Source organism: Equus przewalskii, chromosome 25 (assembly GCF_037783145.1).
Source record: "Equus przewalskii isolate Varuska chromosome 25, EquPr2, whole genome shotgun sequence".
Taxonomy (NCBI): Eukaryota; Metazoa; Chordata; class Mammalia; order Perissodactyla; family Equidae; genus Equus; species Equus przewalskii.
Window position 1 is genome coordinate 42,955,367 of NC_091855.1, and position 219,092 is coordinate 43,174,458.

General features: G+C 45.6%; 1 protein-coding gene and 3 long non-coding RNA genes across 14 annotated transcripts; 1 reads left to right on the top strand and 3 right to left on the bottom strand.

The window, feature by feature from the left end:
* Positions 1–30,022: 30,022 nt before the first annotated feature.
* LOC103556449 (uncharacterized) lies at positions 30,023–38,668 on the bottom strand. The gene is made up of 3 exons (XR_546208.2): positions 36,446–38,668; positions 35,034–35,077; positions 30,023–34,618 (listed from the first exon to the last, which is right to left on the bottom strand). It is a non-coding gene; the product is annotated as an uncharacterized lncRNA (long non-coding RNA).
* Positions 38,669–49,118: 10,450 nt separating this feature from the next.
* On the top strand, positions 49,119–189,579 carry PPP2R5C (protein phosphatase 2 regulatory subunit B'gamma). Of its 11 annotated transcripts, XM_070593584.1 has the most exons (16): positions 49,119–49,352; positions 50,253–50,318; positions 67,768–67,930; positions 136,297–136,496; positions 154,189–154,299; positions 155,332–155,424; positions 155,511–155,641; positions 160,574–160,633; positions 162,490–162,598; positions 163,900–163,953; positions 169,786–169,956; positions 171,320–171,447; positions 173,553–173,654; positions 175,489–175,561; positions 180,973–181,089; positions 186,818–189,579. In XM_070593584.1, exons 1-16 carry the CDS (start codon positions 49,326–49,328, stop codon positions 186,947–186,949), a joined length of 1,737 nt encoding a protein of 578 aa, XP_070449685.1. In that variant the 5' UTR covers positions 49,119–49,325; the 3' UTR covers positions 186,950–189,579. The 11 variants fall into 11 exon arrangements, with proteins under 11 accessions (XP_070449685.1, XP_070449687.1, XP_070449686.1 ...); XM_070593586.1 differs by lacking the exon at positions 180,973–181,089 and having other exon boundaries at positions 49,148–49,352; XM_070593590.1 differs by lacking the exon at positions 67,768–67,930 and having other exon boundaries at positions 49,296–49,352.
* Positions 54,935–61,757, bottom strand: LOC139079339 (uncharacterized). The gene is made up of 3 exons (XR_011532900.1): positions 61,412–61,757; positions 56,181–56,497; positions 54,935–55,179 (listed from the first exon to the last, which is right to left on the bottom strand). It is a non-coding gene; the product is annotated as an uncharacterized lncRNA (long non-coding RNA).
* On the bottom strand, positions 79,854–83,477 carry LOC103556447 (uncharacterized). Its single transcript, XR_011532899.1, has 3 exons — positions 83,249–83,477; positions 82,218–82,324; positions 79,854–81,244 (listed from the first exon to the last, which is right to left on the bottom strand). It is a non-coding gene; the product is annotated as an uncharacterized lncRNA (long non-coding RNA).
* Positions 189,580–219,092: the final 29,513 nt, after the last annotated feature.

Below are 219,092 nucleotides of genomic sequence, written 5' to 3' on the forward strand. Positions count from 1 at the left end.
ACAAGAACCACTCTGACTTTAAGAAATAAGTGTAGCGATCAGCTCCCTGGCCGAGCGGTTAAGTTCACGCACTCCGCTTCCGTGGCCCAGGGTTTCACCAGTTCCGACCCTGCGTGTGGACATGGCACTGCTCATCAGGCCATGCTGAGGTGGTGTCCCACATGCCACAACTAGAGGGACCCACAACTAAAACATACAACTATGTACTGGGGGGACTTTGGGGAGAAGAAGAAGAAAAAAAAAGAAGACTGGCAACAGATGTTAGCTCAGGTGCCAATCTTTAAAAAATAAAATGTAGAGAGGCAAATACGGAGGCTGGGACCCCAGTTGAGGGGCTGCTGTAAGAGAGGACAGCGGCGTGGTGTGGTGGCGGGGCCACATACTAGCAGAGAGGTGATCGAGAACAGGTCAGATTCTGGATACATTTTGAAAGTGGATCCAAAGGGATTTCCTAGCGGCTTCCATATGGGACGTGCAAGGAGCCAGGGGTGACTCTGGGGTTTGGGCCTGCGCACGTGGAAGGGTGGAGTTGCTGTTCATTGCCCTTCATTGTCAGAGAGGGGGAGGTGGCAGGGGACACAGGAGGAGGACAGGTGCAGAAGACAAGGGCTGAGGCTGCGAGATTTGCAACCTCACCAGCCACACTGAGCAAACAGCGGGAGGGGTTAAGTTCGGGCATTGGTGATGGCAAGTACATGAGACCTCCAAGGGAGAGAGCGTAGATAAAGACAGGGACCAAGGAATGAGGATGGGGAGAGAGAGCTGAGAACGTGTGCTGGGGGCAGGGGTGGGAGCAGAGGACCCCCCAAAATAGTGTGCTCGCTGGCTAGCAATGTGCACCAAACAGGAGAAGGCAGGACTTAAGTGGGGAAGGCCACTCTCCAGGACCCTACACTCAGATTCCAAAAGTCCCAAATCTCATGTTCTTGGAGGCCACACGCCACTGTCCCGGAGGAGAAAGGGGTGTGGCAATAAAAAATAAGGTGCTGTGACAGAAAGTTCCAGTCACCAACACCCAGCCCACACCCGAGCTCTGCCTTTATTGAAGTGGGGTCTCCCTGACCCCATCGTCTGACACCAGCTCCACCGGCCAACACCGGCCCCTGTGATCGCCTGCCTCCGCCACCCTTGCTAGACCCGCTGAGGCTGCACCAGAGGGCTGAGCGAGAAGAGAAAGGACGGCCTGCCCCAGGATGGAGAGCTGAACTGTCCTGGCCACCTACAGCCTATAGCCTTTGGAAGGGTCAGCAGCCCAGGCTGAGCCGACATGCGGGAAAGGCCAGGCCAGCTCCTGGCATCTGTCCCTCTTCCCACTGGTCAGCACAGGGAGGGATCCAGGAAACGAGAGCGGGGCGAGGTGCTGCAGGGCCAGTGTGGCTGACCACGCACACTGCAAAATGAGGCACGACCAGCGACTGACTTCCACAAATCCAATCACCATTCTCCCCATGGGAGCAGTTGGGGAGGATGTAAGCTCAGAGATGAGCTGGGATCAAGAAGACCTCCTCCCTGATGAACACCTCAGGTGGGACAGGACCCACACACCAGAGGGGCTGAAGCAGAGCTGCTATAGCTGAAAGCGGGGGGAGCGGGGAACCCAAAACCCACTTGCTTAGCCTTCTCCTCATTAGGAATATCAGGGGTGCAGTGCCTGTGAGAATGCTGAGAACCCACTCAATCCTTAAAACCTCCCTATAAGGCCAGTGTCATCCCCATTCTACAGAAGAAGAGACCAAGGTTCAGAGAGGTCAACTAACCCGGCATAGGGCCCAGCAGCCTTGTCAGTCTCCAACACTGCACTTGTTCTTTACATGGTTTTCCTGGGTGCTCCTCCCCAGGCACGGGCCATCTGTCTGGGAGGCTCATGCCTGCTTTTGTTTAATTGTCATTTTATATTTTGTTGTATTATATTATTTTTAGCACCAAGAACCTGGAGCCACTTCCTGTGTCCACCTGCAATTTCTGCCCAGCTTGAGTGCCAGGAGCAGGCCTGGAACAGACACCCCAGTGGGTCAGCCCCACCTGCCTCTTAACGGCTCATCAGTTATTGGATTTCCATCATCAGGACCTGTCCCTGAGCCCCCAAGACGGGTGTAAAACAAAACAAACAAGATAAAATGTGTACGCAGCCAACCAAAAAGATGCCAGCAATTCAAAGGAAGCAGGGCTCTCGCATCCCCCAGGGAAGCTGGGCTGGAGGCCAATAAGCCTGGTGCTTTGGACGTCCACTGACAAAGGGAGGAACAGCATTCTGCAGGCCCCAGGAAATGCCCCACTAGCTCTTGTTGGCATCTTCAGGCGCTGCCTCAAAGGGGGACCCGAGCCTTGACCTGCCGCGGAGCGTCCTTTCTCCAGATCGATTGGCCCAAAATCCCACAGACCCTGTTGCCGGGGGCTGCCCGTCCATTCCGGTCCCCTCACTCCACCACTCGGACAAGCAGAGGGCCTGGCCCCTGCCTGCCCTCGGAGCCCAGTCTGGTCATCTGGTGGGCAGGCAGCCACCAATTCCGGTCTCATCTGTGACACAGTGGGAGAGGGGAAAGGTCTTTGAGTTCTTCTACCTGTGCGGCTGACCTGGCCAAGCCACGGGGAATTTCAAGCCCCCTCCCCCGTCCCAGGCTTCACACTCTCTCCCCTGCTTAATGTTGGTCCACAGTATGCGAAACAATATCGCTCATTTCTCTTGTTGCCTCCATCCTCCCCTAGAATATAAGCCATGAGGACAGGCTTTTTTGAGCATTTACTGTGCAGCTGAACCTCCCTGCCATTGGGCTCTCACTTAATATTTCCAGAAGGAAGGCAAGGAGGGTGGAAGGGGGGAGGGAGGAGGGAACAGATGACGGAACCAACTAGACGGAAAGCCAATCTGAGCATGGTGCCCGGGGTAAGTGATGGGAGGCGCCCTCCGTTGGGGAAGGGTGGCAGACAGCGGGGTTCACAGTGGGGCAGAAGCTGGGGCTGGGTCTTAGAGACTCAGCAGGTGTTTGCTGGAAGCTTCCGTTGTGCCTTCCTCGAGGCTGTGGGAGGGAGATGTGCAGGGCGGGGGAGAGGGAGCAGCTGAGCTCAGTACTGCCCCGCGGGAAGTCTCAGGGCCGCATTGCCACATTTCCTTCCGGCCTCTTTGAACACGCCCGTGAGAAGATGCCAGGATCCCTGGGCGCCACTTGTGGTGCTGAGAGGCTGGTCTTGGTTTCAGGTTGGCCCCCTACTGCCTCCTAGGTGATCTTAGAAGCCCCTTCCTCTCCCAGGATGGCCCAGAACTACACTGTCCGCATGTGGCTAGTGAACCAGTCTGAACTGAGCTGTGCTGTGAATGCAAATACACCCTGAATGTAAGGACTTTGTAGGAAAAACATGAATGCAGAATATCATTAGTAAGTTTTATATTGATTACATGTTGAAACGATGTTTTGGATGTATTGGGTTGAATCAAATCTGTATTAAAATTAACGTCACCTGTTTCTTTTTACTTTTTCGGTGTGGCTGCTAGAACATTTTAAATTACATATGTGGCTCGCATTCTATGTCTGTTGGACAGGCTGGTCTAGAGAGTTCTAAGGCCTTTTGGTGTGAGTGCTATCTGAGTGCGATGTTAACTGCCCCCCATATGCACACACACACAGTGAAGAGGATCTTGATCTCGTCTGCTGGCTGATGACATTAAGCTGGGGAGGGCCAGGCTGGCTGGGAGCCGCAGGGCTGGGAGCGAAGCTGCAGGAGGTTCTGGCTTAGATGGGGCTGGACGCGCTGCTTGCCTTTCTCCCTTCCAGATCTCCCAAAGCTTGTCTAGGAAGGGAGGAGAGGGGCTGGGGATATCAGTGAGGACGGGAGCAGAGACAAGGGTCCAGTTCCCAGGAGTCTGCAGCTCCCACAGCCTCTACTCTTGTCATGGAGGTGAAGTGACTTTATCCTTGGGAGGGCTTTCCTGAGAAAGCCACTTCCTTCTCAAGTTCTAGGCCTGGGATGCTGACAGCAACGCCAGGAGATGGTTCTGTCTAACCCACGGCCAGGCCAGTGCCAGCCTCCCAGGCGCTGGAGGTCACCACCTATCAGCCCAGGGATTTATTCATCTCAAAGAAGGCCGGTGGCTCAGCTTGACGGATGCACGTCCCCAGGTCACAAGGACCCCACAGGGGCAGCAGGAGGTGAAGCCACCCCTGGGGAGAGCCCAGCACGGGAGTCAGGGGACCTGGTGCTCAGGGGACTGGTTATGGAGAGGGTCCAGGGAGCAAGCATGGGCAGAGCAAGGGCGGAGCATTCCCCTCTGACCCTCTGGTCACAGCCCGGGTCAACACGCAAGCCAGGGGCTCCAGCCCTTCACATACATGCCGGCTACGATTTGTCCTTTCCGTGCAAACTTACTTTAAGATTTTGGTCCTCTCCATCTTTCGTACTGTGGAATACTGAATTTACAACAGACTGGGTGGAACTGCTATCTGATTGGAAACCCCTTCTGGCCCTCCCTTTGGCAGGCCTGCCCTGGGTGGGCTCATGGGGCCACCTAGGGGGGCCTGCTCCCTGGTCACGCCCGCTAGACACAGCCCTCCATTCCTCCCACATCCTGTTCTCATGGCTGCTTCAGCTCATGCCTGTACTGTACTGTCTCCTGACCTTTCTAAGGCCTCTGACCCACCCTGATGCCTCCCAGCTCTGCCACCACCCCTCCTTCCCAAATCTGCACGACAGTGCTCCAGCCACGTACCACCACCAGACAGTCCCCCCACTGTGAGAGTCTACCCAAGGCCCAGTGTGGTGGCCGCTCCTGGAGAACCTCCCCCAGCTTCCAGAATGCTCACCCCCACCCCTCCTCACAGGCCTAAAGGAAAAGGTGCCCCTGGGTTGTTGCATGATGCAGGACACAGAGGGAGTGTGGGCTGGGTGTCAGTCCCACGAGATGCATACAAGAAGTAATTACCACATTATTTGCAATCTGTCCTTCACTTGTCTGACTTCCCTCTCTGACCATGAGCTCTGCCAGGGCAGACACGAGTCTGTTGTGCTCACGGCTGGATCCCCAGGTGCTCAATAATGCTGCTTTCATGACAGAAGTGTACCGAGCCCAGAAATGGGAATGCGCACGTGCCCATGAATGGACCAGCCTGGGAGATGCTGGCGTGGGGCAGGGGTGAAGAGAGAAGCTGAGACAGAAGGGAGGGGCCCATGGCAATGGGGCAACAGGCTGGACAGCCACCTTGAGGTTCTGAGTAAAGGGCAACACCAGAGAGGACATTGCTGGGACTGTGCAGAGCTGAGACAAGTGGCTAGCCATTTAGAAGCAAATAAGTTAGAGACAGTATTAGCTTCCAGAAACAAGTACCACAAACTGAGTGCTGTTATGGACTGAACTGTGCCTGTGCCCCTCTCCCCAAATTCATATGTTGGAATCCTGACCCCCAGCACCTAAAAAGGTGACTATATTTGGAGATAGGGCCTTTAAAGAGGTGAGTAAGGTTAAATGAGGTCATGTGGGTGGGCCCTCATCCAATCCCACTGATGTCCTTACAGAAAGAGGAGACTTGATGCACAAAGAGATACCAGGGATGCTCCAGTACAGAAGGAAGATGATGTGAGGACACAGCGAGAAGGTGGCCATCTCAAGCCAAGGAGAGGCCTCAGGAGAAACCCACCCTGCCAACACCTTGACCTTGGACTTCCAGCTTCCAGAAGTGTGAGATAAATTTCTGTTATTTAAGCGCCCCAATCAGTGGTAATTTGTTAGGGCAGCCCCAACAAACTAATAGAGTGGTTTAGGATGGACATGTATGCCTCACAGTCCTGAAGGTGGGAAGTCCTAAGTCAAGGTGTCAGCAGGGCTGTGTCCCAGACCTCTCCCCCAGCTTCTGGTGGTTCCTTGGCTGTGGCAGCAGAACTCCAGTCTTCACGTGGCATCCTCCCTGGGTGCTGTCTGCGCTTAGATTTCCCCTTCTTGTAAAGACATCGGTCGTCTTGGATTAGGGCCCACTCTAATGACCTCATCTCAACTTGATTACATCTGCTGCAAAGACCCTGTTTCCAAATAAGGTCACATTCCGAGGTGCTTGAGGTTAGGACTTCAGCACATGAATTTGGAGGGGGACACAACTCAACCTGTTATTGACTGAACTGTGTCCCCCCAAAATTCATATGTTGCATCTCAAACCCCCATAGTGACTATATTTGGAGTTAGGGCCTTTAGGGAGGCAATTAAGCATAAAAGAGGTCATAAGGGTGGGGCCCTAATCGTGTAGCACTGGTGTCCTTAGAAGAAAAGGAAGAGACACCAGAGATCTCTGTCTCTCTCCGGCACACCAAGAAAGGCTATGTGAGACTCAGTGAGAAGGTGGCCACCTGCAAGCCAGGAGGAGAGCCTTCCCCAGAAACCAACCCTGATGGCAGCTTCATCTCAGACCTCTGGCCTCCTGAAGGGTGAGAAAATCCTCTTCTGTTGCATAAGCCCCTAGTCTGTGGTATGTTGTCCTGGCAGCCTGAGCAGATTAAAACACAACCCATAACAGAGCCTTATCTATTAAATCGTTTTGTTGCAAGTGATAGAAACTCAAATTAAACCACTCTCAACAAAAAGAAAATGTCTTAGGTCAATAACTGAACAGCCCAAGATCCGGGTACCGCAGGACCCAGGGGTTCTTCTGGGTCTTTCTTTCTTTCTCTCTTTCTGCATCTCCTTCTCCTGGCTCCTCTCTCCTTATGGTGGCTCTGTCCTGGGGTAACTCTCCTCACCGGCATGGGGGCTGCCGGCCATGCCAGGCTTGTTCGGGGTCCCCCTCCTCTGGGGAAGGAACAGGGCCGCCCCACCAGGACACTGACATGAACTGGGGAGCTCCAAAAAAAGGGAACTCAATAATGATGACAAAGGGACCCAGGAGCCAACTGAAAGAGCTCCAAGTGGCCAAAGCTGGAACAAATTGAGCAATAAAATAAATCACCTAGCGCTGGATTACGCTCAAAGGACAAGATACGGATCCTGGAGTCCGTATTGATATAAATAAATGATTGCATAAACAGATGTGGGAAAAGAGACAAATCTGCCGTGCCAAAGAATCCCAAATAATGTATGAAGATGCCCCAGCCTCAAGGAGCTGGAACACAGCTCCCCCTCCTCAGGAGTGGGCTGCACAGTGACTCCTTCCAAAAAGGACAGCATGGAAAGGGGGGAGGCAACAATTTTTTGTCAGGAGAAAACAACAAACATTGTCTCAGCCAGGTGGTCGAGGTGAACATCAACTGTGGTGAGCCATGTTGATGGCGTGTACCCTTGATGTGATGCGACAGAAATAAAACTTTACCTCTGTGGTCCGACTCCCCGAGTCCTGGAACCCCAGTGTGATCAGGAGAAAAACATCAGACAAAACCCAACTGAGGGACATCTTCCAAAATACTCAACCAGTCATTCTCAAAATGTCAAGGTCATAAAAACAAGGAAAGTCTAAGAAACTGTCACAGCCAAGAGGAGCCTAGGGAGACATGGCAAGTAACTGTAATGTGGTGTCCTGGATGGGAGCCTGGAGCAGGAAAAGGACGTTAGAAAGAAACTAAGGAAATTTTAATAAAGCATGGCATTTGGTTAATAATAATATATCAACATAGGCTCGAACACTGTGACAAATGTACCATGTTGATGTAAGATGTTAAAAATAAGGGAAACCATGTGGAGTCTGTGGGAACTCTCTGTACTATCTTCATAACAATTCTGTAGCTGTAAAACTGTCCTTATTTGAAAGTTTAAATGAAATGGGGACCAGTCAGGTCTTGTGATGGGTAATTTCATGTGTCACTTGACTGGCCACGGGGCGCCCAGATTAAACAGTATTTCTTTAATTTTTTTAAATTTTTTTTTTCCTTTTTCTCCCCAAAGCCCCCTGGTCCATAGTTGTATATTCTTCGTTGTGGGTCCTTCTAGTTGTGGCATGTGGGACGCTGCCTCAGCGCGGTCTGATGAGCAGTGCCATGTCCGCGCCCAGGATTCGAACCACGAAACACTGGGCCGCCTGCAGCGGAGCGCGCGAACTTAACCACTCGGACACGGGGCCGGCCCCTAAACAGTATTTCTGGGTGTGTCTGTGAGGGTGTTTCTGGATGACGTTGGCATTTGAATGGTGGACTCAGTAAAGTCTATAGCCCTTCCCGGTGTGGGTGGGCATCATCCAACCCTTTGAGGACCTGAAGAGAACTAGAGGCTGAGGAAGAAGGAATTCAGGCATTTTTCCTGCCTAACTGGTTGAGCTGGGACAGCTCGTCTCATCTTCTCCTGCCCTCAGACTGCGCTTTACGCCATCGGCCCCAGTTCTCAGGCCTTCAGACTTGAGCTGAATTTCACTACCAGCTCCCCTAGGTCTCCAGCTTGTGGATGGCAGACTTCTCGGCCTCCGTGACCACATGAGCCCGTTCCTCAGAATAAATCTCTTTTTACATATATATATGTATAATTAGTGTCCGCTCGAATGATCTCATCTTAACTTAATTACATCTGCAAAGACGCTATTTCCAAATAAGGTGACATTCTGAGATGCTTTGAGTTAGGACTTCAGCACATGAACTTTACGGGGGGACACAATTCAACCTGTTATGGACTGAATTGTGTCCCTTCCAAACTCGTGACTTATATGACAGTATATAGAGATATATCTATAGCTCTTCTACCAGTTCTGCTTCTCTGGAGAACCCTGACTAACACAGATTTCAGCAAGGAGAGAGGTGGTAGGGGACAGAAGTTTAAGGATGACTTTTCTGAGTTGGTTCTAGGGTGCCTAAATTGGCTCTCTAATCTGATTAGATTTAAAGATGCTAACCCTGATAGTTCATGGCATGAGCTGTTTATAGAGACGCACAAAATATCTGCATTGGATACTCCTAATCATCCACTTGTAAGAACCAAGGAGCTATGTGACGCTGTATATGATAGTTCAATATTTTTGGAAAACTAACAAGTGTAACAACTTTGGTTGGTTGTTCCTATTGTCACTTGAAAAAGTGGTGAAAGCAAGGATAAGCTCAGGGATTTGAATGCCCAGCATAAATGACCAAGAGCTTCTGTGCACCCTGAAGGAGATCTTTATCTCCTATAGCAGGGGGCTGAAATTGCTGAAAGTCGGACACGGACTCTCAAGCTGTGACTGGCTGAATTACAACGCAAGTTGGACTCCCAGCCTCCCAGGGTGCCTACTGTCAAAGTGAGGGCATTGACCGAAAGAATGGGGTCCTGTCAGCTCAGATGAGGCCATGTGGAGAGACTCTGATGAAGCTGGGCTTAGCGAGCCACTAAATTCTGACGACACTTCTTTACCAGTGGAAGGGGCCTCCCCTCCCAGCCGTATCAGCCTCTCCACCATAGTAGTATTGGACTTTACAACCCCATCTGAGGGGATGAACCCTGCATCGCTGAGGACACTGTAACGGCCTCCCCCAAGACAGGTGTCATGCAAGACAATGCGATTCTCCTCAGGACCGCCCCCCAACACCCCTCTTTGCTTCTAGAACTAGAATTAGACCCTAGTCCCAGAGGACCCCTAAAGATGAGGTACAAAGTGTGACCCATGAGGAGGTATGCCACAGTCCAAGAGAACCACCTGAGTTTTCTAGTTTACACAGACGGGATTCCGGGGAACATGTGTGGGAATGGCTACTAAGAATGTGGGATTTGGTGCAAGGAGCATAAAGTTGGCCGAACTTTCTGACATGTGCTCACTAAGCAGAGATTCTGCATTTCACGTGGCAGCTCAGGGAGTCAGAAAGGGCACTAACAGTTTGGTTGCATGGCTGAAAAATGGACCAAAAAGTAGCCCAACATGAGTGAACTAAACCATGCTTACTGCAAGGTGTTCAAAGGCTTAGGGAGATTGGAATGTTAGAGTGGATTATCATTTAAGATCTACTCACCCACCTTGGGAGGGTGCAGAAGACATACCCTTCAGAATGCTCTGGGGAATGAATTTGTGAGGGGAGCCCCAGCGTCCTTGAAAATTTATACTGTTGATCTTTCCCCAGCCTTCCCCAAAAGCACCTACAGCCTTTTCCCGGGTGACTGTACGCTGGGAATCTTTTGAGGACTACTGGACACTGGCTCTGAACTGACACTGATTCCAGGAGACCCCAAACATCACTGGGGCCCACTAGTCAAAATAGAGGCTTATGGAGGTCGGGGGTCAATGGAATTTTAGCTCAGGTCCATCTCACAGTGGGTACAGTCGGTCCCTAAACCCATCCTGTGGTTATTTTCCCAGTTCCAGAATGATAATTGGAACAGACATACTTAACAGCTGACAGATACCCATACCAGTTCCCTGACATGTGTGTGAGGACTATCCTGGTGGGAAAGGCCAAACGGAAGCCACAAGAACTGCCTCTACCCAGGAAAAGAGTAAACCAAAAGTAATACCACGTCCCTGGAGGGACGGCAGGAATTAGTGCCACCATCAAGGACCCATGCAACTCACCTATTTGGCCTGTGCAGGAGACAGATGGTTCTTGAGAATGACAGTGAATTATCTTTAGCTTAACCAGCTGGCGATTCCAATTATGCATCAGATTCCAACTGCTGTACCAGATGTGGTTTCATTGCTTGCACAAATTAACACATCCCTTGGTACCCAGTATGCAGCTATTGATCTGCCAAATGCCTTTTTCTCCATCTCTATCCATAAGCTCCAGAAGAAGCCATTTTTTTTTTCAGCTGGCAAGGCCAGCAACACCTTCAATGTCCTACCTCAGGGGTATATCACCTCTCCTGCCTTATGTAATAATTTAGTTCACAGGGATCTTGATTGCTTCTCCCTTCCATAAGATGTCACACTGATCCAATATATTGATGACAAATGCTTATTGGACCTAGTGAGCAAGAAGGGGCAAGTCTCTAGACTTAATGGTGAGACATTTGCATGCCAAAGGGTGGGAATAAATCTAACTACAATTCAGGGACCTTCTGCCTGTGAAATTTCTAGGGATCCATTGCGGGGGGCACGTTGAGATATCCCGTCTGAGGTAAAGGATAAGTTGTTGCATCTGGCCCCACCTTCAATCAAGAAAGAGGCGCAATGGCTAGTGGGCCTCTGAATTTTGAAGGCAACATAGTCCATTTGGCAGCATAGTCCTCAGTTGGGTGTATGACTCTGGCGCATTCACCAAGTGGCCTTTTTGGCTCTCTGCTGCTAGTTTTGAGTTGGGTCCAGAGCAAGAGAAGGCTCTGTGATGGGTTCAGCCTGCTGTGCAAGCTGCTCTGCCACTTGAGCCATATGATCCAGCAGATCCAACGGTGCTTGAAGCATCAACGGCAGAAAGGGATGCTGTCTGGAGTTTTTGGCAGGTCCCTATAGGTGAATAGTAGCGCAGGCCTTTAGTATTTTGGAGCAAGGCCCTGCCATCATCCACAGATAACTACTCTCCTTTTGAGAAACAGATCATGGGTCTTAGTAGAGGCTGAACACTTGACCACAGGCCACCAGGTTACATGTGACCTGAGCTGCCCATGATGAACTGGGTGTTATCTGACCCAACAAGTCATAAAGTTGGGCATGCACAGCGGCACTCCATCATCAAATGGAAGTGGTATATGTGTGATCAGGTCTGAGCAGGCCCTGAAGGCACAAGTAAGTTACGTGGAGAAGTGGCCCAAATGTCCATCATCCCCACCCTGCTACACTGCCTTCTGTCTCCCAGCCTGCACCTACGGCCTCATTTGGAGTTCCATACATCAGCTGACAGAGGAAGAGAAGACTTGGCTTACACACGGTTCTGCATGACGTGCAGGCACCGCCCAAACGTGGACAGCTGCAGCACTACCAGCCTCTCTCTGGGACATCCCTGAAGGAGGTGGTGAAGGGAAATCCTCCCAGTGGGCAGAACTTTGAGCAGTGCACCTGCTTGTTCACTTTGCTTGGAAGGAGAAATGGACGATAGCCAATGGTTTGGCTGGATGGTCAGGAACTTGGAAGAATGTGATTGGAAAATTGGTGACAAAGAAATTTGAGGAAGAGGTATATGGATAGACATCTCTGAATGGGCAAAAAAGATGAAGATATTTGTGTCTCCTGTGAATGCTCACCAAAGGATGACGTCAGCAGAGGAGAATTTTAATAACCAAGTGGGTAGATTTTAATATTCAAGTAGTGGTCTCTTTCCCCAAACACCTCTGTCCTCACCCAATGAGCTCATGACCAAGTGGCCATGACGGCAGGAACAGAAGCTATGCATGGACTCAGCAACATGGCTTTCCACTTACCAAAGCTGATCTTGCTACAATCTGGCAGAGTGCCTAATCTTCCAGCAACAGAGAACACTGAACCCCTGCTACAGTACCATTTCCTGGGGTACTCAGCCAGCTGCTACCTGGTGGCAGGTTGATCACACTGGATCACTTTCACTGTGGAAGGGGTAGTGTTTTGTCCTTACTGGAATAACATTCTTGATATGGATTTACCTTCTTTGCACAAAATGCTTCACCCAAAACTAGCATCCGTGGACTTACAGAATGCCTTATCCACTGTCATGGTATTCCACACATCATTCCTTCTGATCAAGGAACTCACTTATAGCAGACGAAGTGTAGCAATGGGCCCATGCTCATGGAATCCACTGATCTTACCATGTTCCCCACCATCCTGAAGCAGCTGGCTTGATAGCAGGTGGGAATGGCTTTTTGAAGACTTAGTTACAGTGCGGCTAGGTGGCAGTACCTTGCAGGCTGGAGCAAGGTTCTCCAGAAGGTTGTATGTGCTCTGAATCAGCATCCAATATATGGTGCTGTTTCCATGACAGCCAGGATTCGTGGATCCAGGAATCAAGGGTTGGAAATGGGAGTGGTACCACTGACTGTTACCCCTAGTGACCCACCAGCAAAATTTTTGCTTCTTGTTCCCTCAGCTTTATGCTCTGCTGGCCTAGGGGTCTTACTTCCAGAGGGAGGAATGCTTCCATTGGGAGACACAATAATGATTCCATTGAACTGGAAGTTAAGACTGCCACCTGGCCCGTTGGGCTCCTCATGCCTCTGAAACAATAGGCAAAGGAGGGAATTACAGTGTTGGCTGGGGTGATTGATCCCCACCTTAAGGGGGAATTAGACTACTACTCTGGATGGAGGTAGGGAAGAGTATGTCTGGAATAGAGGAGATCCTTAAGGTGTCTCCTAGTATTACCATGTCCTGTGATTAGTGTTCATGGAACACTGCAACAACGCAATCCAGGCAGGACTACCAATGGCCCAGACCCTTCAGGAATAAAGGTTTGGGTCACCTCAACCTATGAGAACCATGACCAGCTAAGGTGCTTGCTGAAGGCAAAGGGAATACAGAATGGGTAGTGGAAGTAGGTTGTTATAAATACCAGCTACGACCCTGTGACCAGTTACAGAAACAAGGACTGTAATTGTCATGAATATTTCCTCCTTATTTTGCTATGAATACGTGTGTGTTTTCTTTCCTCTCTGATTCCCTTATCGTGCAATGCAAAACGTATTAACTTTATTTCACAGCATTTAAGTATTGTTAATTTTACAACATAGTATTTAAGTTACGGGACTCAAGGGGAAGAGTAAACATCACTCAGGGACTTGAACTCCTCTCCTGGGGAAGGAGTTAGTGCATTCTCTGTTGTACACAGGATAGTTGTTTCGAGTTAGGCAGAATGACGACCTTGTTATTGTTTATTTGGAGATGAAGTATGGTTTTAAGAGATTTGCATGGGAGCCAAGTTGACAAAGGGTGGACTTGTGATGGTTAATTTCATATGTCACTTGACTGGCCAGGGGTGCCCAGATTAAACAATATTTCTGAGTGTATCTGTGAGGGTGTTTTGGGGATGAGATTAGTATCTGAAACAGTGGACTCAGTAAAGTAAATTGCCCTCCGCAGTGTCGGTGGGCATCATCCAATCTTTGAGGGCTTGAATAGAACAAAAGGTAGAAGAAGGAGGAAGTCACTCTTTTTTCCTGCCTGACTGTTTGGGGTGGGACATGTCATCTCATCTTCTCCTGCCCTCAGGCTGGGACTTATACTGTGGGCTCCCCTGGTTCTCAGGCCTTCAAACTCAGACCGGATTGCACCACCAGCTCTCCTGAGTCCCCAGCTTATAGATGGCAGATTGTGGGATTTCTCAGCCTCCATATTCACGTGAGCCAGTTCCTCATAATAAGTCTCCTTTTATATACATAAATATCCTATTGGTTCCATTTCTCTGGAGAACGCTAATACAGTTCCTTAAAGGAATGTTGAGCACTCAAAAAGTATGTCCAAGGGCCAGCCCCATGCCGAGTGGTAAAGATCGCACACTCCAATTCGGCGGCCCAGGGTTTCACTGGTTCGGATCCTGGGTGCCGACCTAGCACCTCTCATCAAGCCACGCTGAGGCGGCATCCCACATGCCACAACTAGAAGGACCCACAACTAAAATACACAACTATGTACTGGGGGGCTTTGGGGAGAAGGAGGAGGAGGAGAAGAGGGATGAGGAGGAGGAGGAGGCAGAGGAGGAGGGGGAGGCGGGGGAGGAGGAGAAAGAGAAGGAGGAGAAGAAGAAGAAGAAGAAGAAAGACTGGCAACAGATGTTAGCTCAGGTGCCAATCTTAAAAAAAAAAAGAAATATGTCTACTCTACAACCTTAAATCTCACATCAAAATACATTCTGAATTCTGGATGGTTATAAGATTCAAATATATATATTTTTTAGTGAAACCATAAAAGTACTAAAAGAAAGTCGTGGTAAATATTTATATAATTTTGAAATACAGAAGTTCTTCCTGAATATCACTCCAAAAGCAAAACCCACAAAAGATAGCTTTGACTACATAAAAATGTCATCTCTGTATGGTCAATAAGAAAAAATAATATAGATGCAAATAATTATCTCATGTTCACTATATTGCAGGCACTGTTATAAGCACTTTATCAACTCCTGCAGTCCCCATAGCAAGCCTACCAAGTATTAATATTACCTCCAATTATAGATGAAAAAACAAAGGCTGTGGTAGGTGAAGGAATGTACTCAAAGTCACACATTTAGGAAGTGGTAGGACAGCGTGACTGAGTCTGTGCTCTTAACCACAAAAGAAACACACCACAGATTGGGAAACCTGAGAACCGTATGCGAAAAGCAAAGATTAGTATCTTTATGACAGTAATACCTACGTACACTCTTACCGATAGGAAAAGGACAAACGCTTCAATAGAAAAACAGGCAAAGGAAGTGATTCAAAAAGGCAATCTATAAAGGAAGTACTTCAGTCAATGCCTGTAAAAGAAAGTTGAGCCCCACCCACTAACAAAGAAAGGCAAGTTCAAGAGAGGCATCTTCCCACCCTATCAAACGGGCTAAGATTCAAAGGAATTCATCTCCGAGGCGGTGAGCACTGCAAGTTGGGTTCTTTGCAAAGCAGAGTCTGAGATGGAGTTAATGAGCAATGAGATGTTTGTTAGGGACTGGCCTTAGGATCAATACCTGTGGAAGGGAGCGGGGAAAGGACAGGGCAGAGGGAGAAGGAAAACTGCGACACAGACCCAGGGACAGCCCTAGAGATCCCACGGGGAGCGCCCAACCTGGCATGGCCCAGCCAGAGTTGTCCTGAGTTCAGCAGAGTTGGCTGACCCTTATTCCCCTCCATGGATGTGTCATTGAATGAGGTTGCCCTGGGATGGGTCATGACTTTGGGCAAGGTGGCTCTTTGCAGCTGAGCAGACTCTGAAGGGCTGACAGCTGAAGGCCATCCCAGCAGTTGGGGTGACAGATCCATCCTAGAAGAGGGATCTGGGTGACTCGTCACAAAATATAGAAAAATGCATATTAAAAGTCATTTAAATATGCAACCCATTTCTCCATATTCCATGACAGATGTTAAAATGGGGTTAGAGTTCACAGTCATTCTTTTAAGACCTCAGTGCCTTCCTCCCCCACCTCTACCCCCTGCTCTCACATCCCACCATGCCATCTGCTCTGGAGACCACCAGGGCCTATCCTGTCGCACCCTGTACCCAGTGGTCTGCTGCTGGAAGTGGGCCTGTACTAGCTTGCAAGAGCTGATTGTTGAATTTTTAGGCATTCTGCAAGCCAGTTGTTAAACCATTGGTAGCTTGAAATGAGCCATGATGGGAGTATTTACACCATGGAAATGGGCAAATACTACAAGTCAAGCCAAAAGAGTGTTGTTAACTCAGTACACCCCTGCTCTTCTCATCCACCAAAGATGCCCAGGACTCCAGGGTCACCCCTTGGGACCCTAATTCCTGTAAGGCTCTGCTCATCTCCTGATCCAACCCCATGCTTCCTCCCTCCTCCACTCCCAAAAGCCTTTGCTGTGCCCTCTGGAACTTCAGATGCACCATGAGCAAAAGCGTCTCTCTCCTGCAAGTTCCTTCCCCTCTGGCTCTGTCTGGAACCCAGCTCTCTGTAGTGTCCTCCTTGTTCCTCATGTTCACTTCCAGATTGTTATCCCTCCCACCTTCACAAAACCCTCCAGCTCCTGGTTGCGGTTGTCTGCAAATCCCTAGTCCCTCTTACTTGTTCCTAGAAGATTTTCACTCCTGCCTTATCGTCACTTGCTCTAAACAACTCCTGCCATAATTCTTGGTGATTGAATATCCACGGAAATGATCTCTCCATTCCTTGAACTCCATTCCTCCAATGGTCTTGTCTTCCACCCTCTTGGGCCATCCCTTGCCACGGTCCTTCTCTAGACATACACTGTCCGACACAGTGTCCACAAGCCACTTGAAATGTTGCTAGTCCAAAATGAGATGCGCTGTCAGTGTGAAATACACCCCAGATTTCAAAGATTTAGTATGATAAAAATGTAAAATATCTCAATAATTTTTTGAGGCCTCAATTAGTCTAAGATTTTTAAAATTTTTCTCCAGCTTATTGAGGTATAAATGACAAATAAAAATTGTATACAGTTACAGTGTAAAATGTGATGTTTTGATAGATGTATACATTGTGAAATGATTTACTACAAGCAAGCTAATTAACATATCCATTACTTCATGTAGTTTTTTTGTGACGAGAACATTTAGGTTCTATTCTCTTAGCAACTTTCATGTATACAATATAGTATTGTTAACTATAGTTCCCACACTGTACGTTAGATCCCCAGAACTTATTCCTCTTATAGCTGGAAGTTTGTACCCTTTGACCAACATTTCCCCATCCTCCTCCCCACCCCCCAGTCCCTGGTAACCACCATTCTACTCTCTGCTTCTATGAGTTCAACTATTTTAGATTTCACATGTAAGTGAGGTGATGCAGTATTTGTCTTTCTGTGCCTAGCTGATTTCATTTAGCGTAATGTGATTGGGTTCATCCATGTTGTCACAAATACAGAGTTTCCTTCTTTTTATGGCTGAATAATATTCCATTATGTGTATCATATTTTCTTCATCCATTCATTCTTTGATGGACGCTTAGGTTGATTCCATATCTCGGCTATTGTGAATAAAACTGCAATGAACATGGGAGTACAGATATCTCACTGAGATCCTGATTTCATTAACTTTAGATATATACCCAGAAGTGGGATTGCTGGATCATATGATAGTTCTATTTTTAATTTTTTGAGGAACCTCCATACTGTTTTCCACAGTGGCTGTACCAATTTACGATCCCACCGACAGTGTACGAGGGTTCCCTTTTCTCTACATCCTCACCAACACTTATCTTTTGTTCTAACAAGTGTGAAGTGAGATCTTATTGTGGTTTTGATTTGCATTTACCTGATGATTAGTGATGTTGAACATTTTCTTACATACCTGTTGGCCATTTGTATGTCTTTTTTTGGGAAACATCTATTCAGGTCCTTTGCCTATTTTTTAATTGGGATTTTTTTCAATATTGAGTTGTTTGAGTTCCTTAGATATATATTAACCCCCTGTCACATGTATGGCTTGCAAATATTTCCTCCCATTCTGTACGTTGTCTCTTCACTCTGTTGACGGGTTTTTATTTTTGCTTTTTTCTTTTTTTTTGCTGTGCAGAAGTTTTTTAGTTTGATGCAATCTCATATGTCTATTTTTGCTTTTGTTGCTTGTGATTTTAGGGTCATATCCAAAAAATCATTGCCCAGACCAACATCAAAAAGCATTTTCCCCATGTTTTCTTCATTAATAATTCTTAGATTTTAATTACATGTTCAATTGATTATATTTGGAATGTATTGGATCAAATAAAACATATTGCTTAAATTAATTTTGCCTTTTTATTTTTTTAATGTTGCTGCTAGAATATGTTTAACTGTATCCGTGGCTCACGTGTACACCTCCCATAATGTCTCCATCAGACAGCACTGCTCCAGACCTTAGACTACCCAAACTGCACTCCTTTCATAGCCTCAGTTTCAAGCATACCACCTCCGGACCACTACCTCTTCTCTTTTCAGCTCATGCCACTAGTTCCCCCACGCCAACAACTTTCAAATCCACCAAGATCTACAAGTTATTAATTAGTCTGTCCAGTTTTTAATCACCTCTCCTCGAACTCATGTCCTCACCCACCTTCTTCCCCAGCTGGGATCCCATGGTCCATCATTGCAGCCCCTTCTCGGGAATATCTTCAGCTCCCTTGCCTCGCTCTCACTTTATTGTATTCACCTGGGAAAGTCTCCATCCTGGTTAATTATAAAGCCATGCCAGCACCTGTCAAGATAAATGAGGCTGAAGGAAAACTTGCCAACCTGGCAACTGGTGTCACGTTAATTCTCTTGTGCCAAACTCAAGTGCTCCCTTAATGCAGGTTGGCAATTCTACTACATTTCCGCTCATTCTCCTCCTTCCCCATTTCAAGATGTTGCACTCAGCTGATGAGCTTATTTCCTTTTTCACTGAGAAATGGAAGCTATCCGAGGAGAGCATCAACAGGCTCCCCACCACATCGCCCCAGCCACCTGCCCTCTCAAACCCTGGCTGTGTCCTAGGTCTGACCCCCTACTTCAGCAATTTTCCACCACCCCTCATATTCCCTCTCTATTGGATAAATCCCATTATTTCCCATTAAAAAGACTCTTGATTCTTCATTCCATTTCCCTTCTCTTTTCAGTGAGACTCTTTGAAAGTATCGATTCTTACTGTCTCCAATTCCTCTCCTTCCATTTTTCTCTTGAACCCATTTCAGTCAGGCTTTTGCCTCTTACCACTGCAGTGAAACCCTCCAGTGGCTCCTCTATTTCCCTTGGGACAAAAGCTAAAGTCCTTACAATGGCCCTCAAGACCCTACATGATCCCTCACGATCTGTCTCTCATTATCACTGCCCCTCAGCAGCCACCATTCGATGGAGCAGCCAGGCCAACTATTTTGCAGCCCAAATCAGGGAGAACCTAGGGAACATGTGCGGACTAGAGGACTCCTGGCTACCAAGAGGAGGCAGAAATTCTATAGCCCTCCCCCTGCACACCAACCACAATCTTGAGTAGAGGAGTAGAGGACGGGAGCAGTAAGAAATACGACTGGCCAAGCATTTCAGCCTAAGACTCATGAGTTTCTCAAAGAACTGTTTAAATTATCGTATTAAACTAAGGTTACTAGAATGGACTTTTCTCCCCACTTCTTATTACCCAACAGATGGTATCTCTCAAGAAAAATCAGATTAATTAAGTAAGAAAATAAAGAAGCTCTGTTTTCTTTGCAATCTGATGTATTGTGAGTAATTTTGTGATCCTGCTATATGCACACATATGCACAGAAAAAAATGAAAGAATATAGACCAAAATATTAACAGTGGTTATGGACAAATGATGACATTAGAAATGATTTTCACTTTCTTCTTTATATTTTGTTAATTTTCTGAGGTTTTTTGTTTCGTTTTGTGTTTTTTTTTTTTTTTTGAGGAAGATTAACCCTGAGCTAACTGCTGCCTATCCTCCTCTTTTTGCTGAGGAAGACTGGCCCTGAGCTAACATCCGTGCCTATCTTCCTCTACATTACATTTGGGACGCCTACCATAGCATGGCGTGCCAAGCAGTGCCGTGTCTGCACCCGGGATCTGCACCGGCGAACCCCCGGCCACCGAAGCAGAACATGCGCACTTAACCGCTGTGCCAACGGGCCAGCCCCTTTTCTGAGATTTTTTTTACAATGAGTGTGAACTAATTTTATACCTGGAAGAGTATTCTCAATTTTAAAAGAAGATGGAAAATTTCCCTCCCAAACAAGATGGAGTAATAGAGACTGGATTTACCATCCTGCCTGCAATAACCAAAATAAAGCAGACAAATATATGAAATAAGAGTTATCTCATTGGCTATCAGGCAACAAAACACAATAATTCTTGAGAATGTGGAAACAAATGGAGTGAACCCCACAATTACCCACAATTACCCCAGAAGTTTATTTCCTTGAAAGAGTTTCCAAGCCATGGCATAGAAAGGGGTACCTGGTGGAACTTGGCAGACTCCTTGAGTTAAAGAGACAAAATTGAGAGTCCAGGGAGACCAAGATGGCTAGAACTCCTAGGACAGAATACCAGAGAAGAGAGAGCTGCACAGAGATGAAAGCCAGAGATCTACTGAGAGTGCCCCTCAAGAATTCAGCAGATCAGCACTCGGGGAAAGAACCACCTGAAAGGATTAGTGGTGGCAGTGCCTGGCATTCACCTAGGGCTGGGAATAGTATCTGTTCTAACCAGTCAGACTGGAAAACTCGTAATTAATGAGGCATTGGGTAAAGTACTCAGGAAGGCCTTGCCTCAGCAGTGGGAAATAATTAGTCCTAGAATAAAAGCAATGATGCACCCACCTATCATATCATAAAAGCAAGTCCAGAAAGGATCCAACTGTGCCTAAGTAACTTAACTGTATTCCAAAACAAAGCTCACAAATATTTATAGCAACACAAAATATGTAGCACCCAGTAAGATAAAAATGGACAATATCTGGTATCCAATCAAAAATTTCCAGACATGCAAAAAAGCCAGAAAACATAAGGAGGAGAATATTCGGTCAATCAAAATCAACTCAGAACTGAGACAGATGTTAGCACTAGCAGACAAAGACATTAAAACTGTATACCATGTGTTCAAAAGTTATGTATAGGAAGGAAAGACATAAAAAAGACCCAAATCAACTTTTTAGAGAGGAAAACTACCATACGTGAAATGAAAAGAAGACTAGATGAAATTAATGGTAAATTGACATTAAAAAAGAAAAGATTAGTTAACTCAAAGACATAGCAATAGAAATTCTCCAAAATAAAACATAGGGAGAAAAAGCAATTTTTTTTAGTGAAAAGAACAGTGACAAGCTGTGGGACAACGTCAAGTGGCCTAACACACATGTAATTGGAGTCCCCAAAAAAAGAGGAGAGAGGGTTTTGAAAAAATACTTAAAGAAATAATGGTCCAGAATCGTCCAAATTTGATGATGACTATAAACCCACAGATCCAGGATTCTCAACACATCCAAAGTCCAAAGAACATGACAAAAACTTCATCAAGGTATACCATAACCAAGTTGCTCAAAACCAGTGATAAAGATAAAATCTGAAAAGCAATCAGAGGAAAATAAACACATCATGTACAGAGGAACAAAGCTTAGGATGGCAGCAGACTTCTTGACAGAAGCAATACATGTAAGAAGACAGTAGAGCAACATCTTTAAAGTACTGAAAGAAAAAAACTGCCAACCTAGAATTCTGTACCCAAGAAAAATAATTTTTTAATGAAAGCAAAATAAAGATAATTTCAGACATACACAAGCTTAAAGAATTTACTAGCAAATCTGCACTATAGAACATGTTAAAGGATGTCATTCACGCAGAGGGAAAATGATATCAGGTAAAAATATGGATCTACACAAAGGAATGAAGAGCACTGGAAATGTTAACTACGTGAGTTAATAGTTAAGATTTTTTATTATTTAAATTTCTATATAATATCTAAATCAAACTAAAATGATCTGTTGTGGGATTTTATAACATCTGAATAAATAAAATGTATGGCAACAACATAAAGGCCAAGAGGGGAGAGATGGAGGTATATTACAAATTCTTATACCATACGAGAATGTGGTAACATTCATATGTAACATCACATGAATGTAAACTGTGATAAGTTAAATATGTATACTGTAAGCCCTAAAGCAGCCACAAAAAAAATCTTATTGTTAAAAAAATCAACAAAGGAATTAGAATGGAATCATAAAAATTACTCAATTAATACACTAGAGGGAAGAAAAAGAGGAGAAAAGAAGTGAGGAACAGATGGACAAATAGAAAAAATAGCAAGATTATAGACAAACCTAATCGTATCAATAATCACATTAGGTGTAAATGGTCTAAAGAGCCTAATTTAAAGGCAGAGATTGTCAGATTGGATTAAAAAGAAACACCCAACTATTTGCTGCCTGCAAGAAATGCAGTTTAAATACAGAGAAATTAATAAGCTAAAAGTAAAAGGAAGGAAAAAAACATACCATGCTGACACTGGCCAAAAGAAAGCTGAAGTGGCTTGTTAACGTCAGACAAAGTAAATTTCAGACAGAAGAATATATTCAGTGAAAAGGAAGATGATTTTATAATGATAAAGGTGTTAATTCCTCAAAAGGACATAACAATCCTGAACATTGATGCACATAATAACAGAGCTTCAAAATACATGAAGCAAAAACTGATAGAACTGCAAGGAGAAAGAGACAAAACCACAATTATAGTTGGAGATTCCACCAACCCTTTTTCAATAATTGTTAGAACAAGTAGACAGAAAATTAGCAAGAATACATCAGACTTGAATGACAATATCAACCAACTTGTCCTAACTGACATTTATCAAACATTTCACCCAAACAACAGGAAAATACACATTCTTTGCAAGTGCACATAGGACACTTATCAAGATAAATCATATTCTTGGCCAAAAAATAAGTATCAATAAATTTTAAAGAAACCATGTAATTCAAAGTATGTTCTCCAGCTGCAACGAAATTAAATGACAAGTCACTAACAGAAAGATATATGGAAAATCTCCAATTATTTGGAAACTAAATAACATACTTCTAAATAACCATGGGTCAAATCAAAAGGGAAATTAGAAAGTATTTTGAACTGAAGGAAAATGAAAACATAACATATGAGAATTTGGGGGATGCCATTTGTCATTGACTGAATTGCATTCCTCCAAAATTCATATGTTGAAGCGCTAACCCCCAATGTGACTATATTTGGAGACAAGGTCTTTAGGGGGGTAATTAAGGTTAAATGATGTCATAAGTGCGGAGCCCTAATCTGACAGGGCTGATATCCTTATAAGAAGAGGAAGAGACACCAGAGAGCTCTCTCTCTCCACACATGCAGAGGAAAGGCCGCGTGAGGACACAGCAAGTAAGTAGCTGCCTATAAGACAGGAGGAGAGCCCTCACCAGAAACAACCCTGATGGCACCCTGATCTTGGGCGTCTAGCCTACAGAACTATGAGAAAATAAATTTCTGTTTTGTTTCTTTCTTTGTTTGCTTAATTTTTTAATTTTATTGAGGTTTTATAATATTGTGAAATTTCAGTTGTACATTATTATTTGTCAGTCATCATATTTATGGGTTCCTTTACAGCTTAGGCCCACCCCTCAACCCCCTTCCCCTCTGGTAATACTAATCTGATCTCTTTGTCCATGTATTTGTTTATTTTTCACATATCAGTGAAATCATACAGTGTTTGTCTTTCTCTGTCTGGCTCATTTCACTTAATTTAATACTCTCACAGTCCATCCATGTTGTTGCAAATGAGACGATTTTGTCTTTTTTTATGGCTGAGTTGTATTTCATTGCATCTATATACCACATCTTTATCCATTCATCAGTGAATGGGCACTTGGGTTGCTTCCACATCTTGGCTGTTGTGAATTATGCTGCAATGAACATAGGGGTACATAATTGTCTTTGAATTATTTATGTCAAGTTCTTTGGATAAATACCCAGTAGTGAGATAGCTGGATCACATGGTATTTCTTTCTTTTTCTTTTTTTTCTTGTTAGGAATATTGTGTCTGAGCAAATAACTGTGCCAATCCTCCTCTATTTTGTATGTGGGATGCTGTCACAGCGTGGCTTGATGAGCTGTGTGTAGGTCCACACCCAGGATCTGAACCTGCAAACCCCAGGCCACTGCCAAAGTGGAGTGTGCAAACTTAACCACTACACCATGGTATTTCTATTTTTAATTTTTTGAGACATCTCCATACTGTTTTCCATAGTGGCTGCACCAGTTTGCATTCCCACCAGCAGTGTATGAGGGTTCCCTTTTCACCATATCCTCTCCAACTTTTGTTATTTTTTGTCTTGGTAATTATAGCCATTCTAACATGTGTAAGGTGATATCTCACCATAGTTTTGATTTGCATTTTCCTAATGATTAGTGATGTTGAATATCTTTTCATGTGCGTGTTTGCCATCTCTATATCTCCTTTGAAAAAACATCTGTTCATATCGTCTGCTCATTCTTTGATCGAGTTGTTCGTTTTTTTGTTGTTGAGTTATACGAGTTCTCTATACATTTTGGAGATTAACCCCTTGTCAGATATATGATTTACATATATTTTCTCCAGTTGGTGGGTTGTCTTTTCATTTTGTCCCTGGTTTCCTTTGCCTTGTAGAAGCTCTTTAGTCTGATGAAGTCCCATTTGTTTATTTTTTCTTTTGTTTCCCTTGCCCAAGTAGACACAGTGTTTGAAAAGATCCTTCTAAGACTGATGTCAAAGAGTGTACTGACTATATTATCTTCTAGGAGTTTTATGGTTTCATGTCTTACCTTCAAGTCTTTAATCCATTTTGAGCTAATTCATACATTTCTGTTTTTAAGCCACCCAGTCTGTCGTATCTTGTTATAGCAGCCTGAGCGGACAAATATACCATTAAAACAGTACTTGGGGGAAATTTGTAACATTAAATGCTTGCACTAGAAAAAAAAGAATGATCTCAAATAGATGACCTCAGCATCCACTTCAAGAAACTAAAGAAAGAAAAGCAAATTTGCCCAAACAAAAGGAAATAATAATGATTAAAGTGGAAATCATTGAAATAGAAAACAGAAAAAACAATAGACAAAATCAAAGAAACCAAAAGCTGATTCTTTGAAAAGATCAATAACATGGATAAACCTCTCACCAGACTGATCAGGAAAAAGAAAGAAAACGAACACAAATTACCAAAATCAGGAACAAGAGAGGATATCACCAAAGACCTTACAAATACTAAAAAGATAATAAGGGACTGTTATGAACAACTTTATGCCCATAAAGTAGACAATTCAGCTTAAATGCACAAACTTCTTGATTGCATACAAAGTATCAAAGATCTCTCAAGAAGAAATAGATAACCTGAAAAGGTTTATCTATTATCTATGTATCTATCTATTATCTATCCATTACCTTTATCTATTAAAGAAATCCCATTTATAGAGAAAAACCTTCCCTCAGAGAAAATTCCAGGTCCAGATGTCTTCATTAGTGAATTCTACCAAACATTCAAGAAAGAAATAATACTCATTCTACAAAAACTCTTCCAGATGATTGAAAAAAGAGTGAATATTTCCCAACTTACATGAGGGCAGTATTACCATGATACTAAAACCAGAGCTATTCCAAAAAAAGAAAGAAAGAAAGAGAAGAAAGAAGGAAGAGGAGGGAGGGAGGAAGGAAGAAAACTACAGACCAATATTCCTCCTGCACATAGACACAAAAATTCAAACAAAATTGTAGCAAATAGAGTCCAATAACATAGAAAGAAGGGTAGTACATGATGACCAGGTGGGGCTTGTTCCAGAACCCAAGGTTAAAGTATTGATAGAAGATGGATGAATCTCAAAATCTTGGTGCTGAGTAGAAGAAAGCAGACATAAGAAGAGTACACACTGTACAGTTCTATTTACATAAAATTCTAGGAAATTCTGTAATAATATACAGGAACAGAAAGCAGATCAATGGTTGCCTGGGGCAGGGGGCCCAGGAGAAGCATGAGAGAAGACTCCAGACAGACAGGAGGCCACTTGGAGGGCGCTGGAACTGTTTGTTATCTTGATTAGGGTGAAGGTTTCATAGGTATGCGTCTATGTGTACGCTTTAAATATGCACAGTTTGTTGTATGTCAGTCAATTAAACCTCAATGAAGCTGTCTGTAAAAATAAAATGAAGCATCTCACACATGAGGAGATGCTGTTCTCTTGTCCCAAACCTGCTTCCCTGACTATCTGCTCTTGAATCCTGAGTCCCTGGAGAGGCTGAAGCTGACAGCCCCCAGGGATGCCTGGGCTCCCCAAAACTCAGAATTCCCAGGGGATGGGGAGGTGGGGGTGGGGACGTGGGGGGGAGTCCAGCCGCAGTTTGGTTTAAAATGCCAGAGTTACTCATTTCTAAGAAGCCCCATGCCAGAAGCTACTCATGGTTAGAGCCACACTCTTTCCTCCTTGTACGCTGTACATTTTCCCCTGAGCTCCTAGCGGCTTTGCACTTCCTCCCAGAAGCAGCGATTTTGGTGTAACTCCAAAAGAAGCCACACCTGGTTCTTGACACTCTTAGTGATGGCACAGACCAGGGGTTCTCAAACTTTGGTGACTCCTGCATCAAAGGCAGGGCGGCCTGCTGAGCAAAAGCCCTGAAGTACACTCAGGAATTTGTGTTTTAACAAACTCCCCCATGAGATTCTAACACCCACCAATGTTTGCCAACCTCTCGCTTGGGCCCTGGGTAACCAAAACAGTGATCGCAAGATTGTCCCTGAGCGCAATGTGGAAACAGGTTACGTGTCCCTGAGTTCTCCGCTGGGTGGTGGCTCAGAGGAGGAGCTGGAGGAAGCAATGTTCAACAGTAAAAGGAAGAACTGTCTCAATGGAGGCATTTCAGCCATGAGTCACAGACCAGGTCATGTGTGGGAGGAAGATGGGCTTCCAGCGCCCTCGGTGCCCAGCAGGAGCAGGGACCAGACAGCCTCAGCCAGGCCAGAAGGAGCCTGTTTCTACTTCCGGAAGGAAGAGAAGGCCACCTATCAATAGCAGAAGCATCACATTTTCCCTGCCTTCCTCATTTATACGTTTTCAAGGGGTGGGAGGAGGGAACTAGCGGCTGGAATGAACACCCTTTCCCCACCTGTGAAAGCCAAAGAGGAGCAATCTGGGAGGGGTAGGAGAGGAGGAAGAGGGAGCAGTCCCAAGTGGCAGCAATCTGCCAGAGGGTTCTCATGATGGGGCATGTGCCCAGAGACGCAGCAGCCAGCCACCCTGTAGCAGGCACACTGAGAACAGAGGACACCTCCCACTGTCCGTCCTGCAGACCTGCCTCCTCGGAAAATGACACATCCATGGTTTGGACTCAGCAGCCTGCTGTTCCTTGTCCGATAGAAAGGCTGTCTCCCCATCATACAGAAAGACTGTCGTGTAACAGAAAGACCTCGGACTTTGCACCCAACAGACGCGCTTCAAATTCCAGTGTTCTCATTTACAGGCTCAAAGGCAGATTTACTGGGTAGCTAAATGAGCTTACCTGTGGGGCCCCAGGCTTACACGGGCCCTCCCAAGGCCCTGGACCTCACTTTGTAGTCTAAAGTGGATTCCTTCCCTTCAAGGAGCCTCCCTAATTTAAAAGCTTTAGGACTCACAAAACTGGACCCACCCCTAGGAGGAGCCCGGGTCTAAGGCATGGGGATAATAATTACCATCTTGGAGCGCTGTTCTAGGGACGAACAAGGCTGTGAGCAATGGCCACACGCCCAGAAGGCACGGAGTCCCAGTGCCTGGAATGGTTAGCAGAGTGGCACTGCATGACCCTGACCACGAGGACCTGCGTCATCTGGATTTCTCTCTCCCACTTGGGGCTCTGGAGAGGAAATCACATTCTGGACTGCCTTTGCCAGTGCATCTTAGCAGCTTTTTGAAGCAAAGCATTTCAATATTTAGACACTGCAGTTTTCTGATTGGTGCTGGGATCAAAATAATAAAAACTCAGTCTGCAAAGGGAGAAGAATAGAAATCAGCACATTTTTTATTTCACAGATTGTTCCTCTCAGGTAAACACGCCTAATAATATCTGCCTAACTACAGAACACTACATTGTCTTCGGAGCCTTGGCTCCACGATGTTCTGCATTCCCAGAGAACCCCACATCCACCTGTCTCACAGAGCATCGCTGATAATTAAGTGGGGCAGACGGAATTATGCATCTAACGTGCAACATTGTGTGCGCATCTAATATGCAATATTATCTGTGCATGTTGAAGCACGCCATGTGTAAACAACTGGACAAAATCAACTGTGTTCATTTGGTTGGCTTATATCCTATAAGCACCATTTCTATCTATTCCAGTTATTATTTACTGCTGCCCAATGAATCACTCCAAAATTTAGTGGCTTAGGACAACAATAAGCATTTTACGATAAGTATTGCGTTATTGTCTTCCTGGTCCTAGGGGCTGACTGAGCTCAGCGTCATCTGCAGTCTTCCCTTTCACACAGCTGGTCTTGGTGCTGCTTGTGGGCTGAGATCTCAGTTGGGGGTGCTGCCAGAACACCCACACACGGCCTCTGCCTGTGCACAGGGCTTCCTGCTAGCATGGCGCTGGGTTCTGAATACGAACATCCTGAGAGAAAGCCGTTTATGACCCAGCCTCTGCAGTCACAGCGTTACTCCAACCATAGTCACAGGCCCACTCAGTTTCAAGGGATGGGAACATAAGTCTCACCTCTGGACAGGAAAAATGTCATTATCACATTGTAAAAAAGAGCCCGTGAGACAGAAGAATTTGTTGGGGCCATCTTGGGAAGTGCCATTTGCTGCTCATCCCTTTCAAGCACAAATAGGGAATCATTACATTTTCCCTCAAGGTAGTCTCTAGGGAGGCCTGCTAGATGCTTCTTTGTGAATCTAGCAGTCACTGCTGCCTGTATTATGAATTTACAACTAATGAGCATGCATTTCTTTGAATAATAATAATCTATAATTTTGACTTTCCACTGTTCAAATTCCTCTTCCGCCCACTTTTCCTGGTCAGAGTGGTTTTGCCATATTTCAGGGCAGAGTCATCCCCCAAGCGTCCTTGCTGCTCCTGAGGCTGGTGGATTTGCCCCACAGGAGAAGGCATGTCCCCCTCACGCAGGTGAAGGCCGGCTGGGGCACATCTCTCTGTAAGCAGGGTAAACAGACCATAGTTGAGATTCAGATGCAGCGGCCTTGGGCCTTGACCGATTTGAGAGTCAAATCAGCAGAGATGTGGAATCAAAGGAAAGGAGGAGGGCTGACAGCATGCTCCTCACGCTCCAAGGCCGCTCTGCCGGAGCTGCAGCAGATGTAGGACAGGAAGGGCTCTGTGTGAGCGACAGGTCCTGCGCCGCACGGCCCAGAGTGACAGGTAAATGTCCTATACCCAGTCCCAGGCTGTATGCCAAGGCCATTCACTCCCAAAGGAAACCCATTTGAGCTCACTTTTTAAAGGCTAGTTTCCAGTCTTTTAACAACTGGGCTGTGTTGGAATTCATGCATTTGTTTAACTCAGACCTTCCCTCTGAGGGTCCACTTCGGAGCAGGCTCTGAGCTGGGCCTGGGGTCACAGGTCAATGGAGAACAGTTGTCACTACAGTGTGACAAGCAGCAATGGGGTAGAGGGATGAACAGGGGCTAAAGGAGTCCAAGAAAGGTCCCCAGCCAGGCAATGAAGAAGAAGCCCAAAGAGAGTTAGCCAAAGGGAGTAAGAGGAAGTGAGGAAGGTGTGGCCTCCAGCATCGGTAAGGGCTTGTAGAAAGAACTGCAAGTGGTTTTATTAAGGCTGGAGTGAGGGGTGAGGTGGGAGGATGCGGGCAGAGGTGAGAGATGAGGCTGAAGAAGTCAGAGAAAGCCAGATGACCAAGGGCCTCAGAAGACAAACCCAGGGGTTGAACTCGATCCTGAAGGTGCTGGTGAGCTATACAAAAAGGATTTCAGTAGGGAAGTGACAACAGATTTGGGTTTTTAATGGGTGGTTCTCTCTGCTGGGTGCGGTGGGATCCAAGGAGAAAGGAGTGGATTCTGGGGAGGGCGTGATGGGCGCTTAGAAGCTGAGGGATTCTTAGTTTTGAAAAGCCCCAGGGTGCATCAGATACGACACGTTAAAATACACCACCATTGACACTTGAAATGTAATTCTGCCGTGCTATAAAATGCAGTTGAAAGATTATTTTTTAATTTACTTTTGAAATTCTTCGTTTGTGAGTAGCACATTTCATTGACTCTTGGCTGTGGTTTATTGACGATTATTATGCATGCATGCAGGCCCACTCATATTTGGGAGGCTGGGGGAAAAGTACAGATTGAGACCCATCCACACCTGTAAGAGCCTCGCACACATGGCTGTGGACATCCCAGCCCTCACATCTAAGCTCCATCCACCGTGCCCCTTAAACAGCTCCCCCCGGACCCTGCCTCGGGCCTAGGGGCGTGCACCCAGCAGTGTGATCAGATGACCCTGGGAAGAGACTTAAGGTTTGGGGGCAAGGAATTCCAGGATCCCAAATGTCCAGAGTGTGGTCTAGAAGGGCAGGGGTGTGGGATCCAGGTGGCCATGAACCCTTGGCCATCCCAGTCAGGTGATTCTGCTGGACGTGCAGGGCCAGTGCGGAGCCCTCAAAAGTGGAGGGTCCTGGGCATGGACCCCCAAATGCCCAGGTTTCAGAGTGGTAATGTAACCTTGGAAATCTTTGCAAAGGAGGACAATCTAACCCAGCAACCATTTTCAAGATAACTTTATGTTAACAGTCAATGTAATCAATCAATGAAATTGACATATATCAGCATAACTATAGGTGCTTTTCCAGTCCCAGGCTTTCATGGAGTCCCCTGAGATGCTCAGTCCCTGTACCTAATGATGTAGTGGTCTGGCTGGGATATCAGCAGGGACGCGGATCCAGGTAAGGGCCCGTGGCACGAGCTGAGTGAGCCACCCTAGGGCTTCACCAAATGGTGCTCAGATCACCGCCTGCCTCTAAACTCGGTCGGCTTTCCTAATCAGTCCCAAGCACTTTGCAGAGAAGATGCGATCCGTCATCGCCTTCTTCTTGCAGTGCCCTGCCTGCTGGTGGGTGGAGAGACGGGGAGGCAGTGCTCCTGGGGCTCCCCGTCATGGTGGTGGGCAGGAGGCCTCTCCCAAGACACCCCGATGCTACCCTGGATGCTGGGCCACCTGCCTCTCTCTTAGCTTAGACTGCCCTCCTAGAGGGAAGGCTCATGATTCATTCCCCCCCCAGTGCTCTCATTGTGCAGGAAAAGTCCTTCCTGCCTCCTATTTGTCCCCTTCCAGAAAACCTCTCTCAGCAGCCCAGATCTGTGCCTTTGAACTCTTCAAGACAGCACTCGAGATTCAGGGAGTGACCTATTTTGTCATAAACTACCCCCGACCTGCACCTGTGGATTCCTAGTCAATCCCTCCCCACCCTTTCTCCCCTTAGTTTAACTGCCCGGTTCTTCTCCCACAACCCCCATATCACACATTTTAGAACTTGATTGCAAAAGGTTTCCCAGCTGAAAGAAACCATTCCAAAATCTCAATTTCAGCATAAGCTCACCTCAAAGCAATCTTGGGAATTTCATGTCGACTCCACTGCCGGGGTCTCCTCTCCACGAGGGTTCCTGCTCCCTCCAGGCACGGCCTGCTCTCTGCTCTGCATTTCATAGCAATTACTGTCCCCTTGCCTCCACTGCACGGAGGGTCTCTTGCCAGTGGGGGAAGGGCAGGGTCCTGAAGCAGAAGACTCTGAGGTGGGCCCATCCTAGCCGTGTGACCTAGAGAAGCTGTTAACTCTCTCAACCCCATGGCCACAAGATAACCTCTCTTGCTGTTACGGGTTGAATTGTGTCCGCCTAAAAATGATATGTTGGAGTCCTAACCCCAAGTACCTCAGAATGTGACCTATTTGGAGACAGGGTCTTTACAGAGGTAGTCAAGTTAAAGTGAGGTCATTAGGGTGGGCTTGTGTCCTAATATGCATCCTACTACGGCTTGTGTCCTCATAAGAAGGAGAAATTAGGACACAGTCACACAAAGAGGGAAGACAAAAAGAAGACACAGGGAGGAGAGGGTGGCTACAGGCCAAGGAGCAAGGCCTGGGACAGCCCCTCCCCTCAGGGCCTCCGAAGGAAGCAACGCTGCCGACACCGTAATTTCAGACTTCCAGTCTCCAGAATTGTGAGGCAGTGACTTTCTGTTGTTAAGGCACCTGTTGTGTGGTTCTTTGTTATGGCAGCTCCAGGATGCTAACACACCTGCCCTGTGGACTTCCAGAAATGAGATAACCACGTGGAGGTGCTGTGTAAAGGGCAAGTGCCGCTGATTCATTCATGCCATGAGCAATCATTGAGCACCTACGGTGTGCCAGGGACGATGCCTGAGTGCTAGCGGTCTGCAGGACAAACTTTTATAAAGTCCTTTATGTGCTTCCTTTACATGAGTCTTATTCTCTCTGCCACCTTTTAAGTGGAGCCCATCTCAGACTGTTACAGTCCTCACGGCTCCGAGCTCATCATTAAGTGCACACTAGGTACTTAATAAATGCCTATAGAATTTAGTATGGATTTGTAATAGCTGCAAATTATCCAATGTACAAGTCTGTATGTGGGCGTGCTGAATATTTTATAGTCTTCAGCAACATCCAGAAAAACTAATCATAGTTTAGGTCCAAAATAGCCTCATTTCTTTCGCACCACGACAGGCCTGCCTTGTTCTGTGGGGTGTGGGCTATTGGACCCGAAGTGACAGCATCTCGTTGGCTTTCATGGCCTCATCCCACCTTCACAGGTGCAGATCAGGGCTGTGGAGAGGGTTTTGAAATGAGGTTACGTTTTCTGGGTGGAGCCAACTGCAGATAAAAAGCATTTCATGCTACGCATCATGCAGGATCTTAATAATTCTAATAACCTTGTAAGTCATTTCAAACTGGCCTTTTGAGAGCTATGCTTTCTTCTTTGATAAGGGAGGAAGAAAGGAAGAAAGAAAGAGCAACATATTTGGGGCAAAAGCCGTCCCTGCAGTGTGTGGACGTCAAGTGGCGCTGGGCGGAAGGGTTTTCGGTACGACGAGAAGGAGAATGCCAAGCGCATAAATTAGAATGCCATCTTTTCCCTGCAAACAGTGAATAATTATAGACGCCAAGTGTCTCAGGGAAAATCTGCTGGGCATATGGCCCTTTTCTGCCTTTATGCCACTTTTCTTTGCTCCTCCAGGGTCCAAAGAAACCAGCATGAATCTACAACTGGTCACAGCATCCTGACCTCTGAGAAATAAATGAGGACACGTTTCCAAGTCCAGGGGAACACGCTCCCATGTTCAATCCAAAATACATTTACTGAGTGGCCAAAATAACCAGGTCCCATGGGAATACAGGAAGAGTCCTTCACGCAAGGAGTGTACAACCTTGTCTGACAGCCCAGTTCCACGAGTGTTTATTGAGTGATTACTGTAAGCCAGGCAGAGTGCTCAGTTGGGGGTGGGGGGTGGGGCACCAAGATGAATTCGCCTTGATTCCTGCCCCCAAGGAGAGTATAGATTCATGAGGGAGAGAGATTCATAGAGTCACATATTTTCTTTCTCATTCTCATAGCCATCTATAAAAGAGGCGTCATTAAATAAAGGAGGTACCCTATGTTTTACATTTTATAGATGTGGCAACTGAGGCGTGGCGGCTCAGTCGTTTCCCTGCGGTGAGGGTTAGGAAGTGGAGGAGGTAGAGGGTGGGTCTAGCCTGGCTCTGCGCACCAGGCAAAGTGGTAATCCCAGCATGAGAGGTAGGAGATCCCAGGTAAGAGACAAGGCGGGTAGACAGGAAGCAGCCGGCAAGAATGCAGGAGAGGACAAAGAAATGCTTCCCTAGAGGCCGAGAGACAGTGTCCGTGAAACCCAGAGGAGGGAGTGACTCCAACAGGGAGACTGGGAGAGGCGTCAGGGACAGGTGGACTTTGAGCTGAGTTTGAAGAACGAGGAGGATTTCAATAGGTGAGCAGGTGGGGAAGCACAGCGCAGGTGGAGGCAACAGCAGAGGCGCAGACCACGTCGGGTGGGGCTGCTGGGCAAGATGAGAGGGATGTGGATGGAGCAGAGGCAGGGACAGAGCTCAGAGAGCCCTGCTGGCGAGCTGAGGAGTTCGCTTTGTCTTGCTGGTCCCATTGAAGTTCTCTGAGGAAGGCTGTGACCTGATCCAGCCCGTGTTTAAGGAAAGTCACCAACAACAGTGAGCAGAATTGATCAGGTGAGAAATCATTGGGTATCCAGGGGCCATTTAAACGACTATTGATGCTCCAACTCCTCCTTATAGGGAGTAGATGACCAAACCAGGACAGTGGCCAAGGATAACAAGGGGTCAGAACAAGGGCAGATGTTCCACCTAAGGCAGCCAGTGGTGGAAAGATCCAGAGGGAGAGTCCGAGGCAAGGCCCTCGGAGGCCACCAAGGGTTAGTCAGGGAATCCACATCCACCAGTCCAAAGATGAAAAGGGGAGACCACAGGTAGAGTCAGAAGACAGCAGAGCTGGAAGGTGAGCCTGGACAAGAACCCCACGTGGCATTGGAAGGTCTTCGCCCTGTGCTTACTGGTCCTTGGCAACACAGTGATGGGTGGCTTGAGCGGCACATAAAATCTCAGGTGGGAGGCCTTTCAGGAATCCAATAGCGAGAGAGAACAGGGACTCAGACGAGGGAGGGGAATGAAGAAGGTGGCTGTGACTCTGATATGGGAGGAAGATTAAACAGAAAAACCAATTTCCTGGGTAGGAGCATCCATAGCGATATCCACAGGAGCAAGCGAAGGGTGCCACAACTTGCTCATAGTATAACGTTAAATAAAATTCAGTTATAAAACTGCAGGTTTACTATGATCACACCTGTGTCAATGAAAAAAAATACACATGCATAGAAAAACCTACACAAAACATGAATGACAATTGTCTTTAGAAGATGGGATTACAAATTTTTTGAACTTTTCTTTCTCTTGTTTACCTGAGCTGACTAAAATGTGTGCAATGAATATTTTACTTTTGGAGTGAGTTAGATTTTGAAAAAAGGAGGAAAGGCACACCACTGTAACCAGGCCTTCCCCACCATGTCAAATCTCATTCAGACAGCCATCTGTGAAATACTCACAGTATTATCAGGCTGGTCGGCGTCGTCTCAGTAGCAGACTGAACCTAAAAGTAATGAGGACACGAAATTATCCAGGTCAATCTGAGCTGCAATTTGTGACGGAGAAAAGAGCCCAAGTCAACATTAGGTCCAGCCAGGACCACTGTGAAAGCTGCCAGTGGTACTCCAGCTTCTTCTGACCACCCAACCTCCACCCTCACACACATCCACCCGCATCCATCAGCCAGAGCGACCCTTTTATGTTCTAAGTTGGATTGCGTTGTCGATGTCAATGCCTTTGCACCAGCTGGTCCTTAGGCTGCAATGCTCTCTGCTAATATCTTACATGGCTGACTGCTACATCAGGTCTCAGTTCAAATTCTACCTTCTCAGAGAAGCCTTCCCCGATCATCGTAGCTAAAGTAGCCACCATCCCCCCACCAGGCGCTTTATAGAGTCTAACCTAGCACTGCCCATAGAACTTCCTGTGATGACGGGAATGTTCTGTATTTACACGGGCCAGTGAAGTAGCCACTCGAAACAAGTGGCTACTGAGCACTTGAAATATGACTAGTGTGACTGAACAATTGAGTTTTAAATTTTATTTCATTTTAATTAATTTAAATTTAAATGCTCATGTGGCTAGTGGCTACTTAATTGGACACCATGAGCTAAACCATTACCCACTTTGTTTTGGTTTTGGTTTTTTTCATAGCATATCAATATCTGAAAAGATCTCACTCATTCATTGTCTGTCTTCCCCCATTAGAACGTGGGTTACAGAAGGGAAAGGACTTGTCTGTCTCCTTTACTACTATGCTCCCAACTCCAGATACACACAGCAGGGGTGCAATAAATGGTGATCCAACAATAGGAGAAAAGGCAGACTTTGTAGATTATTATCTTTACTTTGACAGTTTGGTCCAACCTGTATCATATAGCTATTGCCAAATGTGCTATGTAACAAAAAAACCCCCAAAACTCAGTGACTTAAGCCTCTTTTAAAAAGTCTCACAGATTTGTGGGCTCCCTGAGGGTTACCAGATGGTCAGCTGATCCAGGCAAGGCTCAGGGAGATCACTTCCCCATCTGCGGCTGCCTGAGGGTGGTTAATGCAGGTGGGGCTTGATGGGGGTGGCCCTGCTCCAAGGACCATCCTCCTCCAAGGACCAGTGGCTGGCCTGGGCACGTTCTTCCTGTGGCGATGGCGGAAGCACAAGGGGCAAAGAGAAGCCCTCCAGCCTGTTGAAGCTTAGGCTTGGAGCTGAAACACTTGCTGCCTCATCCTACTGGCCAACACAAATCCATGGCTGAAGCCAAGTCACAAGGCAGGGGAGCATGCTCTACCCACAAAGGGAGGGCCCTGCAGAATCACATGGTCTAGGATGTGGGCACACGGAGGAGTGAAGAACTGGGGCCATTAATACAATTACCTGTGTTATTGTTGTAGCAGCTCGGGCTGCGATAACGGAATACCACAGACTGGCTGGCTTAAGCAACAAACACTTATTTCCCACAGTTTGCGAAGCTGGAAAATCCAAGATCTAAGGCTCTGGGAGATCTGGTGTCTGGTGAGAGCCCACTTCCTGGTTTGCTGTGTGCTCACATGGCAGAGATGGGAAGCAGGAGAGAGAGAGAAAGAGAAAAAGCATTCTGGTGTCTCTTATCAGGACACTAATTCCATCATGAGGGCTCCACTCTCATGAACTAGTTACCTCTCAAAGGCCCCATCTCCAGATACCGTCATGTTGGGGATCAGAGTTTTGACACATGAATTTGGGGGGATACTTTCACTCCGTAGCACCACCATTAGGCCTCTTGGTTGTCAGGATGAAAACTCAGTCTGCCGAGCCCAAGGAATGGAAGGTCCGTTGTAGGGACACACAGAGGATAGAATCGCAGGGAAAGCCAGGGACTGAGGCTCTGATGGGGTCTGGCCTCTGGGACAGGGAGGCCAGAGGGCAGGTGAAGCTCTAGGCCAGCTCTGGGACCTCTGCAGTAGGGACTCTCTCCAAGATGTCTGGAGCTTTCCAGTCCTTCTACCACCTGGCTCCCTTGCCCTCTAGTCTTTGTGTCTTTCCTCTTCCATCCCTCATAACTTTGGCTTGAGTGGGGCTGACATGGCCTCCCCAGTCCCTGTCCTTCCTGATTCTTCAGCCTCAGCCCCTCCAACTTTCTGCCACATTTTCTCCCAGTTTCTTAGTTCAGTGCATATTCTCACACCAGCACACAGCCCAAATTGCTGCCCAACATGGATTGGCTCCCCTTACTTAAGTCCCCTACGTCTACGTCAATTAGCCATGGCTGCAGGATAATGCGGCAATGAACATCTCTGAGAACAAGGCAGGCCCACGGAGGACATGTCCTGTACTCACGAGTCAGCAGAGCAAAAGCTATGCAGGTACTTTCATGAGGGGTGAAATAACTCGAATTCCAAAGACCTAGAAAACGCGAGTGTGGCCACTGGTATCTGTTGTTCTTTCATTTGTCCTGCGTCTCTTCCTTTGGGGAACCGTCCCTCCCTAATTCCATGTGATTCAGTGGACTGGGACTGTCAAGGAAAGCTCTATCCTGCTCTCCCCCAGCTTTCTAGTCTGAACCCAAGCAGGAGCACCCCGGTGGAGGAGCTGGAGCTGCATCCTGCAAAGACTGACAGACTCAGAAGACTTCCTGGACCTCCTGCCTTAGGGACCCCAGGCCTGCCCTCATCTCTGTCCTTGGCAAAGCCTGGGTGTTTGCATTCCCCAGGACCCTGACAATATATCTCCATTTTTTACTTAAGTTGGCTTGGAGTGGTTCCTGTTACTCAAAACCAAACAGCCCGAAGCAATGTTGTGTGCGTGCCTGGACAGAGCTCATTTAGAACAAAAGAGGTAAAGTGTGGAGAGACAGTTTTAAACAGTCATTTTTCTATCTTGGGTGTGAATGGGTTATACATTCTTCTCGTTCATCAGGTTTCCATTGGGGCTACTCAGCTAGGGTCACCCAAAGAAAACTTTTTCTTGCTTCATAATTTTGACCCGGGCCAGCATCTGGACCCATCATTTAAAAACTGAGGGCATTGCTGCCTCCACACGCTACCCCGAGAAAAACACAAGAACGCATAACCTCAAGCAAATTGAAGGAAACATCAGACAAGAAAAATGAGGAATGTTCTCTTAAAAAAAGGGAGAGGAGAGCTGTAATCTTTAAAAATGTCAATATCAAAAAAGACAAAGAAAAGCTCTAGAAATATTCCACATGGACAGAGGCTAAAGAGAGACAACAATTTAATGCAATACCTGACCACAGGTTGGATCCTATACTGGAAGGGAAAAATGCTATAGAAGGTTTTGTTAGGTCAACTGACAAAACTGGAATATGGGAAGTAGATTAAAGGACTGTATCAATGTAAATTTATGCATTGGGCTTATGTAAGAGACTATCCCTATTCTTAGGAAATACAAACTCAAGTATTTAGGGAGAAAGGGCCATAAAATAAGCAACTTACTTTCAAACGGCTCAGGAAAAAATTAGGTTTGTAGATCAATAGATAGATAGATAAAGCAAATGTGGTAAATGTTAATAACAGGTAAATCCAATTAAGAGTATACAGGTGTTTTTTATACCTTTTTTTTTTTTTTAAAGATTTTATTTTTTCCTTTTTCTCCCCAAAGCCCCCCGGTACATAGTTGTATATTCTTTGTTGTGGGTCCTTCTAGTTGTGGCATGTGGGACGCTGCCTCAGCGTGGTTTGACAAGCAGTGTCATGTCCGCGCCCAGGATTCGAACCAACGAAACACTGGGCCGCCTGCAGCGGAGCGCGCGAACCCAACCGCTCGGCCACGGGGCCAGCCCCTTTTTATACCTTTTTTAGTCTTGCAACTTTTTATAAATCAGCAATTATTTCCAAATACAAATCGAAAAGAAAAAAACTGATAAGATGGTTACGGAATGGTTTTGATGGATTAAAATATAACTATCTTTTAACATTTTTATCTGGTTTTCAGTGCAAGTCACTGATACACACATGCACCTACACACATGCACACATACACAAACCATTGATTAAATGGCAGTTGACTTTGTTGGTATTGTTACAGTGTTCTTTAAGCACCTACTAACCACATGCCAGGCGTATTCATATATCATTTAAGCCTTACAACAGTCTGGGGGGTGACTATGATAATTTCCACTTTGCACATGAGCAGGAGGCCCAACTTTCATATAAGCCACTGTCATACCACAGTTCAGATGTGCTCCCCTGCACTCATGCCGTGGCCTAAGGAGAGCAACAATCAGAAATGCTTCTCCCCCAAGATCTTTGTGAGACCCCAGGAGCCCTTGGCAGAGAGGCAGCCCTGCTCTGAAACTGGGAAGCAGAGTAATACAAAGAGCGTGACGGGGTCCTCACCACACCAGGGAGGGCGCAGGAGCCCCAGGATCCCACTGGCATCCAACACCTGGCTGTGCACATGTCATGGCACAGAGTGCAGCTGCAGGCCGTGGTGGCCTGGAAGGACCAGGCCCAGAGGGGAGGGGAGAGAAAGGATACCAGGGGGTATAGAGAGGGCAGGAACACCACCACAGCTTCTACTGTGCGCCAGACACAGGATCTCGACACGACTTGGGGAGCAAGAGTGCAAAATGAGCGTGTGGGGCCCCTTGCTCAAAAATATTAATTTCAAGATGATAATGTCTGAGCGTTAACAAAGCATGGGGTCTTCTGAATGTGGGTCCAGTACAACTACACAGGTTGCAGACCCAAGAAGCCTGTCCTAACCAGACCCTATGCTGGGAACTTTATATAAATTATTTCTCATCTTACAAAGCCCTTTGGGGGGTGCATTTTTATCTCCACTGAATTGATGAGGAAGCTAAGCCCCAAGGTGATTAAATGAACAAGATACAGCTAGCGGGAGCTCAGTAAAGAATGAATGGATAAATGTATGAATGGATAAAAGTGGCAGATGGCTTTGATTTCAAAGCCAGTGTTGTTTCACTATACCAAAGTTCATGTGAGGGACACCCCTGAGGACTCTAGAAACTGGCTGGGCCAAAGCTAGTGGCATCCTGGGTCTGATTGTTTTTTTTCCAACCTTGCTTTATACACAGGTTATCACAGCTCTGAGAAACCACAGAAACTCAGCCCTGCAAGATGCACAAACAGCAAGTGGCAGAATTTGGATTCATGCAGGAGCCTCTGTACCACTTCTGTGTCCTTCCCATGAATTCACAGCTGCCAGGGACTGTAGACACCCTAGCTAGGAGCTTACCAAGGGACCCATCTATCATTAGTCCTAAATCCATTGACTGTGAGTTAGAACTCAGCCTCAGAAGCCTGCAGCACATTCTACTAAATACCTGAAATGGTGGAGTCTTCTTTGTCTTCCGATTGTGGACTTGATGTCTGGCAAAGCCAACAGTCATTTTTGCCAAGCTGAGTAAAGTTAAGACTAATGCCTGGGTTTGCTTGTTTTTACTTGTTTAAGAAGAAAACAAACTATGGCAATAAAGTAATGACTTCAGAGCTTATTACTATTCCAAAAAAGATGTTCTAAAAATCTTCTGAGAAAAGTACATGGTTATAAAAGGTACATAATCTTCCAAAGTGAAGGACCACTGTTCTGAAGGGGAAATTTGTTTGGATGTAAAAGCTACAACATGCATTCTAAAAAGGCAGTCTTGTTGAATCAGTAATCAAAAATCTCTCAATAAAGAAAAGCCCAAGACCGGATGCCTTCACTGGTGAACTCTACCAAACACTTAAAGAAGAATTAACACCAGTCCTCAAACTCTTCAAGAAAATTGAAGACAAAGGAACACTTCCAAACTCATTCTATGAAACCAGCATGATACCAAAGCCAGACAAATACTCTATAATAAAAGAAAACTATAGACCAATATCCCTGACAAATATCAATACAACAATCCTCAACAAAGTACTAGCAAAAAGAATTCAACAGCACATTAAAAAGATTATACACCATGTGGGGCTGGCCCCGTGGCCAAGTGGTTAAGTTCGCATGCTCCATTGCAGGCGGCCCAGTGTTTCGTTGGTTCGAATCCTGGGCGCGGACATGGCACTGCTCATCAAACCACGCTGAGGCAGCGTCCAACATGCCACAACTAGAAGGACCCACAATGAAGAATATACAACTATGTACCAGGGGGCTTTGTGGAGAAAAAGGAAAAAAATAAAATCTTTAAAAAAAAAAAAAGATTATACACCATGACCAACTGGGATTTATTCCTAGAATGCAAAGATGGTTCAGTATATGAAAATCAACTGATGCAATACACCACTTAACAGAATATGGGGGCGGAAAACACATGATCATCTCGATTGATGCAGAAAAAGCATTTCACAAAATTTAACACCCCTTCATGATATACACACTCAACAAACTAAGAATAGAAGGGAACAACCTCACCATAATAATAGCTATATATAAAAAGCCAACAGCTAACATTATACTCAATAGTGAAAGACTGAAAGTTTTTCCTCTGAGATCAGGAGCGAGACAAGGATGACTGCTTTCACCACTTCTATTCAACATAGTACTTGACGTCCCAGCCACAGCAATTAGGCAAGAATAAGATGGAAAACAAAATGGAATTGGAAATTGGGAAGGAAGAAGTAAAACTTTTCTCTGTACACAACATAATCTTATATGTAGAAAGCTCTAATGAGTCCACTAAAAAAAAACTATCAGAATTAATCAATGAATTCAGCACAGTTGCAGGAGACAAAAATCAACACACAAAAATCAGTTGTGTTTCTATAGACTAACAATGAACAATCCAAAAAGAAAATTAAGAAAACAGTTCTATTTACAACAGCATCAAAAAGAGTAAAATACTTCAGAATAAACTTAACCAAGGAGGTAAAAGACTTAGACACTAGAAACTACAAAACATTGCTGAAAGAAATTTAAAAAGACACAAATAAATCAGAAGACATACTGTGTTCATGGATTGGAAGGCTTAATATCGTTAAGATGTCAAAACCACCCAAAGCAATCTTCAGATTTAATGCAATCCCTATCAAAATCCCAATGCTATTTTTTGAGGAAATAGAAAAATTCATCTTAAAATTCATATGGAAATTCAGGGGATCCTGAATGGCCAAAGCAATCTTGAAAAAGAATAAAATTAAAGGCCTCATACTTCCTGATTTCAAAACATATTACAAAGCTACAGTCATCAAAATGGTATGGAACTGGCATAAAAACAGACATATCGAACAATGGAATAGCATAGAGAGCCCAGAAATAAACTCTCACACATGTGGTCAAATAGTTTCCAACAGGGGTGCCCAAGACCATTCATGGGGAAAAGACAGTCTCTTCAAGAAATGGTTTTGGGAAAACTGGATATCTACATCCAAAAGAATGACTCTTACACCACATACAGAAATTAAACCAAAATGGACCAAAGATCTAAACATACGAGCTAAAACTCTAAAACTCTTAGAAGAAAGTATAGAGGAAAAGTTTCATGACATTGGATTTGTCAATGATTTCTTGGATATGATGCCAAAAGCAGAGGCAACAAAAGAAAAAATGGGTAAATTGGACTACTTTCAAAATTTAAAACTTCTGTGCATCAAAGGACACAATTAACAGAATGAAAAGACAACCTGTGGAATGGGAGAAAATATTTGCAAATCATATATCTGCTAAGGGGTTTATATCCAGAATACATAAGGAACTCCTACAACTCAACAACAACAAAAAACCCCAGTTAAAAAATGGGGAAAGGACTAAATAGATATTTTTCCAAAGCGGATATACAAACAACCAACAAGCATATAAAAAGATGCTCAACATCAGTAATCACTAGGGAGATGCAAATCAAAACCACAATGATATATCACCTCACACTAGTTAGGTTGGCTACCATCAAAAAAGAAAAAAACAAGTGTTGGTGAGGATGCGGCAAAATCAGAACCCTTGTGCACTGTTGGTGGGAATGTAAAATGGTGCAGCCTCTATGGTAAACAGTATGGCGAGTCCTCAAAAAATTAAAAACAGGAATCTCATATGATCCAACAATTCTCCACTTTGGGATATATATCCAAAAGAATCGAAAGCAGCATCTCAAAGAGACATTTACACACTCATGTTCATAACAGCATAGTCACAAAAGCCAAGAGGTGGAGGCAACCCAAGTGTCCATCGAGGGATGAATGAATCAACAAAAGGTAGTCTCTCCATATGATGGACTATTATTCAGCTTTAAAAAGGAAAGATGTTCTGGCACATGCTACCTACAACATGGGTGAACCCTGCAGACATTATGCTGAGTGAAATAAGCCAATGACAAAAAGACAAATACTGTATGGTTCCACTTATATAAGGTACCCTCGGCAGTCAAATTCATAGAAACAGAGAGTAGAATGGTGCTTGCCAGTGGCTGGGGGAGGGGAAATGGGAAGTTGCTGTCTCAGTTTTGCAAGATGAAAAAGTTCGGATGCGAATATGTGAATATACTTAACAGTGCTGAACTATACATTTAGAAATGGTTAACGTGGCAAATTTTATGTTATGTGTATTTAACCACAAGTAAAATTTTTTTCAGAAAGGCAGTCTCATTACCTCTCAGCTATAACTCAGATGGTGGTTCACGCGGAAAGGCAGTGTTTCCAGGTCTCCCGGGAGGAGCCGTTACCTGGAAGGGAACTCTGCTCACAAGAGCGAGGTGTTGCTCTCATCTTCCCAAGGCACAGGTAAGGTTTTCTCTTTCTCCACATGAAAGATGACTCTGTGTGTGTGTGTGTAAAGTGCATTCAGCAAACTGTAGAGTTCTGTGTAGATGGAGAGCTTCTTCTCGAGTGGCATCTATAGACACAGTTCTGGCTTTCAGGCCCGGTATCTTCTGCGGGGCTCACAGGAACCGCGGAGGGGCAGGGTGAACTGTGTCACATCCGTACGTGGGTTTGGTCCACGGTTTCTCCACCTCGGCGCTGTTGAAGGCTGGGGCGGGAGGATTCTTTGTTGTGGGGTCTGCCCTGTGCACTGTAGGATGTTTACCAGCATCCCTGGCTTCTAACCACCAGATGCCAGTAGCACCCCACCCCCGACCCAGTTGTGACAACCAAAAATGTCTACAGACATTGCCAGATGTCCCCTTGGGGCCAAAGTCACCCCCATTTAAGAACCGTTGGTTTAGAAGGTTTGACCTAAGGTCACACAGAGTCTACACAGTCTTCTCATTCCAAATCTCCCATTCTCCCACAACACCGGCTTATTCTCCACTGAAGGCCCCGTGACAGCCACCCCCACCTGTCTCTGCCCTGCTCCCTGGCCCTCTGGCTCCATGAAGTGAGGCCAGTGGGAGGCACTGGTGAGAGAGTGGGAGCGGGAGAGAGAGATTGGAGTATTTACTCCCCCTTCCCGCCTCCCTCCCTGCACACCAGGTTCTCAGTGACTCTGCCAGGCTCTGGGAGCACCACTGCCTCCCTCTCCCCAGTTAGGTGTAGGAATGGGGACAGCTCCCAGGCCACCAGCCCCAGCGTGCTTTGCTCTCCCTCACCTATTTGCTTGACCCCTACATACCTCTATACGTACATAGATCTTTCATTAATTTCTTTCCAGTTAGGCCTTCTTGACTGGGCCATCTGTTTCCTGCCTGTTAAAACCAATAACCCCAAACTTAGGACAAGAACTCCAATTCAACACGTGAGCACGCTGCAACTGTTTACCAACATCTTGTCTTCCAGCCAGCGTTCTGCTGCCTGCCACCCTTTGAATGTGCCCTCCTCTCTCCGAAACCTCCTAATCCTGGTCTCTAATGCTCTTAGGGTAGTCTTCTCTCTCCTCCGCAGGTTATTTCTGTCCTGTCTTATCTCCTCCACTGGACTCGGGGATTTGGGAGGAAAAAAGAAAGGGATTGTATTTCACCCTATTGACACAAAAATGGAATCATATTTTGTGTTGTTTCCATTTTTCTTCATACTTGGATATGAAATTTATTAAAATATTTTTAGAACTTTTTTTAGAACTTTCATAGGTGGTTTTAGAACAATCTATGAAACTTTAAGTTTTTAGAACCTCCCTGGATTTCTCACCTTTTGGTTTTCACAGGGAAAGTTCTCCAGCACATGCTGCAGGCCTGCATAGTGTTTCTCGCCAGCTGGTGGGGACCGTGTGGCTCCTGGCATTTATTAAAGCTCCTTGGCGGCCAAGTAGAGGCTTTTCTTCATCTAACAGAGCTCTCTGGGTGCTCTTGGGCCTTGAGGCAGTGACTTTGGGGCGTTTCCTCGGATCCTCAGAACAGAACAGCACCTCACATCAAATCATTGTCCACTTGGTGGCAACCAAACTGACTGAGTGCTTGCTGTACACCAGTCACTGTGGGCAGCACTCTTTACATGGTACTTCACTTCAACGGAATCCGACTTAAACATACTCCCCACCCCTCCACCCCAAAGCTGCAGGCAAATTTGTCGGATATCAATAAATAGATCCAAATTCAATCAGAAATGAGTGTTTAATGACATTGCAGTGGAAATGAAGTGGAGCAAAGGTTGGGGGAAGCAAAGGCGTTGGACTTCTAGGGTGGGGAAGGCCTCAGTGGCGGTCTTGAAGCTACTGTCCAGTCCAGGCAGTGGGCAGCCCCTTGCCAGGACAGGTCAGGAGGGGGAATGGCAGCTTGGTGGGCTGGTGACATGGACAGAGTAGGGGGGCTTGTAAGCACACCCCAGGCTGAGGGGGAGACAACAGCCAGAAAGGCAGCAGCAGGTCAGAAAACAATCTGAGATGTCGGGCTAAATCCCAGGAGTGGAATTGGTCTCTTCCAGAAACACCAGGCCCTGGGAGAGAGACTGCCTAAGATGTGACCACTACCCCAGGAAGCTCAGCTGAAAATCCAAGCACCAAGATCGCCGCGATGCCCAGAGAGCCCAGTTGGGCAGGGAGGACTTGAAGAAACCCGAGCCCACGGGTGTCCAGAGAGCCAAGAGAGGGGGCTTTCTGGGTCAGGAAGGCCAAAGCTGCAGCAGGGCGGGTAGCGCAGGGCTGGGACCAGCCTCAGAGGAGACCATGAAGGTGGGGCCACTGGGCCACAGGCATCTTTGAAGATAAGCGAGTGGGAAGAGCTTCCGAGGGTAGACACAGGAAGAGGTGCTGTGGCTGATTCTGGGTCAAGGCCCACGTCCTCTCACTGCCCTGCTTTTATGCATCACTTCTGCTCCCCAGGGTGAGGCAGCAGGACTCTGTGGGTCTGTGGCTGGTGGCTGCAGTGCAGCCTAAGACCTAGGTCCTCTGGGGACCTCTCTGAGCCTCCAGAGAGACATTGGGGGCATAAATGAAACAATTCACTGAACAGAGAAGCCAGACATGGAAAAAGCATTTCTAGAGTACTAGGAGCCATCTCAGAAAAGTGTCCCAGAAGGGTGGGGGTCTGAAGAAAAGGGGTTTTGTGTGATATGTGCAGTACCTTCATGAACGTGGAAGGCGGGGCATCTCAGCAGAGGTAACCCTCAGGCACCTGTGCACACGCTCATACGCGTGCATGCGTGCACACACACGCTATCTCTATATCCCTGTTTTGAATCCTTTATTTTGAGAGCAGGAGCTACATCTGTCTTTAGTGCTCCTGCAAATGCCACAGCGGTCAGGACACCACACAATACATACTGTCTTCTGTGAACATCCCATAACTAACTGTTGGCTAACATTGGTTATGGGATGGCCCTCTCTAATGTGGGCAAATGAAAACCAGTTCCGTGGCCAGTGGGGAACATGTGTGCCAGGTGATGGTGTTGACTCCAATTTCTCTGATTACTTTGTTTTCGAGGTCATGGGATGGTAACTAAGCAGCTTTTCTGCTATCTTGCCCTATACTTTCCCTCAAACTCAAATTGACCTGATAAATACCTAACCTGACATGCGCTGACACTCAATCATGACAGTCAGACCTGTAGTTCCATTAGCCAAATCAGGCACCTCCACCAGAATGTTGCAGACACAGCTTAAACTCAACATGTCCCCAAGTTGCAATCATGCTCCCTCAAAAACTTGCTCTCCGCCTGTGTCCCTTCCTTATCACTGTGTTGCCCCAACTACAAACATGGGCATTAGCCTTTTATCCTCCATTCTGGCTCTGTCCCACCTGAGCGCGTCTACCTCCTGGGTATCTGTGATCCTTCCTCCTGTTCCTACAGTAGAGATGCCTCATGGGCATGCACCTGGACCATAACTAGATCCTGGTTGCTCTCCTGGCCTCCTACCTTTATCCGCACCCCCAACATTCCTGCCATGGATGTCTCTAAAGTGCAAACGTGAGCACGTCACTCCCCAGTTTAATATCCTTCCCTGAATTGCATTCAAAAGAAGACCAATTCCTTGGCAAGACCTACTAGAGTCTTAATCGATAGCCTTTGTTCCTTCAGTCTCCTCTCTGGCCATAACGAACTACTGCTCTGCAGGGCTCTTTCACACTTCCAAGCCAGAACACTCTCACCCCAGCCCTTGCAGACACATCGCATATCACGTCCTTCTGATGGCTAGCTTTCTTCTGTTTCCACCCCCGGGGAAGTGGACAAGGGTAGTGCCTCGTTCACTGTGGAACGCCTTGCACCGTGTTTTGCACACAGTGCCACGCCACAAATGTCTATTGAATGAATGAATGATGTGCAACACTGCATCAGGGACTTTGATGCAAGAATATTGGTGGCATAGATTTGTCTTGGAGAAGCCCTTCAGCCCCCTTAGAGCTCCATGGTCATAAGCTAATAGTTTCAGAACTACTTTTGGATATCGATTTATAAAATTGATAGCATATATTTTATTTTTAAAATGAAACGTTATTAACTAGGGGCATTGCTCTACTCTCCATATTTTTTAACTATTTGTTTTGGAGAAACTATTAACCCACTTCAAAGACTAATCAAGAACCCTTTCTGCCGCACGAACCGTTTGACGCTGCGCAGTCTACCTGCAGATAGTCGTCTAAAGGCGCGCAGGCAGCACTTACTCTCAAGACCTCCCACGACACTCCTCACTTTAAATCTTTTTTTCTTCTTTTAGCCTTCCCATCGCCGAGCAGCACAAAATGACCCAAAATGCTTTGTCTGGCAACTCTCACAAGTGAAAATGCGGGCCTAAGAGAATGCAATGATTTCTGAGTGCCCAGTTAAGATGCAGTTCCTCAGTCATCACGGGTGAGGTACCAACGCTTCTCGCAGTGAAATCTGTCCGCTCCTGGAGTCTTGCTACCTAACGCATTTCTGCCATGTCGATTCCCGTCATTGGGGTCTCCAATAGCTTTTGCCACTAGACAGACTGCGGAGGTAGCGTATCAAAAAGTTAACCAAAACTCATCTTCCCCATTGCTATGAGTGTGAGGTGAAAGAAATCACGTGACTCCTGGTCATCATGCAGAGGTTTCCTCACATGGCTCCTGATCAAGCCAAATTAAAGAATAAAATAAAATCCCACTGGCGCAGCTGGAGCCTGATCCGCCAGACCCGGCCTCTGTGGGCGGGGCCAAGGCGAGGAGGCGGGGCGGGCCTCGATGGGGGGGGCCCACGCGGAAGGGGGCGGGGCCCGGTGGGCGGGGCCAAGCGGGGCCCCGCGAAACTGCCGCTCGTGCAGCTCCCGGGCCCCCTCAGCCACCCCCGTGCGCCGGCGCCTTGGAGGTCAGCGAGCGCTGCGGCGGCGAGGGGCCGGGCCGCACCCTGCCGGCTGCAGAAGTTGTTGTCATCCGTCTCAAACGTGTCTTTTCCACGCCTGGCTTGCCCTCCGCTCTCTCCGTCCCGCACGTCCACCGCAGGCACCGACCTGTCGCCGCAGCTGCCGCCCCACGCCCCCTCCCCAGACCCGGCTCGGCTCTCCCGGCCGCCCCTCGCCGCCGCCGGGGCTGAGGCAGACGCCAGGCGGAGCGCGGCGGCCGAGGGGAGTGGGAACGAGGCCGCGCGCAGGGGCGGGGACGCGGGGGAGCGTTAGGGCACGTGGGGGAGCGTCAGCCAATGGCAGGCCGCTTGGCGGGCGGCGGGGCGGGGTCGGAGCGGGGCGGGGCCGGCGGCGCGGGGGTGGTGGGCGGGGCGGGGCGGCGCGGGGCGGGGCGGGCGGGGCGGGGCGGCGCGGGGCGGGGCGGCCGGGCCGGGGGAGGGGCGGAGAGACGCCGCCGCCGCCGCCGCCGCCGCCGCCGCTGCCGCCGCCGCCGCGGCTGCCGCAGCCTGGGAGCCTGGAAAAGGGGAAGCGCGAGCGAACGAACGGCTCAGTCCCCGGGCGGCGGCGGCGGCCGGGGGGGCGCGACGGCCGGGGCGGGGGCGCTGCTGCTGCGGGGGCCCGGCGGCGGGGGCGGCGGCGGCGGCCCGCTCCAGCCATGCCGAATAAAAACAAGAAGGAGAAAGTGAGTGCGGGCCCGGGCCGCCGGACGGCCGGGGCGGGAAGGGGAAGGGGCGGCGCGGAGGGCTGCGCGGCGGGACCCCCAGCCCCCGACACCGGGGTCCCGAGGGCGCGGGGGCGCCGCTCCGGGTGGAGGTGGGAGCGGGGGCGGGTAGCGCCGGGGCCGCGGTGCCCGGGCCGGCCGGGGGTCCTGGCGGCCGGGCCGGCGTGGGGAGGTGGGGGCGGCGTGGGCGCCCGCCCCCGGGCATCGCGTGATGGGGCAGGTGCGGCCGCGGAGGTGGTTGACCCAGCCTCGCACACTAGGCAGGGGCTTCAGGGTGGGGGCCACGGACCCGGAGAGGGGGCCCCGGCCCGGGCAAAAGGGAGCGAATGGACCCGCTTAGCGCTTGGGGAGAACCGCCTGCTCTCGAAGGGACGCTCTGGGTTCTGAAATACTATTATTATCCTGGGTGGCGGCGGCGACGGCTCTGAGTGTGCTGCGTTTGCACGGGAGGGGGTGGGGGGTGGTGGTATGTTTTTGCTTCAGGTGGAGCTCTGTAGCGTTTCAGTATCACCCCAGAAATCCCCACTCGCAGAGTTTAGGGTGGAGGGAAGAAAGGGATGTAATGTGGATCCTTCAAATGCCGAGAGCACTGTATAAATTTGGGTTTATCTGTTCCTGCTTAAAGTTTTCAACGCCAAATACAGATGAAGAAAACAAGGAGAGTCTGAATGGGGGGGGCTCACGTTGCAATATTGTATCTCTAAGTAAACAATAAGATGTGGAACTTCTTGATGGGATTGATTAAAATGATCAGAAGTCCTGGTTTTGTATAAGTCAGTTTTAAAACTGCATTTTGGTTTATCTGATATCTAGCAGTCTAAAAATTGAGAAGCCTAATTGATGCTGCTTGATGTTTCCCAGGAATCACCAAAAGCAGGGAAAAGTGGAAAAAGTTCGAAAGAAGGCCAAGACGTGGTCGAATCAGAGGTAACTATTTTCAAATCTTCACTTTACGGTTTTTAAGGAACACCTTTTAACAGCATAGAAAAACCGAGGCTGATAAAACTGGGTTTTCTAAAATGTTTCCTTATATGAGATTTTTTTCGTAGTGTCTTTCATAACCCTCAATTGTAGTTATTTAGGTTTTTATTATTCTGCCTTGGGAAAATATGAATGTTTTTATGAAAGTTGTGCATATCTGTGCAGCTGGTATTTTTAAGTTCACTCCCCCCCCCAAGTCTAGCAGCCCTGTAGACTGGTTTCACAGACTCTCTGGCTGGAGTTGTTCATGTTCCTTTTGAGCTTTCAGATTCTCCCCCTTCCTTCTTTTTGCAAGTGGCCAGGTCCCTCCCTCAGTGGCTCATTTTCCTCCATCACCTTGCTTTCCTCTGTGCAGTCTTTGCTGCTGGTGTCCTGCGGTAGCTCCTTTTCTCTGTTGATGTCTGATCCCCTTAGCCTCTTTCCCCAATAGTGTTGGTATATTTTGGTTTATCTAGTTGGGGTAATTTTGCACAATCATCTTTCATATTTTTTTCTCTTTCTACCTTGGTCAGTTCTGATTTCTTTTGCTTCTTGACTTTGGGTTCATTGAGGCACAGCTGGAATGCTCAGTGAGGATGGTGTCTGCCTGATGGGGTGGGTGTCGTTCTTGACACAGCGGTACTTTGAGAGGATTCGTAGAGCCAGCACTTTGCTTTGCCTTTTTCCTTGTGACTGGTTGTTGAACTACATCACCTCAGGCCAAGGGCCCGGGCAGGAGCTGGAGACCAGGCAGAGTTAATAGGCCCTTTTGAATCGTTGGTGGTCGGGAAGCTGATGTCAAGTTCTCCAGAGCTGCATCATTGAGGTCCCTGGTCTTACGACAGAGGACATTAATTTGCAAGTGACAGACCCCTTCCTGTAAGCCAAATCAGTATGAGTTCACCTCTGTCTGGGAGACACAGTTAACTGTGAGTATGTTCAGTGGCCCTTTTTTTGCCCCCGGTTATCTTTTCGTTATCATTTGGTGCATTCTGAGTCCCCCTCCTCTTCAGCACGTGGTTCATTCCAGCAAATCTGTTGCCCTTCCAAAAGCAAAAAGCAGAAATCCAGAAGATCCCTTAGATATCGGTAGTGAAGGGTTATTTGTGCCAGCTCTCCCTGCCCTTTGTTCACAGCAGTCAAGCTTTCTTGTTGGCCTCCTTGCTTTTGACTCACTTATTTCTGTGTCACTCTTTTGACTAAATTGATTTAAATGAAATTTAGCCACTCTGCAAAGCTGTATGCTTTTTCTTTTCTTTTCTTTTCCTTTTTTTCTTTTGGTTTATTGATCTTTCATTGAAACTGCTGAGAGTTCAGTGCTCCCCGGAACCTTTCTTGTTCAGGTACTTGTCTCCTTTCACTGTTAGTGTCACAAAGAAATATCAGTGTGTGTGGTTCATTTATTTTAGCAGAAAGAACCTGGCGATAAGGATGGATAATGTTAAGTTTGTGAAAAATCCATCAGTAACTCAAAAATACCAACACCACTAATATGTAAAATGCGTGTTTTTAAGGTGGATTGGGTTCCTAGACTGTCAGTTGCTTAAGACTCGAGGTGTGGCCTGCAGTGTCTGAGTGTGATGCCCTACTTGTCTTTCTGTATTTTTTCTAGCACTACTGTCTAAGACCTGGAGCTACAAAGCTTGAAATTACCACTGAAAAATACTGAAATGTTGGGCCCTTCACTACTTCCTCATAAGGATACCAGAGGCAACATGGCATATTAAGCTTGACACTTGGCAGATCACTGTGTAAATTATTTTGCAGGAATATAAATCGATGCTCGTCGGGTCTCTGAAATTTGAGTTGACTGTTACTTTTTCGTTGTTGTTCCTCTCCCCTCAGTCTTCATCTCGCTTCTTCACTTCTGGTTCTACCCACTTACCAAATATGATTGACTCGTGCAGGTGAATTAAACCATTATTGTGCACTCTTCTCTTCTCCTGTCTCTCAATGTTACATCTCAACTTGAATATTTCAACCTGAACAATTCAAAGAGGTGTGCTATTCCCAGGCTGCTCCTCAAACCTTTTTAATATCTCGTCGCCTTCGCAGTCAGCGTTTGCTCACGTTACCCTGTGAACTCGCCTCTCTTAGGACGGTTATTGCCCGCGGGGCTGCACAGCCTGAGAGAGGTGCAGAACAGGCGCCTGTCCAGGGCAGAGGAGGCGGGCTTGGGAAATAATTCTAACAGAGAAAAGCCTACAGTTGACTTAATTCACTACTTAAGTGTGGGAAGCGTCCTTATACTAAAATCCTGGCTGGTTATAATGTAGGTGCACAGAGAACAAAGGAGCAGGTGGCTTACATTGCAGAACACTTTTTGGTTAGAACAAGGGAACATTTGATGGCGTGGGTTTTTCAGTAAGGAAGATGAAGTCCTACAGTAAAGGGTAGAGTGGTATAGAGGAAAGTATTTCAGCAGTGGGGGTTAGATAATAAAAATGCTGACTCCTGATGGCCGTGAACGATGTCACCTAGCTTCTGTGTCCCTGTTTCCTCATCTCGAAAATGACTTGGTGAGTTTCAGATTTGGCCATTTTTCGCTATATGGGATAGATTAGGCATGACCCCTCTTTAAAGAAGTTTTCCCTGCAAGATATAAGGCAGGGTATATCTTTCAGTGTAACAGAATACCATTAAAGGTCATTAACTGGTGCTCTGCAACTTTTGCCTTTTTTTAGAAATTTCTACTCCTTGAATGATGTGTATTGGTACATTTTTCTTCTTTTTTCTCTTTCGAATAGAATGTTTAAATTTGACTTGCTTATCCACACATGTCCTAGAAATAAAAGTTTCTGCCCAGGACGTACTGCTGGTTTATTTCACATTTTCAGGAGCGAGGCCACAAATGGGCTTGTGGGTAACTTGAAGTTGGAGAACCCTGGAGATTGACAGAGGGAACTCATCTTTGAGCAGCTGTTCTCAGTGTCACATTCAAATCTGCGGAAACATAACTAGGCACATTTTATGAATATTTAGACTCTTAATAAATTGCTCAGAGATTCCTAAAGTCCATTTTGGAGGATCAGATCACACGATGGTGTTTTTGTTGTTGTTGTTTTTAGTTTGTGTACTGCATCCAAAGTTACGTTTTAAAAACTGTTAATGCTTTTTGTAAAATGATTTGTTTTAAGCACATTAAAGGTTGTTGGATTCGTGTTCTTGGGTCATGTATTTTACATATCCTGCTTCAGCTTAGTTTGGTTTGAAAGTCTCTGCAGCCACTCTTAGGTAATCTCTGTTGCTGAAAGAAAGCTGAACAGTCCTCTCTCCAACTTAGTAGCTTATTTTGACCCCTTCTACCTTAGTAATAACGTCTTTCTCTTTATAATCTCTCCCTTTCCGTTCCACCCCTCTGCCCCCACCCCGTGTTGCAGACGGGCCAGGCTTGCTGAGGTCCCATAGGTGTAGGTGGTGGAGTCATGGTTTAGAAATTAAAACTGAAATTTTTAAAGTATTCATTAATTCATCTAATAACAACACCACCCATTACATGTTAACATAAATAATGTTTTTATGAAAAAATATCTTTTCGAGAACTTTTTTTGGCTTTCTAATCACTTGTCTCTGTAGCAGGAGTTTTAACCTGAGTGAGTTGGAGGAGGGCAGTGAAAGTCGGTTGGTGTGTGTGTTTTCTGGGGAGGCAGCCGTGATTGTCACTTCCTGAGAGGAGAGTCCCCCACTCCCCTCCCCCAGGGCACCAAAAGCCACTGTCTGCAGGCTGAGTTCTGGACTCGGCCGCCCATGCCCCATTTTCCATCCTTCTCTTCCCACCTTTTTCCATACGACCCTAAACTGGACTCCAGTGAAACTCAGAGAGGACCCAAAGGAGTAGTACTTCAAATTATTTTTTGAAATTCATTTGTAATTATTATGGAGGAAATGGAATTTCCTGCTTTTAATTGTCATGCCTGGTTCTCTGTTCCCGGGCACTCCGCATCGTCTTTGCTTAGGGCCCAGGTGTTTAGGAAAGATGGGGGGTCTGCAAAGGGTCATCAGCAGTGGATTGGAAGGCGTTTGAGTTAGGAGGCGGTGCCGAGAGCTTACTGCCCTCAGGGTAATGAGGAAGCGGTGGTTCTTCCCTTGAGCTCTCCCCTTTCTAGTGCCCACTCCTGTCCTCAGGGAGACCTGAGGGCCTCCCACACGAGAGCTCCCCACCAGGCATCCCATCCTCGGCACTGTTGACCTTTGGGGCCAGAGGCTCCCATGGGGCGTCCTGTGGTCCTGTGCGCTGTAGGATGTTTGCCAGCATCCTCGGCCTTCTCCGCTTGATGCCGGTAGCCCTTCACCTCCTGCAGTTGTCACGAGCGCAAGTACCTCCAGACAGTGCCAGATGTCTCCTGGAGGGCAAAATGGCCCCCTGTTGAGACCACCGATCTAGAAAGACCCTTCTACAAAATACGTACATTTGCTTGCAAATCACACCTGGCACATATTCCTCTGAGTGTAATAGCTCCTTCCTTTAGAATAGCAGTGCTCAGGCGAAAGGGGCGCCAGCACCCCTTTACGCTCTTAAAAACTAGAGAGGATCCCGAAGAGCTTTGTTTAGTGGGTTATAGCTGTCTGATACCTTTCATATTGGAGTTAAAACGGAAATATTTTAAGCATTTATTACTTCATCTAATGATAACGGTAATACATCTATTACATGTTAACATAAATACCATATTTTTATGAGAAATAATTATTTACAAAAATTCGCTGAGAAAAATGGCATTGCTCTATGTTTTTGCAAATCTCTTAAATGCCTGGCTTGATAGAAGATAGCTGGCTTCTCAAGTCTGCTCCTGCATTCAGTCTGTTTTGATATCACAAGTCTTGTAGCCTGTGAAAAATTGACATAATGATGGTTATAAAGGCAAATCGTGTGTTAGTATTTTCATAAAAACAGCAGACCCAGAAAGGGTCTAAGGGACCCCAGCAAGGGTACCAGACCCCCGCTTTAAGAACCGTTGTAGAATCCTCTTCCCACCGTCTGTACTGTCTGTCTGAATCCTTGCGTCTTTTTAGCTTGAACTCAAGTTCGTTTATTCTGAAATTTAAGGGAAGCTTTTTCTCACTGTCTTGGACCATATTTTTTCCATATTTTAAATTTGAATAGCAGTTATTTGTTCTACTGGCTATTTATCATTTATGCTCCTTTGGACAAGCTGTAGGTACCTGTGACTTGCCTCCCACTCATGATTCAGTCCATGAGGACAGCGTTGGAACTTGACTCTGCTTTGCACTTGCCATATATGTTATAGGACCCAGAGTCAAGAAGTATTGTTGGTGGATTTTAAAAGTGCCCAGGGAGGAGCAGAACTTCAAGTCAATTAGCCTGCTGATTTTCCTGATAACTGTAAATTAGAAAGAACCAAAAAATCTCTTATTAAGAGGCTTATTTCTTTATCGCCTTTTTGATCCTCTAAGGAAATTTTAACTCAGAGTTTTCATTCAGTATAATTTGTTTTAAATCAATAGCATTATACTAAAACAGAAGATTGTGGTCATTAGGTCTGTTTCAAATGTCTTGTGAAAGTTTTAAGAAGAAGAATATTTGTTTTTCTTTTTAGTTTGCTTTTACATACCATCAGAGGTCACTGGTAAAAAATATAGTCTCTTAAGATCTTATTTAAATTAAAGCAATAGGATTTCCATTTCAATATAAGGTTTCAGTATGATCTTTGGTGCTTTATATTTCTTATTTGAAATTCATTTGGGGAATATTTCTCAGTAGTAGAACATACATGTTTTTTTAACATATTTTGTAAGTTAGTTTTGTTTTGAGCATCTCTTGTTCTGTGCAAGCACTGGGAAAGATAAAAAGAATGATATCGTCCTCACCTGTGAAGAACTGTTTTCTGTTACTTCTAAAGCATCACACCTGTTGCTTGTGGACATTGGGTGGCCTGGGGAGTAGCTTGGCCCCCCCGTTGAGTCGTACCACGTGGCCTCTGCATGGATGGGACGAGATGGAGCACATTCTTGTGAAGAGCCAGCTGGTGCTTTGGGTTAGGAAATCAGAAGCTTTAAGCCTCTAAGCAAACACAGGATCATTATTGAATCGTGGAGTTCCAGAAAGCGTGTTGGACCCAGGGTGTGTGTTGTAAGTCAAGCCAGCAGAAAGATCCATCAGCATTGCTCTTCTTCATCAGTAAAAGCTGCAATACATGATACGTAATTCTAGAAGGAGTTCGTCAAGGGAATTATATGAAATAATCTAAAGTTTCCCGGGTCGTGAGAGGAGTGCAGAGTCCCTGTGTTGAAGCAGCTTCGGAATGAATGCAAGCCCATAGCCCTCGGATGATGGTGGAGAGGTCGCCACCTGCATCTGGAGGAGCTGGGTGAGTCAGTCTGCCACCAGAGTGAATCATGGTGATATTTTCCTAAGTAACACGGAAAATTCTTTTGAAAGATTTCAACTATAAAAAGTCTCCAGTGTTTCCTTAAAACATTGGGTACCTGCCGAGGTCAGGGCACAGTGGCGTCTGGTTTGGCACAGCATTCTAGGTAATTATCTTGCATTTTCCTATCAGTGTTGTGTTAAGCAAGGACTTGCCGGCCCTGCTTCTCGGGCAGGTTTGAGATCACTCCTTGCAGGGAAGTGCTGCTTCCCAGATCCAAACAATGGTGTCATCTCCGTTTCCTCCACCTGGGGGAGTAAGAGAACAAGCCTAGAAATCCAACTGTCCAGGGAAAATAATGCTTTATTAGTTTGAGGACATTGGATTTTCCTTCATCTTAGGTATTTTTTTGGAGATGAGGTTTAGCGTGGCTCTGAAGGGGTGTTAGCTCTGACCTAAGGCTGTTGTTGCCCAGTGGGAAAGTCAGAGTACCTGGGAGCTCAGAGGTGTTAGATTTGCGTTGTCCAAGATGTTAGCCATTAGCCACATGTGGCTATTTAAATTAACGAAAATTACACATTAAATTTAGAAATTCAGTTCTTGTGGGCTGGCCCTGTGCCTGGTGGTTAAGTTCAGCATGCTCTGCTTTGGCAGCCTGAGTTCATGGGTTCAGATCCCAGGTGTGGACCTGCACCACTCGTCAGCCATGCTGTGGTGGCGACCCACATACAAAATAGAGGAAGATTGGCACAGATGTTAGCTCACAGCAAATCTTCCTCAAAAAAAAGAGGAAGATTGGCAACAGATGTTAGCTTGGGGCCAGTCTTCCTCACCAAAAAAAAATAAAATAAAAATTCAGTTCCTCAGTCACACTAGCCACATTGCAAGTGCCCAGGACCCACCAGTGGCTAGTGGCTGCTCTGTTGGACAGCAGATATTGAACATTCCTCACTTCACAGAAGGTTCTGTTGGACAGAGCTGCCTGAGACCCTAGCAGCATTTTCCAAAGGAATTCTAATGTGAGTGTATTTAACTTACTTTAGCTTTGTTGGCTATCACTCTTCTTAGTATGAAATATCAAATTTAAAGGTAAAGAAGGCATAAATTGGTGAAAGAGGAGGATGTGGATACCGTTAGGGAGAAGGGGAAGTGAGAAGACAAGGGAATTCCATGGGGAGGTGGGAAGAAGGCCCTGCTTCCCGCTTGGCCCGGGACCACCTGTGTTCCTGAGACCTACACCTGATGAACAGACAGGAAGTACCCTCTCCCTTGGGAGCAGGCCTCAGGAGACCCAAGGGAAACAACGTCTGTCTCCTCTTTCTTTTTAGACGTTTTATCTTTGTTCTTAGGTCAGAACACACATGGTTAAAAAATTAAAAATCTGTCCTTTCCCGTTTTGCCTAATCCACTGTCGGCCCTGCATCGCAGGCTGGGCTGCAGGTTCTCCACGGTCCAGATCTCGGGGGAGGCAGGAGTGTGTGTGTGTGGAGGGCGGGCCCTGGAGTAAGACGCCCTTTCTGCTCCTGGGAGTGTCCTTCCCGTCTCAGTCATTCTCTTTCACGTTGCCGGCTTCCCTCCAGTTGGTTCGTCGGTTCATGGTCACCCAGCAGGTACATTCAAGATCCTTCTGTGTGCTGAGTGCCAGTGCCGGCGCGGGGGTTCAGCACGGGACACTGCAGGACCCCTGCACTCATGCCGTTGGCTGTCAGTGAGTGCTGAGTGCACTGGTGTCATCTAGAGGCATTGGTGACATTTGGCGTGAGAATGTGTCACGCTTTGCAGAATAATGGCCCTGGGGCTTTCCAAGCCAGTTGCACCATCTGGTTATTGTGATACCAAAACTGTGCTCATACATTTCCAGACACCCTGGTGGGGCAGGACCACCTCTTGCAGCCTCTGTGCTAGAGACCGGGGAGGCTGCTTCAGGTGGTCAGGGACGGCCTCACCAAGCAGAGGACTTTAAAGATGAGACCTGAATGTGAAGAAGGAACCAGTGGTGCAAAGATCTGGAGAAGGGCATTCTAGCCAGAAGCAGCAGCTAGTGCAAAGGCCCTGAGGCAGAAGTAAGCTTCATGTGTCTACCGGAAAGAAGACCAGTTTGTGTGAAGAGAAGTCAGGGTAGGTCAAGCGGGAGGGATGAAGTCGGAGAGATGGGCACTGGCAAGGTCCAGTAGGATCTTGTCAGCAGCCGTCAGCAGGGTTTTGGATTTTTATTCTAAAGATGATGGAAGCCATTGAGGTGTTTGGAGCAGGGAAGTGAGATAATCTGACTTAAGTATTTAAAAAGATCTCAGTAGCTGCTGTGTAGGAAATAGAAGGGGAAGAATTGAAACAACGAGACCACTAGAAGACTCGGTCCTCTCAGATGCCTGGTTGCCATGTCCGCCCATCAGTGATGAGGCCCTAGCCCAGCTGGCCATGGGCTCTGGACTTGGGTGGGCTTGGCAGCTGACCACTTGCGTTTTAGGCCCTGAGCGGAGGGCTGGTTCTTGTGGCTTCTGACTCCTAAAGGCCAGAATGCAGAGAGCTTTGCTCTGAGGGCCAGCTTCACACTGGCAGCCTTAGTTTTTCCTAGACAGTCGGATTTCTTTGGAGAAAGCCTTTCTTCTCTTGGTAAACACCCGGTCCACCAGTCTTGTGCAGACATGCCTCAGTGGCTATGGACAGATCAGTATTCGGACCAAAAATTAATCTTCTTTTCAACCCCACATCTTACTCCCGCCCTTCAGAGTTTCTGAATCCTGAGCCTCCCGGGGACTTTGTGAGGGCAGGTCACCTGCTTTCTTCCTCCAGCCCGAGCCGTCTTCCTGGTTTCCAATCGCAGTTGTCTCTGCCTTGCTTCATCGGCCCCACCCCTCCGTGTGCTTTCTGCTCTCCAGACGTCTGTTGAATGCCCTTGTCCTGGGATGCACCAGTGACTCCCCATGCAGATCTTTTTGTGATTGAAAGTTCTAACTTTCGCCTTCCTTCATTATCACTCGCGCTGGGGCTCAAGAGGTTTGCCAGTTAGTGTGAGTGTATGATCCGCCTTGATCAGCAAAATCTCTTCTGTTTTCGCCTTACTTTCGCCTCTCAGCCAGGAATTGTTGGCCTAGTGTGGGGGTCAGGAAACTTTTTCTATAAGGGGCCGGATAATAAATATTTTAGACTTTGGTGGCCATACAGTCTCTGTCGCAACTACTCAACTCTGCTTTGAGTAGCAAGTGAGCAGCCATGGACAATATGTAAAAAAAATAGACGTAGCTGTGTGCCGATAAAGCTTTATCTACAGAAACAGGCAGGGAGCCATATGCGGCCCATGGGCCATAGCCTGCCTGCCTCTGGCCTAATGGAATCCAAATCAGGTTCAGTACCTACAGAAGCTATTTGGCAAGAGGCTGGGCACTGTTGCTACCCTGCGGGGCTCTGCTCAGGCTCTTTCTTACCTGAAACCAACAGTGGCTATGCTCTGTGAAAGACATATTCCTTTGTTTTTGTCTATTCACAATCTAGAAGCTATTGAGAGACCAGTGATTTGGCCTTGCCCAATTGAACAATTAAGTGTCTTACAGCTAGTTACGATTTTTTAGAATTACAGTGTTTGAATGGAAGGAAGAGGTACTTGTTTAGTATAGTGACCTTTATATGGGAAAATGTCTAGGATTGAGACTTTGTCACAAATCCACTTGCCTATTTTGTTGTTGGAATGAAATGTCTCACAGTTCAGAGAATTTAACAAACAGCCGTATATTTGCTGCCCGGGTTTTTTTTCACTCCGAATATATGGGAGTGTTGCTGCCTGGCTGCATAGGAGGTTGGGGGGTTGGGGATAACCGCTGGGCAGGGGACACTCAGGCTGGCTGCACCTCCTGTTAGAACTGCGACGGGCCACTGCTCCTGAGCATGAAGGGAGCCTCTCGAGTCCTGCTCCCTCTCCCTGCGGAGGAAGAGTCGGGGAGAGACTTCCTTTAGGCAGACGGTGCCCTTGCCCTCTGCACCTCCCTGAGTGTGAGCAGCCTGCAGCGGGGCCAGGCTGGGGCGGGCTCCACCGCCCGGGGCACCAGCACAGGGTCCACACCTGCCTGGGGTTGGTTGCTTCCCCTCCCCTCCTCTAAGACCCCACTGCCGGTGCCTCAAGCATGGTGGCGCCCCGCACTGACAGACCAGCCCTCCTGCAGCGCCCCCGTAGCTCTTCTGTAAAGAGGTCCTGGGAAGGGAAGGGCAGGGAAGGGCAGGGCGCGGCGCCCACTTCCTTCGTTGGCGTGGCTTCAGTTGGAGTCTCTAATAGTGTTTCGGACCGTCCGGAAGCCCCCACGTCCCACGTAGAAAATGCAGCTGCCTCAACCAGTCGGGGGCCCTGTGCTCAGTCAGAAACCTCCAGGGGCTCCCAGCTTTCACTGACTTCCAGTGGAAGGGACAGGCCAGCTATTTTGATCTGGGTTTGATATTAGACACTGAGTTTGATAAATAATTTCCCATCGTTGAGCCAAAAATAAAGAGGCTGAAGTAAATCCTGGGGCATCTCTCACCTCACTGAATGAATAGATAAAAACAAAACGACCCATAACCTCTGTCCCAGGAGTGACAAAAAAGGAAGAATTAAGCCTGGTTTAGATTTTACCCAAGTCAAGTAGCCAAACAATATCCTACTAATTTACAGAAACTTCTTGTAATTTCAAGATAGATAATCCGGTTTTTATTTTATGAGTAAACACCTAAAGCAAGGAAGCACACCTGTTGTTTATCACTTACGTTCAGCCAACATTCCTGCCTTCTCGGTGCCAGAGCACAGCCGAGCCTTCAGGAGCGCGCGTGCCCGCTGGCGCTCGCAGCGCCTCACTGTCGGCGACCGTCGGCTTGGCCTCGAGGAGCGGAGGCTAGTGAGAGGGTGGCGCCGCGCAGGAGTGGTGGGTTAAGCACTCGTGGCGTTGAGTCCTCCGTTCCACGCTGATTCCTCCCTTGCTGTGTGCCCGGCGCTGCCCCTGACAGTGGGGTTCATCACTGAAAAAACAGGCCCTTTCAGAGAGCTTCCAGGCTCCTCTTGGAGAGACCCCCATCCCAGTGCCAGGCGAAGAGAGCTGCACAGCCGTATTGAGAGGCCACTGGGGGTCACAGAAGAAGGAAGCTCCTGGTTCTGCTTGGGACGGTTGGGGGAAGTTCCCTGAACAAGCTGAAAATGAAAGACAAAATCTCTTTTTTTTAATATGTGATAAAATACACATAACACAAAATTTACCATTAGTGACATCTAGTACGTTCACAAGTGTTGTGGAACCATCACCACTGTCTAGTTCCAGAAGATTTTCCTCACCCCAAAGGGAAATCCCCTACCCATTAAACAGTCACTCTTCATTACCCCCTACCCCCAGCCCCTGGCATCCTCTAATCTGCCTTCTCTCTCTGGTTTGCCTGTTGTAGATCTTTCATGTAAGTGGAGTCATACAATGTGTGGCCTCTTGTGTTTGGCTTCTTTCACGTTGCATAATATTTTCAAGGTCCATCTATGTTGTAGCTTGTGTCAATACTTCATTCCTTTTTATGGCTGAGTAATATTCTGTTGTTTCGATATACCATACTTTGTTTCATCAGTTGGTGGGCACTTGGGTCATTTCCATCTTTGGCTATCGTGAATAGTACTGCTCTGAATATTGATATACAGGTTTTTTCCCAATGCCTGTTTTCAGCTCTTTTAGGTCTGTGCCTAGGAGAAGGGTTGTTGGGTCACATGGTGATTTTGTTTAACTTGCTGAAGAACTGCCAGACTGTTTTCTGCAGTGGCGACGTCGCTGTGCGTTCTCGTCAGCAGTGTCCAGGCGTTCCGGTTTGTCTGCATCCTCCCTAACACTTGTTTGCCGTTTTTGTAGATTACAGCCACCCTACTGGGTATGCAGTAGTATGTCACTGTGGTTTTTATTTGCATTTCCCTAGTGGCTCAAGATGTTGAACCTCTTTCCATGTGCTTATTGGCCTTTTGTGTATCTTCAGAGAAATGTTTGTTGAAGTCCTTTGCCCATTTTTTAATTGAGTTCTTTGTCTTTCTGTTGTTATTAGAGTTCTTAGTATATTCTAGATACTAGACCTTTATCAGACATATAACTTGCAAGTATTTTCCCCCATTCTGTGGATTGTCTTCACTTTCTGTGTGTCCTTTGATACACAGAAGTTTTTAATGTTTCTGAAGTCTAACTTAATTTTTTTTCTTCTGTTGCTTGTGCTTTTGGTGTTATATCTAAGAAACCATTGTCAAGTCCAAGGTCATGAAGATTTATCTCTATTCTTTTAAGAGTCTTAGGCTTTTAGCTCTTATATTTGGGTCGTTGATCCATTTGAGTTAATTTGTGTGTGTGGTGTGAGGTAGGACTCCAACTTCGTTCTTTCGCTTATGCATATCCACTTGTCCCAGCACCGTTTGTTGAAGAGCCTCTTCTTTTTCCATTGAGTGGTCTTGGCTCTTAATTCTATCCATTGATCTTATGTCTGTCCTTATGCCAGGATATTTTGATGGATGTGCTCTTTTAAAAGATCTTATAAGGCATGTCAGTGTGGGTCTTCTTAAGCAACGTATCACATGGTATCACATAGTCTCTGGCACACAGTCACGGTGGTTGGGTCTTTCCATTACAAAATTACAGAAGGGGGGAATTCTGAAAGACATTGGAGAGTAGAAATGCTCGGGTGTGGGGCACAAGAGAGGTGATGTCTGAAGTCCAGGGACTGAGTGAGGTCCGAGTTTGGCTCCACCACTCATTGCATGATCCGAGAGATGGCCCTGCACCCTGAGCTCGGGTTTCCTCATCTGTAAAGTAAGGGCACTGTGAGAGCACCTGGAGGACTGATGCGGTGGTGTAACAGCCACTCCGAGTGTTCCACTCCGCTCTGCCTCCCCACCAAGGTACAGCTTCGCATGGGGCCACTTCTGTCGCTCCCAGTGCCTGGCTGGGGGTGAGTTGGGGAGTCACGGGGACTGTCAGAGCACCCGTGGAGAATTCTCTGTGGGCACTGCCCCTTTTGGGCTCTAACCATTATATGTCCTGTTGGCCGCTGATGTTTGGAGCTGAGGAGAAAAATGTGTTCAGAATGTCTCCATTTCTCCAGGTCCTCCTCACCTCCCTCCAGAGTGCTTCTTGACAGGTGACCTCATAGTGTCTTCACACACACATAAGCGCGTGCGCACAAACAAAGCCGTCAGACTGAGAGCGGTCCTATCCTGTCAGACCCATCCTTCCTTCCTCTGTGGCTCCCCTGTCAGCAGTGAGCATGTTCAAACCCGTCTCCCAAACAATCAGAGACCCCTCCTCTGACCCTGTTGCCCCCGGTTCCCATGGCCCTTCTTTCTTCCCAACTCCATTTTTCGAAGGTGCTGTGGATACTTGGGTCTTCCTACTTCAGCCTCAGCTTCAAGAGCTTCTCCCGACGCCACTCCACGTACTGACCTCACCAGCCTCCACACCTCCATGTTCCCAAATCCAGCAGAATGTGGCTTTTAGTGGCATTTGACAGGGTTGACCCTCCTTCCTTCCTGAAAGACTTTCTTCCGTTAGCCTCCGTGATGGCACACAGAGCCCTGATCTTCGTCCTGCTTCTCTGGCTGTTTCTCCTGAGCCCCTGGATACCTCCTCCTTCGCCGCCTCTCTCCCCGCTTTACGTGCTTCTACTAGACAGTGCCTTCGTCCTGTGACTTCAGTTGCCACTGAGATACGTTGACTTACAAATTCTCATCTCAAATCAGACGAGCGTTTCCTGAGCACCAGCTGTGTGGCAGCCGGACTGTTCCAGGCTCTGGGACCTGGGCAAAGAAGGCAGAGGAAGACAGGTCACTCACCAGCCTTACTGTCTTCAGGGCGGGGCGGGACAGATGGTAACCAGGAAAATGAAGAAAGGGCACGTTAGCTGTTGATTAGGGGAGCAAAGGGAGGAGAGCAGCGTCATTCTGGAGGAAGTGGGAGAGGAGGCAGTTCAAACTCCTCATCTTGTACGTATTGGAATTGCCGTATCAGTACCTCAGACTCAGCAAATTCACAGTTGAACTTAGTCCTCCCCATTATTCTTTCCCATCTTGGTGACTTGTCCACCATCCGCCTAACTGCGTAAGCCCGAGTCCGGGAGTTCTCATCCCACAGAGCGGCTCTGTCAGCCAGCACTCTGGACTTCACCCCAGGTATCCAATTGTCTGTCTACCTGCCACTGTCCTGGTCCAGGCCAGCGTCTTCATCTCTTGTCCAGACAACTAGAAGGGCCTTCCTATGGATCCTTTGGCGTCCATTCTCCCCTCACTCCAATCCGTAGTCCACACTGGAGCCTGAGGGGCCTGTTGAAAAGGAAGACCTGTTTATGTCGGTGCCCTGCTCAGCCCTTCCACTGGCCTCCAGTTGCCCTTCGGAGAAAGGTCAGACTCTTGAACCTGGGCTAGTTGGCTCTGGGCACCTGGTGCCGCTCCAGCCTTCCAGGGTTCCGGCCTTCCTCTCTTTACTGCGGCCTGCAGCCACGCTGAGCCCCTTGGGCTTTCAGTGACGCCTGCCTGGACACGGCCCCCTGCAGACACGCACATACCCCACTTCTCTCCTGTAGGTCTTCCCACCGTCCTCAGAGAGGCCTTGCTGACCTCGCAGGTTCCTCAGTCTCCTGTGTCTCATGTGGATATGTGAACATAAAATTACAGTTGTGACAGTTACAGAAGAGAAGCATGGGGCTGAGGGAGCACGTGACAGGACATGGGAGCTGACAGCGGTGTGGTGAAGGCCTTGCTCTACATACGGGGAGTGGGGGGCCAGCGGAGCAGGGCTAGAGGCTGCCAGGCCCCATGGGAGGGAGGACGTCTGTGACCAGAGCCTGGGGGCTTTGTAGACCACCCTTAAACTAGAAGGCTGTGAGCCCTGGAAAGTCACCGGGTTGAATTAGCCTGGGGTGATGGGACCAGGTCTTCTTTTCTAGAAGCTCCCTGCCTGACCCAAGGACAGTGCTCTGGAGGGACGCCAGCAGGACCCACAGGAGAGGAGACCTCGGTGGCATGGAGTCAGCAGGTCTCAGGTGTAACTTTTTGTTTTCTCAGCCATAAGAAGCCTCACCTTAATGTGTCTCCCTACAGTGGGCTGTCGTCACTCATGGACTTGACTTTGTTTTATGAGTTTGCCAGATCACCCAATCGTAGTGTTAGATGCTTTGTTGCCTGGGATGTACAGTCCCTTCTCCTGTAGGGGTGGGAGCAGCAGTACAGCTGGTTTTGTTCATGTATGTACCCAGTTGCTCAAGGTGAAGTGTGCATAGCGCTGGATTCGGCATCATAGAAAACTGAAAAGGAGTTGTAAACTTCAGTCTACTAGACACATGTGTATACAACCTAACTTTTAAAACAAGTGCATCTTCTTGGAGTTGCTATTTGAGACTGGAGTAAATCCTGGGGTTTTCTCGGGGCATCTAGAGGAAGCCGAGCAGAAAACTCTGAACTTGGGGAATCCCGTGGAGGAGAGTTATGGACAGGGTTTTAAGGAAGAAAGACCCATGCTTTCACAATCAGGTGGAAAGAATGACAAATGTCAGGGTCAAGGCCCAAGAAAGCACGTTTTGAGGAATAAGCTACAGATTTGGGAGAAAAGGGAACCCAGATCCTCCCTCCTGCTTCAGAATTCCATCTGCGTGCAGTCAGTGTGGCATCTTGGAAAACCCCAAGGATTCTTAAGCACCTAATTAAAAAGTAAAGCAGCTCTTACTTCTTAGTGAAAATTCCATTCAAGGATGAGAGCAAATAGTTGGTGCTTGAGTCGCTGTGTCCTGCTCTCCTTGGCCCTCCTGCGTGGTTAGAGAAGGCTTGGCGGGTTTGTGTTTCCAGCACAAGTTGGATAGGCTTTTGAAAAGAGTGTGTGTGTGGATACAGACTCCATTTCTTTGGGCCGACTGGAGCGGGTGGGAGGAGTGAGGACGCTGCATGAAGAATCTTGACAGTCAGCAGTCACCGCTGCAGCTGTCAGCCGTCACTGCAGAGGGCTGAGCACAGCTGAGCTCCACGGGGCTCCCAGCTCGTCCCCTCAGGCCTGTACGGCCTGGGACGGCCGCCCCCACCCCCTACCCCCGCTGTGCTGCGTGTGCCCTCAACCCACATCCTCTTCTGCTTGAGTATCTGCTCTTCTTCCTCACCTTGCAAGTGCCTGCATGTTGTTGGATGGCCAGCGGTTGTGATGCAGTCTGGAGATGAGCACACTAAATCTGGAACCTGGAGATGAATGCAAGGAGAGAGAAGCGAGAAAGAAGAGCATTTCCTGAGGTGCAAGGAGAAAGTGCTGTTATGTAGCCTTTACTGATTTTTGAGGGCTGAGTGGTGAGCTAGCAGGGACAGCTGTCATTTGTAAGTTCTTCAGCTTTATTAGTTTCCTACTGCTGCTGTACAAATGACCACAAACTTGGTGGCGTAAAAAAACACAAACTGTTCTGGAGGTCAGAAGGCTGAAGCTGGAATTAGGGCACTGGCAGGGCTAGTTCCTTCTGGAAGCTCTAGAGGATAATCCATTTCCTTGCCTTTTCCAGCTTCTAGGGGCTGCCTGCACTCCTTAGCTCATTGCCCCTGTGTCTAAAGCCAGCGGCATAGCGTCTTCCAGTCTCTCTCTCTGACTCTCTGATCTCTGCTTTGTGGTTTCATTGCCTTTTCTTGTCTCATAAAGACCTGTATGATAACAGGGGGTGCAACCTGATAAGCCAGGATCATCTGCCATCCCAGGATCCTTAACCTCATCACTTCTGCAAAGTCCCTTGCCAAGTAAGGAAACACATTCCCAGGTTCCAGGGAGTAGGATGTGGGCGTCTTTGGAGGGTCATTGTCATCAGCCTGTATATATGTCCATCTATGTGGTAAATGTTAGGAAGTCAAGAGTTTGAAGGAGGATGTGAGAATTAGGTAAGGATGTGACTCTCGAAATCTGACATTACTGGCGGTGGGTTGTAGCCTCGGGCTGAGCGACCGTCAGGAATTACGTTGTCAGGAATTACGTTGTTCACGGCAGAGCGGAAGAGACTCTCACAGAGTAAAACTTTTATATGTATTTTCCCATATTCTAATTGTGCTATAAAATGTAACCGTTTGACATATTCATTTGTTTTTGTTTTTATTTTGGAAACAGATTCCCAGCAGGAAAAACAGCCTTGCTGCTGTCCCGTCTACAGTATCTAGTAAAATAAAAGTGCCAGTCCCTCAGCCCATAGTGAAGAAAGACAAGCGGCAGAATTCTTCCAGGTTTAGTGTCAGCAATAATAGAGAACTTCAAAAGCTACCATCTTTAAAAGGTAATTTTTACTGTTTGTCTTGTAGAAGTTGAAGTTTTCCCTTTTAGGGGAAGTAGCACCGTTTGGTAGTTTGCTGGCTTCTCATGCCTCTGCTCTGTTTATGTTCCGTGGGGTCATCTTTTCTTCTTTATTGAGTTTCTTTAGACTGGATGCCTCTAACTTGTTTACCCAACTAATATTTCAAATTCCAGAGCTATTTAAGATAAAAGTATAATCGGGAATGTATTATAGATGTAATACACTTTAAAAAAAAGAGGAAAGACTTTAAATGTTTTCCTGTTAATTGTAATTAAGCTAGCCAGTTTTTCTTTTCAATAATTCTTCTCTTTCATTTGTCTTAGAATTTAGCAATTGAGAAAGGAGTTACTACAAGTGGAGTAATTGTGAAAGTGTGCTAGAGCCTCTCTGTTTTCTGCTCTTGGAGTGAGCACTGTAACCAGAGTCCCCTGTGGGCTTTCTCCCTGTGAGTCACATGGGGATTACCTCTACCCAGGGCTTTCCTATTTGAGATTAGTCAGGGAACAGTACTCTTTGATTCCAATTTCCACCGAAATGGCGTAGTCGGCCCTTTCCATCTGGGGGTGTTCAGTCCCTAAAAGTGCTCCCCTAGGAGATTTTGAGGTTGAAGTACGTAAAACCTTATCAAGGAAAGTAGGGTAAGGACCCCGAAGTCAAATGTGAACCTCTGAAGACCTTTTATTTACTAAAACATAAGACTAGTGTATTAAAACATCAGACATTTTTCATATGTTAAATTCATAACAGTGGGTCTTTTTTTTTTTTTTGAGGAAGATTCGCCCTGAGCTAACATCCTTTGCCTCTCCTGCTCTTTTTTTGCTTGAGGAAGATTAGCCCTAAACTAGCATCTGTACCAGTCTTCCTCTACTTTGTATGTGGGATGCCTCCACAGCGTGGCTGATGAGTGGAGTAGGTCTGCACCCGGGATCCAAACCTGTGAACCCCCGGCTGCCGAAGCGGAGTGCATGGAACTTTACCCACTCGGCCATGGGGCTGGCCCCCACAACAGTGGGTCTTTTACAATTAATTTCCATCTCATATAAACTCAGAGCAGAAAGTTGATCGTCTTTACAGGTGTATTCCAGTGCCTTCCACACTGCAGGACAGATAGCAGGAACTCAGTGCAGAAGGGCCAGATGTTCGGGGGAAGGAGTGATGGAGAGCAGGAGGGATGGGTGGAAGGGTGGATGAAGGGAGGGACTTACAGATCATGGATGCGTTTCCTGCCCCTTGCTTGCTGGGAATCCAGGCTCTCTGCTCACTGCACTGTACAGGACTTGTGTCTGGCTTCTATTTGGTTCAGCTTTGTGGCAGGTAATGTGCATACTAAGTCGTTTTTGAGGAGTCTTCCCCTGCCTAATGGTCCATGCCTTTCTGGTGCTACTCCTTCGTTCATCAGATATTGTGTTGAGCACCTACAAACCAGGCCCTGTTCTAGCTACTGGGGGTACAGCATTAAACAAAACCAAGGGCCTGCTCTGCTGGAGCCAACATCCTATTCCAATGGTAGGAGACAGACAGTGAGTGGGGAGAGGAACACACACACATCACTCCCCCTGCCAGTACCCCCGGAGGTTCAGCCGGAATACTTGGGATGTCTGGGCTGGAAAAGGTTTCCTATAACCATTCCTGAGCCTTCACAGTCCAGCCCTGTCCCTACCTAATACCCATCACAGCTGGAGCTTGGCTCCTGCCCCTTAGGGGATGTGCCCCGCCCTCCGTGCACCACGCAGAGCTGGCCCTTCCACTGTTCCCAGGATCAATTCTCTGTTGTGCATCTGCATATCCAGGAGAATTTCACACTGGTCAAGCCATGCCCCTCACTGGTCTTGTTTGATAAATCTTTCTTGGCTATTCTAAAACATTAGTTCTTCTGTATATATGTTCAAATAATTTTGTGTAGTTGAGGAAAAATAGGAATTGATTGGAATTACGTTAAAGATGTGTTAATTTGGGGAAGATTGATACTTTTATGAGACTCTTTTCCCTTCTAGGAAGATAGTAAATCTTCTCCACTTTTCTGGGTGTTGTTTTCTGACTTTTTATAAGATTTTATGATTTTCCTTTGCATTAAATTTATTCCTAAGTGCTTTATAGTTTTTGTTACTCTTATGACTGGGTTATATTTTTTCCATTTCTGCTTCTAATTAGTTCTTGCTAATCTAATGAAAAACTGCTGATTTTTAAATATTAGTCTGTCACCTTACCAAATTTCCTTATTAACCTTAGTAATTTTTTTTACTAGAGTCTGCATATATAGTCTTGTCATTTGTAATTAGAAACTTTTCTCTCTCTTCCAATATTTATACCAGCATATACTAGTTATTTTCATTTTGTTAGCTGGAACCAATAAAACATAGATAACAGGGGAGAACAGGCCCCCTGCTTTCTCCCATTTTGGTGAAGGCCTCAGCATTTCCTTGTTTGATGTGAAAACGGCTCTTGGTTCTGATAGCTCGCCTTTGCCCTGCTGCCGATGTTCCCTGGTCCTCCTCCTCACAGCTCTTCCTGCCTCCCATCCTGGCTGGTTGGTGCCGCGCTCGTGCACTACTGCTGACTTCTATGAGATGCCATATGATTTTTCTCCTTAAGATGTTAATATAATAATTGCTGTGTTGATAGATTTTCTGGTTTTGAACTACCCTTGCATTACTGGGCTAAACCTCAATATGGTTGCAAATGTGACTTTTACACAGTAGTGGGTTCAGTTTGCTGATATTTGTTAGAGTCTTTGCTTCTGTATTTACTACATGAAGCTGGTCTATAGTTTTCTTCCCTTTTTTTGTTCTACTGTATTTTATCAAATCTAAGATGCCCTTTGCGCTCTTTCGTGAGGGTGGTCTGTAGGTTTTTACGCCGCTCTCACGCTGCCGTCTGCTGGCAGGGATTGTAAGACGCACTCAGGTTTCAGCAAAAATCAAATCTCAAAGTCATGACAGAGGGTTACAAGGTTGACTGAGAACTCAGCTGGGCCTGGTGCTTTCCTCAGTGATAAATCTGTAGATTCCTTCCATGTTGGGTCAAGTAAGGGTAGGTCATGTATTAACTTGTACATTATGTTCTTTAATCAGTCTTTTAATTTCTTCCACATCTGTGGTAGTGATGTCTCCCTGTGAGCTCGTTTATTCCTTTGATTATTTTGTTTTCAGTATCGTTAATTTCTACTTCTATCTTTAATTACTCTTCTGTTGTATTCTTTACCTCATTTATTAAGTTGTATACAAAGTTCACTTCTTTTTAGTTTGTTTTTAATAATAAAAGAATTTAAAGCTGTGTATTCCTCTGAGTATAACTCCAGCTTCATCCATAGATTTTCTTTCTTCTCTTTTTCAAATCATACCTTTTTTTAGAGTTTTATTGAGGCATAATTTACGTACTGTAAAATTCACTCACTGTAATTGGAAATTTTAATTATTTTAGTAAATGTGTAGAGTTGTGCAACCATCACCACAGTCCGGTTTTGAAATATGTCCATGACCCCCCTAGAAAGTTACCTTGTGCCTGTTTGCTGTCAGTCCCCACTCCCATCCGCAGCTCCAGGCAACCACTGGTCTGCTCTCTGTCTCTCGATGTGCCTTTTCTGGACATATCATATAAATGAAATCGTGCAATATGTAGTCTTTTACATCTGTCTCTTTCACTTAGTATAATGTTTTGAGGTTCATCCACGTTGAGTAGTTTGTTTCTTTTTAATGCTGAATAATATTCTATGAGATGCATATACCACATTTTCTTTATCCGTTGACCAACTGGTGGACATTTGAGTTGTCTTTTGGCTGCTGTGAATAATGCTGCTATCAACATTCACATACGAGTCTTTGCTTGAACGTGTATTTTCATCTCTCTTGGGTAGATACCTAGAAGTGGAATTGCTGGCTTGGATGGTAAGGTTATGTTTAGCTTTTTAAGAAACTGCCAAACTATTTTCCAAAGCCATTACACCATTTTACATTCCTACCAGCAGCGTCTGATAGTTCCAGTGTGTCAGCGTTCTTGCCAATACTTGTTATTGTCTGTCTTTTTGATTATAGCCTTTCTTGTGGGTGTGTAGTGGTATCTCCTTACGGTTTGATTTGCATTTCCCTAATGACTTCAGATGTTAAGCGTCTTTTCGTGTATCTGTTAGCCGTTTGTATACCTTCTTTGATGAAATGTCTATTCAAACCTTTTGCCTATTTTTAATTGGCTGTCTTATTACTGAATTATAACGATTCTTTATCTTTATGTAATCTGGATAGGAGTCCTTTATCAGATACGTGATTTGCAAATATTTTCTCCCTGTTTGTGTCTTGTCTTTTTATCCTCTTACTGGTGTCTTTGAAGCCCAAAAGTTTGAATTTTGATGAAGTTCATTTTATGTGTTTCTTAAAGATTTTGCTTTTGGTGTTGTATCTCAGAACTCTTTGCTTAACCCAAGGTCACAAAGGTTTTTTTCCTGTGTTTTCTCTAGAAGTATTATAGTTTTAACTCTTATATTTAGGCCTAAGATCTACTTCAAGTTAATTTTGCGTATAATGTGAGATAGAAGTCTAAAATTCATCTTTTTGCATGTGGATATCCAGGTGTCTCAGCACCATTTGTTGCAAGAGCTATTTTTCCCCATGGAGTTGCCCTGGCACCCTTCTCAAAAACCAATTGACTGTAAAGGTAAAGATTAATTTCTGGACTCTCAATTTTATTCCATCAATATACATGCCTACTTTATGCCAGTACCACACTATCTCATTTTTTTAATTTGCATTTCTATGATGAGGTCAGGTACCTTTTAAAATGTTATTGGCCGTTTTTCTTTGGGCTGCCTGACATCATCTTAATTTTTTTAAAGAGTGTTTATTCTGGATATGAACTCTTTGTTGGTTATACGTGTGTTACAGATACCTTTTTCCACTATAGTTTTTCTTGTTCATTTTGGCCCTTCTGCTGAGGTGGTTCAGTTTATAGGTAATTGATGATGGATGAGCTGGGCACCTGTTCGTAGGTTTATCAGCTATTTGGATATGTTCTTTTGTGAAGTGCCAGTTTAAGTCTTTGGGCCCGTCTTTCTATTGGGTTGTAACAGTTAAAAAAAAAAACAGATTTGTAGGAGTTCAGATATAGGAATTGCAAATTTTCTTCTAGTCTGTATCTTGAGTTTTCTCTCTCAAAGACATTAGCACTTTGAGAGTCCTTTGTATGTCCTGTTTAATAAATCCTTGCCTTCCACGAAGTAATGAAGATGTTAGCCTATGTCTTTTTTCTCTAAAACGTTATTTTACCTTGGACATTTAGCTTGCAATCCATGTGAAATTGATTTCTTTATCTGCTGTGATGTTAGAGGTCAAGATTTCGTTTCTGCCCTGGGGCTCTCCGTTTGGCGTGGTGCCTTGTGTTGAAAGAATCCTCCTTCGCTCACTGCAGTGCTGTCTCTATCATCAGTAAAGTACCATCACTGTGTGGATCCGTTCCTGGGCACTATATTCTTCCCTTATTTTGTCTCATCTCACGTCCATACGACACTGCAACATGCTAGTAGGTCTTGATATCTGGTAGTGTACGTCCTTCAGCTTTTTCTTAAAAATTGCCTTGGCTCTTTTCATTTCCAAATTAGTTTTAGAATCCGCTGTTTCTCTAAGAAGTCCTGGCTTCTTTCGGTGGGGAATGTATTTCAAGACCACAGTCTGGTGCTAGGGTTCTTGTTGGGATGGTCATTGTTTACAGGCCTGTTTAGTGGACCAAACCAGAAAATACAGCACGTCAGGAATTCTACTGCTCCTTTCCGCTCAGATTGAGGTTTCTGAGGCGTTTATTTAGCTGCTTCTGTCCTGCATCTCCTTTTTGTCGCACCAAGATTTCTGTTTCTCAAGGACATCAGGGAGAATAGAACTTAAATATCAGACAATTATTCATTTACTTTATCCCACAGTATATTCTCAGAAGAATAATAGTAACACTGTGACCAAAATGATGATCGAAAGATTAAAATTCTTTGCGTTTTCTCATTTTCTTCTGCCTCACCTTTTTTATAGTTTTGCGCTCTCCCTCGTTGGAGCACACGGCCGTCACAAACTGTCTTCTCCTCTCACTTTCCTCGTTACACCTAGATCCCCATGTAAACACAGTGTGAGCTCCTCACCCGTCTTCATGCCGACACTCCCTCTGGGATTTTGGTCTTTTGAACCTTGCCCACTAGTAGATTTCTACTTCAAACTTCAGAGACTGTTTGTCCGGATAGAAAATCCTTGGCGTGTGTTTTCTTTACATAAGTATCTTAAGGATGTTACTCCATTTCCTTCTGTTATAAAAAGCATTGCTGGGGCCAGCCCAGTGGCATAGCAATTAAGTTTGCACACTCCACTTCAGCTGCCTGGGGTTTGCTGGTTCAGATCCCAGGTGTGGACCTATGCACTGCTTATCAAGCCGTGCTGTGGCGGCATCCCACTTATAAAATAGAGGAAGATGGGCACAGATGTTAGCTCAGGGCTAATCTTCCTCAAAAAAAAAAAAACAGGCTGGCCCCGTGGCCGAGTGGTTAAGTTCGCGTGCTCTGCTGCAGGCAGCCCAGTGTTGCGTTGGTTCGAATCCTGGGCGCGGACATGGCACTGCTCATCAAACCACGCTGAGGCAGCGTCCCACGTGCCACAACTAGAAGGACCCACAACTAAAATATATACAACTATGTACCAGGGAGCTTTGGGGAGAAAAAGGAAAAAAAAATCATCTTTAAAAAAAGAAACAACATTGGTGTAAGAGTCTGATGTTGGTTTAATTTTCTTTCCCTTACAAGTTACTTGGTCTGTTTGCTGTGATGCCTAAGTAGTTTTTTTTCTTTAAAATCCAGTAATTTCAGTATATATCAATCTGGGTTGATTTTCCTGCATACGTGTTATGGTCTTTCAGTATGTAGTACCAAGTCTCTTTTTTCTTGGATTATTATTTTGAGGATTTGTTCTGTTCCCTGTAGTTTTCTCCTTTGAAGACTCCCATTATATAAATACTGAATTTTCTCTTTGCCTCTTTTTATATTTGTTGTTTCTTTCTCTGTCCTTTTCATTTCTTTTTTATTTAAATTTTTTTCTCCTTTTCCTGTACAGTCGTGCTCCACGTAACGATGTCTTGGTCAGCAGCAGACCACGTACACAGCGGTGGTCCCATAACATTAGTAACAAGAGCCTAGGTGTGTGAAAGTACACTCGGTGATGTTTGCACAACCATGAAATTGCCTAACAGCACATTTCTCAAAACGTATCCCCATCATTAAGGGTGCCTGACTGTACTGTTCCTTGTGAGGCATTTTATGTTGTGCTTATTTGCTCTTGTGTTCCTTCCAGTTAATCTTCATTTCTGAAATTATTTTTCTTTTATTTTTAGTTCTTTACAGAGTTATTACCTATTTCTGAGTTTTCCTATTAAAGATTTATGTAGTCCTTTCACACATTATATTATTCCTTTAATGTCTTTTGACTCATCTTGAAGCATTTGGCTGTGGTTTTTAATGTCCTTTGTGGGATGTCTTTCTGGCGTGCTTTGACTGTCTGCAGAGATGTCATTCTGTTCCCTGGTCTCTTTTTCCTTTAATAACTGTGCGAGACTTGACTTTGATCCCTCCTGTTGCTCAAGTGTGTGTGAAGTTAGAGAAGAAGAACTTGGCTCTAGAGCTCTAGCTTCAATTATTTTTGTGAAATTTTCAAAAATATGGCACCTCCCGCCCCCTTTCTTTTTTGGTAAGGAAGATTGGCCCTGAGCTAACATCTGTTGCCAGTCTTCCTCTTTTTTTTGCCCCTAACCAAAGCCCCAGTACATAGCTGTATATCCTAGATGTAAGTCCTTCTAGTTCTTCTATGTAGGATGCTGCCACAGCATGGCTTAATGAGCAGTGTGTATGTCTGCACTCAGGATCCAAACTGGTGAACCCCGAGCCGCTGAAGCAGAGTGCATGAAGTTAACCACTCTGCCACCAGGCCAGCCCCACAGCTTCCTTTCTGACTGCCCTGATTCACTTGTCTTGCCCCGCTTCTGTCTGGATCTGTTTTTTCCATTTCCTGTACTGCTGTTCTATTTGGATTCTCTTCCCAACAGCTTCTCCCCAGTGTGGCCTAGTTCTGGAAGGGATCTTTGACTACTGAGTTTTCAGGGTTCCCAGGGCCCTTCAGACTTGACTGTGGACTCTTTGCTCTCACCCACTGGAGGGTCCAGACCCCTTCTGTTTTCAGCTGCTGTTCTCATATGGGCTCACCCAGCTCTCTGACTGCTTCCCACCTGGTTGTTTGAGCTCTCAGGTCCGTAGGACGTCTCTTGCTTCTCCCTGCCGTCTTCCTCACAGACACTGACAGCACGCAGGTGTTGTGGCTGCTGGTGGTCTATCCCCATACGCTCACATGTCAGTGGGGACACATTTTCTCCTAATTTTGTCAGAGATGTTGGCCATGTGCTTTTGGTTTTGCCATCTTAGTTGCTCTGTATGATTTTATGCAAGAATTTGGAGAGATTTAAAAAACCATGCCACACTTTTTTCATAATTGCCGGAACTTGGAAGCAACCAGGGTGTCCTTCAGTAAGTGAATGAATAAACAAACTGTGATACATCCAGACAATGGAATAATATTCAGCAATGAAAAGAAATGAGCTTCTGGGCCATCAAAAGACGTAGAGGAACCTGGGCTGCATGTTACTAAATGAAAGGAGCCGATCTGAGTATGCTTCTCACTATGTGACACTCTGGAAAAGGCCAAACGATGGAGACAGTAAAAAGATCGTAGTTACCAGGGCTTGAGAGGAGGAAGAGAGGAATAGATGGAGCACAGGAGATTTTTAGGACAGAGAAACGATTCTGTAAGATACCATAATGGTGAATACATGGCATTTTGCGTTCATCAAAACCCACAGAATGTACAATACAAAGAGTAAACCGTAATGTAAACTGTGGTCTTTAGTTAATGATAATGTATCAATGTTTGTTCATAAGTTGTAACAAATGTACCACATTAATGCAAGATGTTAGTAATAGGGGAAACTGTGGGAGGGCAGGGAGGTATATGGGAACTCTACTTTACATTCAATTTTTCTGTAAACCTAAAAATTGAAGTCTGTTAATTAAAAAAAAAAGTGGTTGCCAGAGGCGGGGGGACAGAGGGTGAGTGAAATGGGTGAGGCGTTCAAAAGGTACAAACTTCCAGTTATAATAAGTCAGTCCTGGGGATGTCATGTGCAGCAGGCGACTGTAGCTAATAATTCTATATTGCGTATTGGCAAGTTCTTAAGAGTAGATCTTAGAAGTTCCCATCACAAGAAAAAAAAATTCCATAACTATGTATGGTGACCGATGTTAACTAGACTTATTGGGGTGAATTTCACAATATAAACAAATATCGAATCATTATATCGTACACCTGAAACTAATGTAATGTTTCTTGTCAGTTATACCTCAAAATAAACAGATAAATAAATAAAAGCAGTGCTGCTACTCTCATCTTCTCAGACGCCTCCATTGTTGAATATTCGAGTTCCAGCCTTTTGCAGTGCTCCGTAACAGTATTACTGTTTTATTGTTGATGATCATTTAGATTTATCCATTTATTTGTCACTTTATTCTTCATTCCTTTTGGCATCTCAGACTTCACATCTGCGATCATTTTCCTTCTGTTTGAACACATCATTTAGAATTGTCTTTAATGAGACTCTCTGTGGCCCATTCTTTGTTTGTTTGTTTATCTAGGAAGTGTCTTTACTTTGCCCTCATTCTTGGAAGATACTGGCTGAGTTCTGATTGCAGGTTGAGTTATGTTCCTTCAGTACACTGAAGATAAGCCTTTTGTTGCCTTTTGACTTCCGTTAGTATTGAGATGCCAAAGCCATTCTTTGGAAGGTATTGTTTGTGATTTCTGGCCATTTTTCTGATTTTTGACTGTGACGTTGAGTTTTCAGTGCTTTTGCTGCTAGGTGTCCAAGTTTGGGTTTCTTTTTTATCAGTCTTTTTTGGGATTCATCTTTAATCTGTGGTTGGTTATATTTCCTCAGCTGTGGAACGTTCCAGCCGTTATCTCTACATTAGTCTCTTGTTTTTCCTTGGCTCTAATCAAACGTGTGTTGGACTTTTCATTTACTATTTTTCTTTAATCTTCATCTGTGTTTTTCAGTCTTACTGTGACTTACCATGCTATGTTCTTGATCAGAATGTCTGAAGGTAAAGGACCAGTTTTCTTTTTCTTAATTTTCAACCTATCATGGACTAATACTTTCATAAAATACAGTAAAAATAAATTACTATAAAAATGAGAGATGAAATACAGCCACAGCCTGTTGATTATTTTACTCAGTAGACGTGAAATTACTTTGTTAAATTGCTATCAAAGTTAAACATCATTCTCCATTTGTCTCATCTCATTGAGAAGCTTTAGGTTTCTCTAATATGTGTTAACCCATCTGTTAGGCTTTTAATTTCAGATATACTGTTTTCATTTATGGAAGTTCTGTTTTTAGTCTGCATTTTGATTTTGTGTGTGTGTGTGGGGAAGATTGGCCCTGAGCTAACGTCTCTTGGCATTCTTCCTCTTTTTTTGCTTGAGGAAGATTGTCACTGAGCTCACATCTGTGCCCATCTTCCTCTATTTTATGTGGGACGCTGCCACAGCATGGCTTGGTGAGTGGTGCTCAGTCCACACCTGGGGTCCAACCCTGTGAACCCCGGGCCACCAAGGCAGAGCATGCAAACTTTACTATGCCACCAGGCTGGCCCCTGCAGTGTGGTTTTCTTAATATTTTCCTATTCCCTTGCAGGCACCATCAAACTTGACAGTTCTTTAAGTATACCAAGCACAGCTGCTTCATAGTCTGTATCAGATAATACCAGTATCTGAAGTGCTTGTCACATTTTGCCCGTGATGTCTTATTTCCTTGTGTATCCAACTATTTTTTAGTGTATTCTGGTCATTGTACTCAAGTGGTTGGAATAAATTGAAACCTAGAATCGAAGTATCTTCTTCAGCAGGGATTTGTTTTTGCTTCTTCCAGACACCTGGGGTCACTGCTAGTCTGGGGGTCCTGTAAATCACAACTCTGGGTAATGACTTGTTAAATTAGCCAGGTTGTCCTGTAAAGTATCCCCTTAGGTGAAGACATCCCTTCTTCACCTAAGAAGTGAACCTAACCGTACAATGGCGGTTCCCTTTGCCCCTCAGAAAGCACTGGTGATAATCTGCAAGGTGTGTTTTGGTGTCCTGCCAGCATCTGTTCCCATTATCTCTATGTTAATGCTTTAAACACCACTTGATAATGTGTGCCCCAGGCAATAGTTTCACCAGAGATTTCAGCATTTAATCTGGCATTCTTCTGAAAGCAGAGATATTTCTTACCAACTGGAGGTATTTGGTTATCTGGACATATAGTTCCTGCTGGAAGGTCAGAATAAGTTTAATTCTTTGCCTTTTAGTTAACAATTTTGCTCAAATGGTGAAAACTAACGTTTTTTTCTGGCTTTCTCCTTTTTGGATATCATTACGGACTCATGTTTTTCATTGATTTTGATGTGTTTTAATCTACTAAAATGGTATTCTTTCTGATGTGCAGATGCATAAGTTTAACCATTGGGTGCCCTTTCGGGTAGCTCCTGTGTTTGTTTTGGCATGGCCTCATTTACTTTTGATTTCTTGATTTCTTGATTTCTGGTGCAGTAAGCTGTCCCCCAGGCTTGTTTGTACCTTCCCTCCCCCAGACTTGGAATCAACCATTTTTCAAGGAGCCCTGATTTCCTTTCAGTGGGGAATGATATTAGAGACCAAAATTTGGGTACTAGGGTGCTTGTTGCTGCTGGACTGATGTTGCTTTTAGGTGCTTTCAGTGGAGGGAGCCAGCAAATATATATATATGTATATATTTTTTTTAGTTGTGCATTCGTATTGTCGACGAAAATAATCCATAATCGATCTATAAATGAAAACTTGGGTGAGTTTATTCTGAGCTGAAATCTGAGGACCATGGCCTGGGGCCTTTCTTCCCGAAGGCAGAAAGGGCACCAAAGAAGTGAGGCATACAGAGTGGTTATATACCCCCATACAGGACGTTTCACATGTGATTGAAATGTCCCTCCCACAATAGTCACAAGATTGCCTGTCGCACAGTGCTTGATGGACACAGCAGGTAGTGGGTCTGCTCTCTCAGAGGGTGTAGCAGGAGGCAAGTCTATTGTCTGGAGCTGGGCAGTCACAGGTGAGCACAGCAATCAGTTTCTAGCCTAAGGAAAGATGCTTAATCCTTAAAGAAATGCCAACCTTGGGAGCGGGAGGGAAGTTGCACCTTTATCTCAAGGGCCTTTGCTCTTGCCATAGGGAATGCCTAAAACAGATATACAATGCATGCTCAACGGCCTCGGTCAGGCCCTTTTGGAAAGACAAGGTCAGGCCAAATTAGGTTTACACCAAATGGCTTCCTCATATTCTCCAATATATCCTGTTGCTTGCCATTTTTATTTGTCAGTATTGGTATTTTCAATTCAACTTATCGTTATGGTGTTTTCACTTGTTTCTTTATTTTTCAGTTTTATCTCTGTCTTACACTGAAAATCTTGATTTCTAACATCATTGACATAATTATTGCTATATCCTGTTAAAACAATTCACAACAACAATATTGGTGGTTACAAACAGTAGGAACTTTGAATTGGCTCATTTCATTGCAGAAAAAGCTGTTGGTGTTTTTATTGAGATTCCATCAAATTTTTAAAATACCCAGGGGGGATTGGCAACTCTAGGTTGTTTGCGTCCTCTTAGCTAAGAGGCTGCTCCGACTTTGTGTTTAAGGCCACTTTCATTTCCTTAGGGGTGTTTATGAGTTTCCCTCCTGTGGGTTTTGCACATTTCTGTTTATGCCCAGATATTCTCTTAGCGCTGCTGTTGTAAATGGGGTCTCCTCTGCCATTATGTCTCCTGCATAGTTGTTGGTGGTTGCTATGAAGGCTGCTCATCTCTGTCTTTCACGTCCTGCTTCCTGGGTCATCCTGTTGTTTGCAGCAGTTTTTCACTTTGTTCTTTGGGTGTCCAGGTCTCGAAGCAGATTACCTGCAGATAAGGTATCTCGCCTCTCTGTTTCTGGTTGTTATCCCTCTTGTATCTTTCTCTTGAGTTGACTGAAACTTCCAGTAAGATCTTCTGTGTGGTGGTGCGAGTGGGCGTATGTGTCTTCTTCCTGACTAATGGGGATGGAAGCAGGATTTTAAACAACCATTTTTTATTCCATTCTGTGGTGGCCCCCAGTGGCAGCTGTCATAGACTGTGCGTTAGGGTGAACCTTCTCTTGTTATTGTTGTTCACGTCTTTGGACCTTTCCCTAAGCGGCATTCAAGGAAAGGAAGTACAAAGTCAGAGACCATATGTTTTCAAAACCCCCTGCAGACCCTGTGCAGAGAGGGCGCCACGTGCGCCTTGCCTGGAGCGCTGGAGGCACTGTCCAGCGCTGGCATCAGGTGAAGCCTTTAGCTATTGTTAAGTGGAAAATAGTATCTCCTATTTTTGTGTATTTAGCAGTGAGACTGCGTGTGGTCTTCAAGCCATGTTCATTCAAAGATTTTTCTGAATTTTCCCTTCATTTAACATTTTTGGTCTGGAGGTAGAAGTGTTAAATGAAGAGACCAATTTTTTTAAGTGACTCATGGGAGGAGTAAATTAATCATGGGCTTTGTTTCTTGACGCCGTTCTCCTGTTTGAGAAAAGAAAGCCCTGGGAGAGGCCCGTGAGAGTCCTAATGGACACTGCGGGACTTAATAACCAGTAACTGGAGACCCTGGAGCAGAAATGAGGCGTTCCTGAGTATTTGGCCTTTTGGGAAAGAAGTTGTTACATTGTTGTTGAGAGAATTACATGAATTTTTAAAAAGTGGCTTTCAAATAGCAGTTAAAATTTTATATTGCTTGCCCTCCTTTTGTAAAAATAAATACTTCGGCCTCATTCAGCAGAATTTATTTTCTGATACAATTGAAAGTTTTGCCATACAGATGGATCATTTTTACTGCTTAAAGATGAATTATGCATCTGTTTACAGGAGCTTTGCCTCTTGCCCATCAGTTGAAAAATAATAAGAATAAAGTGTGAGGGCCCGGACCAGTGGCATAGTGGTTAAGCTCTCTTGCTCCCCTTCAGTGGCCCAGGGTTCACGGGTTCAGATCCTGGGCACAGACCTGCACTCCATCAAGCCATGCTGTGGCAGTGTCCCATATGCAAAATAGAGGAAGATTGGCACAGATGTTAGCTTAGGGCCAGTCTTCCTCACCAAAAAAAAAGAGTGTGAGAAGTTGCCAAAGTACCTGCTCCTAATTCTGGTGGGTTGGGAAACTCCTTTCATCAGTCTTTTCTTCTGTGCTCCATTCTTCTGTCGTGCACTGTGATTTCTGTGTCTCCTCTTGATAGCCCACTATAATGAGAGGAAACAGCTCTGAGCTTGGTGAGGCAGGTGCCAGTTCACAGCAAATATTCACTGACCTTCTGGGTTGTCCAGAGCATGGGGAGATGCTCAGGACAGTGACGGTGACCAGAGGTGGCCCTTGTCCTCAGGGAGCCGACAGACCCAGGTCCCCCATGGTTTCCCAGCTCCCACCCCTCCTGGCTATCCTCTGCCACCAGCTGGGCAGCAGAAGCACCACCAGTGCCGCTCCTGTGACTAGCTGAGAGCTGGTCCCGTGTCAGACAGCCTGTGTCCCATCTCGAGCCACAGCCAGCCCACCCCTCCAAGGGGCCCTCCTGTCCCCTCTCTTCAGGCCACAGACGTGGCTGTTACTGCAGGGGTCAGTCTCAGGCCTCTGACCGTCATACTCTGCGAGAGCAGGCAAAACCCTGGGGTTTGGTTTCGGCTGGCAGCTATAATCTCACGCTTAATGTTTATTTCAGGCCTTCCCAAAGCTCTCCTGGAGCTCTCCCAGCACCTTGCACTCAGCTCCTTCTCTCCCGCACACACAGCCTCTCCTGGTGTCCCATGCTCTGTCTGGTCCCTCTAGGCCCCAGTGGCCTGGGTCTCCTCCGTGCTCTGCCTTCCCCAGAGGCAGTCACCATGCCCTGCTGTCCTGCCGCCTCCAGTGCCTCCTGCCTCAAGCCTGCCTTACCTTTTTTCTTTAATGTAGTAAAGTAGACATAGCGTAGTGTTCATCTTTTTGACCATTCGTAAGTGTGCAGTTCAGTGGCATTAAGTACATTCATAATGCAGTGTGCCCATCACCACCATCTGTCCATCATCCCCAACAAAATCCTCCCCGTGCCCTCCCCCAGCCCCGGCACCCACCACTCTGCTTCCTGTCTCGATGATTCTGACCACTCTAGAAACCTCATGTAAGCGGAATCTTACAGGATTTGTCCTTTTGTGACTGGCTTATTCACTTGGCATAATGTCCTCAAGGTTCTTCCGTGTTGTAGCATGTGACAGGATTTCCTTCCTTTTTAAGGCTGAATAATACTCCATTGTATAGACGTACCAGTTTGTTTATCCATTCATCTGTCAATGGCACTTGGGGTGCAGGACACGTTGCATACACTACTTCATTCACCATACATGTTACTGTGATCTAAAATGTCACCTGAGGGCAGAGGTGGTTTGCATGTCGGTTTTTGGTGCCCAGTCCAGTATCTGCCAAGGATCCGGGAAACACACTTTTGCTGAAGGAATGAAAAGCCCTCTGGGCCGTCTGCCTGTCCTCTCCCGGTCCTTCACTTCTCACAGAGGATTGCCCTGGTGTCACCTCGGGGGGAGGCCAGAACCCGGTCCAGGCTCACCACGCCCTCCACCTCAGCTGCTGCTTTGTAAAAGGAGGTTGTTACTCACAGTTGACATGAAAGCACTTCGATGCATCACGGGTGCTCGGCCTACTCTGTGTGGGCTTCCTCCCTGCTCAGGACGAGGAAAGGGTGTGAGCACTCGCTTTGGCTTTAAAGGTTTTCCAGCCCAGCCGTGGGGAGAACAAAAGCAAGAAGCTCTCCCGGCAGCAGAGCACTGAGGGTACCTTTATCGTCGACTCCACTCTCCTCCACGGCCTTTCCTGGGGATCAGCGCGTCCCCCCTTTAATTGCCAGCAGGACTCGCGCAGATGAACAGGCAGCCAGCACCCGTCCCTTTGTCCTTGCTGTTGGCAGGCAGGAGCTCCCTGGCAACCTTTGAACACAGCTGAGTGCTAGGTATCTTTGATCTGCCTAAGGAAAAAGTCTATTTTAAACTGTAAGTGAAGCCAAATTTTTTAGGTTAGGTTTCTTACCCAACAAAACATACATCACCCATGCTCGTATAATTTCCAGTTAAAATAGTGCTGGCCAGAGCAATGTCAGTGCCTGGCAGTTAGGACACTACAATTCTCTGGGTTCAAAAAAACAACTTGCTTTTAATGAAAGAAACTGTAAAACTTCTTCGCTAAAATATGAGCATATTTAATTTGCCTACAAAATTGCCTGAGGAGATGAAAAATAAAACCTTTGGCTGAATTTAGAAATGAAAATTTGGAAGTTTTATTCCGAAATGCTACCTAGAAATAAAATCAGTGAGATGTATTTATAGGCAGTTTGTTTTTAAATAAAGACCAAAAGAAAGTGACAGAGGGACCAGAGAATAAAAAGTAATTCCTTTTTCTCAGCCTGCATTTTCGTGCAGTGCGCCTTCCAGAGCTGAAAGTGGGCAGACAGACCCGGCACCTTTGCCGTTTAGTCTTAGCTCAAGCCCTTCACGCTGCTGCCGCCGCGGCAGGAAGGGAAGAGCAGTGGGCTTGTCGTAGGAGAGCTAGAGGCGTGGGGGTGCCACCGCGGAATCCCTCGTATCTACGTGGATACGTATCCCTCTTAGTTATGTGCCACAGAGAAGACGTTTAACGAGTAGTAAGGGGGTTTTATAGGATCAGGATTGGGTGTTACTGCTTGATTCATCCATTCAGTCACTTTGATGGAGCACCCACGGTGTGCCAGGCACTGCCAGTCTATGGGCTGGCCCAGGGGAGGGAGGGAGGAAGGGGAGAGAAAGACTTCCTGGAGGAGGTTAGTCTACGCAGAGGTCCCTTAGGTGGCTCTGCTGCCCCCTCACAGGGCAGCCCCAGGAATCTTCGGGAAGGCTGCTGGTGGAGGCCCTGTTCTTGGAGTGCAGCACTGTCCATGCTTCCTGCATCTTCCCCGTCATGGCTAGAGCCACGTGTGGGTAGGTCCTGCCTTGGTCTCGGCTGCTCCCTCCTGAGCTCTCCGCTTCACCTCAGTGGGTCGTGCTCTCCGTCTCTGACTTTTGCACCTCCTAACAACCGAGGAGGTGAGGAGGTCACATGTACCCCCTTTTACAGGTGAGGAAAGAAGAACCAGCCCCAGGGTTACTCGAGTGGCCTCCTCCTGAGCAGGCTGTCGGCATGGCTGCATCGTGAGCCTCCTCTGCATTGCCTGCGCTGAACGCTTGTTTCGTCAGTGAAGAGTGCTCTGGAGAGCAGTGAGCCCTGATAGCTTAGAGGAGCACGTGGAGTCGGTGCAGGGGTGACAGACTTGGCAGTGGGCAATGAAGCCATCCATACCTGGCTCTGTGAGACAGGGAGTGGACATCCTCTGATTTGCTGGTTCAGTTTATCATGCTAATTGAGGCTAATTTTTGTTTGTATGTTTTGATCTCGTCTATGCATCACAATAAATCTTTTGCATCATACTTCCTGGGTTCCTATCACAGCCCTTTCTCTGTCCTTGGCCCCTGCCTAAGAGGCAGCAAGCATTGAGGGAGTCTCCCTGCTGTAACTTAATCTATATGTCTTTTTAAAAGTTGTTTCTTTTAATTTTCGTGAAAGTGTTATGTGCTAATTTTAGCAATACTGAAAAATATAGAGAAATTTCAGAAAGGAAAAACACTTGTGGCCATACCACTCCATAGTGACTAGTGTTGATATTTGGGGAGTGTTTCTTTTTTTTTTGTTTCTTTTTTTTTTATTGTGATCTTAATAGCTCATAACATTGTAAAATTTCAATTGTACATTATTTGTCAGACACTATATAACTGTGCCCCTTCACCCCTTGTGCCCACCCCCCTTCCCCCTGGTAATCTCTTTGTCCATAAGTTTGTTTATGTTCCACAAATAAGTGAAATCATATGGTGTTTGTCTTTCTCTGTCTGGCTTATTTCACTTAACATAATACCCTCAAGGTTCATCCATGTGGTTGTGAATGGGACGATTTGTCTTTTTTTCTGGCTGAGTAGTATTCCGTTGTATATATATGTATATCTCACATCTTCTTCATCCAGTCATCAGTCACTGGGCACTTGGGTTGCTTCCGCATCGTGGCTATTGTGAATAGTGCTGCAGTGAACATGGAGGGGCATAAGCCTCTTTGTATTGTTGATTTCAAGTTCTTTGGATAAATACCCAGTAGTGGGACGGCTGGATCACATGGTATTTCTATTTTTAATTTTTTGAGGAATCTCCATACTGTTTCCCATAGTGGCTGCACCAAGTTGTATTCCCACCAGCACTGTGTGAGGGTTCCCTTTTCTCCACATCCTCTCCAACATTTGTTATTTTTTGTCTTGGTGATTATAGCTATTCTAATGGGTGTAAGGTGATGTCTAAGTGTAGTTTTGATTTGCATTTCCCTGATGATGAGTCATGTTGAGTATTTTTTCAGGTGCCTATTGGCCATCTGTATATCATCTTTGGAAAAATGTCTGTTCGTATCCTGTGCCCATCTTTTGTTTGGGTTGTTTGTTTTTTTGTAGTTCACTTGTATGAGTTCTTTATATATTACGGAGATTAACCCTTTGTTGGATATATGATTTGCAAATATTTCCTCCCAGTTAGTGGGTTGTTTTTTCATTCTGATCCTGGTTTCCTTTGCCTTGAAGCAGAAGCTCTTTAGTCTGATGAAATCCCACTTGTTTCTTTTTCCTTTTGTTTCCCTTGTCTGAGTAGACATGGTATTCGAAAAGATCCTTTTAAGGCTGATGTCAGTGAGTGTACTGCCTGTATTTTCTTCCAGAAATTTTATGATTTCAGGTCTTACCTTCAAGTCTTTAATCCGTTTTGAGGTAATTTTTGCATATGGTGGAAGATAATGGTCAACTTTCATTCTTTTGCATGTGGCTGTCCAGTTTTCCCAGCACCTTTTATTGAAGAGACTTTCCTTTCTCCATTGTATGTCCTTGGCTCCTTTGTTGAAGATTAGCTGTCTGTAGATGTATGATTTTATTTCTGGGCTTTCAGTTCTGTTCTAGTGATGTGTGTGCCTGTTTTTGTACCAGTACCATACTGTTTTGATTACTGTAGCTTTGTAGTATAATTTGAAGTCTTGGATTGTGATGCCTCCAGCTTTGTTGTTGATTCTCAGGATTGCTTTAGCTATATGAGTCTTTTGTTGCCCTGTATAAATTGTAAGATTCTTTGTTCTATTTCTGTGAAGAATGTTATTGGGATTCTGATTGGGATTGCATTGAATCTGTAGATTGCTTTAGGTAGTATGGACATTTTAATTATGTTTATTCTTCAGATCCATGTGCTTGGAATCTCTTTCCATTTCTTTATGTTATTGTCAATTTCTTTCAGTAATGTCTTATAGTTTTCCTTGTATAGGTCTTTCACCTCCTTGGTTAAATTCATTCCTAGATATTTTACTCCTTTTGTTGCGATTGTAAATGGGATTGTATTCTTGAGTTCTTGTTTTGTTAGTTTGTTATTGGAGTATAGAAATACCACTGATTTTTGTAAGTTGACTTTGTATCCTACAACTTTGCTGTAGTTGTTGATTATTTCTAGTAGTTTTCTGATGGATTCCTTAGGATTTTCTATACGTAAGATCATGTTGTCTGCAAACAGCAAGAGTTTCACTTCTTCATTGCCTATTTGGATTCCTTTTATTCCTTTCTCTTGCCTAATTACTCTGGCCAAAACCTCCAGTACTATGTTGAATAAGAGTGATGAGAGTGGGCACCCTTGTCTTGTTCCTGTTCTCAGAGGGATGGCGTTCAGTTTATCCCCATTGAGTAGGATGTTGGCTGTGGGTTTGTCATATATGGCCTTTATTATGTTGAGGTACTTTCCTTCTATACCCATTTTATTGAGAATTTTTATCATGAATGGATGTTGGATCTTGTGAAATGCTTTCTCTGCATCTGTTGAGATGATAATGTGATTTTGTTCCTCATTTTGTTAACGTGGTGTATCACATTGATTGATTTGCAGATGTTGAACCATCTCTGTGTCCCTGATATGAATCCCACTTGATCATGCTGTATGATCTTTTTAATGTATTGCTGTATTCAATTTGCCAATATTTTGTTGAGGAGGGAGTGTTTCTTTTTGATTGTACTATTTCTGAAAAATTATACACTGCCCTTTTCACTTATACTTTTATTTATAAATTTATAGATATTTTGATGGGTGTGTAATATTTCACTGTGTGGGATAATCTCTTTGACATTAAGGCCGTTTTTGATATTTTAGAATCATAAATAAAAATGTGATGCTCTCAAAAAGAATAAAATAACTTAGAAATAAATTTAACCAAGGAGATAAAAGACTTGTACAGTGAAAACTGCAAAATGTTGCTGAAAGGAACTAAAGAAGACACTAGGAAATGGAGAGACGTCTCCTGTTTATAGATCGGAAGACTTGATAGTGGTAAGACATCAGTATTGCCCAAAGTGATCTGCAGATTCAGTGCAATCCCTATCAAAATCTTAATGATGGTTTTTTTCCCAGAAATAGAAAAACCCATCCTAAAATAAACATGGAATCACAAGGGAACCCCAGATAGCCAAAGCAATCTCAAAAAGAAGAACAAAGTTGAGGCCTTACACTTCCTGATTTCAAAACTTACTGCAAAGCTACAGTAACCAAAACAGGCTGATATCGGCTGTAAAGACAGACATACAGGCCAATAGAGTAGAACAGAGAGCCCAGAAATAAACCCTCACATATGTGGTCAAAGATTTTCAACAAGGGTGCCAAACACTCAGTGGGGACAGGACAGTCTTATCAACAAATGGTGCTGGAAAAACTGGATATCCACATGCAAAACAATGAAGTTTGGTCCCTTACCTTACCCCCCACACAAAAATTAACTCAACATGGGTCAAAGACCTAAACAGAAGAGCTAAGACTATAAACTCTTAGAGGAAAAGCTTCATGACATTGAATTTGCCACTGACTTCTTGGATATGACACCAAAAGCATAGGCAACAAAAGTAAAAATGGATAAATTGGGCTACATCAGAATTTAAAACTTCTGTGCATCAAAGGATGCAATCAACAGAAAAAGGCAACCTATGGAATGGGAGAAAATATTTACAAATCATTTATCTGATAAGGGATTAATACCCAGAACTTAAAAAGGACTCCTGCAACTCAACAGTAAGAAAACAAACAACCCAATTAAAAAATGTGTGAAGGACTTGAATAGACATTTCTCCAAAGAAGATATACAAATGGCCAATAAGCACATGGAAACATACTCAACATCACTAGTTGTTAGGAAAATACAGATAAAAACCACAGTGAGATACCACTTTTTGCCTATTAGGATGGCTACTGTCAAAAAAAAAACCCCAGAAAATAACGAGTGTTGGTGAGTATGTTGAGAAATCGGAATCCTTGTGCACAGCTGGTGGGAATGTACAGTGATGCTGCCACTATGGAAAACAGCATGGCAGTTCCTCAGAAAATTAAACATAGAATTACCATATGTTCCAGCAATTCCGCTTCTGGGTATACACCCAAAGGAATTAAAAGCAGTGATTTAAATAGATATTTGTATACCCGTGTTATAGCATTATTCACAGTAGCCAAAAAGCAGAGGCAGCCGAAGTGTCCATCAAGGGATAAATGGAACAAAATGTGGTGTATCCATATGATGAAATAGTGTTTGGCCTTAAAAAGGAAAGAAATTTTGCAGTATGCTACAACATGGATGAACCTTGAGGACGTTATGCTGAGTGAAATAATCCAGTCACAGAAGGACGAATACTGTTTGATTCCACTTATTTGAGGTACCGAGAGGAGTCAACTTCATAGCGACAGAAAGCAGAATGGTGGGTGCCAGGGTCTAGGGGAGGGGAGGGGAGTTAGTGTTTAATGGGGACAGTTTCTGTTTTGCAAGATGAAAAGAGTTTTGTGGGTAGATAGTGGTGATGGTTACACAAAAATGTGAATGTACTTAATGCCATTGAGCTGCACATTTAAAAATGGTTAGGGTGGTAAATTTCATCTTACGTGTATTTTAACACAATTGTAAAAATAAGTATTTTTTAAAACGTGATGATGCTCACTCATAGCTACTGCATTTGTAGAATGGATTCCCAGAAGTAAAATTACTTAAAGAACCTTGATACATATTGCCAAATTATTTTCCGAAAGGATCAGAACAATTTATAGATTTGTTGGCAAGGTTACAGCATGCTTTTACCAGTATTGAATAATTATCATTTTTTGAAATTATGTTGATTTGATAGGCAGAGAAATACTTTTTCATACAATTATTGATCAGTTCTTTTGTGAACTGAATCATTTAAACATGAGGCCTGTTTTTTTCTAATCAATTATAGTAATATTATTAACTCCTTGTTTTTATAGCATTTATATTTCCTTTTGTTTTTTGGAGGGAACATACAGAAATCTGTAAATTTTTTTTTTTGAGGAAGATTAGCCCTGAGCTAACTACTGCCAGTCCTCCTCTTTTCACTGAGGAAGACTGGCCCTGAGCTAACATCCATGCCCATCTTCCTCTGCTTTATATGTGGGATGCCTACCACAGCATGGCATGCCAAGCGGTGCCATGTCTGCACCCGGGATCCAAACCGGCGAACCCCAGGCTCTCAGAGCAGAACTTGTGCACTTAACTGCTGTGCCACCAAGCCAGCCCCAATTTATAAATTTTTTGATATGATGTGAGCAATATCCCTTAGGAGTTTGTCTGGTGTTTTTAAATGTCCTCTTCTAACTCGAGACTTGATATTCACTTACCTTTTATTGTAAAAGCTGTAGAGACTTCAAGGGGGTGGAGAGGGATTAGATTTGTTTTTCTTTGTTTTTTTGTGAGGAAGATTGGCCCTGACCTCACATCTGTTGCCAGTCTTCCGCTATTTTATGTGAGACTCCACCACAGCGTGACTTGACAAGTGGTCTGTAGATCCATGCCTGGGATCCAAACCTGCAAACACCAGGCCACCAAAGCAGAGCACAAAAACTTAACCACTACACCACTGGGCCAGCCCCTTGTTTTTCTCATTTAATTGTTTTTTTGTTTGTTTGCTTTTTGCTGAGGAAGATTTGCTCTGAGCTAATATCCACTGCCAAATCTTCTTCTTTTTGTATGTGAGCTGCCGCCACATCATGGCAGCTGACAGAAGTGGTGTAGGCCCATGCCCAGGCTGCCAAGCAGAGCATGCGGAACTTAACCACTAGGCCCCTGGGGCTGACCCTGAATTGGTTTTTTATTTAACCCATCTCAGATTCTATTTTGGTGTGAGGTGAAGATTTAAATTGACTTTTCCCTACGTATAGCCAGTTATCCAGCTAATCTTCCCTTTCCACTGACGTGAGATTCATTCTTTATCACGAACACTTGTCTAAAGATACTTAGCAGTTTGGGGGCTGTTGCTTCTATTCCATTAACCTGCCTCTTGAGCCCATGTCGCACTGTCATTAATTCCTAAGCTTTAGAATTGGTAGGACTAGGCTTCCTCATGAGAAGCGGCCTTGTTCTTTTTTTTCCAGGTATTTTGTCAAATACTTGGAAAAATAATGGAGCCATCTGAATTTTGACTGGAATTGCTTTAAAACTGTAAGTTACTTTGGGGAAAAATTGACATCAGCATATTTAGAGTATGTATGCTTCCAGTTCAGAAACACACCTTATCTTTAAACAGTTCATCTTTTTTTTTCCTTTCTCCGTATTACAGTCACGTCACTTAATGAGGGAGATACCTTCTGAGAAATGCGTCATTAGGCAATTTTGTCATTGTGCGAACATCGTAGAGTGTACTTACACAATCCTAGATGGTATAGCCTACTACACGCCTAGGCTTTATGGTACTAATCTCTGGGACCACCATCGTATATGTTATATGTGGTCTGTTGTTGACCAAAACGTTGTTCTGCAGTACGTGATTGTATTTATCTGTTTGTTGCCTTATTCATATTTTAGAGTATGTTTCATCAGTGATTTCCAGATCACAGTCTTTGAGTTCTTTAAAGAACTACTCTATATGCATAAGGCTTCAAAAGAGCATGGGGGAAAATCACTAATAAAGTTGAGATCCTTTGATCTGAGATCATTAGGAAAAATACATCAAGAGGTCTTTGCTTTTTCATTGACATCTAATCTGTATATTTTATATGAAGATTCTTTCCCCCTTATTTCTGCATTCCAGCTTATCAGCACATTTCCTCATCTCATCTCGTATGACGTATCAAACTATTTGAGGGCAGGTCTCTCTGTTTTCAATGTATAGATCTGCAGTCAGCATCTGCTTCTGAACCCCTTACCAAGCCCTGTGCAGACTGTGTTCCTGCTTGCACTTATGTCTGAGCTCACCTGGCCTCACTCCCTGGGTGAGAAGGTAATGGTGAGTCCTAGGGAGAGCTCTCCTCCCCGCATCTGGTGAACCCAGAGGGTCGGCAGCCAGAATCTCAGTTCACATTACCTGACTCAAAGCACAGGCTCTCTTGTTAAACCATGTCTGCTGTTCAGATAGCAGAGGAGCCGGGCAGGTGTGAGGCCAGCAGTATGCTCAGGTGATGCCCACTCCTCACTGCTTGTCATAAATAATTTCATGGCCAGCTCTGGAAGCCAGCAGCGTCCTTCAGCTCTGCGGAAAGTGGGGCAGGAATGGGATTTGGTTTGCTTTTGCTTGTCTGTTTTTTCAGTGGTTATTCATACACACAGTGAAAACTACATTCTTACTGGTGAGGCTGACTAAATAAGCACCCGTGAAGGATTGTAGCAGTTTATTCATTCATTGAAATGTATCGAGTGCCTACCCACAGATGTATCTGCTAACCCTAGTCTGTTTCAGGGGGTTCTTACTATTGTGAATTACGTTTAGGAACCACAGGGCTTTTACCTTCTGTTCACAAGTGGGCAAATGGGGTGGGGGGAGTTGTGTGAGAAATTATAAAAAGAGATGTGGTTTGGACAGACTTAGTTGTACGTGTGAATAGGTGAGGAATGTTTTTCAGTTCTACCTGGCAGAGATTTTTCTTTATAGTTTATTGGTTTTCATTTGGAGCTAGTAATAGTATTTCTTTTTGTAGGGAATCATTTCTCCAATCCCGCCTTCCCCTGAGGATACTCCAACTCAAAAATGTTGTCTTTCTTCTTTTAACAGCTTTTTACATTAACGTTTTTTGAAGATAGGAAATTAAGATCTGAATAATAGCTTTTAATACTAGCTCCATAAAAATAAGTGAAATATCTTTTTTAATTTAAAAATTTTAAATTTTATCCAAATTCCTAAAACTTAAAGTATCTAATATGTTGACCAAAATGAACACTTCATTTCATTTGATGGCATTCTTTAATTCCCACAGCCAGATCGTATGAATACCTTTAATTTGTAGCACTTTCTAGCTATTGAATATAAAGAAGCTTTCATTTTCTATATAATTAACTGAACTTTTTCGAGAAAAGATTAGGTCTGGAGAAAAACCAGCGTTTGAGGATTGCAAGTTCGTAACTTAGTAGTAGGAGAGGTTGAACGGGAGTCCAAACTAATGAATTGGAATTGTGTAATATTTGAATAGCAATTTGCTTTTTAAAAAGTGGTTGCCAAAATGCTAAATATGCTGCAGATGTTAAAGTAATTAGAACTGGAAAATAGAGGATGGCCAGGTTGGTATAAAATACCATTTAATTTGGGGTACCAGTTAGGGAAATGCTAAAATGTAAACTTCACAGAGACATAAGATGCACACTTTTTTTTTTTTGATAGCTCTCTCAGAATCATTTGTTTACAGTCTAGCCGGGGTTGTGGCCTCAGTCCTGCCCCCTAAGAGATGGGATCTTTGCCTAAGTTATTGAGAAATGAAGACCGCAGAAAGCCGAAAAATGTCCAGGCTTTTCATGCACGCTGACAGCCAAACAGAACGCTCTTTCCATTTGCAGTTTTTTTAGTGTCATTTTAAGTTGCAGCTTCCGGCCAATCAGCGAGCTCCATGCCTGCTGACATCACGAACCAGCCAGTTCCCTCCAGCTGCAGAGAGCTTCAGTTTGTCTTTTTTTTTAAACTAAAATGGAGGCTGGTTTCTTGCCTTAAGGAGTACACTGCCTTTCCCGCTGAAGTCTAGATGTTGACATGTAATAAAGCGGGCAGCAGGATGGTGGTGGATGCGGCCAACTCCAATGGGCCTTTCCAGCCCGTGGCCCTTCTCCATATTCGAGGTAAGTTACCGTGTGTTTCCCTGAATCGAAACCTTCTGTGGTTAGTTAATAAATGGCTATTGTGCTTCAGATAAGAAAAGCAGGAAGTCCTTTACAGCAGAATTCATTCCATGTCGCTGCAGACTTAACAAGAGGAGGTCGGGTGTGTCACTGCAGTTTGGCATTTTACGAACTACTTACAGAATTTGAGTCTTGAGAGAGGCCTTGCATGCATAGTTCAAAGCTGGTTTTTCTGCTTTCTGCTCGCTCTCCCATCCCCCTTTCAGAGCAGTGCTGATGTCAAAGGATGTGAAGTCACTGCCCGAGGAAGGTATTGGGTGGGGGTAGGAAGGAGAGGCGGGCCGGCAGCGCCTGGCCAAGTTGTCTGTACGCAGAGTTTCTGTTACATCTGTGTTGCTTAACACCACAAGGGTTTCATCAGGGACACATCTCTGAGTTAAAGATGAGCTGCAGCCAGAAAATATGCAAAAATGATTAGAAAAGAACTTCCTTTAAAAGGATTGTTTGCATTCTTGCCATGGAGCCTGAAAGAGAAACATACTCATGCTTTGAAATATTGAAATCCATTGTGGGTCATAATTTCTGAGATGTTAGCCCTTTCACGGAATAGTAGGAAATATTTTGCATTTAAATAGGCTCTATATTGGCATTTGACTTTAAAATTTAAAATGGCAACAAGTTTTCAATGTATATGTAGATCTCATAATAATTACAGTTTGCCTCTTGTAGTTAATACAAAATTTAGATTCAAAATATAGCTTAAAAACACAATTACCATAGTAATTAATAATACTCAAAATATAAGCATCAGGGTAGTAATATACTTATTCTTACCTGGTATTTTAAAATATTGTATAAATTTACTGATCAAAATTGGATGAAATAGAAAATAGATGTTAAGCTTTATCAAATCACTTTAAAATTTATAATGTCACAGCTATCCCCAACAAAACAGTTTTAACTGTCAGAATCTCCTGTAAGGACTCGTGTTAAGGAAGGGTGGGGGCAAGATTTCGAGGTGACTAATAGTCCGTATGACTAAAATGCCAGACAAGATTTTTCAGATCCTAGGGTGTACCCAGGGAAGATAAAGCCACGTGAATGCCCGAGCTGTTGGAATAAAATGGGTGTTACTTTTCTCTTCAAATCCTCTTTAATGAAGCTGGTGGGAGTTAATATCCACAGTGGCCAACTTGCAGGTCCGGCTAAAAGGCATTGTTTCGTAGTGCACCCAGGAGAGAGCAAATCTGACCACAGATGGCGTTTAGATATTGTAGTTGCAGGAACCAAATGGGCAAAAACAAAATGTAATTGTGTTTAGATTTAAGTTAGTACTTAAACACTGACTAGTTAGCAATAAGATAATTTTATTGCATGTAAAATGTATATTTTTATACTTTTAAGGAATTTTCTTATGAACAGACTTTTTTGGCTTGTGAGTTTTCTGATTCTATTAGACATTTAATGTACGTCATTTTTTGAACTATAAATTTGTTCTGAAATGGAATCATTTGATTTTATACCTTATACCACATTGTTTTTTTTTTTTTTTTTTTGGTGATTCCCAGACCTTATTATGGCTGCTTTGGTTTTCTTGCTGTTGGTTGAGTGGCTGGGTGTTACTCTCTGATTGTGGAGGGAAAAGTGGTGAAGTGCATTAACTTGAAAGAGACTTGAGTTTTTAAGAAGGGGTGACCTTTAGGACGTAAAACTGACTTCTAGTTCAAACAGTGGGGTCATTTCTAATTTCACAACTTGAGGAACACTTGATTTACTCACGAGGACTTTTCAGAGCAAGCATGTTGATGTGTGGTTTAGCAAAATTTGTATTATTTACCTTGGCTTCTAGATTCTTGATCAGTTTAACATCCGAGTAGCAGCTCTGCCGTGTGTCCGGTGCTGAGGGGTTCAACATGGCAGTGACACACAGCCCCGCATGGGGGCCCTGGCGCAGGACACAGGAAGCGCTAACTCTGGGCAGGTGCTGGAGAGCAGGGGCTGATGTCATGAGGCTGGACGGGCCACACTGAGTTCCTGCCCTCTGGGGTGCTCATGGTTCTCATTTAGGAAGGAGGGGCCTTCCACACAGAAGGGAAAATAACTTGCCCAAGGTCACACAGCCAGGAATTGTGGGGCCAGAATCCAAACCCAGGCAGTGGTTTTGTTTTGTTTGGAATCTTTTTAAAAAAATAAACTCATTTTAAAATGGAAATGTTGGCTGTTTGCAGAACCTTTGCCACAGTATTAGAATAGCGCTCCTTCCCAGCGCCTTATCAACATCCGTTTCAGTGGCCTCTTGTGTACGACAGTTTCGTGCCAGGGTTCATTTCTTCCTTCATTTTACAAATATTTGTCGAGTCCCTACCACCACGTGCCAAGCAGGCTCCTGACTCGAGTGTGAAGCAAGCTCTGTGGCCCAGCTTTCAGCGTTGACGGGGGCGGGTGGGGGGCGGGGGGGGACAGTCAAGCAACAAATCAATAGGTCACTGAACTGGTTAGTAGTTCCTATGGGTTTGATAGTTATCTTCTACTGAATGGTCTAGAGTTTTCAATTAATGTGGTCAATTGGCATATCCTAAAGAGTACCAGTGTGCAAGGAACGTCTCGTTGAAACAGTGTGAACTTTTCTGTCTGTAAAAAGAGAAAGCAGCACCTGGAACTTGATGGCTGTAAATTTAGCTTGATGACTTAAATCCCGTGCTTCCAGTGCTGTCCAAGAGAACGGTCTGTGGTGGTGGAAATGTTCTCTGCGCTATCCACTGTGAGCCCTGGCCGCAGGTGACTACTGAACACTTAAAATGTGGCTGGTGCAACTGAGAAACCAAATTTTTAATTTTATTTCATTTTAAAATTTAAAGAGACACATGCATCTAGTGGCTACTATATTGACAGTGCAATTCTCGACTGGTATTGACAAACTTTTTCAGAAAGGGCTGGGTGATAAATATTTTCGGCTGTGATGAAAGCAGCCCTAGACAGTGAATAAATGAACAGGTGGAACAAGTCCCCGGAAAGCTTTGTTTAAAGAGCAGGTGGCAGGCCGCATTTGGCCCGTAGCTCATAGTCTGCTGACCCCTGTTCTGGACTATTCCTTGAATTTTTCTGATTGCCTGTTAAGATCAGTAAACTACGTTAAGTGCCACACAGGCTTTCAGCTGCAATGCGTCTTCCCGCAAGGGATGGCCTGGTGGGGTTTCCAGAGCCAGCTTGAAGGCAGGGATGGCCAAGCCAAAAAGGTGTGAATGGCCAGTGAGGATGAGAGTGGTGGGACCCTTTTTCAGCTGGGTTTATTCTGGCCTCAGCAAGGTAGTTGATTGCTCTGATCTTGTTCTGGTTCTTAGTAAGCTCACCTGCTGTTGAGTCTGTCTTGGAAACACTGAGAAGTAGCCAATCAATCTGGGCGGGGAACTGGGGAGCAAATCACTCTTTTTGTGTCAACCCACTCTACCTGGGAAGTGGAGGTCTGTTTATAGAAAGGTTTGGTTTCTCACGAGTACTTCTGAGTCACCAATTCGATCAACATCTTACCTTTCCACTAAAAATTTAGAGAAAAACGTGCAAGAGGCAGTGTGGAAGTGATTCCCAGATGCAGAACACTCCTGCGTGGTGTGCAGTCAGCAGTGTAGTGAGTACCTAGGATTATCTTCATTCCCCAAAATTAGGAAGGAAGAATGTTTCGGTGATGACCAAAAATAAAAGACCCTTCAAAAGATCATACCAGTGAGTCATTCTCTCCGAATAGTGCATCAGCTCAACTCAAGATTTTCGCTTCACAAACATCTATGTGTTGTGTAACTGTCACTCTCTATGAAGTGACCGTTTAGAAATGCACGTGTAAAGCTTACCTATGGTGACACTGTACGTGAAGTTGTTTCCTTTGTGTTCCTGACAGGATGGAACGTTACCAGAGTAACTAAGTAGCTCTCCGGGGAGATGCATGTTTGTGTAAAGCCTGCACACCTTTTGTTAATTAGTCTTCCCTTGAACTTGGGTATGTCTGCTCGGAGAATTCTGATCATGACTGCTGCCTTGCAGCAGAAGCTAAACTTCTAGAATGTTGTCATTGAAGTATGTTAATTGTGTAGAAGAATGAGAGAAAAATAAAAAGATGAGGTTAATAGTCAAGAAAAGGGTGTGTGTTTTAAACCTAGAAAAAGGACAGACTCCTCAAGGGCAGCGTAGTTTGGAGTACAACCTGCTCCTCATCCTGCTCTGGTTCCATATGTCAGGTGCAGTTGCACGGTGGTTCTCTGAACCCCGCAGTCCTCTGCCAGTCGATTCAAGCTTTTGTGAACGGTGACTGACGTTCCTCCCAGCATTCCTGCCTGGGAGGGGAGCAGGACACGTCCTAGTGTGCCTCTCCCCAAGGTCACCAGCCTATAAGGCCAAATCCAGGGTCCCCACCCTAACTGCATGTCCCCAAGCTGCTACTGGTGGCGGCCCCAGGAGAGGCAGCATTTATAGAGCGCCTTCCGTGTGCTGGACCAGGGCCACATCCTCCTAACCCTGTTCTCTCGCCACAACTGCCCAGCACTGTGAGGCGTTGCTCCCATTTTGTTCTAGAAGAGGAGGGGAGCCTCTTGTCCAGAGCCACAGAGAATGAATAAAACAGTCAGAGCTCATGCTGTCTGCACCACTTTAGAGTGTTGTGAGGTGGTGGGGAAAGCTTCCACATCACATGAACCTTCTGATGGTTAGCATTTTCTGTAGTGTAATATCTTTGAGTGTCTGGAGTTCAGACTCCTCTCAGGTTTAGATGAGAGTCTGTTAGATTCTGTGTCTGCGTTCTTGGTGAGGGGGAGTTGATCGCCTCCTTCCCTGCCGTCCCGTCTCACTCAGCACGTCTGCCAGGGATTCATTGGTGCCTTAATTTTCTTCTCTCCTCCATGAATCCTGAGCATCCTGAGGAAAGTCAAGGTCAATTGGCTACTTCTCATGACATTTGCCGTCGTTCCTTGAGTATAAGCACTCAGTCAGCGTTGAACTGAAAATAAAAAAGTTATTTCTCTGAAAGAACACTCGGTAACAGTTAATTGGTGTATTAGCTAATTGATCAGTCAAATAGTACTTGTGAGGCTCGTGAGAAACTGTACAAGGTCACTGGTGGGAAAAGTGGATACAGGTGACTACTGTGCTCTGGGCCTTGCTTCAGACTCCATCTCCTCTTTCCCGTCGGACGGAGGCATTACCCCAAGGCTGTGGAGAGCTCTGCAAAATGGGGTGGTTTCTCCCACTGACGCGCTTAAAGAAAAGTGCATCTTTTTAATCTTGGAAAGACATTGGCTGGAGTGCAGGAGCAAACTGCAGCAAGTAAAGGCTGGTTTTGTTTTAGCTCCTTGAATTATTCATAAGTCAAAACCCTTGTAGTTTGAGTAAATAAAGAGATGTAGCGATCAAATACAGTGCGCGACTCTGTAGCAGACCTTTGTTCTGAAGCAACAGAATCAAACCCATGGAAGAGGCTTTTCGGGCAGTTGGAGAAGGCTGAGTGCAGAGTGCTGTGGGCGCTGTGGAGTCCCGTGCGTCTCCTGGGTGTGACATTGTGGGGAGCTGTCCTTGCTCTGAGCGATGGCAGGTTGAAGCGTTGAAGAGGGAGGTATCGTGATCACTGAAACTTGCTTCAAACCACAGAGAGAAAAATAACTCAAGCAAATATGCTAAAACACGAATAATTGTTGAATCTCAGGAAGTGGGGGTACAGGTATTCAATCAATTTCTGTGTAGGTTTAAACTTTTTTGCAATATTTGAGAGAAATATCTTTTAAATGTTCTGCTTTAGAAAAAATGTGCAAAGGAGATGTAATTACTTAGAAATTGTTTCCTAAATAGTGAGCGGTGGTCTTTCATGTTCAAGTTTTGGCTTGTCCTACGATTTTCCTTTCATTCCATTGTTGACAAATTGGTCAGTGAAGTAGTCAGGTGGGAACTTGGCCGTCCTGGCTGGGTGGGGTTGAGACCTTGCAGCCTAGCTCCCAGTGGCCCCCTCAGTAGTGGCAGCCTCACAGCAGGGGGTGCCCCTGCCAGCCAGCACCAGGCCCTCATTGCTAACTCATAGTGGCTGCACCATCTTACCAAAGAGTGTTTTTGGAGTGTACACCTTATTTGATGTTTATTTGCATGTTTATTGATGTCTTAAAGTGAAACAGCCTTTAAGGCACGCTCCAAGATAAAACCAAAGTTCCCTTTGAACTTGAGAGAGCGCTTGCTGTGAACAGCGAGGGTCTGAAGCCACAGGACCACCAGCTAGCTGAGCCATTTTGGGCAAGCTGCTCCCTCTCTGTGCGTGGAAATGGGAATGACATGAGAATAAGATGACCTGCCTCTTTGGGTTTTTGGAGGGTTAAAGGAGTGATGAATACGTAGAAGGTGCTTAAAATGGTGCCTGGAGTGTCGTCAGCTCTCAAAGTGTTAGTGGTTGCCGTGGTTGTCACCCCTTTTCTAGGTCAGATGTGGGACTTCGGAGCCCAGCATCTTAACCGCAGCTTGTGTTATTTTTCGACAGCTGTGATACCTGTGTTCGTTCATCTTGAAACTCGTCTGGCTCTCTCCCCCGTTTACCCTTCACCAAGCCTTCTCTCCTCATGCAGTCCGCTAGTCATTTCACCACCTGGAGGAAATTAGTATCATCAGTAATCCTGGAGTTTGTACTATGCTCTGCGTGTAGATTATGTATAGAATTACCTGATAAGATGATCTCAAGCGCCGTCCCCAGGGCCTCTCCATGAGAGTGTACTTACTGATCCCTGTTTGGGTCCCATCTCTTAAGTAAAATAAGAAATCAGTATTTATGTACATTCCCTCCTCCCCCTGCTTTTAACTCTTGAAGAAAAGAGTTTTAGCATAACATTCATAAGGACTTCTGTTTTTAGAAGTTAGAGATATTATCTGTGATTAGTCCCAAATAGGGTGATTTCACGTCATTTCCCTTTAGTTGTTTTTAAATGCGTATGATGCTTTCTGATGCTTTAGCAGTTTGGCTTCCAAAGGTTTGCTGTCTTACTGTCAAATCCTGCTACATCTGACTCCTCTGAATTTGTTTTTTGTTGGGATTTTTTAATTGAGATAGTATTGGAATTAAGTGGAATCTCAACTATAACCTTCTGTTTTACTGTTTAAAGTTTTAATATTGTTGTGTTTTTAATACAATTTGAACTGTTAACACTGTTTGATTAGGTTATTTATTCTCTTTGAGATATTTGAACTTTTTATACTGTATTTGGATTTTTGTCTGCTGATTGAGTTATTCATGAACGATGTGTATTTTGACTTAGAGAGTTTTGAGAATAGTGATGTTTCTCTCTGGGGAACAAGCCCAATTCTTCCTAAGTTGCTGGTCCCTTATTCTTGGCAGGCTTTGAAGAGGAAGAGGTGGGAGGGGGTGTGCGTTCATGTGTATTTGCATTTGTAGATGGTTTTGGTACCCATGCCACTAGGAATTGTTCTTTTCACCTTTGTGTAGTAGGCCAAGCTTATTGCGGGGTGGCGTTTGATACCGTGTTCTCAGAACTCGAGCTGTGAAGGTGTCCTCAGCCTTTGCAGAGGGCAGCGTTCATGAGCGTGGTGCCAGGGCGCCTGGAGCCCCGGAGATACTTTTAAGGGGTCTGCAGGACCAAAACTCTTCCTGAGAACACCAAGGCCCTGTCTGGCTCTGTGTGTGGCCATTTGCCTGGATGGTACAAAGGCAGTGGTGAGTGAGACAGCTCCTTCCATGGAGCAGGCAGTGCTGTCCAGCCAGGGGCCACTCTGTTCCCCACCACGAGCACACCAGTCACCTGAGAACGTCCTTGAGGAAGCAGGAAGTGGTTAGTTATGTTAAATCTCGCCCTTTCTGTCCACACCTTCTAATATTGTGTGCTGATGTGTGGCGTTCGCATAAAGCCCCCTGCTGTGCTGGAGGACGTTGGCTGTCTCAGGAAAACCCGCAGTGGTTTGAGTTGCAAGCTGAACTAGCCATTTTTTTAGAAACATCATTTTTACTTGAAAGAACAAAAGACAAACTGTGGTTATTAAAACTTGAGTATTTGACAGATGTTTTCTCGAAAAGGAACCAAGTGAGCCTATCATTGAAGGGAAACAACTGTGACACTGTTTGTTGCCCATGATAAAATTCAAGGTTGCAAGCAAAAATTTGAATTTGGGGAAACTTATGTCTGCCATTGTGAACTTGACAGCTCCCAGTGCTGAAGACTCCTGGCGATGTTAGCAGTCGGGGCCTGTGGATGTGTGCAGTGGGAGATCTGCATAACTGAGCACTAGCACTTTCCAAAAGAGCAGTAAATGATGCTACAAGACGCGTGTGGGCAGGAGAGATGGTCCGAGTGCGGGGCACACCGCAGGATTCTGATGGAACTGAAACACCCATCAATATGGTTTCAGATTCCACATCGCAACTAATCTTGAAGAAACTGCCACTTGTTGAAAGCATAAAATCAAGGAAAAATATCCAGAGGTTTTTTAAAAGGCTGTTGAAATACCTCCGTTTTCAACTAAACTTGTCTTTGTGAAGCTGGGCTTTTTTTCATGTACTTCAACCAAGATGACATATCAAACAAATCGAATTCAGAAACAAGCGCAGATCTACCTGTCTTCTGTTAAGTCAGACATTAGAGATATGCAAACGTGTAAAACAGTGCCGCTCTTCTTGCTAGTTTTTTTAAATAATATTATTTTCATAATGATATTTAAGTTAACATGAAATGAGCCTATTATTTTAGATGACTAAGTAAATATTTTAAACATTCTCTAATCTATTCAATATCAGTAGATGTAACCCACTTAATCCAAGCTCTTTGAAAGGGTCCTCCAGACTTTTTAGGAGTGTACATGGGTCCTGACACCAATGAAAACTAGGAAATCTCTCTAGTGTGGGCCGAATATGACTCTGAGCCTGTTTTTACTAAGCTTCTGTATTTTTTCTCTTCCCCCTCAAAAAAAAAACCCCAGATTAACTGGTTAGCCAGTGGTGCACACGGGCCTCTCGGGCCACAGTGAGAGACGATGAGGGCAGCGACTGCACAGTGGGCAGTGAAGTCACCCCCAGACCCAGAGCCGTCCTTTCTGCCTTAGCTTCTGTTGATCTTTTTCTAATCTTTTCTAAATCTAATCTAAAAAAATCCATTTTCATTTAGTCAAATAATATGTGAATATACCACCTTTACATTTTTTAAAAATTATAAATAAAACCAAAATTCTCTTGGCCTTATCCCCTAAATCTCTTACCTTTTCCTGTCTCTCAAAGTGAACTGTTTGGAGTATGCTGTGTGTCATTCCAGACTGTGTATGTGTATATGTATTCACATAAATAATATGTATATTTACTTATTCACAGAAAGTATATAGTATTTTTTGTTTCTTTATGTCTTAAGAAAAAAATCTGACATGAGAGCAGTTTTAGAAACCTAAACCTTTCAGTTTTAGTATCTTGATAGCTCTCTAAAATAATCGATGATGCTTTGGGTTAATGTTGCTACATTATATTATCCTGTATTGCACTGTGTACACATACATTGCATAAGCTCTAAGTGTGATCTCCCATCTTTCTGCTGATTTGGTTTAAACTCTCCAACTAGGTGGGTATCTGGGAGGAGGTGGCTAGTGGAGCACCTGCCAGTGCCTTGGGGCTGTCCCAGGGGCTGCCACAGGCACTTAACGCCCACAGCCTCGCAGGAGAGAAGCTCTGTGCCCATTTTACAGGTGTCAAAAATAAGTGTCTACTAGTGGACCTAAGCAAAGAGTGAGTGACAAGGCCAGAAGAATCCTCACACTGTCTGACAGAGTTTAGGCCACTTCTACTGTACCAGGTTGCTGGAAATGTGGATTTGTGTTGGTGCCTGCTTGAGACCTCATCCTGAGGAGACGTTTGAGAGAGCACTGCTGATCCCTCTCTGTCTGCTTTTTAAAATATTCTACTAGACATTGAAAACTCTGAAGTCTTGTTAATTTGGTGACCCACTCCTCCCCTCCCCCACGCCCCTTCCTAAATTAGATCCAGTCATACCAGAATCCAGAGGTAGCAGATCGAGGTTTTAAGACCTAACAAGGGCACTTATACCTTCCTGAACCTAGGAATCTATTAGGTTTAAAATTTTGTTGTTGTTAGTGCCATCAACTCCTAGTGACCCACTGTCCAGCAGAGTGGAGCCCTACCCAGTCTTTGCACCATCCTCTCACCTTCCGGCGCTGTATCAGACAATCCTCCTCTGCTATTCATAGGGTTTTCATGGCCAGTTTTTTCAGAAGCGGGGGGCCAGGCCCTTCTTCCTAGTCTGTCTCAGTCTGGAAGCTCCGCTGAAACCTGGGTAACCCTGCTGGTATTTGAAATCCCGTTGGCACAGCTCTCAGCATCACAGCAACATGCAGCTGCCAGTGTGACAACCGACAGACGGGTGGGGTGCTTCTCTGACCGGGAAACGAACGCCCTGCGGAGGTGAGACGCTGGTCTTAACCACTAGACCCCCAGGGCTGGTTCGGTTTAAAGATGCATTTGGTTGAATTACGCATCTTCAGGGGATTGAAAGAAAGGAGCTTAGCTGCGCATTCCAATCTACTATCCCTGAGGACAAAAAAAACCATAATGAGAATGAGCAAATTTCTCCTTTTATTTTATCCTTAGTTAAGAAAAATGCCATGCCAATGGAAAACTTTGAGTGACTGTCCAATGAGTGAGGGCTTTTTTTAAGAATCTAATAAATTCAGAAACTTTTTTCTTTGCAATAAAGTCACAAGTAACGTTATATTGAAAAAGTGTTATTAATCTTTAACAAAGGCTAACTTAAATTTGTACTTTAACCCAAAGTTAAACTTAGGATGTTCTGAAATTTTTGACTTATCTTCCTCTCCTCCCTACTACCTCCTCTTAAGAACTCCTTTCTTATTTTATCTCGTTTATTTTCCAAGTGAGGCCTTTAGGTATTGAAACTGAGCTGCTTTTAAGGCACGTAAACTTTCTTTGGGTTGACTCTTCTTATTCAAATAGTGCAGCATCACTGGATATGAATCCTGTGTTTTTTACTTCTAGATTTTGTGCATCAGTTAATGTAAACTTTCAAAATATTAATCTTGAATTTAATTTTGATATGAGTTGCAATTATCAACATCCAGTTAAATGAATATAGATTGTCCCACCTGTATAGATTGGAAAAAATATCTTTGGGGGGGGGGGGGTGTGTGTGCACACCTGTGTTTATATAAAGCCCAATATCAACTTGTAAAAACCAGTTCAGTCTGCAGTCCTGTTATTTTGTATATGGGTTTAAACATTTGTTATTTGAGCCTTTTCTCTATCTTAAAAAAGATGGAGAGCCTTTAAGTGAAATGTAAGCTAAACTTGGAGCCCCCAAAATAATCTTAAACACTATTCTTCATGTTTAAATATTTTTAAAAAATAATCAAGGGAAATGTAAGAAGCATGTTCAGTGGAGCGTTCTCTGGCAGGAAACAGGGACGTGTCAGCCAGTTAATAGCCTTAACTATGGCATCCATAGTCACTCAGACATGCTGCCCATGTAAATATTTATGCCAGCTGGCAGTGTGCAGAACTGAGGCAGGGCAGCCCAAGAGCTAATGCAGTTTGGGCGTCTGTCGTCAGTGTGTGACTTCTCACACGTTATCTGGTATACCAAACTTTACCGTCATTCATTTCCTCTGGAGTTTTTCAAAATTGTATAGCCTGAAGAAAAGTTGTTTTCAAAGACCAGTCTACTCGGAGCATTTCGGTACTCCACGTCTGCAGCGTGGTAGATACCCAAAGGAAAATGGACAGACTGTTATTGTTTGTCATTAGCACCCAGCAACCTTTTGAATCTTCAAAGCTCCTCGCAAGTGTTCATTAACCCGTCCTCTTTCCTGTGAGGTAGCAATCAGGTGTTATTAGTTCCATTTTTACAGTTGTGGAAACCAAAGCAGAGAGGTCCCCCGACTTGCCTGAGGTCCCAGAAGGAGCTGGTGACAGAGAGCGGCCGAGCGTTTGTGTTTTCTGACTCACAGTTCTGGGCTCACACCTCTCTGAGCGTGCTGTGGGGCTGCGTTCGCAGGTTCCTTTATCACAGAGATCTGTCTTCATGGGACTCTCTGCTCTCAGTTTTTTATAGTGGGGTAGAGTGCAGTACAGCCGGAACCAGGTTAGTTGATCTGATGGTGTCGTCTAGAAAAACAAGAGATGCAGATTCTGGGTCACGAAGGTAAGGCTGTACCTTGAGGGTCTGTGGTTATGGGTGAAATTAAAGGAGCCTTAAATTGTGCCCACTTGCCCCTTAGCATAGCCTGGAAGCTCCTGTTGAAGAAACACGGACTCTGTGACTCTCTTCCACGTGGTTTAAGGACCTTGCACAGCCTGAGAGGTTCACGTTGGAGTGGCATTTTCAACACAGCTGATGAGAGTATTTCAGTGTTAAACATAAGTTGCTGCTGGTAAAGATTCCTCCTCAGTAATTCTTAGAATTTAGTACCAAATTAGGTCTATTGTTCTCTTGGTAGTAAGAGTGTGGAGCTCTTGGGGGGTGGGGAGAGAGGCCTTCTTTGTCTGAAAAGTGGCTGTTTCAGTCTAGCATTTGTCCAAGGGAAGCAGTGGTGAGAACTGTTTCTTGGTGATGTGTACAGTTGAGGGGATGTTTACACTGAGGTAGAAACATCTTTGTACTCATGCTCCTGATTTCCATAAAGCTCTGCGGATGTTTCCTTCCTCATTCTTTGCTTTCCAGCCTTCTGAATGTGTGCTCCTGTTGATGTCAGTGTTGTAGTGTAGCAACCCTACATCCTTTGTTGTGCTTTCAAATTAGGTTAAAATTAAGACTGAAAAATTGGAGTTAACTGAATTCATTTCAAAAGGAAGGAAATCTTTATGGAATATACCTAACACAGAAAGGAGAACAAAACTTAGTTTGACCTTATGCTGTACAGCCACCTAAAGCTTTGTTTCATTCCCTTGACAAATACTTAGAAATCACCACCGTGGTGGTTGGCGCTGTACTGGGTGCTGAAGGTGCGTGTGCACCCACTGCAGACGGGCGCAGAGGAGGAGGGAGCAGGCCCTGTGGGCAGGCGAGGCCTCTCTAGGGAAGTCAGTCTTGCTAAGCTCATTTGTGGCCCCAGAACGCAGTCCAGGACCTGAGGTGATTCATTCAGCACACTGAGGATGTGTTGGGGTCGGGGGTTGGCAACGTGGTTAGAGAAATCCTGGGAAAGACTTTAGATCCTGTAAGTAGGACTTCTTTCTGGAGTGATAATGGAGAGCGTCAGAGAGCGATGAAGCGAAAAGGCAAGATGCAGAGCGGTGATGAAGCGCAGAGAGAGCTAAGAATGTATTTGTTATAGTTCCATAATGAAACTTGAGAGATAGGAAACTAAAAGTGATACTGCTGGTAGGGGAATGCAAGGGTTTTCACCATGTGTGTGTGCGTGCCTGTGTCTTTGAACCGTGTGAGTGTGTTACCTATTCAAAAAGTTACATAGAAATAAGACATAGCATTAAAAGTGGGGGCATATACTGATTACTGATCTTCACAGTGAGAATCAGGGATTGCTGTCTGTGTGTGTCTTTGAAGTTACTGCTGTGCTTTTAGCCAGTTAACCGGCTAGAACACAGTCTTGAAAGGCCAAGATCATGGATTTGGACTTGAGCTGTAGCCAGAAATTAAGTTTGCTCGTCCTTATCCTAGTGTGCGCACTCTCAGCTCTTGCCAGGCCTGTTTGAGTGCACACCCTCATTTGTGAGGGCAGCAGAGCGCGAGGATGCAGGTGGAGGGGGCAGGTCAGTCACCCCTCAACTTCCTCAGCAGGGCCTCTCTCAGATGGTATCATTCTGGTAAGACTGACCTTTCCTGGCTGTGTTTCATTTAGTCAAATGGACCAGTTTTGCTGTCTTTCAGACATTGTCACTGTGCGGTCAGCCCTGTTCGTTTCTTGGGTGTGAATGGTAAAGCTGTGAAAACCAGAACGTTCAGTGTCTTCCTCAGCAGACAGGGTTTTTGGAAATTTCTGGGGCAGGAGGGAGAATTTAGGAAGGAAGCTGGGGAAGTAGCTTTGGTTCTCCTCATGGCACAGAGGGGAGGCTCCGTGGAGAATCAAAGGGGAAACAGCAAGGTGGGGAGTGTGAAGAATGGCGTGCTGACCTAGGGTCGGTAAAGTATGGCGTGGCCTGGAGCAGAGTCAAAGGTGGCAATCACCACTCTGTCACAGCCAAGTCTTTCTGTGTCTCAATTCCTTATCAGGCCCTTATCATAGATGTGCTTTACAAATATTTTTCCCAGTCTGTAGTGTCTTTTCACTTTCTTGATGATGCCATTTGCAGCACAAACGTTTTGAATTTGGATGAAGTCCAAGTTATCTAATTTGTCTTTTGTTGCTTATGTTTTTGGTGTCATATCTGAGAAACCATTGCCTAATCAAGGATTTCCTCCCATGTTTTCTTCTAAGAGTTTTATAATCTTAGCTCTCACATTTGGTCTCTAATCCATTTTGAGTGAATTTTTGTATATGGTGTTAGGTAAGGGTCCAACTTCATTGTTTTGCATGTGGATATCCAGTTTTCCCAGCACCATTTGTTGAAAAGACTGTTCTTTCCCCGTTGAATGGACTTGGCTCCCTTGTTGAAAATCAATGGACCATAAATGTGAGGGTTTATTTCTGGACTCTCTATCCTGTTCCATTGGTCTATATGTCTGTGCCACAGTCTTGGTTATTGTAGCTTTGTGGGAAGTTTTAAAATCAAGAAGTGTGAGTCCCCTAGCTTTGTTCATCTTTTTCAAGATTGTTTTGGTACTCGGGTCTCTTGCATTTCTGTGTGAATTCGGTTAGATCAGGATAGTGGGGCGCAGACTCTCCCTGGCAGCTGCTCTGACTGAGGGGAGAACGTGCCCCTACGGGGAGTATGGGGCCTTGGCCCCATGTGGTCTACTATGAACCTCCAAAATGTTTGTTTCTGAAGTCTCAAGATTTGTCATAAAAAGCTACTTGAATTCTGTATTCTGTTTTGTAATTATTACAGTTTTATGTAAAAATGTTTAGAGGCCGGCCCCATGGCTGAGTGGTTAAGTTTGTGCACTCCGCTTCGGTGGCCCAGGGTTTCGCTGGTTCGGATCCTGGACGCAGACATGGCACCGCTCATCAGGCCGCACTGAAGCAGCATCTCACATGGCTCAACTAGAGGGACCCACAACTAAAAATATACAACTGTGTACTGGGGGGCTTGGGGGAGAAAAAGGAAAAATAAAAAATCTTAAAAATGTTTAACGTGATGTGACAGCATTGTAAAACTGATATCTGGGAAGCATATCATGTTTACCCTGTGGCTTTGTGCTCCCCCAGAATGCATGCCCCAGTTTAAAAGGCCGGGGTGGGGAGAAACCTGCCTGTTAAGCCCTTGTGTTTGTAAAGGTGATTTCTTTGACTGTCAGCCGTCTAACCTCTGCCTCTCTTTTCTCTTGATTCTCAAAATAGATTTAGGTCTTGTCAATCTTGACCATCAAAAAGATTTAATTCTTACAGGATGAAATCCATTTCATTCCTCAAGTTATCTATTTTTGGAAAATCAAGTTCTTGGCCAGGGAGCACAGGTACCTAGCTTATCCAGGTACAGGTGTACCAAAGGTCGCGATCCAGGGTCAGTGGTTTTCAAGCACCTGTGCTGCTCTGTGGCAAGGCCTTTTACCTGTCCAAGGCAAAAATAGAGATGATGTAGTGTGGGTTTTTCATAAAGCTAAATTTATTCAGTTTGCAAGACTATCCTTTATTCTGTTCATCCTTTTTGGTGTTAAAATATCTTTTCTGTTATGATTTTTTTAAATGTTCTTGTTTGTTAGAATGGTAAGCTAAGTCAGTTTTCAAGATTCTTTGCAAACTTTTACTAGTCTGTGAAATCCTAATTCCAGAACATCATTTTAAACCACAAATCCCAGATTTTTCCCTTGTTTACATTTAGAATTACCACATAGTACTTCAGACAATTTATGTAACTTAAAAGCCCATTTTTTAGTCATTTTATGTGAAATGTCCAGAAAAGACAAGTCCGTAGAGACACAAAGCAGATTAGAGGTCGCCAGGGTGGAGAAGAGGGCTTGGAGAGCGATTGCTCCGAGGGCACAGGGTGGTGTTCTGGGATAAGGAAAAAGTTTTGAAACTAGAGCGGGCGGTTGTACAACATTGTGAATGTACTAAATGCCACTGAATTGTACACTTTAAAATGGTTAATTGTATGTTATGTGAATTTCACCTCAATTTTTTTTAAAGCTCATTTTATTCAATGGTGTAATTATATATAAGGCTAGAAAGTAGGAGGGGAGAGTGTTTTATTCAGGTTATATAAATTCAGGTGAGTTTAGGATGTGTTACTCACACACAGAGACACATAGATGTTATCAATTTGTGTCTCTAAGCATAATCATTAGAAGCTGGTTAGGCAGACAAACTTGTGCTTTGGGACAGCAGGAAGGTATGTTTAACACACCATTGAGGCTCTGAGATATTGTTTATTCTCACCCCAGAAACAATATACATTCACCAACTTTTTCCAACCTTTCACACTGGAAACTTGAAGTTTTGAGACCACTTTCAGGAGAAATCTGAATAAAGTTTTTCTGATTGCTTTGTCTGGTGGCCCTGTGCTCAGTGTTTACAGAGACGCTGGCCACCGTGCTGAAGGGGTTGGGCCAGTTCTGTCCTGTAAACTTGGAAAGGGGAGCATGTGGTTTGTCCTCCCTGCCTCCATAAAAGGACCTACGTTGTTTTTAAGTAAGACTCCTTATTATGAATTCTGACTACAGCATTTTTTTAGACTTTCTTTCTCTGCTGCTTCCAGAAGGAAACCCACAGCAGGGAATTGCTGGGTTAGAGCCCCACCTGGACTTGGGGTTCTGTGGCGACCCACACGCTCACTGCTGTTCAGGTTTCTTGATTGCCTGAAATAATTGAGCTTGTCGCCATGACTTCAGTTAAAACATTGATTGTGCTTTACTTTTAATAGAACGTTAAGATCTCTTATAATATTCCATAAAGTTAGATTTTTTTCAAGGAGGATGATTTTTCCACTGAACTTTGAGTCTGTGTTTGTAAATGTGTTGTGTTTTGTCAGCATTGAGGTGGTTTTCCGTGCGTCATCCGTGATCACAGAGGGACAGTCTCAAGCACTCTGGTCATACAGGGGGAAGAATTCAGACACTTGGCTCCACGCGGCAGCACTTCCTGACCCCCAGTCTGCCACCCCCATCACTGTTAAGTGGCGCCTTCAAATTGCATTTCTTCCTGACGAGCAGCTCGTTCCTGCTTTTGTTGTTTTGTTGTTGTTGTCATTGTTGTCTTCTATTTTGCAGTATTGAAACTGCACTCCTGGAAACTGAACACTGGTTTAGTGTCCACAGTGACAAGAAAGACAAGTTTTCAGAAGTCGTTTCTGTTTAGTCCTCTGCTGCCACTGCTTGGCTTCCTTGCCTCCTAAGAGCAAGAGCTGCAGTGAGAACATGGGTGGTTTATCCGAGCATCAGAGTCTGTGAATATCATTGTTGTAAAGAAAACCTCTGCTGTCCTCAGGCCTGTCGTCGAGGCAGAGCTCAGTTAGATAGCTTTATGACTCAAAGAAAAACTGAAATGTAATTCCTGAAAATGCCAAATTGTTCTCCCAGTCGCTCTTCAAGACTCAATATGCTGCAGTCCGTAGGACAGAGAGAATTTCCAAATCCATTGAGGTTTTTGTTATCCAGTCATATTTTACAACCCCTGTAACATTTTATTTCAGTGAAATCTTCCGTTATCACGAGTAGAGCTGCGTAGGATTCATGAACCGTACGCTGCTCTTTCCAAACGAGACCAGGGTTTCACTTAAAGTAACAAAGGATGGTCTTCCTGGGGACTGTGCGCAGATTCTCAGTTGTGGCTCTGGAAGTTCTGACCTGATTCAGGCCTGCTTGGAGGCTGACGACAGCCCAGCGTTGGCCCAGATCATCGTAAACGAGAGCAGCAGAGAATTCACCCCAGGGAGGGCTCCCGATGGGACGCGGCTGAAAGGATACTGTGGCAGGCTTTGTCTCTGTGCTACACACACATCGGGTGAAGTGGATCATTTCTAGCAAAGGGATTTACTTAAAATTTAACATGATTGTGTTATTCTATAGAAGAAAACATGTTTACTATTAGGTTGGGTCAAATTGTAGCTCTCATATCAGATACTTGAGTTTAAAGGTGTAAATGGAAAATTCAAGTCTGCAAAGCAGGGAACACTGAGATAAGCGAGAGAGCCTGCCCTTGGGGAGTTTCAGTCTAAGAATGATGAGAAGAAAACATAAATATCCACAATGGAAGGTCAGATGAATGCGGCACTTGCTGGGCACCAAGAGGATGAGGAGATGCTGAATACATGTTTACCATCAGGCGGCATTGCTGGGCAGCTGGGCTTTCAGCAGTTGGGATGGGGGGCAAAGGGGAACTTGGCAGAACAAAGCGCACGCATGGTGAGTAAATGGCAGGGGTCACCGGTAGTGGGGGCCAGGGTGGATGTATGGCCATGTTGGGGCCTTATGTAAGTATACCCATCCAGCACACATTTCTAAGCACTTTTATGTCCAATACCTGTCATACACGGGTGAAAAAGATGAGCCAACAATCCATGTGCAAATAACAACAATGCCGTGTGTATGTGCAGGAATGGCAGCTGTGCAGGGGTATTAACAGAGCCCAGAGGAAGGGCACTTCGCTCAGCTTTGGGGGAAAGAGGTGTGGTGTTTGTTTTGTTTGTTACACCACAAATGACATATTGTCCTTGTTGGTATTTATGATATCTTAGTGTGTAAGACGTGCTGATATATTTATATACAATATTCATATTTTGGCTACTTCCAAAAAAGAATTTGATATGGCCTAAAATATTAGAACACATGCAACACTATATCAGTGGAAAAAAATTTACCAGAAGCCAGTTTGGAGGGCTAATTCAACTTTTGAATGGAGTTATTCAACACAGTTTCAGAAAAAAATTTATGCTCTGAATGGGCCAATAGGCATAGCATCTTTTTAAGCTTCCTTTTAATTTGTGATGCTAAAACCATTGCAGGTGCACAAAGGAAGAACTTGCCTTCCTCTTTGATTTGTAAGATGAGACATGCCACCTTCTCATTTACGTTCTTTAAATAAGTAGAATTAGTCTTTATTTACACTGGTTAAAGTTGAGTTTAATTTGTCCAACGACATTGTTATTTTAGTCGCAATATTATGATGTAGATTTGAAGGCAAAACTTAAAAGAACTGATTGATCACTGGGATCGATGGAGAGAGTCTAATACTGGGCTCCTGGATTGTAGTATTTCATTTATAAAACCAAAGACTGGCAGGGGATCGGCAAAGGCTGAGAGGAGTTGTCTGTCAGTCTGTCCTCTCAACGAGACAAACAGATGTACCACAGAGGTAGAATGATCTTCTTGCTCCTCATTCAGGGCCATGGATGGAGACCAAAGCCTGCACTTTGTTAACGAGTGATGTCAACATAAAAATCTGTAAATTAGGCAAAATAGGCGATTTCTTGTTTTGTTCTTCCCTTTATACTGCAGGGTAGCCCCAGATTCCAAGTGTGGTAGACACACACTGCTGGTGACACAAGAGATGATTTTAAGTGATTCAGAGTTCAACATTTTAATAATTATATATTGATGAATATAAAAATGTATAATTAGCATGTCAAATCCATGATTTCTTAGGTTATTATTGCTTAGGACGGGGCTTAGCAAAAAGTATATCCATTTAAAGAAAAACACCAATAATAGCACAGCTGTGCACAGCTGTGGGCCAAAATTGAGAAGGTGTTGGTGAATGCCCACAGTGTGGGAAACCCTGGGATGGCCCATGCTGTGTCCATTCCAAGAAGACTGTTCTGAAGAGCCTTCCAGTCTCTTCTGTCTGGTTCCAAGCACAGGAGCCTCAGGGGAGCAGGACTGGGGGACTGAAGAGTCTGGATTCTGGCAGCCCTGGGGGAAGGGGCCACCAACAGCTCAACTTGCCCGTCCGTCACTTCTGTCCCCGCTCTGTCGTTGCCTGATCTCTCCCTCCAGTTCCCACCTTGGCTGTCACAGCCGCTTTGTGCCCTGTCACTGGGTAATTTCTCTGCATATCGCTTAGCTTTTTCTCAAGCAAGGTACTTAACCTTCTGAGTAGCTTTCTGCATTTGCAAAATAGGAAATAATAACGCATCTCCCTCATGGAATAGTTGTGGGTGTTCGATGAGATGAGCCGTACAAGCCCTTGGCACGGAATCTGGAACATAGTAAAATTGATAACATCAGCAGTGACCATGATTTGATCTACCCAGGTCTTCCCATGTTTCCAAATTCAGATTCCAGTTAGTGAAAACTGATTGTTGGTAGCTTCAGTTTTCAGGAGAAAAGCTTTGACTTGGCCATAGCCTTGTCCTCAGATAAGTTGTTTACTCAAGCTGCCTGGGAATGGGGTCCAGGTGTCAGAGAAGCCTGCAGCCTGGTCTGCCCCTCTTGTCCATGGTGGGCTGGCCGGCACTGGGCACTGCTGTAAGTGGCCTGTGCTGGGGCTTCATTAGCGTGAGCACCGAGGCAGAGCTCCCATGCTAGGAGGCTTCTCGGCCCTGCTGGTGGTGGGAAGTCTTGGCCAGCTTGGTCAGACCAAGCAGATGCTTTAATAAGATAGGGTCACTGAAGGTCAGCTAGGAGATTCCAGACTCTGTAAGTTTAGCAGAAGTTGTGACAGGATCACACAGTTGCCTAAAATCACTGATTTAATCATGTAGTTTGATAATTCTTCAGAAATTACCACCCTGGGGAACCACTGTTCTTAATTTTGCGTTCATTCCTGTCTCTGGTCCTCTAGCCCAAAAGACCCCTCCCTTGCATTTCATCTGGTTTCTTTTGGAGAGGACACGGTGTGGTGGAGCAAGAGGACTGAGTTTGAATTCCATCTCTCCCAACTGTCAGGTCCATGACTGTTCCACGCGGAGTTTTCCCGAGGGATTGTTAAAGGAGCGGGCAGCATCGTGTTTGTAAATATGCTGTCAGAAACATCAGAGTACAATAAGTATGTTTTTGTTTTAAATTTTCTCTCTAGCATGGCTGGGAGTGCTTTGGTTTTTACTTCCCATCTTCACTGAATCCAGAGTTTAAAAGTGATCTGTTCCTCTGATCGACCAAACACAGTTGGTCCAGTGGGGAGAGTTACATCACACATGAAGGGTCACCTTGAGAGTCTGAGCAGAGTTTCTGTGTGTTGACTTGCACCCCAGAAGCCTGTCTCTGGAACTGGGGCGCCCTTGACTTCGTCTGGTCCTCGTTGTCGACGCGCTCAGGACGTTGAGGTTGTCTGTGAGGTTAGAAGCAGCGATGGCAGTCCTGACGCCAATTTCGAGCGGAAGTGGTCTTTTCAACCTAGACGAAAAATAGTCTTCTCACAAAAAAGGAGATGAAGAAAGATCAGGACATTAAATAATCTCTTCATTAGGCATTTAAGTGTGGCTCTTGATATCCCACAGGCCACCAGTGGTTGAGTTGAGTAAGTGTTTTCCTCTCTAGTTCAGGTAGCTGTTGCAGGAAAAATAGCTCAAGGAGAATTCTCTTCCCAGACTCAGTGTTTAGTGGGTGAAACTTCAGAGGCCCATTGCCAGTCCTGGCAGCCGAGTCTCTTAAAATTAGGAGGTCATATAATGCACGATTGGGGCCATTCCTACAAAAGATTTATGCACTAAGATACCAGTTTTGTCTCATCGGGGATCTGGATGGGAATTAGAGGAGTGAATCTTTATGTCCTGGGAAAATCAGAAATTAACCCTTTAGTTGACTACCACTACCCTTTCCTCTCCCAAGATGACTCTGTTGAAAAGCTATAAGAACAAGTCCTCAAATCTTGGACAGTCGCTTTCTGATACTCAGCTCACTCGTGAGCACGTGATGAAACTGCTTCAGAGCAGGGCGGGAAGGTCTGGCGGGATCTTCTGTTTTGCTTCCCTTTCTTGCCAGGTTCCTGGAGAAGCGTTTTACTTTTAAGAGCGTATTCAGAGCACATGCACAGTAAGGGAAAAAGGCAGCCTTTGTCTTTTGGGCTTTGGGTCTCTGATTCCAGCCTGTCTGATGGGCCGATGGCCCCAGAGCTCTTCCTCATAGTGCAGGGACAGGGCTCCTTGGCCGGGCCGTCTCAGGAAGACTGTCTGGCAGGTGCAGTGAACAGCAGTGTGCTGTGGCCGAGGAGCCAGGGGAGGTGGGAGGAGGGCGGCCTGAGGGGTAGGCGTCAGCCGAGAACTTGTAGGTGAATTACACCAGGGAGCTGACACAGTAGAAGGAAAAGTTGTTGATTTGGATATTTGGTTGGTGGTCATGTTATTAAGTCAGACTTGGTGTTAAGGCAAAATCCCAGACATTTGACACTTGGCCTAGAGGGTTCCTTTTTAAGTCCCACCTTCTCGTCCTTGATGTTGGGCTGTGGGGAGCTTGGCCCGGGTCACGGTGGTTTGTATGATGCACTACTGGTTTTAATTCACAGGTTTTTTTCATTGAAGAGTTTTAAGGTCTTAGAAGTAATATCTTGTTAAGATTTCTGAGGTCTGTTGGGGGACAGACACAATCTTTATCTTTATCAGGAACTGTGACCACCCTGGGAGGTTTGGAAGGACTCCTGGCCTGCTGGACAGTGCCAGGGTGGAGGCCAGAACTGTCCCCTCACAAGGGTGCTGCTTGTTCCTGCAAGCCATCGAGAGTCTCTGAAGCCACACTGCCTGGGCTCAGACACCAGCCCTGTCACTTCTGAGCCATGTCACCTTAACCTTTGTATGGATCCATTTCCTTGCTGTATAATGGCTACCCTTCTCCTCAGTGTGGGGTTGTGAGGAGTTATAGTAATACTGAGCACAGAGTTAGTACTCAATAATGCGAGCTATTAGTATTCCTTAAAAGAATTAAAAGTGAAAATCATACAGAAAATTAGTGAGATAAAATATGATGGAAAATTAGATTTTCAAAATTGTTTAAGAATTCTTCAACCCCAAGCAAAACTAAGAAGCTTAGACTTCCAGCTAAAAGCAACTAAAATGCTCCAAGCAGTTGAATCCACAAAGCTGAACGGGTTTCGTCTGAGCTGCGGATGGAGCCCTAAAGCTGGAGTCCCCTGACGGGCAGCTGTAGCCCCGCGGAGAGCGGGCACCCAGGCCCCCCAGCAGCAGGCGAAGGCTGCCCTGCCCTCCTCTTTCTCTGCTCCCAACCTGCCAGCCTTTAGACTAAACTCAGTTTCTAGGATCGCACACACATTTATAGCTAGTTTTTGTGACATTCAATCAGGATTGTAAGTGAGTCATTCTGTTATTTTGGAAATGTGTATCTCAAGGATCTGAAGATAGTTCTTTAGGAAAATGCTATTTAAACTGAATAAACTTGTTTAAATATAATATCTCAATGTTAAACGTCTGGGGTGTCACATACATTTTTCTAGGCTAGCAAAATTTAAGGATTATTTCCTTAATTTTACAAGTTACCTTTACCCTTTTATATACACTACTGTATATAACAAACAAACATGGTTCTTCTAACTTCAGCTTTAAATCCTAAAATGAGATTGGTAATAAATAAGAAGAAATAGAGAGAGAGTAAAGCTATGTTAGGCAGTTACAAAAGAAAAGCGGAGGTCATGATGTTGATAGTGGGCAAAGCTGAATTCCAGGCAAAGATTCAGTGAGGCAGGGTTGCTTCATCTCGCTGGGACGGTCGACCTGCCGTGAATGGGTGTGGCCCGATGGTTTAACGTCAAGAGCTAGAGGGCCAGTAGGACAGAACTGATAGGACTCCCCGGCCCGGCGCAGGTCAGGTGGTGGCTGCAAGTTAGCACGATGAGCCAGGAGAGGCTTCAGAGAACAGTGCTCATGAAGTTTTCGATTTAACGTATAATACAGTTCACAGAGAAAACCTCTGTGATTTCCAGAAAGTTGAAATAAGTGGAACCCATATTCTCTCATCATAATACAATAAAAATAGGAATAAATGCAGAGGTAGAAACCAGGCCTCCTCAGGCAGAGGGGTGTCGCTTCTGGCGCGGCACCAGCTGGCACTGCCGCCTGGGCCCCCACCCTGCCAGTGGCTCCTTCTGTTCACGGTTCAGCCCGGTGTCCTTTTCATAGCCAGGACTCCAGCCCGTACCCCATCACGAGGGTTTCTTTCCTAAAGTGGTTTTGTTTGTTGGCTTTTTGGGTTTTGTTTTGACTTGCTTGTTTCCCCACTTGAGTGGAACCTCCGTGAAAGCAGAGACCTTACCTGTCCTGCAGAAAGTTCATCCTCAAAGTCAGGAGCGCTGCCTGGCACGCAGGAGACTTTGAACAATATTGTCGAATGAACTTAATAATGATACCTATGTTGCGAGGACCGTTGCCAGCCTTTTACGTCTGTCGTCTCAGTTACTCCTCCGTTCACCCTTGAAGGAGGTACTGTCAGCGTCCCCCTTGTGCTACTGGGGGGACAAAGCCCAGGCTTAGCACACTGCCCGAGAACTGACAGCCGGTGAGGAGGAGGACAGAGATTGGAGCCCAGGCTGTCTGACTCAGGCGGTGTTCTCATGTTCTGAACCACAGAGGTCTCCAGTGAATGAATGAATGAAATAAGGCGACGGCCTACGGAGTTAATGTGTAAACATAGTTATTAAATAAGAATGAAAAGAAATTATTTAAACACTTGAAAAGATAGAAAAGGACCAAAATGAATTAAATAATTACTGTATTTTATGAAGACAGAGCAGAAATGAATGAGTTAGGAAACTGAAGGAAAAAAAAAAGAAACCCAAGAGCTAGTTTTGGAAGAGGGGTGGGCAGCGGGGCCCCCAGCTTCCCTGGTGAAGGAGGAGAGAAATCACAGTGTACAGGAAATATTCAGAGGTCAAAGGAAAATAAGTGGGAGCATCTCAATAAATCTGAAGATGGCATTTGGTAAAATTCAACTTCCATTCCCGATTTGTGGTTTGTTTTTAATTTTTTCAAATAATTTCAAATTTATAGAAAGTTGAAGAATGATGTAAAGAATTTTCTTTATCAAGTTTCACCCATTTGTCAACGTCTTGCCACATTTGCTCTGTTGTTTCTCTCATGTCTGTGTTTATGACCAGTGAACATGGGGGTCTTACCAGCTCCTCCTCACCTCAGGGCCCTGAGTTTCTTTTGCCTCGGTCCTCCCAGGAGACTGTTCCTGTCTTCTCGAAGGGAAGGGAGACCCTAGATGCAGGGCTCATCTCTTTGGATTTCTGTTGTCTTTCTTCTTGATCCCTCACTGTTCTGTAAGTTCCTTGCTGCCTTCAAACAGCTTTTGTTTGTTTGTTTTTTGGTGAGGAAGATTAGCCCTGAGCTCACATCTATTGCTGATCTTCCTCTTTTTCCTTGAGAAAGATTGTCCCTGAGCCAACATCTGTGCCTGTCTTCCTCTATTTCATCTGTGAGATGCCGCCACAGCATGGTTTGGTGAGTAGTGTGCAGGTCCGCTCCTGGGATCGGAACCCATGAACCCCGGGCCACTGAAGTGGAGCACGTGAACTTAACCACTGTGCCAGCAGGGTGGCCCCCAGTTTTGGGGTTTTTTTAAACTATTTTCTCAAGCTTTTCTTGCTGCTTCAGTGGGAGGTTGGCTGCTACCTACTCTGCCATTTCCAGAAGCAAAGTCCCTGGTGGTTGGAAGCTGACGCTTGCTCGGCTCTCCAGAGGAGAGATCCGTCATTTTGTACTTACAGGGAGCAAAGGGGTCCTCAGAGAACAGCTATTCGGTACCTTTCCAGCAGTCCTCTGCACCCCTGCTTCATGGTGCTGTGACCATCCTTACCAGCAGGGCCTATGGAGCTTCACAGGCACACCCCAGGTTGCTTCTCCAGCGTCCCAGGGCCGCAGCACTGCCCTGCCATCCCTCTCTCCCAGGCTGTCTGGCCTGCCTCCCTCCACCTGCTCGCCAGCCTGGCAGTCTCGTTGCCTTGAAGGTATAAGCCCTTTACAAAATTCACTGCTTTTTTTAGTGAGGTTTTAGAAGGGAGTAGAACACATAAATGTGTTCCATCTTCCTCTGTTATCATAAATTAAAGCATTGTGTATAATGTTATATTTTTAAATAAAGAACACCATGAAAATTGAGTTTGACTTATTAAATTATAGCACACATGTACAGTCAAGTTCCAAACAATTAAAAGTGATGTTGGTCTATTTATTGATCTATGGGCTGTTCTTGACATAGGCTTAAAGTGAAAAACAGGACCCCGTGAAGCGCAGTTTTCAGTAGCTCATTGTATGATTCGGCACACTTGTGTACAGAGAGACCCTCCCCCACTTAGGAAGACGTACATCAAAATGCCAACAGTGCTTCTCTGAGTATTCCTTTCTTATGTTGTTTGGATTTTTTTTATTTTACAGTAAGCGTATATCATTTTTCTGAAAAAGATCTTCAAAAATATGTAATACATGCTAATACATCGTATGTTAGCAGTTGAATACCACGTTCAAGTTGCATTTAAAGACCAATGGTCAACTGTCCACAGAGAGAAAGATTTCACATAGAGGTTTAAGCCCTTGGCTTTTTCTGTGTTCCTCCCTGTGGTACTCACTTAATAAGTTCCTCAACTGGATTAAAAAGAATAACCACACTGTTCCTCCCCCATTTCTGTCCTGAGACCCTGTAGTATTTTCATCTCCTCCCCTCTCGAGGAATTGCTGCAAGCACGCTAGGCTGTGAGAGAAGCACTCTCACAGTCCTGTAGAGCCAGAAGGAACCTTATTTCTCAGATGTGGAAACGGAGGCCCAGAAGTGTCAAGCAGCTGGTCACAACTGGTTCACGGCGGTCTCCTGCTGCCCTCGTCTGCTAGCCGCTTTCCAATTTTATTTATCTTCTTAGCCATGTGAGCTTCCAGCACCCTGACAAAAGAAACTAGCGCCACCATAATCCTTTATAAACCTATCAAACTTTAAGGATATTTTCCTATTCAAATCTAGTTATGCCATAAATTGATAGTACTAAAACGTCCGTGAACTCGTCGGAGAGATTGGCTGCTCCGTGACCTGGCAGGCACACGTGCCGTAATTGGATTTGGGGTTCGTTGAGCCTCTTTCAGGGCACGGCACTGTTCTAAGAACCAGAACAGGGCAGCGCGGTCGCCGTGCTGTTTGCCAGCACATCCACATAATTGTGTTATGCGCAACCAGACGCAGTCAGATTGAGATGCCGCCTTTTGTTCAGTACAAATTTAGTTGCTGAGTGCAGTGCATTAGTGGCCTGCTTGGAAATGCCTGGAGAGGATGCAGAACGTTGCTTCCGTAATGGACATTTTTGAGGGATAGAAGCATAAACAAGATTGAGAGAGAGAGAAGCCAACAAGGCACTGCCTGTGGTTAACAAAAAACGAAAACAAGGAACGTTTACTGAGGACATGCTCTGTTTCAGGCGCTAGTCTAAGCACACCACACCTGTTAGTTCACAACAACCCCACCAGGTAGTTATCCTCATTTTCTAGTTGAGGAAAAGAGAAGAGCTTTTCCTTTTGGGCTTTCTCCCAAAAAGAGAAAGCCTCCTGCCCGAGGTCACTAAGGTGATGACAGGTGGAGCTGGGACTCCAGCCCCTGTGTTCCCGCTTTCCGCTGAGTTCTTTAATGTCCTTGTCCTGCTGTGGCCTTGTGTCTGGGGGCTTCATAAATATTGGTAAGTGAAGGGTTCACAGTTGGAAACGAGGGGACAGCTGCATCTAGTGATGACCTCAAAGTGCCATGAGCATAAGTTGTTTCGATTTAACTATAAAACTTGGACCACAAAGAACAAATCTTTGAAAGTACTTTGTATGAAAACCTAGAATTTAGAGGACTAGATATGGAGGTTTCTGAACTGCACTAGCTCAGGTCGCCAAATTCTTCTATGGCTCCAACATTGGAGAACGTGGAAGCTGGCTCATCTTTGGGCCGTGCCCTGCCCCGGGCCCTGGGCCCCGCAAATGCTCTCTGTCCAGACAGGTGCCTCCACTGGTGGGTGCATTAATGTGGTGGTCTCTTCTCATATAGTCCTTCTGACTTCAAATGTAGAGACAGTTGAGAGTTCCTGGGAGGCGAGGCCAAGGGAAGGGCCTTTTGAGGGGGGACCCTTTGAGACCATCTGGGGCAGCAGACCAGGCCATGGGGCAGAGCCCTGAGCCCAACCAAAGGCTGTATCGTGCTGTCCCCGTGGCCTGCTCAGGCTTAGTCTTGAAGGAGGAGCACGCTTATCCTGTCCCATCCTGCGCCTGCCCTGCCTCAGAGACGGCTGAGGCTGCAGCTCCCCCACGGAACTTCTTGTGTGTGCCTCTCCTCTTGCTGTCCCCAGGTCCCCACCAGAGCCCTCATTATACCGGCAGATTGTCCTCCTTGCCAAACCCTGCTGCATCAAGAAAATAGGAATGGAATGGAAGTATGTACATAGATGATTTGAAGCATAATCTCAGTTTCCTGTGCTATTTGGGATGAAATATGTAGAAAAGGATTAGGTAAATGTCTTTCAACACACCTCCAAACACTAGAGTGTTTCTTGGTTTAACTAATAATAAAAACATCGAATATTTAGATAGCATATCCTTCTCCAAGGGCGAAACGAACCTTTTAGTCAACTCCTTGGATAACGCACTAAATGTATTACAGTTGTGCGCGATTGAGGGCGTGTGATGTGATTGGGCGGATGGTGCGTGTAGTCCATGGCCAGATTTTCTCGGTGCACGCTTGCCTCCCTTTAAAAGAGAAAGGCGGGGAGCTGATGCGCTCCAGATCGGTTACCTCGCTTAATGGTTTGCTTTACTGGGTTCGTGAGCCACGACTGGAGAGTTTCCAGAAGAACTGGGAGTGGGCAACGAGCCTGGTTTTGACCTTCAACTGTGTGCTCCGTCCGAGGACCCACCCAGACTCGCTACCTCAGCCATGACATCCCTTATGATGAGGGATGTGGGGGAAGGACGTGTTGTCGAGCCGTGTGTCACCACTAATTACCCCTGCCACTCGCAGAAAGGGGCCCACATCTGAGGGAACGTGGGCTTGGGTGTGCACGTAGCGCTGCCTGGCAGCCCAGGATTGCCCTCCAGTTTCATGGATATGGGACCAGGCCCATGCCTGGTCACACCTGGCAGGCACAGGTGGACAGACCTGCTGCAGGCCCGTCTTCCTACCACAGCAGCTGTCTAGTTTTTCTGTCTTATGGTATCCAAGCTCTGAGTTAAAATCCTTCTCTTTATAATTTATGTATTATTTGAGAGAGTAAAGTGCCAGGCTTAAGCAGTGCAGAAGTTTTCCATTTAATTTATGCTTCAGGATTCTATCTTGTCCCTCCACGCTGGGTATCCCGTTGGGCCGGCCTGAGAAGCACCATGTCCAAGAAGAATGTCTGTCCCATGGGAGATGCACCTGCACAGGACTGTGGACATCATTGATTATGAACACCTTTAGTTTTGTCCTTGTCGACATCATTAGTTTGTATGTGACACATGTCGCGTGCCTGTTGTTTTTTGGGGGTGTGGTGGAGGTGGAGGATGCTGTGCCCCCTCCTCGCCTCTGCATTCCTCCCCAAACAGCAGCTCGATTACAGTTCCATGTCAGAGCCAGCCAGAAAGCCCCCACGGGAGGCTTGTCTTGTCCCCAGGAGGGCATAGGCCACTCCCTGCCATGCATGCCACTGGGCCCTTGGAGACAGGAGGAGCTGTCATCCGTCTTTATTGGCTGCTGTCTTTAATACTGTTGGCCTCTTAGGGATTAGTTGCTGGCCAGATAAGATGAAGACTGGAACCCAGCATGAGGAAACATTAACACTAATTATACTAATCCTAGAGGGGCAGGGTGGTGGGCATGTGTGGAGATGAGAAGGTTGGCAGCTCCCAGGAGGGGGGCCTAGTGGGCTCCAGCACTGGTATTTATCTGCTTCACCCCCCACCCAAGGGTGCACGCGCATGCGCGCGCGCACACACAGACACACACACACACACGGTCCCTGATTTCGTGGTTCCCCATATGTGTTGTGGTGCCTGTGTCACTCTAGGGCCCCATTCCCAGGGCACTCTCTGCAGGTCCTGGCATACAGGCCCTCGAGGCTTATTTGATTGTGTCCTTCATCAATCCTTCCTGCTGCAACTCTGGGCCAGACATCCTGTGTGAGGAGCCCAGAATTCATCACGAGAGAGCTGTGTCCAGAAAGAACCACTCATTTCTATTTGAGACACAGAGAAAGGAAGTAGAGAACATAAAATAAAAACTGGAAAAAAAAATGTGTGTATTTTCGGTATATCCTTCTCGCAACTCTACACTCTTCTGGCTGCTGGTAAACAGTAAAAATTCTGGAATCTTCCTTTGGCACTCTCTTACTTGTGAAATATAATAAAAGCAGTTACTTTTTCTGAAATGACACCTGCCCTTGTGCTTTAGGTGAATGAGCTGTTGGTCACCAGGTGCAGCAGTAGTATTTACTATTTCATCAGAAATGCTAGTCTAAGTGCGAGGTGAAGTGATATGACCAGAGTGATAGAACCAGAGGGGTTGAACATCTACCAATTGGTACTAATGGTGAATGTTCTACCTTGGTTCCCCACAAGGCATTCTAGACCTGAGTTCTTCAGCAAGAAATATACCATGTCTCAACAGATCATTCTATTTTAAATTTATGTCTTTCTTCCTAGGAGTTTAACTTTTCTTCATCTTTCCCTATAGAAACGCCAAGCTTCAAATTCAGCTAACATCTCTTGAGTTCCTCTTACATATCACCTGTACCAGGAGGTAGGGACACATTCCGGAGTGTACATGTCTGTCTGCAAGAGGTGTTAGAGTTTACAGAACCTGAGGCTTGGAATGACGTCACGACTTCACCATGTTCTTATTATGGCTGAGTCTAGACTAGAAATCAGTTCGTTTCTTTCTTGTGACTTCCTTCACTGAAAAATTCACGTGCCTTAATTAAGAGCTTTTCTGAGGAAACCAGGCTCTCCTGGCCTGCATCTTATCTCAGTCTGAGCGCACTCCTTCGGGCTGTCCTCACCCCACCGCCTTTCCCACCCAGTTCCTGATAGAGGCAGCCACTTCTCCACAAAGAGCTTGAATGAACTAGACCTTGGCTCCAGCCACAGCTTTTTGAAATGAAAATGTCTGCCTTATAAAATTATACTGTAATTTCATGAGAAGGGGATGGGGAGCTGGGGGTCAGTGGTGGGAAGATGTGAAGAAAGTGATTATCCCCCCATTCTGTGTATGCAAATGCAGAAAAAATGATAGGGAGGGAGAACCTCAAACACCGGGGAGGCGCGCCTCAGGTTTGTGGGGAAACCACTGGCGGTGGGATTTACACAAGATCCGCCGGTCCCCAGCCTTGGTCCTGGGCTGAGCAGCTCGTCTCCTTCAGGAAGGAGGATGTAAGCTTGGTGAATGTGTAGAATAAAGCTGGAACTGCAGAACTGGGATTTGAAAAGGGAACATTCATGAGGGATTTCGAGCCAGAGGTTGTCTCTAAATCGAAAGTGTCAAGATAGACGCAGCCAGCCAGTCTTAGGTGCCAAGTTTATATCCAGGTTAGTTTGGCAGGCAGCGCTTTCATTCTGCCCGAGTGCTGGGATTCCCCCAGGACTGGGAGGTGGCTGTCGGGATACTAAGGACGGGAAGGAACGCTGCTGCCTCTCCGTCAGTCGTCATCGTGTCTCTTGGAACCCACCAACCCAAGGAGAGTTGCTGTAGACAGCACTCAGCCTTCTTAAACCAGTGAACACTCGTAGGATAGTGACGGTGTTCTTGAGTCCTGTCTGCTTCCCAACACCAGGTGGTCGCTTCAGCTCCTTTGTGTCAGGTGGTATAGGCAGAACGTGAAGGGGGCACGTGGGCTGTGTTTGAATGAAGTAATATCCTCTGAGAAACCCGAGCAGAGCACAGTATGTCTGAACGGTGAAGCTCAACCACCACATCTCATCAAATCTAAGACACTGCTGCTTGTAGGTGCACCATTTTCTAAGGATTACCAAGAAAGAAAGAGAAAACAACCATCACGTGAAAGATACAGTTGGATTTGGGGGATGTTAATATGGAAAACCTGTATCTTAGACTGGATAAAATGGGATACCTACCTTTTCACATTGGGAAAAATTTATTTTAACTTTGAAAATCATCAGCCAAGGTAGGAACAGTTTGAGAAGATTAACTCAGTTTTGAAATTATGTCAGTGCCAAGGGTCAGGGTAGAAGTTAATCAGCCCTGTCGCTTCGTCTACACAGCAGTGAACATTCCGTTCCGTTATGTTTATTGTGCTTTCTAGTTTAAAGGTTTGGAGTAGAGTAAGGGATCATTGTCACCAAAAACGATCCAGGCCAGGCCCCTGAGGAGCCAGAGCGTAGGTGTCGTGCCCCCTCAGGAGAAGACAGGGTTTAGTTCATAGACTGCAGTCTTGTCTTTGGAAGTAGAGCTTCTGGCATCTTAATTTCAATTGCTCTGCGTCACTTCTGAAGAGACCTTTCTTATCCCCAGATCCCGTTGTGTTGCTCGTCTTAAAAACCGTTTACAGTTCAAACCCATCTCCTCACAGTACTTGTCAGGTTTTCCCATCCGAGTACCTCTGCGAGTCCAGAGTGTTGAAATGCCTATTAGAGGGAATTTCTTTGAAGAACTTGATTTTATCTGAAGTTTATGTAGACTTTGCATTCTACTCTGATACACGTGTCCTTATTTTAATATAAATATGTTTTAAATTATGGTACCTGTCAGTTAAATTACCTGAATTTGTTTTCTTCTGATTGGTTTGTTCATTCAACAAATGTTTGAGGTCCCACTGTGCACTCGGCCAGTTTTAGATACTCAGGATAAAATGGTGAACAAGACAAAATCCGTCCTCTGTGAAAATTTAGGATTAAGAATCCACTGGGATTAGCTTAGGGTTTATAAAATGTAATCAGTATATTGTCCTCATTTAACGTTCTTTTTGAGGAAAACTGATTTTCCAGGAAAATGCCCCCTATTTAATGTGTCCTGTAACTTCATGGCCCTCTGATTTGAAGAGTGGGCACCTATGACCTTCCCTGCTGACGTGGCCTCGGTCCCTGCACCGCAGGCCTCAGCCTCCCGAACTGACGTGGCTCCTGCCTGCCCTTCAAGGCCAAGCTCGAGTGCCCTCCAGGAAGCCCTTCCCTGAGCCACATCCCCATCCCCGAACCCCAGGGCCCCGTCGCACCTCACGTGGCTCGTTCGTAGCACTTCTCCCATCTCACAGTCATAGTTTTTGTTTTTCTTTTAGATCAAGCATCATGTTTTAATTTATCTCATTAGTGCCTAGTACAATGCCTGGCGTGTGTGTGTTGGAAAATTTTTACATTAATTCCTTATGATACAGGCTACATTGTCGGGGTGGGGCCTACTCTGAGAACTCAGCTTCCACGTCTCAATTGTTTCACATAGGATGCTTTAGATCTATAAACAAGTCATACCACACTTTTCATCTTATACATTTGGGATCATGATTGTTGATCTTTTCTTTGAGAGAGGGAGAGAGAGAGAAACTTTATACAAATAGAAAAAAATTGGAGCTCACTTAGGACTTCATCTTGATTGGGAAATTTTTCAATTTAAAAAAAGGTATCAGAGCTTAAATTCTTCAACATAAACATTATGTAGAGGAACAGTAGGAGATGTGTTGGGATGGGGGTGTGTGTGTCTTTCAGTCCCAAGTCAATCGAGGTTAGTTGGGAGGTTGTCAGTGTTGGTTCACCTACAGCCGTTTATGTCCACATGTGCCTGGAGTGTGCCCATGCTGTGCTCTGGGGACACAGGAACTGGCCACAGCGGCTGCCTTTGTGGGGAGAGATGGAGGCAGAGGATGCGTGTGGAGGAAGGAGACTCATATCTCACTGTGTGTTCTTGTGTGCTTTTGAGGGGTTTTTTGCCATATGCGTGTATTCTGTAGCCTTTTTAACTTGAAATATAACTCACATACAGAAGCCTATAAAACACATACAGAGTATAACAAATAATTATAAATTATAATGGATAATTATAAATTTAAAATGAATGCTCATGTAACTACCACCCCAACCAGGCACCCGAGAAAGCCCTTGTAGGTCCGTGCAGGTTTTAGGGATGCTGGTTCTATACTTGATGTAATTGAAATCATACTGAATAAGTCCTTTTTTTCTCACCTCCGTCACTCAACAGGATTTTGTAAGATTTATCCATATTGTGTATAGCTGTATTTCATTCAGGCCGTAGTTGGGATATTGTATAATACCCACTAATGCTGGACATCTGGGTTGTTTCCAGTGTAGGCTGTTAGTGCTGCTGTGAACATTCTTTTACGTATGTTGTGGTGCACGCGTGCATGGATTTCATTGGGTTATGTGCCCAGGAGCACAGTTCCCAGCTCACGGGCATCTTTGTGTGCCACTGCACTTGATCTTGCTGGACCTGCAGCCCCGCTCAGCAGTGTGTGAGAACTGCAGCTCCTCATACCTCCTCCCATGGTTCTGTCATCAGACTATTTAATGTTTGCAGACCTGTTGAGTGTCTAATGGCACCTCGTTGTGGTTTCAATTTGCATTTCTCTCGTTATTAATGGGTGACAGTTGTTTCATATGTGATTAGTCATTTCGGTATATTTTGGGAAGTGCCTGGTTAAGACTTTTGCCTATTTTTCTCTTGGTACTCTGGATTTTTCTTACTGATTTATTGGAAGTATTTGTATATTCTGGACATGGGTCCGTTGTCGATATGTATTCAGATAGTTCCCCTACTCTCTGGCTTGTCTTTTCATTCTTGGTGATGTCTTGATGAAGAAAAATCATTGATTATATATAGTTCAGTTTGTCAGTCTTTTAATAAGTACTGTTTCTTGTATCTTAAGTCCTTCTCCTTTCTCTACATGAGATATTCTTCTGTATTATTTTCTAAAAGCATTAAAGTTTTGTCTTTCAGATTTAAGTTGGTAACCCACCAGGAGCTTATTTTTTACGTAGTGTGATCCAATTTCTTTTCTTTTTTTCTCCTTCCTTCCTTTCTTCCATTCTTCATGTCCCTCTGTACATAATTGTCCAAGTGCCATATACTTAAGGACTGACCCTTCTTCACTGTCCTGCAGTCCAGTTCTGTCATAAATCAAGTATTCGTGTATGCTCAGGCCTGTCCTGGACTCTGTTCTCTGTGGCAGTTCACGGCTTGGCTGTTTTCATTAGTGAAGCTTTACAGTAAGACTAGATTTCTGGACCAGGGAGTCCCCCACTCTGTTGTCCTTCTCCACTGGGGTCTTGTTTAGTGTAGACCCTTTGCATTTCCACGTACATTTTGAAGCCACTTATCCAATTCCACGAGAATCTCTGTTGGGAGCTGGATTGGGACAGTACAGATCCATAGGTCGGTTCCTTAGTCTGATAAATGTTAGCTTAGCTACGGAGTCCTAGCCCAGGCATCAAATTCGCTGGTGAACCAGTGAGAGCTCCCCCCCTGAGATGGGAAGGGATGAAGGCACCGCTCTTGCCACATCCTTGCCGCGTCGCTCAGCCGAGCAAAAGAACAGTGTCAGTAGTTGCAGGTGAAAGGATGGTATACACAGAAAACCAAAGGGATTTACACAGATGTTAATAGAATTAATAATAGTTAGACAAGGTAGCTGGATACAAAAGTAATACTCAGAATCATTTTTTCTATATCACAGCAGCAGTTAGAAAATTAAATCTTTCTAAAGATACCCTTAACAGTAGCATCAGAACATAACAAATACCTAAGAGTAAATCTAAAAAATGACATGACACATTTTTAAGAGAAAATTATAAAACTTTATTGAAAGACATTTAAGGAAAACTTGAGTAATTAGAGAGAGAGTCGGTGTTCCTGGGTTGGAAGACTCAACATTGCAAAGACTTCCACTCTCCCGGATTGAGACGGGCACTCTAAAGGGCGCCAGTACTCAAGACCTGCGTCAGAATAAGCCGAGGAGACCTCGCCTGACAGATCTCAGTCTGATTGTGAGGCTCTGGGCACTCCGCCTCCCTGGTTCTGGTGCAGTGAGGGCCACAGAGCCGCAGAAGAGTGCTCAGCATCTGCAGACATTTGAGCCAGGACAGAGGAGGCACAGGAAGCAGCGGGGGAAATGGTCATTTCCAAAACTGGTGCATGGATTTTCTCTCCCAAGAGCAAAATAATATTGCTGAACTTTTGTTTTCTTAGTGGGAGAAACTTGCCATCTGCTAAATTTCTTCACATGGGAAATAAAGCTAAGGGGAATTTAATACATATTAATGAAGAATCCCAAATTTACTCCAAGTTGTTAGTAACTGGATGTGACTTTATTCCTACTTGCTTTGTACTAAGAATAAATATATTAGAAAGACAAACTGATGCCAAAGCTGAAGGTCTAGCTCTTTCCTTTTGGAGAGCTTGCTCGTTCATTTCCGCTTTGTATGATATCTCGTCTGTGGGCTCACGACTTGCATGTTTTCATAGACCCTATGGGCCCGCGCACAGTGCCTTTAAGAAGCTGGCATGAACACTCAGAGAGGTGGTGTGGTTACCTTACCTTGGTCTCTCCTTGAAAGTCAGGCTGCCTCGGCGGCTTAGCGAATATTACATGAGTAATGTTACATGAGTGGGAAGCAGTTCCCACCCTCGTGAGCATGGGGGCATCTCGAGCTGACGTGCTCTAGGCTTGCAGTTTTGGCAACTCTGCCTTTGTTTCAGTGGGGTCATGGTTATTTGGAAAAAGCCATCCTCTGTGTACCAGAAAGGCCAGGTTCTGCTGTCTTTCTCAGCTGTCATGCAGGAAGTTGGTCCTTTATTGTATCTTGGAGTGTTTCTTTTCGCCACCAAGACTTGTCATGTAGAAGTGGGCTTGGCTTTTTTTTTTCCAATCATTTTTCTATCCACAGACTTCACATGATGCCTCTTCACATACAGTGACAATTTAATAATTCAGCCTTATATCCTGTGACTTGGTGATTAAAACATAGTCTGTCACATCTATCAGTCCCATCTATAACTGGGGCACACATTTGCTTGAAGCACCTGTGAGGTTGCTGTGATATGATAAGCCATTTAGGACTCACTGATAAAAGTCTGCAATGGCTTCTCATTGCCTCGCAGTGGCCTCCAGACTCCTGATGGCACGTACCTGGCAGCAGAGCTGTCTCAAGCACACGCCTCCAGTGCGTGTCAGGTTGTATATTAAATATTAGTACATCTCACTTTTTTATTCTTTGTAGAAGAAGAAAATATAAGTAGATGCTACACTGTCACCATTTGGGTAACGCCCGGGGCTCGCCCCAGCTTTCGAGGTCAGGGGTCAGTGGAAAGAGTCTGTTCCTTACAGCTTGCCCTGGTGCCGCTGGCGTAAGAAGGCCCCCGCTCCCTCACTGTGGGGACCAGGAACATGTGCAAAGCCCGAAATGGGTGCCGCTGCCCTACTCTAACAGTGACCTTCATTAAACATCTGTATTTGTCAATGATTCATTACAGGCTTCCCTTTAGTAAATATATTTTTAAAAGAATAATACATTCTTATCTCCACCTTGTTTGTTATTTCAGATGCCATGGGTCAGTGTCTTCTCCAGTCTTCTCTACTACAGATTTCACATGAGTATGTCCCTATATTTTGCTCCTGGTGTCATTAAAGATTTACCTTGAAATAATTGGAAAGTATCCCAAGTTCACAATAACAGATCAATGAAAATACTGAGGAGGGGCCTGAAAAGATTTATACAAACATAAGGTGCTTGTAATATTTGTGTAGAGGAATGTTATCATTCTTAACTTAAAAAAATAATAAAAGGAAATATTAATTGATAGTAAGAATAGTTTCCAGCCAAAATAGTGATTGCCTTTTTTATGTTCTTCTTTCTCTGAGATCAGCAATTTCAACATAGTGTTGGACTTTTGGTGGTGTCACGGGACCTTTCCTGGGCAGGTGTCCTTTTACACCCCTTTCTAGGTAAAGAGCCTGTCACTGGGGTCCTGGCAACACCGACAGGCTGCTGCTGTCTTGTGTCATGCTATTTAGTTGATACTCTCTGTTTGGATCAAGACTGCTAATTAATATGTTCTGAAACAAGTGTGTCGATGTTATTAGTTTGTATACAATTTAAAATTAAAGTAAGCCACTGTCATTCAGGGGCAGAATTCAAAATCCATTATTCTTTTTTTTTATTCTGCTTCGTAGAAGTAATTGTAAGATTTAGGTCAAATCCAGGGTCATGGTTTTTTACTTAAGACTCAGGCAGTCTTGAATGCCAAACACTGATGTAATATACCGACAGTGTCCGTCCTAGTTAGTTTTAACATTTCGTTCATGTTATGTGGACAATCAGAAGACTAAAATCAAGTACGAGTTATATTCTGTCATACCCTTTTTTCTTTCAAGATTAGCGACGCTAACAATAGTTTTTAAAGACTTTTTTTTAACAATATTTTGTAAATTTACTCAGTATTTTTTACAAAAATAACTCCTATTTACTGTAAAATGAAGTCAGAATACATAAAGATATAAAGCACATTCTTCCACCACCTCCACTCATTCTTATCTCCCAGTGGCGCAGTCTTATTAATACAGCAGAAAATAAAGATTTTTTAAAAGAAGCTGACCAATAAGAAGCTAAATCAACTTACATTCAGAAAAATATGGAAATATATGATAGGAGCTGAGGATGCAATATTTTATTGTACTCAATTTGATTGTTATAATATGTTTTTTTTTCCAAACAATGAAATTGTAAAAATAGCCAAATGAGATTTTAAAAAATAAAGAGAGCCCATGAGACTATAATCACAAACGTTTTTGTAAACTTTAAATGAAAATAGTACAGTAACACCTTAGCTGTTCGGAACCCTGGAAGAATTGACGTGATTTCCAGAAAGTTGAGATTTTTCTTGCCTTTTAGAAAAATTTTAGATAGAGATTTTATGAAAAAAAGATTTTACTCTGCTCCTCCTTCTTAACTGTAATAGATTTGTTTTAGTGTTTTAGTGACAACTGAGTCTGTGTTCTGAATGGCAGTTAGTGTACTGCGTTTAAAAAGTGAATGATGTTTTCAGGAACTTTTGATGTATATAAGCCTTCTTTGACGCCACCCTGAATGATCCCAACATCCTTTTGAGTCTCACTGCCCTTGTTTTAGAGTATGTTACACTGTCATATCTCTGCTCTGCCACTTACTGGCATTGTGGCATGGGCAAGGCGTTTGAGCTCCCCGTGTCTGCTTCCTCATCTCCACATGGGTGTACCAGTGCTGCCTGGTACTGTCCTTATAAGGGTTCACAGAGGAAGTGTTCCTACAGGGCTCGCCTGGCCACTTCTGAGAAGCCACGCTGTGAGGACGTCCTGAGTTGGGGGTAAATGCAGGCTTCTTAGTTCTCTACAGTGCCAAGAACATAAGAATGCCAGAAGGTTCTAAATATACAAGCTGTGACTACAAAATGAACTCATTGAAGGTGATCCTGGCAAACTGGAGGATGAACAAAGGTGTACAATTGAATGAGGACTGAAGGCAGGCAAGGAGGTAATTCAAAAAATGAAGTTGTGGGCCGGCCCTGTGGCCAAGTGGTTGAGTTAGCACACTCCGCTTCGGCGGCCCAGGGTTTCACCCGTTCGGATCCTGGGTATGGACATGGCACCGCTCATCAAGCCATGCTGAGGCAGCATCCCACATGCCACAACTGGAAGGACCCACAACTAAAATATACAACTATGTACTGGGGGGATTTGGGGAGAAAAAGCAGAAAAAAAAGAAAAAGTTTGGCAACAGTTGTTAGCTCAGGTGCCAATCTTTAAAAAAAAAAAAAAAAAGCCTGGATATTTGAATGTCAAACACCCCAAACATTGTAACAAGTGTTACTCATTTAAAGTGGTTAAACAGTGACCCAGTACTCAGAATGTTTGTGCGTCAAATTTTGGTTTCCCTGGTCTCCTAAGTATCCTCTAGGAGGTATGCCCTAATCCCATCGCCCTGCTGTGTGCTGCTTCCTCCGCATGCAGTACAGGAACTAGGGGCACTGAAGATTCCCACGAAATGGGTCGATTCAGGTGGTTATGTCTGAGTGCCTGCTGTATGCAAGGCCCCGTGTTGGGCATTAGGGGATCCAGGGAACCAGAAAACGTGGTCACCTGGCACCAGCCCTCACAAAGCAGCAGCTGAGGAGGAAGAAGTGTAAGCGAGGTAGGTAATCGTTTAGGCGATGGGAAGTGCTGGAGGACTGGCTGGGAGGAATACATCTTCTCCAACGAGGAAGTAAGGGTAGGCCTTGTAGAAGGACCCTGAACAGGAGGTGGACAGTTAGGGGCAGGAAAGGAAAAGAGGAGCGGGGGGATGGCGTGAAGAGAGGTGGGTGAGCACGAGCAGGTGAAAGCAGGAAAACCCTAGGCCACCGAGGCACACCCTGGGGTGCAGGCACACACTGGGGTGCAGGCACACACTGGGATGGGGCAGTGAGTCCCAGCAGCTTTTGTCTCAGGACCACTTCACGCTCCTAAAAATTATGCAGGACACCTAAGAGGTTTTGTTTATGTGGATTTAGCTACTGATATTGACCATATTTGAAATTAAACCAGAAGAAAATTTTAAGTATGTTTTTATTAATTCATTAAAAGTAATAAGCTTATGGCATGTTAATAGAAATAACATTTTTATGAAAACAGCCATATTTTCAAAAACAAAGTTAGCAGCATTGTTTTATATTTTTGCAAATCTCTTTTGTCTGGCTTAACAAGAGCTAGCTGGATTCTCCTGTCTACTTCTGCACTCAGTCTGCTGCCGTGTGATTTGGTTAAAGTGTAGGAAAATGTGTAGTTGGGAAAAGGAGTAATTTAATAGCCTTTTCGGAGCATTGTGGACGTTTTCTTTAATGTTACACCAAAACTTAACAAACGAGTAGTTTCTTAAAGGAATCTGCAATGTCAACCTGAAACCATAGCAATAAGTTGTCTCTACATTTTATTACATTAAAATCCAGTGAACTGTCTTGTGCTTTGAATGTCTTTTTTGCCCGTGAATGATATTTTACACCATTTATTGATCACTTGGAAAATACTGGTTCACTCAGTTATGCAAATGTTTTGAGGCGTTTTGTAAACCTTGGACACGTTTGAGTATATCTGTCGATACATCTCATACGTTAATAGCACCACTGATCTCATCTTCACCGCGGGGAAGCTATCAGGCTCACACTGGCAGATAGAAGTTTTCCAGACTTCGCAGAGTACTGGAAAGTCGTTCAGAGCTCCGTCACTTTCCACCCCTACAATCACCCTCTAGACCTGTTTCTTAAGCTCTGTTGTGTCATTGTAAAGATTACATGAAAAAAATAAGTAAATATGTATAAAGCTTTTAATATGGTACCCGGCCCAGGTGCGCACTCACTAAGGAATCGTGATTGTTGTTACTGTGTGCACTGTTCCCATACTGCTGCTGTCATGAATGTCGTCAGTCTTCACATGTGATGCGTGTTGGCTGTAGCCCACAGTGAGGAACGAAATGTGCTCTGTGGAGCACCAGGGTGGTTACTCTTGACTGTGTTTATAGCAACTCTTTTTGACAAGCTTCGGACTCAGGCCACTTGCTCTGGCTTTGCCAGCTAGCCAGTGGGCAGCCACTGTGGCCTTCCCCTGGGACTTAGAGCAATAGCAGACCTGAGAGCATCCTTCCCTGTGGCCTTTTCTTACCTTGCCTGTACCTACAGTCCACAGTTGTCCCATGTGTGTGTGTCCGTGCCCCTGACCCCAGACTGGTGCCTGTGGTTGGCCTCTTGTCCCCTTGCGCCTCACAGTGCTGGCATGTGATAATTGGCGCTCAGATAATATTTATTGAATGAATGCTTTTAGAGGGAACTTAGTTTGAACAGTACTCTCGACATGGTTTCAAAGAGTTAAAAAGTATAGAAACTTTGTTACATGAAATATATGATCTGAGCAGTCACTAGCTCTTGTTTTGTTTATTTTGAAATGTTTAACCTCTGTTCACCCCTACCCCATCTCTTTTTTCTCGAAACTCTATTAATTCAAAATAAAAATAGTGGAAGGCTTAAAAGTGTTTGACAGTAATTTTGGGTTAAACATCTTTGCAATCAATATATTTTGCTTTCTGCTTTTCAGATGTTCCTCCTGCTGATCAAGAGAAGCTTTTTATCCAGAAGTTACGTCAGTGTTGTGTCCTCTTTGACTTTGTTTCTGATCCACTGAGTGACCTAAAGTGGAAGGAAGTAAAACGAGCTGCTTTAAGTGAAATGGTAGAATATATCACCCATAATCGGAACGTGATCACAGAGCCTATTTACCCAGAAGTAGTCCATATGGTAAGTGACTGCACTTGAACCAGCGTGTCCCAACACTGAGTGGCAAACAGGCCTCCGATATTCTTAGAACGAGCCGAGACGTTTGAGCCTAACACAACACTTCCCACGAAAACATCCTCCTTCAAGAATTTGTACTTGTGCTATGAGAGTGCCAATCTTTGTAATGTATCTTGGATGATAATGATGATAATGGTAAGGGAAATTGGGTGCCTTCTAGGGACCAGCCGAAGTGCCCTAGGTGTGTTAACTCTTTAATCCTCACACCTACCCTGTGGCATAGATGTGCCAGAACTTTTATTTGCATTTATTATCTCATCCTCTTTCCCCTTTTTTTTAAACATATTTAACATTAATGTAATAGTGCCGTATATGATTTAGAAGTAAACATGTCCGTATGTGTGCAGGAAAATTCTAATGATGGGGCAGAATTAAAATAATGGGAGGACCAAGCTGGCGTCAGGACAGCCCGCCCTGATTGGCTGAGACAGCCTCTGTTGTCCATGGCACTGTCAGCACAGCTCATCCCCGTTGGCTGAGATGGCCTCTGTCACCCTGCAGTTAGCTCATCGTCGGTTCCATTCAGCCCCAAGTCTCAGTCCTCTGTGGTCTCATACTTTACAGCCTGTTTCCAGGTCCTTTTCAGGATCCCACTGTGACCTCAGTTGGTACATGTGGAAACATTTCATGCAAGCCATTACTAAAACTCTTACTGTCTAACACTGAACTCCAATTTTCTGTTGAGTGTTTTTGAATCGTTGATATTTTGTCCAACTTTGAAATCATTTCTGCTCCCTAATTATTAGGGAGACCTTGTTGCTTAATATAAAATTCTAAATCCTAATTTTTAACTCCTTCTTAAATTACTGATTTTTTTTGCCCCAAACCTGTAAGTTTCAGATTTGACTAGGCTTGTTGACCAGAATTTCTTTTTGAGGAAGATTAGCCCTGAGCTAACATCCGCTGCCAATCCTCCTCTTTTTGCTGAGGAAGACTGGCCCTGAGCTAACATCCGTGCCCATCTTCGTCTACTTTATATGTGGGACGCCTGTCACAGCATGGCTTGACAAGCGGTGCGTAGGTCCATGCCCAGGATCTGAACTGACGAACCCTGGGCCACTGAAGCAGAGTGTGTGAACTTAACCACTGCACCACCGGGCTGGCCCCTATTTATTTCTTACTTTAGGATGTTTGCTTTGGAAAAAAAAGATGAAAATAATGTTCTTTTTTGTAGTTCACAATCTGTTGTGTCAGAAGTTGAGATCAGCCTGATTATTTTAGTTTATTGTTGCTAACTCTTAAAGTTCAGAATTTCCCAGCATGTGGCCAGCCTAGCAATGCAAGAGCCGTGTGGGTTCCCTCCCCAGACTCACACCTGAAGGGTAGTCATAGGCACATAAACTGAGCAGTAAATACTCAAAAACCTTACTCATTCAGACTAAGGAAAATTGAAGACTATCTTTTTGTCTTTCCTTAATTTCAACTCAATTATTTTAGAAGCCCTCTCAAACCCCAAAATCACAAAGAAAAATCTCTAATATTTTCTCCTAATACTTTCATGATTCTGTTGTTTACAGTACATTTTATAATCCTCCCAGAACTTTTTTCTTTACGGTGCAGGGTAAGGCTATAACTTTACTTTCTTCTAAAATCATTGAAAAATCATTTGTGGGGCCGGCCCCGTGGCTGAGTGGTTGAGTTCTCACGCTTCACTTCGGCGGCCCAGGGTTTCATCAGTTTGGACCCTGGGTGCGGACATGGCACCATTCATCAGGCCATGCTGAGGCAGCATCCCACATGCCACAACTAGAGGGACCCACAACTAAAATATACAACTGTGTACCGCAGGGCTTTGGGGAGAAAAAGGAAAAATAAAATCTTTAAAAAATAAATAAAATTTCCCCCTACACCATGTATTTAATATTGCATTTTCCCCATTTATTTTAAGGGTCAGCGGTCTCTGAGCCCCACTCTTAACCCAAGACGGAAGAGTCTGCAAAGACTGAGGCTTCACTTGGCCTGGTTTGGGTCAGATGCGCCCCTTGAACCAAGTGTGGGCCCGCCTGCTTGAGGCAGTCTCTCATTTGCCTTTCACAGTACCCGTGTGCATTACCAGAACCACTTAGGATACTTAAAGCCCTTTCGATGTTTTTTAAGATTAAATAGTCATTACTTCTCCTCTCCCTGTTATAATTGTATCCTAACTAGATTCTTTTCCTGCTGCCTTAACTTTGTTCTGCACCCTGAAATTCAAGCCAGTCTTCAGAGCATTGGGCAATTTGCCCTCTAAAGCACTTAGCAGACAGTTACTGAGCATCCTCTCCAGGCCGGGCACGTGTTCAGGTGAGGAAATAGAGTAGTGAACAAGAAGATGTCTGCCCTCCCAAAGCTTTTCCTTTTCATAGGGGACAGGCATAAAGTCAGCCACCCAACACTGTACCCTCCTAGATTATGGTAACGCAGTGAAGGAAAGTGAAGGGGCAAGTGGATAGAGTGCAAGACTGCCATATGCGCGTGTGGTGGGAAGAAGGTGCAGAGGGAGACCCTGTGCACGATGCAGTAAGTGTAGATCTGTGCTGTGAGGTGCTTGCCCGTGTCCCCGAGCGGGCAGAGGATGGTTCACTCTTTCCTCCCTGCTCTAACCAGAGCAAGTGCAGGAGAGAGCGCAGCCTTTCCCTGATCTCTCATTTGTCCAGAGCTTCGGGGGTGGACTGAGGGCGAGGGACAGAGAGGGATTTTGGTGTTATTTGCTGCTGTTGCTTTGTTTTATAGACAGAGGGCGCTGATGAAAGGTATAAGGAAAGAAGAAAAGTATGATGGGGAGGTACTTGGCAGAGGTTTCTGACCCTCAGCAGTGGACAGGATGCAAGATTCGAGCAACCAGTAGAAGGCCTCACGCAGGCCACACCTGGACCAAGCGTGGCAGGTGGAAGGATGTGGGCCCTTTGGTGTCCATTCGGGTGCCCCCTGGTGTGCTGACCACGGAAGCAGTGCTCAGCCGGCTCGCTTGTCCTATTGCCTGTTGTTTATTTTTGTGTGTGTGTATATTTAGTTTTGTTTTGTCATAGAATTTTTAAAGACATTAATTTCCACTTTGAGGAATCCGAAGCTCTGTGGATATCGTACTCCTTGTGCTGCTTTTGAATATATTGCCGATTAGACTGGGCTGCTATATGGCTTCCTAACAGATTTATGGAGAGAATTCACATACCAGAGAATTCACACGTCTAAAATGTACAATTCACTGGTTTTTATATAGTCACAGGATTGTGCAGCTATCGTCGCATCTAATTTTATAACATTTTCATCCCGTTAAAAGAAATTCTATCCCCACTAACAGTCACTGCCATTCCTCCCTAACTCCCATCCCCAGCCCCTGGCAGCCGCTCATCTGCTTTCTGTCTCTCTTGTCTTCCTAACCTGCACATTTCATATAAATGGGATTATACAACATGTGGCCTTCTTTCACTTAGCATGATGTTTGCAAGGTTCATGCATGTTGTAGCCTGTATCAGTGCTGTTTATTGCTACGTAATATTCCCTTATATGGATATATACCACATTGTATTTATCCATTCATCCGTTATGGACATTTGAGTTATTTCTGCTACTTGGCAGTTAGGAATAGTGATGCTGTGAGCATTCACGTACAAGCTTTTGTGCACATATGTTTTCATTTCTCTTGAGTCTTTATCTAGGAGTGGATCTACTAGGTCACATGTTAACTTGGTGTTTAACATTTTGAAGAAATTATCAGACTTTTCCAAAGCATCTGCACCATTTTACATTCCCTCCAGCAGTATACAGGGGTTCCCGTCTCTCAACACGTGTTATCATCTGTCTTTTTGATGAAACCCATCCTAGTGGGTATGAAATGGGATCTCACTGGGGGTTTGATTTGCATTTCCCTCATGACTAATGATGGTGAGCATCTTTTCATGTGTGCTGTGTATTTTTTTACATCATAGACTTTAGACCTGGAATTTAACAGAACCTTACAGATCATCTAGCCTCACCCTTTTATTTTCCAGATTAAAAAAACTTAGGTTCAAGGAGATGAGAGTGAAGAGAAGCAATACTCGGGGGGAAACTCCTGGCATCAAGAGTCTCAGGCCCAAATTACATCAACTCCATTATCTCTTAATTTCAGTCATATTTTAAATATAACCAGCCATCTGTTTTTTCAATTAAATTACCTGGTTAATCTGTTTTTCAGGCATTGGCATTTTTCTTATAGTCAAAACACTGATAGCAAAATCAAGTAATAGCAAAGCCACTTTTTTCACGGAGCACCATTTTTACTTGAAGAATGACTGGCAAACTGGTTATTCAGACTTGAATATTTAGCAAACGTTTTCTCAAAAAAAAACAGATAAAATGAGAATGTTACTTCAAGAAAAATAACTGATAGTGTTTGTTGTCAATGATAAAATTCAAGCTTTCAGGCGAAAATTTGAATTTTGGAAAATTTGTATCAGTTATTACCAGCTTCAGCTTTCAGGTGCCACAGGCTCTCCCACTGAGATCAGATATGAACAAATGGGGTCTTTAATACTCTTGATGAAATGAGACCCCACTGGACTGATTTATAATTCAGTGAGCCAGTATTTTCCAAATGACCAATAAAAGATGTTACAAAATTGTTCATGGCCCAGAGAGCTATTCAAAGTGCAAGACGTGCCTAACTTGTCTAACTATAATAAATAATAAATAGTAAAGGTTTACTTTTTAATAACTTGATTTTTAAAAATTTCTCTGTATTTATTTCTAATACAATCAATATCAATAGATATAACTCTCATAAACAAAAGCTTTTCGGAGCCTAATTTTTAAATGGATCCTAGACCAAAGAGTTTGAGAACCGCTCTTCTGAAAGAGAGCTACTCGAAGGCTGCAGCCTAGGCACCACCTGGAGCTCGTTAGAAATGCTGCTGCTTGAGTCACAGCGCGCTCTGTTTTCCCGTCGTCTCTAGGTCGTTCTGAAGCATGCCAGAAGCTTAAGACTCACTGTCTCAGTCACCCTTCTGCACTGCCCCCTCTCAGATGAAAGCCCTCTTAGAACACCTGGGACAACTCTGTCTAACTTCCCCGGTTCATAAATTCCCTGAGAGGAAAATGTGTCATGCTCTCGCATTTCTTCCACTAAATTTAGCACAGTGACTTTTCCTAAGCTCAGTACCTATTCATTCAGTATGGACTTTTCTGCATAGACAAGGGCATTAAAACCAGTCTTAGTAGTCACAGATGAATATAACCTGAAGATCAGAGAAAGCATTGGCTGGATGGACGGTAGAACGAGTTGGATGGTTCAGAGGTCCTTCGTATCAAAGTGGACCTCTCTACAATTGCCCACGTCTGCTGTGCCGGATTAGTAAGTAGGCGACAGTGAGTGAGGTACAGCATCTGTCCTTGCACAGTCCGCCCTCTCTTGTCTGGGAGACTGTGTTCTGGAGGAATGTAGTTCAAACTGTTCATGGTAGCGGCCTTTGGATGGTGCGAATGTGCAGATTTTCGCCTTTCACTACATTTGTCGCTTTTTAAAAATTTAATCATCATGTACCACATTCCTCCTCATCAAAAATCAATAATAATATGTTTTCGTTAAAAAAAAAAAGCTCTCTGTATGTAGTATAATAGCAGTCCTGTTCTTATCAGGACCCATGTTGAGTTTTCAGGGAAAATTCATTCGTCCCATTATTTAATCCACAGTGCTTGCACAGGACTAGATGGTATCTTACAAGTTTTCTTTTCTTTTATGCTTAGGATTCAAGTCAGCGTTTTTCTTTAAGGGCAAGGGAGTTTTTCTCAGGTCCTTGGGGGAGGTTTCAGGCCCAGATCCCCGGGATGATTGTCTTACGCTTCACTGAGGATTGGCGTCGGACGTGCTCCTCCTCCTATTTTTGTGTCGATATTCGCAGTGTGTTCTGGAAAGTATTACTTGTTGTGAGGATGAAGAGAGTTTGGAAATGGGAGAGGAAAGAATACTTTGAATTAGAGGGTGTAGTACTTTAATCAATGAAGCTTTAAATAGTCTACAGATTTCTTTCAAGTGATGATTTAAATTATGCATCCCCTTTTCTGCTTAGTTATTGTTTCAAAGTCACTGTAACACGTTAAAGAAGCGCTGACCTCAGCGATAAGCCAAAAGAAGATTAAAACATAAAGTGCTTTTTGAAGTCCAGAGAGTGATTTTACTTTAAATATCAGCGAGCCATTTCTTGATTTCCTCTTATCATTTTGAGAGAATTTCCCTTTGTTCTGTTTGATATTTTTACATTGTAGAAGAAATGCATGCTTATTTTAGAATAAGTAAAATGAATACAAAAGAGGAAGTAAAAGTTAATCTTTTTCCTTACTCCACCCCTCCCCAATTCTACCTATACACATCCTCACCTGCAGCCAGCCAATTTAGATGTATGGGTTTTTCCCAAAAGTCAACTAAAAAACTTTTGGAGATGATGAATATGTTTGTTATCTTGATTATATGATGATTTCACAGATCTATGCCTATGTTAAATGTATTGCATTATACACTTTAAAATGTACAATTAATTGTATGTCAATTATACCTCAGTGAACCTAGGGTTTTTTAAAGCTCCTAAATTGATGGGAATTTCTTTTGGTCTAGGAGTACAGTGAAGAAATTGCTAAGATTAAGGACATTGTGAACCAAGAACATTTGGGAACTTAGTCCTAGTAAATATCTTTCTGTAATATTTTTAATTAATTTTTAATTTACATACAGCAAAATTCACTCTTGTTCTCTGAGATTTGATAAATACATATAGTCACGCAACCACGACAGTCAAGATACAGAACAGTTCCATCACCCTCCAGAAACATTGCTCTATGCTCCTCTTTCACAGTCAGACCTTCCGCCTGCCTCTTATCCCTGGCCGCCACTGATCTGTCCTCTAGCTCTGTCATTGTGTCTTCTCCAGAATGTCGTATAAATGGACTTGTGCCTTTTGAGTCTGGCTTCTTTCATTCAGCATGTGTCTGAGGTTCATCCATGTTGTTGATTTATCAGTAGTTTGTTCCTTTTAATCGCTCAGTAGCCTCTCATTATACAAAAGTGCCACCATTTATCCACTCCCCACTTCAGGGATATTTGGGTTGTTGCCAGTTTTGGGCAATAAAACTGCTATAAATATTCATGTACAAGTTTTGGACATAAGTTTTTATTTGACTTAGGTAAACACATAGGCATGAGGCTGCTGGGTCATACTGTGTTTGTTAACTTTCTAAGAAGCTGCCAGACTGTTTTCCAAAGTGGCTGGACCATTTTGCAGCTCACCAGCAGTGTATGAGATTTCTGGTTGTTCTGTGTCCTCATCAACATTTGGTATCATCAGTCCTTTTATCTCATTTTGGCTTTAATTTGCATTTCTCTAATGACTAATGATGCGGAGCATTTTTTCCTGTGCTTATTTGTCATTTGTTTATCTTCCTTGTGAAGTGTCTGTTCAAATTGTTTGCCCATTTTTTAATTGGGTTGTTTGTTTTCTTATTGAGTTTGAGATTTCTTCACATATTCTGGATACAAATCCTTTGCCAATTAGGTGATTTGCAAATATTTTCTAGTGTGTGGCTTGTCTTTTTATTTTAACGGTGTCTTTTATAGAGCTTAAATTTAGATGAAGTCTAACTTAAGATTTGCTTCTTTCATGGGTAGTGCTTTTGGTATCATAGCTAAGAAATCTTTGCCTAACCCAAGCTCACAAAGATTTTCTCCTGAAAGTTTTATAGTTTGACATTTTCCGTTTAGGTCTGTGATCCATTTTGACGGAGGTGCGTTTTTTGGCGTGTGGATGTCCAGGTATTCTGTTTATTGAAAACTGTCTCTTGAAAAGACTAACCATTCTCCGTTGAATTGCCTTTGCGCTTTTGTCAAAAATCAGTTGACCGCATTTGTGAGTCTGTTTCTGGACTCGCTGTTCTGTTCCATTGATCTGGGGATCGCTCTGCTCACCCATGCCATACTGTCTTCGTTATTGTCGCCGTAGAGTACATTTTGAGATCAGCTAGTAGGAGTGCGCCAGCCTTGGTTTTCTTTTTCACAGTTGTTTGGCTGTTCTACCTATTTTGCCTTTCCATATAAGTTTTAGAATCAGCTTGTTGTTATCTACAAAATATCCTTCAAGAGTTTTGATTGGAATTGCACTGAGTATGTAGATTTGGAGAGAATTGATATCTTAACAATAGTGAATCTTTCAATCCATGTACACAGTTTATCTTCCCGTTTTGATCTTTTCTGTTTTGTAGTTTTTGGCATACAGATCCTATATGTATTTTTTTAGATTCATAGCTATTTCATTTTTTGGTGCTTTAGTAATTGGGGCTGTTTGTTTATTTTCTAATTTTTTGTTGTCTGGTTTTTCTTGCAGTTCTATCAGGTTTTACTTCTTGGTGTTCGGTGCATAAATATTAGTAGTATTTATTAGTTGAATTGACTCCTCTATCACTAGAAAATGATCCTCTTTATCCCTGCTGATGTCTTTTGCCCCAATTCTGCCTTGTCTGGTGTTGGTATCACCCCTCCAGCTCTCTGTTGACCAGTGTGAGCACAGTGCGTCTTTTTCCTGCCTTTTACTTTTGACCAGTTTGTCTTTGTGTTTCAGTGGCCTTATTGTGGACAGCTTATGGTTGGGTCTTTTTTATTCATTCAGATAATCTCTGCCTTTTGATTGGGATGTTCAAACCATTTGCCTTTAACGTGAGTGTTGATCTTGTTGGGTTTAAATGTCTTGCTTTTTTCCCCTATTTGTCCCATCTGTTCCTCGTTCCCTTTTCCTCTTTTTCTGCTTTCTTTTGGATCACTTGAGCACTTTTTATGATTCCATGTTATCTCTTGTTGGCTTTTTAACTATAACCCTTTATTGTTTGATCTCAATTACGTATTTAGCTTTTCTAGAATACATCTTTAACTTGTCACAGTCTACCTTCAAATCATAATATACGATTTCACGTAGAATATAAAAAGTTTACAACAGTGTATTCTATTTCTCCTCTCTATCTTTCTTCTAGTGTTCTCTTGTCATGCATTTTACTTCTTCATGTTATAAACCCTACAGTATATTTTTTAAACAATTATCATGTAAAGAGATTTAAATAATGTTTTCAAAACTTTTATACTTACCTAGATAGTTGCCATTTTCAGTGTTCTTCCTTCCATTGTGTAGATCCAGATATACATCTGATATCAATTTCCTTCTGCTTGAAGGACTTTGTTTAATATTTATTGTAGCATAGATGTACTGTTGATTAATTCTTTCCACTTCTGTATGTCTGAAAAAGTCTTGTTTTTTTTTTCCGTCTGTGATTTTGAAAGATGTGCTTGCTGGGTATGGAATTCTAGGTCAGAGCTTTAGGCTTTAAAAATTTTGCTCCTCCGTCTCCTTGCTTGCCTTGTTTCTGATGAGAAATCCGCTGCCAATCTTATTTTTGTTTCTCTCGGCATAATGTGTCTTTTTTCCTATGGCTACTTTTAAAAAGATTTTCTCTTTTATTGTTCTTTTTAAGCAATTTGATTGTGATGTGCCTTGGTGTGTTTTCTTTGTTTTTCTTATGTGTAGAGTTCATTTATAGTTTTCATCGAATTTGGGAAAGTATTTGGCCATTGTCACTTGAGATTTTTCTCTCCCCTGCCCCCTCTCGTGCTGTAGAGACACCAGCATCATGTATATTAGGCTTCGTAGCGTCATCCCCCAGCTGTCTGGTGCTCTTTTTCTTTTCCATCTTTTTTCCTTTCTTCGTTTCCTTTTGTCAGTTTCTTGGCTGTCTTCAAGTTTGCTGATCTTTTCTGCAGTGTCTCCGTTGGTGTTAATTCCCATCCAGTAAATTTTTCATCTCATGTTGTACTTTCCATCTCTAGTAGTTTGATTTGTACCTTCCACGTCTCCACCTAACTTTTTGAACACAGAATACTATTATACTATCCTTGTCTGCTAATTCTAACATTGTGTCAATTCCAGGTCAGTTCAATGGATTGGTTTTTCTTCTCATTGTGAATCATATTTTCTGCTTCTTTGAGTGTCCAGTAATTTTTTATTGGATGCCTGACACTGTGAATTTTGCCTTGTTGAGCACCACATACTTACGTATTTCTATTAATGTTCTTGAGATTAATTTTAGGATGCAGTTAAGTTCCTTGCAAACAGTTTGATCCTTTTGGTTCTTGCTTTTAAGATGTGTTAGGAAGGACCCTAACCAGAACCATAGTAATTCTGTGATTAATGGTCCTCCCCTACCTTCTGATCGTGAGCCCAATGCTCCATGAATTAGGAATTTTTCCAGGCTAGTTGTTGGGAACAGGCACTGTTCCCAGGCCTGGTCAGGTCCTGGATCTGTCTGATCCTTTCAGATGGTTCTTTTCTCGGCCTCTAGTAGTTTTCTCACACAAATATGCTGATCAGAAGTCTACTGAATAGTTGAGGAGGACCTCTGCAGTCACTGGAACGCTCCCTCTCTCTTCGCAGCTCTCGCCTCTCTGGGACTTTGCCTTATAAATTCTGACCACCTTTGCCTGCTGGACGGCACCTGTGTTTTTTCTCTCTGTGCTGCAACCTGGATGTTCCATCAAGGCAGTAAGCGGGGTAATTGTAGGGTATATTTCGTTTGTCTCCAGTCTTTCAGGGATCTCTTTCCTTCACTGCCTGAAATCCTGTGTCTCAAAAACCATAATTCCATGTATTTTTGCTCAGTTCTTTGATTGTTTCAAGAGGTAGAGTAAATCCTGTCCCTATTACTCCATCTTATCTGGAAGCATAAGTCTCTACTTCATTTTTAACAGATACTTAACACAACTCGGTCCACACAGGTGATCCATCAATGATTCCAAAAAATGTACCAATCAGAGGTTATTCGCATAATTCATAATTCTGTAACCGTAAATATCTAGTTGGTGAGGGGGACATAGCAGGAAAATGTTGGCTCTACATACATGACTGGGAAGTAGTACTTTAGCTCTGAAACTTCCTTTTTCAGTCTATTTATATCATATAGGATGAAGAAAATATATTTTTGCTATTCTAAAGCATTCCTAAACTTTCTCACATTATACTGAAAAAAATATAGAATATTATATATAATATATTAGAATGTTAATAGTAAAATCTACTTGGTGGCTGTATGGTTATTCACTATAAAATTCAACTTTTTGCATTGAGATTTTTCATAACAAAATAGTGGGAATACATCATTGTATTCTATGTAAATCTATGTAAATCTATGTAAAACTAACCTTTGGCCCAGAGTAAATAACTTGAGAAACTTCCAAATCCAGTGTTATCTTTAAATACCTTTAATTGAATTATAAGTCTTACAAGTTATTGCTTATGTTGTATAAGTACATTTCTATTCTTAAACTCAAAAATTAAAATTAAGGAATAAACTCATACATGATTATAAATGACTAGCATATTTTCATTTAAAGTAAGATGGTATTGTACTTTTAGTTGTGAAATAGTCATAAAATTTAAATATCCATTATTTGAAAACTTGAGATTAAATTTCCTTTATTAAGAATTCTATGGGGGCTGGCCCCATGACCAAGTGGTTAAGTTCACGCACTCTACTTTGGTGGCCTGGGTTTTCGCTGGTTCGGATCCTGGGCGCATACATGGCACTGCTCGTCAGGCCATGCTGAGGCAGCATCCCACATAGCACAACCAGAGGCACTCACAACTAGAATATGCAACTATGCACTGGGGGGCTTTAGGGAGAAGAGAAAAAAAAAAAGATTGGCAGCAGTTGTTAGCTCAGATGCCAATCTTTAGAAGAAAAAAAAATAGAATTCTACAAAGATTTGTAGGTTTTTATTTCCATATCTTTAACTGTTAAAGAACATATTTAAATGATTATAAAAATAGCAAGCTATTCAAAATAAGAATTTAACTTATAGTTGTTTTCATAAAATATCACATTCTGGCATCTATTTGGAGGTAAAGCTACATTCTTGGAAAGCAGCTCTTGCCTTAGAGAAAGTGATGGTCTTAACTTGTGGACAAGGAGACCCTGCTGTGTCTCACCTCACGTGTTTATTGAGTGTTCTGTGCCAGGTGGTGCGATGGGGCCCGGGTGTGGTGCCGGGAGGAAGACATCAAACCAGAATTCCCCAACCATGCAGTTATATTTGAGACAAATATCATGAAGAAAATGTACAGCATTATAGAAGAGCTTAAAATTTGGGATCCAGTTAGGTTTGGGGTCGGGGAAGGCTCCCCTGATGAAATTGGGGTGAGATCTAAAGATTTAATCAAAAATTTTTCAATTTTCGGGTAATTACTTGGTGTTGCAGTTAGTAAGTGACTGATATGTGCTTTTCCCAGGGGATCCACTTACTCTCCACGGGTGTTGGAGGACCTCCTAGGTGCCAGGCCCACGGCAGGCACTGGGGATTGAGCAGTGCCTGAGTAGTGGCGCGTACATTCCCTGGGATGACAGCTCAGCTTTGCCATGAAAGCAAATTCTAACTAACCTGACAAATGAGGAAAGGGAGTTTTTCCCTATAAGATTGCTACTAGGATTTTTATCATCCACCTAAATTTTAAATGACATTCATTGAGTTCATCAAAAATCCAGTTAGAATTATGTTTAAGATCACATTCAGTGTATAAATTGCTTTGTGGACAAGTTACATCTTTGTAATATAACGTCATGCAACTCTGGAGAGCGAAAGTCTCGTCCATTCATTCAGGAATTCCTCAGTGCCCTTTATCAGGTGTTTATGCTCTCCTCGAGGCCTGTACCTGGGGTGTGGGGCCCTAGGCCCAGGGTTATTTTTGCAGCTGTGTGTGACTTCTCCTGTCAGTTGTGTTGCCTAGTTGCTTGTCATTGGTGGAGAGATGTTGCTGTTAGTTTTGTATTTTTGGTTTTTGTATTGGTGGCCTAGCTGTGATGGCCTCTCTGTGGTGTCTGTTGGTTTTTGCAGATAGATTGTATCATTTGCTAACAAATAGCAATTTTCTATTTAGTAAAGTAATGTGTAGGGCCAGCCCAGTTGCGTAGTGGTTGCATTCACACAGTCCACTTCAGCAGCCTGGGGTTTGCAGGTTCGGATCCCTGGTGTGGACCTAGCACTGCTCATCAAGCCACACTGTGGCAGCGTCCCACATACAAAATAGAGGAAGATTGAGACAGATGTTAGCTCAGAGACAATCTTCCTCACCAAAAACTAAAACTAAAAATAATGTGAATGAGCTCTCCCTCTCCAAAAATGCATCTCTTAGACTATGGCTCTCAGGTCCTAGTATTTCTATTACAAGAGGAAGTGTGTCTGGAGGAACTGTAGCTTGGCCTTTGGTGGACTCACCTTCATAAATCTCGTTCACATGAATAAAACAATAAATAACAAAGTAGAATAACCTTGTGGTTTTGAACAGAGAACTGAATAATCAACCTTTTTTTCCTCGTCGTCTCTGAAATTAGATTATCAGTGTTCTTTGGCGTGTATCCCTGCGTATTTCAAACCTTCATGTATTACACTGTCTACAGTGAGGCCGCGGCATGAATGTTTTATTGCCTCGCCCATTGGTAATGAATGTTACAGGGATGGAACCGGCTGAGTGATATTGCTGAATTGTAAGGATTTTCCGTAAAGTTGCTTCTTGAGCCATTTTGGTTCACATCTACTTCAGTAAATTTAGCAGTTCGGAGAAGAACATCTGCAAGGCTGACTTAAGTACTGAAAGCTGAAGTGTCAAGAAAGCTGTAGAAGCACGTCTTCCTGATGTCACAGAGTCAGTCCGCACCACACCGGCGGCTGTGTGGGCCTCGTGCGTGCCCGCACACATGTCTGAAGACTGTTTACTGTAGTGCTTTCCATTTCACACGTGCCCAGTGCGAAGAAGGGATCTACCCTCTTTCAACAGAGGGAAAACCGAGGCTTGGGCAGCTTTCTCAGTCCAAAGTCCTGCTTCTAGGTAGGCGGAGGGTCAGGGAAGGCTGGCCCCTCTAGGCCCTGCTGCCTCTCTGCGTGGGCTGATTTGGGCTCTGTCCATGCCTTGGTGTGCACTCTGAATCAGAGTATTCCGCTGAGAGGTTATAATGGATCTGTGTGACCCCTGTCAGACCTACAGTAGAAAGAAGATTCCCTTTGGTCTCCGTGGCAGGATGCTGATGAAGATCACCATCTGTGGTTCTCTGAGTGAATGCCGCGCCTGGACAGCACGGCGCTCCCTCCGAGCACGCGGACCTCCGCACCACAATGCTCAGCTAATTTGACCCCTGAAGCTTTTACACTGAGAAATGTTGCTAGGCTAGAAACCCAAGAATAATTTGAGGTGGCCTGCTGTATGCCTTGTGCTCTTTTATCTAAATATTAGTTTTTAGTATATTTAAGCTTTTCTAGAGATGAGCATTAAATTAATGCAGTGTAATGTGATAGGAAAGGTGGGTAGAAATTACAGCACGAGATTTTTTTTTCCTGCTTGAAAGAAATGTTTTTATCAATTAGAGTTGGCCGATAATAAAACTTCCTGGATCTAGGATGGCCATCCTCCCAGGATACTGAAAAGGGGAACGTTTGCATTAAAAGCAGATGGGTCTGTGTCCCCTTGCAGACTCCTAGCTCAGCATCTAGGACTAGGCGCATGCGCAGGTGTTGAGGATGGTCTGTGGCTGAGGGAACACTGCGACAGGGCTGAAACTAGAGGCATTAGCTTCACTGCTGGTAGAATACAGCCAGGTTACTAAGGAGTCTCACCTAAGCTGGTGTATTGGTTAGAGTTCTACCAGAGAAGCAGAACCAGTGGGACAGAGAGAGGCAATAGAGAAAGAGAGACACAGAGAGAGAGGGAGACATGATTTTGAGGAACTGTCATGCCTTGTGGAGTGCGGCGGGGCAAGTCCGACCTCCATCGGGCCGGAGCCCACGCTGCCGTCCACAGTGGGTTCTTCCTCACAGAAACCGCAGTTTGCTCTTAAGACTTTTCACTGATCGCGTGAGGCCCACCTCCATTCTCGAGGGTTATCTCCTTGACTTGCTGTCACCCGATTGTAGATGTAAGCACAACTACAGGATGTCTTCACAGTGACACCGGGTTCCTGTTTGATTGAGTGACGGGGTACCCTGAGACCAGCCATCACACTGGGCCGCGTTTTACTTTTTTCAACCACTAGGTGTTGAATCTTCTTTTCCTGCCCCTTGTTGGTCATCTCTGGTTATAGCCATCCCACCTGGTTCAGCACCTTAACCCCAGGCTCAGAACCTCATGTGCGCCCCTCCCCTTGGGCAGCCTGGCCGGTGAGGGACCTAAAGTAGGAGAGGCGCTAAAGGGGCCGGCCTGGGCCCTGAGCAGTGGGGAGGGCAGCTGCCTTGTATCTGCTGCCCTAGCCTCTGCTGGTGTGGCGTTTCCCTCCTGTCTGGGACATCTGTGCTCTAGAGAGTTTTCAGCATCACTAAAGACCCCTTCCCAGGGGAGCAGCCGTCTCCCCTTCCGTCCAAACCTCCACCCCCTCGGTGGGCAAACTGACCGCTCCCTTGGCAGTTCCTGGGCAGCTCCACCGCCCCCCTCTCCCCTTGGACCTCTGTGTTCCTCGAGTACAGCCACAGGAACCTCACAGGAGCAGGCCCACACGGTCCCTTCTGGGTGCACTGCACCCCGATGTCACAGGCTGCTCCAGCAAGTCTCCTGCCTTCTGAAGCCTCCAGGAGAGGCCAGCACAGTGTGTATGCACAGACACCGCCGCCACCCAGGGGTGCCGTGCCCATGCTGGACCTCTGGCTCTGGTCCACCAGAGAACAGGGTGCTCGCCTCCTGCTCTTTAAGACACCTCCAGTCTCTAGGTGACTCTCTTGAAGCCCCCCAATCATTTGGCTTTGAGGGAGAGGCTAGAAAACCCCAGCTCAGGAATGCCGCTTTCCTCGTAAAGACCTCAGACTCAGTTGTGACTCTCTCCTCTCTGATCCTCGGCAGCCCAGGAAGGTGACAGCCCAGGGCAGTGGCTGGTGAGGGCACAGCTGGTTCTGCTGCCCCCCACAAGCACTGGAGGAGATGACAGGTGGGCTTTTCGTGTCTCCTCCTTTTCTGTGGGCTTTGAAATCAGGGTGCCAAGAGGAGACCCCTCACTGCCTGTCCCCTGGGGGTCTGGGAGCCAGTGACTGAGGACATGCCCTGTCTGCCTGTTGGTTAACCACCGTTGTCTGGGAGGCCTCTCCCAGGACTCTCTACATACCCCGATCACAGGTATCAGACCATTTTTTCCCGCTACTTGTGTCTTATGAGCATTACTCATATTTTTGCTAAAAGATTTTTTAATGAATTGATTCTGGATTTCCAGCCGTTTTTTTTTTTTTTTTTCATACTTTCCATTCCTCTGCCATCGGTGTGTCATGTTATAGTTACTCTACATCAGCTTAGACGATACAGAGAACAAACATTTGATTCTCAGGGCTTTTAGAGCTGATGACTTGAGTGAATATTTCTCTTAATGAAAATGATGTTAAGGTTTGGAGCTCAATATCAATGACAGTAAAGACAGGAAGAAACAAAATGGGTGACACTGAGTCATAGCTCGGTCCTTATGAGACGAGTCTGAACAGCCGGGCTTGCCCTGGACTCTCCGCAGATACTTCTGGTCATCATGGGGTCAGATCTCATCTCGTGTGTTGGGCGTTTTGAGTTTGTGCCGAGGGGAGTGGTGGGACAGGGGCTCTTTTGGATCATCTGTGAGAGCCATTCCCCACAGCCCAGTTCTGTAACTGGCATATGGTGGGTTCAAAGATCATACTTAAACTTGCTACAAAAGAAAAATGTTATACATTGATGATACAGAAAAACTAAACTTTTTATATCGCAAATCTGTCAGTGTATATTGTGCTTTACCTAGAGATCTAACTTTTCGTATTAACCATGTGGGCGTGAAAATGTACCTGTGCTCCAAAGAATTCTAGATTTTATGTGGGAAACATCTGTTATCAAACACACTGATTTTTACGAAGCTGAAATTAACCAGAGCCTGGGCTGGGGGAGGGGTGAAGGGCAGTATAAAGGTGGGGATCAGAGAAAAGGGCAGCAGGTCGTCCGGGGGGATCATCCAAACTCCAGAGATGTCTTCTTCCTAAGTTATCTCCTCGTAAGGCCAGACAGGCTAAGAGAAGTTGTGACTGCCCAGTCCCTGGGCACATGGCCAGGCCTCCGGTGACAATGCTTCTCCTTGCTAACATGCAGCCCTTTCTCTGGAAATGGTCCTCTAGCTGCCCACCCAGAGGTCAGTCTGTCCCGATTGTGCCGTCCTCGTCATTGCTGACTGCAGAGCACTTGGCGTGGAAGTCGCATAAGTCATCTCTGTAGTACGGTGTTTCCATTTCTTTCCTCTCCTCTGTCTCCTCCCTGACCTCACCGTTTTCTTACCAGCACTTGGAACATCCTCCTTGCTTTCGCACCTACTGGATATAATGAAGGCCTTAGACGCCAGCCCTGCCGGTCAGCATCTGTTAGCACTGCTTGTCTGCAAAAGATTACAGCTCAGAGTCAAGTGGGGATCTCGGTGGTCACCTGCCTGCAGCCATGGTCCTGCGGCAGTTTTGACCCAGGATCTCGTTGGGGACCCGTACTGCTTCTGAATTTTGAGAATTACTACAAGCCAGATAACACGGGAAGCAGCTATCATTAGAATTACTTAAGATTTTTTAAATGTTCTCTGTAAATATTTTTAATGTCCTGGTTATAATTCTAGAATATGTGGATTTTAGTTTGCAGTTAACATGTTTCGAACATTACCACCTTCCTCCAACCCCACGGGAGCAGAATTTGACCCAGAGGAAGACGAACCAACGTTAGAAGCGGCCTGGCCTCATCTACAGGTACTGAGTCCGGGAGCGCGCTGCAGTTGAGTGTGGGCAGGGTTTTCTCTAAAGCAAGGACTCTGGCCCTAGGGCCTCTCCAGCTGATTGCAAATGGGCCCCTGACCTTTAGTGACATAGACCTTGCAAACCTCACATAGAAGAGAAGTATTTTAGCAGAAGAGAGAATATTTAATGGGTTTTTGTTTGTTTGGCCACTTGACACAAACTACAAAAATATGGATTGCCAATATGTTTTCAGTGGAATGACCACTTTGTTGACAGCCATCAAATTGAGGCCTGGAGGGCTTAAGCAGACATCTCCCAGTTGTGGATCCTTAGATGCAGTGTGCCCACCCTCCACCCCAGAGCTCCCCTGCCTTTTTCAGACACATTTGTCAGGAGAAAGGTGGGCTGGGACGCCTGAGAGAAGGCACTGAAACTAGTGTGAGCAGAGCACGTGCTGCATGCTGGACTGGGAGGCGTGGGTCACTCGTAGGAGGGGAAATGGAGAGGTGAAAACCTGAGAAGGAACTAGATGGGAGCAAACGAAAAGGAGGGCTCTCTCTCGAGCCGAGCATGCTCTCCCACAGCGTAACCATGACAGCGTGCAGCCCACTCGTGAAGGGGGGATGTCCCGGCCGCAGCTGACTGTGTCTGTGATCTGCTCCCCTGGCAGTCTCGGTTCTTGTCACCTGCCAGGACACTTGTAGGTGACCAGCTGCACATCTCACCCAGAATTTGGTCACAGCCTGGCTTGTGTTGGCTGTGCACTGTGGTCCCTGAGCAGCGTGATTTTAGCGTTGGTGACATCACCCTGGAAATCATTTTTGTTTAAATGCCATTTAAGGGGCTAGTCTGTGGTTCTTAGCTAAATAAAACAATTACCCTCATCACTTATAATTAAATTGTCATGTGATTTGGCATTGATTCTGTAGGTATGTAGCTTTTTTTAAAAGGCTAATATTTGCAGAAAAGATTCAACTAATGGTGTATTTTAATCTCCGTTTAATAAAATGCCGTGTTATTTGACTCTTTTTCTTTTCCTCCTAGCTTGTTTATGAATTTTTCTTAAGATTTTTAGAGTCTCCAGATTTCCAACCTAATATAGCGAAGAAATATATTGATCAGAAGTTTGTATTGCAGGTAAGGTACAAACTAACTGAAATTACAAAAGCCCTACTATACGGAGAGAGAACACCAAATCACTAAGTGTCTTTTTCTTCCTGAAGCTTTTAGAGCTCTTTGACAGTGAAGATCCTCGAGAGAGAGATTTTCTTAAAACTACCCTTCACAGAATCTATGGCAAGTTCTTAGGCTTAAGAGCTTACATCAGAAAACAGATAAATAATATATTTTATAGGTAAGTCGGTGTGTGGCTGACACCTCTCTTTTTGCATGGTGATGTTCATTTTCAACTTAATGCTCGCCCCGCTCATCGTTTCCTTTGGCAGGTGACTAAGGAGCAGTAGTGGCTGTTTCTGAGCAGCCTGCTCATCATGTCCAGGTGGGCCCCATCTTGACCTTGGTTTCTGTGCTGGGCTGGGGTTGGCTGTTGATCTGTCTGAAGCCAACTGTTTCCTTCCACCAGCACGTTACTTCATTCTTCCGCTGTAGAAACTCAGTAAAAGAAGGAGGGAGTGAGGAGTGAAGCAGCCAATCTTTAGAAAGTCTCAGAAGATCTAAAAACTTAGATCTGAGGTTGAGAGGCGCCCCTGTGCACCAAGAGAGAAGGAGGCCCTGCTGGGAGCAGCACAGGAGGCAGGGCAGCCTCCATCCATCACAGCCATCCCCAGGCCTGCAGGACAGTGGAGGCTGGTCAGGCTGGGAGGCTGGTTGCCATAGTTGTCCCGTCTGGGTTTGCCTAGAGGAGGGCACAGCCCCATGGCTCATGAAAGCATGTTCTGGAACATTCCAAGTGTAGGATTACTTGATCTCAACCCCTCACACGCCCCTCCTCCCCATCCCAGGTGCCACCTCTCGTCAATTCTTACAGTTTTAACACCCTCCGACCCGCTGACATCCCTTTGTTTCAGATGAGTGATGCCCTCTGGACGAATAGGTACAAGTCCTGGGTGAGGCCCTGGGGTGCCCCAGGCCTAGGCCGGCCTTCCTTGGAGTCTGCCTCTCTGCTCACACTCCGGGCCCCTTCCTGGAGCCCGGCGTCTCGGCAGATGCCCAGCATCTCGGCGCCTGTTTGATCCTCCTGGAGTGTCCTTTTCCACCAGCCCTGCTCTCCAACCTCCCAGGTTTCCAGAAACATCCCCTCACCAGAAAGCCTCCCTGGCTTGGAGGATGGCTCAGTCTGCCTCTGAGGACAGGCATTGTGTCGGCTGCTTTCTTGCACATCTCCAACGCCAGTTCTGTGCCCAGCCCAAGTGGCACTAAATAAATGCTGATGGATGAAGCATTTAATGTTGTTTCTTAACTGTCCTGGAAAGCTTACTAAGTGAGCAGTTTATTGTATGAATGTTGGCTTCTCAGGATGGCTTACCTCTAAGGCCCCTGACTCCAGGATGGCTCAAGACAGTGACAGATCCTAGCGGTGAAGGGTGTCTCTCTGTGAGATAAGAAAGCAGGCGGGTTTCACGTAGTCTAGCTGCAGTGCCGGAGTGAGGATGACGGCGCAGGCCGTCCCCTGGAGAGGGTGGTCCAGCGGTGTCGGCCAAAGCATCACAGAAGCCAGGCGGGCCCCTTCTTAGTCACCATGGCCAAGAAGGGAGGAGAAAGGGGGAGTAGAGACAGATGGATAGACGGGAAATAAGATCCCACAGCTGAGACAAGCAGCGCTCAGGGAATTAGGCACCAGTTCCCTAGTTCCCTGTTCCTGTTGCCAGCCTGGCCCTGGTGTGCCACCCAGACCTTGAAGTCTCCTTTGTGTGCCCTTCTGCGGTCATCAGGGTCCAACTCCTCCCTGTTGTCTTCCCACTTGATACGATATCTCGGTGTTAGAGCCTTCCAGTTTGTGTGGCTTTCCTTTGAACTCCTTCCAGGTTCCCCATATCCCAATTGTATAAAGGAGCCCAGGGCTGGATGCTCCGACTGTAATCAGAGGATGACATCAAGTTTCCTAAATGTGATGTTCTTATTTTATATTTCTTGGTGTCACACTTCCTTTCTAACAAGGCCATTATTTGACTGATGTACTGATCTATCAAAACATAGTATACACTATTTAAACAACAAGGAATAGGTACAATTTAACTTCCAGTCTTTTAAGCCTAAAATTAAAGCTCTGCATAAAGTGGATTTTTTCCCTTAGCCACATAGGTTTTGTTCAGATAGCAGAATCACAAATCAACACCTGCATTAAAGAAGTAAAAAATGTCCCATACCTTACAGAAGCTTAATTTAATAGCTGAAACACTCAGATGATTATTTAAAAGTTACTATACATAGGTTAGTTCACTTCTCACTAGAAGCTCCATGCTAGGGTATGATGTTTTTGTTTTGTTTTTTAGTAGTCTTTTCTATAATTACCATTCTTGATATATACACTCAAAAGTGAGCTTATATGTAGATTCCATACTTGGTTTGGGTTCCCGCCTTCAACTTCCTTCCCTCCTCGTTTCGTGTGAGAAAAAATTAAGGAGAAAGCTCTTGAGACATGTATTCAGCCCATCGAAGTTGTGTGTGGTACAACTGTATCCTATGAGGAAAAGAATGGTTCAAACATGTTTGGTTCAACTTATTGAAAATGTTAATGTAAAGTTCCTATTTATTTCTGTAGTTTCTCATCCTAATCAGCATTTTTAAGATGTGAGTTAAACAGAGCTCTAGATAACTGATAATACCTGATCTGGCAAACCGGAACCTGAAGGTGAGGTGACAGGGAGGAGCAGGGCTTCCGTCCTCTTTGCTGCATAACAACCACCCACAACTCAGTGGCTTACCAACAATTTGCTGTTCTGACAATTCATTAAACTGGGCTGCGTGCTCCACAGGGTGTCTGCAAGGGCTGGAATGTCCAAGTGGCTCGGGTAGGTGTGACTTCTTACAGCCACAGCTGGCCTCCAGGAGGGCAGAAGCAGAGGCTGCCGGTCGTCTAAAGGCTTGGTCCAGAAGTGCTACAGACTGACCGCTCCCCTTTGTATTGGTCAAAGCGAGTCACAGGACAGCCCAGATTCAAAGGGAGGGGAAAGAGATTCCATCTCTTCGGGTGAAGTGCAGAACACCCTCTCCAGAGAGGAAAGGAGTGGATGGCATCCATCTTGGAGACTGTCTGCGACAAGCAGGTTCCACTGAGGTTTTTGGAGAGCCCGAATTCCTTTTTGCTGAAAGAGTAGGAAACCCTCTAGCCCGCCCTCCGTGGGTCTCTGTGACCTCATCTGGAAAAGTAAGAGAGAGAGTTAGACTGACTTTCTCTTTTTATGCCTACTTCAAATCAGGTTAAAAGAATTAGAAATTAGGAACTTATCAGTTAGAAGATAGTAATGTTGATTTAGGAAAACAAAAATGGCTTAGAGCTGAAAGCCATCCTTATTTAAATGTTAAAGCTGGTGGAATCAGGGGCATCTATTTCAGAAGTACAGAGCTGACCGCCCCTCCTCCGCTCCCAGTCTTCGGGAGCCTGGTGTCACCCACGGCTTGCCCAGCTCTCCAGGTTATACATGAGAGGAATCCTAACTGCACTTGCTTGGTTGCACTATAAACAAAGGTATAACTTGCTACATTTAAACTGTTTTAAGTATTTCAAATAAAACAAGCGAAGCAGAGGGGAGCCGTGGGGTTGAGTTTCATAAATTAAAGTGCTTCTCAGTGTGGGCAGCCCACGGAGGCTGTGACTTGCGCTGAGAGCAGCCTTCAGTCCTGGGCAGGTGCAGCAGCCAGGGTGATGGATGTATGTGGTGGCAGCACAGATGCTTCAGTGCCAGATACCCGACCGCCCTGCTCCTACCAGCCAGGTTGCCATGTCGGTCACAGTGACTCCCTGCTCAGTGGTTCTGACCCTGATGCCTGTGGGCTCGAGTCTGAATCTGTCTAGGCTAGCGTCGAGCCGCTCCGCATGTCTGCCTTGCCCACCTCCCCACCCGACGCCTGCCACCTGCTCCGTGTTACAGACCTTTGTTCCAGCCAAGCAAGTTCTTGCCTCATCTCCATGCCCCCATTTTTAAAAATCTGTCAAAATCCTCCTTCAGGGCCCAGTTCGAGCCCCAGCTCCTCGGTGAATTCTGGTCCTTTGGGAATATGGAAACATGAAGACCCATCTTTCAGGAATAGATCGTGTCTTATGGGTGTTTGCCCTCTTCTTTACCCAAAGGTCACTGTTCCATTTGCTTCAAACAATGACAATAAAATTTCAGAGTCACATTTTTTAGTCATCACAAGCTCTTATTTTTGGCCTGGAGTTGTCTCTAGACTAATAGCTTTCGTCTCATAGGCAGGAGCCTCTCTCAGACCCCTCCCTCACTTCAGGCAGAGTGCGCTGCTCATGTCGGTTTAGACTCACTCCAGGTGAGCGAGGATGTGGGGCAGGAGCAGGTTATTTCTGAGGAATCTTTTGCGGGAGAAGACGTTTTCCTGTTTCGTGTCCCTGTTCCGTCTCAGTGTCCCCAGTTTATTCAGCATATGTGTTTCAAGCATCAGACGGATGCCAGGCTCGATCCTGGCACCGGGGACACAGTGAGGAAAAGTCCGAGTCCCTGACCTCAGGCCAACCCAGGGTACCGGAGGTGCTGCAGGAGCCCCAGGAAGCATACACGGTGGTTCCAGCGGGCGAGGCTTCTCGGACTCAGATGGCGCTTGATGCAGCCTAGAGGAAATGCAGGGTGTAGGGTGGGGAGGTCGGCAAGGCGGCCCAAGTGGTAAGGAAGGAGCTGTCCCCTCTGCAGAGACTGGGCTATGTTGGAGGCCGTAAAATTGAGTCAGAAGCCCGCTTTTGTTGAAATGCAGCGAAAAAATAAGATGGGTTAAGGGATGGATAGAGGGATTGATAGGTGAATGTATGTGTGCTGAAGCAAACAGCAAATTGTGCCTCATTGAATCTGGGTGATTGAAGTACCAGTGCTCCTTGTGAAATTCTTTCAACTTTTCTTTTTGTTTGAAACTTTCAAAATAAATGTTGGGGAACAATTTAAGCAAGCCTGAGCTCTGTCCTCCAGGTGTCCCCACATCCAGGCTTTGTGTTGGCAACAATGAGCAGTGCCCCGGGGATGGTCTTCACAAATGGATGTGCCTATTGTTGCCTGGCTGCATGGTTTTCCTCCCAAAAGCATTGTTTTCTTATTCAGAGGATTTTAGTTTTCCCAGCTGTTATTTCAGTGTCTAAGTCTAAAGGACACGTTGCTTTTTCTAGGTTTATTTATGAAACAGAGCATCACAATGGCATAGCAGAATTACTGGAAATATTGGGAAGGTAAGTTGTCTCTGTTGTTGGTAGTGAATGGCTTTAGATGGCATTTATGCCAGAGTGATCCAGTTCATTGAGTTCAACCATTCCTCTCCCCAAAGCAAAGCAATTTAAACCATTTTCTAAAAGAACTTAACTAAGATCTCACTTGATAGAAGGGGTTGGTGAGCTCTTGGATTAGAACACACTATGTAACAAGTCTCTCCCATTTGTGTGGTTCCATATGTAGTCTGTTGTGTATACCTCAGTAGCATTACTATGGAAACTCAATTCCTTCCTCAAGAGCAGTGTTAAAAATAGTTACATTAAGGTTTATATTTGACAGAAGAAGAATAGATTATTTATTGTACATTTGGGGGATTGGGTAAATGCTAATATTTCAAACTGCTTTGATTTTATAAATTATTCCTATGTATACTTAGAAAATAATTAACATTTCAAAAATTTCATCATCTTAATCCAAGTAAGGCTTTTGCTTGCTAGAACTTTTTTAAATCAATGATTTTTTTTAAATCGATGACCTATAGATTTTATGTTAGGCCATCCATCCCGCTGTTTCCTGATCAGAGTCCTCAGGGTTCTGTGGCCAGAGAGGCTTGGGAGTGCCTTTTCTCCGAGCCCGTCTTGGGGATTTAGTGTCCAGGGGCAGCCAAGGGTTGGGGGAGAAGCCTGTGAGCTCTCGTTTAGTCTCGTGATTCCCAAAACTATTGGAGCACAATAAGCTTTTCTCAAGGATCACTGTTGTCATCTGGTGGAGCTGCGGTCCTGCCCAGAGTTCCGAGAAAAACCACCGTCCCTGCTGTTTTAGGTATAACTTAAAGAAAATGTTAGTCCTCGTGGAGAATTCTCCTTTCACTAGTTCCAGCACACTCAGCGGGTCCCTCTCTCAACAGGGTGTTGTGAGCGGTTGAGTGGGTGCCCTTTCTAGTTGTCTGACCTTACTCAACCACTCTTTGCCTCTGTGTCTGTAAAATGGGAAGACACATACTCACATCCTAGGTTGTGAGGATGGGGTGAGCTGTGTAGTGTCCAGCACAGCCTGCCACATGGCGCGCACAGGGCCTCCATGCTCCTCCCACCAATAGGATTGGTTGCTTGATCCTAGAAGAGGCCTTTGATCTTGAGGGTCCCCCCCCCCGCCCCCGCCGTGAATGAGCATATCCTCGATGGCCACTTAAGACTGACACTGCCTGCAGTGCCCAAGTGCCTGAGATTCATGGATGATGGCGGACCGATCTAGAAATCGCTTTAACCGCTTCTGTAGCTCTCAGTGACGTCTATCTGCACTTGCCTAATGATAGAACCAAACAGATGAACTACTTGCTATTACAGACAAACACTTCAAGTTTGGAGGTTAAGAGTAGGAACCTCTCCTTGCAGAGGGAACAGCTTTCACGCTGATTTTTAACCAATGCCCATTCCCGCACACCTGGACTCTGTTCTGCCATCATTCGAATGATGAGCCAGAACTTCCCGGGGAAGGTGGGAATTCCTTCAGGTGGCTGAAGGCCCTGGGAAGATGCTGGGTGTGGGGAACCCTGGAGCTGGGGGTCCTGCCGGGCTGCCCAGTCTTCGTGGTCTAAGGAAGGAGGTTTTGCCCCCTGAGGCGGCTGCTGTTCTGGGAAACGCCCTATAAACCCAGAATTTTAATTGTCATGTAGTTGCAAGATAAAAATGACTATGCTTCCTTGAACATATTTAATTTTCTTTTTAATTTCTGCTGATAATCCTCCTTTTTCTGAAACATATATTTTGCTTGCTGGTTTTTCTGCTGAAAGCAAAAACTGAAAGAAAAACAAGATCTTTTTTTTAAATCTGGAATTTTTAAATATTCAAACTTTGAATAAATTCTGTTTTCACAGTATAATTAACGGGTTTGCCTTACCACTAAAAGAAGAGCACAAGATTTTCTTATTGAAGGTGTTGCTGCCTTTGCACAAAGTGAAATCTCTGAGTGTCTACCATCCACAGGTAAGGGGGCGGCAGTGATGGGGCGGGGTCGGGGGAACGGGGGGAGGTGCTCAGGAGCACAGCTCTCTTCATCTGAACAGCGTTGAACTCCAGCCATTGAATCCTAGCCTTTTAATTGGGAGTATTTTCTTTTGTATATCACACTATTGACTTAGGTATCAAGATTCTGGTGATAATTGAAAGGATAAGGAGGTAAAAAGAGATTTCTTTTAAGAAAATCAGAAAAATCTTAGGAATGGAGAAGTTCAAAATTAGTTTTAAGTCCAGGAAGATGTCTCAGAGGAGAGTTTTCTGTAGTATAATTTAAAATCTGTTACCTCAAAGGGGAAGCCCCTATGTCCATGGCCTATGAAAAAGTTGTTTGGTTTCTTTTTAAGCTGTAGATTTTTAAAACTTTTCAAAAATCTAATTACAGTTATGTTGAAAAATTGGTCCTTAGGTGGTTACTAATTGTTGGCTAGTTGGCTGCATTTACCCAGGAGATTTGGGTTTTTTCTTCTCTTATTGATGTAAGTTCCGTGTAGATGGCGCTTCAGCCCCGCTGACTGCAGCAGCAAAGGGCCGGGGGTGAGGGGGCTTCCCCCTTCAGCTGCAGTCTCGCACTCGCTCGTGGCTCTTCCCAGGGCCTGGCACCCGGCAGGCATGCCAGCGAGTGTTCAAGAAGCCAGGGACCTCCACCCCGCAGGCCTCGCTGTGGGAGTTTTCGGCACGGGATAAATTACAGGAAGTATACTTTTTAGATGATTCTAATGACTTTGGCTTCCTGGGAAATATTTTACTTAGAGTTTTTTCTCTGGTTACTATTAACTGGTAATATCTTTACGTTGTTATGTGTTATATTGTTATGGTGTTAATTGTCCTATAGAAGAAATGAATAGTTCAGAGATTTAAGATGGAACCAGATTTCAATTCGATTTTTCCCAGCTGTTAGGTTACTTGTTCGTTACAGTCTCCAAAAAGACCACAAGGGAAATCTCCAGCAAACCTGGGCTGCCTTGTTGGTGTTGGGCTAGAAGACTGTGTCCTGGCTGCTTTAGCTCTCTGATGTGCCATCAGCCATGATGGGGAGAATGGTTTGTTGCGCTTTCATCCTGGGGTCCCTCCCTGAGTCCCACTCAGAGCCTCCTGCAGGGCCTGTGGGGGGCCCGCGCTGCCCAGGGGGCACACCAGGGGACAGCATCTGGTCACGTCAGGCCCTCATCTCAGCAGAGGAAGCTGTTTAACAGTGACATTGGAAGAAACCCAGCAGCACTTCTGTGTTAAAATGGAATGTTAACACTCTTTCTCCTTTTACATTTTAGCTGGCATACTGTGTTGTGCAGTTTTTAGAAAAGGACAGCACCCTCACTGAACCAGTAAGTGGACTCTCTCTGGTGGGGTCTCGGTTCTGTTGCCAGCACGCCTTGTAGTGTCACGTGTGTGTTTTGCTCAATGTAAACATCACAGTATGTCTGCTTCACCAAAGACTGTTCAGACAGCTTTTTCATCTTGTTACAACACTAATAAACAGACTGATTTCATTCGTGTGGTACAGGTTTTCAAAGTGTAGTCATTTTAATTACAAGTTCCTCTATCGCAGTGATTATTTTCTATAATGAGATTGCCATCTTACCCTCGTTGCACTTGACCGCTCTGAACGCAGGGCACCTGAGCGGTCGTGGCCACTGAATCGCGTGCAGTTTAATACTTTCATGGCTCTTGGTTTAACAACATGTAACTGACTTCAGTCAGAGGGATCGTAGTGAGGGGTCAGGATGCTTGTACTAAAGAGGTTTTACTGTCCTGAAAACTTTGCCAGTCAGAGTGTAACTGTTTTATGATCATTGTGTCATAAGTGAATGTTAGATTGATACCGCTTAGTGTTTGGATTTCTAAACTTGTTTGCATTTTATTTTTATCAAAAATAAAAAGGCTATGGTAGCCTAGATTAACGAAGTTGGGTGTGTCAGGTACCAGTTGAAGCGTTCGAATACAATTTTTTTTTTTAAGATTAGCCATGAGCTAACATCTGTTGCCAATCTTACTTTTTTTTTCTTCTTCTCCCCAACTCCCCCCAGTACCTATTTGTGTATTCTAATTAGAGATCCCTCTAGTTGTGTGGTGTGGGATGCCGCCTCAGTGTGGCTTGATGAGTGGTGCTGGGTCCGCACCCAGGATCCTAACTGGTGAAGCCTGGGCTGCCAAAGCGGAGCACGAACTTCACCACTCGGCCCCGGGGCGGCCTCTCAAGTACGCTTTTGTAACAGCTTTGAAATATAATTCACATATCATACAGCTCACCCCTTTAAAATGTGCAATTCAGTGGGGTTTTGTCTATTACATTAACATTTTTAATTGTGGTTACATATATATAACAGAATTTGCTGTTTTAGGTGTACAGTTCAGTGGCATTAATTACATTCACAATGTTGTGCAACTGTCACTATTTCTAGTACATTTTCACGGCCCAAACAAACTCTGTATCCATTAAATAGTAAAGCCCCACTTCTCCTCCTCCCAGTGCCTGGTCATCTCTAGTCTACTTTCTGTCTGTGAATTTGACCGCTCTGAGTACCTCGCGTAAGTAGTCATACGGAACTTGTCCTTTGGTAGCTGCCTTATTTCAGTCAGCGTGGCGTCCTCAGCGTTCGCCGTCCGTAGTGGCATCAGAGCTTCACTCCTTACTGTGGCCGACTAGTACTCCATTGTGTGGAGGCGCCCCCTTTTGTTTATCCGTTCAGCTGACAGTGCACACTGGAGGTGCTTCCACATTGTGGCTGTTGTGAATAATGCTGCACGGGCGTGCGGATCTCTCTTCAAGCCCCTGCTTCCAGCTCCTTGGGCTGTGCACCCAGACATGGGAGTGCTGGCTCACGTGGGGACTCTGTGTTCAGCCTTTTGAGGACCCGCCACACTGTTTTCCACGGCAGCTGCAGCTTTTTACATTCCCTCCCACAGTGCACAGAGCTTCCAGCCTCTCCCCATCCTCTCCAACACTTGTCATTTTTGTTTTATTATGGTCATCCTAGTGAGTGTGGAGTGGTCTCTCATTGTGATTTTTTTATTTACTTTTCCCTAAGTATCTTTTCATGTGTGTGTTGGCTGCTTGTGTATCTTTTTTAGAGAAATCTTTAAATCCATTGCCCATTTTTTGGTAGGGTTGTTTTTCACTATTCAGTAACAAAGTAAGAAGTATTAGGTGCCAGTTTAAATGTTTGAATACTGTCTTTAAAGTTACTATTGGGGGCCGGCCCCATGGCATAGTGGTTAAGGTCAGTGCACCCTGCTTCAGCAGTGTGGGTTCGGAGGTTCGGATCCTGGGTGCAGACGTACACCACTCATCAGCCGTGCTGTGGCAGCATCCCGCATAAAAAGTGGAGGAAGATTGGCACAGATGTTAGCTCAGGGCTAATCTTCCTCAGACAAAAATGAAAAATAAAAAAATAAAGTTACCATTGGAAAAGAAAAGGTAAATATTGTAATTCCTGAGTCTTTTCTGTCCCATTAGCAGTCTTTCACAGTTTTCTTGTGAGACTGTAATTTTTATACTGAAAATACCTGAGAAATTCTTAATACCGTGCTCCTGCGTTAAACTGGCTTCTGATCTCTGCTTTCTTTTAAGCTTCTAAATTCTGTGTAGACTCCCCCATCTCACCCACAAATTCAGGAAAAGCCCTGGATCCCGTCCCTCTGCTGCTGGCTGCAGAGGTGACGGGGCTGCCCCGCTCTGCCGGCCCTTCCAGGGGGCCCTCTCCCTGCACCCTCCTCCCCAGGGTCTCCTCACGCCTCAGCCTCAGCCCTGAGTGAGATTCTGGAAGCCTCCGACGAAATGTGTTGAATCTTATTAGACTCCAACATCAAACACAAAGCGTTTACTCCAGTTCAGGGTGAGGCTGTGTTATTAATATCTTTTCTCCAATGGTGACACGTCCTAATGCCTCCTATTTGAAGGTCTTCTCCAAAGTAAAGGGTGAGAGTTTTTACTGGAGAAAGTGCTGTGTGAAGAAATACTAACACACGCTTGTGCCCTTTTCCTACTTCAGAAATAAAAGGGGAAAGAAAAATGTGGGAGGAGAGGAAAAGCGTGCCGTTTTCCCGTATGATTTTTCTTTGTGCGTGTTTCTGACGCTCTCCAGCAGCTAAAGGGCTCGCTAGACTGACACTGTTTACGTAGTCTAAGCTCCCCGCGCCCGGCACCCCTCACGGCCTGGGGCCCCGCCCGTGTCACCAGAGCAGGAATCCTGATCCTGCCCCAGCCAGGCTCAGTGAGCAGGGTCCACCCTGTTCCCCCTTCCACCTGAAAATGATGGGAGAGCTGGTAAAGTTACGAATGTTTCCAATTCCCACTAGTAGAGCTAGTGTAACTTTGCAAGGCTGAAAACTTTGAGTTGCGGTGCTGACTTGGGCTGGGCCTTCCCTCTTAAGTCGTGGGGAGGAAACTCTGCCTTGGCACGAGCACAGAGACGCTCCAAGCCCCCACACACCCAGACCCCAGTATTTCCACCCAGAATCACTTCATTTCTTAATTTCCTGCGGCACAGATAATAGAATAGTACTCTGTCAACCATAGAAAGCAGATTTAATTTTCTTGAAAACGTTCAGACCTTCGCCTCAGTAAATTCCTTCCCTTGAAATTCACATTTTATAAAAATACACAGGCCATTTGGTCTTACTTCAGCATGGAAAGCTTGTCAATAATAAGATGAAAGTGCAGACTCTTGTGACGCTTGCAGCTAAGGACACTTGGAGCACACGTGTCTCCCAGTCCTGCACCCAGGGCGCTCCTGGAGTCAGCGTGGGGCCGAGGGGGCATTTTTAAAGTGCGACCTGTTTAGAAGATATTTGTAATGTGTAATGGATACTTTTCATTTGTGAACTGTATACAGTGCTCCAAAGCCTTGGGCGCACAGTGAGCGCGTGCACTATTGTAAGAGCAGAGGTTCGTCAGTAACGTACGGAAGTAACATCATGTTGCATTTTTGCCCACCTGTGTCTCCAGGCTAATCGAGTTTTGCTTCATGGCCTGGTGGGAACTCTTTTTCCCTGGCGTACCAGGACAGGACACTCCCCAGGACACCAAACCAGAGCCGCTGGCATGCATGCCCAGGCTCTCCTGCCCTCCTCCACCCTCTCCAGGGAGCGGGCAGCCCATTGAGTTTCCAGAGGAAAGCTCTGTGCCTGAAGTGTGCCCAGCAGCAAGCGGCCATTGTTGCCCAGGATTAGCATTCCCCAAGCAGACACCGCTTCTGCAAAATGCTGTTGCACTCCGGAACAGTTGGGTATTGATCATGGTCGTTCCAAACAGTGTGAGGCTCTGGTTCCAGAAATAATACCTTTTCCGGAGACATCAAATAGCTAAATCAGTTGTATCATATAGCTCACGAATTAACATACTTCTCCTAATAAAATTCCATTTGACAAATTCCCAGAAGTAGTGCATTTGTGAAGTGATTTGCGTCTGTATTCTGAACACTAGTTCCCACAGAGTATAGTAAGTACTCAATAAATGTCTGTTAAATGATTTTGAGCAAAAAGGAGGAAAATCATTAAATGATGCATTTTTTTAATAATTCCTTTTAAAGACAATTGTTTTGTAAATTTGTGTGTCAGATTTCAAAACTAGGAGCTTTGTTTTTTATAAATTTTAGTGTTTTATAAAGTGCAACATCATGAAAGATTATCCAGGAGCCTGAATGCCAAAAGCATCAAAACGGTTTCTAAGTAGATGGTGTTTAAAGACCACCTTGTTTTAACCATGGTGTCAATAAAAGGCAGGCCTGCTAAGCAGTGAGCTGGTGTGATCTGTGGGGCTGGAAATGACTAGTGAGTGGAAACCACCAGCCAGTCTGCAAGAACCAACATCTGTGGTGAGTTTCACAGCAGTCCTGATGCTAGGGGCTGCAAGGGAGGTTCCAGAAGTTTCTGTGATGAGGCTAAACAGCTGCTTTAAAGTAATAGCTTGCAGTTGTACATTAATGTGTCAAGTGTGTATATATATTTATACATAGGGGCCTGTTTTAGGTTGTACTGTTTTAGACTTAATGTAGCTAAAGTGTAGAAATATTATTAATCTGTATTGAGTCAAATCTGATATTTTGGGTGGACAGTCTTTACTGGTATGATTGTGATGCAGGAACACGATAAAGGAAGAAAGGTTGCCTGGTGGAAACTTGGTGCCTGTCTGACTTGGGCGAGGAACATAACCTCCAGCACCCACAGATCAGGAAGCCATGCCGAGCCACGCAGACACTCTCTGGGTGGGGTCCTCGCCAAGGTCACACTGCCACACACTCACTTTGGGCCCAGCGCTGTTCAGGCAGTCGTGTGGATTTAATAATAAGGTCATCACAGCCCCAGGGGTGGGGATTGTTGTGGCACTGAGGGGCTGGTAACCAGCCCGAGGTCACGCACGCTGAGCAGTGTGGGCCCGAGCCCAGGTCCCCCCACAGCCCCGTGTGACATGAGCTAACATCAGCTTATCTCTCATCTCTCTGATATATTTTAGCGCACCTGAAAGTACCATGTATACACACATAATGTTTATATGTTTGTGTATAAATCTGAATGGTCACTTAATTCGAGAAAGAAACAGATTGTGCATATGTGTATATGTCACCAACAGTTTCAGAACTGGCCATTTCTACACTCAAACATATATGAATACATATGCTCTGTGTTCCTCCATTGGTCTTTTTCTCTCTAGACTCTCCTAACTGCTTATTTTTTCTAAAGGAAGTGACTCTTAACTGAAATGGTGTTTAATCAGCAAGAGTGGGTTACATAAATTAAAATTGTGATTCTTAAATATATAAAATTAGACCTATTTCTCTAATTATAAAAAAAAACCCACGTACTAATTTACTGAATCAGTGTTCCTTCTGCAAGGAAAAAAGCACTACCTTATTTTGTTGCTTTGCAGCGAGGACACCTTAACAAGAAAACAGACCTTTTTTTTTTTGCTGAGAAAGATTGTCCCTGAGCTAACATCTGTTGCCAGTCTTCCTCTATTTTGTATGTGGGCCACCGCCACAGCATGGCCACTGACTGACGAGTGGTGTAGGTCCACGCTTGGGAATTGAACTCAGGCTGCTGAAGTGAAGTGCGCTGAACTTGACCACTAAGCCACCAGGGCTGGCACAAAGCAAATTTCTTAATTCATAGAAGTTGGGGCATCATGGGCATCACACTGTGTGTCATTTCTTCTCTAGGTGGTAATGGCACTCCTCAAATACTGGCCAAAGACTCACAGTCCAAAAGAAGTCATGTTCTTAAATGAATTAGAGGAGATTTTAGATGTGATTGAACCGTCGGAATTTGTGAAGATCATGGAGCCTCTCTTCCGGCAGTTGGCCAAATGTGTCTCCAGCCCGCACTTCCAGGTATGGCGAGGGTGGGGGCACTCCAGAGTTGTTTTGGAGGTGCTAGGTCTCAGCGTGTAGCTGGGCAGGTTTTGCTTCTCATGTACTTTGAAGGTAACCTTCAAGTTTTTACTATAATGATACTTCCAAATAAGATGCTAAGATACTTCAGCATTTTGTCCTCATCACTGAAAACATGTTTCTCAATGAGAGTAATTAAATCTGGCTTCTCTGTAAAACTGTCTTTGTCTTTCTGTTCAGAGTGCTCCCAAATGCATAAAACCTTATTTTCCACAACGGAGTAATCAATATTTATAGATAATATGATGGTAAAACCATCTGAAATTATCTCCCTCTCTAAGATCTTCATTTCTGACACATGTAAATTCATCTCCCTTTACCCTTTAAAAAAAATGACAGCTCTGGTTTTTGTCACAACCAACTTCCTGTGCTTGAGGGTGCCTCAGTCAACTCACTTTCCAGTCTGTTTTCCTGATCTCCTTCTTAAACTCTTCAGGCTCTTTCAAAGGTTGCCCCCAGTGGCTTTTTCAGCCTGCCTGCCTCCATTTGATAGACTAGGGACTCCATCCTTTTGTATGAACACAACATGAACAAGGCAAAAAAATGACAAAACCTCATGGTCTCCAGGGAGTTGGTGACCCAGCAGAAGAGGGAAGATGTGTCAGCATAGCCCCACGTGACATTTGTGTATGTTGCCAACAGTTACAACTGGCCAACGCGATTGGGCCCTGAGCCACTTCAGTGCCCTCAGCTCCTCCCGTTCCGCTGTGCTCCTTTCCTCACCCTGCTGCCCTCCCTGTTAGTCTTGTCACCTCACACCCTCTCCTCCTCCATCGGGCCCCTCCTCCAGAGACCTGCTCTGTGACCCTCGATTTCAGATGGAAGCCACGTTTCCACACACACCCAGCACTCCCCGTCCCCTTGCCACATGGCTTATCACTTCTGACGGTCAGATAATTTACCCGTCACTTGTCTCCTCACTAGAATGTGGGCTCCTCAAGGCCTCGCCTCGTCCCTGCTGAATCCTCAGTGCCAAACAGTGCGATGCACAGGGTAGCGACTAAGAGATACGTGTCGAGTGGATGGACGAGTGGATGGAAGGAACTCATTTGACTGTGTCCTCAGCATCTCGCATAAATGTTTACTGAGTAAATGGAGGAAGGAGTGAATGTTCTTGATGTACAAGAATCGTCTGCCTCTTTGTTGAAGGCTCTTCAGGGTTACAGTCTAGGGCATTCTGAATTTGCAGAAATGATGATTTCTAATCGAATATAATTTATTATCCTATTCACAGGTATAATAGGAAAGACTTCTGAATGTTTCTAATCGTCGCAAACCACAGTTGTGCACTCCTGTCTTGCAGGTGGCAGAGCGAGCCCTATATTACTGGAATAATGAGTACATCATGAGTTTAATCAGTGACAATGCAGCCAAGATTCTGCCCATCATGTTTCCATCCTTGTACCGCAACTCCAAGACCCACTGGAACAAGTAAGAACTGGCCCTCGTCGGATCTCTGCATTTGTAAATTTTGCGTATTTTGCTGATACTTCAAACCAATTAGAATTGAAATCCAAGTCCGAAATAGCAGTTAAAAAACGGGATGTCAATTCCTAATTAAGTAGAAGTATGGGTTTCCCTGTGGCCTTTCTTTTGCCTCCTCACCCCGTATCAAGCCCGCGTAGAGGCGTATTTGTTCACAGCCCTGTCCCTGGGGCTGTCTGCAGCAGCATCTTCCAGGACTCTTGTTCGGTTCCCTCCAGAGGAGTTGAAGGTCACTGCAGAGCTCGTGGGGCTCAGTCCCTGTGGGAACTCAGTCACCCTGGAGCCCTGCTGTCTGTCGCACACCCTGGGACCCCTTCCTTGAGAACATGGACCACCCTATGTGCTCACTGCCTGGAGAGCCAGAGAGAAGAGCGGGTGGTCTGAGCACCACCTGAGGGATCTCGGACATGTGCTGCTGCTTCCCTCCCCTGTCCTTTCACTTAATGAGGAGGAACAGACTAAGTTACTCAGCGCTTGTCTTCTGAGACCTTACAGGGGAACGGTCGCTGCGGCCGTATCACTGTGGCATACTGGACTGTGCTCATGTTATTTACCTGAATACCAGTATCAGGGTTTTGCTTGCTTCATCTTTTATTTTTTCTTCCTATGTTATAATCATTAAATCAGAGTTTAAAGCAGGAAGAGCAGAGCTACGGGATCTGGTCCTACCCCCTTGTTTACAGGCCAGGAAAGCGAGTCTGGGGGAAGCGGCAGCCTGAGTGCGGTGCAGAGTTTGTTGGCGGCTCTGGCCCGCAGTGTCTGGGTGCCCCCTCCTGCTGCCCTGGTTCACGGTCAGGCTCCGCTGCCCACCACCTCTCTCAGGCAGTTTCTTCTGAAAGATAGAGAACTGTTGGCACCCACCTTAGAGTTTTGTGATGATTGGTCAAGACAGTTAATGTCTGTACACATAAAGCACTTTTCAGCGACCTTCACCTCGTTGTGAAGATTAATTGGGATAAAGTTAATACAGATAAAGTCCCTGGCACCTGAGAGGCATTCGGGAAAGCTTCGCCCTCAGTCCTGTGACCAGGGCTCTGGCACTGGTGCTGATGGCGGCAGAGGGAAGAGCGGCAGCCGTGTCGTCGTACAGTAGCCGAGGCACCATTGTTAGTATGTCACTTTGCAACACCCTTTTCTTGGTGACGTTCATTTTTTTATTAAGTTCAGCAGGTGGTAGCACAGGCCCCGGGGTTCAGCCATCGTTCCTGTGTGAGTTGAGTGTGATGTGAAAGTCGGCAGTGGTTACTGACTGACTCCGAGTTCCTGCCCACTGCAGAGGAAGAAGTGTTCTTCTAAGTGTTTTTTAAATGTGGTTTGGTTGTTAATATGAAGTGAATTAAAAAGTAGCATGATTTGAGAGCTCAGATTTTTGTGATTGCTCACGGTTCTGTGGGCTGAGCAGGCTGTGCTGGGCAGTTTTCTGCCCTTCTCACCGGGGGTCCCTTACGTGGCTGCCATCAGATGGCAGCTGGGACTGGAGTCGTCTCAATGCCCCGCTGGGATGCAGAGCTGCTGGGCGTCCCCCCTCGTGTTTGTCAGAGCCTGGGAGCTAAGTTTGGTTAAGCTGTTCTATGGTAATTTTATTTCCTACTGTCCAAAGGGCTACTTTGGCATTATTAAAATTAGTTTTCCTGTCCTCAATGAATAAGATTGAAAGGAAACTGACGTTTATAGGAAATAAAATGTTTCCATTATTCTCCTCCGTGTAGTGAAGTTTGTCTTGATTATATTTGTTCAAGTTTCAGCATTTTTTGTTCAGTTTCCGAGTAGGGCGGCTTTGGCTGCTGTCGGCCGGGACAGTAGGCCGAAGGGCCGGCACTTAGGGGAGAGCTTTGGAGGAGGGTCTGCAGGCTGTGCGGCTGCTCTCGGGAAGCAGACAAATGAATCAAAAGAAACAGGCTTTTCATTTGAAAGCTTAGGAGACTTGTGAAATGTGGGACTGTTGAAATAGCCTGGTAAGTTTGGAGAAGAGAGAGACTGAGGCCGAGGACGGGAGGGAAACAATAAAAAAGATCGAGTATTCTGAGTTTGAACACGACGCTTATTTATAGGACAATACATGGCTTGATATACAACGCGCTGAAGCTCTTCATGGAGATGAACCAGAAGCTCTTTGATGACTGCACCCAACAGTTTAAAGCAGAGAAACTGAAGTAAGTTGCTCCTTTCAAAAGTTACTCTTTCAAGGATTTTTTTCCTTGATCCTAAATAAACCTCTCCCATTGGTTTGTCCTGAAAGTTGCTCTTTACTTTAAAGCAAAATCAGTCCCTTCATCCTTGGAAAGCAAGACTGTGTTATGGTAGCTTATTCTCAGAGAACACGTGTTCACAGCTGTTCACTAGTACACTTCTAGTTTAATCACCTCTGCAAAAAGCACGTGTAGTCAAGAAGTTCACTTCCAGAAGTTTTGCTTTTGTCAGGGGATGCTTAAAGGCTGTAATGTGTAGTAATTTTTCAGGTTTATAAGGCAGGAATTTGAATTATATCCTGTCAGGTTTGTATGAGAGCACAAGAATCTCCATCTCAGCATGGCTTTATGTTGTAATTGGACGATCTCCATAAACGTGGCGTTCTCTGGGTCCAGCCCCTGTGTCCCTCACAGAATCAGGGCCCTGCTCTCGTGCTTGGAGGACTTGAGAGCCTGCAGCTCTGCAGGAACAGGCTGTGACAAGGCCCTCTGTCCCTAGGCTGTGCTAGTAATAACCTGATCAATTAGTTCTCAAAATCACGTCTTCAGAGTCCAGTGTGGACTGTGGGCAGATTTTGTTCTTTGCCTGTCACTTGAAGCTGGCTAAGGTAGGTAAACTTTGGATGGGTGTGATTCAGGTTACAGGATATCTATAAAACCAGCTGTCATTCTTTAGACAAATGTGGGTGTCTGCCTATAGGCCAGACCTGTTTTAGGTTCTGGCAACACGGCAGTGAATAAACCAAGAGTCCTTGCCCTCCCGGGGTTTGTATTCTGCATAGTGTGGAAAGAGAAGGGCAGCGAAGTACACATGAGTGAGACGTAGTGTGTGAGGGACGCTGAGAGAGAAGGCAGGGAAGGGGCGGAGGGAATATGGCAAAGCTTTCTTGAAACTAAACCTTCAATCTGCTGGTCCGTGCTTTCCCCAGCTGACCTACTGTTTACCTATGAAGTATAGGAACACTGGGGCTTTCATGATGGCAAACTGTCTTTCAGAGAACATCAAGGCTTTCTGAAAGGGACCTTAAAGATCACGCAGCACGTTTTTTAGATTTGAAAAAAAAAGTTGGGTCCAAGTTAAGTGATTTATTGAAGGTCATGCAACTCATTAGCTGTGGAATCTCACAAGAATCCAGGTCTCCTGGCTCGAAGACACTTTTTGTTGTTGTTATTGTTGTTTTCGGTGAAGAAGATTCGCCCTGAGCTAGCATCCATGCCAGTCCTCTATTTTTTGTATGTGGGATGCCTCCACAGTGTGGCTAATGAATGAAGTAGGTCCACACCTGGGATCCGAACGCACAAACCTGGGCCCCCAAAGCAGAACACGAATTTTAACCACTCGGCCGTGGGGCTGGCCCCAAGACTGTTCCTTTTTAGTGTCAGTGTTGGGACATGAGCTCTTCTCACCTTGGTTCTTTTAAGCTGTGGTGTAGTCTGGCTTTTCATGGATCTGTAAGCTTCTCATTCATCTCTGGAAGCTGGTACAGAAGCAACAAAGCAGGATAAAGATGGAGAAATAAGATGTACTTGGATAAGTGTTTTTAAGAACTGGAATTCTTAGGCATGTTAAAACTGTAGCATTTTTTTTTTAATCTTTTACTCCAAGTCTTGGTTGCTTTTTTCATTTTATTTCTCATGTTACGTTCGTTGTGATCCCCACTGTGAAGTATGTGGAGTAAGACCAGAAAGCGACAGAGGAAAAATAGGCGATTGTGTTGCAACCACGTCAGTATCCCCTTAATGTTTTCTTGAATTTGATTCATCTCTGTAACACCAATGACATTTTACTGTTTTTCAGAGAGAAGCTAAAAATGAAAGAACGAGAAGAAGCGTGGGTTAAAATAGAAAATCTAGCCAAAGCAAACCCCCAGGTACTAAAAAAGAGAGTAACGTGAAAACATGTAGGGTTTTACGTGAATGTCTTTATAAGATAGGAATGTGGCTGCATCATGGGAGGGGAAGGAAGTTGATTTACTAACATTGTGTATGAAAATATCTGCAATAAAAATACTTCTCAACTTTTGTACAAGTACTTATTTTGCCCCATGAAGTTTTTACCACAGAATTGACATTTTTTTTCCTCTGCTTTTTAAATAAGATGTGAATCTTATGTGAATATACTGTGGTAAAAAGAAAGCCAGGATGCAACCTCTGTTTCGGGCCAAGACTGGACTTTGCTTTCTCTCGCAAATGTCATAGATGCTGTAGCTCAAACGATATTTCCCTTTCCTTCCAATATCAAATTAATTCTAAAAGAAAACAAATGAGATTTGAAATAGATTAAGTGTGAAGTTGATATTCTCTTTCCTAAAGTTAGGTTTCTATAGGCTTAGCCTTTAATCGTTCAAAATTGACCTCTGCCACGTTAGCAACTAACCCTTCTCGCGCCGAGGCCAGGAGGTTCCCGAGTGCCCTGGCAGTGGGCGCTGGTGGCGTGTCTTGTGGAGCTGCCGCGTGGGAGCAGTGGCCTCCACAGTGTTAGCCCTGGGTTGGCTCCAGGGCGGCCAGGCTCTGGGGCCTTGCGCTGTGCTCTTTGGTGTCCTGTCCACTGGCCCGAAGGGTCGGAGCCCTGTCATGGCAGACCTTCCTTCCGATTCTGTGTGCCTGTCTGACCTACGGTGCCACTGGCTGGAAATCACATGCGAGGCTTGGCCACACAGAGTTCCCAGGCTTTCCCCAGATCCCCAGAAAAGATTTTACTTCGTGAGGAGAGCTGCTCAGCTGCCCCTAACCTCCTAAGAGTTTCCAGAAGGTGAACTAGATTATAAGCGATCTTTTTCCTTTGGTGAGAGGCATGCATAGGTAGGCTTTTTAATCTCTGACATTTAATAAAAACGTGATACATGAATACAAAGTTAAAAGTATACATTTTGCCTATATAACAACATATTGATTTGTATTCCCTTTGATAAAACTACAGTCAGGAGACTTAAACCATAGGAAAATTGAATGATAGTCTTAAGTATATGGCCTGGATTCCACCTAAGACAAGTAACCAGCTCTTTTCTACCAATATTTATGCATGTTCTTACAAAGAAACACTATTTTAAGATTACTGTGGAACTGTATAGTGCATCATTTAGGTAGAGAGGCTAGGAGTATCTACTTTAACGAGTAGAATTGATTTTGAAAGTGAGGTTACGGTCCTGACGTTTGTTGTAAAGCGCGGTAAAACCCTCCATCTGGGGCAGGTGTCGGGTGGCCCCGCTCTGCTCTGCCAGCCTGTGCGAAGGGCGGGCTAATGGGTCCCAGGTAGGATTATCAAGCACCCATCACACACACCCAAAATTAACACCCTTGAGAAATACATAAAACTCATACAACTCCGAGGGTCTGATTTTATTTATTTTGCCTCGAATATAGAAATAACCTCACAAAGTTGCATAAAGCTTAAATGGAGACGAGCTGGTTGGTTGTATTAACAAACGTGGCCTGGCTTCCCTGCTGTGCTTTGCTGAAATGTGTGTTCTCATTTCCCTTTCTCTGAGCTTTTCCTGAGTTGTCCTGCATTCCATCTCCTCACGTTCCCGTGGCTGCTGTCTTTAGGAGTGTCTCGGGAACAGCACGAGCGGTGTGGGTTTGCCTGCGCTCACCGCGTCGTGCTGTGGGGACCTCTGACGCTCGAGCCGAGCTGTCCTGGCTCCTCGTGTCTGTGTTGGAACCATCTGTGACAGCAGTGCCGCCCGCATGCTCAGCCTGTTGGCTCAGCGTCTCTGAGACGGAAAATCCTCCCGGGCTCGTGTCTCAGAGCTGGGACGCAGCGCCTCAGCACTTGCTTTTCGTTCTCTTGAGAGAAAATCTAAGTTCTAATCACTGCTCGCCATTTATAACAACGACAAAAAGTGAATAATCTTGTGGATAATACAGTTTGTTCCTTATTTCTCTGACAAAAACAGTTGGGCTTTGGAAGCTTTGTTCTCCATCTCAAATGCCTTTCTGAGAACTGATTTAGTAGCTTCCCTTTTTAGGGTGGACTTGTTCCCGGCCACATGCCTGGAAGGCTTCCCAATGCTCACCCTTGTTGTCTCACAACCCAAGGATTCCGTCTACGCGAGGACCTGACAGCCGGCCCCGTTTAGGCCTGTTGGGGTTTGGGAAGGCCAGTGCCTTTAGAATTGTCAGTCTTGTTTGATTTAGCAGTTGTGGCTGCTTCATTGGGATTTTTTTAATGTTGTATATGATTTAATTTTTTCTAATCAGACATATTGAAGATTGCTAACATAAATGTGTTTTTCCTAATCCACCAAAAGAGTCCATATGATATTTTACTACTTAACTTCTCCTGACTTTCATGGAAATCATGTGAAATGAAGACAAGCACTTCTGTGCACATTAACTGTAGCTCTGGCTCAGTGTTTCTGTCCTTCTGCAGTGAGCCAACCAGTGCCCAGGGAGGCCCAGAGTCTGGGGCCTGGCAGTCAGGAGGCCCGGGACCCAGGGCCTGGCAGTCAGGAGGCCCGGGGTCTGGCTGTGAGGAGGCCCTGGACCCGGGGTCTGGCTGTCTGCCTTGGCTTGAGAGACGAGCTTCTGTGGGGGAAATGTTCCTTCCTCCACCCTGTTATGAACTTTAGCCTCAACGAAGGTTTTTGTTTCTCACGAGAGTCCTCTCCTGCGGTGCCTGCCTCGTGGCGGAGGTTTGCTGTGAACATTGTCTGGCATCCTTCTTGACAGTCTTCTCTGCCTGGAGCCCCAGCGAGGAGCCAGAGCCTGCACTGCTCTAAGCACGAGCAGTTGGTGGCTTCTGTGGAAAGCACTCCTTTGTCCCCTTGGGGTGGCCACAAGCTGGAATGTTGGTTAAGAAACAACCCTGCACCACTCATGCGTGTTGCAGTTGTCTGTGCTTCTGTCTGTCCCTCCTGGCCATGAACCCCTGGAGGATGAGGTGCTGTGCCATGTCCCCATCTCCCTGCACTGAGCAGGCGGACACGTCACTCAGCAGATGGGTGCCAGCTGTGTGTCCCGAGTCATGGAACTTTGCTGAGATACAAAGATGAGAACAAGACACAGTCCCCAGTTCCGATCTGTGAGGGGAGCCAGATGGAAGCAAAGAATTCAGTTCAGATGGTCAGATCGTAACACACACTTGAGTGAGATGCGAGAGAGGCTGGCGAGAGGCTTGGTCCGTGCCTTTGAAGAGAGACGCTGCGGGTCTGGGATGGCGCAATCGGAGGCCACGGGGGACCTCAGCCCAGTAAGAGTGTGGGCTCTTGGCAGTGGGGCCACCTCTTGGAGTCTCGACTGAGGGGACATTCGCCAGTCTGAGTTCGGGGAAAGGGGCTCAGGCGGAGACAGAAGAGTGGGGACACCCCGCCTTCAGCACGGGTGGAATATCCGCTCTGGAGGAGGGGCTGGGTATGGTCTGTTTCAGGGACGAAGCTGGAAAGGGGGCAGGAGAATCGGGGATTTTATCCCAAAAAATGTGTGGTGTCCGAGAGTCGTAGAGAGCGGAGCAGCCTAGACGGACTTGGGTTTACAAGCTCTTTCTGGCAGCAGCGTGGCGGGCGCACTGGAAGGGGCCGGGCACTCAGGGCTCTTGTGGAAATATGCGGATGGTGGCACTCGGGGGTTGGTGGGAATGGCGGGCAGCGGGCACTGAGGGGGCCTTTGTGCCCATTGAGGTTGAAAGGAGGAGATGGAGCCGAGGACGCGGCCCCAGCGAGTGAGCAGCCCATTTGCAAGGACGGTGTTAGAGGGGTTGGATGGCGCAGAGCTGAGGACAGAGGCAGACGAGGTGTCATGGAAGCCGCGGCGAACAGGGAGCTGTCGAGGGCGTGGGACACCACAGGAAGTGTGAGGGAGGACCCAGACTGTCGTCCGTCCGAGGGATGGGCAGAGGGGAGAGGAAGCAGGAGAGCTGGTGCGCTGAGGCCAGGGAGGGCACAGTTTCCGGGGTGATGGTGTTCAATCCGCCACGCCACCAAGCGGTCCAGGAGGACAAAGACCAAAAACCAGCTTAGCAGCCAGGAGGTCCCGGCCGAGAGGAGAGGGCCAAGCACAGGCAGGGCTGAGCTGAGGGGGCGCTCAGGGTGGGCCGCTCTACCCTGAAGCTCACCTGGCTGGGCCGGGCACAGGGGCTGTGGGGACAGGAGAGCCTCCCGCTGAGGCAGGAGGAGGACGCAAGTGGGTGCGCGTGGGCTGTCGCCAGGGAGTGGGGGGTTCGAGGCAGGACTGCAGGGTTAGGCCCGGCTCCGTACCCTGGCCCTGCGGCCTCAGGCAGGGACCCAACCCTCCTCACTCAGTTCCCCTCCCCTGAAGGGGACCATAGCTCACACTTTACAGGTTTGTCGCAAGACAAATGAAGTACTTGGATCAGCACTGGCTCACAGCAGACACACATGTGTTTCTTCCGTCCTCGTCCCCACCTCACAGAGAAAGTGGACACCAGATGCTCGGAACAGTCAGGCTGTTTCCCACACCTCAGCTCATTTAACCATCACAACACCCTTTGAGGTGGTCCTGTCCCCATGTCACACTCACAGACACACAAAGGGAGAGGCTTGTGACTGGAGACGCGACTGCAGCTCACACCAGAGCCTGACTTGCCCCAGAGCCCAGGGAGAGTAGGGTTCCAGGGCCGCCCTGTGGGGAACAAGAGAGGGAGCCAATGAGAGACATGTGGGGAGCCGGGGGACCCGGCTTGCACAGCAGATCCTGGACTAGCTGGTGCACCAGTCCTTCCCAGCAGTGCGAGCCACGAGGTTGCAGAGTGGAAGATGTGAGCTGTTGGGCTAATCCAGGCTGTGTAGTTTGGGTGGAGAACAGAGGCTGAGGGTGTGACCAATAATGGGGTTTAAGCAAGTCAGGAAAGTTGTAAGAAACTGAGATGCAGGAGTTGCCACAGCGAGGAAATGTGAGTGGACAGGGAAGAGCCGTGGGTGAGCAGTTGCGTGCAGAGATGGGGAGGTTAGCGCTGGCGGTTTCAGCGTGACAGTTCCAGTGACCAAATCCAGGTGTGCCTATCGCGTTGCTTATATGAAGTCACAACACCAAAGGCTACAGGTGTGTCACCTGGCCATCTGTCAGGCCCCGAGGGGTTGAGGAGAGTGAGGAATGGCCTGCTCTGCTCTCCCCACCCAGGCGCGACCCAGATTGTAGGAGGATAAATTGAGTTCCAGTTTCAGAAGGCTGCAGGGGCCACAGCTGCAGGCGTGGACCAGTTTAGCACCCAGCAAATGGGCCTCATCAGGAGAGGGCCCTGGGGGAGGGCGTCGTGGGAAGACGTGCCCCGGCCAGGAGCTCAGACCTGAGCGCTAACAGAGTGACTCCGCGCTTTGCATTGCAGTACACAGTGTATAGTCAAGCGAGCAGCGTGAGCATCCCGGTTGCAATGGAGACAGATGGGCCTTTATTTGAAGATGTGCAGATGCTGAGAAAGACAGTGAACGAAGAGGCTCGCCAGGTAAAAGTGCGCAGGGCCCAGCTGGGTGCGCTCCCCGCAGGTGTGCTTGAGAAATGCGTGTCCTGTCAGCGGGCACCGTGATGTCCGCCAGTGCCTTCTGTGTAAGCTAAAGTTAAAAACTGAATTTTGGCAATCTTACAGGAAACATTGTATCTATACATCTTTCTGATCAAACTAGTAGAAACAATTTTTAAGGATAAAGTATGTGCCTGAAATTTGTTTGTTTATCTTAACAGTAATAATCCCAATTCTTAACTCTTCTTTAAATGTTAATCAGAAAATCAAAAGCTTCGCAGTGATGTCTTACCACTCTCTCCCCTCTGCGTCCCTCAGACTTCTTCTGGCCCAGGGGCGTCCCCAGTTAGTGTCCACAGCAGGTACCAGCCCCCTGGGCTCTGGACACAAGAGTGGAGTCCTTGTTTTCTCCCCGACAGCAGCACCGCGCTGCCTCCAGCGGCCTGCCGCAGGGCCAGGGCTCTGGGGGGACCCCATGTCACATGCGCGCTCAAGTGGGTTCATCTCCACTGTGGTGGAGACACATCCTTAGCTCACCGCTGACCCAAAGACAGCCTCCTGGGCTGAGGTGGGACTCCTACAGCTCAGGCTTCAGACGAGGGTCCTGCCTGTGTGAGGAGCCTTCTGATGCTGTTTCTCTGAGCTTGCCTCCCTGTTTTCAATTCGTGTAAACTAACGTAGTCTTAACTGAATTTGGGGACACAGGCCTTTCTGGCTTTGAAACTTTACTCCCCTTTGGCCAGTGTAAGAATTCCTAAAGACATCCAGTGCTAAAACCCTGCAATGTAAAAAGTTAGAGTGGCGGAAATTATACTGTATACTGTATGCAGACAGAGCTCAGCTAAACAGAGAGGGTTTGGGTTTTTTCCAGTCTATTTGTTTTTAATTCAAGTAACTTGTGTTCCCCACCTGATGAGACAGGGTCAGGCGTTACCAGGAGCACACGCTCTGGACTGTCTGGGCTGCTCTGGCCCACAGGGCAGCCACAGCCCAGCGTGGCACTTAGTACGCGACACGTGACCATCAGCACGGAGCTGTGCTGTCAGTCAAAAACACAGGAATTCCCAGGCTTAATATGAAGAAAAGGACATAAAAACATCTCACTTATAATTTTTTATTATTGATTATGTGTTGAAATGATATTATTTTGGACATATTGGGTTAAATAAAAAATATGAAAACTAATTTCATCTGTTGCTTTTTGCCTTTTTAACGTGGCTACTAGAAAACTTGGAATTATATACGTGGCTGGTGTTTTTCAGTCGGAGAGCACTGGTCTCGACTCCTTTCTCATAATGCTGCTGAGGAACAGCACCTGTGCTGACCGTGTCCACGCCGCCTTATCCTGCCTGGCTGGTTGCCAGCTGTAGGCTAAGATAAAAAGCAGGAGAATGCATGCTTCTGTCAGCTCATCAAAACTTGAAAATACTAAAAATACAGTAGAAAAACTCAGTATACCCCTGGGAAACATCAGTAACTCATTTTTTACTTAATCCAGTTGGATTCCATAATTTCCTCACAATTAATATTCTTAGCAATGAATGGATTGAATTAAAAACATGCAAATCCTTATATTTTTCTCTGTGGGGTATTAATTTTTCTACTTCTTGATTTTATTCTTTTTTTTTTTTTGAGGAAGTTTAGCTCTGAGCTAACATCCATGCCCATCTTCCTCTACTTTATATGTGGGGTGCCTGTCACAGCATGACTTGCCAAGTGGTGCCATGTCCGCACCCGGGATCCAAACCGGCGAACCCTGGGGCGCCGAAGTGGAACGTGCGAACTTAACCGCTGCGCCACCAGGCCGGCCCCTGATTTTATTTTTAACTTGGAATTTGAAGTCACATTTTTGATTACCATCTTGATTAAAGTGTGCTAAAGACACGAGAACTAGCCTTGTCACCTGCAGGCGGTCAGAGATCAGAACCAGTGGCCCTCCTCCCAGTTAGCCAGCCGGGGAATTTGTAACCACGTGAGCATTTTTAGGTGACTTAGGCAGTACAAAGTCGAAAAGGAAATTGGTGGTTTACAGGCCAGTTCTTACACATTAAATATTTTAGGGTTGGAGGATTTTTCTTTTTGGTACATCCTTTGACTTGATAATTAAAGCTAGGAAAAGAATATCCTCTGCCCAAAATGTAATGAACATGTTACATAATTACATAATTTATGGACATATTTATGATTTAGGGCCTATTCTGTGGGAGATCAGAACTTGATCAAGAATGCCAACAGCAAAATAGCATTCTCATCTTGAGTAAACTGCCTTTGAAGGTCGGTTCTTGTATTCATGTGATAACCGGTGCCAAGAAAACCTCCCACTGGTTCATCTATCCACTGGCCCTTGGGAGACCACCTACATACACACAGTGGGAGGAGCCAGTCTCTCGTTACCCGCTCGTTTATTCTAAACAATGAATGTGTCAACAGGGCTTTTCCCAGAGAGCTCTTAGCATGTTTGCTTGCAAGTTTGCTTTCATGACTCTTGAAATTAGATTATGCAACTGAGTTTTCTGTGTAATTGACATCCTTACAATTAGATTTCTTACCCTTACCTTTAGATTTCTACAGTCACATTCCTGGGTCAGGAGACTCAATGCCATTAAGACATCAGTTCTGCCCAAATTAACCTACTCTCAATCAGAATCCCAGCAGGCTTTTTTTTTTTTTAATGACAAGCTGATTCTAAAATTCATATAGAAATGCAAAGGATCTAGAATAGGCAAAACAACTCCAAAAAAGAATAAAATTAGAAGACTAACACCACCCACTTTCAAGACTTCTCATCGACTTCTATGGATCAATTGAGTTTTTCCCCCTCAAATGTCAGCCTATCTAAATGAAAGTATTTATAGTTCAGTCTCTTAGGTATAATATTTAATATGATAGACTCTTAATTTGAAAATGTTTGCAGTCACATTCCTGAAATTCTCAAAAACAGTGTTGTTAAAGCAAAGAGAAGATGCCACGATGCAGGAAAAATTTATGTGCGTGATTTGGAGACCAAATTAACATAAAAAGATAGAGCTAAAGATTAAACTTGGAATATTTTCAATGCCCTTTTAATTGTATCTTCAGCTAATTTTATTTTCCCAAAATCATCCCACATTTCTTTCAAATGATTTGAATGCTGGCTCAGGACAGGACAGATGTGAGACGTAAATGGTAATATTGCAGAAGAGGGGAGGGAAGACCCCAATGCTAGTGGGACACAGTTGGTTGGAATTTGGTGGAGAAATTCAACTATATATTTACCTGTCAGAACCATACCTTGGATTTCTTTTTGAGGAACTTGTATAACCCTGCATAGAACATTCAAAGAAAACTAGTAAGTTTCATGTGAATAACATTTGCATCAGAGACATTTAAAATGTTTACAATTCTCATTTTTAACAGTCGGTCGCAAGAAAAGCAGTGTCAACCTTGCAAATAAGGAAGGTGTAGAAAGACAAAAGGTCGGAAGTGAAGGTATTCGTTACTCAATATGTAGAGTGTATTTAAGGCTTTTATATTCAGGAAAAGAATTGACAAGTCAATGTGTGATGGATGTACATGAAGTATTTTCCCATTTTTCTCCTGTCATTCCAGCTTATGATGATGAAGACAAATCTGGTCCCTTAAGAAAATTTGATTAGTTCTGTCCTAAATTAAGTAGTAGAAACATACACAATTTTGTGTGCCCAAACCCTGGTGTTCATTTACAACTTAAGCTGCAAAACAGAGGCCGTTTCTCTCCGGCTTGTGTCCCCTCAGCAGAGTCTCAGATCCCCGCATTCTGTGTGTCTCGTCCATCCCACCCGTGGCAGCATGTTCACCAGCACGTCCCCTGCACGAAGTGTTACTCATTCAGGGTGACCATCTGCATGATGTCTCATCCTTTCCTGCCTCCTGTTTTTCTGATTTTTCTCCCCTTGTGGTTTGTGAAAGTATTCTCTGCTTTGCCCCCCAATTGAAAATGCCTATGCAGGAAAGCTCGGATGTGTCCGTCACGCCTTCTGTCCTGTCGGAAGCTCCGGGGTCGTGTTTGTTTTCTCAATTTGCATTTATTGGTTCCAGCTCCCAGGTTTTTGACTGTTGCTTTTTTCTATTAAAATGTTCCTTCTCTTCGGAATGCCTGTCTCAGCAGGGGTTAACATTTCAAGTATCTAGAAGTCTTGGTTGTGTTTTGCTTCCTTTGCTTTGTTTTACAGCTCAACGTGGAACAGACGTAAAATTCGGGGCAGAGTTTCCCCCGGAGATTCTTGTGGGTCGAAGGCCCTCTTGTAAGGACTGGGGCTGACGGTCCCTGGGGACTTGTGGCCCCACATTCCTGTGGGCGGTTCCCCTGCAGCCACCATACACTCGTTTCCAGGGGAAATCACAATTCCTGCCGCTACCGGGAAGCAAGATTCATGTTCAAATAACACTTCCAGATAGAATCCTAAAATGATGTCACACAAAATTTTCTAAACCTTGATATTCTTGCTGTTTTTGTAGACAAATTTGCGAAGAACCGTGAGAAATATTTAGCTCTGCAAAAATCTGAACTTTTCATGTACGACTTCTGCACGTTCTTGAATTTTTCATTAAAGCAAAGAAAAGTGTACTTTACCTTCCGTACTGAAGTTAGATAACTGGCAACTGACGAGCTGTTACGGTTATGTTCTTTTTGTTGTCAAATGATTGACTTAAAACACCTTTTTTCTGGTACATGTTTGTTCACCACCACAGAAGTCACTCATTCTCTTACATGCTGTCTTCCTTTTGATGGAGACACAACAGAAAGGAAGACTCGTTCTGGTCAGTTTCCCAGCCGATGGTCTCCTGCTGCAGACATGGTGTTCAGATGATTCTCGTGGCTCACTGTTTTCTTTCAAAAATGCTGATATTAATGCAATGGCCCTACTTTAAAACGGAATAATTTGTTTAACTATTATTCATGGAAATGGACACTTTTGGTGTGTAAACTCCCCATATGAGGCACCCCCCCTTTCTTGACAGACACAGTTCTCTAAATCTTCATGCAAAAAAGAGATTTCATTTAATTGGGATTTTTTTTTAGGTAAAATCAAAATTTCCTAAACTTTAAGAAGAGAATGTGATGAAGAAGGGAGTCTTTTATTTCTTAACCTTAATCTCAGGAAATTTTATGTAAATAATTAAATACCATTTTTCTAAGTTCTAGGGGGGATCTTTCCCATACATGGCCCATTTAATACCTCTTTATCTCTTCTCAAATTTGATAGAAGTTTTAGACCTCTTATTGAGTTTAAATCCAGTTTAAATATGTTTGTCATTCATTCTTTTTATTTACCTCCAAAGGAAATGTTGACTTTCTGAAATGCTTCTGTAATGGACAGAGCCGTAAGACAGCTTTGGTGACGTTTTATGAAATAGGAGGGTTTACCATTTATGGGATTTACTAAAACTGGTGAATTTGCAAAGTAGAGGGACTGAGTACTCTGTACACAGCTACACAGGTTAGAAGACCAAAATGCCAGTCCTGCACACACAGCCCTTCCCATGAGTCCTTGGGTTATTTTTAGGAGACGAGACATTTTGGCTGATTGCGGTGATGAGCAGTGGCAGGCCTGCCCGTGCCGAGAGTTTGTAGGGGAGCCTTAGGCTGTGTGCTGCCCGTCGGCCTCACCACTGTCCTTTGACTTTGACAGAAGTGAGCTCGCTGGTCAGGCAGCTTAGTTTCTAGCCAACGCCACTGCATTTTTAATTCCAGGCCCAGAAAGAACCGAAGAAGGACCGGCCTCTCGTGCGCCGCAAGTCCGAGCTGCCTCAGGACCTCCACACCAAGAGCGCCTTGGAGGCCCACTGCAGAGCCGACGAGCTGCTCTCCCAGGACGGGCGCTAGCCCCGGAGGACCGCGGCAGGCTGCGGACGCCACTCCTGTTCTGGATTCTGTAGAAAATACATACTTTTTGTGCCATACAAATCAGTTACACTCACAGTCAGAGCTTTCTTCGACCCCGTTCTGTAGGCAATAACGTACTTCCGCCTCAGCTCGAGATTAGGAGTTCAAACAATGGTGACTTCTCAGATCGTGCGCAGAGCCGGGGCCCCTGACCGTGTCCTCCCCACGTCATCGTGACCCCGGCACAGCCCCAGATAGGATAGTTTCCCAAAATCAGAGCTAAGGAAAGCACCCTGGTCATCTCCATGTTCTACCCAAACGGAATTTGTGATCATTCAAAATAGGTGGTTCTATGATAATATCAATGTTTTTCAAATCAAAGGAGCACTTTAAAAAAGTACTGCATATTTTTTAAGACTTTAAAACCTTTGAAATTGTTTTCATGTGATTGTTACGCCAGCAGTTTGGGGAGTTTTTTTTAAATCTCACCAAAATGGTTCTTTGCTTTCTTCTAACGCAGCTTACTGGGGACAGTGACGTGAAGGCCCTCAGCCGCTGGTTTTCGCAAGGTGTTCCTTTACTTTGAGGAACGACATGTGCGCCATGTCCTACTCCTTCATGTGTCTCTAAAGCCATATTTCCAAGTCTGTGGTCTGGTACCAGGATTCCAGGAGCGAGTTCACAGGAGAAATTTATTTTCAAAAGAGGCTTCTCTATCTACCTTGACTGGAATTGGAATTTAAAAACGATTTTATCATTTTTTTGTTTGCAGAATTTTTTTCCTCTACTCACACATTCTTGCCCTTTAACAAGGCTCTTGAACTAATAAAATTATAACCTCTAAGAATTCCACGTTTTTAGAAAGTTAGAATGAGGTCATTCTGATTAGGTCAGTTCTTGGCCTAATGCAGGCTGCAGCTGCCTTTGGTCAGAACGTAACAAAAGTCACAGTGTACGTGCCGGGCCATGCGTGACGGCCACTGTTGCTGTCACGTGGTGCTCAGCACTCAGAGGAAGCGGCAGTGAGGGTGGCCTCACATGGATCTTTTTCTGGTGACGATGCGCACATGTCAACACCTCCTGCGGAAAAGGCAGTGTCTGAGTTCGCATCGGTCTTCAAATGCTGCTATCTGTTTCACAGACTTCTTGCATGGATTGAGCTTTTTGTTTTCGATGGAATAGCACGAGGAGAAAAACCTTTAAACTTAGTGCTTTGTCTGTTCTTTATTTCTCTCAGGGCGGCCAGTATTTTGACTGACTTATCCTGCTTGAAAGCTCTTGAGACACGCACTGCTATTCTAAACAAGTGGTTCTAGTTTCTTTTGTCTCTGGCGTAAGATTATATAGCTTCATGTTAAATGTCTCGATGCATAAAAGATAAACTGTGGCTTCTTTTAGGATCTGTTGTTCGCTCGAGGTCTCAGGTGTCCGTGGAAGCGTCGCGAAGAGCAGCAGGCCTCATTCCCGTGTCACGGTGGCATCACTGAAATCCACTGACAGTGTTTAGTTCCTGTGCTTAGAGGAAAGCCGTCTGTGGGGGGGCCAAATTCGCTGACTGCCCCAGCTGAGAGTGGAACAGCCCACTTTGTGAGAAGAAACACTTCCTGAGAAACTTGACAAGTAGCTACCCATTTTACCATTATGAAATTTATAATTTAAAAAAAGTTCAGATGCCTTCTCCTTTTGAGGGAAAAAGGGTGCTTTTTATTGTATAAAGCAACGTCTTCTGTATTTTGATATACCATTGTTTGAACTTCCGTCTTTAGCTGATAGATTCTCCGATATCCTTGATTCTGGATGGCCGGTGTGTTTGTGAGAGAGGCATCTGGAAAGACTCTCTTTTGCCCGAGGGAGAAAGCGAAATATCAGTGTTTGGGTGATTGTGTAAAGCTCAGCGTATGAGAACATCTTTTTGTCTAGGTTTTATTTCTGCTCTTTATTGAAGACAAACATTCACCAAAAAGGGACAAAAAAAGTTTTAAGAGAAACTAATTTTCTTTGACAAGAGTATTATTTAATATTTTGGCCTGTTAAAGTTTTCCTGGTTAGGACTCAGACTCCCTGCGCTAATTGTTCGACTTATATATTATTCTCTAGATACACTGTTTGTTCTGTGCAAACTGATCTCAGAAGTACTACACTGAAAATAAACCGGTGACTGTTTCTCTTCATAAAGTTCTGCGTTTGGCATCTTCACTCTTTCCAAAATGTATCCGTACATGAGAAATGTCACTATTCCGAGTGTCTTTTTAGTGTGGCTTTAGTATGGCTTCCTTTTAATATTGTACATACATTGTATCTTTGTTTTATGGTAATAAGTAATAAAAATGTAGACTTCATATTTTGTACAAAATGTCCTATGTACAGAATAAAAAAGTTCATAGAAACAGCAAAAATAGGTAAGTGGCACAATTATTTTTCTTTAGAAAATATCTGTAACTTTATGCTTTAGTGAAATGTTAAGTACCTACATATTTTTTAACATTTTGTAATTCAAAACTTTTTTGTTTTGACATTGTTTATGAAGAGAAACTTCATACACTTGCCATTTAATATGCTCTTTTATCTAATTTTAAAAAACTCTAAAAATGGTGTATTATATGGACTAAATAAAGAACATGTGAATTTTATTGCTCATCATGACACTAAATTTAGCCATGGTGTTGGGCAAGCTGGTTCTGATGATTATCAAGTTACTGTGAGGGTCAGGGAGCCACACCAGGGACACTGGCTGGAAGACGGGGTGGGGCAGGAGCCCCTTGTTCAGCACAGTTGGGGGCCTGCTGTGCTGCCAACCACCAGCCAAGTCTCTTCCGAGTTTTCTATCAGCTCATTTTTTCCTTCACTAATGGAAAAAGTAGAGGCGGCTTTTTATTGGCCACCTCTCAATTTTTGAGTAGGCAAATGTGAACCAGAAGACAATTGATAGAAATGGAACCAGCCCTGTGGCACAGTGGTTAAGTTCACACGCTCCACTTTGGCGGCCCGGGGTTCACGGGTTCGGATCCTGGGTGTGGACCTATGCACTGCTTGTCAAACCATGCTGTGGCAGGCATCCCACATATAAAGTAGAGGAAGATGGGCATGGATGTTAGCTCAGGGCCAGTCTTCCTCAGCAAAAAGAGGAGGATTGGCAGTAGTTAGCTCAGGACTAATCTTCCTCAAAAAAAAACATCTAGTCCAGTGGCCTTCACACAGACTTCAGAAGCTATTGCTTTTATGTAAATTTAAATTTTGTAATATTTTAACTACTTAAAAAAATGTTAGGCCAAATTTCAACACTTTGAAGACCACCAACTCATTAGCTTCTGTTCTCTCTCTCGCCACCCAGGGACGCTCCCCCGAGCCTTGGTGTCCAGAGTTTTATTGGGGTCAATCACATATACATGTCTGACCTCAGTGTCCAGCCCCTCCAGCCCCCGGGGAAACGGGCAGAACAGTCCCAGGGCTTGGAGGCAAACTGCCAGGAGCTGGGAGCAAAGGGCAGGCCCCACTCTGGGCAGGGCGTGTCCACAGCACAGCTGTCCTCGCAGAAGAGGAAGTGGGAGCACGGCGAGGCTCGTTAGCTGGCCCAGGCCATGGCAGCGGTTCATATGGGGCCTCTCTGACGCAGACCTCTTCCCACCGCACAGCCACCTGCAAAGAGCGAGAGGGAGGGGCTTCCAGTGAAACTGTGAGACCTGCCTTCCAGTTAACGCGCTTGAGAAAGTAGAGGCTTCTGGAGACCAGGCTAAATGCTGAGCAGAAAAAGATCAGACCCGAGAGAAAATGGGCCACTCTCAATAACGCTGGGAGGGAACAATTCAGTATCTTGAAATAGGTAAGGGGCGACGTGTATTTAATAGTAACATTGAATAAATACAGAAATATATACCTCACTCTATTTTTTTCCCTTCAACTCAGAGTCTGAATGTGGGAAATGTGTTCATCACTCCACAGGCGTCTCGTAGGGTCTGGTTGGTGAAGGACATGTGGGTGGGTAATGAGTAGTGGAATGTGAAGCTGTCAGGTAACCAGAGTCTTCTAGATTATCATTCTGGCAATGTAGCCCAGGCAAGGCCTCTGGAGTGCAGGAATCTCAGGCAAAAGAAACTTCATGACTTCATTCATTCTTAACACGATGAACAGAGGCCCACTGCCCAACGAAGAAATAGTCACAACAGTAACTTCCGCCTACCCCTCTCACGAGCTTTCTCCTCCAGCCTGGAGACTGGCAGGACTTCACCTCATGGAAGCTGCTTCCCCAGTGAGGAGACTAGGGACCGAGCCGGCTCAGTTAGTGTAGCAGCAGCGCCCGGACAGACCCCACGTCTCCCGACCTCGGGCCACATGCTCGGGACGATGTGGTACGGAGGTGAGACCCTAAATCTGCTCCCCTAAGTTGACAATGGGACCAGAGTCAGATCTCATGACCAGGTTCAGGTCCCACCACAAGCCTGCACAGCACGACCAAGTGCTCCCACGTCCTCATCAAGATAAGAGAAAAGGGCAAGAAGCCGGTGCCTCAGAAAATTGACTCCGTTAGAGCATTATCCTTTATTGGACGCGCTCTTCCTCCACTTTCGGCCCTGAAATAGACCTTCATGAGACGGCGAACATAAAGAGCGGGAATTTTTTATAATTCCCTAGTTGAAAGCAGTTGGCAATACTGTGGTCCCCACACCCAAAAAACTTTAATAAAATGACAATAATACTGATCTGCCGCCTGACCTGTGAAATCCAGAATTCTAGGAATGCCTGATATAGTTCAAAGCCTTGTTTTACAGATAATGACGTAGACTCAAAGAAAGGAAAGCCCATAACCAGAGAATGCTGGGACCAGCACGCTGGACAGGTTTAACAGGGCCTGGGGCGGGGGGCGGGGGCATGCTCCTTTGTGTTGTCTGCATACCCACATTCTTTCTAGGTTGTGAATTTTTTTAATGTCTCTAGGAAAATGTATATTTGAAAGATTTGAGATAGGTAATGAGCTTCGTGTGGAAATGGTTTTACTTTTACCAAATAAAAATTTACATATTTCCTGAATAGAAAAAAAAATCCCCATATTAAAATCTCAGTTTCTCAGAACATTCGGAAAAAACCTTTGGAATCATCTTCAGTCCGTTGTACAGGACGTACCAGAAATGCTCGGTCATTTATAGCCACACATTTTCTGTTAAGAAAAAAAACTGCCCATATTTTCACCAGTTCACCTTGCAGAACTTGAGTATAAAAAAATCAAAATCAAATCCAGTCCCCTAGCGTGAAGATTTGACCCAAATGAAGAGAGTGAAAGTTCCAGTCAGCAGGTGTCTGCGGGCTGTGGGCACTGGGACCTGAGGATGCCTAGGGCAGGCTTGGTGACCACAGCACAGAGGGGTCAGCGCTAGCACTGCCTGCTGCCTCCCAGCCGCCCCCCTGAGGTCATCTGCATCTCAGGGCTGGACACCACCGCACAGGCTGCTCAAGCCTTGACCCAGCCTGGACTCTCCCCTCCGCTAGGATTCCTACATTCTAGAGATTGCACCTTCCAGTCACTTCCCTGGCTGTCTGCCTTGCCCAGCTTTGCTCTCAGGCCTGGTCTCAGCCTCCATCATCCCTTCCCTAAGCTGCATGACATCTCTCCAGAGCATCTCACAACAGTGATCACATCATCCTCTTACCTTCACGCGGCACTTAAACAAAGCCTGTACCCCTTACCGCGGCCACAAAAGTTTCTCTGATGTGACCCCTGCCCACTTCTACAGCCATGGCTGGCCCATGTTAAATGTGTTCCATCACTGGCCTCCGCTTCTCACCCACCAACCTTTTTCCTGCCTCAGGGCTTTGGCACAGGCTGCCATTGCCCACCCCATCCCTGAAGTGGCATGGCTGACTCTATCCCACAGGTTTAAACTTCAATATTTTCTCTTGAAAGAGGCCTTCTCTGACCACCCTAGTGAAATCCGGAACTCTCCTTTACTCCATCAGCGCACCCCATTTCCTTCAGAGCACTGATCCAACTTTTAATTACATTTGTCCATTTCTTGGTTAAGTGCCTCCACCGCTAGCCAGGGACCTCATCTGCATTGTCATTGTTGTGTCCCCACTGCCCAGCTCCATCCCAGGGCTGGCAGATGCTTTGCTCTTTGTTAGGAGAATGTTTGCATCACTCTGAGATGCAAAGGGCTCAGGCAACGAGAGCGTGGCGAAGGGCTACCCGCTCATCCCAACGTTTATGGAATGTGCAGAACAGTGATGGTGGGGATGAGCCACGCAGACAGCCCACAGGGCAGGCTCCACAGAGAGAGGGCAGGGTGCCACGGGGGCTTCCCGGGGGCTCCCCCAGTGAAGGTGGAGCGTGCCCCACGCAAAGGGCTGCGTACAGTTTTGCTGGAGCGAGGCTGCCCCGGCGTGGCCAGGGAAAGCGGCCATGAAAGGAGGCTGCAGACCCTGCAGGGCCAGGTCCCTGAGGGCTACCAACTCTTTTAAGGAATTGGACTTCAGCCAGTAGGCAGAGGGAAGCGATTACAGAAGTATACCAGGGGTCCGATAAGATCCGAGGAGGCAGGTGACACTGAAGCCCCTCAAGCTGAATGAGAGCTGGGGGCGGGGTCGCATGCAGGAGAAGAGTGAGGAAGGGCTCAGAGCCGCCCTGGGGTGTGATGTCTCTGCTGCTGCTCAGACTTGAGGTGTCTGCCCGTGGGCTGGGCAGTGCTCAGGAGTGAAGCCCCTGAGTGTCACATGTACCACCTTCTGAGGAGGTGGGCCGTGACAGCAGTGGCAGAGATGGCGGTTTGTCGAGTCACCTTGTTCTGAAGATGGATGACACGTCAGGCACCATGTCTGGTGTTCACAAGTGTTTTCTCCGTCACCCCGGCCCTAATGCTAGAAGGCAGCAGGGAGCAGAAGCTCGGAGGGGAAGTCAATGCCCAGGGACGTGCACATGTTAGTAGCAAGTAGCAAAGCCACTGCCCACCCCAGGGCTGTGGGAATCCAAACTCTGTTCTTCTCTGTCCCCCCACTGTCCAGCAGGACTCTTAGCTGACATGGGCAGGAAGGTGGGAAGGAGAAGAAGCAGGTGACCCGAGGTTTCTAACGTGGGGAGCCGCTGAAGGCTGATAGTGCCATTCGACGTGATGCACTTGGTTCATTCATTCAATAAACTTTTTTGTGAGCAGGGTGGGCCTGTCCTGGAGCACCTCACCATATCACAGAAGAGAGTGAGTTGAAGAGAGAATTAAACATGGTATGAGCATGTACGAGGGCAGGGACAGCTAGCCCGGGCTGCCTGGGGCCGGGAGGCGGGTGGGGTCTGGAAGGGAGGATGCAGTTCCGAAGCTGAGTCTATGGACAGTGCACCTGGGCCAGGAGAGGGGCCTCTTCACACGGGAAAGGTGGGAGCCGAGGGAGAGGAGCAAGCGACCACCCGGCAGGTCTGCCCTCATGGGCGGCTGGGCATGAGGTTCCAGGCAGGCAGAGCTGGGAGGGAGGGCGCACAGGTCCTTGTCCTGGAGGTCACCTGGCTCTAAGCCTGGCTGTGAAGTGGCCGTTTACACTCGAATATTTTTAAAAGCAGAAAGTAAAAAGATGTTCAATGTCATTAGTTTTTAGGGGAATGTAAATTTAAATCATTATAATAAACTGCTACACAGCAACTTGAATGACTACAATTAAAAACTCGACAATACCGGGTGTTAACAAGAGTGTGGAGCAACAGAAGTTCTCATTCATTGCTGGCGGGATCGCAAAATGCTACAGCTACTTAGGAAAACAACTGGTAGTTTCTTTCAAAGTTACACATAACACTTGCCACATGACCCAGTCATCCCATTCCAAAACTTGCCTAAATACCATAAAAAAAACATTTACCCAGGGGCCGGCCCAGTGGCACAGCGGTTAAGTTCACACATTCCACTTCGGCAGCCCGGGGTTCGCTAGTTGAGATCCCGGGTGCGGACAGGGCACCGCTTGGCAAGCCATGCTGTGGTAGGCGTCCCACATATAAAGTAGAGGAAGATGGGCACGGATGTTAGCTCAGGGCCAGGCTTCCTCAGCAAGGAGAGGAGGATTGGCAGCAGATGTTAGCTCAGGGCTAATCTTCCTCAAAAAAAAAATCAACAAATAAATGAACCACAAGCCAATCTAATTTTTTTAAATGGCAAGGGTGAATCCCTAAATATCCAAAATAAATAATGAAAAGGAAAAATAACCATAGACACAGAGGATATTTTTAAAAATCATAAGAGACTACTTTGCACAACAGTAGGAAAATAAATTTGAAAGCTATTTGAAACGGATAATTTCCTAGGAAAATGTAACCCAAACTGACCCCAGCCAAGATAGAAAGTCTAAACAGCAATTATGGAGGAAAAAAATGTTTTTGAAGAACCTGCCCTTAATAAAAGAACCGTGCTGTATTCATTGGGGGTCTCCAGAGATACAGAACCAATAGGATATGTAGATGATAGATAGATAGGTAGATAGATAGATAGATAGACAGATAGATTTTAAGGAGTTGGCTCAGGCTATTGTGGAGGCTGGCAAATCCAAAATCTGCAGGGTGGGCTGGCAGCCTGGAGACCAGGGAAGAGCCCGTGCTGCAGTTCAGGTCCACAGGCCATCTGCTGGCACAATTCCCTCTTGTTTGGGTGAGGTGAGTCTGTCATTCTATTGAGACCTTCAACTGATTGGATGAGACCCACCCACATTATGGAAGGCAATCTGCCTTACCCAAAGTCCACTGATTTAAATGTTCATCTCATCCAAAAATGCCCTTACTGAAACATCCAGAATAAGTTTTGACCACATATCTGGGCACCACGGACCAAGTTGACACACAAAATTAACCATCGCAAGTCCACCCCTTGTCAACTTGGCACCTATATGTGTCTCCTTAACCCATACTTAATCTCCACATAAAGACAATAACAAGGTCATAATTCTACCAAACATGATGCAACTATCCTTCATAAAACCCACTTGAAAGTAGGGAAATCCTGCAAGAGTGACGGGGACCTGTTAAAAGTCACAGGAGCCCATCTGAAGGGACTCCTACCGTTCAAATCTAGGGTAATTTCAGCATCAATATAAATAATGAGACTATCAGATTACAACTCACTGAATAAAATAAGATTCATGAGTCCATACTAACAAAATCAATCAATAAATGAAAAACCTATACGGGGAGGAAGGAAAGCTCTTCTTTACAGTAGAATGCCAATTAATAAATGTGGGAGGAGTGGTGGAAATAGGTGATTGCAGTATGGCAGCTATCACAGAGGTCATCGATAGAGGCGGGAACCACGGATGGATGCTAAGGCTGTGGGTGGACGTTTGGTGAGGAACAGGATATGGTATAACAGTGGAGTATCGCTCCCCGAGATGCTAGTCAAATATGAAACGGGAGATGGTGACTCAGCAGGCGCCACCTTGAGCAGGTCATGGATGTTTCGTGACCAGCAGTGGCCAGGAGGACATCAGGCACCTCCTGGTGTGACGCATGGAGAGGAACACACATCAGTTCTGTGGTCTTCTTACCAAGAATGCGAGGCAGGATCTGGTCATGAGGAACCCTCGACTGGACCCAGGTTTAGGGTCAACCTAGAGAACAAAGGCTCAAATTCTGTAAGAATGGAGGGGACACTAGAGGCAGGGAGAAGCTGGGGAACTGTTCCAGACCAGGGGAAACTGGTGGAACAGACAACTAACTGCAACGCGTGTTCCTGGAGAGAGCTTAGACCAAAAGGAAGAGACTTGTGAGCTGGCTGGTGAAATGTGAGCGGGGTCTGAGTTTGGCTCACTTGTTATTATCAAGTTTTGATCTCTTGATGGGAAGTTCATGTGAGGGTGCAGTGGGAGAGGGTCCCTGTTTTGTGGAGGCACACTCATTGAATTTAGAGGTTTGGGGGCATCATATCAAAACAAGATGATATATACCTAAATCTAGAAGAGGATGAGGGAGCAATCGTGATACAACGTCAACATCTGAGGAATTTGGGTGAGGGGAGTACGTGGCCCATGAGGGAGGAGGAAAACAGAGGACTGTGGCATCACAGAAGCCAGAAGAAGCAAGTATTTCAAAACCGAGAGAGGGAGCAGGTGAGCAGCCAGCAGAATGAGCACGTGGCCGCTGGGCTGGGCACACGAGGTTGCAGTTGACTGCGGAGAAAGGACTCTCAGCATCACGGTGGGCAGCGGACGCAAGGTGCGGAGGTGCAGAGGGATTGTTGAGGCATCCTATTAGAGACATTTTGGTGTTTAGGAAACCAGAAAACAGGACCTGCTGCAGGGGGACTGGTCATCGGGGTTTTAACAAGAAGAGAAATACTTGGGTACGTTTGTGCTCCGACGGGAGGAAGCCCATGACTGTGTTTGTGAAGGGGCCAGGGGACCGGACTCCGGAGCACAAGCACAAGAGCGGTCTTACACAGAACCAAGGACAGATTATCCACTGCAATGGAAGGAAGGGAGGAAGATAGGAATTAATCCATGTGAATACATAGATTTGGGGTGGGCAGATGCCCTCTGATGCCCTCAATTTTCTCAGTGAACTGTGAATGTCCAAATGAGTCTGTGGTCGTGAACTCAGTGGTGTGAAACCAATGGTGTGATTCTCTCCAGCCGCGCCGAGGATCCAGAACTTCCCACCACCCACTGGCCCCCTGCCTCCAGGAGTGGGTTTTTCTTTAAACCTCAGTGATTGGACCATTCTCCCCAAACCTCGTCTTTCAAGGGATGCTACGGGTGATGACCCAGAATTCACAAAAGGTAGCTGGCATTTCTCTTACTATAGAGGAGGATAAAAGCCTGTTTCCTCCGACAGGGCCTCCCTGGCATTGCATCCCTCTAAACTGCGAAGAGACATCCAACAGGTAATTACCATAATGCTCAACGGAGCTGTCACAGCGCAAGCCCCAAATGCTGGGAGGACCCGCATCCGTGGCAGCCTCGGGAAGGTGGGTTCTAGGGAGAAAAGCTTCTCGAAGCCAGACAGGCTGGAGCTGCAGTTCCAGCTCCATCCTCTCTCCGTGCTCTCATCTGTGAGTGGAGATAATGATCCGTCCCTTGTAAGTGTTGGGGAGGATTAAAGAAACGATCACTTAAACCAGGCAGAGGGAGCGCAGCAGATGGCACCTGCTGTAATGATAATTAGCCTAGCCTGTTTCACATTGAGAAAACACAGGCTCCGGGAGGGGAAGGGGCTGGCCCACTGAAAGCTAGCAGCCCTGGTGGGATGAGCCTGTCACCACCGACCTCAGAAAGAAATTCAGATCACAGCGGGGAGTGTGGGAGGAAATACCATTTTCCTTTACTGTCGATGGATATGCAAAGTTGCACGACTCTTTGGAAGGGCAATGGGGTCATGTTTAAAATATTACATATTTAAAATGTCATACCTTTGACACTGCAAACCTGCTTCAACAAATTTAGCCACCAGTAACACCTGCACAAGAGAATGGTGGCTATAAGCCCGAGACTGCTCACTAGAGCTTTACTCTCCATACTGAAGAAGTGATGGAAACCACAGAGAAATTATTAAATAAATAAAGGCGCATCCGCAGAACTTTCGCAACATAATGACTCCATCCGAACTCCTGCACTAAGAGAAAAGGAAACTCTAGCATGGCTTCTAGCAGCATAAGCATGTCTCCCGAGGATGACCCCAGCCTTCCGTTAAAATGCCTGCCTGAGAAAGCTCAGTGCTGCCCAAAGAATTTACTATTTGTTCTAGCCAACACCTGATGACAGGCCCCTGACCTCCCTTTCTTAGAGCATTTACTAAGAAAGGCTTATCATTGCGAGTCCTTTCTCTGTCCCTTTGAGATGTGTGTGTATCTCCTACAACCCGGGAGTGTCTTTCTCAAGGACCTGAAAGCCACCCTTTGAAATGGAACCATCAGGAAGGATGGGGCCTCTGGCTCCCAGTCTCTGTGGAGGATGGAATCCTGTCTTTGATCATTGCCAGCTGGCAGACACAGCTGACCTAATCCCCTCCACTCGGACCCACCTTCATGATTCTTCACCAAGCCCCCGGCTCACCCCTCCCCCTCCCTCATTCTCCCAAGACGCCGTCACCTCTGCACACATCCGGACGGAACTCAGCTCTTTCCCTACTGTCATCAGTAGTGACGGAATAAAACCTGTTCTCACGGCTTTAACTAATGCCTGGCTTTAGCTTTGACAATCCATAGAATGAAATAGTATGTAAACTTAAAAAAAAAAAAAAAAGGTGCTATGTGGATGGCACTCACAGTAGTACCCGGAACATATTAAGTGTATTTACTATTATAATTAACATTTTTCATCTGTTGGAAAAAAGAATGCATTATGGGTGTATACATATATTAAAATTCATTGAGCTGTAGACTTTAGTTTATATTATGCTTTTAATGGTTCTATTAAAATTTTTTTTAATGGAGACTGTTAAAACTATATGTTCTCACATGGAAAGTTATCCAAGATATACATTTAGATGAAACAAGCAAGTTTCAAATCAGTATGCATCATAGAATCATATTATATACATACACATCTATCTAGCATCCTAGAACATAATATTATATAGCATATACTATAGATAATGTTAATATGTGGAGAAAAATTAAATATTCCAAGGGCTTATGTATTTCTGGAACATTTGCACTGATTTTGCAAGTGTACACTACCTTTTCTTTAATCGTGTATAAGGAACGCCTCAGGGCAGCATTTGGAATCCGCCTGGTGCGGCTCGCCTTTCAGGCTATCAGCTGACCCGCAGACTCCCTTCTGGCCAGCAGAGGGCGGCAGGAGCGCCGCCCACCATCTCACCACCACCTCCCCGCACGTGGAGCGCCTGCTCCAGCCTCCTCGTGCTCTGCTATTTTTACACAATCCTTTGTTGGATTTTACTGTAAACTGAACACTCTGTGCTTCTTGACATGTTCTCCCATCTAGAAGCCTTTAAGTGAAATTAAACTCCAGTATGAAAGAAACAAACATTAACTAGTTGTTTACATTTCTCCAGACAAATAGTCATGGGCTCTTCAGAGCTGGAAGAGCAGAAATAACAGAAGTAACCGTTACTGAGCACCTACGACATGCTGGACTGGCCCTTTGCACACAGCATCCTACCTCAGTGAATTCTCACAACGATTAGATTGGTGTTGTTAATGCCCACTTTTCAGATGAGAACACACAGGTTCTGAGGGATTAAGTGATTCACCCAGGCTCAATCGCTAGTCGCTGGTGAAGGGAGAATCCAAACGCAGGCCAGCGGGGCCCTCAGATCTTGCTTTGCCGTCTATAAAGTCCTCACTTGTACCCAAATTTATGGATGAAGAAATTAAAACCCAGTGTGTGTTGGTGGCACCCCCTCAATCAGAACTCAGGTATCCAGATACCCAGAACATGCTTTTGCTAACGCTCCCTCTGCCTTCAAGTCTTTATCGAGTACCCAGTATGTGCCCAGCTGTGACCAGTGCAGAAACAGGAAGCCCTGCTATCTCTCTCTGACTTGCTATGTTGTTCAAAATTCAAAAAGAAACAAACGGTAAAAAAGTTTCCTCCCAATCTTCTGTGCCCTCCCCCCGCCCCGCCAACACCAGCCAGCCACCCAGCTCCACTCCCAAGACAAACTGCGTTACCAGCTTGCATATTTTTCCAGAGATTACTTTATCGGCATATAAATCAATGTGTATTTTTTTTCAGAGTTGCAGTTCCCTGACAATGGTGTCCCCTAAATGTCACCTAGCATTATTATTACTGCTATCCCCATATTACAGAGGCAGAACCTGAGACTAAGGAGCTGGGGTGAATGGCCCAAGGTCACCCAGCAGGACAATCAAGGATCTAAGTCTAAGAATGGCTCTCTGGGGCCGGCCCAGTGGCGCAGCGGTTAAGTGCGCACGTTTGGCTTCGGCAGCCCGGGCTTTGCCAGTTCAGATCCTGGGTGTGGACCTATGTACCACTTGGCAAGCCATGCTGTGGTAGGCTTCCCACGTATAAAGTAGAGGAAGATGGGCACGGATGTGAGCTCAGGGCCAGTCTTCCTCAGCAAAAAGAGGAGGATTGGCAGCAGTTAGCTCAGGGCTAATCTTCCTCAAAAAAAAAAAAAAAAAAGAATGGCTCTCTGACTTGGGCAGGCCTCTGGGCCCTGGTCTCCCCTCGAAACCTTGCTCTTACCAGTGTCCCCTTTGTGTCTGTGTCCCTCTCTCCCTCCCCCTCTCCGGCCTCCCTTCTTTCCCATTCTCTCTCTCTCCCACTATTTTTCTCTCTCTCTCCCACTATTTTAACCACTTACACATTTTTACATACCCAGCGTGTTGCTAAGTTTGAGTCAGAGGTGGGAGGACCTTAAAGATGAAATCCAACTCTGACACTTTACAGATGGACAAACTGAGGCCCAAGAAGTCTCCCACACATGTCCAGATTTCTAAGTCCAGCCTGTGCTCAGCTGTTCCACTTCCCACCTCTGCCTGCCCAACCCCCTCCTCCCCACACATCCCTCACATGGACAGCTAGCTGGGTCTGGCTGCAGCCAAAGAGATCTTCCAGAAACACTCACCTAATCAGTCTGTACTTTGCCTAGCAACCCTCCAACGGTCAAAACGCTGGCCCTGCTACCTTCTCTACTTTCCTCCTGCGACAGGCAGAATCTTGTCCATGAGGCTTCCAACCTGCTGTTCCCCCTCTCGCCCTGACTTGGTTATTAGCTAGCCATCCCTCAGTCTTGGATCTCCCTGGTGCCTGATCCAGAGGCACTCACAGCTTCTCCCTCATCTCCAACTTCAGTCTCCCTGGCTAGACAGTGAGCTCCAAGAACAGTGCCTGCGCCTGTCTTTTCACCACGATGTCTCCAGTGTCTGGCGCTGTGCTCTATCCCTCCCCACGCTACCACATAGGCTCAACCAATGTTTGATGGAAGGATGAACGAATGAACGCTCGGGCAGAGGGAAGAGCAGGACCCCAGGAGGGAGGCGTGCAATCCAAAGTTGTGTGCAGGTAATACCAAGCATTCCTGCGGAAGGAGACTGAGGTGTGTGCACACAGTAATTGGGTGAAATAGAGTTAGGAGATTCCCTTACGTCTATTAAGCACCTTAACATCTGTACCAGGCCCTGTACAAAGAGCACACAGACGGACAAAGTACGGCCCCGTTAGTCCTCAGAGGAGCCAGGCCTGTGTATGTTCTCAGCATTTGGGTCTGATGAAAGCCACTCTCCCATCCAAATCCACAGAAGCACCTACACAGCCTATTCTGCATATAATCTGAAAGGGGTCACAGCCTCCAGAAGCCCAGCCAAACACCATGGCTTACATATCCTAAATTTAGCTGGAACGAGAGAAATCCAATGAGAGCTTGGAGCATGAGCCATAATGGAAATGAGGAACGGCGGGCCTCAGAGGAGGTCGCGGGGACAGGGGCTTGGAGGCAGGAAAGGGACGGCGGTGGGAGGCCCTTGCGTTCAGGTTAAGAAATTTGTTCTATTCTGCCGGGTACACAGAACTGAGCCAACATTTCAGAAAAAGTACCCTAATCTCGAACCCGGCCCAGAAAGATGACGCAGACGGCGCGCGACCCCACGCCATAGGCGATTGCTTCGCCCCCACCAGGTGCATTGTGGGGCTTAGAGGCACCTGCGGAACACCCGGTCTCGCGATCCAGCGAGATTCACGCGGATGACAGAATTGGGCAGGAAGGGGCCGACAATGCTTCCCCTCCTGGGGGTAAAGTCCCGCCCCTTACCCGGGATGGACCAATCCCAAGGCCTTCCGATCCTGCCCGCGGGGATTGGTCCGCGGGCGAGGAGACTGAGCCGGCCGCGAGGCACGTGACCGAGCGCGAAGCGGGGTGGTCCCGGAGCCGGGCGGGAAAGGGCGGGAGAGACCGAGACCCGACGCCGGGTTCGGGGACGGCGAGGCCCGCGGGGTGCCCGCCAGGTCCTGCCCTCTGCACGTGGCCGTCGGCGGGCGCGTCCGGTCGCTTGCTCAGTAAGGCGCCCGCCCACTAGGTCCCGGGGCTCACTGTCGCGGTGATGTGGCCCTCGGTTCCCTCGCCTGGGACAGGCGCGCGGGGCTGCCGGGCCTGCGTGGGCGGACGCGTGGAAGTGCGCCGCCGAGTCTGCAGCGGCCCGGGACGCGCGCTCCCCGCTCCAGCCGCTCGGACAGCTGGCCGCGCCTCGTGGGGAGCAGAGCGGAGCCCCGGCCTGGGCTGACTTCAGCGACCAGTCGTAGGGAGGGGGTCTCTGGCGGACCTGCGCCAGTAGCTGCGGGCCGCTTGACTTTTGTTATCTCACTAAATCTGTCCGACAGCGGTGAGGGGTCAGGAGTGTCTGCGAGGCCCCTAGACTGGGAGAGACTGCTGAGGCCGCGCTGCCTGGAAGTGGACCAGCCAGGGTTGGACCCAGGCGTCAGTCTGCTCAACCCGCAGACACTCCTCTGGGTGGCTGTCGCCCCTGAGAAGCGAGGGCGGGCGAGCCACCTGGGAGCAGACACACACCCCCGTCAATGCCGCGCAGAGTCACCCAAGCTCTGATGACACTCCCTTTCCCGCTGCTTCCTGCTCAAGACATTGGTGACCCTGGAGGATGGAGCCCGCGGCTTCCCAGGCTCCCCTCCTCACCAGGGCAGAGCTGTCTGGTGTCTTGAGCCCATTACTCCAGGGGCGGGAAGCGTGTCAGGCGGGGCCAGGGAAAGAGGAGAAGCGGAGAGAAGGAGGAGCCTGGAAGCCAGAACTGGAAGGAGGGGCATGAGAAATGGGCAAAAGCTCAAAGAGAAACAACCACTGCAGCTTAGTCCATTCGATTCAACAAGTAGCTGTTGAACTAGTGGGCACCAGGCTAGGGATCTAGCATTAAAACAAGAGAGGTTGGAAATCCTTCCCCCATGGAACTTACCTTCTAGCACAGGAAGGAGACAATAAACAAGATAAACAGAACTCATACTATGTTAGAAGTGATGAGTGCTACTAGGAAGAACTAAAACTGGGAAGAGAGAGAGGAGGACTCTAGAAGAGGGGGAGAAATTGACATAAGGGGCAGGGAAGGCCTTACTGAGAGGGCGGAAGTGAGGAAAGGGCATCTTAGGCAGAGGGCCAGCTTGTGCAAGGGCCCTGGGGTGGGAGGGAGCCTGCAGTGGAGTGAGTGTGGGTTTGAGTAGTAGGCAATGGTTACAGAGGTAACAGGTGGCCACAAAAAGGACTTGGGATTTAACAGTGAAATAAGGCCATTGTAGGATTCTAAAATAACCCCCCTCCATGGCAGCCTCTTCACTATTTTTACTGAGCTGAACACCCCTCAGGGGCAAGAAGGCAGTATGCCCTCTACTTCCAAAACCCCAGACCACACTGGCATCTCTGTCATCCTCGCCCAGGGCAGGGCAGACCCCCTTGCTCAGGCCCCCAGCACCCACCGTCTTCCTTCCATGTTGATTCCGTCATCCCTGATGCCCACCCCAGGCTGTGGAATCTTCACGGGGAAAACCTGGCCCTCACTATTCCCGTCTTCCTCTGCATGGTTCACGGCCCAGGTCTCTGAGCTCCAAGGCTCCCACACAGGGTGTGAGGTGCTGAGATGGCCAGTGGGGGTGAAGTCAGCGTGCTGTGTGTCCTGGCTGCATGCAAAGAGAATCGCCTTTTCCTAATTTCCATAATGGCATCTCCTGAGCCACCATGGCCTTGTGTGTTCACAGGCTGCAAGATCCTGTAGCTCACAATCACGGCTGGAAGGTCAAAAGCAAGGATCTGACTCTTGTTCTCCTATGTTCTGTTGTGATGATCCTTCCTAAAGGCAACGAGAAGCTGCCTGAAGGAGTGGGGGTATAGAGAGGAAACATGCTGCTTAATAAATAAAATGTTCTCCTCTTTATTTGATTCTCGAGAAGTCCCTGAAAAGGGAAGGAATGCTGTGTCCTAGCAGCACCGTGAGCTCAGAGGCTCACCAGGGACAGTTCAGGCCGGAGGTTGCCGAGGGCCTGTGCAGCCACCTACGGAAGGGACTCTGCCCTCATCTGTGGGACTCCAGTTGTGTCCCCAGTCCTGAAGTGGGGCTGTGTTGCCATCATCAGCCACATTGTCTGGAAAACCTGGTGCTCCCAGGTCTCAACAGGCATGTGGTCTGGGAGCATAATTAGGTTGCTGGAACCACAGGCCCAGAAATGCGATTTTCAAAACACAGAGAGGAGCCTACAGCTGTGCAGACTGGGCATGGCCACTTCAGAACCCCTTTCCTGAGTCCCAAAGCTGCCCAGCAGCCCCCTCAGGACGTCTGCTCCTCAAGAAGAGGGGCTCACTGGCATATATGGTCATCACAACATCCCCTGCCTCACCTTCTCTTTTATTTATTTGTGAGGAAGATTGGCCCTGAGCTAACGTCTGTGCCAATCTTCCTCTATTTTGTACGTGGGATGCCACCACAGCATGGCTTGATGAGCAGTGTGTAGGTCCGTGCCTGGGATCCAAACCCGTGAACCCAGAGCCACCAAAGCAGAGTGTGCAAACTTAACCACTATGCCCCTGGGCTGGCCCCTCACTTTCTGTTTTTTAATAGGCTTCTGTTTAATTATTTTGAAACAGTTTTAGATTTACAGAAAAGTTGAGAGTACATGGAGTTCTTATATGCCCCCATAATAAGGGAAACCACACACAGTTTCCCTTCTTATTAACGTCTTACTTTACTGTGGTACATTTGCTACAATTGATGAAACAATACTGATGCATTATTGTTAACTGGGGTCCTTAGTTTGTTCAGATTTTCTTAGTTTTCCCCTAATGTCCTTTGTCTGTGCCAGGATCCCATCAAGGACACCACATCACATTTAGTTGTCCACTTCTCTTTTTTAATCTGATGGTGTAGTATTGAGAGAGGAGGTTAAAGAGGCACATAATTGCTTAACTTTTCTTTGGCTTTTAGTCTGAGTAAGTGTTAGGGATGGGGGCTGCTGCTTGTGGCTGCGTTTAGGTGTTCTGCCTGATGGGTGAGAGTGCCTGGCACAGCCCTGCCCTGCGTGGGAAAGGGAGGAAGTCAGGCAGGGCAGCAGGCAGCTGCAGCATCCTTGGCGGAGAAGAGCTCTGGAGTCGTGGGAGTATCAGCAGGCGGCACCCTGGTCTGCAGGGCGGGACGTGCAGTTACACGAGCGGCCACTAGGTGCCGGGACGCCCACTCGCACGTGCTCACTGCCAACGGCTGAGTGACAGCAGCGCCTGTGACAGCGGCGGATGCTCAGAGATCCTTGAGTTTGGACCTAAATCACTGTTTTGCACATGAAAAGGTGAAGCTTAGAGAGCAGGCGCCGGTCGACATTTAAGAGAGAGAGAGTGAGCATTGGAGGACTACCATGCTTGGTGCCACCTTGGGGACTGGAAAAACGACAGAAGACCCAGCCCACACCCTCCTGATGGTTAAAAGTCTCTAGACACAGGCAGGGTCTGAGTGTGAACCCCTCCTCTGCCTCTTGTTACCTGTGAGACACTAAGCCAGTTGCTTCTCCCTCTGAACTTATTACCCACCCCCCATCTCCGAACTGCGGTTCTAATAACCTATCTCGTGAGTGCTGTGGAGGTTAGATAAAGCCATCAGAACAAGCCGGCTTATGGAGATGGCGCAGCTGTGGTTACCACAGGCACGACTTTCCAGCCACAAGCTTGGGTGTGCGGGCAGTTGCACCATCCCGTTTACTGTAACAGCCTCATTTCTGACCCAAGCCCCCGTTCCACGATTCCACCTGCCAGCACATCACAGGAGTCAGTTTCAGAGTTCTGCACCCTTCCTGAGTCAGACTTCTGCAGGGAACCTGCTGCCCACTGGTCATCAGTCCACCCCGTTTACTGCAGCCCCCGGTCCCATGCCTCAGTGCGCCCCCAGCCTCGCTGGGCAGGAGGGCCTCTTTGACCAGCCCGCCTGGAGTCCTGCCACCTGGGTATCACACTCCTCCTGCATTGCTCTCTGGGGGCTGGTGGGCAGCAGGCCGGGACCCTCTCACCTGCCTCTCCTCACCCCAGCCCGGGGAATCTGTCTGTGGTCCAGGATGCCTCATTGCCCCCTCTTGTGCAGGACACTTTGCCTACAACGGAGACTCCCACTCTCCCTCCACCATACTCCCTTGTTCTCCTAAGGGCTGGAGGTTTTGGAAAAAAACAAAGTCTGAAGGACCCACAGGCGCCTTCTGCTTTCAGTCCTAGGGCAATGGGCCTGAGCTGGCTCCCTGAATGGCGGGGAGGTACAGGAAGATGGAGAGAAGTAAACGTCAATAGAGGCAGTCCCTGCTTTGCACGGTTCCAATATGCACAAATTTTAGTTACCACAGTCTAGTGAAATAATACCAGTCCTCCAACAACACAGTCCAAAGTATCAGTTACCACGGTATGTTAACTGAGAGACACTGCGTCAAGTACAGACCACTGTGAGCTCCCCCCCCCCCGTGCACAAATTGCTACACAAGTAACAGACGTGCATTCTGACCCAAGACCATACAGCGCTTCTCTCAAAGTCCATCAGTCACCAGTCACTGCACCTGCTGCCCAGTTCCCCCACAGCCAGCAAAGTCTGTAGTCGTGTTGCTTCCATGATGAACCCACTTAACATTGTACAAAAATGCATCATTGAAACAGGGAATTGGCCAACAAAGGCAAAAATGCAGACTTTGTTGCATGCAGCAAAAAAGATGTGAAAAGTGATAAAGCTGGAAGTGAAATTGGAATTGAATAGTAATAGGGTCGTAGAAGAAAGAGCTGCTGGAGGGAATGTGCACCCGGCCGCAGCTCCAGAGACTATGTGTGCAGCCAGAGGAACCCAGCGAAGGCGACCGGTCGACATAAAGGAGGAAAGCGGTTGTGATGAGAAGCGTGAAGACGTCCCGAGGAGGGGATGCCAGCAATATGCTTCACGTTAAAGGATCTCTCAGAGAGATCTCACGGCATTAAAAGTGCAAAGGATAAAGTGTTGGAGGCTGATGCAAACTTAGAAAGGACAATGACGATTCATGGAGGCACAGAAGAGATGCTCGCTCAGTTTCCTAAATTATACAATGAGAAGAAGCCAAGGGCTGCTCACACTACTGCTGGCAAGTTTTTTCTTAAAATTGTCGCTAAATACGCATGTAAAATCCACCACCTTAGCCACTTCCAAGTGTACAGTTGTGTGACGTTAAGGACGTTCTCACTGTTGTAAAAATGCAGGACACGACGAATTTGCGGGTGGACCATGCGCAGGGCCAGGCTCACGTTCTCCGCATCCTTCCCATTTTAGCATCTGCTGCTTTTGAAGAAGGAAGTAAAGCACGTTGATTCTCGGTGTTTCTGATGTTTTGTTAGAGTGCACTAAATAAATATTAGTTTTACTATTTTTTGTTTGCCTGCATATTTATAATCAATCAGAAAGTTTTTAGTGTTTTGAAGATTATAGAACAATTATACTTTTCACACTGATTATTTTTTTCTCCCCACATGTTCATTTAAGAAAAATATGTTTTTATTGAGACAAAATTCACATAATACAAAATTCACCACTGTGACCATTTTAAAGGGTACAATTCAGTGGTTTTAGTGTATTCACAATGTCCTGCTACCATCACCAACCATCGGTTATTAAGATTGCTTTGTGTGGTTTCAGCTTTACACAATTGTTTTTACACCCCCACACTACCACGCAAAGCCAGGACTGCCCGTACTTCAAAATGTGATCCCGTTTCCTAAAGAATCAGCCCAGTAATCCATTCCTATAGCAGGTGGTGGTGTGGAGTTCTGATCCCGGGCTGGGAGTCCCGGCTGCCCCGGCGCCCAGCTGTGTTGTTGTCAGTGCGGTACACAATCCTTCTGAGACTTGGTTCTCTCATCTGTAAACTAGGGGTGATCATCCATTTGTTCGTTCAGCAAATATTTATTGAGTTCTGGCTCCACACCGAGCCCTGTTCTAGATGCTAGAGACACAAGAGCTTGGGCTTCCAGAGCGCAAGGTGGAGCTCCTACTCCTAGCTGTGATGCACACAGTGGGTGCTTTCTGTGCTTGCAAAACAAAAATCTAAGGACTGGCCCCATGGTGTAGTGGTTAAGTTGGGTGTGCTCCACTTCTGCCACTGGGGTTTGTAGGTTCAGATCCCGGGTGCAGAGCTGGACCACTTGTCAGCCATGCTATGGCGGTGACCCACAAACAAAGTGGAGGAAGATGGGCACAGATGTTAGCTCGGGGCTAATCTTCCTCAGCAAAAAAAAAAAAAAAAAAAATCCAAATGACAAGAAGGAGCCAGCCATGGGACACTCTGGACAAAGGGTGTTTCAGGTGTCTGCTCTCAATAAAGCTCCTTTACAGACCGTAAGGGTTATATAGCTATCTGTTTTGATTGTTTTTATCATGGAGTAGTAATTCAAGATTTCCCACTTTCACCTGAGTTTCCCAAGTCAAATCTACATTTTCCTCAACCTGTCAGCTCGCCTCTTATAGAATCCTCCCCACGTGGTTCTCCCCGTTACTGAACAAGCCTCTTGTATATTTTGAGTTATGTTAATGCTTCATCACCTGATGCATTTGGGATTGATTGCCAACAAGAAATCAGTTAAAGCCAGAAATCAGAAAATATTATTATTGGAGCATCTTTGCCCTTAAATAATTTATTTTAACTTAAAATATATAAAGGGAAAATATTTGCAGATAAAAGAATATTCCGGGCCAGCCCCAGTGGCCTAGTGGTTAAGTTCAGCATGCTCCACTTCGGCGGCCTAGTTTAGACCTACACCACTCGTTAGTGGCCATGCTGTGGTGGCAGCTCACATACAAAGTAGAGGAAGATTGGCCGCAGATGTTAGCTCAAGGCGAATCTTCCTCACCAAAAAAAGAAAAGAATATTTGTTCACTTTTCAATTTTTTCCAGATACATAGCTTCTTTCAACCCTCATTTAACCCATTTTCTAGTGCAGAAGTTAGAAACCTAAAAAGAAAGTCGATGTTTCCAGACTTTCTTGCACCAGGGCTCTGTTGGAGATTAGGTTTTGCCAATTAAATGCAGCCATGCATGCCAAAGGTAATCTTTCTAAGGAGACTGGGAGAACCAGCGAACAAGCAGGCTCTGGAAGGTGTGTGCACTGGCAGTAGCTGAACCCACGTCCCACTGCCTGGCACGTGCTTCGTGGTGCAGGTGGCGTGACAGGAGCATTCCCCTGACTTCTGGACGGCAGCTGCAGCAGTGGGGCCTTACAGCACAGGTCCAGGACAGCCCTTGATGTCTGCACCTCTGGCACTTCCAGCAGTTTTGTATGCACCTGACTGCCTATATGAAATCCCTTTCTACTTGAAATACCTGGAGTGGTTCGTCTCCTGGCCCAAATGCTGAATGACCCAACCACCTTTTTTATGTAAGGCCAAAGCCTTTTGTTTGGGATGAGTCCACTGATTCAAATGCCACGTGTTTCAGGCACAACCCGTACCCCCATGATATGTCTTGTACAATTTTCAATCTTGGTTCCTTCAAAGTGGAGTGAGAACTGAAGGACGCTGTAGAAGCACCCTGTGTACGGGATCTTTCTAGACGTTTATGATTCCTCCCACATCTTTAGTTGTCTGACTCAAATGTCATTCAACAGCATTTTTTAGTGACTCACCTTATCCAGTCTTTCCAGAGCACTCAATTTAGTTTTCATAGGAACAACAACTTTTCGCATTCATATTTCATTGATTTATAGGAAATTGAATTAAATTACGTGATTACAACAAGTACAACTAGCATAAACTGGGAATAAACAATTGATTCTTAATAAGCGTGTAATGGGGTAATCATATAAAGTGATTCAAAAGGAATTGAACACTTTCAAAAAGTTATCCATTCATGTGTGCAACTAGATATGGACAACAATTATATTTTCTTAAATATTTTTAGCAAAAGAAAGTTATTATTCAGTAGTTAGGATACATATATTTCTGACATTGTATTATAGAAATTTTCAAACGCACAGCAAAGTTGAAGAATTCTACAGTGAACACTCCTGTAGCATCACCACAGAGATTCTAATGAAGTAGCGTGCCCCAAACTGTATGTCACTGCAGTGTTTTCATTCCCCCCCTGTGAATTTGTACATCCTTGTCCATTGACATTGCATTTAGCCATATGACTTGCTTCAATCCGTGAAATATGAGTAGTAGTGGTATGTGTCACTTCTGGGCAGAAACCTAAGGCCCAGCATCTGCTTCTCCACATAGCTCATTTCCTTCTGATAGAAAATGAGTGCTATGGACTGAATGTTTGTGTCCCTCCAAATTCATATGCTGGAGCCCTAATCCCCCATGTGAGGGTATTGAGAGATGGGGCCTTAGGGAGGTAGTTAGGTGGAGTCCTCATGAATGGGACTAGTGCCCTTATAAAAAGAGACGAGAGAGGGGCTGGCCCCGTGGCCAAGTGGTTAAGTTCGCGCGCTCCGCTGCAGGCGGCCCAGTGTTTCGTCGGTTCAAATCCTGGGCGCGGACATGGCACTGCTCGTCGGACCACGCTGAGGCGGCGTCCCACGTGCCACAACTAGAAGGACCCACAACGAAGAATATACAACTATGTACTGGGGGGCTTTGGGGAGGAAAAAGGAAAAAAATAAAATCTTTAAAAAAAAAAAAAAAGAGACGAGAGAGGTGATTTTTCTGTCTGTCATATGAGACGCAGCAAGAAGGCAGCCATCTGTAAATCACAAAGAGAGTCCTCACCAGAAGCCAACCATAGTGGCACCCTGATCTTGGGCTTCCAGCCTCCAGAACTGTGAGAAATCAATGTTTGTTGTTTAAGCCCCCAGCCTATGGTATTCTGTTATAGCAGCCAGAATTGGCTAAAACAACAGATAATTCTCCAGACAGAAGCTATTCCATCAGCCTGGGTCTCAGAATAAGATGACACAGAGAAGAGTTACAACCAATTCTTGCTGGACACGTTGCTGGAGCAAGAAATGAATGTTGTTCTAGCCACTGAGGTTTGCGTGTGGTCTGTTACTGCAGCATGACCTGCCCCTTCGGGTTGAGATACTCCCCCTTCCAGCCCATGGTGGCGCATGCTGGAGTTTACTCCAGTGGGTTCTGTGACTACAGCACAAAGACCACATCTAAAACCTCCACTTGGTCATGACGTTTATTGCTGGGACAAACAGATGGAACAGAAAGAGAAGGCACAGAGCAGAAACTTGTGTCTGAGGAAGCCATGAACCACCGTTCAGAAGGTACAAGGAAATGGACTAGAGAGCCAGCCTTGTGCCAGGCATCCCTCAGCTCGTGGTCTGGCATATTCTTCATGAGGGGCAGAAGACGAAATCTCACCATCTGCGCCTGCAACTTCTGCTGCAGTCATCAGAGGTTCCTGGAAGATGAAGTTCACTTTGCGGGTCCCTCACATTTGATGACAAGACTATTTTCTACTTCAATGTAAGCGTGAATCACATAATGTCCGCATTACGGCACTGAAACCAGCATGCTGCGATTGCACACATAAGGGATTTGCCCAAAGTTCATTTGTCTGTGCCATAACAGACACACAGGTCTTTGGCCCGTGCAGTTTTTTGGAGGACAAGTGGCAGTTAGACTTGCCAGTGGAGTGACTTATCCCACAGCCGTAGGAAGTCTCAGACAGCTGCATTTTCTGACAAATGGAGTCTTATTTCCCTTCCATCCCAGAGTCTTGAAGTGTCCACGATGCAGGATTCAGTGTTCTGGTCAAATTATTAAGCTGCCTCTGGAACTCTGGCACATTGATTTCCTAGGGCTGCTGTAGCAAATTGCCACAAGCTGGGTGGCCAAAACAATAGAGCTTTATTCTCTCACAGTTCTGAAGGCTAAACATCTGAGACCCGGGTGTCGGTAGGGTTTCTTTCTTCTGGAGCCCCTGAGGGAGAATCTGTCTCGTGCCTCTCTCCCAGCCCCTGGTAGTTGCTGGCAACTCTTAGCGTTCTTGGCTTGTAAATGCATCGCTCCAATCTCTGCCTCTGTTGGCGCTGTGGGTCTATGTGTCCGCATCCAAGTTCCCTCTTCTTATAAGGACACCAGTCATTGAATTTAGGGCCCACGCTAATCCAGAATGACCTCATCTTCACTTGATTACATCTGCAACCATCCTATTTCCAAATAAGGTCACAGTCACAGGTACCAGGAATTAGGACTCCAACATGTCTTCAGCGGGACAGAATTCAACCCACAACAAGTCGTGTCCCAAATCCCCCGATATTCCATCAAGTGACTCTTGAGGCTGCTTCGGGAACTTTGCATTTGTGTCACCCCTTCTCAAAGTCTTGAGGAAGTGACGGGGTACATTGTGGCTGCCGTTTCGACCATGGATGGAGGTGAACCGTGAAGGCCGGGGGGGATTAGACTGGGACTGACGTGTGCGTGTGATATGAGCAGTGCTTGGCGCAAGTTTGTAATATCATAGCCAGGAAAATAATGGGAAGTGTAATATTTTCAGATATCGAGGTATCTGGGGGGCCATTCTGGTTAGATGTGGTTCGGCCTAAAACTCATTTTTCCCAGAGCAGCCTGACTTACAGCCCACTGGACACGCACCGCACGTCTGCTTCAAACATTTCCCAAAGCGAAGAGTGTGCTCTTTAAGGACAAGGATGAATGTCCTCCTTTCTCTGACACCAATACCAGGACTTCTTTGAAGATAAGTTTTTCTGCCCCAAGAACCAAAGTCAAGTTGACCTGCTTTGTATGTGCTAAAATGCAGCAAAACATCTCCTTGTGACTTTAGGGGAAAAAACTGAATTCCTGTCATGCTTAATGGATGTTCTTTGTTCTGTAATGGTATATAACTACGCTGTAAACCATGCTCCCCCAGGGGACTTTCTTCCCTGGGGAAGATAACACTTCCGGGCTAGTCTTCAGCGTTGGCTCATTGAATAGCAATAAATATCACTCTAACTTTCTTATCTATAGATTGGTTATTGATTATTTGCATCAGCAATAAAAATAAGCTGTGGTAGTTTCTTTACAAATAGTCTTTGATGCATTTGTATGTAACTTAGTTCCTGAGTAATACATTTTTTCTAACTTCTCTTCTCTTAGAATCACTCTGTAATTCGGGGCCGGCCCTGTGGCCCAGTGGTTAAGTTTGTGCGCTCTGCTTCGGCAGCCCAGGGTTTTGCCGGTTCAGATCCTGGGCACGGACATGGCACCGCTCATTAGGCCATGTTGAGGCAGCGTCCCACATGCCACGACTAGAAGGACCCCCAACTAAAATATACAACTATGTACTGGAGGAATTTGGGGAGAAAAAAAAAGAAGAAGATTGGCAACAGTTGTTAGCTCAGGTGCCAATCTTTAAAAAAAAAAGGAGAATCACTCTGTAACTCACCCGGAACAGAAGTACTCAGGTTATTCACTCCTGCCCCAAAGATTTATTCCACACCCACAGTGAGCAAGATGCGGTTCCAACCACTGGCACACACTAAGATTTGGTGTTAACCGGAGAAAGTCCTTGACCACATGGAATCACATTCTATTCGGGGCGCAGACCATAAACAAGAAGCACAAATATGTGTTGTGCAGAGGAACACGCTCTGAAGAAAAATAAAGCGATAAGTAAAGGGACGAGTGGTGGGGGTGTTATCTTGGAGAAGGCAATCAAAGAGGTCCCCCCTAAAGGGTCACACTTCAGCAGAGGTCTGATGACGAGACCCTGCAGGAAGAGCATTCCAGAAAAAGGGAAAGACCCTCAGGCTGGGGCGTGCCTCATGTTGTCAGGGACGACAGGAGGCTGGCAGGCCGAGGAGGACAGAGACAGGAGGAGAGGCCAGGACCAGAACATTCAGAGTCTACGTGAGCAAGCCAAGGATGTTTTTCCCACTAAGTGGGTGAGAAGCCACAGGAGCGTTTGGCAGAGAACTGGCCACTCTGTTGATAAAGACTGCGCCCTCCACACCTGGAGAACAGCCTGGAGCAGCTCTCACAGCAGCTCAGACAGGGGCCAGAGGGGTATGACGGTTTTGAGTTTGGAGATAGCTGGGGACGATGGCAGGGTGCGCTGTCGGGCCAGATTGAGATGTGAGGGATTGCGAGGCACCAAGGGACACCCTGAGCGCCAGGTGAGTGGTGGCGGTGTTTACTGAGATGGGAGCTCGGGGGAGGAAGGGGTTTGGGAGGAATCAAGAGTTCAGTTCCGGACAAAGAACAGGTGGGACAAATGGAAAACAAATAGGCAGATAGTGACTTACCCCAGCCAGACCAATAATCCCCCCAATGAAAGGCAGAGATTGTCAGACGGGAGCTTTAAAAAGTAGGAGCAACACCATGCTGCGGATAAGAAACCCACTTTAAACATAAAGGCGACAACAGGCTGAAAGTAAAGGATGGAAAAGATGCACCACACTAACGCCGATCAAAAGAAAGCCGAGGGCTCGGCTGAAATCAAAGTAATTTTAGAGGAAATAATACTCCTAGGAGTAAAGAGGGACATTTCAAAAGGATAAAGGGGTCAATTCAGGGAAAGGACACTACAATGCTACGTGTTCATACATCTAATAACAGAGCTTCAAAACACAGGAAGCAAAAATGATTGAACTGCAAGGAGAAAGAGACAAATGCACAGTTACAATCCGAAAGTTCAACACCTCTCTCCATAATTGACGGAAAAAACAGATAGAAAATCAGGAAGGATAGAGAAGGCTTGAACAACACTTTCAGCCAACTTGGCCCAACTGGCTTTCTGACAATGCTCCACCTAACAACGGTGGAACCCGCCTCCTAAGGCTGGAAGCCATCAGTGTGTGGGTGTGTTGAATGTCATGGGACCGGGGAGGTGGCCTGGGGAGCGGCTGTTGATAGAACACAAAAGCAGTCTGAGGGCTGAGCGTGGGCCACACCACCCTTTAGGGGTTGGGAAGAGGAGAAGGATCCAGCAAAGGAGATGGAGAAGCCAGCGCTGAGGAGGGCGGGTGAAGTGTTGAGAGGGGGGAGTGCTGTGCTGTGTCAGCTGGGTCCAACAGTCAAGCAGAGGAGGACTGAGGACTGGTCCCTGGATGTGACCACCTGGAGGCCGTCCCCTGGGTCACTTATTCAGGGTCACAGAGCACTTGCCCAGGCATGTGAGGGTGGGCTGGGAGCCCCCAGTCAGTATGTTCAAGACAGTGAGAGGCAGTCCCCAGGTCCATTCATTTTCAAGGAATTTTGCTGAAAGGGGAAGCAGAGATGGAGAGGTACTGGCAGGAAGGTGTGGCAGGGTTTTCTTTGCTTTCTTTTTAAAGAAGGGATGCATTCAAACAGGTTGGGCACAGCTGGGAAGAATCCAGGAGGGAGAGAAGGAACATTCCCGAAGAAGGAACAATTTCAGAGGGATGACTGCGAGTCGGGATGAGGTCCAGCACACCCGGGGTGGCAGTGCACGCTGGGGACACAGGCAGTTCTTAGGTATGAGAGGGGGCGGGGTCCCTCGGGAGAGGAGCTGCCAGGGCCAAATTCAGGGGTCTCAGAGGGTCTGCGGGCAGGAGAATGACAAACTTCTTTAACCTTCCCGATCGATGGGCGGTGGGATGCAGGCTGGGCCACGGGCTGGCATTCCTCTTCTGTTCACTGCCATTACTAGCTCTGTGACCCTGGAGAAGTGGCCCAGATGAGCTTGGGAAGGTGAACCTTGTGGCACCACCAGGAGCAATGGGGCAGCGGGCTGGGGAGCCCGCCTCACTGCCTCGGGGGAAGGCCCCTGTGTGTGCGTCCTCCCCGGCACCACTAGAGGGCGCCAGGAGACCGCTCTGCTCCTTGAGGCGCTTTCCCCTCTGACCTCACAACCGCACCCAGCTGCGCCCAAAGCTTCCAGGGGCCCGATTTGATCCCAGCCTCCCCGTGAGGCTCACTTGAAAAGGAACTGAGACAGAAAGGGGTGGGTCCTGGCACGAACTTCATCCGAAAGCGTCTTGTAGCCCCCCTTGAGCGATAGATGGGTGGTCCCAGCTCAGCCCGCCAGCGGCGCGCTGGCAGCTCAATGAGGCGGCCGGGCTTAAAGCACCCGGGAAGGTCAAAATCCCAAAGGTGCCCTGGGGAACAGCCGCTGCTGCCACCACCTGCACCTCCTTCCCTTGGTGTGAAGCATTGGTTTCACAGTCATTAAGCAAGCGTTGGGCCAGGCCCTGCTGGTGCTGGGAATGAGCCCATGGAATGAATGAATGAATGAAAGGTGAAGCCCCATGTGGAATTTGGAGGGAGAAGGGGGGGATTCCAGGCCAGAGCTTGAAGGTGCGGGGCCAGCCGGGCGTCCGCTGAGGGGCTGCCTGCCGCCCCAGGGTTGGGAGTGGGGGAGGGAGAGGGAGGATGAGAATGAGACTGAGCCCCCCCAACTTGGACTTAAGGAGCCACGCCAGGCAGTACTTTAAAGAGAGGGGTGGGGAATGGACATGAGCTCCTCCTATAGACAGTTCATCACCAACTTCTGATAAAATACAAGTGGCCTGGCAGCCACTATCATCCCGCATCACTTAGAACAAATTCTCTCCCCAGCACCACTGCCAACTGAAAGCACATTCTACTATGGACAGGAGAAAGCCAAGATGCCGAAGGCAGCAAGTGGTTGGAGAGGCCAGGTTTGGGTGCAGGGCCCCCCACCTCTTCCCGGAGTCAGACTGGGGCATGAAGAGGGGGAGAGTCCTGTGCTGGGAGGCCAACGGTGCATCTCACAAGAAGATCCTGTCCCTTTCAGCTCTGGGGTGGTCTAGCCAGCCACTGGGATAAGGAATTTAGAGTGCTTAGCACCCTGTGTACAGTAAGCATTCAATCAACATTCACCATTCTTCTTCTTATGCATGAAATACAGCAAACATCTCTAGAAAACAGAAATGCAAACACTTTTGGTCCATGTAGGAATCCTTGTAGATTGACTGTTCAGCTTCCTTCAGTTTCCATCCTCTTAGAAATAGCAAACACTTTTTTAATTTTGAGAATATCACACAGGGCTGCAAATCCAGAGCCTGCAGCTCTGTTGCCCTGGCTCAGGGCCAGGTTGCAGATGTGTGAGTCGTTTGGATGCCCCAGTGGCTGCATCTCCTGGGCGGTGCTGACTCACAGTGCAGGCTGCAGGCAGCCTCTCTCCATCTGCCAGGTCACTGCTGGGTTTCTGAGTCTCAGATCATGTGTGGTCAATCCAGAGTTCACTAACCTGCACCTAATAGATTTTCCTCTTTGTCCTGTTCCTACTCCAAAGGACATGGGGGTAGGGGACAGCCATTAGCAGAATGCCTAGCATTGAGTGAGCATTCAGTATTAGCTGTTGGTGGCGTTATTACTATTCATTACCATGATGGTCATAGCACAAAGTCATTGCAGTGGCTTTATATTTTTCCTGGGAGGTTATTTAGATCTGCATGGGCATAGCACACAAGAGTGGACTGATGGAGGTCAGGAGAATGGGATATTAATCTGTCCCCTCTTTCATGAGCTCCTTAAAGACAAGAACCATTTGATTAATCTCCATGTTCCAGCAGTCCCTGGGGCTTGGCACCAGGTGATTGAGCAAAGATAAGCATACTGTATGTTTCGCAGTTTTCCAAAGATGATTTGGGGAAATCAGATCATCCCATCATTATTCCACCAATCAGGACTCAGCTCTCTGACTATGCACTTTGATATAAAAATAACACCTTTGGCTTCCCTTCCTCTACCCAATTTAAGAAGCAAGTTACGAGTTTGAACTTTCAAAGGCCAATTAACATCCTTAAAAGACACTGTCATCTCTAGACCAAGAATGTGGGCAGTCTGGTTTCTGGCCCTTATGCCATCTTCGTGTAAGGGAAGGGGTCCAGGCCGATGGGAGCTGGGGGGAGCCTAAGCCGGCAGGCATCTCAGCCCCTGCCTTGTACGGACCCAGACACTGAGGGCAGAATGACAGTGGCAGCCCCAGCTGCTACTGGAGCATCACGGTTCTAGGTGGATGCTCTCAGGTAGGTCTCCCTCTTGGTTCTCACAGCATCCTGGGGGGAATTATTTTGTCATTAGCAGCCAAGACCCACGACAACTTGGCTTTACTCCACAGTCCAGGTGTCATCTCCTGGCTTTACCTTACGCTGCCCCTGCAGTCAGGCCCCTCTGCCTTTGTAGAGGCTAGTTCCTCTGCTGGGAATGTCCCCCCGCCCAAACTCCATCTTTTCAGCCTACGTGACCCTCTTCCCGCTGTGAAAAATGTCCTCACTCTCCCTAAATATATATCTAATAACACGTCATGACTATATTAGCTCTCGCCATTAACACCATTCATTCATTCAATATTTAGG

Bases quoted from the DNA above. Each gene is read 5' to 3' on its own strand.
- PPP2R5C (XM_070593584.1), top strand. From the start codon at position 49,326: ATGCCGAATAAAAACAAGAAGGAGAAA. The intron at 67,931-136,296 runs GTAATTTTTACT...TCTGCTTTTCAG, and splicing joins AAAGCTACCATCTTTAAAAG to ATGTTCCTCCTGCTGATCAA. The intron at 154,300-155,331 runs GTACTGAGTCCG...TTTTCCTCCTAG, and splicing joins CGGCCTGGCCTCATCTACAG to CTTGTTTATGAATTTTTCTT.